The 288,358-nt window shown below is 44.6% G+C and overlaps 3 protein-coding genes across 3 annotated transcripts in view; 1 reads left to right on the top strand and 2 right to left on the bottom strand.

Annotated features, from left to right (window-relative positions):
- FAM174B (family with sequence similarity 174 member B) overlaps positions 1-4,002 on the top strand; it is a 17,195-nt gene extending 13,193 nt beyond the window's left edge. The window contains exon 3 of the mRNA XM_039385929.1: positions 166-4,002. Within this exon, the coding sequence (XP_039241863.1) occupies positions 166-169 (4 nt within the window). The 3' untranslated portion in view covers positions 170-4,002. The remainder of the gene's footprint in view (positions 1-165) is intronic.
- Positions 4,003-26,009: 22,007 nt separating this feature from the next.
- On the bottom strand, positions 26,010-58,070 carry ST8SIA2 (ST8 alpha-N-acetyl-neuraminide alpha-2,8-sialyltransferase 2). The gene is made up of 6 exons (XM_027719888.2): positions 57,903-58,070; positions 43,320-43,382; positions 41,273-41,401; positions 40,500-40,757; positions 37,972-38,265; positions 26,010-28,474 (listed from the first exon to the last, which is right to left on the bottom strand). Exons 1-6 carry the CDS (start codon positions 57,998-58,000, stop codon positions 28,189-28,191), a joined length of 1,128 nt encoding a protein of 375 aa, XP_027575689.1. The 5' UTR covers positions 58,001-58,070; the 3' UTR covers positions 26,010-28,188.
- Positions 58,071-112,660: 54,590 nt separating this feature from the next.
- On the bottom strand, positions 112,661-244,420 carry SLCO3A1 (solute carrier organic anion transporter family member 3A1). Its single transcript, XM_027719878.2, has 10 exons — positions 244,067-244,420; positions 220,738-221,203; positions 140,201-140,299; positions 137,051-137,314; positions 128,742-128,906; positions 126,621-126,819; positions 125,594-125,732; positions 121,106-121,281; positions 118,581-118,645; positions 112,661-114,224 (listed from the first exon to the last, which is right to left on the bottom strand). Exons 1-10 carry the CDS (start codon positions 244,235-244,237, stop codon positions 113,845-113,847), a joined length of 2,124 nt encoding a protein of 707 aa, XP_027575679.1. The 5' UTR covers positions 244,238-244,420; the 3' UTR covers positions 112,661-113,844.
- Between the last annotated feature and the right edge of the window lie 43,938 nt (positions 244,421-288,358).

Genomic DNA, 288,358 nt, shown 5'->3' with positions numbered 1-288,358 from the left:
CTGCTGAGGGGGTACTGATGGCAATCCCAGCGAATAATGCTGCCTTTTCCTTTGTGGTTCTTGGGATTGATTTTTTTTTTTCTGCTTTGCACATGGGTTCTCATCTCTGCGTGTGAGCTGTTTAATTGCAAATCTACATCTGTACTAATTCTTCCTGCTTTCCAGGTAAAGCAACTCCGTGGAGTGTCAGTGCCCTGCAAGGTGTCATTCTGCTGTCGAGGGACCTGCTGAACCAACCCATAACTGTGAAAGGGGAGGCTTTCATCTCTGCAGCGTCACAACCAAACCAAGCCTCACCTCCTCGAGGTGCTGTTTGTGCAGCAGGCTGTGGATCTTCTGACTAAAACATCACCATTTGGTTCCCTGGTTTCCCAACTGCTGCATTGGAATGACCAGAGTTCCTCTCTGCAAACTCAGCTCTCTTGCTTTAGGAGGGCTGGGGTGTCACCACATCATGACAAGATGCAGCCCCATGTACCAACGTGCAGCTCATTGTGGTCTAAATAAGTTTTGCAGGAGGAGGAAGACAAGGAAGATTGAACTGAGCTGCCTCAAGGACTTATTTTTCTAAAATCCTAATTCAATACTTCTCTCCGTTAAACTTTGGTCATTGTTAAACAGATCACAGTGTTTAAAAAAAAAATCAAGAAGTATTTTTGGGCCTTAGAGATGTGACGTAGGACTTTAGGTGGTAAAAATGTAAGCCATGCTGAAATGCCACGCTATGTTTGGTGTAGAGTTTTGAAGGCTGGTGGGGTGAGAGGTTGACTCATGTAGAAAATTTTCTAGACTTGCTACTGATTTTTTTTTTTTTTTTAACAACAATTGCACTAAGCTTTCATGATGACACTCTCATTGTCCCAAGGAGCTCTGATCAGACCAACTTCAATAAATGACACCACTGGGAAATAGGAAGAATCAGGCATACTCTAAACTATAGCAGTCTTGGATTAAAGAAGATATATTTTTGTAATTTTCTGCCCTTCCACAGGGAGTAAAATCAGTGTTTTGTACTGTCCTGTGCTGACTGTAACTTGTCTACAATTCATCTATATTACCTTTTTTCTAAGCAAAGTAAGTCCTCATGTGGAATGATTGGATTGCAGAGAGAACGTGTCTTATTTTTCATGGAAGCTTCATGTGAGTAATCTTACTCTCTATCAAACTGGAAGTTTTCCCTTACAAAGCTCACTTAACTCAAGGATGCATTTTTAGCCGTTGCTCTCTGCTGTGCTTTATGCTGCAGAGGTCAGAGCTGTGGGACAACACTGTGGGAATGAGATTGCTGCCTCTGGATGAATGGGGTTTAGGAGACCACAGGCATGGACACTTTCCAGGCCAGCAGGAGAAAGGGCAAACCCAAAAGGGTTAGTTTCTCTACTTTGTGGTTTCCCTTTAAAGTAACCACAGATGCAGTTCAGACTTTACTGTTTACTGCACCCCTTAACACCTTTTATTTTGGGTTTTTAAGCTGGCTGGAACCTTGCTTTTCCTGGGGATCGCATCTTTTCCAATTGTTTTAGGATTGTCCCACTGTTTGCTTGACCCTCATGCGGTTGCAATCCCTCACAGAGACTGCAGAGCTTCTGGCAAAGCACCAGCCTTGCAGCCGGCTGCCAGTGTTGGGATTTTTATTTTTTTTAAAGCCCTATTGGGATTTGAAGCTTGCTGAGAACACCAAACTGCCTTGTCATGATGCCACGACCTGTGCCAGTTCTGTGTGGCTCCCCTGGCTCCCCTGGGCCCTTCAGTCAGTAAAAGGAGGTGAAGGGGAATTTTTTTTTTTTCCTTTCCAGTAGCCCGGTGCTTTCATCCCAGCAGCTCCCATACCACAGCTTGCTTCCCTTAGCTGTGACTCAGCAAAAGCTGTGCAGACAGCCAGCTCAACCTGGATGGAAAAATCCCACAGCAGACTGTTGTGTTAATATTAGTCATCAAGGCAATATAAAATGCTCTGTGATTTTCATTCATGGAATGAGTTTGAGTCATTCCATGCCACTGTTACTAAGCAATATTTGACATGTCAGCTGCGAGGTGAGGATGGGCAGGGCAGGTTGTGTTCTGGCTGGTAGGAATTGCAGGGACCAGAGGGTGGAATGATGCTGCAGGTTGAGATGAGATCTGGGGCTCTTTCCCCGCCTTGGTGAAACAGGTTTCAGACTTAGGCTGGATGCTTCAGAAGGAAATACTGTGTCTCTTCAGGACTGCAAGACTTTGAAGACTGGGAATTGAACTTCTTGGGCAGACCGAGCCCTTTTGAAGTTGGAGAAGTGGCGATGCTGAGAGGAGAGAGGGAGGTTAAAAGCTTCTGTTGACGTGTGGAAGGAGGGGATGGGTGAGGTGGCTGCCCTGTCTGTGCAGGCACCATGGCAACGTGCTCATGTCCACTCTCCTGCCACGCTCATTAAACTGAGCATTAGGCACTCTGAGAGTGGTGGACAGGGAATGAAACCATCTCTGTGCACAAAAGAAAGGCAAGACCAGGTTATGTAGGAGAGAGATGAGAGGAAAAGGTGCATGAAGGGCACTTCTCCCTTCTGAGGGCGAGTCAGTTCTTGAAATCAGGAGTTTTTGCAGCAACTTCAGGCCACTTGCTGAGTTAGGCTGGCAAAGGCCATCTGCTCCCCTTGCTTGTGGCTAAAAAAAATCCCTCCGTTTTCACAACATGGCAAATTTCAGTGGTGGACAGGGAGCAGGTATTTAAGATGTTGAAGATGGAGGTGCTCAACTGCTATTGGGATGCTCTGGCTCCTCAGAGAGGTCCCAAACTGTGTGCCATAAGCTAAAAAATGCTTATAGGGAAGCAGCAGCTGCTTGGTGGAAGTAAAAGGTCAACCTGACCAGTTGCTCACAGTCATGAAAATAATCCGAATGCTTTGTTTGATACTCAGTTGCTGTTGCAAATGTGAGGCAATGTTTACCTCTACAAAACTTGCTGTATGTGATTCAAAGTGTCTGGTTAAACATTCTATAGCTATATTTAGTTAAGATTTTAGGAGCACTTGATGTGACTCATCTAATAATATATATATATGAATATTTTTTTAATAGTAGAAATCAGTTTAAAACATAGTTTTAATAATTTGAACTGTTTAGTTCAGGTAGTTCTAGGAGTTCATCTGAGAAGAAATAGCCATTAACCACTACATGAGTTTTTTACCTTAATGTTCTGTGTATCTTACAATGCAGATTTAATTTGACTGTGACTGTAAAGTGTCTTAGTATCTGCTGCTATTTTGTGTTGCATAGTCAAGCTTGCTTTGTTCAAGAGCATTTTTAAAGGCGTATTTTTTTTGTTACAGAAAATGAAAACAGAAATGTTATTACAGCTGTCTGCCCGTAGCTCACTCACTGCTTACAGAATCTACCGACTCGTAGCAGAGGCAAAACAGAGCAAGTGAATGAGAAGCTTTTCCATTTGTGCATGCTGTGCTGAGGAGGGAAAACCCTGCACAGAATTGCAGCTGCTTTACTCAACCACAGCCCTGTCACCAGAGATTACACTTGGAAAGCCAGAAGTCAGCGTGCCACGCTTGCCTGCAGAACTAAGTGCACAGATAGCTTTGTATTTCCATTTTTTCCCCTGGAAGTTGCAGAGATGACTGCAAACACTTGCACACTAACTTTGTGCTATCCTAATGTGCTCACCTTTAAGCCCAAACTGACTTGTAGAAGTCTACAGGCACTAATTAATTCAAACACTTAGTTCATAACTGTTCCCTCTAACTCCATGTACATGGTATAATCTCTGCAGAGCAGCGGGCTGTGGTTTTTGTTAAGGATTTTTCTTCTGTTAGATGAGTTTCTGCTGCTGCAGTTTGTGTGTAAGGAGGTATCAGGACCATGTGTTCAGTTTTGTGCAATTGCTTGAACTTTTTTTTAAAAAGGAATTTGTTGTTGTGACCAAAGCTGCTTTTTAAGGAAAAATTGGTAAGATGGGTTTGAATGGACTTCTCATGTTTCAGTAGAAACTGCCATCATTAAACATGTTCTTGAAATCCCCCTGTGTTGTGTTGTTTAAGGTAGGAATGGGAAAGGGACTGTTGCTTTTTGGAATTTGGTGGTTATGAGAACAGCTGTGTGATCCCTCATTAGAGGCCTGTAGGTCCCTTTGTCCCATGACTTTGAACCAGAGCCTGTCAAGGAGGAAGCACAGTAGAGGAATGTGTTAAATCACACCAAGTGCCCATGAGCCATCAAGAAGCTGGGCTTACATCTGGGTTAAAAAGGCAAACCCCTCTGCAATAGGAAAGGGATCTCAGTGCCTTCGAATACTACCATGTTTGGTACCTTGGAGCCCACAAACTGTAGGTCTGTTGTCCCAGACTCCACTGATGGAGCCAGGCCATGTCCACTCCCTGGGGTGGCCAGATCACACCACAGCTATTCAGGAGACTTCCTTCCACTTCAGTCTCCCTTCATCAAGTTCCCCATCTCTGAAACAGTTTTGCCTTGAGGCTTTCAGGGCATGGCAAAATGCTGAAGTGCTACAGATAAGGATCAGGGCAGTCTGAGGCTGCTTGTTTGTTTTACATGTTTTTTGCAGTACCCCAGGACTGTTTTTCTCCTGCACTATGGAGTGCAGACACTCCTTGCCCCTGCAGCAGCCACAGGACAGACTGATCCAGCACCCTGGGCATGGTTCAGCTCTGCCTTGTACCACTTGATTTCTCTGTCTTGATGTCTTCATCTCTTCAGGAGTAGTCTAAGAGTAATTCGGCGCTGCAGACAAGAGGCAGATGCTGTCCAGCCTGTGCCTTTTAAATTATGTCCTGACAGCGAAGTAAAGTTCAATCTAATTCAAAATACCCAACAAAATGCTGTTGAGCAGCAAAGCTGGTTTGTGTAGGAAGTTTGAAGACTTCTCAAGGTGAGCCCCAACACTGTGGCTAAACAGAACAGGCTGCTCTTGGCCCAGGCTGCAGGAGTGAGGATGCCATGAAACAAAAGGCAGCAGCTGCAGTCACTGGGTGTACTCACCTTTCTGATGAGGTCTCAAGTGGAAGATGAGCAAATGACCAAAATCTGGTGTAAATTGTTACCTTAGTACGAGCTGAAGAGCTGGGTTTGATGAATATGATTGCAGCTGGGGCTGTGGGTGGAAAGGGCAAGGCTCAGCTTAGCCCTCTCTGAATTTTGACACGGGGAAGCCCAAAACTACAACAGGCAAGAAATAGATCCCAATAAAGGGTTATTTCTCCAATACTTAGAAGAGTTCTGCAGGGGCCAGAGTACAACACAGCTTCTCCTCTCCCGTGGGTGGCTGCTACCACCCTCGTACAAGCTGCTGCTCTTATTAGCAGGTCTGTGCACAAGTGTGAGGTTAACTGAATGGAGCTAATTCACATCTATAACCATGGAAAAGGGAGGGGGTGTCTTCCCTGTGCCTCAGTGTCAGTGATCTTTGGATGCCTTGGTACTGATAACTGCAAAATTGTCAGCGATGTGTGGCAAATGCTGTCAGAGAGAGGGATCTTAACACCAAGATGATTGGAATTGTGCCTGACAACAAGCTCTATTAAGAGTATGAAACAGAAATAGCTCTAATTGCTTAAGACCGAGTAGTCTGTAACTAGGCTGCACAAAAACATCACTGAAGGTAGTTTCATCTCCCTATCAGCTGGCAATTACCAATTTTGAAGAGGCCAGAAACTCTAGCTCTGGTTTCACACAGACCTCCACTCCTCTGAGCTCAACCAGCAGAGCTCCAGGTTGGCTTAACTTTTCCAGTGATCGTTTGCTCGTGGGAGGTTAAATGAACCAAATACAATTCAAAACAGCGCTTCTAATTCACGGAAAACAGCTCTTCAGCTCAAGAAAGCAGCATGGAAGTGGTGGCCATTGCTTTTAAAGCTAAGAAGCAAAGGGTCTTAAAAAATCCAGATGCAGTGTTTGATGGTTTAGGAGATGAAGCTGGTGTCTAGGCTTTTCTTTCCCCTCCTGTTGGTATCTCGTAAACCATCACGTTCACTCACTTCCCTCTACATTGGGGGACCAGCAGCACAGGAGCACCCAGCTCCCCCCACCTTCTGGAGGAGAACCTGCCTGGGCTGCCGAAAGGCAGGTCCTGAGGAGCTTAAACAGCTGCTTCAAAGCTTCAACCAGCATGTTTATATTTTGGAAAAGATTACAATCTTAATTACCAGCCTTCAAATGCTGCCAGCCCTGGCTGGAGAACATACTCCTGGCTGTTGCCTGTTGCTGCCCACTCCATCCCTCCCAGTGATGAAGGGAACCCACTGATCTGAATGTGAAACAAGGACTCAGATTCCCTGGCCAGGGTTTCAGCTCTGTAGTGTGCAGATGGGGCACTGTTGGTTTGAAAGATGAGGAGGGATAAAGATTAGATGACCTACTTTGCACTTCAGCCAGCATAATTTATTTTAAGGTTTTTCTATGAAGGGTAACACATATCTGCTTAAACCTCTTCCTGACTCCTCTGGGCTTCTTACACTGGCTCTTTCTAGACAATTTAATTCAATGTACATGTTATTCTGGCCTAGCAACAGTTTAGCACCAAATACCTGCCCAGGCCTTTACCAATTCCAAAAGCCAAATGAGCCAGTTTGAACATCTCTGACCTGTGCTAGGCAGCACAGGACATCCTTGGAGACTCCTCTGCCAAATCTGAATGCCAGTGAAATAACTGTGGCACAATTCCCTCTTACACATAGGTGGGAGAGAGACTCATTCAGGGCTATAGCGTTGCAGAAGCCAAACGCTCTCCTCCAGACTCACTGGCCCTGCTCACGGTGAATCCTCAGCTTCGAGTTTCAAATGTGCATTTCTTGCCAGGGAACAAGTCTGTTAAAGGAACACAAGGGGGCCTGGGCTTGATGTGGCTGCTCCTCATGAGCTCTTATGCCAGCCCAGAATAATCAGTGCACTGCTGCTAAGCAAAAATAAACTCTTTGTCATCAGTTCCTTGAGGCATCACGTCTAAATCCTTTGCCTCCCCCAGCTCTTCCCCCTCCACAAGTTTCCAGACTGTCTGTGCCTCGATACAAACATATTTAGCTGAAGAGAAGCTCTTCTTTATGGACACTTTTCTCTTCCTCTGCCCTCAATTCATAAAGGTTCAAGCTCAGGTCAAGAACATTTGACATTTCCCCACTTCATTTCTGCCTGGCTGTCAGCAGAGTCATCTCAGTAACTCCTTTTGGACAGTGTCTGAAATTACCCGACTCTCTCCATCTCCTCACATAAGGACTTCTACAGCATCCCAGTGGCATCAAGATGATTCTCAGGTAAACAATAAAACCCAGTCTGTTTAGGCAATATCTCCTGTTTCCTTTAATCTATATGATAATTTTTTGGGGGGTCAGACCAGTTCTTCTTGCTGATGGTGCAACAACGGTCTCAGAGCTCAGCAGTGAAGGTGGTGGTCCCTGTCCTTCTTCCCCTCCTGCCCCTTTTTGCCATCCAGCTTCCTCTGATATTTCTGCCATGGAATTCCCATGTTACCTGACTTCCATCCCCAGTTTCTGTGCATTACCTGCAGGTACAGATTAGGAATGCCCTTGTGGATAAACCTGTGGCAAAGGAGAAATAAGTCTGTTTATTTTGGACTAACAAGGCAAAACGTTGCTGAAACAACCTGCTGATGAGGATGGGTCTTGTTAGAAAGGCAGGCATTATCCAGGACACTGCTGAGATCCTCAGGAGCCACCATTTCCCTTGTCTCAATGGGAAATTCAATGAACAAGCACATACCCCCATGGAACTGGGTGATCTTTAAGGTCCCTTTCAACCCATACCATTCCATGATTCAGGGTTCCAGTCTGAGCTCCCATAGAAAAGAGGCAAAACTATTTAAAAACTGTTAACATTCCTGAAGCTTGCTAAGCTTAAATAAAACAATAGTACTGCTCAGGATACTCACAGACAGGGGGAGGTTCCTGCTGAAGAACTTCTGTTTAATGAGCTGTTCAAATGAACAACTTTGTCCCTCTGCATATACATAATATTTTTAAAATCACATATTTGCAGCACGTTGTTTGCTGCTGTTCAAGGAAAAAAATGATTTGCTTTTAACATAATCACTATCAGAAATAAGTTATTCAGCATTTACCGCTTGGAAGTTAAAAAGGGAATCTAAATTTCTTTTAGTTCCTTCCTCTTTTTTATAATAGATATACAAGCTGCAGGGCACACTTTTATGCTCCTGTAGCCAAGATTTTGTAGAATTGACTAATAATCTATTTTGCATATTTATAAACACTTTATTATTTATTAATGGTGCATTTCAGGAGTAAATTTATAATCCTGCCATGCGATCACAGCCTTTTGGAGAAAAATGGTTGCTCGTGTCAAAGAGCTGGAAATTAGAGCTGGTGTAACAAAGAAATGAGTGAGAATATCTCATTAGTGTGAGAGCAAACAGGCAAGAGCCTCTCTGAGAATGAATACACACGCAAGGTGCACGCACGTAGATGTCAAATACAGAGCACGGCACTCAAAATGTATCAATTCCTGCTCTGTTTGCTCTAAACCCACAAGAACATAGCACAGCTCCTCAGTCATGTAAAAGCACTGGTCCAACAAGCCCCCTGCCCACTCTCCAAGTTGCCATAACTGCCCTCAGCCACTCCACCTCCAGGTATTTTAAGCTTCAGCATTTTGAACAGAGTCCTGATGTCCTCTTTGGTGGATTCAAGCCTAAAGACCAGATAGAGGTGTCCCGTCACCTCCACATATCCCACACTGCTACTGCTGGAAGTCACAGACCACTCACCCATTTTCAGTATCAAAGCTGGATGTTTCAGGCATCCCCCCTCCACCCCAGAGCATCACCAGGCCACTCAGAGATGGGTGCCAGGAGCAAACAAGCACATGTACTCATATGGTTTCTGATACCACCATTTTTTCATCTAAAGATATAAACAAAACATTTTCTGTGTACTCAGAAAAAAACCTGCGCTCCTTTTTTTACCTTATTTGTCACTGGAAAGCCCTTGGAGATCAATCCATCCCTGCCAAGAGTGCAGAACTCTGCTGGTCTCAACAAGCATTTGGATAATGAAACACCTCCCAAACACTTTGTGCCATTTGCAGTGATAGCTCCATTTGTGCCCTTTATCATTTTGTGGTCTTGACTCTCCCTCATGTGTAAAGGTAAAGCTGCTCCTCTCACCTCAGCTGCACTTGTCAGACCCAGGTGGAGGAGGGAGCCCAATGAAGAAGGCACAAGGCTACAGATCCAAAACAGAGCTGGCAGCTTGTGTACAGGTGTAGCTGTAGGATGAATGTTTCCTTATCCAGATTTACTGAATCACAGTCCTTTAAGTGCAAGGATGCTGAGGCTGCCCCAGTGGCACCATGGCCATGGTTCCCCCAGGGCACTGGGGCAAGGAGCTGTTTTTGGAACCTGTGTGTCTAGAACTTCATAATACAAACCCTCCCATAGTTTCAGTGGTGTTGCATGCATTTCCTACCTCTAGGTGATGCTTTCTCCTGGCTCCTTCCAGCCATAAAATGAATGACACTTGCTTCAGGGGTTATTCAGCCGTTTAACTGCGTGACTGGGCTTGGCATCACTGCCCACGGCACGTCTGGCTGGCTCTACGTGAGAGGGGCTTGCAGCTTGTGCCAACCTGGGCAGCCTGAGCCACAGGAAAGACCTCTCAGAGCTCCATCCCTTAACCAGGGCTTCACAAGTCAAATATCACCCCCCTGCACAGAGGGCTGCACAAGCCTAATCTCCCACAAACCTCGGGTCAGAAGCCTGGGAACTGCATCTGTCTCTTCAATCCGAAGCTGGCAAGCAGGGAGTGCGTAGAGAGGTCTCTCTCGATAAGGGAGAGGTGATTAATGAGTCTGGCTCGTTAAAAGCTTGGAAAGAGAACTGAGGAGACCTGCCAGGCTCTTGAGCAGCAGAACAGGCAGCCAGGCACAAGGTGGGTCTGCTCCCATCACGGGGAGCTGCTGTGCAATTTGCCCTGCTACGGAGGCATCAAGGCGCTGCCGCTGCTCTGGGGCAAAAAGCTTCTGAAAGGTGGCGTTTTCTCTGCTCATTTCATTTTATTTTTCTGAAAGGAACTCGGAGCATTTGGAGTTTTCTTTTATAGGATTTTTCAGAGGAAGTGGAGCAAACCGTCTGTGCCTTGCCTTCTGACGGGGAGCAGGTGGGGAAGAAGAGAAGTGGAGGAGAGAAGGTGAATGGAGCCACGGTTTGGCAGCGTTTCCCAAGTGTAGCAGCATGTCATTAATGCCGTATAATTGTTCCCTGCACCTCGAATGATGTGAAAAGCATTAGCAATAATAGCAGCTTCATTATGTTCCTGTTTTGATGTGCTGTCTAAAAAGCTGAAATCTGAGGAAGGACATGAGGAACCTGAAATTTTAGGCTTCCTCTGGCATTTCAGTTTTGTGCAGAACCTGAGAATACTTCAATGAAGCCTATTAAGGTCTAACACAAATGTGTGCAAGCAGAGGAAACCTGCATGCAGATCACAAATATCGAGTTTTTAGCAGATAGGGAGTTAGTCAGTGGTTTTGGTGCTGTGCTGAGCTTTTGTAAACCATGTCTTTGACCCTCCCAAAAAAGCATGAACTGCTAGGTCAGAGACCAAGAGCCCTTGATAGGAGCTACCTTCATTTAGCACAGGGCAAGACAGATCCTGTTGGCTTAGTAACATTGTTTGGATGGAGTTAGGAGGTACAGGGGGCACAACATGGCTTCAAGCACTGGGGCAAGAATCTGTTCCTGCTGCCATGGCTGTTGTGGATACCAGCTCAGACCCTGCCACTGCACACTTAACATGGCCAGTACATTAAATCATCTGGCTCGGTGGCTCCGTCTCTGTCCCCATCGCACTCCACTGGCTGGCTCTTGTCACTGGAGTGTTTGGAAATGTGGTGTGGCACCTCTGAGCACCCAGGGGCTGTCACAGCTTGGTGTCATTCAGCCTGCATTAGGCTTCAGTGCAGCGCATACCGACCACGAGTGAGGAAAGGAGGAAGGGTTCCTGCCAAAAATAAGCTGGCTCAGCTGTGGCACTGCTGAGACAACACAAAGGTGGATTTTGTGTGCTGCCAGTTCCCAGCCAACAAGCTCTTATTTCATTCTTGGTACATGGATGTGTTTTTGTTTTCTGACTTTGCCCACCCAACAGTAAAAAACCAGAGAGATGGATCCTGCTCCTGCTGCCACCAACACAAATGTGGAGCTCCCTCACGGCTTGCCAGTGTTGGTGCCTCGTGCATACAGGACACACTGATTTTCTTTTCAGTCCAGTGCAAAGAGGGAAGACAAGCTAAAGAGAGGTTTCAGTGGCAGTGGGGATGGTGGATTGGTGGTTACACGAAAGATATTTAGGTGAGATGCTGGAGTTTGTCATAACTCAACACCCTGTCCTGCCTGAGGCAGCTTGCAATGTTCACATTGTCAGAGGGCATTTGCCATCACTGCTGCAAGGAGTTTTCCTGACACTTGCTGGGGAGCAAGGACTCACTGAGAAGGAAGAACTCAGTGCAGTAGCAGCCTGGAGTGATGGGAGGTGAGAAAATCCTCTTGCACATAAGACAAGAGACCAAGCTGAGATTTCACAGTTTGCTGAGACATGGTCTTTACCATGACCTACATTCATGCATGATAAATGGGACCCAAACATAAACAACACATGATGGAAGAACTGGGGAAGGGCAGGGGTAGCATGTGGTTCCCGATAGGACTCTGAATGGCTGTGCTGGTTGGAGCTGCTCCCTTGGTGCTGGGATCAGTTCTGCACTAAGTGTGCTGGTCCTAAACCAACCCGGGGTGCCTGACCTGTTTCCCATCAGCTGATAACAAGATGAAAGCAGTGACAAATATGGCTCTCCCTGAGCAGCCTCAGAAAGCCGTTGGAGGCAAGAAGAGAAGAGAACATTGATGACGATTTGTCCAATGCACCTCAGTCTTGAAATAAATAGTTCAGTAGAGAATTGAGGCTATTTCTGTTCCTCCAGCTCTTCAAGCCATGCTGTATCCCTGATGCCAGGCTATCCAGGATTTGGAGGCATTCCCTGGGTGGACATTGTTTTCCTTTCAGAAAGGAAAACACATCTAGGCAACCTGGGTGGCTGCTGTGAGCTATTCCCTGCTGTCCCCGGAGTATGTGAACACCAGGAATGATGTCTTTTTCCACTCACTGTCTCCAGAGTGTATGAGGATGCTCTTTCTTCTCTTTTCCCCCTTTTTTCACCCCATTCCTTTTCCTTCAGATTATTTTGCCTTTTCTTTCATCTTTACCTGGTGAAAGGAGTTACTGATAATAGTCTAAGACCATTTTAAATATCCTCCCAAACCTAGGGAATATAATATGTGAGGGCTTTTCCTTTTTCCCTGTGCACAAAATCCAGTCAGTATTACTCATATTTTCTCAAGGCTAAAGGTATCCTAGGTGTTGAGGTGACATGATGGATGGAGTGAAGATGAGGTCTGAAAGGATCAGTGAAACTGGCATTTCTGTAAAAGACGGATGAAGCACACGAAGAATTCCCTTATTCACAAAAAGTACCTGACAGGTTGGGTTTTTTTCCTCACCCATGTGAAGGAAGAAGAAACCTGGAGTGAGAAACCTGCCTCCAGTGAAAACAACAACAGGAGTGATGCCAATGGCAGCCAGGGCAGAACATTTTTGGGGCACAAAGATGATCCAAGGGCTGAAGCAACTCTCCTACGAAGACACACTGAGAGAACTGGGGTTATGGCTGGAGAAGAGAAGGCTCTGTGGAGACCTCATTGCAGCCTTCCTAAAGGGGGCTTATAAGAGGAAGAACGATGTTTTACACAAGCAGATAGTGATAGGACAAGGAGGAATGGCTTTAAAATTAAAGAGGAGAGATTTAATTAGATGTAAGGAAGAAATTCTTCCCTGTGAGGGTGGTGACGCCCTGGCACAGGTTGCCAAGAGAAATTCTGGCTTCCCTCTTCCCTGGTAGTGTTAAAGGTCAGGTTGGACAGGGCTTGGAGCAACCTGGTCTAGTGGAAGGTGTCCCTGCCCATGGCAGGGGGATTGGAAGTAGATGATTCCGTGATTATTGCTGGAGCTGCCGCAGCTGCTGCCTGCCCACGTCTCTGCCAGGGGTGCCATGAGGTGGGTGTACATTGCCAGCCCCATTCAACATATTAGAAAGACAACGTATTAGAAAGACAACAGGAATGATAAAATTCATTTTATTGTCCATCCTTCTGCTCTAAGGTGTAAATACAGCTCGTCCAGAGTGAGGAGATGCTTTTGTACAGAGCCCTGAGTTTGCCATTGGCTCGGGCAGGGCATTGCTGTAGCCATGTGTGCAGGACACGGATGGGCTGGGTACCATCTGCTTGGGCATGGTCATAACTTCCCTCCTTGGACACCCAGGCAAAGCAGGGCACTCATGTGTGTATTCCAGATTCAACTTGAAGCTAGGAAACATCAACATTGGCAAAAGAGGTTTATTTGGAGCTGTGAATGTAGGTCATGCTGAAGATCAGCGACCTACATTTCCCAGGTTTGAAACTGCAGAGTAAAGTAACAGTTGTTGAGCCCCACAGCTGTCCTGCTGCTGTCCCTGCCATGGGGGAAACCAACCTCCAAGGTCCAGAACAGGAGGGAGATGGACTAGTTTAGGGAAAACTGAGGTGCACTGGGGTGGCTTAGAAATACAGTTTGTAAGCCAGTATTGTGTTTGTGCTGAAAGGGCTGTGAGCACCTTGGAGTAGCCATGGGGTGTGGAATCAGGGGTGTTGGTGGGAGGTGTCCATCTCATCCTTTCAGCAACAGTCAAGTCTCAGCACTATGGGAAAAGTTAAAAATCTTGCCCTAGGCCAAGCAGGTTGTCATTATCACAACAAAGAAGTGAACCAGGATCTCTCCCCAGGGAGCATGAAATGATGAGTCCTGTTCCTCTCTCTGAATCACAGCTCTGTGTTTCCCTCCCACCTATTGCCTCCAGGCCCATGTTCTGCCCTGCTGCTGCTCCTGCCACTCCTCAGGCTCTCAGGCACCCAAAAGCCAAAATACTGGCTTGAAATGGTTTAAAAAGATCTCAAATGAGGCTTGTTTGTTTATTCATTAGTACTTTGTTGTGTTTTATGTAATATTGTCTCCTAATTAACTGAGCATCTCACTGGACAGATATTTACACACTACTCTGCACATCCTGACACCTGTAAGGTCTTTAGTTTGGGGTTTGGAAGTGGCAAATGAGCATAGACTGAGACTCAGGAGCTGGAGCTGCAGAAAAAACACACTCTTTGAAGGCATACAAGGCTCAGAGGAGGATCAAGGTCTTTACAGAGGTGTGCTCAGGTTGTAAGGGCATCACATGAGAGCCAGAGCAACCATACCTGGTCCAAACACATCCTCCTGGGTATGTGTTTGATGCTGGAGAGCCAGAGCATGCTGGATTTCAGGCTGTGTGGAGGTCAGGAGCCAGGGCACAAACAGTTTCCTGGCAGGTTTGGGCAATTAGCAGCCCTTTTCGAGTCCCCAGCAGTGTGTGTGCTGCAACCTCTGTGCAACCTGTTTAGTCTCATCCAGCTTTTCAGCACTTGCAATTGCCAAAGCCTTAGCAGGGGATCAAGTGTTAGATCCCCTGTTCACCTGCCTTGACGTTAACTGAAGAATTATTAGTATAATAAACATTTAGCTTGTTTTTTTAAGCCTCGGTGTAGAACATTTTGTAGAATTTGACTGCAAATCCGAACCCTGTGGCTTTTGTCAAAATACTAAATACTGAATTCTCCGCTTGCCTCCCTTCTGACATCATTAATGATAATAATCATCCCCCACAGCTGCTAATCCTCTTTGCAAAACGCTCTGCCGAGAGCTGGGATGAGTCTCCTCTGCCCAGCATATTCTGCAGTCGTTTGTATCAATTCGATACGACCGTGGAAACGACCCGGTGGGACTTCAAACTGATGTAAATGACCATGGAGGATGGAGGCCAGCAGAGACAAGCACACACTGATCAGGGATGGCTTAACCAGTTAGTGAAGTTTAGTGGCCTTGGAGTGGCTGCTGTCCTTCAGCATGGAGTCATCCGTGACTCGCTCTTCACGTGAGGAAAATTGTGGCAGAAGGCACTTAACAGAGCAAGGATCATTCTTGAATCCTTTCTCAAGGTTTCAGACATCCTAACTTGATTTTATTTTTAACCAGGGCAAAATCTAGTCCAGTCGCTGTGTAGGAAACACACCCAAGCAAACAGAACCTGCAGGTGATTAGCCTGACCCCCTGCCTGAGAAACCGATTTATTTTTCACATCTATCTTCTCTTGATGTGCGGGTGTTAAGTCTCAGCTCACTTCATGTTCCTCTTTAAAATCACTTCTGAAGTGATGAGTCCCCTCAGACTAACACTAAAGGGATGATTGTAGTATCTCTGGGACAGCCTTTGCCATGGGCTCACATTCATCAAGCACCAGTTATGGTGCAAATTCAGCCTCACAAGAGAACGGCAAGACCTCAAATACTCCCTTGTATAACGGTAACAGGGAGCTTTTATTTATGCTCTCCAGCAATCTGTCTCTGAGAGCTTTAACAAGGTGGGCTACTCTTTCTCTCCTCCTTTGAAAAATCAAGAGCTGCAGAACAGATACTAAATTATGTCCTCAAGTTTGCACATTTTAAGGGCTGCCTAGTACCACCAGGAAAATAATTCCCATTAAATATACTTCTGATGAAATTTTCAATTCTGGGTGCTTGAAGTTTTCCATGGGAACAACATGATTTTTGCAGATGTTCTTGATTGAGAAAAAACAAGTCACATCAAGATGACCCTACTTGCAAATTCCAAGCATTTTAATCCAATCTGTGAGGTGTCTCATGGAACCCACAGCCCCAAGGAGAAGCAGAGGAGCACCAGGGTATGTTAGATTCAAATTGTGATATCAGTGGGGCATTTCATCAACAATTTCATCAACACAGGTGGATGTTGAACAGGCTGGAAGCTTTTTAGTAATTCCTAATCCCGCCCTCAAGGTGTATTTGTGTCACTTTCTCTTCTGTGAACTTTGTGGCTTTTGTCTTCATTCCTCAAATAAGCAAATGCTGAGACACTGCAATGGGAATGCTCTTCTCCTGCCTGGTATGTGGGGTGGGATTAAAGTGGCAGAGGGATGGAGGACACGGATTTTCCTGCTCTAAAAAAGAGCAAATTTGTGCCCTGTCTCAAAGTTCTGAGCTTCCCACTTGCTCAGCTTTATGGTAACTATTGAGGTGTCCAAAGGGAAATAGCTTTTCCTTGTGGTCTGTAGAAGATTACTAGTCTGGGTCCTCCAGCCTTTCCCCATTTCTCCCTCCTGGTTTATCACAGCCCTGAGACAAGGTCTACAAGACTCATTTTTCTTTTTTGAAATGCCTCATGGTTCTTTCACCAGCACGTTGTAAAACCTTATCATAAATAATTAAAAGTACAGCTGTCAAAATAAACGGCTGAAGTCCATTTTGGCAATGCTGTGAAATATTATCCTACCGGGGGGGAGGAGGGGGTTGGATTTTTGTGTGCTGGCAGCCTGAGCCTGGCAGTGCCCTGTAATCAGCAATGAGTTTCTCAGTCATTAGTTCAAATTAGAGCAGCTCTGATGACAAGTCGATGGCAACTCCAATGGCTGAGAAAGGTGCAGACTGACCCTTATCACAAGCAGAGCAGAATGGTTTTTGTCCCGATTTCTGAACAGAGGAAGGGCACAAAGCAGTTGTGTAACTCTGGGTAATGGATGGGTTGGCAACCAGGGGGTCTGGGGCCAGCAGCAAGCACATGGCTCTGGTCAGAGAGGCAGAAATTTCATCAGGAGCCAGCAAACTCCTGGGATCTGGAGAGGCTGCAACCTCCACATGCTCTGCAGATCATGGTCCCTCAGTTCCCTTTCTTTAGGCTTCCTTTCAGATCCACCTTTTCTTCATCTCCTGCCTCCAAAACAGAGCTAGGGAGACACTTCTCCTGCAAGTAAATACATGTTGAGCTGGACAAACAGAGTGGTGTAATGTGTACAGGCAGGGTTTGCAATGTGAGCATCCAGCTTAAACATGGCAGGACTGGATGGAGTATCAGTTTTCATTTGGGTCTTGCTGAAAACTGCTGGGAAGGGGGGCTCTGGCTTTTAAGGTCTCTACTCCCAGAAGTACAGCAGCAAGAAAAAGCTCTTAAGATCTCCTGAACCTGTGGTTTCTCTCCCATCCATCAGGCTCACCCCGAGGAGGTTTTCCTACCTGGTTATTAAAAGTGAAGGTCCTGATCCAGGAGCTGCAGCCAAGGAGGAGACAAAAGTAAGATATGGGAGAGAGTGGGATATGAGGTCCACATGAAAGCTGAGCTTTTCAGGGACAGGGAAGAGGGATGCTGTGAGCTTGCACAGCTTTTTTTCACAGGTCATGTGGTATGTGGGGGTTTTTGAAGTCACAGCTCTTGAACCTGAGATTATTTGGGATGCTCAGCTTTAACAAACACAACAAAAGCTGTGAGTTTCTAGTCCTCATGGTTAGAGGGGAAAAGCTTGAAAAGAGACCCTGAGAACATAACAAAATTAAAAATAGATAGCATACAAAAAGATTCCCACAGGTATTACTCCAACAGAAAGTTATTTGAGATGAAGATTGAACTCTGGATTTATCAGCTCAAGCATTTGTACTTATTTTTTAGGACAGAGAAGCATCCCAAAATGGAAGGAGTCTTTGATGGGTGTTTACCATGTCCTCCTGCCTCTACTCTGGGATGTGATGACCCAGCTGGGATGGAAGTGAGTGTCCCCAGGTCTTCTGATCCCCCAGGTCTGGCAGAGGCTGGGGCTGTCTCTGCCACACCTCTCTGTCCAGCTGCTGCCACATGGAAAGGATCTTTTGGTATGATAAAAGAATCAGACCAGAGACCCAGGAGCCAGGAAACTTGGAGTTTGTCTCTGTCCCTGCCACTACCTTGCTGCCTGATCTGCACTGGGTCACTCAGACCAAACCACCCTGACCCTGTAACACCCAAAACATTCTGTGCTGCACTTGGACAAACGGTTTGTAGAAATACAGAGCACCCACTGTCACTGCACACCAAGCTGTATTTTGAAGTGCTGGGATTTAGCTTTGGAGATGATAGCAAACCCCTCCATGCCTCTGTTTTCCTCCTCTGAGGAGTGAGGATAATGGTATTGGCTCATTGTCACAAATCACATTGAGCCCTTCGTCCGAGGTGGGAGGGGATGTTTTGCAAAGAGCCTCAGGCATTTGGAAGAGTAAGTCCTGGTGAAAATCAGTTTGCAATTAGTCTTAGATGATTTTTGAAATTATTATTTCCCTGCCGGAGGGTGAGGTCTCATTTCTTGCACAGAGCTATTGCTTTCGCTTCAGAGCAGGAGCTTTTGCTTGCAAAGGTTTTTCCCAGTTCCTACTCAGCTGCTAAACAAGCCTTTCTCCAGGTCCTGAAGACCTGAGGCTGGACTCCCATGTCATGGCTCCTATACCCTCATGGAACTGACCTCTGGGCACTGCTGGTGCTGCTGCCTTCTCAGCCAGGAACATCCCAAATCACTGTTGCTCTCAGATTTCTGTCCCTTCACAGATCTGGCTGAACCCTTTCGGGTGGCTTTTAAATGCCACCTCCCCTGGGACTTGTTAAAGTGCTTCATCAGTGCCCATCTTCCTCTGCAGGGATGACCTTTAACTCATCTGCTGTTGCTACCTGACTTGGATCACCTCAGAAGAAAGGTTGCCATGGTGATTTCATATTCAGCTCAGCCAAAAAAACACAGCTTCTGTATCTTATTAAATGCTGCCTTTTGAGGACCCTACACATGGAGAGATAAGGCCAGGGGTTGCCTGAGTTGACTGTGGCCAGGAGTTTGGTCACTGGGAGTTTCCTCACCAGCCAGCGGAGCTGTTCCTTACCCCTTTGCCAAGCCCAATGGGTTGTTTTGATTTTTTTTTTCCATGTTAGGGTATAAGCTGGGGGTTTGAAGCCATTAGCATTGCTATGAAAACACTCCTCTGCCAAATGTCAATCTGCCTTTTCAAGGGGATTTTTCACTGCTCTAATCTAAACTGTGCTGTCAAATGTCAGGAGCGGATGTTTAATGAGGACCTGTTGGAAGCCCTAATTGGATGGGTATTCAGTGGGCTTCTTTTTTTTTGGTTGTTGTTTTATCCTTGGGACTCTGTTTTCACAGAGATCCTCGTTAAATTTTAGAAGCTAATCTCCATTTTAACTACAAGCTCAGGGAACCATGGTCCTTGGGGGCTGCTGGTAGCCACGGCTGCTGTGGGCTTTCATTGAATTCGTCTGGAAGGCAGAGAGAAAACCAACCCAGGCTGTTTCTGCTGGAGCAACAAGGACCATTTTTGGCACATAGGCAGTTCTTTTCTTGGAAAAAGCATGGAGAAAACAGTCTAAAGGCACCACAGTTGTGGAAGAGATGGAGAAAGAGCCCAGGAATGATGGAGTGATTGGCCCAGGGTCCCCTTCTCCACTGAGAATGTGAACACACACAGGCACGAGGAAGGGGACCAGCTCATAGACATGTCCACTCCAGGTGGATTGGGCACCCCAGCAGTAGGCAGCAGAACCCTGATCCTTTCCAAGGCCATGAACCACCCCAAACTCTCATAATCCCTTAAAACCAGCCAGAGACGATGCCTGCACACCCTGCAGCCACCTCTCCAGGCCTCATTAACTCCCTTCCATCCTGCACCAGCATTTCCCTGCTGTCACCTCTGGCAGAGGCAACAGGTGCTGTGTCATCTTGGAAATCATAGCTGAAACCCCTGTGAGCCATCCAAGGGTCATCCCAGCCCAAATCCAACATTCTCCTCATCCCACCTCCTGGCATGTGATCCTGCTCCCTATCCTTGGCATGCACCACGTTCTTGGCAGACAGATGTACCTGATGTGGAAACAGCCACTCAGCAGATCCCTGTGGCAGCATGGAAACACCCCCTGCACTTTATTGTCTGTGTGCCACGTGCTTCCTAACAGGAAAACCCTTCCCAAAGGGTTTATTTCTCCATGTGAACTCAGTGTCCTGAATGCCTTTACACAAACAATCGTTCTTTGATTTTCTTCCCTCCCTCCCCCCCGCCCTCAAAACAATTTATAACGGATGATTGTTTAAAATATCCTTGTTTCCTGGATGTTGTGGTTTTATTGCATTTTTAATTAAAACCTTGGGAAGACCATAAAAGACACATCACAGACACAAGTGTTTCAATATCCCGTCTCACATTAAGCACCCATAAATACCCACACATCCCTTCAGCATCCCTCTGCCCCCTTTGCCCTGCATCACACTCAGGGCTCCACGCCTTTAACAGATCCTTTGGTTTGGAACTGGCTCCTATTCCAACACACATGTAACACCTCCTCTCCATCCCTAATTGCCTTTCATTTAACACATGCAATTACCAAAATGACTTCGTCCAAAAATAAACCACAGAATGTTCAGAGCTGCCTGGCTCCTCAGACAGTTTTCAGCCAAGAAATTTGTGCCCTCCTGGTCTCTCCTGGGAAGCCCAGGAGGAGACTGGTGTGCTTGTAAATCTGCCCCTTCCATAAAATCCTGAGAAAAGATGCCGTGAAGCCCGCACTGGAGGCAGGTGAGACGCACAGGTTCCAAATCATAACGCCTACCCAGTCATTTCTAGGCATTTGTTATGGTGTCTTAAGTCAGCAACCTCAACAACTCCCCTGGTCTCCAGCCAGGAATAAAAGTGCCGAAGGAAATCAGGCTGCGGTAATTTCCCCAAACCCCAGAGCTAACATGCATGGTAATTAATTAATTTAGTGGAGAGAGTTTTTTTTTCTGCTATGAGCTCTCCCAGGGGCTGCCACAAAAGCCCATCTCCTTGGCGGTCATCCCATGGCTTTAATCATGTGTCCCACACAACTCTGCTGAAGAATTCGGCAGAAGTTCTTCCAGCATGGTGCCTGAGATTCAGCCTCTGAGGCCCATCCTTTGAAGCAGAAATGTGACCTTCTGAAGAGATGGATGAAATCGTGGTGCTGATGGGCTCAGTGGAAGCTGCCTCTTGATTTCAGTGAGGTCAGGATGAGTCCCACCACATGCTGGTTTCCTGATGCAAGAAACAGCACAGCATGTGAGGGCTTGGAGTCTTTTGGGGCTAATTATTTGTTTTAAAGAAAAGAAAACATTCAAGTCCAGTGTTTGCGGTTAATATAGAGCTTGTAGGAGCAAAGTTCATTTTCCCTAGAGTTGTTTTAGTTATGGAAGAACTTCAAGAATTCTTTCTGCAGCTTCCTTGAATTTGTCATTGAAAGTTTCCTGAATTATGCCTGCAAACCTCTTTAAATCTGATCACAGATGGAGCATAAATGCCATGTTGTTGAAGTTGAAGGACACAGCTTACTTTCTGGGGAATAAAACATTGCAGGAAGCTGATACAGAATCACTGGGATGGTTTTTGTTTTGTTTTCTTTTAAAAATGTTTCCTTCAAAGCTTCCATCCACAGCACAATACTCACCCACCCCCATAACTAATTCACTATTTTACAGCAAGTAAAATCAAACAGGAGACAAATGACTGTTGTTTAGTGCCATTAGTTTCAATGGCTTTACACAATATTTGAGTCATTGGCTCGTCTATTGCTTTGGAGGAATCCCAAATCTGGATGAATCTACGTGCATTATAAACCATCCATGGGGCCAGGCCAGGCCTGCCTAACAGATGGAGGTCCATATGCTTTGGCTCTGCACCCATATGGAACACTAATATGCAGTCCAGGAATAGAGCATGCCTCTTCTCCTCTTCCCTAGCGATCTCCAATCCAAAGTCATTTCCAGACACAAGCCGAGTTAAGCAAGTTCATCTGGAAGCTGTGCAGTAAGCCACCACAAGACTGATAGTCCAAGCATAATGTTTTCCTTGCTCTGTGGTTCCTGCAGAAGCCTAAACTGCAACATTTTCTAGAAAGTGGCATGTCAGGCTTTCCAGAGCACTAGTTAAAAACCCCATTACGCTGCTCTAATGTGCTTTAAACTTTGCTGCCTGGGTCATCCGAGAACACCGAGGGCTTCATCGACCCTCACTGGAGGAGCTTCTCCAGGCAGCCAAACCAGCAAACAGCTGAGGGTATTTCACAATGCCTGGGAGGTTTTGTTTGCTGGAGACACAGGATTAGTATCAGATGGCCTGCCACCATCTCAGCACAGGGGGACTTAGCTTTTATTGCTGGCAGGATTCCTCTGGCCTCGCCTCCGGTTTCTTCTGGCCAGGCACTTCCAAGGGGGACACCATTCCCAACTGCTTTTCAGCATTCAAGGACAGCGTTTTTCCTGGTGCCTAATCTGTGCTCAAACTCTGTGTTTTCCTCGTGGATACAACACAACAGATACAGTTCAGTTCTGTTTTGAGCACATGAGCAGCAAATTCAGTGCCTGCGCTGTGCAGTCTTCCAGGTGTTTGGTATCTCCTTTAGGATGGCACCTCCCTGACTATTTCTGGGGTATGTCCTCCTCCTGCCTGTGCTTCTTTAGGGTGTTGGAGATGGTTGAGGATTCCTATGCTAACCAAGCAGGAGATATTTCCATCCATGCTGTTACTTCATGCACAAGTTCATGAGAGCATAACGGTGGGAAGGTCCGTGAGTGCTGATCCTGATTCTTGTAAAGGCACCTGTGGAATTGCTTGGAGATGATGTTAAGCAGCCAAATGCATCTGCCTTCAGCTGGGCTGTAAATGAAATTGGCATGAGATGGATTAGACTTGATGAACAGGGTTCGTCAAACAGGAGTTATTCCCAGCTGGAAAAGGAGCTTATTGCTGAATGCCTTGATGTTGCTAGTACTGGGAAAGAAGCCCATCCTCTTGGGAGGATGATGATTTTTTTGAGTATCGTTCAGACCTCTATCCGAGGTCATTCTCAGTAATTTCTTTGCAGACACGGGTGATGTGCAACCACCTGGGGGGCAGAAAAAAGGCATGGAGTCCATTCCCTGCTGGTGGTGGCCTCTCCAACTTGGAGCTTAAGCTGGGAGTGCTGTGGTATCCGCAGTGGATACGGCCCAATCTGGAGCTTGGACGTGAGCCATCCCATGACAGTACTGGAGTTGCAGAGGAGATTTGCCAGCTTGTGGGTGCTCAGTTGTTTTCATAGGGAAAAATAAGATTAAGTAGAAGAGAAGGAAACCTAGAAAGCATTCAATGTGGTTAAAAAGGGGACCCCAAAATGAAATTCTGCTGCCTGGTGCCAAGGGTGATAGAGTAACACTTAGAGATGAAAATAGGTGCCACTAGACTGTTCATAAATGCGAGAAACTTAAAAATAGCAACCAGAACATCAAAAGAGCTGAAAAATGCATGGTTTGACAAATCATTGCATTGGAGACCATGGTTATGTGCCTGGTTTTACCTTCTGACATTGAGGGGCACTCTGGAGAAAAACCACATCCCTGCAATCCCCTGTGCATCTCTCAAAGCTTTAAGCTTTAATTTCCACAGTTTCAAGCCTCTCTAGCATGAAATTGGATTGTTTAAATTTTTAAAAGGAATGGTAGACAAAAAACAATATCTATATCATGATTTGTAGATGGTGCAACGTTTTTGAGACTATTCTGCACAAAATTAAAAATTATTTTGTATTGGGATCAACTGAAACCACTTATATAACTTAAGTGAGACTGACTGAAGTGCTTGGTATTATTATTCCCAAGCAGTATCCAAAATGCAATGTAAAAATGCAGAAGATTTTCATTACACCTTGAATACAAAATATTGTGTCTTTCTGGTTTGCAAGACTGGTGTCTCAAAAAAAAAAGATTCAATTGTTTCATAGCACTAAAAAAAACCCTACGACAGCTTGAAAAAAATTTTTAAAATGTAATTTGAATCACAGTGACTATTTGTGCTTTGTTTACTAATTATCTGGGCTGTGACTGAAGCAGGGGGTTGGTTACTGACCCTGCACCAGTCCCAGGCTGATGGAGTGTTTGGGGAAAGGTGACCATCTTTCTTCCACCCCTCTCATTCAGTGGCTGGGGGTGAAGTGGTGCCTCTGCCAGCCCTGTCTGGAAGGGGTTGGGGAGAGTGGGAGGCACTGAGAGTCCTGACGTAGTTCAGAGGAGCTGCTGCAACTCAAATCACCCAAGTCAGCTTTAAAGAAGGCAGTGTAAGTATTAATTATAAAGGATCTTGGCAGCACGGAGTCTGTGGACTCTGCAGTTTGACCAGAGGAGCTGTGCTCTGTGCCCATGCAAGATATGGGCAAGATCTCGCCCAGGAGAGCAGCAGCCACATCACTATATATATATATATTTATACACACACCAGACACACACACTCACACACATATATATACACACACACTTTTATAGGAAGAACAGGAGTGCATTCCTCCTCTGCAGCTCATGAACAGAGAAACGAGTGACGTGAGAGCCGAATAAAACTCCTTGTCTGAAGCAGATACTTGTTCAGATGGGTCTGTAATGATAGGGTTGCTTCTTGAGCTTCACTTACCAGGCCCCAAAATCACTGGAGTAATCCAGGGGAGGGAAGGACAGGCAGGAGCATGTGCTTGCCATGGTGCTCAGCAGCACTGGATAGTGCAGTGAGGTTTCATGGCTGGGCTGGCTGTTAGCCCAGAGACACAAAGGTGTGGCAAATCTGAAGGCTGGGATGTGACCAAAGAAACCATGGTTAAAATGAAAGGTGATTCAGACAGCTGGGCTTCAGGCTGTGGTGTGAGGAGCAGGCAAGACACCACCTTTATCCCCAAGCTGTTGTACGGGTAAAATGCACCAGGCGTGCATGGTGAGGAGAACACTGTGTTTGGCCAGAAGCACCGCTAGAGCATTGCCCCAAAAAGCCACACTGGGAAACAGCCCCAAACTCTGGGCTTAGCCAGGTGAAGACCCTGGTTTACCATTATTTTACAAGTTTAGGTCGCTTGTTACCATCCAGAGGCCTTTTGGCACAAATGTGCCTAACCTGTGGGAGGGAGCTCCCCATCCCAGGGCCACCAGCATCACCAGTTTGGACTGGCCTTGCTGCCGGAGGGAGCAGCAGGATGGAGGAGCAAAGAACAAAGGAAGCTGCTGCTGTCATTTAGGGCAGTTAACTGCATTCATGGGGCACCTCATACACCTGCATCCCTGCCTGAGTAGCATCAATGCTCTCTTTTGTTTTACTCTTGATGAGAGAAGAGCCTTAATTGGGCATGAAGAAATCCATCAAGCAGCAGCCTGATGCAGCCGTAGGGTCCCCACAGCATCTGGCAGCTGCCGTGCTGCTCGATGGCTGATGGCTGCCCCAAAATAGCCCAAATATCAACCAACCCCTCCCCCCCCACCAGCACTGCTGCAGGAGGTGAACCTGAATCTCTGCTCCCGCTGCTCATGAACAGCACAGGGGCTTTATGGCTCACTGGTGCTGGGGCTTGGTGGAGTCAGGTCCCAGCTATTTGCTGGAAACAGAGACGATAAATTATGTTTCCAATCTGAGGAGATGCTCAGAGAACCAGACCGGAGGGCTTGACGCAGCCCACTAAAGCAAGGGGAAATTCCTAGTTGTTTTTGTGCATACAAACACAGCGGGGACCAACCTGCATGGCAGTGAGGTGAAATGGGAGCTCAGCCAGGGATTTCAATAGCTGCAGGGTCTTGCTCATGGTTTAATGCATTTTTACAACACGGGTGAACAGGACCCTTTCTGGGAATAGAAGCATCACCAGCAATTTCATCCCCCTGAATAATTTGCTTATAACTCGCCTGTGCTTTGATCCAGCAGCTGCTTCAAGGGCATCAGAAAAGAACCCTTCTCCCATCCCCTTTTCACCGCCCAGCACACCCCTGTTGTGCTGCTATAGATTTATCTCAATAATCTCTGTAGGCACAGCAAGGACATCCTGATGGCTTTGGATGTCTCCCTGGCACAGCACTGACATCCACCCCAGGTGGGCAAACAAGCCCAGTCTTCCCCCTCCTTCACCAGGAAAGGGGGTTCCAGGCTCTCCCCATTTAATCCCATGGCATTTCATGGTCTTGCCTCCCCTCTCGCCCCTTCTAGTCAATGAAAATAAATACAAAATAAAAATAAAACCCTTGCACACTTATTTCATTTCCTCTATTTTTATTTAAAAAGAAGGTTTGCTAACAGCAATCAGTACCATGGCCCAGGCCCCTCAATACAACAGTTGGCTTTTGCAGTCCCTGCAGCTCCATCCCTGCTCTGTGCTGGGGACAAACCAGGGAATTATCCGGCTTTAACAACCACTCCTGAATCACGGGAAGCTCCTTGGGATTGCAGATTACTTCCATCTTGCAGTTTTACACTCTGTCTCCTTCTGTCTCAGCTTAAGCTGAGATTCACAGCCAGGTTTAGCTTTATCGTGCAACTAAACTCAAGTAAAAATAATAAAAAAAAAAAAAGTGCCAAGTTTTAAAAAAAAAAACATAAAAGAAATAATTTTCTGGTGCTGGAAAGAAACATCCCCTTGGTGGCAGATTAGCCCACATTTATCCACTATAATGTTGCTTATACCTTAATCTTAAGCATCTTCATCTGACACTAATTAGCAGGCTGGAGGCTCCTATGGGTACAGTAGCTTCTCTGGCCCAAAACATGAAAGCGAGTTCTTCCTTTTACCACTTGAAGCACTCGAGTTTTTAAAGAGACGATGTCAAGTATTTCAGCCTCAAACTGCACACTTTTTAACTTAAAAAACACAGCAGTAGGAGGAGGACCAAAGGTGATGATACCCAACCATGGCAGCATTGCAGTGCAAGCCTAAGGTTTGCCTGTGCAGTGTTATTTACTCTCCCACATATTAAACCCAAACAGCCCTTGCTGAACCCTGGACTCATCTCCATTCTGGCACTGAGTGCTAATTAGGAGACAAACAGAATAGGCTACAGAAGCAGAAAATTATACAGGCTCATCAGATCAATCTAGTTCCCTCAAAACCCCCAAAAATCAGAGAAAAGCAAATGTGGTTACAAAAAATCCTTTGTATTTTGGGTTCTCTCTGGAAAAAAAAAAAAGAGAAAAGATTATTTCTATGATGTTCATCACCAGGCAAGCATCCCATCAAGATCCATCCAACAACCTATTTAACTGTTGAGAGTAAGAGATAATTAGGGCTTGAAAAGACGGACAGAGTGGAACTTCAGGAATTCAGTGCTGTGTGCTGGTTCTTTGTGGAGAAACTGAAAATAAATTATTTAGACTTGACAAAGTCCCTTGAAGTCCTGCAGACTTTCTGCTTGGCTGGGTCCAGGCCTATCACCCATATTTGTGGAGGGGGAGAGAAAGCAGGCTGCTTAGCAGATACCAGCTGGGAATTAAGAGCTGGATGTACTTATGGTTTTCATGAGCCCTGACAGATGTTGAGTGTCTTTTGGCACAGTGAGACACTTAATACTAACAGTGCCAGTTTGCAGCAGCAAACCTCCTTCCTGCCACGTTCCAGCATCTCTGCTCCTTTCTTGCTCATTAGAAAATGAAGAGAGATACACATTCAGCATCCTCCTCACTGTCTGCCTGGCTAAACACTGATGTGCCCCTTCTCTGGAGGCCCTCACACCTCTCCATGTGAATGTCACTAGGATCAGCTTAGCACTGCTCCCTGCCACCCTCCTGGAGATCCAGCTGCAGCCCTGGAGGCTTTTCCCTCTCCTCTCCAAGGGCTGTGCTCAGCCTGGTGGTCCATGTTTGGACGGATCTGTGCGCGGCTGCCGGGCACTGATCCCTGCTGGGCAGATTGGTCCTGCTTGGAGCCGTGGACAGTCCCTTGGCCGTGAGAGCCACCAACAAACCTTCCCTGCCCACCCCGTTCCCTGCCCCTTCCCCTCCCCGCCACGAGCACGGGGCCAAGAACACACCTCGCTGCGGTGCCAGCGCCGGCGTCCTTGGCCAAACAAACTAACTACCAACCTCGGACCAGTCACGACAAACGGCTTACGTTTACCCATCACCTAACATACCCTCAAAAACCAAGGCCACCTTCACATCTTTTGGACGTAGGGCGAATGCCCTTCGAGCCCAGCGAGCCCACAGCAAGGGGTCTCGCCCAGGCCAGTCACGCCAGATGCTCCCGCACCTCTCCTGCCCCTCCCTTGGTGAACACCAAACAGTTATAATACTCAGGTCAATATATATAGGTACCACGTATATGTATTTGTGTCACTGTCCTGCGCGTTAACAAAGACAACCAACCCCACCAGGCACCACTTGTCCTTTCCGCCCCCTCCCCTTCCTCCCGTGGCTGTGCAGGAACATGGCCAGGGACCACCCTACGTGGCCCCATCACACTCCCCCACAGTCAGCTTCAAGGCTCCTTGCTGGTGCAGCGTCTTTAAGGCTTTGAACTCCAAGGGCATGGTGTGCGGGCTGGCCTGCGAGGTGTAGCCGTACTTGAGGCTGTCATAGTAGTGGTATTTGACTGGGTTCTGGTTCTGGTCCAGGGGAAAGGGCCAGAAGCCGTAGAGATAGATCTGGTTGCAGAAGCGAGTGGCCAAGGTGTACATGAGGAGGCCAGTGGTGGGTCGCTTGATGTGCACCTTGTTGGTCAGCCAGTACCTGCAAAGGGAGAGGGAAGCCTGTTACTCACCCTGCACACCAAGCTTGTGTCTTGCACATTTACTCTCTCCAGCCTCTGACTGAGATATATTGGTGATTCAAAGTGAGAGGTTTCTGACTAGCAGAGAGTTCTCCATGCCAAGAAAAAGCCTCTCTAGGGACTGTATCCTCCTGCTCTCTGTCTGCTGGTTACATCACACTTGTTGCCATGGCACTGAAGCATCTCGTGCCTTGGCAATCCTTTATGAAAAACAAATTGCTTGCAACAGTGGCCTTCGGTACTTCAGCCTACAATTATCTTCCAATCAACCCAGGAGATCAATACCATAGACCAAACCACCCACGTCAAGTAGACTCCAGCAACCCCTTGAAGCAGACAGAGTCACACACACGCTGATGATTTTCATTGATAAATGAAGATTTTTACTCTGACAGTAAACACAACAGGACTGTAAAAACATTTGCCTTGGAACAAAGGGTCACCAAGCTGAAAGAGCTAAAACACGCTGCTGAGTTCCCATTACACCCAGCGACTGCTGCTGTGATCCTGGACCAAGATACATCACCACACTCTGCAGCATCAGTCCCTCAGACACACAATACGGCACATTGCAATATATAACGTGAGATATGGAGGTCAGCTGTGCTTGCTGCTGGGAAGCACGTTAGTTTTTATGAGGGATGGCAAAAAGAAAAGGGGAAGGATGTACTGATGCAGGAGCAGAAACGGTATCAGCGGTTGTATTTTGGGCTGCCGATAAAAGTTATTGCAGCATCAACATCCTGTAAGAAGATGTTTCCAGCCCCCAGTATTTATTGCACAGGCAACTTAGCTGGTTTGCTCAGCAGAGAAACACCACCAGCGGAGCAAAATCAGAAAGCAAAAGGTTTGGGGAGGTAGAAGATGTCCCCATTGGGTGCACTCCCTCTTCCCTCAGCACATCCGATGCCAGCACTGCCCCACAGCAAGCAGGGATGCCCCACAGCTCATCCCGCTGTGCCACAGCCTGTTTGAGCCTTTGGATTATTTTTAACAGATATTTCCAAGGGCCTGAGCTCAAGTGAGTGATTGGCAGCCCCTTGGATAAAAGACATGAGGAAGTGGAGCGGAGCACGTGGCACTTCTGTGCTCTCACCCAACATTTGGGATCCTGAGCCGGGTCCTGCAGTCCCAGCGGAGCCCTGGGAAGTGTCTTCCTCCTCATTTGCACTTTTTGCTGGGCTCCTGAGGGTCTGATGCTCAGACAGCAGGAACCCTTGGGAGAGCTGAGCCTTAATCCTGCAAATTAGCTTTTCACGAAAGCCATTAAAATTTAGCAACCAAGGCACAAAACGTGCTTGCTTGTTCTCAGCCAGATAAGAGAGAAATTGACTTTTCTGGTGAAATCAAATTCTGGAAGCAGAGTAACTGCCTTGGCATGTGCAGGAAGGGCACAGGGAGGATTTCTGTGGTACCACACCCAGAGGTGTCAAAGCTCCTGCAGCTTTAGCAAAGGATGAGTACGATGTTTTGGGAAGGAGGCTCTTGCCTGACTCATCTTGGCATCCAGCATGAAAAAGTAGCAACAGGGGGAAAACCAAAAACTCAGCAGCGCAGCATCAGCATTTCCTGGGCTTGCCTGGCCATACGGGTTGCACTGTGGGGACACAGCACAGCTCACTGTGGTGTCAAGGCAATCTGCTCCCACAGGTAGCCATAAACCAGCCTCCTTGATGAGTTTATGGGTAAGCACATTAGACCTCCTGCTCGCAAAGGGAAATGGGAGATTATCACAACCATTTAACACTGTGAATTAGGGTATCCTCATGCAGCAGGGAAGCTACTGGGAAGAGCTGTTAAGCCATACTAACCAGCTGGATTTGGAGGAAGACAACTGTCTAGGTTTGTCCAAGCTGCTTTAGCCTTAAAATCCTCCTTTTATCAACTTTTATCAATTTACCAGCTGGAACACAGAAAGATACTGGTGACCTTCTGCCTGCCCAAAATATTAACTTTTGTGTTTTGTTGAGAGGCTGTAAAATCTCTATGAACATACAAGGACCCTGACAGCAAGATGAAGTGCTTCTTGCACATGGGCACAGGACATTCACGTGACCATTGGTTTCATGCATAATAACAATGACAAAATGACCTGGGCCAAACACTGAAGCAGCCTACAGACCATGCCATCCTCTGCAACCCAGCATGCACAAAAATCTTACCAAGACCAACAAGTGTGCACAACCCACCACCCAAAAGCAGCCCTGCAAAAACCAACCTGGCATACCCACCTCAGCACACACAGCCAGTGAGCATTCACTCAACAATATCCAGGTAGGGAACACTGACAATTCAGGTTTTTATAATAAAAATTAAAACCCGGCTCTTTTGTCTGTATTTCCTTCTATTGCAGGCAGGGTATTGCAAAAATGAGAAGGGTCCAAAGCTTGCTCCTACAGCATCATAAATTCTCATCACAGCTTTGGGAAGGGGGGATGGACCCCAGGCTGTCCCAGCCCACCCACATGGGTGACACACATAACACGTAATGCCCAAACCATAACGCATGCCATGCAACAGCACCTGCAATTTTTTTCCTGGACAGTGAAAGTGGGAAATTCTCTAGTGAGATCTGGGAAATACTTTTTAATGACTGGTTTGTGATGGGAGTGTGGGAGCTATGCCAGAAGATATCTCTCTTATCTCTCCCACCACTGTCCAACTGAGACAGTGGCCACATTCTTGGTGCAGGAGAGAACAGCTGGGGATGGAAATAAAACCTAATTAATTCTGTAAATCCAAATGAGGTTGTCTGGGCGCACATGGAATGCTGTGTCAACATCACACCTTTAATATGTGAGGTCCAGGATTTTAATTAGGAGGAAAGATAATCTTGAAGCAGGCAGTAATTATTTTTCGAATTGGTTACACCAATCACCATAACTATCAACTGAAACATTTTACGGAAAGAGACAGCAATTAAAAGAGAAGAGCAAAGAGCAGTCCTGAAACCCAATTCCTCCATTCTCAGCAGTGTGGACCTCCTTCAGAAGCTGGTGCTGTGTCTGTAAATAAACCCTCAGGGGTGGAAGCAGTTAGAGAGATAGGCGGGAGCCTGAGCGGGATGCGGCTATGAACAGGAACTGTGATGCTGTCAGGGAAAAATTGCCTGAGACAGTTCTTGTTTTGGATCATGATAGTGACAGATGGAAAATGCCATCAGATCTTCAAGGCCATCTTTTGTAAGGAGGCAGCCTAGACACAAGCCCTAGCACCTGCTTGAACTAAGACTTGATGAAGGCCAAGGACAGAGACTTTAAGAAGAGCAGCTCAGAGAGTCATATCCTAGCTGGTGGGTGGTTCTGGTTGCTCCTCATCTCTTAATCATCAATTGGAGATTAGAAGTCTCCTAAGCAGAACTGCTGTCAGGTGTCTGACCATTGGTGTACGTCTCCTGTGAGGGGGCTGCTCTGAAGCCATAGGGAAAGCAACTGCTGTATTTGGACCTTAAAGCCCAGTAGGAATCCTTCAGAAGACAACACTATGAAATTCCCCCTAGGAAGCCACTGCTGTCACACAAGACAGGGATGGTGGCAGCCTCCCCACTGCACACCTGGAGCAATGTGCACATCACCTCACTGACAGTATTCATTCTCCCCCAGCATCACTGAATCTGGGGGGCCAAGCCTGGCCTGGATTTGGGCTGAAACGCTGGATGCAAAACTCCTCCATGCAGACAGCATTTGAGGACCACTAGTGAGGGCAGGGTCCTGCTCTGTGCTTACCCATCACCTCCTGACATGCCTGAAAAAACCCTAAAATAATTTGTATCCTCCAGGTAAGGGTTAACTCGCAAGACAAAATGAACAGAAAATCCACTGCCCTGATGAAATGAATAAAAGACTCAGGTCAATGAAGAAATCAAATTTCAGCAGTATCAGCTGCATTATTTAGTGATACAAATCAGAATAGCTGAAATAATGCAATTTCAGACCCTTTTAAAACAGCTTATTCATAAAAGTGTGATATAAACACAAGCTGTTGTGGAGGTGCTAGTCCTTGACTGGCAGAAGCGTATTATCAGTCTGCCACACACATCCTGCTCCCAGTAATACTCAGGAAAAACCAGACACAGATAATGAGAGCGAGCGCCCCGACCGTGCTCCACACTCACGCTGGTGCAGGTGGGGACAGGACCCGCTGGTGCTGGCAGGGCACAGCACATATCCTGGTGCTGGGTGGATGGAGATGAAGTGCTGGAGTCCAGGGAGCAACTGCTATCCTCTCATCCAGCTCCTCCCAGCCCTTTTCTGTCCAGGTATCCAGTCTCCTCTGTCACCAGCACCAAAACAGCCAAGAGCCATGTACAGTGATGAGATGTGTGCTGGACAGGCAGACATGGGCATGTCCCCACCCAGAGTCATGCTAACATTGACTCCAAAAGCTAGATCTGGAGTCAGAGCTGCGCTTTATCCCCAGGCTGGGCAAAGCCCAAACACCAGACCAATCCTCCCTGTCCAGACTGAATCCCTACTGTGTGGCCTGGCTCTGCTTTTGGTGACTTAGCACAAGCAAATCAATGCTGAGTCACAGATAAATGACTCTCTTCTCCTCCAGGTCTTGAGCTCTGTGGTGGTCTTTCAAACACATATGGTACTCAACATCCATAAGTTAGAGCATTTGAAAACAGACAGAAGAGGAGGAAAGCAACTAGGAAGAGAACTACCCTATTCATTTCCCCTTTCCTACCTATGTCAGATTTCTTCTTTTGACACAGAAAAGACTAAAACTTCTTCCCAGTTAAATGGAACAAATTAATGGTCTTGGAATCCCAGTGTAGACACACCAAAGCTTGGGTACAATGTTTTTCAAGTACAGAAGGGGTGAGAATAATTGCTCACACAAGGATTTATTTGTAGGATATCCACTAACCTAACCCACACTTGACTTTATGGAGTGTTCGTAGTTCCCCCCACATCCCACCCCAGTCACACTCTTGTGAATGGCTGTTTTCTCCCCCTACACCCTTTGGCCACCTTGTTCCATCACCTGAGCACAGGACTGCTGTCCTTAACCTCTCTGTGGAACCAGAGAGGAAGGGCTTTAAGGCACAAGACACCAGGGCAGGTAGAGGACCCCCTGTAAGCATGAAAGGGAGGAAGTATGAAGTAGCTGGTTTAGAAAATCTGCAGGTGGGTGATGCTGGTGGACACAGCAGAACTGATCTCGAGACAGAGGGTTAGGAAAGGTGAGCCGGGAGGGCTGTGAAAAGGAAAAGCAGCAGCTGAGGTTTGATGTGCTAGAGAAAAGAAAAGTCCTTGGAGGGATGCAAAAGAGTGCAATCAAAGCAACAGGTCAGGAGAATCATCTGCACACGATTGTCCTGTGTGGCTATAAGCAGGCAAAAGCTGCTGGAAAAGATCTGGCATAACTGGAACACAAGGTGAGGAGGGATCAGGGGAGGCTTTCCAACACAGATGGATGGAAAGGCATCTGGCCCTGAAAACTCATCGAAGGCTTAACCACTGTCTGGGTGTGAGGACCCAGGCAGACACCCAAGGCAAAGATGAATCCACCTTATGCCCTGCCAGGCTGTACTTCTGAGGAGACATGGCAGAATGGTACTATGGACCCTGAGCAGGGTGATCACTGTCCTGAACTGCCACAGTTATTTGGACATTAAACCTAATGGGAGACTAAGCCAAGGAGCTGGAAGGTTTATTGATTTTTAATTTTTTTTTTCTTTCAAGAAGCCCTTAACAAAACATTACAGGATTAGAACTGGTTACTGCCAAGAGACCCTTGTGATGGACACAGTGAGAAATGCTAGACCAGATTAGACAAGGCAAAGTGCAACGTGTCTGTGAATTCTCTGCAAGGAGTGACAGGCAAACCTCCAGACACAATTATTTTCCCTCTCTTCCCGCATTTCATGTTATTTCTCTAACAAAAGCTGCTTGGCAATAAGGACTATTACAAGGCTTTCTGGAGACACTAACACATGACTTCTAAGGGGCTTGCTTGTTTCCCAGCCAGGCGCCCACCAGAAGAATTGCTCAGGAGACATTTTACAGAATCACTGCAAAATCCTGAAGTGCACGGTACCATCCCCGCAAACTGGCTCCCTGCTACCACACAGCTTCCCTCTCCAGCCTGAAGTGTGACTCTGCTTCCTTCTGACCACCTCCACTGAAATGCTGAAGGCTCTGTGCCCTCCTGGCGTGAAGATGGTGAGTTGAACCGTGTAAGAGGAGTCTCTGTCCTATTGCACCGATTATGTGGAAGCAACAACACAAAAAGCTATCAGCAAACATTTAAGGCATCCTCACAGCTAGAAAGGTGATGTCTCAAATGATGCTGTTAAGGACAACAAAACCAAATGCTTTTTACTTATCTCAGCAATGCACACTCTACAAATGCCCCAAATGCACTGAAAATTATAGGAAAAACGCTCAGTTGCCACTGAAATGCATTTTGGTTTGAGGGAAAGCAGAGCAGGACAATAAATACTGTGGTTCAAGGAGGATTCAAAGACTCACAAATGTATTTTGCTGGTAGTGAAGGAAGACAAGGCAGAGCTTTTGTAGCCAAATTGAAGATGTAGCCAATTGAAAATAGCCTTTGTAGAAAGTGCTATTCTAAAACATGTCTTGGCTGAAAGACTTCCCCTATTTTTTTGTGATATCCAAATCAACTCAGGGTAGATTATAAAGGGTAGTTTTATCCAGTAAAAGAGAAGATGGGACGTATCTGCAACTGCAGCCCACTGCAGCACAGAGGGATGTGCTGTAGGGCTTTGTGAATTGTTCTCTGCTGCAAATTGCCACGTGCCACAAATTTTATTTGTTTCACAAATCTCAGATCTGTCAAAAAAAGTGTAATGCTATGAACCAGCATGTTCCACAGATGAGAGACAGAGGAAGTTGTTGGAGACCATATCCCTCATAAGCAAAAATAAGGGATGATCATAGGAATTAGGCAGTGTCAGAGAAGATAAATAAGTAAACTCTTAGTGACTCTGGTCAGTTTGACCCGAGGAAAGACTCCCTCTTTACCTCCAACGACATCCTATCAATTACTCTGAGCAGATGGGCAAGACAACCCTACTAATACCTGAGAAACTTCCTATATAGCACCAGGAGCATCAGCCACCTCCCTCTTGTGCCCAATTCACTCAATACTGCCTGAATCAGCATTACTGCTCTTAAATCCATCAAAGTCCACACCTGAGGAAGCTGCACCAAGGAAAGGGTTAATGCTGACTCCAGCCTTCCCCCAGAGTCACACAGCCTTGGGTGACCCCTCTGTGGGTTCCTTAGCCAGGCCACAACACCCTGGTTAGGTGTTAAAGTGCTCCCATCAGTTCTGGCTTTCTGAGGGGGCTGCAGTTTTCATTATATTAATTGCTAATCAGCAGGCATCCTTATTTTCCCACTGATAAGTATGAGAGCAGGAGGGCAGGTCAGGCAGCAGCTCCCTTGGCTTAGAGGGCAATCCCTGGCAAGGATTATCACTGTTTTCTATGGTTCTAATTGAATTAGTGCTGCACTAATTCTGTCTCTGTTCTGCCACAACCCACTTTTCTCCATTGCCCCCCCACAGTGACCAGCCCAAGGACAGGATGGAGGTCTTGGCTGTACTTCCAACCCGGACCTTAGAGCCTGTCATCAGCATCATCCAACCATGTGCTGGTACCATAGCTATCCCAGACATCACCAACTCATTCCACTTGCTTGCTGGTCTGACTGGTTGCATCCCTCTGAGGCCCAGCAGGTTTTGAGAAACCCGAACCCAAGTTCCTTGCACGAGACCCCAGTAAAGCCCACTGTTACACCAACATGTGCAAACAGAAGACACTACTTGAAGCCAAAGGGAGAGGGAGTGCATTGCTCCATGCACCGAGAGACAGTGCTGAACCCCTGGCCTTCTCCCAAAATCCCTGCACCTCCTCCAGCCAGGCAGGACCTGCTAGCCAGGGGTGGTGGCTCAAACACTGCTCTGTTGGAGCTGCACAGGGATAACCAGCATGTGCAGGGCTGTGACACAGGAGGGCCAGGAAAGTGCCATGAGTTGGAAGATAATCTCAGCAGCTGCGCTTGTGGAGGTATCCTCCTCTCCCATGGGAAAGTGATGCCCAACCCTTGCCAATCCCTCTGCAAAGCTTCCTACGGGAAGTTTCTGGCATTGGGAATGGTTGCCAGCACAGGATTAGTAGCATGTTGATTTAAAGGGCTTATTACAGGAGCTTAATTCTATTTTGACAGATGAAAGTAAGTCAATTACAGCTAGAAATAGCTCAGAATTTGGGTTGTGGGGTTTTTTTTTTTCCTTCCTGTCTTCCCTTTCTGTGAGTTGTGGTATCACTTCCTTCCCTTTACCTCAAAGCCAGTGTTTTCTGTAAGATGCCTCTCTGGCCTGGGGAAGCCTCTAATACAGGCACTCAGGGCAGATGTGGTTCTTCTTGCTCATTATTGCTGCCTGTGGAGCACCAGAGCCTCCACTTCTTTGAGCCCACCCAGGCTGCCCTGGAGCACCCCCTTAGGCTTGATCCTGCAGGAAATGACCCCAAAACCTGTCCCCAGCTCACCCCCATCACTGACACACAACCTGAGCTGGGACAGACAACACCCAGCACTGACCAACTGACCAGCAGAGCTCAGGCTCAGAGATGTGGGGGGACAAGTGTTCAAATCAATCAAGGAACAGTAAAGCTGAGGCTTAGAAGTGGGAGCACCAGCTACACAAGGAAATTTCTACCCTGTAAAATCAACAGGGTCTAGTCAGGATCAGAGGACAACTCTGATAAGCCATCTCCAGCAAAAGCCACTGCCTGCCTAGACTCCCTAGGGATCATGACTCTCCCTAGAGAAATAAGGCATGGAAGCAAGATCCGACCCCATCCCCAAGTCATTTACATCAAAGTCTCACCTCTAGGGCTCTCTTTCCTTTATAACCTCTCCATCCCCACCACACCTGTGTCTCCTGGACACCACACATGTCCCTCCTGAAGCTGCTGGGATAGAGCAGAAAGACCCCTTCCTTCCCTCCCAGCAAGCCCATTCCCCACCACCTGACACTATTTATCTGATCAGCAGGGCCAGACCATGTCACTCTTCTGTCCAGGCTGGCACAGGACCTGAGGACCTGTGTGAGACTTGCACGTCACTCAAGCACAAGGTGACAAATCTCATTGCTAAGCTCAGTGCACACATGTTTCTCCAAGGAAAGCCCAAAACATAGGCTGGGGAGTAAGGTGACATCCCAAGAAAGCACTGGAAGACTAAGACTTGGTATATTGCTAAAAGCCCTCACACTCAAAGAACAGAGTAGGAAGCCCCTGTTCACAAGGTGGTCTCCAGCTCTTATCTAGGGACCATCCACCACCCGTGGAATCCTCCTCATGGTCTGCAGAAAGAAACAACTTGCACTGTTTTCCTCCAGCACAAACCCATCCATCGCTCTCCAGCTCAGGAAGCTCAGGAGATCCTGGCTCGGAGCACACCGGAGACGCTCTCACCCTCGGACAGCGTGCAGCAGGCGCAGCGAGGGGTAGGCAGTCCTGACGTTGATGTGGTGCTTCAGGATGAGCTCGTTCACCCACTCCACTCGCTCCTTGCCCCCCTTGGCCATGAATGCCGGGATCCAGAGGATGCTGCCGTTGAGGCTGTGCAGGCGTTGCAGCAGCTTCTCCCTCCAAGTCTCATTCACCAGGTCCTCGAAGGCCCGTTGGATGACTGAGGGGTTCATGGTCACCAGGTCTGTCTTCATGCCCACGTCCTGTGAGTACTCCTGGACGGGGGCCAGATTGCACCTGTGAGGGGAAACACCAAACAGTCCTTTTAAACCGACTGAGAGAGGGCAGTGACAGGCATGAGGGGTGTGTGATGCCAAAAGCCAGGGCCAGTGACAGATGTGCCCGTTCACCCTCGCTTCTGGGAGGAAGAAGAGGGGGAATGAGCTTCTGCAATAAATCAGTAATGATGAGCTGCCTCAGTATCAGGCCACCATTCCTCAGCATGATGGTATGTGCATGCATGTCCCCTCTGGGACAATGCTAATAACAGCCATAACTGTGGTGTCTGGTGGGTGGTTTGTACAGATTGGTGGCTCTTCTGGTGCCGTTCAAAAATAACACCAGCCACAAACCTCCTGTCTTTGCTCCCAAGGCAGATTTGAAACAAAACAGCCTTTCTCACACAAGGAAAGCACTCGCCTCTCAATTCCAGCCCTGCTGGAGTAACATTATCCCAAGTCCCTTTTCTCCTCCTAGTGAGTCTCTGCGAACAGCAGACCCAGTGGCACCGGTGGTGATACTGACACCAGAGGGAGGGGGATGCCAGGACATGGTCTCCACAGGGTCTGGCTGTCTGGAGGCTGTGACCTACAAAAATATCTCTTTCTGTACCGTTAATTAGTGCCTCCTCTCAGGCTGTGCACGTGGACACAGGCCACATGCCATGAGCTCCTTTGTCATAACAGGGATGAGGGCTGAGGGCCTGCAGGACAAACTGCCATCAAACCACCCTCACGATACAGTGGCTTCCTACAGCTCCTTGGGGGGTGGGGATCTGTGGCTAGTAAGCCATGTCCATGCCATGCACATGGCACAGAGCAAATGGCACTGGGAACTAGCTGATGGTGGGATTCAAGTAGATGTTCCCCCAGCATCGTAAAAACTAGAGGGTACCCGTGTGTTTGCACACAGCATGCTCTGCTGTGGTTTCTGACACTTACAGTATCTAACGAGCAGGAATTGCATCCTAACTATCTGCCTCGATAATCAGCCATCATTACTGTTTTTCCTACTTCACAGATGGGGAAACTAAGGAAATGGTTAAAACGGTTAAAAGAAAATCCAGCTACTGGCACACAGGGCCCTTCTGATCCACTCATCACTGGAGTCAAGTCACTAAAAATAAACATTGGATCTGTATCCTGGACACAGACCCCATCACTGGTCACTGCCAACCCTGCTGGAAAGGCTGCCTGGATGGAGCAAACCTTCCTCAGGAAGATGCAGGTTCAATTGATGGCTCAGATAACCTACGGTGGGAAGAGCATGTCCATGCCAAACCTGCACTAGCACATGGCTGGGGAGAAGCCACTCAAAATCCCAGTCCTCGCATCCAGAGAAGCTTTTCTCATGCCACTTTGCTGCCTGATGTGAAAGCAGCTCCTCAAACTTTGCCAGAACGGCAATAAGCAGTTTCTCCCTTTGCTCACTCAGGTTACACTTAACGATAACGCTCCATCCCCTGTGGATAGACTGGAGCTGCCAGCCACCAGGCAGGCTGGAGCAGCCAGGTTTGAGTGGGGGGCAGAGGTGACATTATCCTCGTTCCCACGTCATGCCGGCACTGCCTCTGTGAGCTGCTGATGGATTGGGCTGTCTTCATAATAGACTCACCAGAAAACAAATGTCTGCATGTACATAAATCATCAGTGGACTCCTACAGCCCCTCAGCTAACAGCTGTGCAGGGGTGTTGGGGATGGGAGGGCAGGAGCTCCTCCTCTCCACTTCAAACACCTCCAGTAGTGACTTTGCTGTGTCCCAGTGGGGCTCAGGAAGTGTTCTGCAGGTCCCTGGGACAGTGTGGGGACATCTGTGCTGGGGATGGAGCAGTCACAGGGGAGTGTCAGACCTGGGCATGCACAAGAGTGGTGTCAGGGCATTGTGTGGTGCTCGAGGGCAGGAGTGATTTGGGGAAGAACTGAGCTTGTGAGAGTCCAGGACAGGGTTTGCAAGAGGGCAACCAAGTGGGAGAAGAGGAGGGAGCACCCAGAACTGGGGGTGCTGGGGGTGACTGGTGCCCCGGGGGGGGGGCTAATGGTGCACCATGAGAAGACACAGGGTGCATTTGCAAGAACACTGAGGGAGCACCTGGAGATGGGTGGAAGAGTTTGCAGCAGGATGTTTGCATCGGTGAACTTCACACGTGCATGTGGGGCTGCAAGGTTGTGCTGCCTCACACCACCAGGACTGCAGCCCCTTCCACTGCTCTAGACCCCCACAGCTGCGCTGATGCACAGGGACAGGTCCCTACCTTATGACAAAGCTGTGCGCGTCGATCTCGGGGCCGCAGCCGCTGCTGAGCAGGACCCCCGAGTTGCCCACGATGGCACAGGTGGGGAACTGCTTGCCCTTGAGGGGAGAGGTGCGGGGCAGCAGCTCGTACAGGTTCTGAGAGACGTTCATGGTGCTGTCCCTGTCAAAGACGTAGTGGATGATGTCCCCCGGCTTCAGTGTCCCCTTCAGCACTGAAATGTCCTTCTCCGCATCCAGGAACTTCAAGATCTGTTTCCTGAGGACGGGGAAGAAAACAGGCCCATCAGGTGAGGTACAGAGATAACTTGGGTCATACATAAGATGAGCTCTTGCCTCCTGGCTGCCCTTGCTCTCTGGCCAGTCCATCTGACAGATGCTCAGCAGCTTACAAATGGGTATCTCCACCCTTACTACCCATCTCTGCTTGGGGCAGGTGAGCATGGTCAGCTCACCATTAGTCAGGGGCTCCCTGAGTTTACCCTGGGAAGGGGCTCTCTTTCTTCCCTGTGTGACCCATGGCCTGCACACACTAATTCCACTTGGCCTGAAAAACAAGGGGCTCAAGTGCTCCTTGTTCTGTCGCTGTCAGGCCAGCTGGTTCAGCTGGGAATTCATTTCCAAGCGATCACTTACAGATATGAAGCCCAGCTCAGCAGGAGATAAGTCTTTTTATTTCTTCCTCGACTTCTTTAGATGATATACAGAGGCAATTTGCCAGCTTGCACTGGAGAAGACCAAATCTGTCTCTTGTCCTATAGGTAATTACAGTACCTGATCTTCAAAGAGAGTGTCTGGTTGTGTCTCCATTTGGATGAGGCTGGTTTAATGTTGTGCTTAATGCTTTCATTACTTCTGTCAACAGCAGCTGGAGACGAAGAGTCATTTATTACTACTTCAGCTCTAGAGAAAAGAAAGTCAGGGAAGGGGAGAGAGGAAGGATCTGTTAGCATCCCAATGGCACTTCTAATCACTGTCTTCTGGCTCTGGCTGCTGGAATTCAAACTTCTTCAGAAAAGCAAAATTGTAGTTATTAGCTAAACAAGAACTGAAAGCCAGTTTGTATGCTGCTACACTCAAGCAGACAGACACAAATCCTTAAATACCTGCTCGCTTCCACGAACACAGACTGACAGCCAGACACAGTTCTACAGAAAACACACTCTTACACATCGAGCTGCAGAAAGGTGTGCACAAAAACCCACACACAGGCTCTGCAAAGACAGGCTGGCAGATGGACACTTACAGACAAGACACCCCAGGCAGCCCCCAGAATTCACTAAGAATTCTCCTAGCCAAGGCTGTTGCCTCTTGGAATCCCATGAGGATCCCAAAGCAGAGCCAGCTCAGCTCCTGGAGAGGATAAAAATCCTCGTCACAGAGGTGCAACCCTCACTCCACCCAAAGGAGAAATTAATTCAGCTGAGCTGCTGGGTGCTGCTTGTGAGACTGGGCTGTGAGCATCTTGCACCAATCAGGGGCAGCCTGGCTTGCTGGAAACTTCTTCCCTGGCTAGAATTGAGCACGAGGATTTCAGCACCCGTATCGCTTGTTCCAGACCAAGAAATGAGCAACAGCCAGATGCTGGAGATGATCACTGGGAGAACCCAGCTTTTAATCCCTGCTCTAAGAAGCAAATCAGCCCCAGCACTTCAGTGCTTTTTAAATCAAATGGCATGAATTGAAGGAGTCTCCAAATATTTGGTTCCAGCCAGCTGCCCTCCAAAAACAATAGCCAAGCATCTCATCAGGAAGCTGTGCGTGCATCTGCAGCCCTGAAAAAGCCTTCACACAACAGAGCACTCTGAAAAATACACAGCCAAAGTACTCACTATCAGCTAAAAGGAATCTCTCCTGGCTTTTTCCAGCTGGGAAATGGTTTGTAAATAAATGCATTTATAAAAAGCATGTAAACCCCAAGGAGGGAGCAGAGTGAAAGATGAAGCAGAGCTGGCGGCTCAGGCTCATGGACAACATCCAGCTCCTGAGAACATATCTCCAGCACAGGGAAAGTGCTCCCCGGGACACATTGTGGCTCACACAGTATAATGTTTCAGAAAGGCAAGGAAATGTGTTTATAAATGCTGGCTGCCAGTGTCCTGGTGTGTGTTTGTACAGTACCTCTCTAGAGGTTGCCAGTCTGTTGGATTTGTTTGCATCTTGCATTTTGCCATATCACCTGTGTCTTGCAGAGCTTACTTAGGTGTCAAAAATCATAACGAAAGTAGGGTAAAGAAATCTTGGGAATAACTACAATATTTTTGGTTTTGTCCATTTTCTGTGTTTTGATCATGGGTGGTGACATCATCACAGAATGATATCACTCTTTCTCACATGGTGTCACTAAGCTTTTCAACTGTGCCACTTGGTAACGCTGGGCTGACAGGGAATCACTGTAAAAATAACAGAGGGAGACACTGAATGAGGCTGTGATGCCACGGAATGACTGCAATGGAGCTACGTTCCTGGAGTGCATTGCGATAAAACTGAATGGAGTTCTGATCTCAAACACAGTGATCTCTCTTCTATTAGCACCTAAAACTATGGAAATAGCAACTCTATCACTGACTTATTTTCACAATAAGTAACTCTTTCTCATTCTCTCAATCACCGGAACTCGCAGATCCTTGGTTATTTGCAAATGATTATTGCACTGAGCTGGGAGAAGGAGGGGGAGAAACGATTAAGAAAATGCAAAGCAGAAGTGAAAAGAAACAGATACATTTGCTAAATCAGAACAGCACTATCCAGTGAAGAGGAGAAGCAGATTAATAGCTGCCTTACAGCAAAAACAAATGAACACAAAATCTAATTTACAAACCTATTAGATTTGCTATGTAAGCTGTTCACAGCTGATCTGATTGTACCTCTGCCTCCAGAACTCCTGCAAGACAAAGGAAATGCATTATTTATAAATCCAACTTCTCTTTGCCAAGCATTGTTCAACAGTCAAGAGATCCTGCTCTGAAGGGCTCGGAGTGGAGAGATTGCCACGCCACTTGAGTCCCACCCCATCCAGAAGGGAGATGTCCTGATGCCTCTGAAGGGCTTTTCATCCACCATCACTGCTGCCCTACTGTGACTGTAAAATGATTCTGGCTAAAAATCTCTGAGCCAGCCCAATTAATAATACCTGTGTGATCTAACCAGCCATCAAAGACATCTGGTCTCTGCTGCCAAAGCAGCGTGCAGCCCATAGTTGTGTTAAATACATCTCTGCTTCTCTTTACGAGTCACGTGTTAGCAGTGCACAGAGAAGGTCTCCTTCAACTCCAGGATGCCCAGGGACTTTCGCTGTCCTTTTCAGGCAGGCACTGAGCTGAATGATCGGGACAGGATTCCCACCATGGTGTTTATGTAGGCTTTTAGTTGAGACTGTCCAATATCTCTGTTTTACCCAGATTGAGTCACCAGCCTCCTGGTGACCTGTGGAGACCTCATCTTCACAGTGCACCTTCTCTCAACTTCCAGGGACCCAGGACCCCATGCCAGTGCCCTGAAGCCTCTTGTTCCCACTTTTAGTGTAACCTGGCTGAAGCTACGAGGCCAACTCACCACAGTCCTTCACATACTGGAACTCAAACCTAAGTGACAGCACTGTCATTCCCACGGCCTGACACCACCACACATGGACAGGTGCCAGACCAGCCTGAGCATGACCTGTAGGAAAGAACAGCCAAAGTTTCCAGCACCTATATGATGCTATAATGAAGAACAGATGGGACCAAGCCCCTTCAGAAACCTACACCACTCACACGACCTGTGTATCCTCACTTAAAAATAAATACATACAGGTATTGGTCTGTATCTAGCTGGCTGAAGAGCCCCTTCTTGCTTTAGCTTGCTGCTTTTAAAGGGGTCACAAAAATGAGTTGCCCACCTTGTGAGGCTCAGTGGGAGTCACACATATTTTAACTGCCACATTGCTCCGTTTTATTGTTTCTATTGCACAGATATCCCAATGAACACACTCATAAAGAGAACCAAATTCTCTTCCAGCAGAAATACAGTTACCTGGAAATATATACCTTAATGAAAATGTATCTCAGGAGAATGTATTTCTGTGAGTTCTGAAAAAAATCCCAAATGCATTAGACATAACTGAAAAAGAAACTGTGTGTGTGAACATTCGGTGCCATTAAAAAAAGATTTTCAGACTTGCGGGATGTGACATAAATCCCTTCATTAGGCTGAGCACAGGCCTCAGCACCACACAACATCAAACCCTTGGAAATGCCACGATGATTGTCCCTTTCCTCCCTCCTGCCAGAGACCATCTATGGCCAAGTTAAAGCGATTCCGGCTCCAACACCCTCCTCCTTCCTTTGACAGACCTGAGAGTCGGCGAGCTGCTTAATTTTTTGGTGCATCAAGGGAACAGCAGGACTAGCTCATTCCTAGAGCCTACTGGCATTTAACAAGCCTCTGCTTTAATGGGGTTCACCACGGGGTGTGGGAGCAGACTGGATTAGTGTGCAAACCACGCATCTGCTAAGATACGTCTCCTCTGAAGAAGCCTTCCAAATGGGATTCACACTCCTTCACACTTGCTGTAGGACAGACAATGCTTACAAAAAGAAATGGTTTTTTTTCCTAAATAAGTGCCAGTTTGCAATCTCTGTGAAAGGAAAAAAAAGATACCAGGGAAATTAGGAATTGGAGAAGACTTGTTAGCTCCCACCTCATCCATGTTTTGTGGCTTTAGCAGGACTGATCCAAAGCATCACAACATATTATTCAAATGCATTTATCCAGTCTAGCCTTACATGCCCCCAGTGACAGATCTGTGCAAGTCTTCTCCTGGAATTAAGGCTGGAGAAGCTGGACATGAGGTAGGCAAGTTGAAAGCACATCTCCCAGCTGACTTTGTACAGTATGGTGGGGAAGGAGACTGGCTGCCAGGTCCCTGGCTGAGAAACCCCTCAAGGACAGTTTCAGGGGTTACTCTTTCCCCCTCACACAGAGTGAAAAGCAAAAATATTGCAATGCAAACAGAGCACAAAGTGTTCTGCTGTCATACACAAACATGGAGAGGATAGCTCATTGGTGGAGGAGAGCAGGGCTCTGCTAACCTGCTTCCCATGCCTTGCTCCATGGCACTGGGCTCATTGCTTTGCTGGCCAGCAGCAACCACGATGCTTTCACAGACCCCTTAAATGCTGGCAAAGACACTGCTCCCTGTACCAGGCTTGGTTTCTCTCTCTAAGCCATGGATACTGCCCAAAGCTGGGACATGATAGTTGGCTGAAGGTCTCAGCTGGTTTAATGAATCCTAAAACATTCTTGTGGCTTCAAAACTATCAGCCTTTTGGTGCTTTGTGTCCTACACTACAACTTCAGAACATTTTCCCTACAATCTCCCTCGGTACAGTCCAAGACAATGTGTTCTGTGCATATGATGCCATGGGGTGTATTGCCCTGTCCAGCCACCCTGCTCAGCTCAACCCACTGGTGAGTCCCAGCCAGACAAAACACCTGCTCAAAACACCCATAGCTGAGCTAGGCATGGTATTTTCCAAAATCTGCCACACTTCATTACCAACACAGGCAAGCCAGTACCACCATACCCCTTCACTTCCCCCACCTGGGAAGAGGAAAGTATTTAGAAATGGAAGGTACTAATTAAGAAGCACGTGTTAAAAAAAAAACAGTCAGTCCATTTTATTATACCTTGCTGACCTGGAGTTTCAAATCTCTTTGCTTCAAAGGCAAAGACCAGCCTCGATTAAAATAGTACAGATAGCATTGATTTTGAAAAGCTTTCTAGTGCTACACTGTGTTTGGATTGAATTGCCTTATTAATCTAGTTGTTATCAGTTTGATTGTATAGCCAGCTCCACAAAGTACCAACCTGCTTCCTAATCCTATTATTTACAAAACATTTTTCTTTGGGCTTCTGTTGGGATGTTTTCCAGTGATAAGTTGCATCTATATGTGCTAATGCCATCTTACTGGCTTATGCCATCCTTTCTCATTTTTTTGCTTTGAGATTTTCAAGCTGAATTTCCACTGTCTAAGACATTATATAGGTCAAAACACTCTGTGCTCAGATGTAAAGTGACACTGATTCATATATCAGAGGATAGAAAAGAAAAATTGTCTTATGTTTCAGGTCCAAATTTTCTTGGATGAATAATTTCTGACAAATCAGGTATGCAAAGACTCTTCTATTCACCCACTATGAATGGGCTGTTTAGGGTTTTTGCTTCTCTTTTCATCGTTTCCCACTTCTTAAATGCTTCTCTTAATTGTTGCTAGGTACGGTTCGGTCTCGCTTCGAGCAATTTCGATACGTGAAATCAAAGCTGCTTTGACTGAACAAGTAGGTCACACAGCCTTGTTGGGCGAGAGGATCTCTTAAGAACAGGCTTTATGCGTCCATATTCTCAGCCTTACAAATTAAAAAATGTGTTTTCCATGGATATTTTGCAATTCCCACCCCCCAAGTCCTGCCTCCCCCCTCAGCATCTGCGGTAGACAGTGCACATGGGAAGCAGGCGTGAGAAACATAAACTAATCAGGAATTTCAGCCATACCCAACCACACATTTCATAAATCGTAAAATTATGTGGGGTTGGAAGAGACCTTAAGGATCGTCTTGTTCAAACCCCCCTGCATTTAACCACATTTGTGGAGCCCATTCCTGGTGGAACAAAACCTCTGCCTCTTCCTGACCTTGGGAAACCCAAGTCCCCCTCTTCTCCCTCCTCCACATAAAAGAGAGATAATAGTCCCTTGGGGGATTATTAGGCAGAATTTATCCATCTGAATTCCTCAGGAAGAGAGTTCAGAGTGCCACAATTTTTATCTGAGGGGTTCGAATGACTAACACTTACTAATTAGGTTTTCACAACCTACTTTTGTGTTATGTGCATTTTATGATCCCTGTTTTACAGCTGGGACACTGGGGGTGAAGTGGCTTGGCCTTTAACACTAAAAAATGAGCTCCACAGGAGCAGACACTATGGGCTTCCAGCAGACCTGTCCTCTTGAAAATGCTGCTTTTTACCTGCTGAGATCCAGTATGGCTCTTGCTGAGTGAGAGGGTAGGACACATGACTCAGAGGACCACGAGAATTGATCTGAAAAGGTCTCACTGTCCCAAAAAGCAGATGCAACCATTAGTCTCCTGAGACGGCTGCAGACTGTACCCATTAGGCAGTCTGTATCTATTTTTAAAAAATAATAAATCACAACTTATATTTACTTTGCTTTTTAAGGATTGCTCTGATGTTGTCCTCAAGACCAGAATTGCTGTTTTCCATCTGAAGAGCACACGAGCACATTGCCAGGCCTGGCCAGGGACCACCCTCACACAATCACTGCTCTCCCAACCCACGGGCTCTCCCCAAGGCAGCTGGGCAGGGAGGGGATGTGGAGCAGGATGCTCACAGCCCCTCTCCAGGATGCTGTGCCGTGGCCAGAGCCCCAATCACTGTAACTAACAGTTTTGGGATACACCATCCAGCCCCTGGAAATGAAGTATATAGATGGCCCCTCTCTTCCCAAACTTGATAGATTTGATCCTGCTGACCCTCACAGTAAAATGTGGACCAGGACACTGTTTTCAACTCTAGGTCCTATTCCCTTAAATTCAGGGTTTGTGTTGAGACCAGCAGAACAGAAAATGTGACTCCAGGGTTTTTAGGGGAAAATTGTCACATTTCCCAGTTATCTACGAGAAAGACATAGTTGGCTTCCCAGTTCAAACCGGTCCAGCCTGCCTTGCAGGGTGGACAACCAAAGGTGTCCCAAGAGACCAAAATGAACAGGAACCAAGGCTAGAGGTTGGAAACCAGGATTCCTTGGGGATTGTATCCTGGCTTTCCGTCTGCACATCAGGGTCTGGCTGAAAAGATGCAAAAAGGCCACATTCATTGTTAAGTCCTCTTTGAGCTTCTCACTAGACACTCAAGTGGTTTCTGTGGGGTTTACGTCAAATCCATAACATGCTCTGCTGTCCCAGGAGAGACATATTGGAAGAGGAAAGGCTGGCTAGCCCCACATGTAAACCAACTTGTAAATCAGAAACAAAAGCCAAAGCTAGACGAGAAGCAGTGATATCAGAGATGCATTTCTGAACCCTGAGATCCTGTACTCAGACATTCCATCACGCACTTTCCTAGCACCACTCCCCCATCCGGGGATGCAGTTCTCATAGGCTCCAGCATCATCTCGCCTTCCTGCATCCCATCTCGTAACACGCCAGGGGGGAGCTGGGACATCTGACTCTTGCAGATGATTCCTGTGACATTTCACCAGTTGCTTTGGAGGCTTTCATCCAGGGATGTCGAGGAGATTGAGATGAAGAGGAGTGGTGACTGCACTCTCTTGGAGAGCAAGGTTCCCTCTGCAGAGATTAATTGGGAAGACATTTCTAAAGCGCTTGTCTGCTGGGACAGAAGATCCTGCAATACATCTTGATGAGATGTTCGAAATCGCACTTCAATGTGTTTAAAAATCTCACTTGATTATATTGTCACAGCTTGGCAGCCCAAGTGTCAAAAACTTCCTAAATATCAAGTGCTATTTTTAGTGTTCCGAGTTTAATTCTTTCTATCGAGTCATACGATCACATTTGGGAGACTGTGCCCATAATTGTGGCTTTCAGACACATCGCCTGGCCCAGCTGGGGTCCCAATGCAGGTCTGGTACATGAGCTGCAGGGGCAGTGCTTGTGCAGCCAGGCACAGTGATTCTGTGATCTTCCAGCAGGACCAGGAGACTCATTGTAAGGCACCAGACGATGGAACTGCTGTTGCTCATGGTACTTGTTGTTACCCGCCACAGGAAATGCAGATCTGTCAGTCTCATGCAAAGCAGCCTTGCTAATTTGGTCACCTCCTCCCACCTCCACCAGCCACCTGTCCTGCAAGATTCTTCCCAGGGATCACAAGAAGATGGGAAGGTGGAAGGTGCTCAGCATCTCTGCCTCTCAGGTGGGAATGGTGGGTCCACATCAGCTTCTGTGTGAATGTGAGCAGGGCCTGAGGTGTCTGCCTGGCTTCAAGTCACAGTGTGTAATCATTGCAAGTGTCTGCTGAGGACAAGACGGAATCAAGACACATGAGCTTGCAAAAGAGACATCTATTGCTTAACAGGGAATATGCCAATTAGTCTGAAACACTTATGTGACAAAATCAGAGACAAATCAGCAGGAATGGTGCAGCTCTGACCACAAATGGACACGAGGAATGGGAGGGAAGGTTGTGGCAGCCTGTCATGAGGATGTTGCTGGGGATCACTCTGTACTGGAGTAACCAAATCCTGCCTTGAGCTACTTGCTCTGAAGGACCTGTAAAAGACAGGAAGATACTCAGAGCAACCTGATGGTTGCTGCTGCCTACCAAGAAGCACAATCCAGGACTTCCAGGCTCTGCTCCCAAGACAGGATGAGCTTTTCCTGAGCCAGAAAAGACTCTCTAACATAAGTGGAGTATCAGCTCTCACATCCACATGCATTTGCCATAACATCAGCATGGCCTGACTCAATCACCCCGTGATGTTCTTGTTTTATCACTGCGCTAAAGACAAAATACTCACATGCTCACAGGGCTCAAATGTCACAGAACTCACCTATCCCCATCCTGCATACTGGCAGGACCTTATGCCTTCCCTCATCTCAAGTCTTTCATTAAAACTTTATCAGCACCTTTTCATTGACTGCATTAATGAAACAGCCAAGAAAGAAACAGACATTGAAGAAGGCAAAAAGGATCCAGTGAGAAGCCTGAGACTGCAGTGTGTGTGTGTTTGTGTGTTTGTATGTTTAGCTTTCCTCTTCTGGATAGGAGAAGGGAAACAACCCAAGAGCTCAGGGAAGACTTAGAAAGGAGCTGAGACAAAAGCCTCACATGTCTACATTATACATTTTTCCTGAGATAATTTTTTCCACCAGGGAGCATAAACAGCAGAGCATCACTCTTGCAGCAGAACCTGTCACCCTGAGCATCCATGTCCCAAAAGCCAGAAATCCCAGTGGCTTCTGCAGCGTCTTGGATGCCACGTACCTTGGGAAACGGGAATGGTAAAACATGAAAAGATATAGTGCCTTGAGGGGCTGTGGGCCCATGGGCTCATTCTCCTACACCCATCCCTTGCCTCTTTTCCCACTGCTCTGTGCAGCCCCTTGGAATACTCAAGGTCTCACGTGGTTTCTTCTATCCCTGTTGGTGTGGATGCTGAGGATCTCTTCTGGGCAGTGACATCCTCCTGGGGCAGTTCTGTATGAGCATAGGGCTGGGAGTGCTTGGATGAGATCTACACCCCACAACCAGCAATGGAGCTGTCCCAAGATCTTCACAAGGACTTAGTCCACAGATGACAAAGTCGAGTTGCCAAATATCAAAAAGCCAATAGTGGTTTCAGAGCTTGACCTCCTCTCTCCTTCCCCTGCTCTTAAAGCTATACTGTGGAAATCCAGGCAGTAATAAGAAGGAGAAGTTTAATTACCAACTAAGCAGCTGCTGGTTGGCAGTCAAGTGTGCTTCTGGGTGTCTGAAAAGGTGCTGGACATGCCCCATGATGATGCTTAACCTTGCAGGGGAAACACGTCCCCTTTTTTAGCCACTGGCTGAGAGCTGGATGATATTCCTGAAGGTGCTGGTAAAGCCTGGGCTGGAGGTGACAGGTCACAGCATTAGAACCATCCTTAGATCCAGAGCTGCCAGACAAACAGGTGATACCTGGAGCCCACTGTGACAGTGTTTGACTGAGGGGGCCTTGAGAGAGCACTTCAAAACTCTGCGTGACTGGGACAAAATGTGCTTTTAAAAGCAGCCCTGCCCATGAAGAGGGCTGGTTGGGAGGAACAGCCTGCTCAGCACGCAGATGGCCAGCCTGGAGTGGGTTTTGTGTTTGTTTGGGATATTCCCAGTGGATTTCTGTATGCAATAACAAGGACTTGATTTGCAGTAGCAACAAGAAAGAGTCCAGCACTTAAGTTTGGAAAGAGCTCCCACCCCACACCATCGCCACTGCTCTGGCAGGTTTCAGCAGTGCCATGCCTGTCTCCCTGGATCAGTCCTTTCACTTCCCAAACGGAGCCAGTGCTGCTGCTGTTGATGAAGATGCATCTCCCAAGGCTGCTACCACCACCAAGGCTGCTGCGCAGCCAGACAAGGATTTACAGTGGGAACACAAATAAAAAGGAACTGTAAAGCTACTCTTTTTTTTATTACTTTTTCTTCCTTTTCCTATTGCATTGCAAGGGGCTGAGCAAGTGACACCAGCCTGCTCTTCTGTGGTGTTTGCTGAAGGACACCTGAAACTCTGCACCTACAGTGAATTTACTGTGCCAGGGAACTTCCTTGTTTCCAGAGGCAACTGGGAGTGTAAACCAGAGAAACAGCAAAATAATTATTAACTAATGTTGTACTTTGGGATTATTTCTTGCTGCTGTGGATGACCCAGGCCCAGGGAAAATAAATGAGAGAGGCAATTAGAAGTCTGGTTTCGAACAACTGTTTTTTATAGCAACTATACCTGTGGATGTATTTAAGTAGTGCTGTTCTCAGGGATGAAAAAGCAAAATACCTGCAGAATCATAGAACTATAGAATCATACAGGTTAAAAAAGACCTTTAAGATCACTGAGTCCAATCATCAACCCAACACTGCCAAGTCCATCATGAAACCATGACCCCAAGCACCACATCTACATGTCTTTTAAATACCTCCAGAGATTGTGACTCCATCATTTCCCTGGGGAGCCTGTTCCAATGTTTGCCAGCCCTTTTGGTGAAGAAATTTTTCCTAATATCCAATCTAAACTTCCCATTTCCTCTTGTCTTATCATTAGGGCAGCCTGAAAGCCCAAGGAACGATAAAGGAGCTCCTGTTAAATGCTTTCCTGGAAGATCAAAAGCACATCTGTCACACAAGAGAAAACCGACCCCTTCAGTTCATCCATGTCTGGGAAAGGCTGGGAAGGCTCACAGTGGTGGTGGGATCTGCTGTGTCACTGCTGGCTGTGGTCCCAGGGTTCCCTCTCTGCCCACGAGCACAGCAGCAGCAGAGAGAAGCAGACACAGCACTGCTGAATCACTTAACCCCGCCGTTAGCTGCTCAACAAGCCTTCGCTAAATGAACCAACATTTGAAACTCCTTGTTCTCTGCTGGGAGAAAAAGGTTTCCTTTGCTTTCCCAACCAGAATTGTGCATTTGCGGGGTTAGAGATGGGAAACAAAAAGCCCACCTGGGCAAAAGGGAAACCTGAAGCCCTTCTGGGAACCACTTTGCTCTCTCTTCATTGCTCTAGTGTACGAACTGGCCTGTCTTCCACAACTCTGCACCCAAGAAGGGCTGGTTGGTGATGTGCAACCTCCTACCACTCCTACTGCCCTCCTCACCAGCAAGCTCAGAAATTCTCTCCTTGGGGGTCTTGCAAGCTGCTGACAATCTCTACTGGACTGAAGAGTAACTTTTCACCAGCTGTAATGGAAATCCCTTATTTGTGGGTTTTCTTTCTGTTCCACTGGCTTGCTTGAGGGTCTGCAAGCGCTTCCCATCCTGCTGCTCCCAGCCCTCCTGCTGGGACACCGATTCCCTGCAGGTACCACTGCTCCTGCCATTCCCTCAGAGCTCAGTTTAAGGAAACAAGCTGTGGAGATTCATCTCCTTCAGCCTGCTCTAGGCAGGAACACAGGGGTTTGAATACGTCTTTGTGGCAGCCCCCTGTGCCCCTGCAGGGCTACAGGAGGTGAGTGTTTCATGGAGAGGAAGGGAAGCTCTGTAGCCAACCTGAAATCGACTGCTTGAGTTCAGGTTATTGTCAGAAGAGTTGCAATGAAAGCCTACGCCAAGTATTTTCTTACTTAAATCAGTGCTCCAACACTGCTTTTATTTTCCAGCCCGATGCGTCACGGAGCTTTTATTAGAGCCCTGCCATACCCAACGAGTACAAAGGTCTCCTTTGGCTCCATTTACATGAATAGTTCCAGGGTGTCTGTGGGTTTCTGTCCTGCTGAGAGCCATTCCTCCTCCAGCCCAACCTGGATAATTGTTGGCTAGCACGCACTTGCTGTGCGAGCGCACAAAAGTGTATGTTGGTAGAATACAGCACTTTTTCCAGCAAAACTTCCTGGTGGAGAGCAAGTCTTAGACTAACTCTCAGTTAGGAGCAGTAAATCACAAGCTGCAAGACCTAAGCAGGACATTTATACCCCACGGACCAACCTTGACAAGAAGCGTTACAACCATAGCCCGCTACAGACCACTCAGAGCAAGCACATCAGCCACCATAAAGGACACAAAATCTCCCTTCCCGAGCCTTTGAAAGGCAGGCGTTAGAAAAGGGCACATGAGGAAAAAGTGGCAATTTACTGACAAGCTTCCAGTCAGGCCAGCAATATCAGAGACTCCAATTCGTCACTTAAAAGGAGCAGAATATAATTCCTCTTGTAATCAGAATGGAAAGGCATGTGGTCTGGGCTAGCAGGGAAAAGGTTGACTCATATTAAGACCCAGCCCATTACCAAGTGTCAAGTGCTCCCTAAGATGGCTCAGACGCTAATTCGAGAAGTCACCTGGTGGCAGCGGGTCACCAGCTCCCTCTACAGACAATCAGGACACAGCCGGACCCCTGCAGAACTGCTAAGGCAGGCTCAGAATAACAAAGAGTCCCTTTAAACTGGAGCAGAATTTTCCTCCTCGCCACCGGCAATAATCATCCCACTTGTTGCCGAGTCCTTTGTCTTCCTCTGCGGGGAGAGGTCTGTCCCTCTCCCCTGTCCCGGGGGTGGATGAGGAAATGGCTGCGATCGCATCAGTGCTCCCCAAGACAGACCGCGAGCGTGTCTTTTGTTTCCTTCCAGGGAAACAAAGAGCCGGAGCGACGGATGGAAACATAGGCGCCACCGGGCTGCAGGAAAAGTTCAGCAGCCCGGAACCAGGTGGTTGTTCGGAAACATAAGTGCCAAGACCATTCACAACAGCAATACTTCACCGCGCAGCACACGCCGGCGACCGGGGAGCGAGCCAAGGCGATCCTGCGGGATGCCCGCCGGCATCCCGCATGACCGCCGGGCACGAGGCTCCAGCCATACATCTATAGGTGACAGGGATGTAACAGCAGGAAAACCCGCGAGCAGGGGTGGCTGCAGGGTAGGAGGAACGGGCTAACGAGAGCCACGCAGCATCGGGAGTGAGAAACTGCTGAATTTTCATCCTTGCCCTGACATCTCTTTGTTTCAGCATCTCCTGGCTGCAGGAGGTTGTATAAGGATAACTAGAGGAGTGAGATGGGACTGCTCAAGGAGCAAACATCTTTCTCAGAAGCCTTTGGCAGGCATAGCAGCTCCCAGCCACCCTCGGCTTCTATCTCCCTTCACCTGTGATGCTGGAAACTTATTGTCCAAAGAAACAGCACGGGGTTTCGTTTTTTTTGTCCTTTTGCCAATAGTATTATATTCTTACTTTTCACCTAATGAACATCTTGTGTTTTCTTTCTGGAATTTCTCAGTATTTGTAGGTGAGAGAAACCTGTTCCCCCCTGTTCCCACACGTATGAGGCGTGTTCTTCCAAAGACAATCCAAATTACAGGCAGGGGGCAGGGTATGTGTAAAAGTGGGCAAGCTGTTCGCTCCTCACAATAATTAGAGAGTGTTTCGATGCCAAGGAAAAAGAAGAAAAGAGTTGCACCTGCCTGCATTTCCCAGCCCCCCTCAGCACCATGAGCCTGCCAGGGGACACCTGGCCAGCTCCTTCCTTCCCTTGCTGCTGCTCTGACCAAAGTGAGGGTAGTTTGTGGGCGTGTGAAGGAGAATGTTGAACCACACAATCCATCAGCCAAATATTCCTGACGTGGGGGAGAACAGCACAAATACACAGTACCTCCCAAACCTCTCATGGAGAGGAGCTGTTCCCTCCTGGACGCACAGAGAGCTCCTGGAAAACTTGGGGATAGTCTCTTCTCTACACTGTTGTGCACTTTTGCTGTCACACAATTCCCTTTACCTACAGGACCTGTTGACAAAAAATGCTATTATGTGCCCCCCAAAGTTGAAAACCTTCTATCATCCCCTGATCTGCTGCAGATCAGGCACTCTGCTTTTCCATGTCACCCCAGCAATACACTTCAGCCAGATCAGAGCTTTGTGTTCACCATTCCTGGCACCATCACAGGGATCAAGTGCTCTCTGTGACAGGCTTCTGTGCTAAGAGCTTACACTCTAAGGTGAGCAGTGTTTGGCCCCTTGCTGTGTTTGGGATGCAGGAGCTCATCAAACCTAAACCCCTCTGGAGAGGCAATGGGGAAAAGATGTGGGTGGGAGAGGACAAAGCAAGAGAAAGGGTCAGTTTGCCCTACATTATGATTAAGTAATACATAATTAAGTAATATAGCAGAGTCCCACTCATGCTCTGTTCATCCCTATATGGGAAGCACAGCTGAGAGTACCAGACTGCTGGATCCCTCCTTCACCTCTGGTAGGCAAGGTGCTCCTCTCCTTTACCAGTTACCTTTTGCACTATAATTTCTGAACGCTGCATGAAACAAGCTGCTCGCTGTTCCTACAGAACTCATCTGACCCTGTTGCCATTGCTGCTGCCACACTGCTTGGCAGTACTTCCTTGGAGGAACTACAGCAACAAACTCAGATGCCAGGGTTTGGAGATAAGCAGCCAACAAACATCCAATTTCCATACAATGTACAGAAAAGAGAGAAGAGAAAAAAAGACACAACACTGGGAATCCCTAATGAACCAGGGTGAAAAACAGGACAAGTAAGTAACGAAAGAGAATAGATTTTCAATAAGGGCACAGCAAGTTCCAGCAGGCAGATCTAGCAGATAGGTGAGGGTAGAGAAGAAAGAATAGAAGCCGGAAAAAAAGATGGGAGGAAAGCAAGAGGATCAGAGCAGCCTGTCTGATGGGGAGGATGCATCAAAAGCTTTTAATTTCCTTTATTATTATATAGATAGTGCCAGCTCATTGCAGAGCAACAATTCATCTACCCTGGTAACCTACAGTCTGGTGCTGGATGTTTCTGGACAAGGCTACTGACCTTTAAGCGCTTCTTGCCTGTAGCACCCAATATAATATAACAATGAAACAATAAACAAACATTACTGCATTTCATTTATAATTTCAGCCAGGTGTTTGTTTTGATGTAACACAGTGGACAAAGCCACCTGGTTGCAAACAAAAAGGCCTTTGTGTCATTTGGGCACTGTGAGTGCACCCCTCATTACTAAAATAATTTGTTTTTCCAAATTGCTGTAGTGAGTTCCTCAAGTTAATGCAAACCCTCCTCTCTGCATTTGTTCCTCTCATCCCCTAAGTTTCCAAGCAGACCTCAGAGATGGGGTTTATGGGGTGGGTAGGGTGTTGCTTCTCACACAAGGACTGCTTTAGCCTCTGCTATCCAGGGCACCTGCAGGTAAACACCCACCATGGAAGTGATCGGGAAGGGGTGATCACAAAGTCCCTAACACATCCCATGGGGACACACCAGTGGGTTGAACTCTCCCACGCTGCTCCATCACCCAACTGGTCCCTGCTCAATCTCTCCCATCCCACAGACCGGTCCCTTATCCATCTGCAGACTGGTCCCTTATCCATCACCCCCGTGGGTTGGTGCCCTCTCCACCACACCCATTTGGACCAGCAGTGGCACTCAAGCCCCCTGGGCTGCAACTTGCCCCAGCAACCCTGCCCGGCAGACCATCTGCACCAACATCCTGCTTAGGGATCTGCTCCATCCGTATATTAATACCTGAGCACTGCCCATGCCAAAACCCCTCTCCAGATCAGGATCTGCTCCAACATCTCTAATCAGACTGGTATCCGCTTCAGCATCCCTACCCAGACCTGTGCTTGATCAAGCATTCCTACTTGGACCGTTACCTTAGCATCTCTAACGGGACTGGTACCTACTCCAGCATCCCTATCCTGACCTGTACCTGATCGAGCATCCCTACCTGGACCGGTACCTCCACGTCTTTAATGGGAGCGGCACCTCCTCCAGCATCCCCACCTGGACCGGTTCCCCCCGCGTCCCTAACGGGAGCGGTACCTGCTCCAGCATTCCTACCCGGACCGGTATCTCAGCTTCTCTAAAGGGACCAGTACCTGCTTCAGCATCCCCAGTCGGACCGGTAGCTCCGCGCCTCTAACGGGAGCGGAACCAGCTCCCGCCCCCCTGCCCGGCCCGTGGCTGCCCCCCGGTCCCGCGCCCCATCCCGCCCCGTCCTGCCCGGGGCCGCCGCCGGCCCCGAGGAGCTGCGCGGGAGCGCAGCGAGCTCCCTTCCCACTTGGGCACGGCAAAAACCGGGAGAGCTGGAGACAAAGAAACTGTCCGGGCGCCCGCCCCCTCCGCCGCCGCCGCCTCCTCCTCCTCCCCGGCCCCCCAGCCCCGCTCCGCTCCGCGCCCCTTCGCCCGCGCGGGGACCGGGGGTTTTTTACCCGCTCTCCTCCTCGATCTCCGAGATATCGGCGAAGATGAGGAACCCGACCAGCAGCGTGAGCAGCGCCAGCGTCCAGCCCCGGCACGGCAGCGGCATGGCTCCGGGGCTGGGCCGGGCTGGGCCGCTCCGCGGGGTGCGGAGCCCGGCGCCGCGTCCCGGCTCGGCGCCGCCGCCGCCGCCCGGCGGGGCCGCTCCGCCCCTCAGCGCCCGCGGAGCGCCCGGCCCGCCCCGCCGGCGCGGGGAGGGGGCGGGCGGCAGCGAGGGAGGGAGGAGGGGGCGCTCGGGGCCGCCCCCCGCCGATAAAGTTTGCGGCGCGGCCCCGCGTCCCGAGGGTGGGCGCGGGGGGCCGGGACCCGCAGTCTGCGCTGCGCCCGCGGTGCCCCCTGCGAGCGGGATGCGCTTCCCTCGGTTGTGGCGTCCCCTCCCCTGCGCCCACCGTGGCGGGGTCGGTCCTGGTTGGGGAGGGGGGTGGGCACGGCGCAGGCGGGCGGCTTCTTCCCCGAGAGGACAAAAACTGTAATAAAATCAGACAGCGGTAACTCCTGTGCGCGGTGCGGTGGTTGTACCTCCTCCTCCTTCCTTCCAAGGGACGGGCGAAAACGCAGAGGTTTTGGGATTGAAAACACTTTGTTAAAAAAAAAAAAAAAAAGATGCTGAATAACTAGTCACACCATCTCTATTACTATTAAAAATATGCTGAATAACTAGTCACACCATCTCTCTTACTATTAAAAAAAGATGCTGAATAACTAGTCACATCCAGCCCCGTTATTATTAATTCCCATTTTAGTAGCAATGACCCCTAGCTCTACTATAAATACTGACCATTATAATGACACTGGTCCTGCCATGACTCTGTTAAGTCCCGCTGGAGTTTGAACAGGCAGAATTTATTTAAGCAGAAACTGCACAAGGAAGGTGTTCTGCTTCTGAGGGGCTTGGCTGCATCTCAGCCACATCACAACCCCTGTGAGCATCTTCCTGCAGGCTACACGTGCCCTTAGGTTTTGTTATGGAGAGAAAAAGCTGCAGTTTCTATTCAGGAAGTGTGTGAAAGCTGGGTAAAAGGAAAAAGTACTGGCTGGACTGAATAGTGGCCAAAAAAACCACCAAGAGGTGCTTTCTCCATATCTTTGCTATGTCTTAGTCCAGTGCCAGATCTGGAGAGGAAAGGACAGCTCTGTCAGGGTTTAGGCAATGCCAGCCTGGCAGAGCATCACCAAATCAAAGCATAATTCTTTAGGGCCAGAAAGTTGCTGAAAATCACAATATCTGGTGATATATGCACCGCCAAGCTGGAGAGGGACACGGCAGATTTATAATGCAGCAGAGAGAAGCAGCACAGATGTGTTGAGAGCGAGAGATACTAATTGCTTACATATTTAAAACAGCATCTTTAGTCTGAATGGGAGGCACCATTAAGCAAAACAGAGCTATTAACTGGGGCCACTTGGAAAGCTGCCATTTTCCCTTCTGTGCACGGCTTCTTGCATCAATTCAGAAGTATGTTGCTCAGGGTGCGATATGCTGTCAATATTGTGTGATTCCTGCCGAGGTGCCTTGCACTGGGATAAACGTGTCCATATGTACAGGGATGCCTAACCCCAGCATCGTGTATGGGAGGGCACGCTCCGCAGAAGACTTTTCTCTTTATCTGGATTAAATGGTGGAAGGAGCAAGTTACGGCCGATGTGCTTTCCTGGGGATTCTGAAACTCTTGTAGAAAGAGGAGACAAACAAATCACCATTACATTTATAGGTAAAAAATACAACAGAGGTGAGTCTGGTACAATTATACTGTAGTATATATGGCAAATTTACAGTCCAGTATACAGCTTTCATAATAGAGCGTATTCAGGGCCCTGGGGAGAAAGCGATTTTAGGTGATGTAAGTAGCCCCATAATTCACCTTCTGCATAAATCTGAGAAAAGCCTCATTTTCCTTCTGTTTTATTCTTGGACTCCTTTTGCCCACCCTACTCTGGAGCTTCATAGCAGTGTGACTGGCCTGAGGATAAGGAAACAGGCTTTGAGGTGACCTTGCTGGTGCAGGGACTGACATCGGGGTTTCCCAAGATGCAGCGGGGCAGAGCACCAGTCCCCTGTGATTCGGGAGCACCACACTGCAGCTGGCTTCCCCTTGTACACATCCTCAAGAATACAGATGGAGATATCTGCTCCTGCATCTTTTTCAGCTCCATCCCAGGTGGTGTTTCAGCGTCTTTTGTCTGATCTTTCTGTTTCAGTTGCCAATCACAGTGGCGATGTGCAAGAACAGAAATCTCAATGAAGGCTGAGCAATAAGTGGGGGGATCATTCAGTGTGTGGTGGGAGTTGGTTTGTCTGGACAGGGACTCTCAGTGGCAGGGATATCCTATCTGCTGAGGTGCTGCTTCTGCTAGGGAGTAGCTTGTCTTAAAAGACATGCTGGGATTTGGCTCTGCTCCTGTGTAAGTCAATGGAAATGCTCCTATTAACTGAATTTTTTTTAAAAAATCCTCCTTGCAGGGTAAGCTGGAAGTTAAGCTTGGTGCCCTTCACTGGAGAGCTCCACTGCAAGGGGTTCACACAAAGAGCTCTGTGAATCCTCTACTTGGTGTCATCTGTCGCTTTATTCCCCTGACATAGGTCAGAGAGAAAGGTCATTCTTCAGCTGATTGGGCTTCAGACATGGGGACCAGGACCTTGAAGTGCAGCTTGTTTGGGGTGAGGAGGCAGCAAGCTGTATAGAAGATGAGGGAACAGTGCAGCTTGCTGAATTATTTCATAATCAATTAACGAGGCTGTATAACACCACCAAGTGTGACTCTGCGACAAAAACCTCGAGATCTTGTTGCACTGCTGAGGGCTAAATTTTACACGGTCAGGAGTCTTACTGCAGTGATAAAAAGAAATTAATATAATAACACTGACTACAGGAGAGGACAGTTTACTCTGTATGCACTCCAAGTCCATCCTTTATAGCATCCTGGCCAGATTTTGGGGAGGAGCAGATAATCCACCCCGATAATGCACCAGTTTCATGCATTGCTCATTATCCTGAAGAACTGCAGGCTGCTTTGGAGCAATTGCCATAGTTCCTCAAATGTTAGTCATTCTGCACATTCATTTCACTATGAATCCTCGCATGATTCAGCTTAAACAGGTGCATAAATGTTGCAGGATTGGGTCCATAAGCATGCACAGCCTCAATTTTATGTCTCATTTTTAAGATGGGTTGCAGGAAGATGAGAGCAAACTGTCACAAATAGACTGTTGTGGTAGAGTAATATTTTCTAAAACAGAATAAAAGCTGATTATATCTTCTAGCTCCTAATAATTTGAGGAAGTAATTCTGTATCCAGAACATTTGCAGTAAATACAATAAGGTGTACTTAAAAAAAATAAAATCCTATCATATGAGCTAAAGTAACTGCATCAGAACAACATTGTGTTTTCTGCTTTATTGGGAGAAGAGAAAAGAAATGGCATTTTTACATTTTCTTTTGACCTTTGAGAAATATCAGGAATATGTAATAGCCACACTCACCAACAATAGCTCAGAGGATTCAGAGAATAAGAGTTAAACACCTGGGGACATTTACAAACAACTGGCAGAGAGGCGATGAATTTAAGATGTGAGTATGAAAGGCACAGATACACAGAGTGCAAAAATAATACATATTTAAAATGCTTTTAATCTATGAGAGAAGCATCATTGAGCTAGATAGTGACTCCTGAACAAGCAAAGGAGGGACAGGGAAGATGACCCACGAGGTCTCTGCTACGCTATAGCAAATGCTAAGACCTGGTGCAGCCAGAGGTCTCAGGGGAACTTTCTCCATCAAATTCGTAATGCTGTAAAGCACACATAACCTTTATCATATCTGTCAGCCAAAATGAGCAAGGTTTACAGCCCATTTTATGCAGCTGAGCACTGCTGTGATGTGAGGATGGGGCATGGCAAACAGGAGCCCGTGTTAACCAGGGTGGGCGTATTCCATTATTGACAACAAACCTGCCTCCAGGTGGTTTCACCAAATAAATCCTCAGTCCCTCCCACAAAAGCCAGGTGACTGCAAGGGGCATGAAGTGTCTTTTCCTCCCCAGTAAGTTCACTGGCAGGAAGGAAGGAAGGATGCTGATTCAGTAGGTGTGATGACCTCCATCTTCTCCTGAACTCTCTTGCTGGTCTCCATGCTGAGCAATGGGTTGGAGAGTACCACTCCAGCATCGTTGCTCGTGAATGGAGAACACTGGTAACAAACAAGCAGCTTCCATAGCTGTCAGTCTCCTCACCTGGCTTTATCTGCCCCTGGGTAAATATTTTCCAACTGGATCCTGAAGTGGCTTTTTCCATTACTGAATGAAATGGAACAGCAATCACCTGGCTCCAGGAGGAGCTCCCAGGCACTAGACAAGGTGTTTGTCCCAGGCAGGGGCGTATGAAAAGGTTGGGTTTTTTGTGGAGCAGACAGCACTAAGAAGCAGCCTAAGAAGAGGAATTTAGACCTGTCCTAAAGTCAGTGAATCTGAATTTTGTCACATCAGAGGGGTTTGTAACTCTCTGTGAACTGAGTGAAGAAGTATCCCTGCTCCTCGTTTTCTAGTCTGGAAGGAAAAGCCTTTACTTCCTTGGAGAAAGAGCCAAAACCCTCCTGATTTTCTCTTTTGAGGGATTCTTGCCATTAGAAGGAGGATGCCAAGTCTATCATTTTCTTTGTACCCAGAGTGGTGTAGCAGCAATAAGAAAGCTTTGTTGGTTCACAAGAAAGGAAGAAGAAAATTAAGTGGTATTAATTTCAAGCTCTATTAGGATTTTAGGAAAGTAAAATCAATAGAAAAGGATGGACACAGTAGAGAACGTGACCTTATTTTCCCAGTGTCTGAAGGGGAAGTGCACACAATAGAGAGATAAAAATACATCTATAAAACCAGACCAGTTTCTTTGATGTTGAAGAAAAGAAGTTAAAATGCTTACGTGAACTTGCATCACTTCCCTGGCATTTAGAACAAGTGTCTTAGAGACAAAAAGCACAAAACCAAAAAAAAACTAATCCCAAACCCATCAAAAAATCCCCAAACCCAGCCCCATCCATTAGTCCTTTCTATTTCTTTCTCTCCTGCACTAAATTGTAAAAATGGTGTGATCCATGCAACATTTCATCAAATATGACTCGCCGTTGTCAGAGCAAAATGTCTGATATAAAACTAGAATGATCTTTCTTTTCTTTTTGGTCAGATAAGCTGGTTTGGATTAATAAAAATGCCACACTCACAATGATATCGATAATTTGCATGTGAAAAGCCTTCCACCTGGTAATGAAAACAATTTTTCAGTTTTGCCACCACCAGTCACGAGAGATAAGGTCTGCCATCCTCCCCCTTGCAATTAACCACGCACACAGAAAAAAGGGAAAAGGTAGAAAAAAAGGGAAAAGGTAGAATATGTGTGACAATTGCAAATTGCCTGTTACCTGGACCTGATGCCAAGGTATCGATATTTCCAAATGCAGCTGCACAGCTGGCTCACTCTTACAGCCTGGCTGCGTGTGCTTGCCAAGCCAGGCACCTCCAGGTTGGGAAGACAGAGCTGGATATGTGTTTGTATTAAATTTGTATACCATATTAATGGCATTTAGTAAAAAATTACCCTAAAACAAGTTTGCACACCCCCCTTTTTGTGTTTAGCAAGCCACTGGGTGGCAGTGCTGTGTGTGCACATGTGCATATACACACACACACATGATGGGGGGTCCCCTCTTTTTGTGGGGTGTCGTAAACCTGGGTATGTTTTGCTCTGAAGGTCACTGCATTGCCCAGGGCAGAAGGCAGGGGAAGAAAGGACTGAAAGATGCTTCAACTTGGAAGAGCATGGACTATTGCTGCACTTCCATTGACCTGTGTGAAGCTCCACAGCCAGGAAGGTTGAGTGCCCGAAGGTCAGTCCCAGTGTTGGCATTCCAGGCTGATCCAAGACATCCCAGTCTTGCCTGCAAACCTACACTTGCCTTGTTTGTCTTGCATGGTGACCAGAGGAACCCTTTGCTGACAGTCCTGAAACAGAATGCACAAGACACCTACCCTGTTCCCTGCCTTTACCCAAACCCATATCCTTCACCCTTTTCCTCCCACCTTATAGAGGAACAATTAACCCAGCAAGGCCATGCTTTTAGTGACTCAGAAGATGTTCATGTGCTTGATGTGTATGAAGGACACCAATTTCTTGCACACAACCAGCAACACATCCCCCCGAGATAATTCCAAACTGATACATAATTTGCACTTATAACGGTAGGTTTGAAGTGCCTGATAAACAGATAGAGGGTTCAGGTGCCAAACTGAGACCTCATCGAGTTTTGAATTTTGCCTTTTATCTCAGTTCAAAGCTGCTAAAACATGACATTTCTTTCAGGTTTGTTTCTGCAGTACCTCCAGCACAGTACTTCTGCATTTCACAGCCCTTAAAGCACAGGTCATATTTGACTCTAGTTTTGACCTGTTGCAGGCTGGTAGGTTTGATTAATTTTGTCCTATACTTGAGAGAAAACCAATTACTCTCCACAGTCATGTTGAGGAGGTGAATCTACCTAGTTTGGATAAACAATCCTACATGTAGGATGAAGGAACAAGCTGTGTATGGGCGCTGCAAGGTGTGGGAGGTTGTTTTTTTTTGCTAGAATAACTTGAGATTTCAGGTTTTTCCCACCTGTGAGAAGTCAGAGTGAAAAAGAGTGCTGAAGATGATAACACAGGAACAGGTAAAGAAGGGGAAATCTTTATAACCATCCTTTGGGCCATCCAAGACAGCACTGCTAGCCACTCAAAAATCTATCACCTTAGTGGTGAACACACTTGAGAAAACCTGCAAGAAGGTTCTCTTGCCTTTTCCTGGCCTTCTTATGGTGCTTTGGAAAGTTTTGATTGAAATATTTGCAAAATGTACAGACTACAACAGCAATTAAAACAACCAAAAAAAGAAAAGGAAAAAAATTCACATGCACACATGGTCCTTTGCAAATGAGAACTTTTCTGCAAGGAAAACATGAGATCCAACAATATGTTCCATTTTTCAAAAATGACAAAACCTTGAAGTGTAATATGAAGAATGTGACTTTTTCTTCTCTCCACCTCTCTCTAACATCTAAAAAGCTGCTGTGCAAAAGGCCTTTAATGTGAAACCTCATTTCAGCTCTAAAAGGCACTTGATTTCTGTAACTACAGTGACTGTCGTCCTGCCCCCCCATCAATAATAAATGCTTTTTTCTCTTCTTTACTGCTAATATTTCTCATCCTTCATGTCCTTTGTGGTGGGCAGAACTGCTGAGGGAATTGCTTTGGCTTCAGAATAAAGGGAATTTTGAAAGGGTAAAGTAGGGCAGAAGGATTTCCCCTGAAGATCTCTAGCCAGAAGCTGCAGGGAGAGCATGGCTCCCAGGTTAAGTCCTCCAGTGGGAGCAAGAACAGAACTTCTTGGCTAGACCTTGCCTTTTGGTGGCCAACACCAAGGAAAAATCACCTATATTGATCCAAAAAACTCTTAAGGAATTACAGACATCCCAATCACATTATAAGCAGCCAGGACAGGATATTTTCAAGATCATACTCCCCTTCTGGATTCCAAAATTAAATTTTTGAATACCTCACCCTGGCTGTGCAGCACTACATGCTTGAACATCCACCTCTTTGGGAATCTGATTTGTCAGTTCAGCGAGCACGTTCCTTGGGAAGGAAAACTTTAGTGCAGCTTGTGCCTAAATGTGATTTTTGCTCTGATCTGAGATCATTAGTGTCCTCTGTGGTGAAGAATATGAATGATCTGCTGCCAGATCACACCTAGCACAGCAAATACCCGCAGAAGGGGAGGCTGCATGTAACACTCCTTGTAGGTTTAAGTGCCATGTACAAATGTAGAAGGAGAAAGGAGAGAGAAAAAGAGCCAGTGTGGGGGAGAGAGACCACAGGCATGTAACAGCCCTCCTGACCTAGTGATTTATTTATGGCAGTCCTAGAGGGGAAGAAGCCATGCAAAGATCCTGAGCCTGCGTGCTGCAGTACGTGGTGTATATAAACTGGCATATATTTAGCAAGCAAGAGTACAAGGCACAAAATCTACAGAGGATGGGGAAATGCTTCCACTCTCACTCCTTGTGAGGTTATTAAATTATTCGAGTCAAGTAAGGAGAGAGGTTTATTTGGAGGAACAACAAAGATCTCTCTTGCTTTTTTCTATAAATAAATCACAGGAAGATTCTTGGGTTTGCTTCCTTGAAAGCCAAGGTGTTTCCTCTCCCAGCACATACCTCAACATGCTTCCCTCTTGCTCTGGCCAGCAACTTCAAGGCCCTCCGCAGGGAATTTTGAGTGCTGATAGCTCTCTCAGTTCAGTGAAAAGGCTCTGGGATAAGATGCCTGAGAGAGGTCTTTCACAGTGAGCTGCTGTCTCCAGGGTAGGTGAATAACAAAAGGACCTTTGCAGGGAACAAGCCTCTAATATAGCACAAAAAAAGGGCAGAGTCAGTGCCAGCTGAAACCAGTTGCAAGGTTCATCAGCCTGACAAATACCTGCAATGACAGATGGGAATGTTTACAAAGCACAGTATCACACGAGGGAACTGCACAAAGACGAACTCTGAACTCACTGAAAGGCCTGATGCTGTGAGGTGCTGTGTCCCTGCAGCCCTGATGAAGAGCCCATCACCGTGGCCACCATAAATAGATGTTGTCAAAGTGGTTCACCTACACTTCAAACTGGAGTAAACTCTGATTCCACCAGGATGTTGCAGTCACCACTGGGACTTGGAGCAGCACAGCAGGGGCTGCACTGTGTGTGGGGAGAGCAGGGGGAACACAGGGTGTTTGGTAGCACTCATCAGAACTTGCACATCACAAAATATTAAGCCCTAAATGAGGACACAGTCTCACTTTGGAGCTCTTGACTCTTGTCTAAATTAGACCTCATTAGAAACAGAATCTTAAACAAAAGCCTGCATCACACCATTTAGTATCTGAATTTAGTTCCTGCTTCAGCTTTGGGGATTGCAGAACCCTGGTGGTCTGAGCTCCTGGAGATCTGTGGGGACAAAGGGCACCAAGTGTCCTAGCTGCCTCTCCAGCTGCGTAAAGCTGAGGGTCTGATGACTTGAGGAAGTCTCAGAAGCATCACTGGGCTTATCCTGTGCAGGGCCATGAGTTGGACTTCAATGGTCCTTGTGAGTCCCTTCCAACTCAGCATATTCTATGATTCTATCAGCATTGACTTGACTTGAGGAGCTGGCTTTAATTACTCCAGGAGTGGACTTAATGCTTGGACTTGCATCTCAATCAAACTTGTCTGTCATTCATAGACTCCTAGTAGAAAAAAAAATAATCTCCATTTATATATGGGAATATAACAATCAATCAAGCTTTATAGCTCTGGTTTCCATTCTAGCAGCTTATAACCACATAATAAAAGCACATAATGAAAACATCATAAAAACACACAGTAAAAACACATTCACCATGCAAGTATTGCCATCTTAGCACATCCTGGATGGAAATGCTGGGGAGTTCTTGAGACTTCTGGTATGTACTAGTAAGCTCCATAGCACTACATCACACTCACCCTTCCCACTTGAGGAGTACTCTCTATTTAAATGACAACAGTTATGGAAAATGCATGTAAATGTTTGGATTCAGCAAATTAAGAATATGAAAGATCTCCAGAAGAATTTTGCCTTCTTTGCTTTACAGAGTTAGTCAGAAAATTCTCTCAGAAAAGCCCCTTCAACTGCTTTTGATTGTACTATAGCCCCTTATTGGAAAAGCTGCATGAGACGGGTGTTGCATTAACACTCTTCTTCCCTGTGGTTTAAATTAAAGTTCATCTTCACAGGCAGTCCTCTGCTTGACTTGAAGGATGCAAACAGCTCTCTCTGCCTCCCTGCTCTCGCTTCATTTCCCTGACACTTTTCCATAAATCCTTGCTCTAGCAGAGCATGGATTGCTTGCTGTGGAGGAACCAACAGCCTGAACCTGCAAAAGGGGGATGATTCTGCACCCTGATATTGGTCCATGTGAACTCTGCTTTACACCCAAACTGTTGTGATTCATCTCAGCTGACTCTCACTGCGTGGCATTTATGTATCAGTGGCAGGGCAGTAGCACTCTTGGAATTCTTTTCCCACCCCATGTGGCAGTGAATCCTTTATCTGGGGAAAGTTGCTAAGGTCAAAGCCTCGTGTAACTGGCCAGTGAACTTGCCCACTTGTCCCTTCACATATTTTCCAAGTTTCTCAGACAGTTATTTCGGTGTGTGAATAAACCAGAAATTAATCATCCATCCCTTTAGCGACTTTCTCCTTCACTTCAATAGTGACAGAATAGTCTGGCCAGAATAGTCTCTCACTTTAATAAGAACCTCTTGAATTCTTCTCACTTTCAAAGATTTTCATTTGGGTTTGAAGCCATCATTACAGTGACACTGTGGACCTAATGGCTCAGCTACAGGTTGATTTTTGTATTTTTTTTAAAGCCACAGATGTACCCGTAACATCTAAGAGGACTAAACCTGCTTATCTTAGAGATTAAAGGCAATATTGTTTCCATTTTTTTTTTCTGGCTGCTTATTTTGTGTCTTTTGGGAAGCACTTTGTACTCACGTGGCTTTGCTTTTTTCCTCCATTACTTTTCTCTCCTTTGTTTGCTTGGCACTTTCATGCAGAGAAAGGGGAGAAACATAAACTAGGCAAATGTGATTTGATCACAGAGCTGGTGGGGGGCAGGTACAGGCAATCACCCGGCCTTGAACTCTCTTTTGTGCGATCAGGTGGAGTTTGTTTGGAGAGAGTCCCCTGAAATGAAATGAAATGATGCAGCGTAAAGGTGCCAGTCCAAAGCCTGTGATCAAGGGATACCTTTGCATGGACTCTGGATCTGGTGTAGTGTGCATATATCCCTCCCTATAATTTGCAGATGTGGAAAAGCTTGGAGGTTGTTTTACCAAAAACTACAGATTGATTCAGCTGCAGAGCAGAAATTCCTGACCCTAGTCCTTCAGCTCCTCTCATGAAATATAAAACCACCATCACAGGCACTTTTTTTCCAAGTTCTCAGCCTCTTCAGAGACACACCAAATTAACCTGAACTCCCTTGGCTTCCCTTAATCTTACAGAAATGCGAGACACAAAGCCACTGCATTACAGATGAAGGCAGCAAAGCTGCCCCCCTTACCCCAGCTCAGAATTTGGTCCCTGGGATTTTCACTGTTCCTTTATCTACTGAAAAGGGATGTTGAAAAGTTTAATTGGCATGTAATGAGATAACTATAACAAGTTAATTAGTTCTCAATTAAATTGCGTTTACCATACGTTCTGAATATGTTGTTAGCAATTAACGACACCTAATGAACTTGCAATAGCGACTGAGTTTACAGCGATAAGGGAAATAATAATAATAATGCTCACACGTGGTTTCATAGAGCATTAGAAGCAACAAATGATTTAATAAGTGTGTGGTTAAATCATCATATCTTGTGCAGCCACTGGAAGGGAAACATCCAGGAAATTTATTCTGGCACATCTAACAGGGTCTGGGAGGAAATTGGCTTTTGGGATAGGTCTTTTTGGGGAAAAGAATTCCCTGAGAGATGTAGGAGAACTGCAGAGGGAAAGGGAAGGCAGAGCTGCAAGGTCAATGGCTCAGTTTAGACTTTAGAAAGCATGACAGTAAGTCCAGGTTGGATGAGGCTTTGAGCAACCTGGTCTAGTGGAAGGTGTCCCTGCCCATGGCAGGGGGCCTGGGATGAGATGATCTTTAAAGTCCTTTCCAACCCAAACCATTCTGTGATTCTATGATGATTCTATGGCAAGGAAAGATCATAGCAAACAACCGGAATAAGGTGAAAACCCCAGTGGATGAGAGAAAAGGGTTAAATTCTTTTCCAAGATCACTTAAGCAGGTGAGTATATGGAGAGCAATTTGTCTCTGTGCTGCCAGTTAACCTCCCCTTAATGCTTTGTGCCATTAGAGTGCCACACTGAACAGGCATTAGAAGGAAAAAACCCTACAAAGTAATTTACATTTTAATGAATTTTTAATTGAACCAAAATCTGTTGTTTCTGTTTAAAGATGCAGTGTTGACTTTGTGGTCTGTGCTGCTGAGAGCCAAGTGGGATCTTAATGTGATAAAAACAATGATAACGCTAAGCTTAATTAGGTTTGAAAGTGTGCCTGATAAAGTGGCGGGGAATAAAAACGTCACCTTCCCACATGGAAGCCAAGCAGCCAGGCTGGGCAGAGCCTGGGCCACTTGGCCATCCTGGCTGCCATGAAGCAAGAACTAGAGCTGCTACTCCTTGCTTGTGCAAAGCTCAACCCATGGCACGAGTGGGTAGAAAGAGAAAAATCTGATTCCAGGATCACCCGCAATAACTTCAGCTCCGTCTCCTCCTGCCATTAGATCCAGCTTTAATGACAGGCAGGACCTACTGGCGTTTCCTTAATTGCTTTCCCCTTCACAACAGGGTGTATTAAAATGCCAAAGCCTGGGAATTGCACCTTCCATGGCCTGGTCTTGGAGGCATGAGCTGTTATGCCCTTCTGCATCCTGGAGCATGTCTCCAGCAAAATGAACATATCCTCCTGTGATGCATTCAGCCTACCTAGAGCTTGGAGACAAGAGAAATCCCTTACTAGGGGATTTCTGACTAGCTGCACTTGGATTTAACCAAAAATACTCCCTAGTATTGAGGTGCATACCTTTACTCTCTCTCTGGGGTACCTGTAATCCTGCTCCAGACATTTTAAGCTATTTTGTTGTGGTTTTAATGTCTTGTACAGAGCAATTTGCCAAGTTGACCATGGCGCACACATACCTAAGGACCTCAACGAAATGGCAGCAAAGCAGCTATTTTAACACTAGTTGCACATTCTCTCCTTTCATCCTTCCTCTGGCTGCCTCTGCTCCTGGGAGGATTGCTCTGTTCATAACATGCTCACGGTTTCACATAATAAAACCAAGGTTTAATTACTTATCATTTATTAGGTTATTGTTGATTTGGTTGTAGCATGAGCATAAGCAGAATACACCCCTCACCTCCACAGAGAGCCCAAGCATCTGACACTCTAACGAGCCCAAATAAAATCACAGCAATTGAAAACAAGCTATGGCAGCAGGTTTCAAAACCTGTTAAAATCACTTTGTGAGCTTCGTCTTCAATATCCTGCTGCTACCGACCAGGTCCTGCATTTTGCAGCAATTTGCTCCACTTTTGCTCTGTTATGACACTTTAATTTACACTGCACAGGAGTCCATAGCCTCAATGCTCAACTTTGACCTTTACATTATATGCCATGTTATTTTTGGCTTTTAAAAGTAGGGGTTTCCTTGGCCAATTTATTTTGTACCTCCTCCTGGGGCCATGGGCAGTAATTTGGTTCCCTCCTAGCATAAGTTGGAAGCATACTCCTTTCTAAAGAGAGCAAGATTGTCACTAAAAACATCCTTGCATGCATAGTGGGTGCAGAACAGTTAAGACAGAGACCTTCCACCTCATCACATGCCTGAAACTCTCACCTCTACACCAATTTTTCAACTGCTGCTGGTTTTGCTTTCAGAGGCATTAAACTCCAAACTCTCTTTCCCTACTTTGCTGCTATATCTAAGCTGCTTCTCTCTGGAGTTGGATCACCTGAACAGAGAGAGCCACAGCACTCCTCATATTGCCTTGGCTTGGGAAGTTGTTCCTGCCTGCCCTTTCGTGCTTTGGAACAGCAGGAGCTGTCAGTGCAGGCTGCCGTTGCTGGGTGTGATAAGCAGAGTGGTCCAAGAATAGCCCTTGGTCCTGACAGGGCATAATCCCAGAATAGCTGGGATGTTAGGAAGTTACTAGAAGGGGAAAGAAGTCACTGAGAATTTTGACTTTCAAGCAGGGACAGCTAGACTCCCCAAATCACATGTATTGAGAAAGGCAATGAACTGAGCTCAGGCTCTTGCCCTTGCACATCACAGAGGGCATTCACCTGCCTGAGGGAGGTTAACAGGACCTCTCTGGGCAGGTGGGGTGCTAATGCATGTTACCTCCCCAAGAGCAGACCTGGAAGGGGTGTTTCCAGTGTATTGTGGTCTCTAAACTTCTTTTTCAATTTGTCCACTGAGCATGAGCAGCCCCAGAGCTGGAAGGCTGGGTGCAAACCCAGTTAGCAGGGCTGGGAAGCTCTCGGGGGACAGAGCAAGGGGGAGGAGAGGCCTTTTTACTTGTCTTTCTGCTGAACTTGTGCAGAAGCTTGTCAGTCTCTAGCTCATAGGAGCAAACTATCTTGAAATCCAGGAAACAGCTGCTAAATGACAGAGATGTCTTTGCATTTATACGATGATCATTACTGGAGTGTGTGAACTCAAGCTCCTGCACATAAGCTCTAAGAGTGGGTGGGTGCCACATCACTTTGCTTCTTCCTTCAGAAAGGTCTTTCAACAAATTGTGCCTTTCCTCCCCTGACTTTCTCTTCTCTCTTTCCTTCTCCTTCCCACTCCCACGCTGTTGCTGTGGGAAGTCAAACATCAAGTCAATTGAACAGTTTTCCATTTTACCTTGACAGTTGCGGGCACTTGAGGCCACCTGGAGCTCCTGTGGCCCAGGTGATGGACCAGGCCAAGGGACCACTGTCTCCCTCTCAGATGAGCCTCGGTGGTGCTCCTGGCAGATCCTGATGGGTGCCACGTCAGAGTTTTTCTGCTTAGAGGTCACCTCCTGGCCAGCTTAGGACATTTCCTTGGAGGGATTTATAACTGAGCAGAAGAGCTGTAGCTCTGAACTGAGCTTGATCTGGGTGATACAGAAAACATTCACCTTCCTGCTTTCAGAAATGGGGTGATGCTCAGTAAACCACTTGGGATACCAGACAAAATAAATGGCAAGGGTGAAGCACCATTATTTACTGCTCAGGTCTTTTCTGTCTGGTAGGGGCAGCTATGCTGGCACCTTCAAGACCAGACCTCATTGCAGAACCAGGGGAGAGGTGTTGGATGTGCCACAGATGAGTTTTTCAGAGCAAGCTCAGGGGTTAGTGCACCCCCAAGACATCTCTTGGAGGTGTATCTACTGCTGGCATCTGCCTGCAAACAGGGAGAGGGAGGGATGTGGAGGTGACTGACCGTGCTTTTGCTGAGCTTTCAGGAGTGGGCACAGCTGATAGTTCCAGCATAAAGAAAGCTGAATATTCATTCCCAAGCACTACCAGCCACAATTCTCTCCCCAAACACCTATTACAAAGTTGCTTTTGTGATGGGCTGCGAAAAAAAAAATACATCTGGCTAGTTGCCTTCTTATATATTTAGGTGCCTATGGCCCAGTTCTACTGAAAAGACTCTTCTGAAGTGAAGCATCTCTTAGAGATCATTTTTTTACTGTAGCTCTATGTAAAAATCTCTCTGCTTCTCCCCCATATTTGAATGAGATCATTGATCTTACACTGCAGGCTTTGCCTTTCCCTTTTCACCTGCTTCTGCCTCTGTTCCACATAGTCTGGTAATGATTTCGAAATACAAAAGCTCAGTGCCTTCCTCATAATGAGTCCACTTCTGTCACAAAGCCTAATTTTGGGTACCTAGATGGAAAATATTGTCAAGATCCCATCTATAAAAATGTCTTTAATTCTGAAAGAAGGATGATTTTGCAGTTCTATTTAGGAAAAATGAGGACAACAAAGGGAATTTAGTGCAGAAGGGCCTACAAAAGATCTGTTCCACATGCTGCAGGCCACAAAACACTTTCCATCTTCTTTATCTTACTTAAGGCCTACAGGAAAGAGTAAGCTCACAATGTATTGTGCTGCAGGAGGTCTCCCACCATCTCAAGTCAGCATGTCTGGGAGAGAAAGGGACCTGAAAGATGGGTTTATGTGAATGTTGCTGTGGTGGTTTAAGATGTTGCCTCCTCCTTAGAGAGAAACATGGACCTGGACCTCAGTTGCATCCAACCAGGTTCTGGCATCTTTCTTCAAAGCCACTGTCACCATGTGTAAGAAACAGACCTGTGTGCAGAAGAGGCTGAGGTGCTGAGCTTTGGCAGACAGGCAGCAAAAGAGCCAGAGGCAGTAATTTCCTAGGCTGTTTCAGTAAGAATTCATCTGGCAATGCTCTGTAACCAGGAGGTCCCAGTGAGTATGTGGCTGTACACCCATTTCCAGCAAGACTTAGATCAGTTGTGATTTTTGTTCCCCAGCTCTGTAATGGGGGAAGGCATAGAAAAGCTGTCTTTCTAAGTGGATTGATATAATTGACTCAAGCAAACATCAAAAACTCCTAGGAGACCAGGAGTATGTTCTTTGAGTGCATATAGTTCCTAGCACAACAGAGCCCTGACTTTGGTTTGGCCTACTGCAAATTAATAAGCGAAATAAATTATATAATTGAACAAAACACTTCTCCCAAGAAAGTAGAAATGATTTTTCAATAGCACACTTTCCAGGTATTCAGCAGGCTTTGGCTGCTTTTTGAATAATGAAATACATGAACAAGTGAAATACATACGCTTAAACCACATTCTAATTGAAATACATTATGGTCAAACAGGGCATGTTCTACACAGGCAGAGATCAGTGTGATAAAACCAGGAACAAGATGGAATAGTACTTCAGAAGTGTTTAAAAGCTCTTCCCATTCTGCAGGAGTGGCTCACATTTGCAAAACATTTATTCAAAGTCTCAGTTGAAAATAAATCCTTGAATGTAGCTGTGCTACTGAGAGGTTGCAAAGTGGCAGTGGCCTCTTTAATCATTGTCCCATTCAAGCCCTAATCAGGGCAGCATATGCAGGAATGAGTGGTAGGAGCTGAGAATTCACCTCCTCAGCAGGGTGAGGTTGTCTGTGTCTCTTCTTTCTAATTAGAAGCTCTATTCAAATGTTAATCAGCAACACCATGATTAAGGAGGATTAAAGAGAACACTTGGCCATCACTTCACTGATGTGGCTAAAAACGTCTATTCTTTTTTGTAACAAATAAGGATGTTCTGCTCCAGGTGGAAGTCAGTGTTGTTTGACTCCACTTTAGCATCGAGAATGCCACCCCTCCTTCAGGATGCTTCGGTGATGCAGGGCAGTTGTTTTACTTCCAAGAGCTTCTGCCTACTGCCAGACATCTGAGCCACCTGCCCTTGGTAAACACTGCTGATCTGCTGAGGAGTGATGAGGGACTCAGCCATCACAGCCGGGAGGAACTTGGGAAGTACTGGAGACAAAGTTGTCCTGAGAGAAGGTCACAGGAATAAGCTCTCTGCTCCCTTGACATTACCTTTGAGCTCTCTCCTCAGTTATTCCAGTGCTTTAATGCCATTTTTATTCCATCTTCTTGCCAATATAGGCTTCTAAATGGTCCTGCTTGGATTTTGCTTTAGAGAAAGGAAGAAAAATCACTGTCAGGGTAAGATGAAATCAAATAAATCTGAGACAAATGGGAGAAGTCAATGAAGGAATAGTCCTATAACTGATGGAAATGGACGTAACCCTGCAACTGGAAGAGAGAAAACCACTGGAGATTATACCAGGATGACTCCAGACCAGACAGAATAAAGATGGACCACAGAACCAACGGGCACTTTTCCATCCAGAATTTCTCTTCTCTCCTTCAGTCAAAGGCAAAAGGCACTACATGATTAGAAATCATGTTCTTCTCCAATGTCCTCTCCCAAGGTGCCTGCATCACATGCCATGCCTTGCTCAGGGATACCACATCATTCCCAGTGCCTTCCCATGCCCCATAATTAGGAGAAACAAAAAGCTCTCTTGTGTTTCTTCTGAGAAATAAGCTCAGCTGGCATAAAATGAAACCATTTGTCTAATGGTCTAATATTTGGAAAAAATCCCTTCAAAGAGACTGTACTGGAACTGGGTAGTCCTCCAAATACATGAAATGATTTAATTAAAGGTGACAATTTAAACAGAAATTTTGGTGGATTGTGACCTCATTGCAAGTCTGTATTTTGCCTTTACAAAAAGTTAGCAGCAGGTGAGGCTGCCCTCCCAAATCAAATGTCACAACATAACTGAGATCCCAACATAAAAATATTCCTCTGAACTCTGGGGCCAGGGAGAACTCCCTTCATTTGCATATTAAAAAAAAAAAAAAAGAAAAGAAAAAGAAAAATTCAAAGCAATCATCTCATTTCTGGTGGAGAATTTGGATGCTGCCTCCTGCATCCATGCATAATCCTCAGCACAGTGTTCATTAAGCTGTGATGATTCATAACTGGCTTCTCCAGCTGAGACACACGATGGGTTCAGCCCCAGATTGCCCTCACTATCTGGAGGCATTTAACTCCAGGGGTGACAACACAGAGATTGCTGTGGGTATTTTGAGACTGGCTCTGCTCTGCAAAGTTAAGTGTTGACTTCAGCTGAGTTTCTGGCAATACAAAAGCAGGCATGTAGAAATTCAAGCCTGTACTATATGTTATATGTGGTTTTATATATATATATATATATATAAACTAGCAAGAGACTACCAGTGTCTTTAATACTTCTTGGTATTGTACAGGAAAATGGTGGCAATAATAGGCTGTGTGCTTGTAGAGTCCTTCCAGACTGGATTCATTTTTAAAGTCAGCTAAAGGTTAGCACAGAGTCTTCAAGGACTTCTGAAAATTAGGGGTTTTCAAGGCATCCAATTCCCATGTTGAGATGCTGTTTGCAGTCAATATCCAGCCTGAATCTTAAAATATCAGGTGGGCCCTCGGCATATCTTTATGTCACACTAATAGACATTCACATCCCGGACACCACCACTAAAAGAGTGACTCCTTGAACTGGAATCCTGTCCTACCTAATGGAGATAGACTGTAATCTTGGGAGGCACATCTGTGCCAAAACTGATGTATCCAGCATGGACAACAACAATAGTGGAGGTCTGATGGAATAGACAGTTGTAAGCTATACAAACACACAGTCTACTGACCCATGGCAACACCCACATCCCTCCACTGTCACAGCTCGCTGGTACCTGCACTAGGTAGATTAAGCACAGCCAGATCGACCTGCCCACATTACAGCATAGCTACACAGAAAAATCTGGGGAGAACTGGAATTGTAGCAAAGTGTGCCAGAGGGAAGGTGAGTACGAAACAATTATTCACTGTTCTTGCAGCAGAAGAACAAGGGATCATCAAATGAAACTCTGAAATTGCAGAGTCAAGCAAATAAGCATTTTGCACACATATTTAAACTGGAGTCTACTGCCACAGGATTACACTGAGGCCAAAAATATTCATGGCCAGGAAAACCTGTCAGGAGTCATTAAAAAGAAAGACTTAAACATTGCCTGAAGAAGTGCATACAGTACTACTGCCTAAAGGTGAAAGGACACAGAGAGGTGTTTTCTCTCTTTCTATACAAAAAGCTTCTGCTGCTGATCACTGCCTACAGACAGAAACCAGAGCAAAGCTGAGGTTTGGTTCAGATGAATACAGCCATTCTTACATCCCTATAAAAACAAATGAAAAATTCTGTTCATGGACTTGTGCTTTCTGGGGAAGTTCAGGATCTCCAGATATCATTTTGACAAATTTTGGGAACTAATCAGATATGCCTTTGACTGATGCTGGCCAAAGAGCATTTTCTTGGCTGATTACAATTAATCCCAAGAGTCCCTCCATAGCCTCATGGATTACCAGGACTCCTAAAGGTCATCTCCTCCCAGCAGAGCACTCCCAGCATAGACAAGCCCCATGTCAGCAGTGCCACCCATGTCCTGATGCAGCCAGGGTATCGTTGCTGCTTCTCCTCACACTCCGGAGGAGTTGCTGCTTCTCCTCACTTCCTGTCCCTCAGCATGAGCCAGCAGACTGAGAGGAGCCTGTCTCAGCTCCTCAGCTGCCCAGGTCCCTGACATTTTACTGCTGTCACTGTGGCCATGTCTATGCAGCATAATTCAGTGCTCTGCAGAGCTGTGTCAGCCAGCTCGAGTCAGGCAGCATCTGCACTGTTGGCATCTGAGCCACACGCATGTGGAGCTCCCTGGCAGCTCACGTCATTATTTCTGCCCATAGGGCTACTTTGGTGCCTCCTACACCTTTGCACCATGGGGACACACCTTTGCTTACATTTAAGCTCATGGTGATGAGGTCTAACACCCCCTTTTGCTCATCGCTGAGACTAAGACTGCAAAGAACAACCATGTTGGGCTGTGCCACCTCTGCACATCTTGCACTCCCTGCCAGCCTCGGGAAGGTGAGGAGCAAGACTGGCAGGATTAACAATGCACAAAAAGTACAGACTTACAGCTTCAGTTGTTGGCACAGCGCCATCGGATCCCGGGATGAAGCTCAGCAGGGCAAGCAGCATGTTCCTCATGATTTCTGCACGCACAGTCACCTCCTCAGCAGCCTGCAGGAGCCCTGCCAGTATGTCTGGTGCCATGCTGGTCCCAGGTGGTCCAGGGAGTGCTGTCTGGCCACATCAGAAGCCCACACTTGGAGACACTTTGTCTGCAGCTCAGGTGAGTCACATCTTGGGGTAGCCTCAGGTCTCTCCTTATGTTCACTGTGGGCAAGGGTGAAATACTCTCACTAACAAGCTGGCTCTTCTTACCTAGACTAAGATCACCTGGTGCCACTTAGCAAGGGACAGCCAGTAGGTACCACTGCACTAGCACTGTTCTGGAGAACTTAGGAAAGGGACTGGGAAAAATTGAATTTCCTGTCTCCATATCTTTTACTTAAAACATGGCTTTACATCCTAGCCCTTCCATATGCCCAAGTGTTGGACACTTTCATCTGGCAATAAAATCCTCTTAAAGCATTCAATTCAAAATAAAAACATCACAAAGTTACAAATCACTGAGGCTTTGATTTGAAATCATTACATTCCCACATGCTTAGTAACATATTCATATTTTTCTTGCTTGCTTTTTTCAGCTAACAGTATCTCCAGAGGAGTTCTTCCAACATCACCTATTTCTTGGCTTGCAAAGAAATAAAAATCCTGATTGATGATCGCAGGCAGACGTGATGAAAGCATCCCAGCCAGAGGTACAACACTGGTGCCTGAGTAATGGGTTTCCCACGCCCACAGGAGGCAGCACGTACCAAGTGATGAGGTTGCTCTTCTAGCAGGCAAAATTCTGCACCAACAGATCTACATGAACAGCCACAAGCTCACGTCATAGGGCCAAAGAAAGCAAATAGATAAACTCAAAATAGCTCCCTGTGCTTGTCTTTCCTCCTGTTAACATCCAGGCGTGAGCAGTAGCCTGTTGCAGTAGGTCATTTGTTTTAAGATTGTATTTGGCTTGACAGGGAGTCTAGACAGAAGAGACTCTGTTAATCTGTCAAATTCCCATTGCTCTTCCGTGTCTTGAGCAAATCTTGGATGGGCTGGTGCCTTGAAGGCGTAGCTCAGTCCTGCAGGGAGGCTGAAGTAGAGGCTTTGCTGCAGAGCAGCCTAGAGGAAAGGTCCTGGCTGACCATGCCAGGACGCCTCTGGAAGCAGGAAAGGAAGGAGCTCATCTTCCTCTGGAGCAGGGCTGAGACCTTTCAGGGTGCCATGACCATGAAAACTTTCTCCAAATCATGAGTTAAAAGACTGGTGAATAAGCTGCTAAGGCCAGTGTGAATGAATAGATAGGTTGCTTTTTAGGGCAGCAAGACTTTGCTTTACACAGAGTCAATAATAAATAATAAAGGATATTTCCATGAAAGACACTGGGTCCTACCTCAGACTGAGTTTGAGCCCCAGTGGGACACAAGCTGGATCCCTTTGCTGCTTGCAAACATTAACAGTGACTGGAAACAGCTGCATCTTATTGTAGTGCCCTCTGACATGCTGTAATTCCCACCTCCACGCTCTTCTTTGCCATCCTCCTGGTGTGTCTTCTTTGGCACACGTAGGTGACCTCTGTCATAAAGTGGCCACCACATGGCTGCTGTCTCGTAACACCATCCATTCCCCTAGTCCCAGACAAGCTCTGAGCAGAGACCAGCCAACACAAACCCTTTCAGTGGTCACCAGGGATTCTGGACCCAGTTTTGCATGCACTGCTGAGAAACAGGCAGCCCACCAGGTACAGTGATCCAACTTTAATGCCAGGCTCCAAATACTGAATCTGTAATTCTTACAGCAGCAATAATCAGCCACAGAGCCATGGAAAGATGGGCAGGCCAAGTTCATTTTAGATAAGGGAACTGTGAAAAATGACAGCATGACAGACAACTGTACAAGAGAGAACTCTTTACACAGTTTAGGCTCTACTGACAAAATGCTGCAACTTCCCAGCAAGAGCTGGTTGGTCGGCTCCAGAGCTTCAGCTGCTGGTGTGTCTCAGTTGATGCCATCCAGGTGGGATTCTTCAAGGAAAAGGAGACAGGGAGTGGAAGTTATGACAGATGTGGCTGTTTTGGGATAGAGAGCTCTGGAAGTAAGAATGAACATGCCCATGGCACTGTGTAGTCTGGTTAGGGCCTATATTTTGCTTTGTTGGAAGATGCTGAGGTGAGGAACAGGGTGCTCATCTATAAGCACCTATCCTCTGTCTTCCCACCCCATTTCTCCCCACCATGCATACAAATGCACAAAATTGTCAGCAAATTGCCAAAAACTACTTCTGGGGGACAGTATCAAGTCCAAGCCCCTGGATGTTGCACAGAGCAGGGTGCATCAGTATCTTCAGCTGCTGCAACTGAAGGGCAGCCTGCAAAACCTGCTGTGCACTGAGCTGGGCGTGATGTTGGGTGAGAAGCCCACACCTCTTCCTTGCATGATCCTGGCTTTCCCTAGCCCTGGCCATCCCTTTGCTGTGTGGTATCCAGAGCTGGTGTGTGCTGCTGCATCCCTGAGGGAATAGGAGCAAAAGGGACCGTGGAGGCAGCTCCAGATGAAGATTTTTGGCTGCATCTCTGAACGCTCCTCTGACAATGAAATATTTATGATGACATGTTGCCTAGCAATGACCAGATTGCCCTGAACAGGCAGGAGATAAAATATACTACGGGATGTGGGGACCAGGGGGAGATTGTGAAGGAGGAAAAAAAATATTAAAGGAAATCCAACTCCAAATGGCCACTGATTTTGCTTGGGTTAGAATATTTTACTAGTAAGAGAGAAAAAAACAGGTTTTGTTCAGTAAAGTGTTGGATTGGTCAGACTGATTTCACCAGCTAGGTAGAAGCTTATAGGGATAAAAGCAGGCAGTCAGGAAGCACTTAGCTGTTATGTAGCAAAATGGTTTATTTTTGTCACTGCTTGGCGATGTGTGTCCAGACAGCACTGTCCTGTGGTGTTTTCTTTCCTCTCCTTGTCAACATGCCAAAGCTAATTAAAGTGAGCTGGGTCTATCTGTGAAGTGGGATTTACTGAAACAAACTAATCAGGAAGGCAAAAATAGCATGTATTTTTGTCATTTGGAGGGAATTGGTTGGCTCAGAAAGAGGATGGATGGGAGAGCTGATAGCTACCGGATGTCGTCTGTTTTGCCATCTGATGCTTCTCATTCATCCTGGTGTATATTCAAAGCACTCTCAGGTTGTTTATTCATTTTTCACCTCCTACATTTAACCCCATTTCCAACAAACTGGAGAGCCAACAGGTGAGTGAGCCACTGTTTCTGAAAAACAACCACTTAAAAAAAGCTGGCGGTACATTTGCTTCTTGATGGATCTCAGTATAAAGAGGGGGAAAAAGGGAAAGAGAGAGGTTCTTTTCCTGTGAAAAGAGATCATCTTGCGACTTCATCCGCAGCATTTGTTTGCTGGAGCCTTTGCAGGGGCCAGCTGTTAATAGATGGGCTGCATGAGGCTTCTCATTCAATTTATCACCAGTCTTGTGCAGAATGATTCTGCTGCTTTCACTAGGGCAGTCAATCTAACTATCTCCCGTATCTAGAGGAGCCCTGATTATTTCACCATCCATTGCCTGGCAGTCTTTATTCTTCCCATATCCCTGTGGGGAAGGGATGGTTGCTAGCTCCATTTTACAGATTCACAGAGAAGTAGTGCTTAAAGCCAGAAAGGAACTTTGCGTCATCCAACCTAACACAGAAAGGGACATTTCATTGCTTACCTCAAGTCTTGTGACTGACTGATGTCCTCCTTCCTTATAGCATCCCATCCCACTACCAGTCAATGGAGACTCCCTGCAGAGCTTTTTGCTTTTGGTTAAACCGCCTGGAAAACGCTTTAATCTTGAATTAATGCGTATCTATTTGAAAAAATATAAAATATCATGGGCAAAGATTGACAGCCTCAGGTGGGTGCATGGCAGTGTGCCAGGGAAAAGTGTAGGCCAAATTACCCTCTCAGCAGGGAGATGTGGTACCCTGGGGAATGGTCTCCAGAGGAGTCAGAGGAGCCAGTGTGTGTTTTTCACTGTAACACTCATTCTTGTAAGAAACCACAAACTCCCAGGTCTATAGGAGGGGCTTCCCTGGCCAGACCAGGGGAAGTGCTGTTGATGGGACCAGTATTTTCCCTGCCCAGGTTTCCTCATGCTCGTGGGCTCTGGTCCCAGCAGGCTCCCTCAAGCATTTTGTCAACAGCTTGAATTGCTGCACCACTCTGGCTTCGTGGAAGCTTTTTTAGCTTTGTCATTTTGACAGGCCAATTCTATTTCTCCTTTGCTGGGTTTGCCAGGCAGAGGTGACACAACATGCTCTAGTCGAGCTCCCAGCACTGTCCCTTCACAAAGCAACACCCAGGCACCCGCCCGGGCTGCAGTAAAGTTTGCCAAACTTGCAGTTTTTTCCCTCAGCTTTTATCCAGAGCAGATGTTTAGCTGGACCATTGTGGATGTTCATTCCACTGCTTACATGGAGGGAAAAAAATCCCTTTCTTCAAGGTGGGCAATCACTGTGGAGCTGTACAAAGGCACTGGGGTGTTTGTGCCATCCTCTTGCAGCAGTTTTGGGGACAAGGTTACCTTGTCCCCTCCCAGCTCTCACTTAGAGTCAGCGTGGGGGAACTAATTGCTGCCACCTTTAATAGATAAACCAAGGGCTGTTTAACCTTTGATGACTGAGTGGATCTGGGAAATAAATTGAACAATCTTAAACACAACAAATTATGTGGTCAAAAAGAAGGAGAATGTGACGGCAGCTGCTAAAATCGAGGGGCAAGAGGCCAGAACGTGACTCTCTCTCCTCCATCCAAATAAAAGGCTGTCCATCAGAACAGGAGTTCAGGGGTGGGGTGATCAGAGGTGACAGGTCTGTGTCAGGAGCCAGGATCATCAATTACCATTGACGGACCGTCACCGGCAGGATATTCCCCTGGCACAGGATCAGATAATGCTGAGTCAAACCCGTGCCCTTCAGGAGATTTCAAAGGCCCTCACTTCTTGCCCGATGCTATCGCTTTTATTAGCAGCTGGAAGTGTGAGGTGCAGGGAGGAAGAACCAGCTCCCCTGGGTTCAGTGGCTGGCTTGGCCAGTGATTTGCTGGATGCCCTTGGAAAAGCCAATTAAGTTTTGTTGCCTCGGATTTCTCAGTTGTACAATCCAGAGCTGTTCTCAAGCATAATTAACTCGTGATCTGACCGCGGTTTCGGGCATGTGGTTTGTAAGAGGAAGGCATGATGTTTAAAAAATCAGAAATTGAAAGTACTAATAGATTTTTAGGGCCTGAAGCAATGACTGTGCTAATTTATTTACACAACATTTGTTAACCAGACCACAGAACCCCTTCCAGCAGTATCTACACTGAAGGCACGCCTGTGAGTCCTGTCTGCGCTATAGCACATCCTCCAAAGAGATGCTAACTCTTGACTTAAAGATTTCAAGTGACAGAGACTTCATCATATCTGTAGGTCTGCTGTTGAAAGGCTTATTTACCTGCCCCTCTAAAGCATTGCTAGTCTGAGTGTATCCAGGATCAGTTCCCACTGAGATAGGATTAAAGAGCTGTAAATGTGAGCAATTTCTAACCCAAGTGGAAGGCTGCAAACGGTGACTGAGTGAGCTCTTTGCATTCTGGTGGATAAGCTGAATAGATTAGGGCTTAAGCCACTCACAATAAAGAGGGTTTTCAAGGTCTTAAATCATTCCTGGAACTCTCTCCCATTTTTCCAGCATCTTTCTTTGAGTTTTAGATGTCCAAACTGAAGAAAGAACCAAACTCATCTCACTGACATTTCATTTAGATGTAACATCTCTGCACTACTTATAATCTCTTCCCTTATTCATTCATGGCTCATATTTTTCCTTTTGGCTGTGGCTTTGTGCTGGGAGCTTGTGTTTGAGTGGTTTTCTAATGTGATGACTTATTTCTATTCCAACAGTGATTTTGAACACTCTCAGAATACCTGTTTTACAACCTGAGCAATGTTTAAACATAAAGATAGGATGAATAACTGGATATTTTGATCTAAGATAACTTAACAAGTGCCCAGAAGTCAGTCTGAGTTGGAGAGGTGGAGCCAAATTCACAGCTGGAATTGTTCAAACAAGACTTGAAAGAATACCCTGGATGGAGACTGGAATTAACTTTCAAGGTGGGGTTTGCTGCGGAAGGACATCAAACCTGGCATTAAGCTTATGAAATGCACTTTTTTTTCTTTTTCCTTCACTGTGGCTTTGAGCAAGAACCAGCTTAGGGAATTACAGGGGAAATGCTACAGACATTAATTCTAAATTTTTATTGCTGAAATGGGAATGTAAAGAGGATCCCTAATCTGAGACAGTAGACCAAAATACAGCCAGGAGCAGATGAGTTTGAGATACTGATGAGAGAAGATGGACAGTGAGTTTAACTGGTGTGCATATTAGATCTGTTCTTTGCTTACACCTTATTTAAGTAGAAAGTCTTTTTGAATTGCTGTGGGACCACAAATGACCTCCTCTACATCTAATTAGGACCCATCTCAAGTGCATGGCTGCAGAGCCACAACAAAAGAAATAACCAAAAATCTTTGAGTGACCAGGCTTTAGAAAAAGGTAGAAATAAAATGTGTCCGTTAAAAATTAATTAAAAAACCCCTGTTCCTTCAACATGTTAAAGAAGTTATGGCTCTGGGTTGTGCCTTCTTGCAGGGAAGGAGGAGCTGTGTTTTATGACGAGCTGTTGAAGTTCTCTCTCAGAGGCCACCTGCACCTTCATGTGTTGCTCCTCTTCTGATCAGGTTCACAACTTCTTTCCTTTGTTTCTATTGCTTTACATCCTCTACCCCACGGCTTGTGAGGAGAAGCCTGAATTAAAACAGCAGTGCCAAGCCCTGGATGGCCCTGGGATATGACACTGATGTAAAGTGCTGATGCTCTCACATTTCTTCTGTCGGTCACAGCCAGTAGATGGAGACCAACCTGGGCAGGACGCTCCAGGGCTTGGCAATAGAAGCCTTCCTCTGTTGGTCAGTGCTGAGCTGGCACACGTCCCATGCTTCCACCACAACCCTGCTGAAATCTCACTTCAAACAAATGAATTCCCTGACAAGTATTGCAAATGCTTCTTGCAAAGATAAGCCGGCAGTGCCCAAAAGCCTTCACCTTGTCACTGCCAAGGAGAGCTGGAGATGGCTCCAGCTGTACATGGATCACTTCCAGAGCAGCTTGCACAGACATAGGATGGTGCAAACCTCCAAGGAGCATCCATTGGCAAAGTCAGGAGAGGAAATGCAAGAAAGATGTAGGACAGTGGAAGCACAGACGGAGGAATAGTCTCTGGGAAAAATTTTTGTGGGAAGTGAAAGGTATTGACAGGTAGAAAAAGGGGGTTTCACTAAATAGAATGTAAATGGTAAGAAGCTAAAATACCAGGACTTACCTTAATAATACACCCCCCCACACACACACTGAAACCAAAAAGAGATATGAGAGATGCTTGCAGGGAAACCTGGAGCTGAAAAATACTTGCTAACCTGAACTGAACCTAAGGATGGCTAATTCCAATTAATAAATCCAAGTTAAGAACCCCATTTTCTTGCCAAGTATATATATCCTGCTAAGTGGAATGGACAGTGAAGAAAGACAGTAGGCAGAAAAAAAAAGAGAGCACACACTGCATATGAGGTGTCAGGATAGACTAGAGGCTATAACAAAGAAATAACAGATTTGAGTGTTCACTTTTAGGGGAATAAAGGGGAAACTGGGGGAAGGGAGAAACAGAGATGAGAATTGTCCAAATGAAATGATGGATCAAGATCAGAAACCGTGAAACTAATGGAAAGGGAAACTGAAGGGAATGGGGACAAAATCCTGTTCGACAACAGGGAAAGAAAGAGGGACTGCTGGCAGAGGAGGAACAGGGAATGGTTTGCAAGGGTGAAAGGGAAATTCTTCTGCAAAATCTTGTACTCAAAAATCCCACAATGCAACGTTTTGACCTCTGGGAAAGTCCTTGAGGAGCTTTATACAGTTTCAGCTGCTGTGTTCAGATAGACAATCATCATCTTCTAGGAGGTTTTGTGTCACTGTGATGGAGCTGGACAGAGCAGGAGGCAGTGCCATGATTTACTGTGTCATACATTAATAGTATCAAATTATGGCTCCGTGGTTATGGGGGTATATGGTAGAATGTGTTTTACTCCTGGCAATAAATGTAATGTTTGCCTTGGGATGTCAATCAATAAACTATCTGCCTTAATTGCTATCGATTTATTCGTTCATTATAACAGTGTACAATGAAAACCAACACTCCTGAGTTGTCACAGCCCCTGCAGCAACAGCAGCAAAGCTCTCACAAAATCCATTTTGCACAGCAAAACTCAGGATTTCAAATGGGAACAGACCTCTGTGAAACTCGCAGTGACTTCAGCTCTCCACTAGGACACCAAGGGGCTGCCGTTCAGTCCATCAGTTCTGATGGTTGAGGACAAGTCCCTTGATGTCCACTTTTACCTGTTCCATCATCTACTGCTGAATGGGAAGAGAAAGCTTCTCTCTCCTTTCCTTCTACCTCAATCCAGTGGTGGAGAACAAACCTTTCCCTAAGTGAAAGTGTAAACGTGGATACCCCATGGGCTTGAGGTGTGTTTGCAGCCTGCAGAGATGCCCAGCAGTTTGGTGATTGTCTTTGCTTAGTAATGGTGCCAAAAGCTCCTTATCCTGCCAAAGCAGCATTAAAACCTGCCCTGCACAAAGGGCCACGTGGCAGGGGCAGTGTTGGGGGCTCACAGTCCTTCCCAAAGACACCTGGATTCTGCTGTGCCATGTTTACAAGGCGAGCAGGTTTCATTCCACTTTTGGCTCAGTTGAATGCTGCCAGTTTAACAATTCCTCCTCTCTCTTACCTGGGAGAAGGCAAAACACTCCAGTCGAAAGATTAACTCTGTCATGACTGAAGCTGCTCCAAAGGGGCAGAAGGGATGCAGTGGTGTGTCCAGACAGGAGAGCACAAGTTTGGGATGGGGCTGAGGGCTGGGTGCTCTGCTCATGTCTCTTTTTAAGTTAAAAAATGATGACTGAAAATCAGGAACTGTGAAACCGGTGGGAGGGGAAGCTGAAGGGGATGGGGACAAAATCTTATATGACAACAGCGAAAGAAAGAGGGACTGCTGCCAGAGGGGGGAGGGAGAATGGCTAGCAAGAGTTTTAGTTAAAAGAATAAAAAATCTGTTTATTGCTATTCCCATATTTTAAACAATGCTCAAGATACCAGGCAGTCACAGAACTTATAGCATGATACAGAAAGAGAAGCCTCTTTTCCTACCTCGCTGGTACCTCAGTCATGGCTTTGTTCTTTGTTCTGGGGATACCCTGCTCCTCCTGATGCCTTTCCCAGACAGGAATGTATGTGCTGGCAATTAGACTTAGTGCAGGCAATTACACTTCTGGGGTTTCTCTCTGGTCTCACCTCATCTGAGCAAGTCAATTAATCTGCCTGCATCTCAGTTTCTCTGCCTGTAAAACAGATAATAATGTGGGCACCACCCAGCGTGGCTTAATCGAAGTGCTGGCATCTCCCTGGCTGACAGGGCTGTGGAGGTACGATGGGCTCTTCATCTGAAGCAAAGCAAAATGTTGCTGTCTGACTGGTGGTCATTATACTTGCCAAACCACTATGCTCCTGTGCCCACCCCCAGGATTTCCTGGGTCACCCCCCCAGACCCTCCCACCTGCTATGGCTCTGAGCCATGGGAGACCCTGCTAAAAATAGCGGTCCTGGCACTTCTGCTCCGGATGCTACAGTTCATCTATTTTTTCTTTCTTTTTTTTTTTTTCAGTGCTGATTTCACTGACATTTCTTTAAAAAAATGAGGAAAGGAGAGAGAGAGAAATTGTTCAATTAGAGATGAAAGTAATGGCCCCATTAGGTAGTCGCTGCTGCATCGGGCGGGATGAAGGTAAACTGCAAAGATCTCATGTTGGGAGTAAGGGTGTGAGGGGTTTCTTTGCAAATAGTGGCCAGTGTGATATGAGGAGAGCACGGCTACAAAGGGAAGGAGCCCCAGAGGGATGACAGAGCTTGCCCAGTGTTGTGCACTGTGGGTAGGAACAATGTCCATCCCTCCTGGTAGGACAGACCACCCCAGATCACAAAACCTCTCCATGTCTCCCCACCCACACTCTTATTCCTCACAGCACTACAGAGCATTACTCTGAGCCTCCCTCGCAGCAAAAAGCAACCCAATTAGGTCCCAGGATGAAAATTTACCAGTTAAGTAACTTTTCTACAGAGAGAATTGCAGCAGACATGCCATGTCTCTTCAGGAGGAGATGTCCATTAATGCTAAATGTGCTGGTGGCTTTGGTAATGGAGACACTGGTCTGTTTGGAGTTGGAGGGACAAAGCTTAATCCAATTTGAGTTATGTTACCAAACAGATAGTGGCTGTTAATTACTTTAGTTGCTAATTCTCTGTATCACAGTATAACCCATGCTCTAGAAGGGAAAAGTTTTGTATCCCGTTATCATATCCCATGCATCAACTAGTGACTCCAAAAATAAACAACATGTTTAAATTAATAGTAATTTCTATGTGCTTTGCAACAACTCTATTTCCAGCATAGGGTATTTAAATGTTCTGAATTTTTATGCAGAAAATGTATTGTGTTAAAGCTGGGAAAGCTATTTATTTGGGTATTTTTGTTATACAATGAGTGCTTTTTTGGCATTAGTCCATCTCATGTCCACTTGGACTTTAAGGAGAGACTAAGTGGCTCTGACAGGAGTAGAGGAGGGTGAGCAAATGGAATAAAGTGTAATTGGAGTCGATGAACTTTTCAAGACTCAAAGAAGACTGTAAGAAAAACCATTCTAGAGTCTGGAGAATCTCCACATTCCCCAATAACAACCTACTCCAAGAAAAAGCCTGTAGCTCTGCAGCCAGTGGTGGGTACACAAGCAAGACACAGGAGCTGGGGCATGCTGGAGCCCTTCTCTGGAAAATCCTTTGTGTTCTCAGCAAAACAGCTCCTTCCACACATACATCAGCCATATTCCCAAGATTTCAAATTTTCATTGGAAAGCTATGGATTTGCCTATGGAAATCAATTTCTTCTCATAATTTGTGGTTTAGGGATGGAAAATGTTGGTTTACTATAAAATAATAAAAAAAGTTTTCCCAGATTCCCACATCTTCTCATTTTCTCATCCAGTTCCTGTCAGTCTCATCCATCTTTAAGCACATTAGGAAGGGCTCTTTTGGGTGGGGTTTGGTTTTTTATAATGCAACCCCAAAACAACATTTGGAAATCAGGCGCTGACGTGTCTGAATGGGTGTGCTGAGCCTTCAGAACAATTTTTATGACAGGCAGACAGGTGAAAGGGAGAAATCACAGGAGGATTCAAATGTCTTATAAAATGCAAGAACCAACCTGAGAGCTCACACGGTGCTGGAACAGATGGCTTTCTGAGAGGTAATCTGTTTTCTCAATTTGGTGCTGTGGAAGGCACATAAACATTTCCTAAGGAGAAGATGACTCCTTGTCTTTTGATAAAAGGCACCTGCCCTCCATGCAGCCACTACCTGAACAAGGACGGAAAGAGATAAAATTAAAAAAAAATATATAAAAATCATGTTGTGTTTTTCAAGTCTTTGTTGGAAAAAGGATGTAGAGAGGGTGAACATTCCTAATTATTATCTGAGAAGCATTCACAGACAGTAGCTTTGGGGAGGCCTGTGGCAGGTTAAGAGAGCACATCAGCAAGTGCACACAAATGAAAAGGTACGTGCTCAAAGAAAAACAATGCATGAAACATCCTCCTTATGCAAATGTATGATGATGACATTACCAGGCACTGATTAGAAAATAAATCTGATTTGCTTAGAGCTCTTTTTATCAACAATGCTCTGTTTTTTAAAGATATCTTGTGGCTGTAACCTTGGTTCCTTCCTCCTTATTTGGCTGTCCGCTGAGGTTTGTTTCAGCACTTTGGAGATTAGCAGAGGAGGGAAGGCTCCAGCTTTCAGGGTGTCCTGCAAGGGATACTCCAGGCCTGACTGATGAACAGCTCAGGGTGGTTTTTATGCTTGCCACAGGTGAAATGGCTCTTTATGCATCCCATAGTCTGTGTCCTGCTCCTAAGGATGCTCAGCTGTACATCAATTCCCTTCCAGCCTCCCCCCATACACTAGTCATGCAGCAGAAGGATAAATACTGAAATAACTTACAGAATAGATTGGTTTTAAGTTCTTCTTGCTGTGTTTACAAAGGTTTACAACTTTCCTGTTTTCACTGCAGGGGCAGAGGCATCAGGAAATGGCAGAAATGCTCCACTCATATCAGCCGATATGGTCCCAAATACCAAGGTGCAGCATGGTCTCTTTTGATGGTGTTCATTGCTAAGATTTTTCTGATAAACAGTGGCCATTAGCACATTCTGCAAGTGCCTTTTCTAAGCCTGTCTCATCTTGGCATGCATGACCTGCAGAGACTGGTTCCTAGCTCTACAAATTGGCAGCGGATCACATTAACAGATGGCCTTGGGTACATGTGTGCCAGGACTCATTATGCACCTCTTTTTTTCTTTTTTTAAGAGCTGTGTGTGGACTCTGTCCAAGTATGTGGCAACATCTTTCACATCTGGGATCATGGCAGTAGCTCCTTCCTTGTAAAATGAAGGTGCGTCTCATCTGTGATGCTCTCCCAGGTCCTCACTCACACTCAGAGGGAGTGAAGCATCTGTCTGGTTGGAGTAAACAGCTGTGCATTCCTTTTGGATAGCCTGGAGTGGGCTGCTGGCAGCCTACACAAAATGGAGCTACTGGGATCCATCCAGTCCTCAGTACACTCCCAATCTCAGTAGATTTTCCCAGCCAAAGAAAACCTCAAACACTCCCCCAGCCAATATTCCTGGGGCAGCCATAGCACACTGAAAATGGAGCACAGAGTAGGAATTCTCTGGCAAACAGCAGCAGGTTGCAGAGAATGCCTATAAAAAGGGCAAACAGAGCCTTATCACCTCCTTCCTCAGGGATATTCAAGAGCTGTCTGGACGCAATCCTGAGTAATGTGCTCTCAAGGACTCTGCTTGAGCTGGGAGGTTGGATCAGGTGACCTCCAGTTGTCCCTTCCAACCTTATCCATCCTATGAATCTGTGATTTTACTGCTCAGAGCTCATGGATGGGGCTGCCTCCACTGCAGAACTGGACAGAAAACTTCTTAGAGGTGACAGCTAAAGGACACAGGAACCTCCTGATCTAACAGACACTGGTTGTGAGGCTTTTAGCTTAATTTGCATAACTTCAGGTCTGTGTTATTTACCTGATGGAGAAAGACTTGTCCCTTTGTCTTCCTGAAGATCGTCACGACTGCTGCCTTCCCTCTGTGTCAACCTCAATTTTTTTTTCCTGGGAGAAATATGTCATGCACTGATCTGTCAGTCATTTCTTCAGGGATATGGAATCTATAAAAAAGAAAAGCCTGGTTTTAAATGACATGTCATACTAAACTGCCTCATTACCTCCAAACTGAGACGAAATGCATTCTCTCTATGTATTATTTTTTCCCCCTATTTCCCAGTATTATTCTTCATTCATGGGAATGGTGCTTAGCCTGGAAGATTATAGAGTGGTCATAACCAAAGAAAAGGAGAGAAAGATTTACTCCAATCATGTCAAAGGGACCTCAGTGAATATTAACTGATAAAGCATCCACAGGTCTTAGCACACCCTCACAGCCCGCCTGTGAATTTATCCGGCTTGATAAATGGGAGCAGTTTACAGAGCAGGCAGAAATTGATATGGGAGAGGTTTCTATCTGGAATGCTCTGTATAAATTACTGGATGCTTATCTGTGAGTAATTCCCTTGCATATGCTAACTGTCCAGACATTTACAGCCTATGGCAAAGACATTAGATAACCTTCGATTCACAATTGCCGGGGGCAATCTTCAAGCTAAATAAATAGTCCATCTCTTTCGGACTCAAATGATATATCTGTTTGCAAGCACCACGAGTACTGGTCTAGAAATGAATACTTCAGCTATAATTTTTTTTAAGCTGTCCTTCCTTTTTTTTTTTTGTGCCTGCAATTTGCGGCTGCACTTTATATAATTCAGCAGCCCGCTACTCTTGCTGCATCTGTTTTATCCATCAGGTTTCTAATATCCTCATCTAGGTGTCTGTCAGGTAGATGGACATTTAAAGATATGATTTTTTAGCTTACTCTTTCTTGCTATACACAGTCTATTGAAGGCACAAACTACCCCAAGCACGTTCTCCTGTTTGCCTCTTTGGCAACTTTGCCCACAACTTCTTCTTGCTTCAGACCTATGTGCTGAGCTGAAAAGGAATTATTTTTCTACTGAGCTCTGCAGTCTTGAGATCAGAATTCATCTGAGCAAAAAGGGAGGCCAAGATGCAGGCAGGGTGAAAATCAAGCAGTCAGTACATAAAGACAAGAGCATTTTCAGCACTTAGACAGGTGAGTGACAAATATCATCCTCTTCTGACATTACTCCCCCACCCCACCTTAATACAGACATTACATAGTGTTTGTTTGGCATCAGCTGAATTTATAGCTCTATTTTCTAGAAATAAAATCGCTATGTCTTCCTGAAAGTCAAAGCAGATTTTTTTTTCCCCAAAGGAATTACATTGGCACTCTCAACCCATCTTGCAGCCCAGTGCTAACCAAGTGTAAATGAACCAGGAGGAAGTTCATCACACTAAGAGGAAACAGGCGGTTGAAAAGCTGCAGGCAACATACAGCAGCAGATCCAAACCAGATGGGGGGAAGCTGCTACTTCTCCAGCCATCAAGAGCCAAGCCAGGGATGCCCATCCTGCTGTGAACCAGCTCCTGAGCCAGGGAAACTTTCTACCTCTCTGTGAGGGTGAACTGGAGCTGTGATCAGCATGTGGCCAAAAGCCATGGTGTGCTAGGACATGAATCACACATGGAATTTCCGTCCTTGCCTGGAGAGACACAGCCCTCCATGGAGGACAAGCGCAAAGCTCAGAGGGTCCCAGTTGCTGCCTTTGATTAAATCTTCTGCTACACATCTGTCAAAATGAGCACCTTAAGGCTGATCTGCAACAAGCTGAATGGGGGGTCTGCACCGGTCTCCTCACCCCAGCCATAAAATAAACTTGAAATTATTAAAACCTGGGCTTAAGACACTCTTCAGCAAACAATATTCTTTCATGTAACTTTTGTTGCCCAACAAGTTGTGCTGATAAGTGCAGTTTCCCTTGGCTGGCTCTGTTCATTTGCTGGATTTGTATTTCTCAGCTCTGGAAGAGGTGCTGATCCCATGCCTCATTCTTGGCATTACCAGGGTCCCTGGCAAAAAGCTGTGCACAGATCTCTCCACAGGGGAATAGTTCATTAATCAAGTGCTGACAGAGCTCCTCACTGGTTTTTTCCCTATGATGGTCAGACATGTAATTTTTGCTCCTGTGTGATGCTGCCTGCAATCCTGCACAGCACAGCTGCATCGCACAGGCCCCAGTGGTGGCAGGGGGTCTGGTGCTCAGCCTGTATCTTTGGGGCAAGGAGCAGTGCTTCCCAAGAGCCCTCCAGGATCTGGTACAGATGCAGAGACAGAGCTTTCCTTTTGACAAGTTTCTTCCACCTTCTGGGTTTAACAGCTAGTGACAGCCCGTCTCTCCTGGTCAGAGCCTCTGTGAATGCTGTAAGCTGTGGCATCATCTCAGGCTTGGCTGTCTTCTCTCTTAAAGCCAAGATTAACCCATCCTTTTTCTAATTTGCTGTGTGAAAGCAGCACTCAGCAGCTGTCCAGAGCTGCAAGGCACAGCTAAGTACCTGGAGCCTATACCCCCAGTGAGGGGTATCCCACCCCAGTGTAGGGGTATCCCAAGGTATCACGGAAGCAAAATGACTCTCTCATTTTCAGTGGCCTCCCTGATATTTTGCAAAGAGTTTTTTGGCTGCCACTGCACATTGAGCTAATGATATTGGAGAGCTGTCAGAATTAAATCCAGCTATGCCCAGTCCAAGCTCAGCAAATGCAGAGATGGCTCAGATTGTTTCTCCCCACATTCATTATGGTTGGTTACACTGAAGCTCAGATTTACCTACTCACACAGATTTCCAAAGTCCTTCTGAGGTTCCCCACCACTGGGATGGCATTTGGCTGCCCAGAAGGCCTGAGCTCTTCCCCCTCACTCCAGCTGTGTTGTGAGCAAAGGCACAGCTGGAGGGATGCCTAGTTGGTATTGGACCTCAGCTCTTTGGGCCTCTTACCCATCAATTCTTGCTCCCAAGAACCTGAAGGCAGATTTTACACCACAATTATTTTTTTCATAAAGAGCTGACATCATTGACTATTAAAGGTCAGTGAGAGGAAGAAATCTCTTTGCATTAGTCTCTTTAGCTGAAATCTGGGAGCTACTGCCTGTCTGCCAGGGTCCAAACTCAGTAGCAAGATAAAACTCCTCTAGATCTGGCCAGAGCAAATAACATCTCTTGCCACGGCTACATGTCTGTAATTTGTGTCCAATAAACCTCTTGTTACATGCTTGCAATGATTTGCACAAATTCCTTTAGACCCAGGATCCAACAAATGTTCTGTGCAGAAGGGAAATGGGCTCAAGTTTCTTTCTCTGTCTCAGCAGAAACATGCACGTTTCCATCTCACAGGAGAGAAAATCTAGATGCTATTTTTGCTTCCTCGTGGCTTGTTGCAACAAAGACTCTCCCTACTACCTTTCCCAGAGGGGAGAAGAGTTGCCTTCAATTCTAAATTTAGCTTTAATGAGTGCAAAATGAATAAGGCAGCAGGGGAACCTAATCTGGTTAGCAGAGCAGCAGCAGAAGCACAAGATGTTTGTGTACAGTGTTGGGTTTTGATTTCCTGTGCTGAATCCACAGGAGCACTGAAAGGACTCGAGGCTCCTGAAACTTCAGTGGTTTTGTGGATAAACAGTTGGGTATGAATTAGGCAGGTAGTCCCTACTGCCGGTGATGAGAGTGGAGCTGAATTTGGCCTTGGGCAAACACACATGCCTGCTGAGTTTGCTGCTTGGATGCTGTTTATGAAGGGAGAAAGAGCACGGGCTGGAGCATATAAATTTCTATGTAAAATCACCCACTTGCCAGACTTGCAGATGCACTTTGCTCCCAACATGCACCCTCTGGCTGTCCCTGCTATTGTCCTGCCCTCTGGTCTGGGAGGGCCTGTGTCGCCTTTTTCCTCCTGTCCTGGAGCACTACAGAGCTCTGATCATTCATTAATTTAAAGTAAAATTATTTGCTGCATTTCTTCAACTCCAAGATCCCAAAATAACTCTACCAACACACCTCAGTTTTGCTCCATACCTGATTCTCCAAGTCTTTACTGATACCCTTCAGTCCCAACTTGCATCATCCTTATTATCCTTTCCATCCTTCACAGCCCAAAAGGAGAGTGCTGCTGAGCTCAGCTGTGCTGCATGGCAGTACAGATCTGCACAATATCTATTTGGATAGGATGCTCTATCTGACTTCTGCAGCTGGGATTTGGTATTTACATAAAGTCTTTCCTCCAAGGACCCAAACCTTTCAAACCCACATTCCTCGGTCCTCTGCTGGGAAGTAGCTACACAGGCCAAAAAAAAAAAAAAAATAAAAAAAAAAATTGGCACCATTGTAACCAAAGTAGCTTCACTGCCCAAAAGCACAAAAAAGAACGTGTACACCGAGATAAATTATTCAGATTCCACTGCAGGGCATTTTAAGCCAGAATTAGCACCTGGCACTTGTCAGAAATGGCAGAGGATGGCTCAAGATCTTCAATGATCAAGGCACTTCCTTCGATCTCATGTGAAAGCCGAAACTATCTTCAGAAATCATACATTCTGCTAATCCTGTGCTGATGCCACCACTTTCTGCAGAGTCCTGGGGCTTCCTCCGAGGTCTTTGGACCAGAGATACATAAAGGATGAGCAGATTAAATTTCAAAGGCATCTCTGCACCCACAACTTCTAGTGAAGTCATCTGAGGAGGCTGCAATGCTCCGAATCCTTTCCTAATTAGATCAGCAGTCTCATCACCTCCTGAGAGGGCTTGGTATATCCTCTGTCTCTTAAAGGAATTCTGTATCAAAAGCAGAGATCTGACAAATTGGAGCCTCCTTGAATACAGAAAGAAAGGTAAAGACAATAAAGATCTTCCTCCCACCCCACTTCTGAGTAATGACAGCTGCAGAAATAACACTTGTTTGTAAATAACCCATGACCCTTTTTATCCAAAGGGAGCTTAGTAGTGAATTAATCAATGTGGTTTTTCAAGACATAGAGGGTATTAATAACACGCTCGGTCAGTTTTCTCACCTGGATTTCAACTTTTTCAAGGCTGTGACCACACATTCCCAGCAGAAGAAATAGATAATGTTATCTTTAATTTCTCACTAATTTATAATGAGCTTATTTTCACAGGGAGAAGCAGATATAATTTATTTTTTATACACACTTCTATTTCATGGGATGAATGCAAACAGTAAGCACCATCAATTATTCAATCAAGCACAGAGGCAGAAAATCAGCTGGGTATGAGCAAACCGCTCATATGAGCACCAGGGCCCATTGTGCCCCTCCATAAGATATTTCAGCAGTATATAAATGAATACAAAGGGATGGATTTGTGTTTCAGTGCTCTCACATTGCCTGGTGTCACGTAGATATCACATGTTTATTTATCATTGTTGGGATGAGGGTTCATTTATATGAGTGGGTGTAAAGATGACGCTGGATCTGTGTCTTGTAGCATTTGCAGGCTGAGCTGATATGGCAAGGAAACAGTACCTGGGAAAGGAGGAATTGTTATTACTCCCATTTTATGGGTGAAGAGTGAAGGTCTCAGGAAACAAGGCCAAGTGGAAGTGTATAAAGGACTGAGAGGTGAATCCTGTGCTCAAGCCACAAGGTATGTGTCTTCTCAAGAAGCTCTACACCTCAGAAATTCAGCAAGCAGCTGCAAAACTGCAGCTCTGCCCTCCCCACCTTCAACAAAATGAATGGGATTAGAGATGCTCAGAGATAACAGGTGGCCCAGAGGTCACCAGGGAGCCAAAACCTCACATCTATAAACCCTGTGGTGAGATCTGTGCAAGCCAAAATGAGCAAACAATGGTGAAGTGTTTGTGAAGATTTATATAAATGATTCTTGAGTGTTTTCCTTGGGGATATTTCTGCCCTTTGCCATGAATCTTCATATAAATGATATTTTTGTGTGCAAGAATAATTGTGCAAAGGGAAATGCTTGGAAATATGCATTTGAGTGAAGTTTCACTACAAAGGGGCTTATACAGCCACACAGAAATCTTTGTGGTGTATAAAAGTTTCAGTCCCTCAGCGACTGAATTGAAGAAATACAATCTAGGTAATACATTTTGCAAACCAGAAAACAGCAACAAAAGGTTGGCAAACAGCCAGATGCCATGGAAATGAACTCAAGGACTGAGATGCATCACAGACTGTGTTTGAATAAGGAACATTGTCATAAAAAACAAGCCTGTTCATTCATGAATAATACAGGACCAAGGGACAGGTCTGAATTTGTCATGTAAATTATTTACTGTAACTATGAAATGGGCACCTGTCTGGGCTTGTGGCAGCATTTGAACTACAACCCTTTAAATAAAAAAAAAAAGAAAAGATAAAGTTGATTAAACTGAAGAGGACTTCCTTGCTACTGTGGAGTAGCACGCTCTGCCCTTATGCACAGATGTGTGACTAGGGATGAGACCTCCACTGGGTTGAGCCCTCCCTGTTATTGAGCTGGAGAGCATCTTCAGGGGGGCTTTTCACTTTGTTCTGCTGGTGAGGCCAGTGATGAGTTTGTCCATGGGCCCAAGTTTGGGACGAGGCCACCAAAGGGATGCCAAGGTATCCCAGACTCCTGAACCCACCAGCAGGATTGCTGAAGTGCCAGGAGGCAATGGCATGACCCCCCTTCAGAGAGGAGTTTGGGTTTAGGCTTAGTGAGGTTGTAACAATGCAGAACAGTTATGAGCTCAGGGCAGAGATGTCTTGATTTGCAGAGGCACATCCTACATGGGATGGAGAGCAGCTCTGCAGGACACATCTGCCAAAGCCAGTCTGACCTCACCCTGATCAGACAGCAGCTCTTATAAACACAGCACCCTCATGCCCAGCTATAGAAATTTTTAAAGATCTAATGAAATCTGTGATGGAAGAAGTCTAAAAGACATTTCTAAGGGTTCTGGACTCACCCTTACATGCCTGCCCCAGCCTGTTCCCAGCATCTCACCTCAGTCAGCTCCTCCATGGTGATGTGCAGCTCTGTGCAACCTGAGTTAGAAAAGAACAGAGCTGCTCAGGATTTGTAAGCTTTTGTTTCTTGGTTTCCTTTTTTTTTTTTTTTTTTACCTGTTACTCTCTAGAGAACTTCCAAAAAAATCCCAGCAGATTAATAATGAACAACAGTTACTTCAGAAAGCCACTCGGCATACTTGTTTAAATAGCCTCTCTTACTCCTCAATTGCCTTGTTTTTCTCAGGGTTGTCATAGAGAGGAAGATATTGATGAGTTAGTGGTCTGTGAGGGAGCACAGACGAGAGTGAAGTCATTTACTCTGCTCTCAAAAGCATTTATTTTTGACCTATTTCTCCAGTGTTGTAGCTACAGCGTCTCTCTGTTCCTTGATGCCAATTTGGTCATTGGGAAGAGCATCCTGAAGCAGAGGCAGTGCACAGACATGGTTAATGCTGCACTGCTGGGACTAGAGGAGTGTCTGTCATGTTTAACACATCTTGAGAAGGAAAACGCCTTGTAGCGGGAAGTCAATAGGTTGTTTAGTTAATACTGAGCTTCTAGAAGGCAAAACCTCATTTTCACCTCTCTAAAGAAAGGAAAGGTCTTGGGTATCTGTGCATTAGATCTTAAGAATGTCCCATCAAAACACAGGCTGCTGAAAAGGTTGTTACCTTTTAAGAGAAATGTCTTACTGAAATCAGCAAGGTCTCTGCTCCTCTCTCATATAAGAGAGGCGATGAATGAAAGCAGGCAGTAGGTTCTCAGATAGCTTTCCCCAGAAATAACCCAAAACTTTTCTTCCTGGTGCATTGCAGTCTTGTTTGCACTTAACTAGAAAACTGGAAAAGAAGAGCTCAAAGGTGAATGATGCCAGGCCAGGCTGTCTCTGAGTTTCAACCATCAAAAGGCTTCTTTAGCAGAAGTAGCATTATGAAAAGTCCAAGCCAGCACGTATGATGTGGATCAAGAGTAACCTACAAACTACAGCCCTTCTGGAAGCTACACTCGCTATGAAAGACTTTCCTCTGGATATTTTTTCCTGCTCTTGCTGAAACGCACAGTTTTATTTCTCACCCACACAACACACCTGTTCTCCTCAGGTGTGTCTAACAATCCCTCCGTTCATGCTGGAAGGCAGCACTGTCAGTAGAAGCGTTTTGACTGTAGCAGTATATTAACTAAACATCCTAATTAACTGATTCACCCTTTTATTGTCTCACATCTCCACTATTACTGGGCCTGCTGTGCTCTAACAATGCTTTAAAATTCTAACTTGTTTTGTCTCTCCTGGCTTTTAAATACCCTTGCATTCCCATTTGAGGCTTTTAATAGGGATATACATACAAAAACAAATAAACATGCATCTTGAAGACTGCTTCACCCTCTTCTGAACACAGCCCCGAAAAGGTGGCTGCCCTACTTGTTTCTAAAGCTTTAACCCAAGCAATGACCACATACAAATAAACAGAGCTACAGTAATACTGGGTAACTAATTCCAGTGATGGCAATAACAGAGCAGGGAAAGGAGGGAGGGGAAAAAGGAATCAGCACAAATAATATTTTCTGAAAGGTGATCCTAGACGTTATTAATCTGATTCTTCTCTGCTATCAAAATTACACCAAAGGATCTCTGGTTCAATGAGATTCAGATCATGAAAGGTAACAAAATCCTTTCTGTTAACAAGCCCATAAACTAACGGCACTTGAAAACTTAGCACACCAGGCTTTATGACCCACAGTGAAACAGATTAGAAGTACTGGAAGGGCAGAGTCCCCTCAAACCTCATCTTCTCCTCCAAAGAGCATTCCTGTGCTGAGCAAGTTTTGGTTTGCAGCTCAGCACCCTCTTCTGCATCTCCAGAAGGTGGTTCAGCAGCATGTTTACACAATATTGGAAAAAAATAAAATAAATCAATCACTTTTTTGTTCAAATGTAATTTCAACAAAGGCTGGGTTATGTTCTGGCTTCATGCAGAAATCTAGATATTTCTCAAGCTGCTCTGTTTCTTTCCAGAGGCATTTGGAACTTGTGTGGGTGTTAGCACTGGATGAGTGCTGATTTCAGTGGGGAATTAGTACATGTCCTGAATTGAGAAGATATGCTTTGTATACACCCAAGGTTTGCAGGAAAAGGTCTCCAGGATTTCAGGTAAAAGCATTCCTAATTAATCAGAGGGGCAGGGTAGCATTCAGCATCCTCCAAGGGCTGCCACAACATCATCATCGTATCAATCATTCATATCATCGGCTCAGCAGTCCCTTTCTTCCTGCATGTGAGGGGAGGGTTGGAGAGATAACAAGTTGAATTCCAGAAGCCATCTCTAAGAGAGAAAAGCAGGATGAGGCTCCACTCCATCCCAAGCATTTCTTAGCCTCCTGGATTTCTGGTTGCTGAATTTCTGTGTTTGCTGGCAGCAGCTTCAGGACCCCTGTTCACTTTGCACAGGCCATCCTGCAGCCTTCTGGGACACATTCAGGCCTCACTGCCTTCCTAAGTCCATCCAAAAATAAGATAAAAGTTTCCATCTCTTTTGCTCTCCCACCTCTCAGCAGAAATTTTCCTAATTTGCTGTATAATGAGACCATTTTTATTCTTTCTGGCTACCTCCTAAAGGTGAAAATGGGACCTCTGCTGAGCATCAGCATCCCAGGCTCAAGGCTTTTAATGAAAACCTCAAATTCCTTTATTTAAGGCCACCGAGGTGACTAATGGACTAAACAGCCTGAGAGATGAAGGAATGGCTCTGCAGAAAAGCACTGTGGCAGCAAGGTCCCTGTGCTGAGCTAATGTTCACGACGGCCAGCCAGCCCCACAGACCTCAGGCAGGGAGCAAACTCCCCTGAGCTGCACTTTGTTCTCCTCAAGCAGCTCTTTCATATCTACAAGGCCAGTAAAACCTCTGTTTCTACAGCTGCATTCTCCTACTGAGAATTCTACATTCTAAAAAATTCAGGCTAAAGCTACACAGCCTGTGCTCAAAGGCAGTGGGACGTGAGCAAGCTCAGCCCCTGAACAATACTCCCAGTCTGAGGGTGAGCCCAGCTCAAGCATCACAATGGCAGCATCTTCCCATCCCCTGTTGGGAGGACCAGAGAGGGAAGATGCAAATTTGCAAAAGAATAGACACAAAGCCAATTTTAAAACCAATGTTGGCCTTAAGCTAACAGGAAAAATGCACCATTAGCTTTGACTTATAAATACATTAGTTATTCTATCAAAGGCTGGATCAATGGAAAAAAGAAACTGAGAGATGGATAAACCTTTACTTGCTTACAAGCAGGATTTATCCTCACACTGCCTGGCAAGAGCATGGCCTGCTGCTGGGTGACTGTGTGCTCTTGCAATTCTCTGACAGCAGCTGTGTCTGCTCCCACGTCCCAAGTGACCACCAGTCATGCACCCAATGTACTTTTCTGGTGGGGTCTGGATTGGCAAAAGGCATCTGTGAAAAATTCCAGAAGGTTTTTGTGCACTTGTGTTTCAAAATAGAAGAAAACACTGAATTTCAGAATTTCCACATAAGTATAATGTTAAACAGAAAATATTGCTTGAAGGCAATAGAAACATTTCATTTTCATAAGGGTCCAAATACTCTAATTTATTTTATATGCTGAGAGAATTCAAGCTACAGTTTCCCAAAGAAAACTCTAAGTGTTCCAATTCCAACAAGACAGCGCAAGCTCATCAGCTGTTGTTTGAATGAAATGCCACTGAAATGGAGATATTCCCACAAAAAGCAGTAATTTGGAGGAAATGATGCTTTTTTAACTCACAGAGAATATTCTGACTGGTTGTATTTAGCAGTTCGGTTTTGCACCTTGCTTGCACAGCCCAAAGGCACTTGTGTAGAAGGACAATTGCTACCTCACGAAGGAGCTGAGACCCACCACGTCATGGAGGAGACACCTGAGGCTCCTCCTCGTGCTGCTGAAGTTTGGCTCACAAAACCAAGGGACGTCTTGACTTGCAACACCTCCTCCAATCAGGCTAAAAAGATTAGTAGTTTTTCCTTCTCTCTCTCATTAATCAGCCTGCATCTGATCACCTTTAGTGTGGATCACAGGCACTCCTGCTGTCAAAGATGCAGAGCACTTGTCTCAGTTTCAGCTCATGCAGTGTCAGGGACTGGAGGTTCTGCTGCAGCTCATGGACAACAGCATCACTTGGGAATGTGCCAAGCACTTTCCTTCTGCCCCGTACAGTAGCAGCCTTACACCAGATGCCTGTATTTACTGAGTTCCATGTGCATCTCTCCCAGCTACTTGCATGACATAAGGTGTCCTTTGCCATGCAGGACACAGGGAGCCCCTGTGGGAGCAGCGAATGGGAGGATGCCTGATGTCATTGCCTGACACTTGCCACGTGAGGCAGGATCCATCCCTACAGAGCTGAGAGATAAGCAGCAGGAGGCACAAATGGAAGAGTTGTGGATCAAGAGGCAGCTGCCTCTTTCAGAACAAACCTTTTCTCCTGTTCAGGAGACCTCCATGGATGTGCAGTGAGAAGAGAGCACAGTTCTGGCTGCTTAGGGTCAGCCTGGACACAAGCTGCAAACAGCTTTCTGCAGGCAGGCAATTCTTGGTCTTGCAAGGCACAAACCCATGCTCCTGCCTGGCACATATTTGTCACAAGAGTGATGGGGAACCAGAAACAAGGGATAAATACCTAACTTTGCCCTGCCATGAACAACATTGGATCTGTCTCTCTGACTGGCTGAGCAAGGCTCTTCAAATAATGTTTGGGGTTCAGAAGTTCACAATTCTAATGGCACATTTCATCCTTCCAGCATTCCCCACTCCTGACCACCAGACTGCTCTTTGCATGGTCCTCACTCCAGTACACACACAATGCAGGGCATGCTCTGGCTGCAAGCAGATGGAACATCAGAATGCAAAACTAAAACAAGTTCTTCCAAGCCCTAACAACTACTCCATGCCATTCAGTCAGCTCAGGGGAACCCTAAAGAGCACCCGAGGCTTCAGGAGCTGAGTAAAACTGGTGCAGAACTAAGACCCTCAGCTAAGTACATTGATAGGAACACCACAACCTCCTCAGCTTGGAGCTCCCCAGACATCATCACCAGTCACTGCCTTAGACCCAGCTCAGGCTCAGGCTAGCCTTGGGAAGGCTTCCAGCACACATCCTCCCTGCGATGGGCACCAAAACATCAAGACTTACCCAAGGTCCTGGAACAGCAAGGAAGAGATGGATCAGAGAGGGCTGAAGGAGGCAATAAACCGATGCTGCTGATGTGACCCATCTTTCAGTCCTTTCTAATTAAAGCACAGCCACACACAGCCCTGTTGCTAATTAGGGAGGGCTGAGCACTGACACATTAACCTCCCAGTCTCAAAACATTAACTTTACCAGGTGTAATATCTTCTAGGTGACATAAAGGTTAATAATCTGCATCCACAACAGAATTCAGCTCAGTAAATACCCAATTAGCCTAGTTCTGTCAGATGTAGTAGCCAAAATGCAAGGTCTACAGCAGCTGAAGGGAGGTCCTAAAATGCTGGGTGTCATGTGTGCTGATGTGCTCAACCACTGTGGGGGACAGTGGGGACCTGTCTGGAAGGACCAGTGGAGCAAGTAGGAATGATGCCTTTAGAGGGAGCCTGTGCAGGCTCCAACATCAGCAGTAGCTGGGCTGAGGGAAAGCAATAAAGTGAAATAAATAAAAGATTCTTTGCTGTCAACATTTAACAAAACATTTTTTCCCAGCCTTCCTCCCTCACTCATGAACTGTTCTCCAAAGCTTCTGCTGTTAGAAAGTGATTTCAAAGCAACAGTGGTTGGATTCAACTCATTTGAAGTAAAATGTTTGGTTTTTTTCTGACTTTTTTTTTTTGACTTTTAATCTTTGTTTTGCTCTCTGCCTTCCAGAAGAGGGAATTAGAACAGGGAAAGATAAAAAATGGAACAAACAAGGAATAACTGAATATTCAACTCAGTTGGAACGTAATTGCCTTGTTTAGCATCATTTTGTAGAAGCTCAGGAGAAAACTACTCTTTTCATACAACAGATTTTAAACATTTAAAAATAATGGCTCGAAAAAGTGCTTACTTTTATTCTGACCAACGCAGCAGCTAGAGCAAAGGGAAGTGGATATCCTGAATTCTCATGTTGATGGAGATGAAGTCCCTACAGCTGCAGGGGCTCAGGGTGCTTTGCAGGGCTCAGCCACTTCACTGAGCTGTTGCTATTTCAGCTAAAAGCTCATTTTCTTTTTCTCCTCCACAGCTGAACTGACACAAAGAGTGTCAGACACATTCGTCACCGTGGAGACATCCAGCATTTTTCCCAACTGCTCAACTCATGTTCCCTCTGAGCTCCTCCTCATTTTACTGACTTCCAGGTGTTCAAGTTCCTTCATTCTGCAACCATCTAGGATCTCCTCATTCTCCCTTTCCTTTCTCCATTAATTAAACTTCATCTTGTCCTTTCCCAAAAATCTGTCACAACCACTTCTTCAGCAGGACCTCTCCTCTGAAGGCAGCACATGCATAGGAATATGTTCACCCCCACTGTCATTTCCAGCAAACTTTCAACCTCAACATGCAACCTCCAACCTGAACTTTCTATTGGGTTGGATAGAAAAATCCTGCTTTTACTGAAACGGAAAACTTTCTGGGACAGTCTGAGCATGAGCCCAGCCAGCCAACCTGGGAGAACCAAAGACATCATCCAGTGAGACAGGAGAAGAATGAAAATAGTGATTTTAATATAATTTACAGCAAACTTACAGTATGTATTTCACATCACATTATTTCTAAACTGCTCATCTGGAAAATATAAGCTGCAAAAATACAGAACACAGTACTCAAAATATATCGAGCATGTGGTTTCTCTTTCTTTCTTTTTTTTTTTTTTTCTTTAAATCAATTGTACAGTGAAACATTTCCTTTTCCAAACCAGGTTTTGCTTTGTTTTGGAAGTGCTGCTAAACACCTGCAAAATTACCAGCAGTCAAACCAGCACACTTCAAAAACCTTTTCAAGGACTGCTTTTCCTTGGGCATCCACAGCCTGAGGCAGGGGCAGCGGCACATGGGCTCATCCAGGTCCCACACAAACTGCTACAGACCATCTGTGGGAGATGTGCTGTGTAGGATGAACCTTCTCCACAACCAACCACCCACAAATGCTGCTCTGCCCAGGTGACTGTAAAGGACAGCAATGGTATGAGGGACAAACATCACGGACTGGTCTGGTACAGAGGTAGGTAGATACTCCTCCAGTGTTGTGGACCCTGCAGAGAGCTCTGCAGGGGAGTTTTGAGCCATAGGTGTGACAAACTGCATGGGGTGGTCTTGTTCTCCAACAGGACAATTAGTGTGGAAGCATCCTCCAAGCACCAATGGAAGATTACAGCCACACACCGGCTGCAAACACTTGTCAGAGAAGTCCTGAGCTTCTGAAGCCTGGAGAAGTTCCCACCTCCAACCTAGTTAAGAGATGCCTCAGGATTTGGAGGGCACATGGCAGACCTGCCTCACAGAAATGTGTTATTTATTACACCATGGAGAAACAGAAGGATGGAGAAGGGAGTGGGTTAAGGAACAAAGTAAGTTCCCGATATTCTTATTAGCCAAAAACACAAGCCCCTCAGTCTCTGCCAGAGACACAGAGGAGCCAGCTGGTTTAGAGCAGAACTTCTTTCTCAATCTGCTGTGAATTTTAAGCTGTCAAGTTTGCTCAGCTGTAGCTGCCACTAAGGGATCTCAGGGGTGGAGGTTAACCAGGTTACACAGGCAGGGCATATGCTGCTGGTCACCCTCTGCAGCAGGAAAACAAAGCAAGGAGAAATCAGCCGAACTGAAACTTTGCTTTCCCTCCACCATGAATGAAGCACAGCCAAGGACTGGCTGGGCAGCAGTTGCTTCTGCTCAAAATCACTTGTCATTAGCTGTTCTCCTTCTGCCTGTTTAAGCTGCCCCCACTCCCTCCCTTCTGGCTGGTTTTCAGATGGTGCTCGGGTCTCATCTATACAGGGTAAAAGGAATTTTAAAACAGTCTTACTGCAAACATTCCCCATCTAATGCCATTTATGCATTGCTAGCTCACATGACTCCAAACATCCCCGTGCCTGGAATGTGATATAAGTACATGCAGCAGGGAAAAAAAAACATTTCTGCAGACTGCATTTGACTTGTATCAAAATCCTAACGAACACCACATTTATTGTACTTTATTTACATGGTAGTCACGTATAATATAATACAATACAGCGTTCCATTTGCAGTGGTAGGCACTATGGGTTTTAAAAGGTCACAGCTCTTCCCCTGCTCCATCCCCACCCCTCCTCCCTACAGATGTGGTACCGAAGTGAACCGAGAGCCCCCTGTTGTGCGGTCCCAGCGCTGCTCCAGCTTCCCACTGAACCCGCTCTGAGACAGCTCCTTCCCAAAAGTAGGTGAGGGGAGCTGCTTTCATGTGCTAACATGGAGACTCCCAAACCCTGGTGGTCCCAGACCACTGGCAGCCCTTAGCATCTGTCAGGGGCAGTCATGCACAACCTCCTCACCATGCTTTGCACCAAGAACATCATGAAGGCAACGTGGGGCTGTAGACAAGTTACAGACCCCTGAGCACAGCGAACAGGCCACCTGCAAACACAGAGCACCGTTTGTTAAGACTTCAGGGAAACGGCTGTGAGTCGTCCAGCGGGATCACCATCCTCCCCTGATCAGGCAGGAAGCATTGTGGGTGAAGAACAGGGGTCATTTCTTCCCTTCAAGTTCACAGTTAAGAGTTGTGAGGCACCAAAAACATAGCACTGAGATGCAGTTTGCACTGAGGGGTAAATGCACTGGTATTTGTGCGATGCCGTACTGCAAAAAAAAAAAAGGGGTTTCAAGGGCTAAGATGTATGTGGCAGAGAAAGATGCCTTTTTGCTGCCCCACCAATGGGCAATTCAGCTGGGAAGAACTAAGATGTTAGGCCATATACAACTCTCTTAATTCCTAAGAGGTTTTTGCTTCCGATCCAAGAGCTGTGCAAACATCACAAATAAAATTTACACCACCTGCTTCACCTCAATACCAATTTGGTTTCATCTGGGTTCATACCCTTCTGGTGTTTGCTCTCAGTAATTACTCAAATGAATGTGTTAAGTGGTAGGAAGAGTAGGAAAGGCTGAGAATTTCAAGCATCTGTGAGAGAATATTCCTGGGAAGTGGACTGTGAGTTGGAAGCCAGCACTTTGGCTGTCCTGGAGCTAGTATGTGTCCAGTGGCTCCCTGCCCACTGGCACTGAGCAAGGATCCTCCTACTCAACTCCTGATCCCACACTTTTGAACTAAACATTTGTACAGATGAGAAAATTCCTGTATAGGGAACTCAGGGAGCAGAAATATCCCGTGTGATTTCTATGTCCAGCCAGAACAAACCAACGTGTATGAATTACAAGAAAGCTTTTCCAGCCCCTCCAGACCACAGATGATATGCAGAAATGACCTTGCAAATACACTTGGAAGCATTTTCTCGGTTCTCTCAGCAATTCACAAGAAAGAAATAAAAGGGAAAATTCATTTATGAAGTTGCTATAGATTATTTGCTGAGTTGGAGCTGACAAGTTTCTTATTGCTTTCTGCTATTTGCAGGCACCAACTTTGTGTAGAACAAGCCCAGCACTACAAACTGTCAGGGCATGGCTAATCTTTTCCTTCCTAGGGTGGGACACCCTTCTCTGCCACACTTAATCTGAATAAAGTGGGGTAAACATCACAAATTCATTGTACTCCAAAGACCCCATCCCTGGGGTCGCTCCATTCACCAAACAAACAGAGACTGAAGAAAGGTTCTGACAAGCAAAACAGCATCAACACTACAAACATCCCACGGTCCTACTCCTTCATCCATCTAAATGGATTCCTCTGTCCACGTGGCTTCTCCTGAATTCCCTGTGTCTTTCTGGGACCAAGGGATGCTCCTGGATGAGCAGCTGTGACAAGACTAAAGCTGAAAGAAAAGCTGTCCACTTTCATACTCTGCCACACAAAATACCAGTATTTCTTCTGAGCAGGCAGAGCTTCCTCCTGCTCCACTGGATTCAGGGAACAGACAACGGCCAAAGATTTTAATTGGCATCACTACTACCTCATGTCTAAGATCTGCTGAAAGGCCATTTTTCAGCAAAGCAATTGTATTAAGACTCAGATTGGCTAGAAATGTCAATGGAATGATAGAAAACACAATTTGCAGCCTAGAAGAAATAGATTTAGTGTATACGAGCAGAATAAACTATAATATTTTGAGCATCTGTAACACTGAGACCTGCTGGCATCCCAGGCAAATGTAAATGCCACTCAGTAACTCTGAATGCCTTGTATTGACTTGGTATTGCTGAGCTGTGGTTTGCCATCAGGGGGAAGGAAGAACTGTGGCTGGAGAAAGGATGCTGATGGTCAGTTTGGAAGAAATGCCCACAAACCATGGGTCTGGGGGAGGCAGGGCTATCCAGGAGCATGGAAGGGTGGATAATCCTTTCAGAGACACCAAAGGGCTCAGTTACAATGTCTTTTTTTCCTCGGATCAATCTCAACCATCAGATAACCGTAGCTGGGCCTGGCTCATGCCAAAGACTCCCATCATATGATTGTCCATATTAATAAACTGCTGCCTATGTTCCACCAATTGTGTCTTGGCTACCTGTCTCCTGGAGTTGCTTCCAACAAAACAGGTGAGTCCCAGCAGCAGTATGGGATGCTGGGAGAGGTGAACTCAGATCTAGGTAAGAAAAGCCAGAACTCCTAATGCAGTTGGGAGGTCAGTATTAATGTTTACACACAGGGGTGCTCTGCCCTATGCACAGAAAGCCTGTGAGCTTTGCATGTATTAATCAGATCTAGAGAGAGAACAACAACAAAAACTGCTTCTGTCTGCAAACACAGTTCACGTGAAATCAGGGGGACAGATGAGCATGGCTGTGTCTAAAGGCAAAGCAGGAATAAGTCTGGAAACCCTTGTCAATAAAGACACAAAGCTGTTATCACATCAGTCCAGTGAAGCATCTGCATGTATGTTTTATACTGACAATTCCCCACATCACCTGCCAAGAATAAAAACAACATCAAACCAAGAATGTCAAAGTCTTAAGAAAACACCAGGCCCAGCACACTGAGCTGTGACAAACTCACATGGCAGCAACAGCCAAGGCTGGTTCAGGGGCTAAAGCTTCACAGTGCTGGTAGCCTTTAGGTTGTCTTGGGTTGGCTGTGGAGTGAAACTGCTCGTTGTGAGATGGAGTCACCTTTCTGTGTCCTAGGACCACCTTTACTGAGAAAAAACATGTGTCTGTCTGAGACTCAAAGGTGAACCTTAAGTACATTGCCTCCAACAGCAATGTGATGAACTTAAAACTCTCATGGGGATAGAAGGGACTCCAAATCTCTTTCATTCCCTTATTTATTTTTTTTTTCAAGGAAAAAGAAGTCAATGCATCTCAGCCATTTGGAAATACTCCAATCACTTTCCAAATGTCCGCAGACCATCAGTTCAATTCAGAAGCATTTTGAAGTGTAGCTAACTCATCTAATGGAAGCTAATTCCTCTCTGCATCTTTCCCTTCTCACCTTCTGAGCAAGGTGAGACCCAATCAAGATGAACTGTAGCTGCCCAGAGGAGTTCAGTGCAGGGGTATGGCAGTTGGAGGTCCCTGTTAGCTGAATTCCCAAGGAATGGAAGGTTTGTGATATTCAAGTCATAATTCAAGTGATGGCCTTTTTGGGCCCATCCTACATCCAAGATGTGCTGGGCAAAGTCAGAAAAATGGATGATTTCTGTATGTATAAAAAGAAGGTTGTGTAAATGCATCATCTTTTTAACAAGGGTGCAAAGAAACTGATTCTAGTGTCATCTGCACCAATTTTAGATTGGGGTCCCCTTCTGATTCCACCAGGGCTATGCCAAGGTGGGATCTGTGCAAGGGAAAGGAAACCCCAACCTGAAATCATGCAAGGCCATTGGGCAATCCCAGAGAGACTGGGATTCTCAAGTAGTTTATTTTTACAAACATCCCATTCCTTAGCAGACAGCCACACAGGGAACACAGTGCTTGGAAATGTCAAAATAACATTTCTGAAGAGACTGAGGTCTCAACAAACCCCTGAATTTCAATGCCCATGAATATGGGGAAAAAAATTCCAGCATTCCATTCTAACTCCATCCTTGCTCTTAAGTTTCCTGCATTGTTAAGGCAGTTGAGGGATGGAAGCAAAGTGCTGACAGGCAAAGGCCCATACTTGCAATTTGGGAAGCAGGAGGATGTGTGACTCTTTTAATTTGTTATTCTATAACAAACATTGGGTTGCAGGAAAAACTAGCTTGTGGTTTTGAAATCAGAAAAAAACCAAAATGCCTGCTGGGATGGATGAAGCTTTTGGTCTGTGTATTTTCTTAAAACTAAAAAGCTCTGTTCTTAAATCTATACCAAAGCACTGGCAGCAAAGCCCTTCGCAATGCAGGCATTGGATACAACCTTGGGAAAAAAAAAGAGTGGGATGAGGAGAAAGCTTTTCAAAAGTTGCATTATCAAAAGAAATAAAATAACAATCACGTAGGAATTTCAAGTTACAGCTTAAAAATAATGTAAGTAACCCCATCCAACTGCATCTCCCATATATACTAAGAGAAGAGATCAAATGAAAAAAAAAGAAAACAAAAATAAAAACTAAAACATTCTGTGCCCTGGAATCCTGCTTCTATAACTCTGGTCAAGGGGGACTTTTGACTGCACCGACAAACCACAGCTTGTGAACACTGGGAGTTTGTTTTGCATCATGTCAGCATGCTATTGTCCTTCACCTTGGACTTTCAGAGGGGAAAATAATGAAACTGTGAAAGGGGTTATGGAATTTCAAGCAATCAGGCTTTTAGAAAGGTTCTATTCTGTGACATTTGTGTTTGAGTCTGAATGTGTGTGTATAGTATAAAATTATGAGCTAACATTTGAAAAGATAGCAGTCTAAGTAATAAATCTGCAGAACGAAGAGAACTGTACAGAATGATTTCAAAGGCTTATACTTGACAATTACATATATTCTATGAGACAGTTATGCACCCTGTGCCTTTTGTAAATTCATTGTTTTATGGATGCAGTATCTCTATTTTAGCAGACAGGATACACTAAACCAATCTAATGATCTAAAAAGCATCATTTACCACCCAGCGTAACAATGGCACTGCATAGCTTAATAACCTTTTTTTTCCTTAAACTCCTTCATCAATCAAGTGATTCTTAACATGGCTGAAACCCAAGAATCAAATATCTGCAGTTACAATATTTGTGGAGTATTTGGCACAGTGGAGTTTATTTGATACACCCTTTTTTCCTGCCCTTATTGTTGCTGAACATATAATGCTGTGCATAAATTACAAAGACACATGTAAAGTCAGTCAAATGGAAGCAGTTTGATACCCCACACCCATGTTGCAATGCCTAGATAAAAGTAAAGTCTGCTAAAAAGGTGTTGAACATGAGTGGCAAGTTATCAACCCTCTGTAATTGTGCCAACTCTAGGGTGTCCATTGCCAGCAATGGACAAGGACTCGGGGAAGATCAGCCCCTCCAACAGGAAGTGACATCCAGCATTTGACTCAACATGCCAGGTTTCTAAACATCCTCAAGTTCACAACAGCTTCAAAACTCAAACAAAAAAAGGAGCTTCTTGTTATGATGCTAACCCTTAAAACCCTTCTGACATTTAGTCCATTAGAAATGGGTCTGGTTCCTGGGGAAAGATTCATCAAACACCACCAATTTATATTCCTTCCCAGCAGGAATGTTTTGGAAAACAAAAATATGCATACAAAATAAGTCTGACCCCTATGCTTCTTGTAATCAGATGAAAGCTCCCCCATGATTTTTTCAGGCTTAGGTAAGACTGCATTGCAAGAGCAAAGCTGAATCTGCTCCTGCATGGATGCTTCCCGGGGAGCTGAATGAAAGTTTGAGTTGCTCAATGCTGGCCAGCCTCTGCTCCCATAACCCAGCCTTCCAGAGGAACACTATTTCCACATCTAAGGGCAAAACGTGGCATCCAGGAGGGGAGGCTACTCCATCTTCCTCACACGGCTTCCACTGAAATCAGTGGAATTTCTCAGGTGAAGAATAAAATACCAGTTGTGAGGGTTGAAGGATTAAGGTCAGTATTCCTCTCATCTTGTACACGTACACACACGCACACACACTTTAAAGAAAACATCCACCACACAATTTCTAGATTGCAAATTATATATATATATATCTTTAAAAACCGGAGAGAACATAAACAGCCTCTCCACATATATATGTATTCACTGAGTCACATAGAATATGAAAAAAACTATATTATGTAAATCATCATATTAGCTATAATTTTCCAACTGACAATTGTTTTTATAGAGACACAGTGCATTCGTTCTCTTTTTTAAAAACATATTATGTGTCTTCATTGGCTTGGTAGCATATTAGAATGAAGGCGTATGAATAAAAAACGCAGAGGATTAAACAAACCCCTTGAGTCACATTATGTTTGGGTGAATTAAACAGGATCCTTCCCCAAACTAGCATAAATAAATCCCCCCTATGGAAAAGTGACAGCGATTTAAGGGTTAACATAGATCTGAAAATAATTTTAAAAAAACATCTTATTAGAGGACTACACAGATAAGTATTTGGAACTCGTCCCCCTTTAAAAATGACAGCACGTTTGGCAAGTGTGAGCAAATGTCTTGAACTCTACTGGGTTTGAGATCTGAGCGCAGTTATTCACAGACAGCCACAGAGCTGCAATCTGCGAATAAGCCTGGGCTGGAAGGACTTGGATACCCCTGACAGCATTGCTCGCCACCGGGAAGGTTTCCAGCAGCTTTCAAGGTATTTATCGTGGACTCGTGGCTGGTGACAGAGTGTGACTGGTGGAACGACTCCAGCATTGCTCCCTCTTTGCCACTGCAGAGCACAGCAGGTTTGAGCAGCAGCACCCAGACTGGCCAACCCTTCAGCCCGTGCTGTGGGTGCTCCACACACCCCCCAGGACCCCGTTTGCAACCGCAAACACCTATTGCCATTATCACCTCGCTTTCTCTACGCCTCATGCCCAAGCCTGCCCGTGTGCTGAGCTCTCCAATGAACCTCTGCAGATGCCCTCCTTGGGAGCTCGTACTGTCATCAAGGGGGCTGGAACCCAGCCACAAATGGCTCCCTGCTTTCTCCATCACCCTGCAGGATGTCACAAGTGATCCCATTAGAAGATGCTGTTCTCAAGAATCATGGCTGGGTCTGACTTTGAGGAAAAGACAAAAGTTTCCTGTGTTGCCGTTGTTGTTTCGCAGTTGTGTATCTTCATTCGTGCTCTCTCCTTGTTTTTATTAAAAAGGACCCTTGTATTATTAATATAGTTCACTCCTCCACAGTCACTATAAAACAGACTCCATGTTTTCACACCACTCATGATCTTCAAGGTTATAGATAAATTTTGTCCTATGTGGCTGACTTTGGGGCACCGAGTCCCGCCCCAGATTGTCTAGGGTGAGAGTAGAGGCAAAAAACTCACTAGTGCTGAGACCACCTTCGTGGTTCTTGATGTATCTTTTATAGTTTTTCCTCAAGCACTGCCAGGTGGTTGTGTATAAGATGAATGCAAAAGACTTCAGGGCTATAGCAATACTAACATACAGGTATCTATAGACCACGTTGTCGTACAGGGCGCAGGCTCCTTGCTCGCCGCAGAACGTGCTCCAGAACAGACACGTGGAGTCAATTCCAGCCCCAAAGATCAGCGGAGGTGGGATAAAACCTGTCAAAATAAGAGAGACAAATTATGCTTTTATGATCCTTATGATAGAGAGAGAGGACGTGACTGCAGTGAATGGAAAGAGGGCACTTTATCAAGGTTAATGGTCCCAGCTGCAGCCTGTGATTTTAATTTTTAAAGTTCTAAATCAACCTAAACCACGTCTGTGGATGAGATTTTAGCTTGGACTCAATGTCTACGGAAGAATTCCTGCTGATATCAACATGCAGCAAGGATTTTACTCAAGTTTAAGTGGCTTTTATTAAGCTTCTCGTTTGCCTAATGAGACTGAGGAGGGGTAAATGAAAGAGGAGGAGGACAGCCTTGCAACTATGCCCTCTGTTTAGATACTGGCAATTCTGCACTTTAGGGTGTTCACCTGTAGGATGTCACAGCTCTCCAGTTCAGAGCCTGAAATCGGCTGGGACACAGAGTTTTGGACCTTTCCCTGATACAGGGAGAGGTTTTCTCTGGGTCTAAGGAAAAGAAACAATGACCTCTGAAAGATGTCAAAGATGTATTCTGCAATGAAGGGAAAATTTCAGAGTGCCATTAAATGAAATATCACAGCAGGATTCTCCCACAGCCACTGCAGCTAACTACCAATGAGTGTTTCTCAATCATAGCTTGCAGCAGAGCTGCAATCTTAAAGCAAAGTAATCACTCCAATCTCATTTAACTAATAAAGTCAATGTTTTTCTTCTCTATTTTTCCCCATCCTACCGGGACACTGTAGCAGCCCCCCCATTTCACATTACCCTGATGGTGATTAGGACATCCACGTTCCAGCTCTGCACTCCCCAGCCAGCACATGTGCACCAGGAGTGCAGCACTCAGAAGAAAATGTGAATGTTCTACATAATGTAACCATTTCTCTTCCTTCTGCTGTATTTATGGGGGGAGGCTGGAAGCAGATAACCCTTGGAAAAAGACCCTGATTGATAAAGCCACTGCTGTGGGTTAAGACAGCAAGCAAAGGAGAGCAACGTATCTACTGAAATCCAACAGCACGTAGGCACAACATACCCCTGATGGTATCACTTCCTCCATAGGTGCTGTGATGCCTGAGACTCTATAAATATATATGAAAACAGACAGAGGGATTGCAGTTTTTAGACAGGAAAGTGTTTAATCTCAGATCCAGTTTCATCATTAACCTGGATTTCCAGGCTTAAAAAAGATACTTTCCTTCAGCTTGTCATGAGCAAAGTAGTGACATTCATGATGTGTATCCTAAGACTACAAATAAATTGGTTGTCTTCACTGTTCCTGTGGTAACTAGGATCTCTTTATTTTATTTTGTTGATGACTAGAGCTCTGCAGATTTTGTTTGATCTTCCTTCTATGTTAATAAATGCAGGAATTAAGAAAGGCTATATGGGCTTTTCGTACTTATTTTAACCAGTCATTAATAGCACAAATGTAGTAAATAAAACCAGATGATACGAAAGCAAGACAATCTGTTTGTTAGAAACACTAGTTTCTAAACATCACATCTAAAAACCTGGTTATGTTCTGGAAAAAAATGTCAGTGCTAGCTCTCAGTTTGTCATTTCAATGACTGGAAATTCCAGACATTTTAAGTTAAAAGACTCTTATTGTTGAAACCTGTGAACAACCACACACTGAACCTGGATTTTAAAAATTCAGCTGGGCTCCTGCCACAGAAAAGCAAGAGGATGTGCTGCTGACTGTGTGCCTACTGCTGCTGGATGGCACCTCAGGGGGTAACATTCACATGTGGCAGTGAGGAGCCTCATGCTTTCTGGAACAAGAGAAAACTGGATTGGGATCAAAATTTTAAGGTGTGAGCCCCTGCTTGTTAACATGTTGAGAGATGTTGATACAAAGCTTTGGAGATGTACAGGCTGAACTTCAGAGAGAGCTACCATCCCCATCTGCTGGCTTCAGCTGGCTTGCCTGCTTTCCACAATAATTTGGCCTGGAAATTGCTCCTCATAAGACTTGAGGAAGGGCCTGTTTTCACTTAACTCCAAAGCTACTCCTCTGTGAATGCAGGCATGGATGTGGATATGGAAAACTTTTATCAACCAGTGAGTGTTTCGGGTTGTTTTTAGCAGAGGAGAGGACAAGACTCCCTGAGACAAGGGAGTTGAGGGGTTGCACCACAGATTGGAAACTCCTGAGAGAGAAAGACTGTGGGGTTTTGTCATGTTAGAAGAAGAAGCAAACAACAACATGGGCTTGTAGGAAAAAATCAAAGGAAGTGCCCTGGAGGCTTGGCTAGGATGCATGGTGAACACCATCCAGAAAGGATGCATCCAGGATCTTACAAGTCTGAAACTCTTTGCCATTCCAGACAATTCCATTCCACACCTTTGGCTCCAATGGCATTGCTTTACTCTCTTCTCTGAGAAACTGCAGTAACACTTTTATATGAAGACACTGTTCCGCTGCCCTCTCACAGCAGAATTCCTATGAAATAAGATAACACATGCAGGAGGATACCAGGAGTATTCAATCACGTTTCATGTTATTACAGTGAATATTAAAGAGAGTCAATCATGTCTTACCTCTTACTGCAAAGTGTTGCAAAAATTTCATATATATACATATATATGTCTTTGTTGAAACTGTAGGGCTGCATAAAAAAGCTGCTTCTGTCTTATTGAAATCTATTAGCTATGATGGCACCTTTGGGTCTCATACCTCCTGTATTTAATACTCTCCTTTGGTTCAAGAAACAGCTATCATCACTGTCTTCTTAAGTCAAAGCTTAAAGGTGAACTGAAAAGCTTTTAAAATAAATCAGTAAAGCTATTCTCAAACCCCAGGTTGTTAAGGGCACAATTTGGATACCCTTGCTCATATTGAAAAGTACCTTTCTCTTCATTTTCTGTGTGTTCTAAGCTACATTGCTGCTATGCTTCAAGATGTATTGTCTTATTACACAGGAATCTCTTAGTGACAGAGCAACATATAAAGATTTGAGTTTAAATTTTTACTATGGCTTCTTTACTGTTACGAAAAGAAGAAATCTGTCCAACTTAAGCATATATGCCTGAGCCTGGTTTTAGAGGAATTCAGGATGCTGCTATCTCAGGAGGCTTCTCTCTTTCAAAAGGAGCAAAGAAAAGAGAATAATCTCTCCCCTTAAGTACTTTTTCCTTTGGAAACAACAGTCCACAGCCATCCTCCTCCCACACTTGCCTGCTGACTCTCCACATTCAGCCAGTCAGAGCTGAAGACAGGTCAAAACCCACGAGCAGCACCAGCAGCTAAAGAAAATGCTGTGTTTGCAAGGCTTGAACCAGAGCTGACCCAAGTCATCCCAGAAGCTTCCCTTTGAGTTATCTGAGCTCTGGATAAGTTTACTTGATGGAGCTTTTTGTATTACTGCAGCTACTTCACCAAACACAATGAAAATCTAACTAGCTTTACTGTAAGTTGGTCTGGGAGCACCATTTCCCTTTCAGCTAATGGGGAATAAGGTATTAAAAAAATAAGTAAATAAATGAGGTAATTTATTCAAAGCAATGTATGGTACTGCTGGATTTTCTGTCCTGTACTTTCCAGTGTCTTGCTGTAGCCTCAGTGATGGCACTGGGGGAGTCATGCAGGGAAGGTGCTGCCAGTGCCCTGCTAAAAAAAAGTAAATTGCACTCCCACAACATGCAGAAACCCTGGGCATGAGATGGTCCCATACAATGATGGATCAGAGGATTTTGTCCTGAATCACTAAGATTAATGAGTTGAAACAGAAGAGCTTTAAAATAGGAGCCGCCTCTTCCAAAGGGGAAAAAAATTCCACCCAGAAACAAACAGCAGGCAAACAACAGCCTGGTGTGTTCCTTTTAATTCATACATGAGAAGCACATACTGGTCCAGAGGAGCAGCCATATGCATTTTAATGGGATATTAACCCACAGGAGGATACAAGGACTCAGCCTGTCTCATTTTTCTGTTTTCCTTTCCGAGAGACCTGAAGGAAGGGACAAAACCACCATGTAACGCAGGTCCTGTCCCTCAAAGGAGGGTGAAAATACATATCCCTCTACTTCAGCAATATGCAATACAGCAGTAATTTTGCAAGCTGTTGACACGTTAATAACAGCTATAGAAGAGAAACTGTTTGTGTGGGACCATGGGAGAAACAGTCATTTCTCATGCAACACTGCATTTTCTTCCATTAGTACAATACAAATGGCAGGAAAAGTGCCTTCAGGAGCCTTGATGTGATATCCTTCATGGAGAGGGCTTGGATCCCTGTGTGTCAGACCACACTGATGACAACCATAGTACTACATGGAAGAGAAATCAACTTCTGCATGTTAAAAATAGAGTTTACCATGAGGGAAGAAAGGACAGGAGAGAAGGACATCCAATTTTTGTACCTACCCAGCAACCGGAGCAGTAGGAAAAGCACCCCCAGAGCGTAAGATTTGAGTTCAGGGCTCACGGTTCTGCAGGGAGGAAGGAGGGAGAGAGTGAAATCAATTCCTGTTGTTCTGCTTTGATTAACACACCCCCTGGCCATTCTGTGCTGTCAGCCAGGATGCCACCACCACCTTTTCAAAAAGTCATTAATGGGGTTTTTCTTCTGCCTTCGCCTGAACTGCCTACAGCCCCAAAAGTAATTGCCTATGTGATAGGTCCAGGAATTAGCTAAGTCATTAATAACAGCGGCTAATCTTGTCATTGGATGGGGAAAAATGTAATTCCCATCCCATTAAATCATTGTTTACAAGCTCCCCATCATGTTTTCAAGGCTCCAGATGTTCAAAATTGGAGGGAAAGAAAACTTTTGGTTCTGAAACTCCCCGGACTACTGGGAACAAGAGAGGAAAGGGAGCATGACAGACCAAAAGGTTTAGTCAGCCTGTTAATTCAAGTCTTCCAGTGAGGAAGTCCTCAGGACTAGTTTTCACAGGTGTGAGTTTAGCATGCAATTTTTTTATACTGGGAAGACAGTGTTTGCAGTGTCTTTTGCTATGAACACAACCCCCTATTGTATTAGGGTTATCCTTCAAAGGCACTTTAAAAAAAAAACATTCACAGCTTTCTAATTCGCTCAGCTCAAGGATGCTACTGGCATCATCCTCTTGGGGTAGGCTCAGCAAAGCCTATGGAACTTTACAAGCCATTAATTTGGTCTTGAGTCTTATAACAGCATTTTATTTCCTACAGAATATAAAGGCTGGGAAAGCAGGACAGTGATCCCCATGGGAACAGATTCATCACACAGGGGAACTTCAAAGATTTAAGTTGCTTTTTCCTTTAGCTCCTTACAGAGGTCTGCAGGCATCACTGCTAGTGGCATCCATGGTGGCAGACGTGGTCCTCTATATAAATACACTGTGGGGGCATCAGACAAAACTGATAAAACAATTAGAATCAGAGAGTGCTTTTAAGTTAAGATCACCCTTCTGATCACCTGCCCTCCTTTCACACGTTCACAGGCCATGTAACACCATACCATGACTCCTGCATGAAGCCTGTGACCTCTGAATGAATTTCAGCAGTTTTCAGGCAGGTCCTCAGGCTCTATAGAAAGCCTTTATGCTAGGAAATATCTGACCTTGGAAAAATGTTCCAGTGGTTAATGGCTTGGCTCTACAGTTGGGTGGGAAATGAAGGAAATGGAGTATTAAAAGTTTATTTTATGGAAAAAATAAATTATCGTGTGAAATATTCAGAGTGGGTTTTTAACTGGTGGTGGTGTCCTTCCATCCACTTTTCTGTATTTAATACCAAAGTCAACCCACATACCTTAGAGTGGAATAAAAGGTGCCACTTGGGGACATCTCCTTTTCTCACTGAACAAATGACTTGCCTAGACAAGACATCCACTTTGTACACACTGAGCTCATTTTTAAATAATCATAGGAGCTGCCAATGCCACTTGTCCTGCCCTGGACACCAGGGACACACATATACATCAAAACTTCCTTTAGGCGATGCAAGAGGTGCTCTCTTGGCTAAGAGCTCTTCCCTGTACATTTTGGTAGCTATCAGTGATTCTGAGTGAAGTGACCAATCTGGATGTGTGAATTGTTTATTTCCTACAGCTGTGAACTGAGTATGTTTAACATTCCCTTCGGTTTTCTTATTCCCTTGTATTCTTCTTCCCGGCTAGTGCCAGACTTATCTCATTTGAAGGCAACACTAAGATGTCTCCATGCAGGATCCTAAAGGTGCTGGCAGCTTCCTTGAACAAAGAACTCCTCAAACTTCAAATTACTTTTGCCACAATATTTATCATGAGAAATTTGATTTCCCTTCAGCTACCAGAGATGCAAAGAAAGAAGTGAACTAGTAGGTGGAATATCTCATTTTGTATCCTGCAGGGAGACATGCCCTCACAGAGCTGTTCTGCCCAAAATCCACTCAAGAGTGTGTTTCTAATACAGACCTTATTGATTGAATTTTATTGGAATTTTCCAGGCAGCAAAATGGATCTGCTATTTATGCCCCTGGTTATTATTCTCAGTAAGTGACAGCCTGGACAGCTAAGTAATTCTGGATAAATGTGGGCTTAGATATATATGTATATCATAAGGTGAAGTGTTCCATGTGTCTGGAAATAACACAAGGTCAGTTATTTGAGTAAGCTACTTTTGTCTACCTATTCACACTGGCTTAACTCAAGACATGTCCTTCAGACTTCCAAGTTCTTTGTGTCCTTGGACTTGGTCCAGGGTGAGAGAAGTTAAAACTCTGGACAGGTGGGTATTGACCAAAGCTAGCCTTTGCCACAGCTTTTCACTTTTCCGTGTTTTCTATGGTGTCCAGGCCCTATGGGACCCTCAGCTCCGTGCAGCTCCCAGTGGTTCCCATGGCCCCTCCAGCCCTGCTCCCACCCCCTGAGTAGCCCCTCCGGGATCACTGTGGGAACCCTCCGGGTTCCCCGGCCGTGGTCCTACCTGATGAGGATGATGACTGACGGCGTCTGCGCCATGGCCCCGATCATGCTGCAAACACACATCACGCAGAGGAATGTCAGGAAGGCCTCTTCGCAGCCGGGGCTGGGGCATTTGCCAGGAACCACGGTGGCATTTTCGGCAGGGACCGAGGTGAGGCACGAACAGCCACTGAGGTTCTGCAAAGGAGCACAAGGAGTCAGGAGAAAGGAGAGCTGTGATCCCCACCACTGACCTCTGTAATGAGGGCTTGTCAACAGCAACTCCTAATCCTCTAATGTTCAATTAAGTAACTCCTAAGTGCTTGTTTGGAGGGGGTTTGGAAAGAATTTCAGGAGCGCCAGCTCTGACGCATGTTACCAGCAAGGGAAAGCTGTCCCTTGGCTTGTTTCTTTTTTTCTGCTCCTTTCAAGTCTCTCCCATAAATGTCACTGCAACAAAATTATTACCAAGTTATACCTCTTTGGAGGGGAATAAAGAAACAATCTGTGTCTCTGCGACAAGGAAGATCCCCCAATTATGGTTCTAATTACTTGCTTATTTACTTCCGTCCTCTTGGCTGTTGCAATTAAACTGAAGTACATTAAAAGCAGGTAAATCTGCAGCCCTGTTCTTGGCTGCAGGTTCAGTGGCTGCTTCCAGCACCCTGAATCCTGGGAAGGAGCCATCCAGGATGGGTGTTGCAGCTCGACGGCTGAACTACCACCACTTGGCAGCACAGACGCTGCTGGACTTTAAAGCACTCCAAGGCTAATAAGTGACATCTGGTTCAGAGGGATTTGTGCTGAGCTAAGAGCTGAAGTCAAGCGAGATAAACTTTATCAATATGTGATCAGAAGGAGGGTGGAATGACTGCATTTTGCTTTGATCTCTCCGGCAAGTGCAGGATGTGAAAAGAAGCTTTGTTTGCCAGTCACAGATTTAAGGATTTACTTTTTTTTCCTTATTTTCCAACTCGCCCTCCTGAATTTCTGAGTGGGGGATGGCAGTGCAATTAAGGCGCACAATACCACCAAGAAATCCCTTAACGAATACAGAATGAAACGGTCATAAATGATTCATGGCTTGTCTTCATCAGCCCGCTGGGTTTGCAGGTCACATGCTTGTATGAGGAGTAACACCATAAAATAAAACATATTGAAAACCAGCTACATCTCCTCCCCTTTCCCTCTACCATGTTTGAGCAGAAATTCCTTTGCTTTTCCGCAAAGGGCGTCCCCTTAGGACCATACAAAAGCACACTTACTGGTTCACTGCCTCCAAAGATAAGGATCAGCAAGGATACTATTCCAACCTTTCTGACACCAATCTCTTTCTTCTGCATAGGAGTCAAATGATTTTCTTCCAACTAAGCGCATAGAGGGCAAGAGAGACTGCTGTGCAGAACTCCAGGAGAGCTGGAGCAGACACGCAGTGCCTTTCCGGCTGGCAAGCAGTAATTAACATAACAAATTATTGTGCTGTGAGTTAGAAGCTGACACTCGAAGGCTTCAGAATGGTGACAATTAGCACCACTGATGTGGTGTTTGCACAGACAACAGGAATTTGTAGATCCTGGCACTTACTGCAGTGCATTGCTAGCAACCAGCTGGACACAGCACCGTGGATCAAAGCCCATCTAAGTCTAGAAAAGTATATACCTGCACTGAAAACTCCTCGGATGAAATTCCCATCACAGCAAACATGCAGAACTGGGTGCTTATTTTCCATGGGTTCTTATCAAGGGACAGATGTGCCCCACCTGTTTCTGACAATGGTGGGGCAGATTCTCCTCCTATTGGTGTGATTTTTTACAAACCACAAGGCAGATCCCCACCTGCATTGCCTGAAAATTTGCCTCTCGATTCACTTTTTCAACCATTTTGCATCAAAGTTCTGGCCCGAAGCAGTGCCAGTAGTCTGAACCAACTACATCTGCTTCCTTAGCACTGCACCTCATTCTTACCTGGGAGATCTTTGATCTTTTATTACTCACACACTATACAACTCACAGACATCAAACAAGGAAACATCAAAGATGGAGTTATAACTTTGTCCTGTGGAGAGGCGACTTTTTGCTACCTGTGCCAAAATTGATATAGATTCCCTTGTCTGCAACCCCACTGCATTCAACCACATATTATCACAACCCTCTGCTGCCCAGCAGCTTGCACACCCAGATTTCTGTGTGCGTGTGAGGCTATACAGATGCAGAGTTTACACCTTTAACAGCAGGCTGAGTTTGGTGTGATTATCAATGCAAATTACATGTTTTTAATTACTCATTCCTTAAGCCCTGGCTCTGACAGGGAAGGGACAGGCTGGTACTTCAGTGCAAAGCTGTGAGATGCCAGCACAGTAATGCCAGGCTGGAATTCGTGTGTCTCCAACCAAAAGGCTGAGAGAATCAATGGCATCAAACAAGCAAGACACAAGCATCACTTCCAAGAATGGCTTGAAAGAAACACTCCTGAGGTTGCAAGAGCTCTGCCTATCAGCACCGATATTCCTGTGGCTTTTTAGACAGGTGCACCTCTGGAACCAGCTCAGTAAGAGAGAAGAAATGAAAAAGAAAAAACTAACTGAGCTACATATCGCTTTTAGAAATTGTTCACAGAGGAAAAGTGGAGCGAGGCAGTCAGAAACATCCAGTGTAGTAAAGTTAAATAAAGCATTCAGAGAATTTTATGTCCCAGTAAAAAGCAACCCTTGGCTCATCTCAAGCATATAACATTCACAAGACCCTCTAGACAGGTCATTACCTGGATTATGGGTTTAAAACTTGGTTTGGCAGTTTGGCTTTGCCTCAAGGCCATTGCGTGGCCAAACTGGTCCATAATTTTTGATAATGCCCTTTCCAGAGGATGCTATATTGCTTCACTAATTTGTGTTCAAAACGTTACTGCAAAAAAACCCACAAAACAAAGTGATGAAAAGAACTCCAGGATGATGACGAAAAGGCAAAATAAGAAGGAATGAGTAAGAGAGAGGGTGAGGATCAGTGAGTTTTTTGCTGAGAGGTTTTCTCTTGCAGAACATGAGGTCAGGCAGCTGCAGACTGAAAGGGCAGAGCTGAATTTTTATTACCATACTCCTTCCAGAGGAGCCAGAGCTTTGACCTGAACTGCACAGTGGGGAGGTCACTCCCACACTCCAGCCACGGACCACACCAGCTGTATTCTTGCTAAAGGCTTGGTGAACTGGTGAGACACAATTCTGTGTGTCTGAAACAAGCTGGTGTCTTGTTAAAATCACCCTGCTGCCGCCCCAGGTGTTGACCTGTTGGGAGGAGGAGGAAGAAGAGGGCAGGAGGTAACACCTTCACATGTGCCACACACTCATGGAGATCCTTGTGGGGTTTTGAAAGCAACTTGAAACTGTGGTATTTTAAAGGGATGCCTGCGTCTCTGGGCTGTGAGGCTGCACTGCCAGCAGTGAGTGTGCACCTCTGCTCAGTGGTACTGGCATGTGCTTTGTCTCTTTGGGGCAGGAAGGGAGGTCTGATGCCTCCTCAAAAAGTAAGGATGAAGCCATGGAGGGATAATTGCATGTGGTGATCACTAATGTCCCTGCAGCCACAAACAGTCCCTGTGACCAGGCTGACTGACCTCCAACAGACTCCACACAGGCAGTGAGGCAGCAATCACCATGCCTGGCATGGCCCCAGGCAGGGAGCAAGGATGCAGGAATCCCACCAGTCCCCACCCCCGGGAGCAGCAGGGACTCATTTTCAGCATAACCCAGAAGACATTAATATTTCAGCAGCAAAAATGAAAAAGCTGGCTTTTAAGATATTGTTAAAAATTCCCCACATCTTTTTATACAGAGATGGTTTGGTCTTCAAGAGTTTTCTAAGGGAAATAAACTCTTAGATATAGAGAACTGAAAAATACAGAATGCCTTTGGATGGAGTCTCTGCTCCCCTGACAACTGCTCTTGCTGCTGCCTCAGAGCAAAGCAAGGAAAGAGAGAGGAAAGAAAGGAAAGCTTAAAAAAGGGTGAATAAAACCATAATCTGCTCGTAGGTGTCTAGGAACCAGATTCAGGGAAAGAGCAAGAGGAAAAAGAATAAAAGTGTTGGGCAGGGCAAACATAGGCAGGTGGAGAAGAGGGGAGATGAGGAGCTGCAGGACAAAAGAGAAGCTGGTCCCACAGCCTGGGCCAGGAAGCTCTCACAGAGGATCTGGGTTCTGCCACTGGACAACCGCACAGATCTTCATGTTCCTTGCTTCCACGCTGAGGAGAAAGACCAGAGGAGAAGGAGAAGGATGTGAAATCCCATCCTGCTCCATGGGTAACCCTGGCAGACTGCTGCCAGAGAGAGTGGGCATTTATGCAATAGAGTGAAAAACGACAAGGGCTCATGCCCACCTGAGGTGTGAGGTCAGCTTTTGGGGGTGCAACCACTGCTGGCTGTGGGTGAGCTACTCTACCAGATACGCGCTAACCTCACTCACTTGAGCTCTCAGAATTGTTCCTACAGGCGAGAGGTCCCGAGGAAAGCCCACTCACCGTGCTGCTGCAGCCAGCAAAGCAGGCAGATAAGTATGTGACCCCGTCTGCCCCACAGACTGGAGTGAAGGAATCAGTTTGGCATTCACAGTTGTTATTGCAGGGGGAATATGGGTCCAGAGATGAGGTTGGAGTTGAGCTGTAAGAGAAGCAGAAAGAGAAATTAATGGACAGTGTGATGATATCAGCCAGCTTTTCCAGTCACTGCCTCACAAAAATGGCTTTGAGAGGTAGAGTTAACACACTACAAAAAAGCAGTGGGCAGGCTAGCTGGGTTCCAGCTTTAAGAAATCCAGGCTATAGCCTCTCCCTGGGGACTGAAATGCCATGGCCACTATCCCTCTGCAACAGGGAATCTAATGCAAGGCTTCAGCTGCCTTGTTACCCCAACAAGAAGCCCCAAGGAAGCCCAAAGAGATGATCTAGAGGTTGCTCTGTATTTTTCTATAATACTGTGAGGAGCTGAGAGGCTGAAGTTTTCATCTTCTAAAGAGTCGCCACTGCATACTGAGGAGCACTCGAAAAGAAAACACAGAATAACTGTCTCCAAATCCTGTGAGTGCTACAGGACACCATGGGCCTCATTTCTCACATAAAAATAGACCTAGAGCCACAAACAGTCTCTCTTCACCATATCTGTATTTCCAGGCATCCAAAAACTGATTCTACAAATTCCCCTCAGGCATTTAAATCAATGTACAAAGCAGTGCATGTCCCTCACTGGCAGTGGAAACCAGAGGGTGTGATGGACCAAGTGCTACACAGGTGGCCAAGGGCACAGAAGCAGGTCTGGTGCCTTTTGATTCAGTTTGATCGATTGTAGTAAAACTCTGTTGTCAGCTGCAGGTACTCAACTCTCACAGAAATGAGTGGCATGGAAACATTCCTAAGTAAGAGCCCTATATCACACTGCCTTCTGCATGCTTGCTCTGTGGTTGTCTGAGGGTCAGCACTGCCTGTCGAGGACAATAACATGGATTTATGTTGGTAAAGCTCTGTGAGACCTTGAAACTGTCTGGGGACTCACTTGTTTCCATAGGGAACAGTAACCCCTGCCACAGGCCCTGTGTCACATCCCAGGAACAGGAAAGACACGTAGCAAGCTGTGGACACCAGGTTCACCAGCATGGCCATCCTGATGGCTCCCAGAGCAGACAGGCTGAGCTTCTTCACCAAGAGGCCACCCAGGAATATGCCCAGACACGCACATGGGATTGCTGTCATCCCTGCAAGAGGAAAAATCAGTTAGCAAGAAGAATGAGTAAGGCTCAGTGAACTACACTATGACAGGGTTTTACTCTCCAGCAGTGAGATCTGTGCATGGGGAAACCTTGCAATGACCAACTGCTGGAGTAGCACCAAGCTGGGCTTGCCCAAAAAAGAAGGAATGGATAAAAATGGGTATGCTGCTTTGAACAGAAGGACCAGGACCTTCTTCCAGTTCTCATCCATATTGGAGGGAAATGCCAAACTTGCTGAGATTGGCCCAACCTAACCTAACCAACAGCATCTCCAATTCTTCCTGCAACAGTTGGCAGAAAAATAAAGAATCTTCCAAGCTGTCTAGCAGCTTTGGATGAGCCCTGCTTGGTATAATTCACAGCAGTCTGAACTTCAGAGACTAGGCAAGAGTTGCATTTGAAAATATGAAGTCTCCCTTAAAGAATTTTAAACTGTAAGATGCGAAATCACTGCCAGAAGCAACTCTGTTTCCAGACACAGAGAGGCATTATCATACTACGTTTATTTGCATTCACTTTTATACCTTTGCTGCCAGTGATACTCTAGATCTCACCTACCTAGACTAAGCTTAGAAGAGCATCCCAATCCTGGCATTTCTGGACTCCCCTAGATGTCACGTGGGGAATGTGGTAACAACTTTTTTTAATTAAGTTACTGTGAGAAACACAGAGGTATCAAAGTCTCCTTTCCCACTGTCAGGTCAGAAGCAGTACGTGCTCTGGTTCCCGGGTGATCCCTTCTTTGCTGCCCACCCAGCTGTACTCACATGTTGACTGCCCAGGCAACTCCCACCAAACAGCTTTTTTCCTTCTCCCAGTGGATCAACAGTGAAGTTGCTTTCCTTTGCCAAGCCTTTAATTTTCAGAAAAGATGGAAGACCCTAACATCTTTGAGACCTCTGGCCTTCTGTCAAAGCATATTAAAATTCACTAGCAAGTTCCGGTGTTGCTGGGGGAGGCAAGGCTGACTGCAGGGGATTGTTTCTTTTGGAAAACCAGGCCAAAACCAGAAAACATTGATGAGTTTAATAGGAAAATAAATAACTGTCAGGAGAGCAGCTTGCAAACTCCTTATTTTGATATTAAGATCCACCCATTTCCTGATGTCCCAGTTTTTGACAGATCACTGCCAGCTGCCCATCTGGCGAGCTATGGTTGCAGATCATCCAAGATCAACTTGCAGATATCTTAATTGGGTGCTGCTGAGAGAAGGGCTGTCATAAATAAATGGCTGGGCCTACTAAGGAATGAGCAGCAGCCGCAAATAAATGAAGATTCTGCCATCAGTGTCCTGACAGGGAACAAATGAACATTGAGAAATATATAAATGGGAAACTACAGCAGCATGGAATGGTCAGAGAAAAGGGGCATTTGAAAGACAACTAAGCTTCACTAGCTCAGGTTCTTTAACTGCTGATGGCAATCCCATTATTTCCAGGCCAAGGGGAAAGGTGTGACTAACAGGAGAAAATGGGCTTCCTAACTCAAATGGAGGTGGGATGGAGAACTCTGGCGTACCTGAACAAGCAATGGGCTGCTCAGTCAGAGAGTAGCCTTGGGCAACCAAATGGTTCAATTCTGCTGTATTCAAGGCTATCAGAGACTTTCATATCCTGTCTGTCCCATACCACTTCCGACACGATGGGCGTGGCTGCAGGGGAAGCAATGGCAGCAGGATGCAGTGGAGAGCACAGTCATGAAGGAAGGATGCTGGAGGTCTACTCTGTGCTCTGTAGCCACGGCACAGCTGGATCCCACCCTCCCCGCTCACGGACACATTTCTAGATGTCAGAAAAGTCACTTTTTGGGCAGCCTAACCAGAGAAACTTGGTGCAGTTACCAGCCATGCTGAACACTTTTAAATACCTTTGGATGCTGGAGATTTGGTGGCCCCTGTGGTTACTCACCCAGGAGCTGGTTGGCAGATGAGGTGGTGAGGTTGAACTGCTGCTCCAAGTACTTTCCAAGGAAGGCGGCGAATCCGGCCACCACCGCGATCTCCATGCAGGCTGCCAGGATGATACAGGTGAAGACGGGATTGGAGAGCAAGTGCCTAGTTACTTTGGGGATCACTAGAAGAGAGGAAAAAGGGAGAGATGTGTTTGTGTAGACTTTCCTTGAGGTGCTGGAGGTGCCTTTCTGCTCTCCTGAAGGGCAAACTCACTTCAAACCAGGAGGAATTTACTGTCTGCACAGACAAGCTGGTTAAAATGTGGCAACACCAGAACAAAAGGAAACACCCAAACAGTGACATCTAAAGATTCAGATATCAGAATGGTGAAAAAGGAAGTAACCTGTTGCTATCATGGAATATTCTGAGTTGCAAGGGATCCACAAGGATCACTGAAGTCCAACTCCTGGCCCTGCACAGGACAGCCCCAAGAAGGACACCTGAGAGGGAAGAGGACATGCTGAGCTGTTCACTGTGTAGGATGAACACACACGTGGCTTTGGTCTCATGATCCCTTGGCTACCCCCTCCCAAATCATTAGCGTCCAGAGTCCTCTCTCCTCCAAGCCTGTCTCAATTTCTGATAAGCAAACATGAGTTACCTTACAAAGGGAAATCAGGCTAATGAATCAGATCGCACATTTTCTACTTCAGCGAACATTTTAATTATTGTCAAGATAACACAGCTTGAAGAGGAGAGGATCCCAGTACAGGAGAGAGCCTTGCTTTGTCTCCATACCTGATGACTAATTTCTTCCTGAATTAAATGTGAAAATCATTAAGTTTGAAAATTACCTTGCTGAAGTGTAGTGAGGCCTCAACGGACCTCTATTTGCATTTTGAAAATCCATCCCCCACATCCCCCATGGTGTACCAGGGTTTGGCAGATGACATTTCTCTGGTGTTGGCTTCTGTTTTCCCTTAGGGCTTTTTTTGCATTGGCCTCAGCAAGACAATGCACAGCTCACTGTCAAGGCTCTGTTTGGGTGCCCTTGGTTCTTTCTTGGGGAAAGGGGAAAAAAGGGTTATAATTAGGTTAGATCTAATATTTTTGGAAGGGGCCACTCCACAGTTTCTGGTCTCTTTATATCACAAATGTTTTTCCATGCTGTATAAAATTCTTGCTTCCTGAGGATTTGCTGAACATAATGAAGGTACAAGAGGCATAGCAATTTTTAGTAGAACCAGGGGGGTAGGGGGAGGAAGGAAAAAATACTCTGTGGGAGGAATGGGGATGGGGGAATTCAGACATGGATAAATTTCAGAAGCCACCTGCTGCCTCCTTCAGTTCTTTGGTGGCCACCTACAGAATTTTCCCTTCTTGCCAGGAAAAAGATAGAAAATGCAAAGGTAGACTTGGCAGTGCTGAGCTTGAAAAGCCATATTTAAGGTATTAATGCCTGTTGTGCCTCTGGAGTTCAGCTTGTTCAAGATTAATGGATTCCTCAAGATGTAGCTTTGTGCCAATTCAACTCCAAAGACACAAAGGTCTACTTCTAACTTTATCCACCAAATAATAGTGATGACAGCCTGCCTTTTGCAGGAGGGAGTTAAAGATCACGCACATTTATTTCTGAAGTTGGCAAGGCTGGTACCCAGCCATCATGCAGTACCAAGGTCAAAATCCATCTTCTGTGCTTGGGGTGGACAGCGAAAATTTTGCAGAGTTATTGCACCGTCTCACACAAGAGAGGAGCCCCTTGTGACTGCCTTGCCTGGCAGTGCTGGGCTACGAGTCACATCACTTCATCACCTAAAGGGGCTACAAGAGAGCTGGAGAGGGACTTTTGACAAGGGCATGTAGTGATAGGACAAGGAGTAATGGCTTTAAACTGAAAGAGGGAGGAATTTGATTAGGTATAAGGAAGAAATTCTTTACTGTGAGGGTGGTGAGACACCGGAACAGGTTGCTCAGAGATGCTGTGGATCCCTCTGGAAGTGTTCAAAGCCAGGTGGGACAGGGTTTTGAGCAACCTGGTCTAGTGGAAGGTGTTCCTGCCCATGGCAGAGGGGCTGCAATGAGATGACCTTTAAGGTCTCTTCCAACCCAAAACATTCTGTGATTCTATGATTCCATGATCATTGCATCTCCTCCCTGTGAGTTTTCTGGGACAGAACCTGCCTCCACTGCCTGTTTGATCACTGTCTACTGCAACAGGTCTCTGTACCAGCAGGTAGGTGTAACACAAAACCCAGTGCACAGACAACTCAAACAATGCCTGGCAGCCTCCACCATCTCCTCAGCCAGGGCCAGCTCATTCCCTTTCATCTTCTAAGGGAAATGACAGGAGGCTCCCCATAAAAATGAATATACTTTCATCTTGCCGCTGTCATTTGTTAAGATCAATCATTTGACACCTGCTGCTGCCTTATCTGTCTCAGTTCTTGGGGTGAAATACCTCTGGGAACAAGATTAAAAGTCAGCAGTGAAGTTTAAAAATCTCTCAATAGACTAGAGTGACACAATTTCAGCTGCCTGGCATATGGTGCTGGGTATAGAGGGGGAATGGAAAATGTCTGATGGGGGACAGTGAAGCCCTGGGGAACACAACAGCTAAGGATGTCACTTCCTCACTGGAGCCGATCCCAGTAGAAGTCATGATAAACATTTGAAGGACATCTTCTGGGATCAGCTCCAGCGAGGAGGAAAGGTCTTTTGGAGCCAAAAGAGTCTCAAAAATCTACTTGGAGAATGCAAAAACTGTGCCGACAAGGCACAGGTAGACTCACCCTCCCACTCTTGGAAGGACCAGCTCATTTAACATCCTTATCTTAATGCACCTGATACGCTCCAGAAATGATGGCAGAAAAGCAATTCTTACTGGCACTGCAAGATACACTGAAAAGAACATGACACCTCTTTTTACTGCTGAAGTACTTTAACCCCAACTCTTCAGACCGTTCACGTGTGGCATCGGTCATAGGATCATCCACAGATTGGAAGGGACCCAGGCAGACATCCCAAAGCTCTGCAACACCCCCACCAATCCCACCTTTTAACACTCAACACCCATGCCAAGGCATCAAGCATCCTCCCTGTCTCCCACAGTGGGGCTGCTGTGGGTGACAGGCCACGGGCTTGACAAACACACACACTTATGTGCACCAAGTAGCTCTGATTTGTCACTGCACATCGGGGAGTACCGGGGATAATTGGCAACCTCATTACATGAGGTTTAACTACTCTCCAGAAACGACAAACTATAATCATCACGTTGGTGCTTGAAATGAATTGTTTGGAACATTACAATCACCAAGGCCCCTGTTTCTGGTTGGAGCACCCTACAGAGACGTGTTTTCAATTTGCAGTAAAGATGAGGAACACAGAAAGCAAAGTAATAAATTAGAGAGAGGTTTACAGCCCAGTCCACATAGGACAGTGCGGTGACAGAATGGCAAAATGCAGCATTGAGCCAAAATACAACTTTCTACTACCAATGTCAACAGCAAGCCTCAGGTCTGAATACAAAACAAAAGGCAAAATCTCCACCTGACTTGAGGAAAAGGGATGAAGCAAAATAGCATAGGCAACAAGACAAAAATACATTCTGGAAAGAGGTAGCTCCTGTAGAAGAGAAGATTGAGTAAGGCAAGAGGTGCTGAAAGTATCTCAGGTCAGTTTGACATGCTGAAGTCCATGTGGCCTAGGCAAAATTATCATGAAGCATATGAAGGAAAAGGATGACACCTATGTCAAAAAGCTTTCCTGACAAGATGCAAGCTTGAAGCAGCAGTAACCCTGGAAAGCAGATCCTTATAGTCCATCAACCTGCCTCCAGCAACCACCTTTGCTCCACTTCAGAGGAGGACATAAACCTGCCTCACCTGAGACACAAAGGTCATGGCAAGGCATGGTATCTTTTCAGAGACATGCCTTTGGTCCCAAGGCGTGCAGGCTGAAGGCCTTTCTGAATTAATCAAAGGTGCTGAAAACAAGGACACTGGCTTGGAAAGAGCCCAGAAGAACCAGACAACAATGCCTCATGAAAAGCAAGCCAAAGGAAACGCGGAGACTGATGGGACCTGATGTGTTTTATGATCACCCACCACCCTCTCACCTAGGCCTTGGATTTCTCAGCAAGCTTTTTAGATGTTGGTAGAGGGACAAGACCCAAATCCAAGAAGGCATTAAAATCTTGGTACCTGCCGAGATCTGGGCCAAAGACTCATCACTGCAGGAAGGTACAGAGGGAGTTCTTTCCAAAAGGTTGCCGCTATCACTCATTAGTCACAAGTTTAAACTGCTCCTGTTACCCTTTATCCCACCCAGTACTATGAACTCTCACAGAGGACTACAGGCTCTCCATGGCCCAGGCCCTCCATGCGCAGCTGGGAGCCTCTGGCTCAGCACTACATGTCTGCTCCCAGAGAGCACTTTTTGGGAGAGAAAACCTGGATTCAGAGCAGCTCCCTCCCTAGGTATTCAGCAGCTTGGTACACAGAGCAGGAAGGAACTGAACAGAAGACAAGACAGCTGTCAGCTGTACATCCCAGCTCTCCTACACTCTTCAAAACGAAGCTGAAGAGAAACCAAAATGTTTCCAAATCTAGGGAATCTGCAGTTTTGAAATGCATTTAATTCCACAGTGAGCTTTCTTTTAATTCCTTGTGAATGAGCTTCTCTCTTGAAACCTGAAGTATTCCATATCAATTTCAATCCTTTTAGGGTTTTAATCTCTCTTGCTAGACAGACAGGCAGAATGTAACAAATTTCTGGTTTAAATAATTGCAAAACAAAATGTATTTAGAGTAGAACATTTCAGGGGTGTTAAAGACCAAGCCAAGGAAGCATTCTGAAATCAAATGTCATCAGAACTGAACGGTCAATTCAGTAGATGTGACATTTCTGTACGAAAAGAAAGGATTTTAACAAAATATTTCCAAGCACGTTGTAGAGCAGGTGGTGGGTTAGAGGCAGCATGTTAACACCGAGTAAGAGGGCAGATGTTGGACTTACACAAGCAGAGGGCACAGGTGCCCTGACACCGAGCATCGTCTCCGACCCCAAACAGCAGAGAGGTCCCCAAGGCAGACCAGAGGTAGGAAAGCAAAGCTGTGGCCCCCAGGAGAGCAAGGACTACCAGAGCCCATGCCTGAAGTGCTTTCACAGACCACACAAAGAGTCTGGGGCTGGAACAACCCTTCCAGGCTGCCAGGCAAGAGCAGAGAGCAATGGCAGCATTTATCCATCCTTTCCCTGCTATTAATCCTTCACTTCACTGAGTTCCCAAATGGATTTGCTTTGCTTAACTGAAATACTAGTCAGGAAAAGCAGTGCAGCATTCACATGCCAATTCAACAACAGGAAGCAGCTCCCAGGACCGTCCCAAAGCTTTCCTGCCCAAGCTGCAGAGCCCCTGTGCAGAGCAGCCGTGGCAGCCCCCCGCCGCCTCCACTGCCTTTGATTGCCTCTTCACCTCGTGCTGTTCAAAGGCACCACTTTTCTTTCAAGTTTGAAGCTCCTCTTAAGGATGCTACTTTCCCTGGCATGAAAATACCCCACAGGAAGAGATGCTATGGCTTCCCCCAAAGCTGGGCCCTCCCTCCTGCTTAGACCTTGAGAGAGATGTAAAAGATCGATACTTTCAGAGAGTTCTTTTTATATAAGTCCTAGAGTTTTCTGCGTGCTAAGGCTAGAGAAAGCCAAGGAATCTCAGCCAGCCCTGCATCTCACTGACTTTCAGCAGATCTTGTAGTGTCTCGAGCATCCTCCCACGTGCCAGCCGTGCCGTGTCACTGGCTGACAGCCGTGACCCGGCTCGGAGCATGTCCCCAGCTGACACCACCCTGCTCCCTCTCCTACCATGTCCTCCCTCTTGTGGCAGTCACTGCAAGGCTTGGAAAAAATATGGAAAAAAAGCAATAAAACCCCTTCAATAGCCCAAAAGGAGATGCAGCCTCTAAACCCCTAAGGATGCTTTGTTGATACAAGGGGTATTCACACAATCAGTCCAGAGAAACAACTCTTCCTCCCCACACTTGCCCAAGAGATGGACAATCCACACCTCCATTCAGACACAGACTTACAGCAGGCACAGCCCCACCCAGGACAAGCTACAGACACAATGCTTGATAGAAATGAAGTCAGTTATGGCCATACTAACCCCAATGAGCATCTCCACCCCCAAACCCACGCACAGGTAAATCCTCTGCTGTTGCCCAGAGAAGCTCTGGATGTCCCATCCCTGGAAGTGTTCCAGGTCAGGTTGGATGTAGCTCTGAGCAACCTGGTCTAGTGAAAGGTGTCCCTGCCCATGGCAGTGGGGTTGGAACTAGATGATCTTTAAGATCCCTTCCAACTCATGTCATTTTGTGATTCTATGATCAGCATCCCAAATTCATGTAAAGCCCAAGGCCCATATTAGGACAGAAGACATGACTATGCATGCACAAACATATTTTTAGCCTCTGTATATAAATAAGAGTCCTTCTTATCCTAGGAAAAAGACTAAACAGTCTAACTTTCCCCAAAGGAAAATACATGCAATTGACAAATAGATGAGGGATATTAGGTCCTGCCACACAGGAATGCATATAGATATTTCATGTGCTAGCAAAATAATGTATATCCACAGAAAGATTAAACCATCACCTGAAACACCATTCATCAGGAATGATGAGGTGTGTTTGCCTTCCCTTATGGAAGGTGTCTGAACATTTCCAGGCAGGCACTTTAGGAACACGACTCTTGACCACATTCCAACTGTGACAATAGTGGCAAGGGACTTAAAAGGAAGTGTCAGCTACCAACACCGTGTCATCTGTGACAGCCTCAAAGGAATAACTAAAAAGGTCATTCCTTGTCTTATTTGATGTGATATAAATTATATTTCAAAGTCCATCTACAAAGAGACTCCTCCAATACTGACAGATCCAAAATGGGGTTACCTGCAACGAGAGTACTAATGTGGAAGACTGTAGTGCCTCCTGATGTAATCAATACTTGAAGCATATGGATGTGGCAGCTTAATTTCTCTACTTCAATGAGCAACAGATGCTCAATGAACCCCGCTATGGCCTCCCTGCGTGCAAGATGCTCAGCACCATCCTTAGGCTGAACTGCTGTCTCTCCATGCAGCAGGGATATGTCATACTTTCCTTCTTGTACATGAACACCTGCAAAAATTTCCAATGCCCACTCCAAAAGCTCAGTGGCCAGAAGCAGACACTCTGGTGTATACACAACAAAAGACACAGAATTATCCACATGGACATACCATGGGAAAAGCCCATTCCTCAAAACAGAGAAAATCCTTGCAACAAGGATGAAAGGACGAAGAAATTAATTTTACTGACAAAGTTTCAAACAATTTATCCCTTTACCTTTCTTTTGAATTTTCTCAACAAGTCAAAATTTCACATCTTTGACCTTCCATTAATGAACAACTACATCAACTATTCAAGGCATTTTTATGTTTAGAAAATATTTTTTTTCCCCAAAGTCTCTTCTTCCTTCCCACCTGTACCTCATTTCACTCCCAGTTTATCTAAACTCATCAGGCAGTAATGAAACCCGCTCTGCCACAGCGACAGGGAGTGGGAAGCAGCCACCAGCGCTACGGAACCACCCTCTCAGATGAAGGATTTTCTAGTGCAGCCTACAGAAAGGAGATCTGCCCATACTCTCCCACGAAATGCTGGATCCTCAGTTGACTTTAATTAGTCAGCTCCATTTCTATCACTGCAGGACATGATGTGGGATTTTCTCTCTAATTTGCTACAAGTGATGCTCTGCCCTGTCATATTGCTGCTATTCTGGGCTGATATCTACCTCTTCCCCATTCCAGTTTAAGAGCTGTGGTGATGCCCAGCACTGATCGCTTTGTATCTGGGATTGCACTAATCTGTAGATCAGATGCTGGGAGCTCCCAATTTCTTTTTATTGCCCTTGCTGGCTCACTCTCCACTTCAGGAGGCAGAGGGGAGCAGGACAGTAGACTGGAGAGAAGATCACAAATTGCTCTGGCAACTGTATTCCCCTTCATTTTTTTATCAACTCCACAGGACTATCGTGCATTTCTGTAGCTTTGCAGTTAAAAAAAAACAAACCACAAAGCTTTCAAGTGGAACAAGGTCTCTCTTTCAAATGAGGACAATGCCAGAGATAATTACAAGCGAGGGATTGAAATTTCAGGATAGTAAATTTTTTTTGGAATTTCGGAGATAGAGGTAGACAGCCCAAATATCAGAGACCAATTATAAACCCAACCAGCTGTTAACCTGTCGCTGATCCCCACGGAAAACAGGACGAGAGCCAGTGTCTCACCTCGCAGCTGCTGGAAGCAGGTCGTGCTGCTCTCCCCATCCAGCGGGTGCCGCAGGACCCCGTTGCTCGGCTTGGGCCTCTCGTATTCCCGCTCGGGAAGCATGGCCTGCTCGCTCTCCCCGGCGTGCTCCGGCCGCGGGGGCAGCGACTGCGGGAACCCGAACATCGGCAGGGACGAGAAGAAGAGTAAGGCACCACACAGCAGGAAGCCTCCCCACCACGCACCGATCCACCGAGGGTCGTCCGGGGTTATGTCCAGCTTACCTGCGAGGGCACACATGGGTCAGTGGCTTGGCCACGGGGAGGGGAAGACAACAGTGTGACGATGCTGTAGGAAGACAGTTGCTGGGGGCTTTGTTGGCTGTTAAGGGATACAAGACACAAGGTGGGGGCCTGCAGTCCACCCCACACCTGTATTGTGTGAGCCACCACTGTGTAATGACCTCCAGGTCCAAGAGATCCTTAGCTCCTATCACCTTTTCTATCTGGATGGTACATCCAGCTTCTGCAACACCCTGTAATCAGAGCTTCTCTCCAGTGTCTTGGCTCTGCCAGCTCTAGGAAGATACCATACACACATCAGTGTCCCCTGTGCTGGCACCAAGGTTTTGGACATGCCTGTCTCAGCGTGTCACCTGTGCACACACAGCTGACACACCTACTGATCTGCACAGAGCACCAGGAGCGCAGACAAGGACGTCGCATCTCCATCCTGGTCTAATCCTTTTTCCCAGGAGGTCAATGCTCTCCCAGCTTTGAATTCACGGCCCTTTTCAGCAAAAGACAGATGGGCATTTAGATGGGCATTAGGGGCACCTGTGGAGGGTGAAACAACCCTAAATATTGAAAAAGAAACTCACCCGCTGTATCAAATGGGCTCGGGAATGTAGAGAACTAATCAGAAAATGAAGAAAAGCAAAGTAAAAGGCAAGAGTATCCTGTAGACCATCACTCAGCAGAGATAAGGCAAAAGAAGGGTCTGGAGTCAGTTTAGGGGAACAAAAATAAACAGCAGCACACAAAAAGCTGTGTCCCCAACTCGCTGTGCCTCACTGCCACAGCCACAAGGGTGCCCAGTGCCTGAGCTGACTCCTGGGGGAGACCCAGGTCCACGTGGCTGGAATAACAAGCTCCTCTGTTCATGATGTCTGTCTGGTTACTGCCACTCTGAAAAATCTGTCTCAAGTGAGGCAATCAAGTTGTCTCTCAAGCAGAGATAGAAGGAAACTCTTTTCTCCTAAGGGAAAATAACATGTAGCTCTCAAATACAGATAAAGTTTGAAAAATAGTGTTGTGGAGGGACTGGATTCTTCTGCTATTATTTTCTCCTGCCTGAAGTGCATTTTTTTCACGATCTTGGGAACACAGCACTGCGAAGAGCCAGGTAAATCAAGGTGTTCTTCATATTCCCTTCCTAAAATAGCTCCTGTATGGAGGTCAGTACATCAGCATACCCTGGCATCCCACACCTGCCCAAAACAGGGAGCAGGATGAGGCTCAACCTCGTGCCACCTTGAGCTGCAAAGCAGATCCAGCTGCAACATGGAAGCTCCCATACAAAAATAGACAGAGGCCATGTGTGCCCCAGCCTTCGCATGGCAGCAATGGACCATGGCCAATGCCAGCTGGACCTGCAGCTGGAAAGCACTACAACCACCCTGTAGGTGGCTGAGCCACAGCCTCTCTGTGTTCTCAGTGATAAACACTCCACTGCTCTCCTCTGTGGCTCCATATTTTTCTGGTGCTTTTTGAGGTGTAAATACGGAGCAATGTCTCGTATTAAAAATTACCAGAAGACATCAAATTAACTTTTTAGCTAGGCCAGCATCTTGCTCTGATGGTAACCAGCTGCAGCTGCCCAGAAAGTCCACAAGAATAAAGTCAGCATATACTTGATATTATTCTTGTGATTTGTGGCTCGGGGGCTTTATAAGCTAGATTTTATCATGTTCATTTTTTCTTCTATAAACTTGTCCCATTGTTTTTGAATCCATTTGTAAATTTTTAACACTTCATGGTGAAGAGTTCCACAACTTCACCTCCTGGGAGAGGAAATATTTTCTTCTGTACACTCATATTTTAGTGTAAATTATACTTAATGGTCAAATATCTAACAGGGTTCAAACAAGCTTCTCTGCCTACAGAACCAAAAGAGGCTTTGTTAAAGCCAAGGAATGAAAAGGGGCCAGTGGTGTTTGAATCAAACTGCAGCCAAAAGTCTCAGCCATCAAAAGAAGATACTCCTTTTTCATTTGATATTATTTAGATTTCTTCAGCTGCCATGTCTATGTGAGACCAAGAAAAGGCAGAAAAGAAAAGCTCTTTCTCAGATTTGCACAATTCTGTTCTGAGTTCTGTGATCATGTATTTGCAATATCACAGAGCTGAAATGCACCCTCAAAGGGGACAATACCCATGCAGAAGGATCTGGAGGATTCGACAGAGCTGTGAAAAAGCATCTGAATAACTGAGGGAAAAAAAAAGCATCAGGTTTGCAGCCAGAGGGCTGAGGGAGCAGTGGAGAACTGCCTGTTACATAGTGCCCTCTCATGGCAAAGAACACATAGTGCAGGTACGAGTAAAAGAATTTGCAGATTTTTGTCTTAATGAACAAAAAGTCAATTTACAAACAATCTGATTTAACCCAAGTGCAGTCAAGGTGAGCAATAATTAGCACAGCTTTAGGAAGAAGGAATAATACTGTGGGACTGAAGTAGGGTCATTGGCAGAAGGTGCTGGGCATGGGTCTTACTGGTGTAGCTCCACCAGAACCTGGATGGTTCCCACAGGTTCTGGGGTGGCAGCTCTCCAGATTTCATCCTGTGCTCTGGACACAGCTCCCCTGGCATGACTATGTGCATGGGTAGCTGTCTGCCCTGCCACAGTGATATTTCAAGGTGTCCTCTAAGAGCTGGGTGAACCTCATCTCACCGCAGAAAAACCAAAGGAAGAGAACAATTTTTAATGACTACAAACCTGTTTATCAGAACAGAGCTGAAAACTTTTGAATCCCAGTCATAAAACCCCTCTAAAAGTGACACCCATACATGCAGGAGGCACTCAAGATGGAACAACAGGCAGTTTCCTGCTTGTGAGCATCAACATCCTCCTGGCACAACTTTAGTGTATTTGATTTGATTTTCTCCTTACTTGTGTCAATGAAGACAGCATCCACATAGATTTTGGTACAGAAGGAGCCCAATATAAATCCACAGGCTGGTCCAAATACCAGCATAGTAAACAGGATCCCTACAAGGAGAGAGAAAAGAAAAAAATTAGTACTAGGCACTGGTTATTCATTGCAAGTGGTTTTGCTTGTCTCCTGCAAGATGCAGGATGCCAAATAGAAGGCATCCAAACAGAGACAAAAATGTCTCTGTATTGAGTGCTTCAGGCAAAAGAGCACCTTAAATGTCTTCTGCTCTTCCATATCTCTTCAGGAAAAAGAACAGATGGAGGTGTGATAACGCTTATGGATTTCTATTGAGCTGAGGAGACAGTGTGGACATAATGCTGTGTTTTGGTCAGCTGGCTACTCTAAAAGGTGTCTGTCTTACCCAAAAGCATGAGATGAAGCAGACCTGCCTTCCATGGGGAAATCTTTGCCTTTGCCACCTCTGGCTAAACTCCTGGTAGGCAGAAGTTTCAGACTTTAGGGCCAGCAAATCTATGAAATGAGCATTGTCACAGCTGGCTAGATAAAGTCCCTTTACAGAAGTAGGAGCACTTTTCCAAATCCATGAATCCCTTCTCCCCATGATACCCACATGGCAAATATTCCCCAAGGCACATGGCTCTTCCAGCCTCTTACAACGGCTCACTCCCCCTGCAAAACCTGCATGAAATTACCACTCTAATGCCAAAAGAAGAGCTATTATGAGTAAATTAGTTATTTGCTTCAATACAGTATTTAGAAGCATTTATTCTCACTCCCATTTTGGCCTTGAAACAGGAATGTTACAGGCACACTGCCAGCTCTCAATTATCCAGGGCAGAAAGGCAGGGGGACACAAGGATAATCCAGAAACAGAAGCAGCAAAAATAACACAAAACATTTGTAAATTAGACAATAAGAACATATTTGATACCTTCACATTTGGGATAATAACAACATCTAGGAAAAACAACAGAAAATCCCCAAGGACCCTTGTAAATAGCTTTCTGAAGGAAGCAGAGACAAGGTCTGGTCAGCGCAGAGCACGAGCCTGCTTGTTCCCTCTGGGGCAAGACAGTGCTGATGGATCCCTGTGCCTGGCGAGGGGGGCAGCCTGTGCTGGCACCAGTCTTGGTGTCACTGCACTTCAGAAACGGCCCATGAAGGAGCTTATCTGCATCTGGGTGCTTTTCTCACTCTCCTTCGGGGTACATCCCACATCTCCCTCCAAATCTCTCCGGGGGTGCTGCCTGGCATCTCAGTGCATCCATAATGCACTTCATCTCAGCTATCTCAGCCCTCAGTTTCCTTATCTGGAAACTTTTAATTCCCAAGTTCTTTCTCTGTGCATTTCTCAGGAGCTGGAGAAATTACCAGAACTGCAAAATATTCCCAGGAGACCACCAGCCCTACACAAGGCAAACCACATCTGCTGGTGACGGCTCAGTCAAGCAGAATAAGCTGGTATGGTCAGAAACAACTGCACCTTCATTTTTAAAATGCAGGGTGCAAATTAATTCCTCCAAATTAATTGTTGGCACTGGGACCTGGCTGGATTAGTAACTAGGTACAAAGCAGCAGTGCCTCCAGCCAGCTGCTCACACAGAAACCCAGCGTGTTAATGCCTTCATGGCTCTCATCACCTACAGCAGCAAGAGGGGGAAACAAAGGTGCTGGAAGGAAAAAAAGTGACAGGTTGTATGAGCCACAGTAAGGAGTCACTGTCAGTGCAGCAGCAAGAGCTGCCACCCCCTGCCCTATTTCAGCCAAGCTCAAAGCTGCAGCAATGGCACTGTGTGGCAGCCGTGCTGCCAGCTTAAATTAGTCCCTAGAGTCTCTGCCCATGATGTCCATGTCACTAGTGAACCAGCCATCTGCAGTCACCTTGTCCTGGGGTGTTGGGTTTGTGTCCCATAATCCAGCAGTAAATTAGGGAATTTGTGCTCCTTGAGCATCAGAGCTGGTTAGGAAGCCTGTGCTTGTTCCCTTGGGTATCTATAAAGCCTTATGTGGGAGATCCCAGTCCCCAGTTACATGCAGAAGCACTTCGTGGAATGTGAAATGAGGGAAGAGCTGGAGACAGAAGATAAAAAGGGATTTTTTTTTTTTCCCAGCACCATTTCCCAGCATCATTTGCCTCCTTCCCAGCCCCCAAGGGCAGCCTCACTTGGGGCTACAAGATTTCCAATGGCATTTTATAAAATATCCAAACCAAAATAACAACAAAAAAAAATTGTCACCTTTTTTTTGGTCACTAGATGGCATTAGTGTTTGTCATTCAGCCCACAAGTGCCACGTGGAGCAGGCTGGGTGACAGTGCTGCTCATCCCGGCTCCCCCGACATGACGGTGTTCCTGGGGGTCTCAGAGCCCCTGGGAGGATGGCAATGACAACGGGGCACTGTCATCACCCACGTATTTGCCACGTGCACAATAAGGTTGTGCCCTTTCCCTGTCTGCAAGCAGGAAATCACAGGTTTTAGAACTGTTCTAAAACTGTTAAGTTTTTAGTCAAAGAGCTTTAAACAGACAGCATCTAGAAGAGATGGCCATGGCTACTACTGTGATGAACAAGCCAGCAATCAAAGAGCAGGTTAATCTTTGATGTCTGAAGATTAGTTATGAATTTCTACACAATTATGGTCAAGCACATAAGGACACATCGGTTGGGGCAGTGACAAACAGAGCCCATGTTTTGGATGAAGAGCCCTTGGACTTCAGGACTCCCGACATTGCTTTGCTCTTATTTCTCTGCCCTAGAATATATAAAGGAAAGGAAAGTTCAGGCACACCCGAGCATCTCCTCTTTCCCAGACCCAGATCCTCAGCCCAGACCCTGGTATCCAGCACCCAGAGCTGTCTGAGGGTTCACATCCACAGGGATGGCCCCTCAAAGCACCCTGGGCTGCAACGGGTTCCCACATGCACCAAGGAACCAAGGGGGCTGCTGAGCTGCTGTGTCACTGCCCTGATGGGACCTCTGTGTGAGTAAAAGGACTGTGTGACCATCAGACAGCTGATCTGGGGCACCCAGGAGTGGCCAGCTCTGGGCCCCACAGGGCAGGTTTACGTGAGACCTTGCATGACCTGCACTCCAGAGGCAGCAGATATTTGGTTCCCTGATTTTGGTTTTTTGGTTTGTTTTGGTTTGTTTGTTTGTTTTGGGGGTTTTTTGGTTGGTTTTTTTTTTGGTTTTTTTTGCTTTTTTTTTCCTTAGTTTAGTTTTAAAAACTTATTACTGGTTGATGACTTTCTGTGTTTAACAGCTCTATAAAACTGGGAACACACCAAAATTGTCTTGTGGCACCAACGTGTCTTGTCACACAGGTGAAGGCAGAAGGACAAGGCCAATTCCAATCCTCTACACATCACTTCTGGATGCCCCAGTGTTGGGTTAAAGACGGATGGAATTTTGTCCCATGATGATCTCCAAATCACAGGCAAAACCACAGAACTGGAGTATGTTCATGGAGCAAAGAGTAAGACAACATGAAAAAAGATCATCCTTCACCAAACCGTCCCCAGGGAATATTTTCCCCTTTTCCCAAAGCAGAAGAGAGCAGAGACCTGTGGCTGGTGATCCAGCAGCAGCAGGGAGATACTTGCAGAGGCAGATAGCTCAGATAAAGCAAATGTGCTTTATTATATAGATAAAGCTGCAGCCAGTGCACGTACAGGTGACAGTGCAGGTGACAGATGAATTCTGCCCCTCCTCACACAGTTGTATCACAACACCACCACAGAAACGAGCTGTTACAAGGCTTGAGAAACAAGCTCAGTTATTAAAATACCACATTTCATATCCTGGTGGCTGCAAGAAGGCATGATTTGCTCTGCAATGTCCTCACTAGAGGGCAATGTGGGATAGAGGATCCAGCAATACACCTATCTAAGACCTTTTAAAAGCTATTAAATTATTATTCACCTCTAGGTTAGCTTAAAAACCCCTCATGTTAATTGTGTTTTTTTCTTATCCTATAGTTTGTCCTAAAATCAAGAAAGTAACTGTCTCACCCCATGCCCTTTGTGTTACCTTTTTTTGAGACTCCAACAAAATCCTACTGTTAAAATATTAGTATTTTACGCTTTAATTCACAAATCAAGTAGATTGTGGAAAAACAATGGACAGTCTGTACAGAGCAGGACTATGCTCAAGGATCAACAGAGCATGCTACTGGGCACGAGAATTAGGCTATTAGGCAATTGGGATAGTGCCTGTGGTTGAACATTTATGTGGAATTGAGGACTCAAGGGGAAATTAAGAAAGTTAGAATTAGCTTAAGACATCCTTCCTCTTTCCAGAAATTCTGCACAATGGCTAGTCACTCCCCCTTATTGGGAAAACACTTTCCACATCATCCACCTAGTCATGCAACCACAAAGCTGCTGCTTAGTAGAGAAAGAGATCTTGCAAAACCTCTCTTCCCAGTCTTGAGGTTGCTGCTAAGGATAAAGATGGGGCCAGCTTTAATACCACTTGCTCGATCTTTTCCCATGTTTCCCTCTAACTTTTTTAGATCAGTCAGATTTGATAGAGCCAGAGGTCAATAATACCAGGAGTAAACAGATCAAAGATCCAATCCCAGCTCCACCAGCCTCTTGGGAAACTCCAATAAAACCAGTAATCAGTATAGGTACAGCAATTTGGTGGTATTTTTATTTTTAATCTTAGAGTATTTTCTTTAATTCTTAACAAATAATGGTAATTCTTAGAAATACTCTAGAAATGCAAATTAAAACCCAAACTGACTCTGCCTTAGGACAATTGAAACATTTTGTTTCATAACTCACAAATACTTCCTTTCAGTTTGGGTCCTTTAAAAACATGATTACATTTTAATTTCAAAACAACTAATAATTTTCAGCCTACTTGCTCTATCCCCTTCGTCAATCTCCCTGCCTCCCAAAAAGGCAGGGGAAAAAAGGCAGCAAGCCAGGCTGGACTGAGAAATCAGAAATATTTTCTTCCCCATCTTTTCAAATAGAACAATTTGCCAAATCCTACTTTGTCTTGTCAACTAACACTTTCCAGGGGCTGAGGAAAGGATTGGGACAGAGGGGAGTATTAGATCTGACATTTTGTGATGAGATTTTATCACTAGCAAGGCCCAAGACTGATAATGCAGTTTTCCATTAGTGCAAAGGGAAGGAGCAGCAGCAGGTACCACATCTGTGGGGAGATGGTGGCACAGAGGTGCTCAGTGAGTCATGCAAAGTGTTCAAGAACCAAACTGCAAAACAGGGATAAAGGATGTCAGTATTTCAGTAATACAGAGCTGTCCCTTGGTGATCCCAGTTGCTTTCCAGCAGCAACAGGATCCTGAAACATGAGCAAACCTGTGTTGTGTGCAGGGTGAAACAGGTGAAGCATCAACTCAATCCCTGTGATGAATTAACTAAGGACAGTAACTCCCAGGAGAAAACCTCCTGGCTGGAAATAAGGCATTGGGGGAGATGCAGCAAGGCTTGCCAGTCTCACCAAGGTGCAGTGAGGAGGCATCTCAGGTACAGTTCACTGAGGAATAAGAGCAGGTTCAGTGCACAGTCATGGGCTGAGAAAAAAATACATGAGCAGCTAAAGAATACCAAGTCATTTTGCTTCAAATCTCAGCCTCACCAGGGGCTGAGGACACGAGGAAAGTTATGTTGGAGAGCTGCCAAGATGTGCCAGGCAAAGGTGAGCTGGGTAGGTGAGACAGGAGGAGGAAAAGCAGCATCTCCCACAGCGGGACCGCACACAGGGCTATCAGAGCAGCAACCATCAGCAGTGAATCATACAGCATTTCCCAACCATGGACAAATCCCTGGTGTTGCAGAGGATCCTGTTTTATTTAGCTATGGAGATGTCACTGGTATCTCCTGGGTTCTCTCGACCCCGGTTGCTCCTGCCTTGGCATTTGCACGAAATTAAAGAGTGTAGGAGATTATTCACTGTGCTCCTAAGGATCAGCAAATCTTCAGCAAAGCACATAGCCAGAGCAATACCTCTTCCCCTTTGCACCACCCCAAGGGTCAGCTTTGGTGGGCAAAAAGCCAACCAGTTTGGAAGATGTGGGAAACTCCAGTTCAAAGGTAGTGTTGTGTTTGCATCAATTAACTACATCCCCATGGAGGAAGGGGTCTGGGAGGTAAATATGATCTCTGTCAAGGATGACAGGAACTGGGTGGTTCAGCAGTCATCACAAAACACAGGCACTGGGATATGTGGAGGAGGACAGAGCACACACACATGCTACCATGGCCCTGGCGGTGCTGCTGCGGACATGGGACAGCATCCCGCCAGGATCATCACCCCCAGCCCCCTGCCTGCTGCAGGAGCAAGCTCTTTCTAAAAGCACAAAGGGAACTGGCTTTGCAAAGCACGAGATAATCTCAAAACCCTGCTTGTCCCACATTTCCTGCTGTGTGGAGGACTGGGCAGGCCAATGTGAAGGGATTACTGGAATATCGTAATTCATGTGCTCTGTAACCTGCCCTTAAAGAGACACCACCCCAGCACAGCCTGTGGGAACCAAAGGCATGCTGGTACAGATTGGAGATGGTATATCCTCCTGCCCACCAGGCACTGGCCCTCAAGGGCTTGGGATAAAAGCTTCCACACTCTCATGCAGTGGCCAAAGCTCGTTGTTTCAGTGGGTTTTCTTTGATTTCTATCACTTGATGTAACCTCAAAAACGCACAGTAAGGGTAGATGGAGGCTGTTTCCTAGCCAGATGGTTTCTTCTCACAGCACAACCCACTGGAGTCCTCCAGCACTGCCCCTCCTCTGTGGCAGACAGTGTGCCCACGAGCCCCCCTGTGCCCATATGAGTGCAAGGATGCTTGCATTCCCACTCAGCCCCTTGGTCTCTCCTTCCCAGCTTTCCCCATTTACCACAGAAAGACACTGTTTTTCCATTTGACTTCTTGTCTACACAACCATCCCCACCTCCTGCTCCCTTATGGCTCCTGCTCTCTCACACCACTGTGACCAACTATAGGAAAGGTGAATGGGTGGTGATGGTGTGTGTCCATTTGTTCTGCTCCCTCAGGGCAACCACTGAAGCGAAGGGAATGTTCAGACAACCTGGACAGATGTTTTCAAGTGCCTGCAGTTGTCAATTAATGAGGAGCAACTTTGGGATAATTCACTTTAATGTTTAGTCTTTGTTCTGATGGGGATCAAAGCAGTTCCAGATCTGTATTGGTATGAAATGGGGTGGGGAGGAGGGAAGAGTTTGGGGGGTTCATCCCATCTGTACAGAGGCACACATATTATGTATTAGTTTTGCCTTTAGGAGCTCAAAACCAGTAGACCCCTCAGACATCTCTTTAGGGTTGCTCAAGTGATGCCAAACACAAGGAAGGATGTCCTGGCACTCCCCAGGTAGTGAAAGGCTGAATTGCCTGCTCAGCCATCACCTTCCCATGGACTATCAGTGTCCCTTTAAATATTGATTTCTGTCAGAATTCAGGATTTCTCCAAGGAAATGACTGCTGACTTTGAGATGAAATCTGATTCCTATAAGCAGGTGTTTTGCCTGGTCAATCACCCAGCATTTTCAATTATTACCAAGCCTTAAGTTTGTTTTGTCAGGAAATCCCTGTCCCCAGCACCATCAAGGCTATATTTGCAAGGATCAATGTTATACCAGCAATTGACAGTCCCAGGGGATCCTGATGCACACACAGAATATTTGTGGAGAGGCACAAAAAGGGGACTGGACTTTTGCATTAGGAGCACAAGCTCAGCGTCCAGCCCTGTATTTTCCATAATTACTAGGTACACTTGCGGCCGCTCAAAACCACACCCATTAGCTGGCTTGTGCCCTCATTCTGATGAGAACAGAAATAAAGAACACTCAAGCCAAAAACCAAACCAAACCAAACAACCAATCCCAAACCAACCAAAAACCCATCCTGGAGCCCTATTTCTATTGGCCTTTAGGTCCCTGCTTTAGTCAGCTGCTGAAATAGGATCACTGAAAAGATGGCACAGAAACAAATCACGCAACATAAAAGCTCCACAACCCTAAAAACTGCATTTGCAAGCACAACAAAAATTAAAGCAGCCAATTTGTGAGCTCTGCAAGGTAAACTATGGGGATGTGCTCATCACAGAACTCTTGGGATTACTTTGGTCCCACCAGTTAACACTGGGAGCAAACTGTTCTCCACTCCAGTTTTCCTCCCCAGCATCCCAGCACCCTTCCAGGCAGTGGAGGGACCGCTTGCTGCATTCCTCTCCTTACTGATGGGAAGCTGGAGAAGAAATTTGCTTATGCTAATCAATCCCTGGCACCAGTCACACAAGAGCTAATCCACTGGCAATCTCCATCAGTCTCTGCATATTTAACTAAGCACTGAACACTCATGGAGGATTATGAACGCAGTGGCATTGTTGTACCACTGTTTTCCTACTTAAGCTGCAATCACTCTGATGCCCTGTCTTCTAATATTTACATACACTCTACATACAAACAGCCTGCAGAATCACATGCAAGCATCCTGGTCAGACACTGCCTACAAAACCCCACACACCATGTGGTGGTTTAATACCTCACCCTGCACCCAATGCTGCCTCCATCACCCTCTGCCAAAATGCTCATCTTCATGGGGGGTTATTTCTACAAAGCAAGCATCCTTGAAGATATACGTATTGCTTAATGCTCACAAAAGATATGTCTCTTTCTCCAAAGGATTTACAGGTAGTTTGGACATGCACTGGAAAAGATTAGAGACTCAGGCTGGGTTAGAACTCTTGAAAAAAAGCTCTAATAGGTCATTTTTCTGTCACTTTCTGCAAAAAGCAAACAAAGAAAGAAAAACGTGCCCAAACCCATGTCATGCTTAGTCAGGTGTGTCGCAAAAAGTTGATGCTGAGAGATCTCTTAAATGTAAGGACAAGGCACTTGCTCCACCCACCCTGCTGGCTCACATTCCTGTCCCTGAAATTTGCTTGTTATCACCTCAGAAGAAGCCAACTCAGTTTAAGAAGTGGGTATGAGCACATACCTAACTATAGCGTGCAAATCCAGGGCAGGCTGTGCACACCCCGATGCACGAGCCCACGAGCTGCAGATTCCACACCTTCAACATACGGTGCAAATACAACAGCCGTAGCCGTGGGCTTGAACCAGCAATTTCCACTTTTCAAGCAATTTTTCTCCGTGCTAATTGCCTTGGGAAGCAGCCACCAAAGAGACTTTGGAAGAAAAAAAACCCACATGCTCCAACGCCAAGTACAGTTTTTTGAAGGGCTGAAGTCGCATGCCTTCGAGCTGTGCTCATCTCCTCCCAGCTGCTAAACACAAACACCTGTTTCATCAAATCCATGATCCTGCTGTAGCTACACGCAGGCACATTTCCTTGTGTTGTTTCCCAGGAATTGTGCCAACTGTAGATTTGTATGGAAATGTACTTTCAGGGCACTATTCCCTCCCTACAGGACTGCAACTCTCCTCTGAGTTTGCTGACTGATGTCCCGTTTAACACTGGGTGGTTTTGATCCTACAGAGGATCAAAAGTATATGGATACATTAAAGATCTGCACAAAATCCTTCCCATCTCTCTCCTCTGCTTGGACAAGCAGTGCACGCCACCTGTGAGTGCAACCTCTGTTTGCCCAAAAGACATGAGTCCCTTCTGAGGTTCTTGCACACTTTAATCTCCATCACTTGAATTCTGTAACAGTCAGCACCTCTCATTCTCCTTATACTCTAAAATACACTAGTCTCATATGACTGAGAGTACATTGAGCTATTCCCACACATGATCCTCAAGAGCCTGTAAAATGCGAATTTTGGCATTTGTCAGTTTGGAGGTTGGTGCAACACCGCCTTCCCTTTTTATTTATTTATTTCTTTAAGCTGTGTACTGAGTTTGGCACAGACGTAACACATTCATTTGAAGATAAGGCTGCCAGGACTGCCTCCCTCTCTCTTTAACCTCAGTCTTGGGGGTATTCCTTCCCATCCCACATACTTTAAATGAGAACCCAGCAAGTTCCATTTCTAACTGAGGTTTTATGTTATACAGACAGCTTGCTGCTTTTCTAAGCAATGATGAGTCAGGGAGAAAAGTTCAGCTCTGTTCCCTCCCTACCGGACCTCCTACACGCCTGTCTCACTGTTTGAATTTTCCCTGCAAAATTCCCCACTGCTCCTTCCCACATCTCATCTGACAGCAGCAGAGGGCCACCGCTGCATTTCCAGTCCTTTTAATGCCTCTAACAGTGCTTGCCATTTCTTCCTTGTGCTGACAGCATCTAGGATGTCAACACCTTTATTCTCAGCATTATCCAGAGGAGGGATATTCCAGGGTTAGAATACACAGACTCATTCAGTCTGGTATGGTGCTGGTTATCCCAAATAGTCCACAGTTCCCCAAATCTCCCTCTCCTCCCAACTGATCAAGCTATTACACACACATACATGTGTAGTTCTCCAGCCCAAACACAGCACCTGCCACGGAATCTCATTCTGAACAATGGGTGGAAAGTTCATATTCCTGCTGTTCAGGCTTCTCCGTGCCAAGGAAAACCTCCCATTGCCCCACAGTCCCAATCACTCCTGCTCCAGTGCTTCCAGCTTAGCCGATGGCTCCCTAGGAACATAAGCAATTCTAATTTCTTTTTCTCCTTTATTTAATGTTTTTTTTTAAAAAGTCTGGCAAGAAAAACTCAGGACAATTAAAGAGCAATGTAAAAAATGGTTTGTTCCTCTGTGAAGGAGACCAGGGAGAGTGTCCAAAAAGCAACAGTACCCCGAGAACTGTCTGGAAACCTCCTGCCCTCCCAAAAGCCACAAGCAAGACTCTCACTTTTAGCAAGAGCAGTTTTCATATATTTTGTGGTGTCTCTTCAGATCTCCCTTTGCTTGGTTGCTGCTCAGGTACAGACCACACTGCACAGGATAACTCACAGGCAACTAGCATGGGGTAAGCCCATCCTAAATTTCTGAAGCAAGGAGAGGCCTGGGAATCATCTCATGACATCAGGCAAGATGCTGGGAACCCGGTGCTGATAACATTTATCTGTACCAACAATTTAGAAAAGTGCTGTGCTTTCCTCTGCACAATAGATTTAATCTACTCTGGTAATGGCTGAGCTGTCAGGAAGGAAAGGAAATTAAAAACAAAACTTGTGTTGCTCCACTTCCTTACATTGCAAACGCCATCAGAAAAAAGCATTTTCTCTTGACAATAGTCATTCTTTGCCCTGACCCAAATCTCACTGAGGTTTATGGGAACTCTGGCTTTGGGTCAAATCTACCGTTTGCTTCTTACAGCAGATGACCAGACATTTAGGGTGCTGCCCTGGGACCTGCCAGACTTTTACTAGTGAGCAACCATGGCTTCACACAGGCATCCTTACACCTCCCTCCCACCCACCTCCTCCCTTCGAGGTCCTTCACTGCAGGGGCTGCTCAGCCCTTGGCTGTGCCCAGCTCACAGCTCCACCTGCTTCTTTTGGACAGTGACAAGAGTATTCTGAGGTGTCCCCAAAGTATCTGCAGGGATCACTGTGGGAAATGTGGGGTTGTGACTCCAGGTGTTACTTCTCGACAGGCTCTACGCAAACTTCTCAGCAAGAGAAATTTGGGAAGTCTTAATACCCACTATTTACCAGAGGGACAGCACTATGCTCCCACAAAACCTTCCAGGGCAGGCAGTGGGGGTGGCCCAGTCTGACAACCACATCCAAATATCCCCCCCCATTCACCCCATGTGGGGAAGTGTGAGGGTGCCAGATGCCAGTCTGTCCTGGGGGATGGGGAGACTGGCTGGATGCAGGATAATCCCCCAATCTAAGATTACTTCCAATGTAATTGTTAGCAGTCAGTTGCACTATAAACATAAACCCTGGAGGCTGGATCCAGAGGACCATGTTCCTGAGAGAATGTTATTCAGCATTTAATCCCTAGTGCACATCCTTCCCTCCACTTGCCAAAACTACAGGCCACGTGGATGTTTTCCTGCAGTTTCTTTCAAAGTCAGAAGCCGTGGGGAGCTGCCAGCCTCTTCAGTGCTGCTTTCATAAGAATATTTTCCTTTGTGCCAAGGAGGACCCTGTCCCTGAAGAGTCTCTTTCTGCCCAGGGGAGAGAACAGCTGCTGTTATCATTATGGGCTTGTCTCCCTTAATTAAGCATCCACAACCACAGCTGAAAGACGAAACAAAGCCCTTTTCCAGCCCTCTAGGAGAGGGGTGGGATGGAGGCTCTGAGAGAAGACAGCAGTTCTCCCCCAGTAGACCTGGAATTACCTTTTAAGTTGGGAAGTGAATTAAAAGAATCTTAATATCCCATTTAAAATCAATCACATCAGAATGGCCCAGTTAAGGGTGTTTAATAGGAGGTTGCCCCGGCCTTAGGGAAGCAACCCTAATTGGACAAGTGGGATGAATATAGGAAGGTTCATGATGCCCTCTTGTTACTAAAACAAGTTGTCCAAAATTGTTCCTATTACTTCTCCTTAGTGACCTTTCAGGAGCTGGTGTGGCTCTGCACACTCACTCTCCTGGGGGTAATGGCTTTAATGATAAATATCCCAATTTTTTTCCCACTTTGTTCAGAAATGTCCACCTCTGAATTTGCTACTTTTTGATGAGCTTTATGTTCTCAAGAGGGTGGAGTGCAGGCTTGTTCTGACTTTTTTGTTGGTTGTTTTCATTTTAAAAAAAGTAAATTAAATTTTAATTCTAAAATGAATACAAGTCCCTTAATTCCCAAATCTTTGGCTTCAAGCTGCTTCTCTTTGTAAGCATCCCTTCATCCTGGTTAGACAAAAAAGTGGTTGCAACCAACAAAGTAACTGCAAATATCTGAGCAGTATTACTAAGAGTCACTCTGGTGCTGTCACTTACTGGCTCCTGCCCATCTGCAGTGTGGCTCTATTAATTAATTAATGGAGACTCTCTCATTTCTCTGTTTATTACCCCACTTCCAGCAATCACCTCCTGGAAGACAATAACTCCTTAAGACTGTATAGGCAACTGCTCAGAAAATGAACCCAGCTTCAGACAACCAAGCTATTCTGGCTGGACCTGAGCTGAATTCAGAGGTTTATAGCACCCATATGCTGCAAGTCCTGCCAGCTGAACTGCCAGTGCTGGCATTTCCAAGCCCAATCCTGCAAAGCAGTCCAATTTAAGATACTCATACTTTTAAAATAATCCAGCTGAAAGAACTGCTACAGAGAGGAATCCTACAAAGTATGTGACAGGAGGCTGGAAACAGCAATTTCCAAACCAGCAAATAGAGCTGCCTCTTTTATCATCATTTCACAAGGTTTATCTTTATTGCAAGGTCCTGGTAAGTGGAATTGGTCAGAAAGCCTTTGATGGACCAGTGTGCCACTGGAAAAATGCAGCAGATGAAGTCAGGAGGGTTTATGAGACTATGGCTGCTTATCTTTAGTTTAGTTTTCGGGAGGAGGGAAAAAATAAAAAAAGGACAGGATGTTGAAAATTTTCCTCCTCAGAATTTCAAAATGGAACACACTGTTATTTTGGGGGCTGAAAAAACGTTGTCACTGTTATGTCATAAACTTTCACAGTGCACAATATATAGCTGTATACAAAATGAAGAGTCAATAAAAACAACGATCTCTCAGACCCTTCGTTCTAAAAATATTCTGTGTGGAAAATTTCAAAATTTGCCCCGTTTTCTTCCACTCAGAGAAACCAAGACCCATTTCATGAAAAGCCAGGCCCTCTCAGGAAGCAGAGCCGCCGGGTCCCGCCCCGCTCTGGCGCTGCCAAGCCCTGCGGGGCCGCGCTTGGCTGGCCCCCACAAACTGCCACATGTTTCAGCTGGTGTGGCTTTGGACGATGATCTACTTTCATTATTTTTGGCAGAGTTCGTCGCATTCTTTTGGACAGTAATTACATTTTCCAGGGCAGGCTTTCTGCCAGAGCTCAAAACGATGACCAACAGGCCCTTTTTAACCACCTGCTATGATTCCAGCCTTGATTAGTTATTAATGTGCTGTTGAAACCCATTGCAAGAATCACCCTTTCTGGTTATGCTACCAGGCTGGCTTCAGGGAGAGGGAGGCTTGAAAGGAGAACAGGGCAATACCATAAGCAACAAAGACAGAAATTCGGAAGGTCTGAAACCATGGAGATTTTGTACAATGGTACCTGCTTTTGTGAGCAGGGAGCTGCCCTGTGGCAACTGTTCCCACATTAAACAGCTTTGATATGATATGAGCAACCCGATGCTAATGATATCTAAAACCAGAAATAAAACTCCCTTGTCTTTTTGACCCAACAAATATCAGGATCCCATTTTCTTCTTGTGCTCTAGCTGGCTCTGGGAAATGAGAGGCTTGAAAGCCTTGGGATTCTGCAGGGGTATGGGTACCTTCTGACTGCCTCCTCCCAACAAACACTGGCTGCATGGATTCATTTATTTCTGACAGAGAGCAGAGGTCTTAAAACACACTAAATTCTTATGACTGGCATGAATATGGGTCATGGTGGTCATGGAAAGCAGCAATAGCTCTGTGCTAGCTCCAAAGTAACAACAGCCTGGCCACAAATGTTGTCTGTATTTAAAGGTATTGTAGATGTTTACTATGTGGTATCACAGAGAGATCTCAAAGCACAGTCAGAAGTTCATCTGTAGGTTCATAGGATGTAGCAAGCTTGCCCTGGCAGGAGAACAGGTCTTTCAGCGCAAAGAAAACCTCTCATTTACTCCATCCTTTAATTTCTCTCTTCTGATTTTTACCATCTCCTACTTTCCAAAAAAGAAATGATGGTTCAGTGGAAGAGGGGGATCAAGCCTTGCATGAAGGCAACTCACATCCTCTCTTGCTGAAGGCAAGTAAGAGGCTCCTGTCACTGCATATCACACACTTCAGGTATTTTCTTCATTAAACCACAGATAACAGAGGACTGAGGCACCAAGAGGCTAAGGGATGTGACCAAGGATATTCCCAGGGTTTTAGGGAATGAGGATCCTAATCCTACACCTCTTTTCTCCAGAACTGCTATCCAGAAATGCCCAGATTCCACATTAGATACTTTACAGTCTGCTCTGACTGATCCCTTCTCACAGTTTGTGCAGTCACCCATTTAACTGTATGTCCTTCTCCTTTTAATAATCAAGTCTTAATTTTATCTTCAGTTATCAAGCACAGAAACAAGTCAAGGGCTTGGCACACATCACAGGCACAAAGGACGCAGACGCCTGGCACCTTTACAAAGCAGCAGTCCCAAAGAAAGTAATCACAATTATACTCAACAGGAATTTCTATTATCTACAGCTACAAAATTTTAAAGGAAACACGACTGACAACACTGCTGATTTCCTGCATAGAAGCTAAAATCCAGAAAAAATCTACTTAGGTTTAGGGCCACTTGAATGGCAGATTTCTTTGTAGACTTGGTCATGAGTATATATTGTCCAGGGTTCATCAAGCTTCCTGACAACTACTTCACTCCTTCAAAGCCATCAGGATTTCTCCAGCCAGGTTTTCTATGGCATCCTCCCATCCTCTTAGGCTGCAGCTGCAGCCAGGGCTGGTTTGCAGCTTCCCTCTGAGCAGACCTCAATAAAACCACCCACAGGATCTTGATAAAAATTAATGTGATACTCTGCCATATGTCACCAAATTTGCATCCTGCAGGGGATACATGAAAATTACAAACTTAGTTTTGTGGTAAAGCATCACCAATGAAACGGTCATCTCAGGGGAACATTCCACCTTCACTTTCATTCATTCTTTCTCCTAGAGGTTTTTATTAATAAAACTGGCACTATGTTCATAAGGATCCAGAGCAGACACACTTAAGGCACTGATTATTAACTGTGATCATTTCTGCTTTGCAAAGCAGGCATATGTCTGCCAGAAAGAGTGCTTTGCCTCTGCCACTGTAACCTGAACTGTGGGGAGGAGGAGGAACGGACTTGGTTTTTTACATTATCCTAGTTCTGCTCCTATTCTCAATGAAGCTGCAATTCTAAAAGCATTTAAAGTTAACTCTTCTCATTACTTGTTTTCCTTTACCTGGTCCAATCCATGATTTAATCAGGTTAGCACTCCATGGAGATAAACATCTACATGCAGCACGGAGGTTCCTCAGTGGAGTCACCAGGAGAAGGAAAGCACACTATTTGCAGCTTTAGAGGCTTAGGTTGCTCTATGGAAAGTTTGGCACAGCAGCTCAGTAAAAAGAAAAGATTTTTCCATCCCTGTGAAAATAGTTCCTTTAGTTGAGACAAATCATCGGCCCCTGTGATTTGTTTTGCCAAAAGAAACATTCCCAAAATGCTTTGCTGAAATTATCGAAACATTATGTGTTGATAAAGGGGAAAACCAGCTACCTAGAGTCTGTGTCATCTCATTATTGCATTATATAAAAAAATCTTTTGCCTCCATCCAAATGACATAATGTTGACGGCCTCCTGTTGAATATTTGGATAAATTTGATTCGAAACACCTCAATTTGAACCAATCGATCTCACAGAAAACTGCCACAGTGAGAAGCATCCAGCAGACACAACCCAGCAATCTCCCTGCAAGGTTCACTGTGCAGACCTGATGTGTCTTATTTTCCCAGCAGAAAGGTGCAGGGATCACAAAGGGGGCTTCTGATCCGGCAGTGACCTTTATGAACGTCCTTAAAAATGGAGGTTGTAGCAGAAAGTTTTAATCATCACATCATTGCATTTTGGCAAGACTATGCACAAGACTGTAGCAGGGCATGTGTATAAAGGAAATTACCCGGGCACTGAAATCATGGAGTGTATTCATCTCCAGTGCACTAATTGAAGCCTTCAGGCAAATTATTACACCTTTCCACTTAGGAAAGAGAAAGGTTTTCCTTGACACTGAATGACCATTAACCCATAATACTAATAGGGATAGTAGCCATTCAGAATGATAATTTAAGTATGTGTCACAAAGGACAATTTGGAAATATGCAATTTCCACAGTCCAAACAGATTAGAGTCCATCCAGTTCATGACTTCAGGGAAGTCAGCAGTATCATGGCAAAGCTGTTGGGTTGCATCTATTTTATCACCCCAGTCAGTGTACGACTGCTCTTCCTGGCATCTGCAAGGGGATAATTTTCAGGTGTTCACATGTACAATTTTACTATGCAGAACTGAGCATTCATGCTCATTGTTAATACTGAACTAATGAATAAGTGGAGCAAATGAAGATAGGAAAAAAATGTACTCGATGTTGCCTGTGAAAACCACTGTTCCTTTCAACAGCAGGTGCTGTAACACAAAAAAAGGTGCCGACTGACAGTCTGAAATTCTAAAACCCTTATGGGGACATGCAGATCTATGATGCTGTTTATAAAGGGCCCTTCATCCATCCTGAAGTGACAACATTACACAGGCACTGCCGCAAACAAATCCTGCCTTTTGACTGCTTGCTAGCACTGATCCTGCTTTCTACACGCTGGGTAAGAAATGTGCTGCAACCTCCCCCCTTAGCCACAGCAGGGACAGTGAACAGAGCCCTGTCCTCCAAATCACCACTTTGTGCCATTCCTCCTCCAACACGGCTTGCAGAGGAAAGTGCTTGTGGTCCTGTCACAGCAAGAAAAGCTAATGTGGAGGAAAACAGGTCACCTCTTGCTACATAGTGCAGACAAGCCGCTCCACAAACCTTTATAGCCCTTTAATACTGGCATTTGAAATAAATCTGAGCTTACACGGAATTGCTGGAGTTAGAGAAAGGTTTTAATGTGTTTGAAAGGGGGAAAAGGAACTTGAAGAGAGCCATGCTGCATACCACAGATACAATACCTACAGATCTCCTCATCTGCCCCAGAGACGGGCACTGAAAGCCCATCCCTTTGTATAGGGAAGTTTTCTTTCCTTTCACTGTTCTCACAGCTTTTGTTACGGGTGATTATGAGATCTGAAAAACTCTTTGGACTGAGCAACTGCACTTCCAAACCTCCTGGGTGCTCCTGACCCAGCACTTCCAGAAAAAATTCCCAGTGAGGACTACTTTTTTTATAACCTGCCAAAGGAAGAAGAGGCAATATTACCATTACTAGTCCAGGCATTAGAGTATTCCTCCCTCACCTGCCTCCAGGAGACCACATCTAAACTGCTTCCCTTGCTGGGGAAGTACGTGAACTGCTCCCTGTCTGATCCCATATTTCATATATGACTATTCCTGAACTGGAACCAAGCCAAGGGTTCCCAAACTTTTCCCCAATTATATGCTGGCCAATGGTCTGAATTTTATTGCTCAGGAAGAAAACTAGGGAAACAAAAAAAGCAGCAGGAGCAGTCAGAAAAATCATATTTGTTACTCACTAAAAATCTACCTCTTCAACTAACGAGTGCTTCTCTCTCCACACAGAGGTTCTCAGACACATCTACATAAGAGGCTTGACTGAGCTTAACTCTCTGGAATATGTGTCACACCAGACCCAAATCATAGCGCTGTGATGTCACGGCCAGCAGCAGCTCAATTCCCAAGACTTGCTTTTTTTGTACCAAAATAGCAGTTAAGCCTGAACAGGAAGTTCTGAAATATTCATAACGATGGAATTAGAGGTAACACTTAATCCTCATTACTCACTATTGGTATTTAGGCAGCATACTGTCTGGCTCGTGAATAATCCAGAGGCAGAAGGCAAAAGAAGTTAATATATGTGAACAGGGCACTGTCATTTCTGAAAAGTGACTCTGCGCTGCCTGTTGGCCCCGTGTAATCTTTGTGGACAGAGGGAATGCAAATTCCTCTCCCTTTACCTGTCATTGTAAGACAAATTAGAGCTGGCTTGAATAAAGAAAAGAGGAGACAGTTCCATATTCTGCTTCCAGCTACCTGGAGCTGTATTTACACTGTACAAATCACATTGAAACCTCCTTTCCTATTTAGGAGCAGTTTGGTGGGCGGTTCTTCATGCCTACACCACCATGTCTGCCCAACTGCAGGGGCAAATGTTGCTGTAAGACTTGAGCCACAGACCAATATTCCCTTTCAAGGGCAGCTGTGATCCCTTTTTACTTCTCACTATTCCTTTTGCTAGCAGTCAGGGCAGGCCAGTTGGCTGAGCCATCGGTGTGAAGGCATCCTACCTCATTCCAGTCAAGAGGAACCAGATTAGCAAAGACCTGTTTCTGTGCTCATAGTCACCTGGCTCACTTCGGTTTAGGGACGAATCAGAGGAGCAGCTCTGCCTGCTGGGACTAAAGGTCAGCATCTCCTAAATACCTGCTAGAGGAATAAACTGCAGTTGACACGGTAGGGGCTAGAAAGGTCACATCTCTGTGGCCTTGGTTTAGTAACAACATTCATTTCAGGGACTGCACATTCCACAGCACTTGCTCTCAGGTTAATAAAAAAAAAAAAAAAAAAAAGTCAAAATATTGCCTTTTTTCTCCTTGAAGACAGAAAAAACAAAATACTACTTTGCTTCCCACTGCTGGCAAACAGCAGAGGAGATGATACAAGCCAAGCTTTTTGGGGTCTTCCCAGCATTCCATCACCAAACATCTCCCACACCTTGTCTTGGGTACCATTTTACTGTTGTTTTTGGTGTGCTAGATCTTTCCTTTACTTCTCCTATAAGGACACAAGAGCAGCAGCCAAGCTTAGGGTCCATCTGCCCCTATCACATAGGTTTCCTTTACCTCCAGCCATGCTTTCCTCTCTCTCTCCTAGATGAAAGCTCCTATTTCATCCCATTGCCACGACCAAGGCATCTCACTTCCACTCCACACACTAAAGCCCTTCAAGAATGGAGGCTGCCACATTCTGGTAAAGCCAGCAAGCACCAAGGTTTTGACTAAAAGCTTTGAGCTTCCCATCTAAGGCATCAGCTGGCCAGGCTGGGGCATCCACAGAGGCTCTGAACAAATAAAAAATGGCCTAAAAATGGACTGTCAACTAGCAAAGCCCTTCAAAGCATTGCAGGGAAACAATTTTCCTTCTTTTTCCTTCTTATTCCCAGGAGTTTAAAGATTCACATTTCAGTGCTGTCACTGTAAATGAGGACGTGTTGGGTACCACCACGTACTTCACAGGTTCTGCAAGTCATCTCAGTGGTGGGGTGACAAGGGCACAAGTTCAGGATATTGCCACCACAGACAGGGCTGTGACAAAGTTCTGACTATAGCACAGTCACTCCAGCTGGCTTCCAGCCTGCCAGCACTTGTATCCCTGCACTTGCAGCCTGCAAAGGGTCAGAGAACTCATCTCCAAAGCAACTTAAGTGATGAAAGTAAAACCTGACTCTCAGCTTGTGAGTCCTGGCATGCATCAGGCAAGTTTAAAGGCAGTTCAGCTCCCTGTCACATTGCAGAGCAGCCTCTGTCCTAAGATGACAGGTGGTGTGGGTCAGTGCTCAGGTATTTCCATCTGGTTGTGAAATGCTCTATAGATGTGGGAGAGGAGGCAACGTGACAGCCCTCTGGTTTGTGCAGAGCATGCTGCAAGATAGGAGAGAAAAAGAAAAGGAGGTTCACTCATCAGCACGCAGGAGTGTCAAACTGCCAGAGCCTATCCTTCCCACTACTGGATTCTGCCCTGTGGAGAGGGAAGCACAGAAAAAAGCAGGATTTTCACCTCTGACATCAAAAACAAAACAAAAAAAGAGCAAAAAGTCTGCTGCTTACTCAGAGCTCCTCTGTGCTGCCCCTGTTGTGTGGGCAGCACAAGCTGATTGCAGATTGCTAACAGTAGTGGCCACTGCCATCTTCAAAATTGCCATTTGCAACTGATTAATTAATGCTGCCTGGGTACAGACTGTAATGTTAATTAAGCTAAGGGGGACGTTTTGAAAGCAATACTGACGAGTGCTACATGGCACTAGAAGGGGCTGAATGTGGTTGTCTTTCCCCTCCAGAAACAGGGAAAACAAACAAACAAGTAAAGTATAGACCTGAACAAAACGGGTCCTAGTACATTTTTAAACAGATCACATTTGGTTAATTTCAAATAAATGCTATGCAATTTAATTTCCAGGGCTAGAAGCAAGAATAATACAGCCCTGCTGTGTTGTCTTCATCTGTCTTCTAATAAACTGATTAGAGCCCAACACGGTAAAGCCCTGTGCACCATTATCTATTATTCAGGTCCCTAAAAGATGTTAATTAACCCGCATGTTCTGAGAAGCTCCATTGTAACACATACAATAGGGAGCCACATGGCACAGTCAAAGCACGTGTTGCTTACTCGTTTTGACTTAATTACATGGGCATGATGCCAAGGTGGTACTGGAAGAAAAAATATAGTATGGCAGAGACAATGTCCAGACGTACACATCAGCTTACAGTTCATTATTTTATCAGGAAAAAAATGAATAAATCCACCTTTATTCATACACAACAGAAAAACCCAAAACGTAGCTGAGTCAGAACTAGGTTATGTCAGGCAAATCTGATATCAAACAAGACACGCTTGGGTTCAAAAAGCAGCACTCAAAGGAGTTGATCCTACCATGCAGAAGATCTAAAAAACAAGTGTTTTTTAGGTTGAAATGCAAACTATAAACTAAAGCAATCGTAGGAGGAGATGAATGGGGTTTTGACTCTGCTCCCGCTCCCTCAGCCATTGAGAAATGAGTGGAAACACTAAGAACAAGAACCCTCTGCATCAGCTCCTGCAGCCATGGCATGTGTATGCCCATTGCAGATGAAGATTCCGGAGCAGGTGCATAACCCAGACCCCCACCAAGCATATACAAAATAAAATCTTTCAGAAGTTCAGCACAAAAGAAAGTCCTTCATATCTCAAAGTTCAGCCCACTTTATGATGAAAAAATGCTTTTCTAAGGCACCAAAAATCTCTCTTCCCAAGAGTAGCTTGGGAGTACATGATAACTGTAAGAATTACGTTACTATTTGAATATGATAAAATAACATGTATTCAACCAAAACCACTGAGCCACAGCTGTTTGCACTGAAAATTATATTTCTTCCTAAAATCTAACCCTGAGGTAGATACTTTGGGGTCAAGTTTTGAAAGCTGACAAAGTTATAAGCACTAAAACCAACACAGTGCAAAGGGATGTGATTGGCTGTAATGCTGCTTGCTCTGTCTCCAACACTGCAGGGCTCAGATTTAACAGGAGATCATGTAGACCACCCAGCCTCCTGCAAAGCCTGAAGTATTTGAATGCTGTCTTTTAAGCCCAGTCACCAAACACAGAGGTGAAGTCAAACTGGGAAGGTTTCTGAACGGCTGGTGACTGAATTCCATGTGTGGGGTCTCTGGTTTATGGGGTGGTCAGTTAAAGCTGCACTGGTGAGAAAGCACCGTGCTGAGCACCCATGTACTGCATGGGTTAAATTACCTTACCTGTGAAACTGAGATGATGGACATCAACATAAACTACTGACAGGGGTAAACTGCTGATTTGGGGCCAAGGCAGTTATTACCAGATATGACAAACATCACCCCTACAATAGATCAGACAGAATGAAAGCCAGCCCTTTGGACATTAAACTCACTCACTTTTCTCTTGCAAACCTCTCCCGTTTTCTTTTTTTTTTTACAACGCTTTCAAAAAGAAAGAAAAGGAAAAAAAAAGCACAACAAACCCACAGATTTTTCCTATAAGGTGCCAAGGATCACGGGCAGGTGAGGCTGCAAGAGCAGCACTGCAATCCCTGGCAGAAATGGGACGTGCCTCTGGGATGCACCCAAAGTAACTCCGGTAACTCGGCAGGGCTCGGCCAGGAGCACACCAAGCCCGTGTTTGAAGGAGTCACAAGCAGCCGCTGACTCCACATGGGCTCCAGGTGCTCTCTGCAGCCCAGCACCTGGCTCGGGGCTCCCTGATAAGGGCTGGACTTTGCTCAGGGGCAGGAACCGACACTGTCCCCCAGGGCTTCCATGTTTTGTTTCCCTGCCATAAATCTAAGCCAGCTCCATAAATCTGCTAACGTAAACTGCTGCTGGGAGTTATGCAAACACGACACACACAGTGGGAGGCTTGGAGGGAGCCTACCTCTTGTTCATCTCCTAGCGCTGCTGGTATGTTTTTTTAAAGCTGTTTAAGAGCTGCTAGATCTGCCAAGCACCTGTGATGTCAGCCAGCAAAACCAGCAGCCTCTGGGAGCATATTACTTTATGCACTATATTTTATGGCCATATGAGACCTTTGTGATGGGGTTTCAGATGTCTCTGATGTTGGGATTTTGTGCTTGAATGCAGGAGGACAATTTGTTCCTCGTTCTCAGTAAGAAGGAACTGGAAGACATGACAAAATTTGTATAAGAATTTAATGTTAAAAGGTTACTTAACTCAAGATGTTCTTGAGCCCTTGTGTGTTCTAGAAAAGCAAGTATCAGGGACAAGTTATCCCATGTGTATTTATCAGAGATCTCACATCTTTCCTCACACACATAGAAATTTGAAGAGGAAAAGGCATTTTGAGGTTCTCTTCCACTTATCCTGCTGAATCAAAGATTTCTCTTTCCCCATGCAGTTCCTGCTTTCTGTAATACAAATGTCAAGCTCTTCCTGTGCTTCCTCTGAAGCCTCAGCACTGCAGCCTTTAGAGATGAACCACTGGACAGGGCTGATCATGGGTTTGACACCTCCTTTTTAAAAAAATATAATGGAAAAACCAAAACAAACAGAAGAACTTGGTAGTTGCTAAAATAGCTACTCAGCAACATAGACAGCTCCCATCTGAGGTTTATTCTGCTAGCAGAACTATGAACATGGAGCAGGTCCCTTGATGGGACCTGCACCACCAGGATTTTATTCTATCTTATGTTGACTCTTCTGCATATCCACCCACCAATTCCTACTGCTGACAATGGCAGTATTTTCACAGTCACCCAGTATCAATGCAGATGCCAATAATATGTCTGTGTCTATCAGTGTAAGTAATAGTGCAGTGTTAATTGAATGGCTCAGTGTTCATTTCATCACACATTAACGCTGATAAAAGTTATATAATTCAGTTCCCAGGGAACATTTTACCATATACTATAAACTACCTCAACAAAAAAAAAAAAAAAAAGGCAAAGACAAAGCAAAACAGCAGATCAGAAGGCTGAAAGCTCCTCGTGGTTTCTCCCTTCTTGGAGGGCTGTTATTTAATCAGCTTTTATTTCCATTATTTATCATGTGGAAGCAACTGTGCTGTTTCAGTGGCTGTAGCTTAAAATGTAATAAAATATGGTTGTGACACAACAATACCTGGATCCTTCAGCCAAACCTTGCATTTCAGTGTCAGGATGTACAAAATATTAATCATCTGATGCAGCTGCTGCCGCCTTTGTGAACAGAGCATATATTTCACTGCGCCCTGGCACGTCTCTTCTCCTGAGGGCTTTTATTAAAAAGAGCCTGTGAGTTTCTGAACCGTTAAGGTTTCTAAGTCAGAAATTTGACCCAATATCCAGGTTTATAATGCTCTTGGAAAATATTTAAATCAACGAGCAGACCCAGACCCCTAAATCACAGCAAAATAACACCCGACACACCATTATACAACAAATCTTTTTTAAGAAGAGGCGGCTGATAAAGCTTAGCTCCTGGCATCATTATTTGCAATGTTTTATAACCAAGGAGGCCAGGTTCCTACTTATGGTTTAGGTCACCAGACAGAGTCAGAAAACATTTGGCCTGACAAACCCCTTCTTAGGCTTCATCTTTGGGTCACGAGTTTCACAACACTTCAATTAAGACCATTAACACAATGCAACTGCACAGTAATAACACATGCTTTTCTTGGATGGGAGCACTGAAGGGCAATCTCTGATGATGATAATGACAACTATGAACCTTGGCTGCCAAGACCAGGTCAAGGCTCTGCTCTTGCCTTGGCCTGGCAGAGCAGTAGAAGCCCAACAGAAATGTGGCTCCACCTCCTTGGAGCTCCCCACCTTTTGGACAAACCTCACCTGTCTGTTCACCACAGACTTTCACAAAATGGAAGACAGAAACCCAAAGGAGGTTAAGAACATTTATTTCAGTGTCAGTGTCACTCCTGATGAGAACTGGGTCATTTCAGCCATTATACCTAATTACAAAAAGGAATCAGTCTCTAAAAATAAAGCTTCAAGGCTGAACTATATTAAAGGCAGATAATTAACAATCAAATAGAAGAGGCCATCTTCCCCAACATGTAGAGTCTGAGTCTCTGATGAAACATGTCACTGAAGTGTATCACTAAAATGGGAGCTGCACGAAAAGAACAACAGCCACAGCTCCTGAGTGATGATACCAATATACAGGATCCTCATTCTTGGAGTTTTGAAAACAAAGAACCCCACAGCACTTTTATAATTACTGCTGCTGAAGGGAACTTGTCTGCTTTAAATTCACAGATATAACTGACCCATGAATTGGCCAAATATGTGGTACCTCTCTCCAGTATCCCTCCTGCGTAGACATGTAAGTGATATATCCATAGCTACTCCATCCTCCAAGGACTAAGACACATGCTCAGAGGCAAATCAGCCCACCTGAGACACAAACCATCCTCTGCAAATGCCCATTTCTTTCCACAGACTCCACAGACAGCCTTCTAGCTCGTAAAAAAAGTGCCAGACATTGAGACTGTCCTTCCACACGAGGATGTCTCAAGGCCACCCTTCATTCCAACTTTAGCAGGGAGTGACAAGTCAAACTTCCTGGGGGGAGTCAGAAACAAAACACCTTTGGAACAAGAAGGTGGGAAACAGGGTGGAAGATTGCACAGCCAGCAATGGGCAGACCCTCAAAGCTTGTTTGATATATGTAAACATGCCAAAGATCAGACGTATCTTTGAAGCACTTGGAATTGCAAAGCTGGAGTGAAGTCTCACAAAAATAATTTTGTTCATGGTACATCTTGTTCTTCCTATTCCTGAATGTGATGGAAACACTGTGAGAACAGCTTCTGCCATCACAGAGCAGCATATTGTATTCCCAGGCCGCACAGCAACAGAAAAGCAGAATTGAATGGAGCAAAAAAAAGCATAACACTTTGGCACTATCATTCTCAAAAGGACTGTAGGAGGTTTTTTTTTAAAAAAAAAAAGTCCAAATGGCCTAATAGAGCCATTTGAAAGTTTTTTACACCCATTTTATCCTCAGAGCACTTCTCTTGAGGAAAATTCACAGAGAGGACCTAAAAGTGAAATCAAATTTGAGAAATTCATCCACGTTGGGGTGAATATCCCACCTCTCCTCCTTTTCTCCAGAAAACTGTGGGTGCAGTTTGTCTGTGCAAATACAAGAGAAAGGGCAGGGAGGACAGGAGGGAGAGATCCAGTCCAGCTAAAGGAGGGGCATCAAACACATCACAAAGAGCAGAACAGCATCCAGACACTGACAGAGCAGTTCTTGCCCACACATGGAGGAGTGAAAAGTTAAAAGCTGTGTCTGCTGCCTTCTTCTCCACTCTTTTCCCCCTAAAGACTTTCCTAGGCTATTACCACTCACTCATTAAAGAAGAGTACAGCTTAAAAAAAGATAGAGTTGATGGCACTTTTGGGGGATTCATGTAAGGTCAAAAGGAATCATTATGGACATACACCAGACAGCCCGTGCAAACACTGAGAACATCATCTAGCAATTTTTGCATTCCCCCAGAGCACCTGCTTGAGCTACACATGACAACACTTCTTTTAGATGAACAGCTAGGCCTGAACTAAGAGATTTCCTATGACAGAGAACTGGTAATTTTTTTCCAATGGTAAATCAACCTCAGCATTAAAAAAAAAAGGCAGCCTGTATTTCCTTTCATGCCAAAAATTTCAGCTTCCTGCCACTGGACCTTGTTTGGCCACCTCCTGCTCAGGCACAACCCCCACTGCTATTGGATATTTCATAGGATCACACAGTGGTTTGGGTTGGAAGAGACCTTAAAGGTCATCTAATTCCAGCCCCGCTGCCATGGGCAGGGACGTCTTCCACCAGGCCAAGTTTCTCAAAGCCCCAATTTGTCCTGGTAAAATCAATTGTTGGCTGTATATGTACCACAGCAATAGGTGATGTAGAAGATGGGATTAAAAAAAGGCAGGAGATGGGACAGCCCAACAAGCTGCCCCAGATGACCATGCTCTGGGGTCAGCATGAGCATACTGAAATGCACTGTCTGGAAAGATGGCAAGGATGAAACAGAAGACCTAAAGTGAGAAGAATCAGCTGCAGAAAACATTCAAGCAGAGATACCCAGGCAGATCATGCAATTTGTGACAGCTGCTTTTAAGAAGGTTGTTCAGGTTCTGTTTGAACCACCCTCTCCTTTCCCCTAGACAATCATTGTCTTACACCCTCCTCTCTCGCTTTTGGTCAAACTCCTTTCATTCTTCTCCACCTCCTTGTCACACACAACTGTCACACACACTGTTCACCTGCCTGTATATCACACCCCTCCCTGCTCTGTGATTATCCCCTCTTTTCAGATGCCAACTCTACAAAGGTGCTCCGTACGTCACACCTGCAAAGGACTCTGTCAGCCAGACTTTCAAAAGCTTACAAGTGGGATTAAAAAGCATCCAGTAGATAGTTGCAGGGAATCATCAAGTTTTTCATATAGGGCCATTCAGGGTAATTACTAATCACACATTCATTACAGATGCAACCTTTTCTGACTCAATTCTCAATAGGCAAAATCTGCCTGCCTGAAAAAATGCGCATCATTGTGCTACAGCTCTTATATGTGTAAAAGGGAGTTATTATGTACAAAGCTCCCCTTTTGCTCAGAAATCCTTTCTACAGATTGGATTGGGTTTGCCAGTCTCTGCCTTCCTTCCCTTGCTAACAGCCAAGGAACTTGCATCACCTGTCATTGCACCTCTTCGTGGCCATGGGCTGTCCTGTCCCACACTTCCCTGCTTACCAAAAACTTGCCCTTAGAGTCTATGGGATGCTTTTCCCTGCTCCTAAAAGGCAGGACTGTCAGGGCTGTTGCTGAGGCTGAAAGCTCTTGAGGGTGCTGAAGAAGCAGGGGAGGGTTGTGTAGTATCTGATCCTTTCTATTACTCTCCAAACATCTTGCAGCTCCAGTCACGCCAGTCTGTGTTTAACTCCCTGCTAATCCAAATTTGCTCACTGCTCACAGCTTAGCTGCCTCCTCCAAGAGCAGTACGAAGGGATATTAAAAGAAAGATGAAACTGATGTGTACCCATTTTGTCACTGGTTAACACAGTCCAATTACCACAATGCTCGTGTTCCATAATAGGTAACAAACTCTTAACAAAGCAATGTTGTACAGGAGGCTCCTGCAGATCACAGCTGGGAGCACGGTTGAGAGCTTGGAAGCACTCCTGGTTAAAAATAGGACAGTACATGGAAGAGGTAGGATTTGTAACTTCTAAAAATAGCCCTCCCTACAAGAATGCTTTTTACCTTGCTTACACATCCCATGTGCATCAGGCCTCTTGGCCAGTATCAGCTGCCACACCAAGATTTTTGCCTGGTCCTAACTTATTATTTCAGAAACATCTAATCCTAACTCACAATTTTATTTTTATTTTTTTTTTTTTTAGATATTTACCATAATGACTCATTCTGGAACTACATTCACAAATGCTCCCTTCCCCCTACCAGGAGACACATTCCAGCACCATGTGAGCACAAAAACACAGTGGCAGTCTCCAAACAACACGGGCTCTGCTTATTTAACAATTTTGGCAAGCCTCTGTTTCCTGATTCAGTGTTTCAGATTTGCAATAACAGAAGCGAGAGATTACAGAGCAGGTTCGCATGGAGGCTGAGATAAATATAGGTCAACCAAACTGAATTTCCTATGAGGTGCAGGAGAGCAGTGTTGTCACACCATAATGGTCTCCAGCTGTTACGCCACCAAAATACACAGTCAACATTTACAATACATGCATATAGTGCTTAAAAGCATGTACAAAGCTGGCTCATCTGACAGGAGGTCTGCAGGGCAGAGTCACTAACACAGGACTGGGTATTTATAGAAAGCAGAGAGAGTAATCACTTGGTGACACTGTTTACATGGGGCTGTTCCTGCTATGTAAGTACCTCCACTAAATCATATGGGATGAGGAGGATTAAACGAAATGATGCTCCAAAATCCTGCCTTCTTCTATTGCTCTGCCAGCTTCCCTGCTAAACTTGATGTTAATGCATAGCAATGAAGTTGTTATTCCATAGGGGCAAGGAAAGCCCGACCTGCGCTGCTGGGCAGGGAGAAGGGGAAGGCAGATGTAATCCAGTGGATGCAGCATGGAACTAGCAATGGAGCTACTACTGTTCCCAGCCCTGCCACTGGCCTACAATGCATCCTTGTGCAAGGAAATACGCCTTTTTGTTCTCTAATTTCCCAGTCTCCAAAGTCAGGCTTCTCTGTTAAGATCCTTCAGACCCATGCATCTTCAAGAGCTACGCTGGTTTCTGCTATAATAAGGGCAGCAAAGCCTCAGGGCCAATAAAGACACAGGGACCACCCAAGCAAAATGCTAAGTTATTGGAATTCCTACCATTTTTCATTTGTCCACAAAAACCAACAAGCCACAACGCTGGCAGGTTGCCACAGGACTCTGATAGCAGCTGGTAAAAATTATTAGTTTGGTTTTTCCCTTGGTTTGGGCATAATGAAGTAAGAGCACTGAATGCATCAATCTATTTTTAAGCCAATGCAGTAATGAGCAACATGTGACAAAAGTGCTGGGCATCACAGATTTCCAAAAGGAAAAGCTGCCTCAGTTTGGACTGTCCAAACTGTATTTCCTTTCTCTCAGTGGGTTCCACATCTCTGACTAGAAGACTGGTGGGATTCCAGAAAACACAAGGTATAAAGGCAATCAGAATTAGTGTCTTTCAAAACATGGCTCAAAAGACTCTTTTTATAGGTACTTTGGCTTAGCCTTTGGCAGAATAGGAAGGAAAGAGAAATACAAGCATTTCTTTCACTCCTACCTCTTGGGCTGGCTGTACTTATAAGGCCACACAAACTGCTGACAGGTTGGTTCAAATGTCATAGTGGCAATACCTGGAAAAGCCTCAGTTTTCTCAACACATTCCTTCAAGCGACACATAATGATAAACTACACACAGTGACACAGCTGCTGTGTCACCAGGACTTGAGGTCTGCACTCCCCGTAGACAAGAGATGCATTTGCACTATTTGTTCCTCCCACGTGAGCTCTAGGAGGGAGCTCAGGAAAAGTTTACCCACTACAACTTGCCTCAGGGGTTTTCTTTTCAGCTTTAACATTTTACAGGGTGGAATGGCCTGGGGGCAACTTCAGACACAAGTTTGTCTACATGTTAATGACAGAGCACTGAAAGGAAAAGTGTATGACCAGCAGCTTTCCCTCTATGCAATGTCCTGCCTCCCTGGTGACCAGTCTGGTAGACCAGTTTCTAGCACTTGATGTTACAACTTTGTCCAAGAGCTGAAAAGTTATTCAGCAACAACAAATGGTGGAGAGGCCTGAGGAAACCTTCTGCAGTTGAGCTTCCTCGTTGCATTATGCTGGAAAAACCCAAAGCTATCAATTTGACACTGCTGTAGGTGAAGAAATTTAGCAATTATTCTATCCTGTAAAATTAACTGAAAGAATCAGAGGGAATTTTTGTTGACCAAAGGAAATAATTTTTTGTTCCTGGGATATGGGTGTAACTGAGGGCTCACGTTTGTATTTTAGGTTGAAAATCAGAGCAGGTGAGCATGTTTATACTGTACCTCTGAGCAGAAACACCTACTGCATCTCATCAGATCCACCACTGAGACAGAAGTGATGATAAGGCATCGATCTCCAGTAGAGTGTAAAAAGCAGCAAAAGATTTCTGTATTTTATTTTCCTTACTTACAACAACAGGCTAGTGTTTAGGCAAGCAGCTCTGATGGCATGCAAATGTGCGGGCTCCCTATATGTCCAAAGGAACAGAAAGAGAAGAATTTACTAAAGGATATGCCTTTGATGCACCCAAAGCTACACTGTCTGCCTCTCTGAACAACCGAGTCTTAATCACAAAGGAATCTCTTCTGAAGTTTATTTCTCCTCTAATTTGCATCTTGTTTTCTTGCTCCTCTTTTGTAACTTGTGCTTTGAAAGCACATTTCCCTGCCAGCAGCAAAGCAAAGCCGGGAGGTGAGAAAGCTCCCTCCCACCATTGCAAGGATTCCTTGCTTGCTGCCTACATGTCTCCCAAGGCTGGGCTGACCCTGCCTACTTGTGGGAAGGGGGAGCTCCCTCTCAGAGCTCACCCACTACTCACCTTCAAGGGCTCGGGAGGGACCTTCGTTCCCTGTATCGCACCCCAACATGTGAAAATAAACTGTGCTTCATCAGAAAGAAACAAATACAGAACCTTACTGTGGATTCATATAGAACCCATCACAATGAGTGCGTGCTCCTGTGTTTTTCATAGCCTGGCTTCCAAGAGTATGGCTGGCCTAAAGCAAACTCTGCAGCTGGCTGGGATTGCAGAGCTTCAACTGCAACTCTGAGCTCAACTGTCTGACCATGACGGAGCATCACATTCTTGGGCCACAGTCCCGGCATTCGATTGGAAAAAACAATAAATTTATTAGTCCAGACATTTGCTGCATAAGGGCAGCCAGGTACAGGTCTATGATAAAGTGTTTCATTTATCTAACGTCCCTTACACAGTGTAATGTGCTTCCATTACAATTCCAACATCTCTCTAAGCCACAATTTGTTTTCACTTTCGCTCTCTCCACGGGACCATGTTGCAGCCCTGAGGACAACAGGGTGGTCCCACTCTACACCCCTACCCTTGTAGGGTTCTGGTGACTGTGGCCAGCTAGGATGTGGTTCAAAACACAGGTATAGTTTTGTGAAGGGATTTTAAATGCAACAACATCTCTTTCTGCCAAATTCCAGGGAAAAAAAATGCAATGCACAGGCATCATTTTTCAATATCTCTACTACTGCAGGCCTCTGCTTGAGCCGAGAACTCATTTTTAGAGGAAATCTATTAAAACAACCAGAAGACCATGACAAAAAGATACTTCAGTTGTACATTCAGACCACTGTCTGCAGAGCCAGTTATGCCCTGCAGGACTTTTTTCTCTGACCTTCAAGGGGCAACACATGGGCTGGACAGAGCTATGCCCACCTCTCTGAGTTCAGGGGTAACCTCAGAACTCAGCAAAACTGACAGCTCCAAAATTATGCAAAGTTTTTGCCTGAAGAAGACAGTTTTACCCAGTTCCTCAAATCCCATCAATAGCTCCATGCCTGCAGTCTATACATCTAACTCTAAATGCAGAAAGAAAGAAAAAAGAAAAAGATTTCAAGGTCAAAACATTGTGTTTAATTTTTTTCATGAATAATGCAACAGCAACAGTGTGACATCTTGCCTTTTGCCCCAGTCATGGTTTCTCAGTCATCAGAATTCTAAAGGTGTATTTCCATCTCTCTCTGACTCTCATAGGTAGATACTTGACAATTCAGTAAACTAAACTGAAATGAAGGCTCAACAGAGCACAAAATTTGAGGCTACTTGCAGCCTTTGAACCAGACCATTATGATATTTTGGGTCAGTGAGTAGGAAAACAAGTTGGGATAGCCAAATGTCAAAGTGTAAAACTGTCAGAAAAAAAAGATGTCAGAAACAATATACTTTCATTCCTCCCTGTAGATGACTGTGTCTGTGATACAATACCAAAATCATTTTATACACCACAGATCCATAAAGTCCTTTCAGCTGGAATGGCAGCAACTGATATCTCGCTCTGGAGAGAGGACAGTGAGCTTTGTCACTCCTCATCTTGTGTTTCAAGAGTTGACTTCGACCATGAAATTTTATTGTTAGCACAAAAAAATTCTTCAATATAGCTAAACTGATAGTTTTCTAGTGCTGAGAAAAGGAGACACATTTATTTTGATAATTTTATTTCCTCAGAGATAAGACGAAGAATTTAGAAAAATATGCAAACTTCAAATCACAGATCTTCTACATGGGTAAGTTGAAAGTCACGGTATTTTTTTAACTAGGAAACACAGAAGTGCAATTAATTTTCTGAGCATTCAAAAAGCCTGACAATCAACCTTGCAACAGTCTATTTTATTTTTTTTTAAACAAAATTGTAACATAGAACCTACAATGTCATTACTAGAAATATGCTTATGAAGAGGTAGCAAAGATACTTGCTAAATCCTCTTAGGATAAATTGGCACTCACTCATGTATTAAAATCAATGACAAGAGATAGAAACATCTGAAGCGATGCGTGAGCACTCGGAAATAACTTGGCTGAAGTTTTTCCAATTAGACAGCGCTGGGATTCAACACTTAACTTTAGCCATTCATTTTGTGAAGCATCTAGTGTAAACTCACTGTAAAAGAGCAAATAATTTGTAATTGGAGCCAGAATGTGTCCCTCGACAAACATTTATGAATATATATAATATGAGGGGGAAAAGACAGCTTGAAGGTTCTGAGAGCCTCAGAAAATCACAAAAGATGGAAGGTTTCAGATTTTACCCAAGAACCTGATCATCAGTAACCACAAGGGATCATTATCATCCTATGGCTATTAATGAGTTTATGTAAAAATGCATATGAAGGGCTCCAGCCACAGCCTTATGTACCACTCCTATCATGGCTTAACTGAAGTCTTTGCTGAAAGCTTGGTAAAAACACCTAAAAAAATCTCAAGATATGCAAAGTTTGAGTTTGTTCTGGGATGGCCACTGAAGGACCATGTAGAGGAACATCAGCAGCTGCACATGGGGGGCTCTTCCCATCACCAGATGAAGAAAGACGCTCTTCAGGACAGATAATCTGGCATGAGCATTAAACTAATTTGAAATAGTTTAAAATGATAGATTTAAGCTAGCATCCATTTTCTTCTGTACATTAACCACTGAAATGAGTGGTTTCTTCAACTCCCAGAAGAAAGTCAGGACCAATACACTTGGTCAATCACAATCTATCATTCTGCAGCCCTGACTTCCCTAGAGGTACCTCAGTCGTTAAACCTGGACTGGATGAGCCATCAGCATATACACCGATGGAAATCATCTTGCATTCAACCCTGAGAGGACAGTGTTGTATTAAATATTTCCAAACTCTCATTTCTCTGGTCTCACTCGATGTACTTTTCTTAAAAAGATGAAAGGTAAGAGAACAAGCAGAGTTAAAATAGCCACTTGCAGAAAATGCCTAGCTTGATCCATCCAGGTCAAGGATCCTGGAATGTAAATACAATGCAAGAGAGGCTACAAAATAATGGACTTGATTGTTTTCAAGTGGGTCTTTCTCTAGGCACTTTACATAAGCCATGAAAATGCAGTGCCCTCAATTAGCAGAAGCAGCCTTTGAGAGAATCTGTTGAATTTAATCTAGGATCTACAAGTCTGTGCTTTTCTCATGCTTATTCCCATATCAGATAGTTATTCAGAGGGAGAGAACAGAAAGACAATTGTCAAGTGTTTTTATCAACTGAAATGATGCCTTGGAGATAACCACCACCCCACCTGTGATCACACAGGCTGTCACCCCCTCACCCACACAATTGTGCCAACCAAAGTGATGCCTTCCCAAGAAAAGAAATGCCAGTTATGTATCTGGCAATGTATTATAGGACACTTAATGAAGAAGAGAAAGACCAAGCATCAAGTAATCAAGCAGGGATGAGTCAGCTTCTGAGTGGAGGTAGCTCACGGGGAACAATTTGGCTAATTCTAATATTTCTTGTGTTGCTGTATTTCCAAAGAACTTAAACAAATGGAAGAAAATACCTTTTTACCCCAATTAATTTTGAAGTTGTGGAACTCACTGCCACGGGATGAGAGCCAAAAGTTTAGATGAATTCAGAAAGCAATTGTACAAAATAAGAAATCTCTCTTACTGCCAAGTAACACAGTATGTGTGTGCAGACAGGGGTGAGCAGGGTTTCACTTCCCCTGCTATGAGATGGGGCAACAGGCAACGTAGCAAGGAGTTAACATCACACCAAGCCACCTGTATTCAAAATCCCAGCCCTGGTCAGCATATGAATTTGAAGAGACAGACACTCAATTTATATGACCAAAGTATACTCTTCTGGTTTGTATTTGCTCAGCATCTGTCCCATGAATCTTCCATCATGGAGAAGTTCTTGTACAGCCATAGAGACATGACAGCAGGCGAAGGGTATGCTCCTCTCAAGCTTGTATGGATGGCACTGAGTCACAGATTTGCTGATATTTTGCTCTGACTGGCATTAGAGAACCCCAAGAAACCTCCAAACAGCTTTTGGGAATAAAGAAGCATTACTAATTTTGCACAAACATATATAGGGTGAGATACAGAGGTACAAAGACACCAAGCTACACAGGGTCCCAAACTAGGCAGTAGCAAAACAACAACGTGGATCCCAGTCCAAGGGTCCTCAGTCTGGTAATTTAGACATATCAGCATGAAAGCTTGAAGTGGATTCTGGATGCAGCCACTGTGCTTAGAAGCATTTTTCTTTGTCATTCCCTTCTAATCAAATGTTTTACTTTGCAGAGACAAATTACATTCCTAGCTTTTATTTACTCGGGAACTGCTGTGCCCAAGCAATCAGCTCCAGCCCTCTTCTGTCAGGTTTAAAATGCTAATGGTCAAATAACACAAAGGTGATTCATCTTTCAAATACATCAAGCTGCTTGCAATTGCCTGACTGCTTTTCACACACCAAGGAATAGCTGACTTAGGAGTCTGATATTCACAAGAAACAGGATTCCTCTAAGTGACTTTACACTCACAGATGTCTCACACTGCTATATGTAGCTTTTTCTCAACTCTCATTGCACAGGGGCAGGTATGGAAGTCATTCATCAATAGGCAGCACCTCTATAGAATAGTGAAAAGGTTCCAGGAACAGTCAGATCCAACCACCTCTCCTGCCACCACCTGCTCAAGATGGTGGAACAATCTCCCAGCCATGGTCAAACTGAGTCTAACACCATGACCGACAACAGAATGGACTGAAAACACACAGGCCACAAGATGCTCAACATTTCCTCATATCTTATTTTATGAAGAAGTTTTTCTATTAAAAGTCAAAAAAAAAAAAATCCTTTTTCTTTTCCCAATAAAAGCTCTTTTAAGAGACAAAAAAAATTATCAGGAAATTTGAGAGGGAAAGAGTGACTGTCAGAGTCAAAAACTGCTTAAGTCTCAGAAAGAAAACTCAGTCCATGCCCTTCCTACTGCAACTATAGGAACACAATGCAAGTCACTGGGAGGCCTCAGTCCCACAGACTGGCTGCTCATAACCACTGTTGAGAACCCCCAAACTCAAAATCCCTCCTTCTGTCCCAAATTCTCCTTCGACCACAGAAGACGGAGCTGACACACAAAGATATGGACAGATGCCTTTGTTCCAGCTGTTCAATAGACAAAGAAATCAGGGCAGTTAATTAATGCTGGCAGTTGGCACAAATGTAACTTTTCTTTGGAGATATGGACTATCAGCCTAAATCTCCATCTCAGAATCAAACAACTTCAAGGGTTGGGGTATGACCCCCAAAGGATGCATGTCAGAGAGGCAATGGCTCAGCATATCCTCTTAAACTTTTGCAAGTGGAAAGAAATCCAAACCAGAGTCCAGTTTAATTCTTTTCTTTATTAGAAGTCAGTGCAGACCATATGTGCTCCAACTTTCTGGACTCAAGACAGCCACCTGGCACCAAAGCACTGCACTCAATTAGTGTGATGGATTGCTTTCTCCAAGAGGCCAAATTAATGCAAAGCATTAGTGTTATCCAGCTTGTATCAGCATCCCACAGTTCACAGAGCAGGTGACACTAGCCTGGCAATACCATGAAGATAGAGGGAAAATGTGCATCCCTAATGCTGGCCAGCTGGTCAAGTGCACAGCCAGGATTTGAGGAAACCTCATGTGACTGCCACAGGACCTCTACTTAGGTAGGAAACTTCACTAAGCCCCTCATGTCAGCAACCCTGACTGCAACCTGCCAGGAAGTCTTTTCATTACCCAGTTGCTCTTTACCCAGCAAACCTTACATCACACTTCAACATCTTGCCAAAAAGGACTTCTTTTCCTTCTCCCATTTATGCGCAGACAACACATTTCTCTGCTTCTCATCATCGTTATGGGCAACCTTGGGGTCCCATGTTTTTGTTCACACAAGAAGTGCTTTCTGCAAGCAAGGGAACTGGCTAAATTCATCTGCCAAACCTTTACAACAGCAGGAACATGGATCACACTTAAAGGGTTACTTGGCAGGTCACAAAGGTCACAAAGTCTTTTCAAACTAGAAGCAGACAAACAGCCCTTCAGGAACTCTCACTATAAGGAAAAATAGCCCTGGAGACCCAACTGCTGTAACAGAATCAACAGCTTCAAAAATTCAGCAGTTTTACTTTTCCATACCCAAGAGCAGATTTCTTTTTTCCTTTGTAAACCCAAAAGTGGGAGCAAACCACATGAAAAGGAGCAAAGGAAGTAAAGTGAGGCTCTCAGCCCTGCTCAAGTTTGTAGGCATTGCCGCAGTATACTTCACTATATGAGAATAATAGACTCTTCTCATGGTATTTTGGCTTCTGCAGGCCCAGTTGGAGTACAAACATGCACTGAAAGCCAAAGAAACAACAAATAATTAAAATGAATTATTAATTTTTTAAAAGCTGAAAAAATCAATTTGAATATGCCATACATGTTTATTTTAATTTTAAACTGCGACAACTGTACCAGCAAACTTATTACAGCCTCTTCACAGACAGACAGGTTCAGGGCAACTTCAAATGCTAAATTATGACCATGAAGCTGCAAAACGTCAGGTGCTAAACACAAACTCAGCGAGTCCAGTTCATGTTTAAGAGTAAGGCCCTAGAGACATAACTATAATTTAAACAGGGGAAATAACTTAAGATTTCCAAAGAACATCAACAAAAATATATTTACTTTGGGTTTTGATGGGTACACCTTTGGTCAGATCAGCAGGTAAACTAACACTGAGTGTTTTACAGTAAATGATGCTGCAAGCTATGCAACACAGAGGCATTTTTCTCCCACCTGTGAGCTCCAGGCTCCCCAAGGCAGCTAGTTTGGTGTGATTTTGTAGCTAGCAGAGCATCAGAACAGACAGTGCAGGAACCAGCTTGGTCCTTTGGAGGAAATGACTCAGTGTCTTATTCCAAGAATCAATTCAAGAGAAAGCAAGAAAAGTAACATGGGTATCAAAAGCCTGATTTACTGATAAATTGCTATTTCCTCCATATGTTATTTTTATGGAACAAGAAGAAGGAATGAAAATATGTACAAAATAAAATAAGATCTCAAAATTAGACTAATTTACTCAGGTAAATATCTTCCCAGATACCCCATTAACAGAATGGCTTAGCAAAGTTAGTCAAGCAGCGATCACAAAGTCAAGCAGAACAACTCCTTACTTGCACTGACTTGTCTGAGAAGATATGGCAGGGGAGAGGAATAAGCATCACTTAGAACTGGAAAGGGGAAAAGTATTAACAGTTTCATAAGTCAGAAAAACATGAGGAAGTAAACATCTACAAATTTACATTTGGGTAAAGGTCACCAAGGCTTCTAACTCCCATGTTTCCTCCTTTCTTCTCCTCTCCTCCAAGATCCTTGCTCAAAAGCAATGCATGACCCCCTTGCAGGGCTTTGTTGTAAAGTGGCTCCTCGAGTTTTCTCTTCTTTGTTCATTTTAACAGGTTTGCCCAAGGGCATGTTGTAGCAGCACTTCACAGACAGCTGTTGCTCTGGTTCCCTTCTCAAGATTGCCAAGAGACATCAACTGTATTAGGAAATACAGATGGGAGGGTGTAACCTACAGGTGTAACGTCTATGGCATCCCTTTTATAAGTAAAAATAATAAAACAGCCTATGTGCAAACTCCAGTATCTGCCCTTTTATAATAGCATGTTATGGAAACACCTGGCCACTTCTCCTAGTGCTCTGTTCTTTAGAAATTGGAAAACAGAAGCTTATCTCCAGGGATCATAAACTAGAAGGCTTTCATGTGCTGGAAACAGTGAACACCAAGAACAGTCACGACAGAAAAATCACCCAAAGACCGTTTGCAGAGCACTGGTGGAAAAACGCAAGTTCAGCCTTCCCCACAGCATCACCTGCAGAGACATCTCTCTCCGTTGCCAACCACTCAGCTCTCAGCTTGACATCACCAATATCACATCTCTGGTTTCTGCCAACAAGATGTCTGCATTTCCCAGACAGGGAATTCTTCACAGAAGAGGAAGCTTCCTTCTGTACGTGAGACTGAGAGCCCCAGTTCCACCATCACTGTCCAGTGCAGATGCCACTTTCCAGAAACAGTCTGAGGGCAGTGTGGTGACTTCCACTCTCAGATGTAAAGAACAAGCTAAAATTGGATTTTGGAGGCAGCACCTGAGATATGCTCTCAACGTAGTGGGTGCCTGTCCATTGGATTTGGAATGTGCTGCTCAACAACTAGCACCAGGAGCAGGATGAAGAACAGCAACCATGAGTGCTGACACGAAGATAGATGGACAGAAGGGCTGCAGTCAAGCCTGTGAAGAGCATTAGTGGGGCCTGATAGAGTGGCAGATGGTTACACCGCAAAGTTTTGTCCTCCTCCATGGCTTACAGCACTGCCCTCTGAGCAGCACCACTGTCAGTGCAAAATCTCTTCTCGTTCAGAGTCTCTTTGATTAATATTTGCCCCCCGGTCCTCCAGCACTGGTGCTGTTGATGAAGCACAAGTCCCAGCTGCTGCAGTGGCCATGAGCAAGAGAGGGGAGGGGAGGCTCTCAGACCTCGACAAATAAAGTGTTTGTCTTGCAGTTTCGATCCAAATCAGCCATTTGGAAACCTGCCCCAGTGATTCTGGTATTCTATAGACTCTGTCAAGTGCCTCATTGAGAAGCCAGGTGCATGGTTCCTATGGATGGGAAAAGTTTCCCTGCATATATCTGTGCACACAAGCATGGGATGATCCAGATAGCCTAAAATAACTGCCTTAAGCACTGGCAGTCAAAGACAGATGTCTCTGATGACCTTGATACTGAATTTTTTGGAGATCATGGGAAAACCCCTGTTTTAGTCTTTAGTAACTGTGATCCTGAGGAATAACTGGAGAAATGGTCCACTGTCAGACCAAACTTACACAGCTGTACATACAGTATCACAAAAACAAGTCCCTCCACACTCCAGTGTAAGTGAAAAATATCATCAGTTTGTCCTGCCCTATCTCACTCCCAAGGCCAGGCTCTCAGCTTCTGGTACTGAGGACAGGTCCTGGAAGGAACAAGGGTTAACCTCTTTCCTTGGTGCACACAACCTTTGGCTTCCAAGGGAAAATCACAGATCAATCTTCAACAGCCCACAATAACCCACTGTGTAACTTGTATATCACTGAAGAATACTACTGATTCAAGAAGCAAGTTTAGTATTTGAAGGGAGATATTTGGAGTGAGACAGTGGGGAATACACCGCTGTTCTTCATGCACATAATAAATGTTATTCCCACCTTGCAATTCTCCAGCACAGGAATTCCCAAAGCTTCATACCCTCTCCCTAGGAAAGGCAGCAAACAGCACATTAAAATGGGCTGCTGCTCACATCCACATTCATTCACTACTGACACCACAGCCATGTGGGATCTATAAAATTACAGCTCTAAGATTACAGCACCAGTGATGGTATAAATAGATGGTGATGCACAGATGATGACAAAGGTGAACAGTCAGGGATTTATCGTCCGTCAGGTGCTGCATTAGCAACTGATGCCAACAGCAGCAAAGAAGCCATTCTGGACATCCTCCATTCATATCTTGAGCTCCAAGTTCGCTGTAAGAATTTCCACTTCCTGAGAAGCTTCCCAGAATTGGCACGGTGGTATTTCCAGTCCAAAGTTGAAGCTGCTGCCTGACCTCAGCTACACCAGGGGCAACGTGTCATGGGACCCTGTCGCCTCCCGAGCACCAGGGATGTGTCCTGACCCCTGTGCTGCACTTTAAAGTCCAGTGCCATGCAGTGACCTACATCAACCAGTGTGACCACATAGGCAGGCTGCTTAGAGCTAAATGAAAGGCCTAAAAACTTGAAGATTTGGAGGATTACAAAGGAGATGAGGCTGAGTCAGGCCCTAATCCTAAGTATTTGCCTGATTTTGTGTGCTAAAATGAGATCTCTGTGACATTATGTACTGCAAGTTTTCTAGTTTGCATTTGTTCCTAACTTTGTAGTGTTTGCCATCTCAGCCTCTTTCCTCCCCATAAATTTCAGCATTGGAAGATGACACATCACTGGAAGACTAAGCATTATGAGCGTGACACCCTGATTTGGTCCTTTGGATTTAGTGTTATCTTGAGACAGAGAGGGACCTGAACACACAAATCCTCCCTTCCTCCACTGCTCTGACAATAGTGCTCCTTAATGCCAAAAGTCAAAGCAACAAAAACCCCCAGCTGCTGAGGAAGGCAAAAAAAAAGAAAAAGTTGCTTTTTTGCTGCATCTTCTCAACTAGGTACATGTAGAAACACCTTAATGAGGAAAATCAGGATCTAGAGCTGTATTCCAGAGGTGCTAGTAAAATACTCCTTGCTCAAAACATGTTAGAATTGCATGCATTTATTGCCCATCAGAGTTGATCCAGTCATACAATGGGTCTATAAAGAAGACGTAACAAAAATTACTTCAACCAATACTGGAATCCTCACCAGATTAGGTGAGCACTGTGAGCAGCAAGGCAGCACAGACAGCACAGGTAAGGTGTGGTGGCTGTGTGTCAGCAGGTACTCACTACTGCTCCCCTGTTGTCCCAGCCTGTCCCCAGCCATCCCCAGGGGATGAAGCCCAGTGAAGTGGTTCCAGTGGCATTTCACAGCAGCACCACGTGACATAAACAGTCCTGCCTGACACCAGGAAGTGACCCAAAAGTCTTCAAACTAATAAAATTTATTTAAATACCTTAATTAGACACTTTGTCCCTCTGTTTAGTCACACAAATATAACAGGACAGGCAAATGCAAGTCAGCAGCATGGAAAGAGGAGGAGGAAGATCAAGGGAAGAAGGAAGAGTTCTCTCAGCCATAAGCTGCCCAGTGAAGGACAAGAAATTTAGAAGTGTGAATTTCAGTTTAAGCATCCTATTTCCATTATATTTTCATGAGAAAAGAAATATCCATGCTCCAAAGGTTCAATTACTGACAGCACCAACATGCAAAAAGGACTTAGATTCCCAGAAAAGTCAGGAAACCTTAACTATGGTTTAAAACCTAATCCGCCACCACCACATTGTTAAGACCCCAATGAAACTTGTACAGGGCTTTAAGGCTTTTAAGGGAAATTTTAGACAGAGCACTAGCATTTCATGGATCAGGCAATCCAATTTAAGGGTCTGCCTGTGCTAGGAAGTTCACTGCTTTCACTTGCCTGCGGTGGTTAGAGTGGCATCCTGCTCAGCCAGGCACATGCCTCAATATGGGTGCAGTTGTGCATGTAATAGTAATTGCATTTGTATAGTTTACTCACTTTTGTAAGCAAAATAAAGCAGATCAAACAGGACAGTGCTCCCCTTAGCCCTGCACTGACAAAATCACAGGTACAAAAATAAAATCTCATCGCTCACAATGTGGTTATCAGTCTGTGTTTTCCAGTATAGGCCAATATTTGAATACTTACAGAGACAGGAGGTGAGCAGAGAACCAGGAGAGAAGATAAAATACCTCACTTTCCAGTTTGCATGGATTTACTAGTTCCCTAGGAGTGATATTACTCGGCATATTTTCCCCCAGGAAAGGAGGAAATGGGCTGACATTCCACTATCTTTTCTGCCCTGTGCTGTATCACGTCTAAATTAGCTCTGCATGGAAATAAACTCTCTCCTAAAGCAAATAAAACTTTTCCTCATAGCACAATGAGTTTTCTTCTAACTCAAGACTCTATCATTTTAAACATAAAATTGCTCCCTTTACACTAATTTCTTAACATTAATGGTGTGACACACAGGCACAAAACAGGATTTCTGATAACACCTACTCTTCAGGCAGCTTTGAACCTTGGTCAGGATGTCACATGAGCAGAGCCCCATTCAACTATTTATTCGAGCCATTTCCACATCAGAAAACTTGGTCTCTCATGGAGCAAACTGAAAGGGACAGTTTAAGTCCCTTCTCTTCCAAACACTGTTCGGAAACATTTTTTTAATTGCCTCTATTTTCTCTAAGATGCCTCCAAAATGAAAAAATACAATCTTTTCCAGTCTGCCACAATGTTCTGCCCAGAAATTTCAAATGAAAAATTAAAAAGTAAATAAATATTCAAAAAGACAATCCTTGGTTTAGTAATTTGAACTTGTTTTTTGAACACAACATTAAGATTTAAGGGGTTCATTTTGGCTAAGACAGGGAGGGGAGATGGCACTGCTGCTCCAGTCGAAGCATCCCAGCTGGGAGAGAAGCAAGGTTGGTGGGAATGTCACACAATGGGGTAGAGTGGTGGGATTCATTCCATCTCCCCATCCTGTGACATCTTCATTTTGGAGGAGGAAAGCAAGGCAACCAGAAACACCATCTTGACACTCTTGCTGAGTCCCTGCTTTATCCACTTGGTTGCAACGTCTTCTCTAGCCTGAGCTTTTGTGGGATTGGGGTATGTGTGTGTGTGTGTGTGCTTGGGCACAATCTTGCCTCCTTCATCTGCACAAGGGTGCCAACAGTCACAGCACAGACAGAAGTGCTGGGTGGCACTGCTTAACCCTCCCAAATGCACATCTAAGGAGTATTTCATTAACCAACACGGTTTCTGCACTGGAGCTATTTAGTTTGTTAGTCTTTCACTGTCTCTCTCTTTCCAAACAGATCCATGATATTTCTCTGTGTGGCGTGGCTTCATGGATCCATGCAAACAACTCTTGCCCTTCCCCAGAAAAACCCAGCCAGCAGGCAACACAACCTCCAGAGCACCATCCTGCTTCGCTTTCCTCTTTGTTATTTATCTGCTCTGTATGTTTCTGGGATCCACAACACCCTCTTTATTAAATAAGGTAATTAGCTGCTTGGATCTGCAGCACTATCATTAGTCTGCAGCTTAACAACACAGATTAGGGAACATGCAGTTTGTAGTCGATGTGGCGTGAGGACTCTGATCACAGCTCAGTGTCAGGGCATGCTCAAGTACTGCAAAAATCATCTGAGCTTCCTGAGCACCCAAGTCCTGCTTGTCCCATAGAGCTGGATTCACACACTGCTTCAGGTACACTTGCCATGTGCACAAAACCAGGCTGGGACAGCCCTGGCCCCCACACCAGACCCTAGAACAGAACAGAGAAAGGGCTAATTCGAAGGTTGTGCAAGTAGAGCTTGGTTCAAATTAGTCTAAACTTCCTCTGTGGTTTCTCCTGCCACCCCATCTGCTCTTGGATAAGCACGATTCTTCTTATCTAGATACCCATTTCTGCCTGAGGTTTCATCAGGCCGGTAGATGAGGTTTCCTTATCCTCTGCAACCGGCCAGAGCGGGGAACAGAAGTGGCACATGAATAACGGATGCTCAGGGGAGAAAAAAAAAACAAAAACCAAAAAATAAGCAAGCCAAGGCTCACTTAGCCTTTTCTTTGGGGGGAAGGGTTATTATTGAAGTAGGTTTTCATTAGCTGATAAACACTCTGACAGTGCAATTACTCCAAAAGAAATCATCGTGCAGAACAAATCAGTACATCCACGAGGCTGTCTCCATTCTCCAGTCTCCAAAGGGACCACTTCCCCCATCAATAAATGCAGAGGGGAAAGAGATGCTAATTCTTCCTAGTAATAATTTGCCTTTCATCTGAGATTTTCAAAGCACTCAACACTGAGCATTTGTTTTGTTAATGTTTAGAGGACCCAAGAGAGTGGAGGCTTCATTAGGAAATTGATACAGACAAAGCAGCATCATCCCTGTGCTCAGGACTATGGTCTGACCAGAGTGGACAGATAAGCTGCATGAGAGGAAACCGTGGCAAAGGAACCTGTATACAATTACCCACTGAGACAATTAGGAAGCAAATTTTGTTTCCCTGTGCTTCAGCCTTACTCACTGGATCAGACTCAACATCACAGCCAAGCTCCCCTCCACAGAGGCACAACATTCCCAAGAAACAGACAGGAGAGGCCAAAGGAAATTTGGTTTCCAGGAAGTATGAGAAGTCAAAGAACAGGCACTTACTTCCCTGCCCCCTAAAAAAGGTGCCCAGATATCTCCCTGATAAGCTAAGGCTGAAATACCTGCACAGAGACAGTTCCACTGTAAATGCCAGGAAGGAATGTGTGGAAAAGCGTATATGTGAATAACAGTCACTCCTCTTTTCAATTTCAGTATTTTCTTCCAAGGGAAAATGTCGTGTATATTACTTACATCTATAAATAATTTATGTATCTGAAAGAAAGAAGGAAAGGTCTTACAAATTTAGGTACCATATGCCTTCATACACATATTTATGTATAGAAATATATGCACGCACAACAGTCTGCAATCCCAGCACTCGGATTTCTTCAGACAGCTCATTTCTCTCCTCTCTTCCTTTGCAGGATCACAGTAATGAAGTTAGGCCTGGCAACATTAGTGAAGCACTTATTTAATCCACCCTTTCAAATTCAACTGATATCTGCCCAGATAATATCAAAAGAGCAGCTGAGGCCCCTTTGTCAGCAGCCTTGAAGGAGTCATAAGCAAGAAGATAATATGAAATCTTATTACCAGCTTGAAGAGAAAGAGAAAGATTTGGAAGAGACGTATAAGCCAAAATTGACCCTAGGCAAGTGCATGTGAATAAGGCTTTCAAATGCAGCACATCAGGAGAGCCCTAAAATACGGGTTTAAATGTGTACAACACACCTAACCAATTAAAAAGGCATTTTATCAAATGTTAGGCAGCTCTGTCTCTGTCAGGACACAGAAATAAATAGTTACCCTCAGCTGAAGAAAATAATTTGCCTTTCTATTTCAAGTCCAAGGCGTGAATTTTCTTCTGTTCTCTCCTCTTCTACAGTATCAATGAACAAAAATGGCATTCCTAGTTTACAGAGAATGCCTTTACATATCTCCTCAGAAACATGGAAACTCTTTGCATATATCTGGAGATGCCACCTAAATCTTGAAATCCAACCCCAAAGTTGGTTTCAGTTACAAGATGCTTTTGAAATAAGCAATCTTCAATAGTAATAGCACTACATGATTGCCTGCAAAGTAACCAGTTACTTTATTTCCTGGAATTTCTCAAGGACCAGAGACATAGCATATTTTTATGAATTATTTATCTAGTATTTCTCACAGAATATTGGGGGGTTTTGGCGTATTTTGACCTATTTTTATACTTGAAGCTGGATATCACTTTGAAAAATACAAACATTTTGTAGCCCTGCAAAGAAGAGACAATCACATAAAGAAACCACAAACCAGAGTCTGATCACCAAAATGCCCTACACAAACCCTTATGGTAACTATTAAGTCCAAATTAGTGATTCCTTCACTTCTGTCCTCTTCCCTTAAAATAGGGCTGACACTCAATGATCCATCTCCTGGCTGAGCTCCAGCACACCACTGTTTCACTTGCCCAAGATGGGAGAGGAACCTTGGCTAGCAAAGGTACAGGAACCCATCACCAGCACACCTTCAAAGCCAAGGCTAAGCAATGCTTTGAGGGAAACATTTTCACTGATCTGAGCCTGAAAAGCCAAAGGGAGAAAATGATGGCCTTGTTATTAGCAACAGATGGCTCTCAGAAGTGGATCTTCAGGGGAAGTTGTATCATTTCCCAGTTTGGGGGCTTGGAAACCTGAGACACCACGGAGGTGAAGTGCTTTGCCAAGGGGCACTCACAGTGACGCTGCTCCTTCTGATTTATTAATAAACTATATATACATTGACTCAGCTGGAAAATATGATGGCCTCTAAAGCCAGATGATAGTTGGTTTGTGGCCCAGAAAGGTAATACTAGTTGAGAGTATTTCTAAGCATGTTTTTAAATATAAAACCAAAGTTCTATTTAAGCACTCATATGTTATAGCTGACCTCAACCCAGAAGATAAAAGACTATTGTGCTTTGCAGCGTGTCCCACCAGAGGCAGAAATTGTTATCTATTTGTTTTTTTCAGTTTGGTTTTTAACCTCAAAAACAGAATAAGCAGCATTTTAAGTTGACCTAAATACTTGGCTTCATATGACCTATTTCTGACTACGATGACTGCACACACGTCGTTTACAGGTCACCAAAGTGTGACATGCAGTGAGGAGAACAGCAGCTGTGCAGCAGCCCAGAAACCAGACAGAGACATCCTACCCTTGTGCCTGACCACTGAGATTCTGAAACCTCTTCATCACCACAGATTTTGGTGCAGAAGGACCATTTCCAATGCTAACTGCAGATCAAAGATACAGTTATGACAAGGATCCCTCTGACCTGCTGGCAAGCTTGGATCTGACAGCTCTTCATAAGCTTGGGACATACTCACTTGATGAATCTCAGCCTAGTCCATACCAGTTCTCCTTTTGATTGAATCCAACACCAGTAAAAGAAGAGTAAAGGTAGGCAGTGGCCTCCTCTGCTGCTATGACAAAGATCAACTACAGGCAGTAACTGGCTCGCAATGAGCACAGCTCACCCCTGCACCTTAACCTGCCCATCTAGGGGAAGGAGTGGACTGCTGAAGATGGTGATGGATCTGCTCTGCATCAGAGTTAGCATTTAAACAAATGGATCAAGTTTGCAACAGAAGTATGAACTGAGGGTGTAGGTCTATAAGGCAATGCAAATATGGCATATGCTGTTGCAATAGGATCCTTATAGGGACTGCTATGCAACCCCATGCTGTTCCAACTCCTGCGCCAGCTCTACCAGTGTGGTCACATCTCTTCTGGAATACACTTGGGAGCTGTGCTGGCTTAGTTCAGCTCCATGCCTAATCAAAATTAAAAGCCTCTCAGAAAGATTGCACTCTGCCAAGACTTCAAAGGAAAGGTTAGTTAAACAGCACGACTACCTGCAGACCCAGAGGAATGAGATTTTCTTTTACTGCCATAACTGAAAGTCTACAACAGTGTGGCAGGAAGCTGTGCAAAGAGCTCCTTTACCTCTCCATTTTTTGCCCATCATTAAAGAGTTATCCCTCCTGGCCAAGCAATTCTCTCCCATAGCTGCTGGGCACAAGGCACTTCTCCAGCCATGAGGATCTGCTTCCCCTCATCAGTCTCTACAGTTCAGAAGCACCAACTTTATTGCTGAGAGTTTACAGTAATGGTGGATGTCTCCACATCCATCCATGCCTCACTAGCCCCCAAAAAGCACTTCCATAGGTGCTTCCTGGGATCAGGAGGAAGGGAACTGCAGAGCTCTGTGTCATTTCTCCAGCAATCACATTCGTGTCCTGCAAGTGGATATTTTGGAACGGTATTGAGTAGTTACTGCATTCACTGACACATTTTCCCACTCTTCCATTGACATATAAAGATGTAAACAGATGTAACCTGACTTTCATGGACATCACTTCACTCTGTGGGCATCAGATCCCAAAGGGCAGGCAATTCTTGAGTACAGTTCAGTGTAAATACCAGATGCCACAAGCCTTTCTTATTCTGCTGCAGGCTTTGTACCTGCCTTTGCATATCCTGTCTTTTTCCACCGAAATTCATCAAGATGCTCACGTGCCCACCCTGACTGGAGCCTCCCTGACCAACCCCGAATTAAATCTAATCACCAGCTCATTGCCTAAATGTGATTAGTGTCTGTGAGTAGAAGGAAACAGGGAACATTCTATAAAATTGAGATCAGTGCCAGGCTTGATAAAACTTGATAAAAACTATCTCTGGAAATAAATGTACTGATGGTGTCTGAAAACAGAGGCTCTATAACAGGGTAAAATAGCCTGCCCAGAGCTCTAAGCCTCTGTCCTGCACCTTGTCTAGCTGGTATAAAGTTCTCTATATCACCCTAAGATGACAGGTAGCACTTTTTATCCAAAAATCTTCAGATAAAGCCAATCCAGGAGATAAAGACAGGAAGAAAAGACAATGCACAGGGAAAAGTAACAGAGCAGCCACCTCATAAAAGGAGCAGCCCAACCACACTTTTGAGACAAAAGATCCTCTCTGTCATGCACAGTGTTTCCAAAGGTGTGGATTGCAAACCCATGCCAATGCCACTGCAGCATCCAGGGAAGCCCAGTGAGTATATGATACCAAAGAAGGCCCTGAGCAGCTGCATACTCTGTCCTTTTCAATGGGAACAACATTTGGGAATTACTGTCATGGAATGGAAAGTCATCACACCTTCATCTACACAGAAGGCACTCAGCCTTTCATGTGCTACTCTCATGGCCTCCAGAGCTGTGCAGAGGTGTCCAGATGAGAATTCAGTTGGAAAAAGGAAAATAAACATCAGCTTTTCTGCTCTGGAATGTGGTTGTTTGCATAGCTAAAATATTTTTGGCAATATATACAAAATCCAATTTAGATGTTCCTCAAGTTCAGTTCTGGTAATTGGAGAACTTACTTTTATATCCTGACTGACATTGTATTTTCAGGGAGGGTTGTGTTAGTTTTGGGTATAAAATACTGATTATCAGCTGCTTCTTTCACAAGTAAGGACAATTATCCTGCCTCTTCAGCCTAATTTATGACTAGATTCCTGGGAAATCTTACTTCTACAGCAGGAAACGAGACACACAGTAGTGCTGAAGTCTTGTCATGACACCAAGTAAAACTGCTGCCAGAGTTAAACCAGCAGTCTCTCCAAAGGCTTGAGCAGAGGAGGGTTGCCTGGAAATGAAGCAAGGAGGGGCTGTTTTTTTCTGTGCAACAGCTGGGAAAAATGCTACAAGCTCCTTTTCAAGGCCAGCCCTCATTTAACTGAAAAGATTAGAACAATATCAAACAGTAAGCCACTCTCTAACTGACAGCAGGAGGACAACGCAAGCAAGCAAGCAGCCTGCATGCAAAAACAAGATAGCTGAAGAAGGAATGGCTTTATTCTCCTCCTAGAAAGCAGACTGAGGAGTTAGACATAGCTTGGCTGTGCAAAACTTTGGAGAATTATAATCTCCCACTTGATCGGCATCCTCTCCCACACCTTTACAGAGAAACTGATTGAGCCCAGGCAGGATGCAGGAATTCTGCTCCAATCTCGTTCTCTGTGCCAGTGCTATAAAGACAGAATTAAAAGCAGTGAGTATGACTGATACGTCTCTTTGGCATGAGGGATGCCCACTGCAGTTGGTGGGCTGTGCCACTAACTCATTTGGCACTAGGAAATCTGACTCTTGGGTAGATGACAACAGGAAAGGCACCGACTGCTTCCTTCTCCTCAAGGCTACATGTGTAGGACCTTACAGCCCAGTGGAAAGCTGAGCATCATCTGGTTTCTGTATGAAATGAGCAAAAGGATCAGGTATAAAAACATGCAGCTCAACTTCTTGGACTGTCTCCAACTTCTACAACTCTTCCAAATCACATCAAGCAGCACATCTCAGCACTTCAGTATTTTTTTGCCTTGACTGCAAGTAGAAAACAAATGGATAAACTGAATACCAGTCATTGCCATGACCATTAAAGCATTTGACAGTATCCTAAATGAGAGCATTTCACCATCACAAATAAAACCTTCACTAAACACAGGAAATGTCCAGCCACAGTCCATGATGAACAATTAGTAGCTGTGCTTTAACAGACATTTCCATTCTAGTAGCAACTATTGCTTTTACCTCTTTGAAATTATTACTCAAAGCCCACAACACCCTGTAAAGTTTTATAAACAGGGAAAGCATAATTGAAATAATTCAGCCAGGGCCTTAGAGGAAGTGTGTCTCAAATGAGCTACAATCCAAGCAATTTTTCTCCAACCCTTCTCCTCAAACATGAGCTCATACTCAGTTGCTGAGGATTCAGTAAATTAATTTTTGCACCATAAAAACCTAGCTGTCTTTGCTGACAGAGTTCCCATTCTGAAAACTATATTATTGTTGTAGGAACACAAAGGAAAATATCCAGTTAAAAATTAAACAGATTCCACCAAGTGCCTCAGCTCCGTACAAAGAGCAGATGTTAAAACCTTCAAGTGGTGTCAAAATATCTCTCTCAAAAGTGGCAGGTTTTGAATGGTTTGGTAATTAAAAACTCTGAAGATTGTTGGCTTTAGTTCAGCACACTTCACATTCACAGAAAGCCTTATTTCTTCCCTCTGCAGTGCCAGATATTGATGCACGACTGAGATATTTAAAAAGCCAGTCAGCCATCAACTTCCAGGAGAAAAAGGCAAAAGCCATCAATGCTAAAATCCCAACATCTGCAGAGTCTGTTCACATATCATCAGTCTGCCTGGGTGATAAACAGACAAAAATTTGCAAAACCACATAAATCCACAAGCAGTGTTCACACCTTGCACGTGAGGGAAGGGTTTCTTCCCACGGACAGCAAACAAAGAGCAGAGGAACCCCAAGCAGGACACGGAAACAACCAAACCCCAATCACCTTAAGAGCCAGGTATTGCTCAGAGGGAGCTCTGTTTTGAACATGCTGCATAGGAGGCTCCAAAACTGTCATACTTTGGCCAAACTCCATTGCTATTTTAAGAGGAGATCTGTGTATATTCCTTCCAGGATATACAGAGCATTCTGAAACACGCAAACTCCCCCATAAATATGGTATAGATCAAGGAGAAAACCTAGTCCTCTCTTTACACCAAAAATGTTTTCCACACAAAAGCCATGTTAGTAATTACATTCTTTTCCTAAAGTGGCTCACACCAAGGGTTAGTCATATACCTCCCATTGACTCTAATGAGAGCCTTATGGTTAGAACAGCAAACAGCTTTTTCCAGAACATGGTGGGTGGAAGCAAATTCTATTTTAATAGGCCAAGAGTAGCGAGAAAGACAGAAAACCAGAAAAAAATGTAATTCCCTTGCATGCTTGGAAGTGGAAGAGATATGGCATATGTGTTCTCTGCCTCATTTCAGGGACCTGAAATGCATCTTCAAATTAGTTCTTAAAACTTTGCAACAAGACAATAAACTAATTTTCAGAAGAGATGTTGTTTTCTTGACTTGCTCCTTCCTATAGGCAAAACCACTTCCACAGGGAAAGGACAACAACCAAGATACAGGCATGAAATTTTGGGTTTGTGAAAATGATATACATTGTCAGTGGTTCAAGATTGGCGTATCAAGATTACCAGAACTAGGGAGAAAAAAGAAAAAGGGTTCTCCAAAAAGCCACCACATTTCAAGCAAACTTGAATTCTGAAATGGAAACTCACCCCCTCGAACCTATACTTAGAAAGAAAATCCCTAAAAAGTACAGTCTGAGATTTCATTTGGGAAAACTGAAAACAATCTTGTAACTGAGGATTTTCAAAACATTTCTGAAGCTCCTTAAAATGCCTAAAGCTCAGCTGTTTGCAAGCTGACAAGCTGGGCAACAGACATGAGAACTAGGTTATAAAGTGTATTTTAAAGCAGAGGAGCCTTGCATGGTACACACCTTTGAACGGGGACATGGGGAACCCTACAAATCCCACCTCCAGAGCTGCACACGTGGTGCAGCTGTAAAACATGAAGATAGTTCAACTTCAAGCTTCTTTTATTTGACAGTTCTGATATTCCACAGGGCCTATTAACAATAACCTTAATATTTGCATAAGGTTTCAAAACTCTGTCCAAACATCAGTTAATCCTCTCAACAAATTTGTGAGGTAAGCAAATGAGTATTATCTTTTCGATTTTGTGGATGACAAAGCTAAAATACATAGAAGAAGTTAAAGCTAGTACTTCCAAACAAGCAGGTGAACAGAATGAACCTGCATTTCTGCATGAGTGAAATGCCAGGTTGGAGACAGACACACAAATATGCTTTTGAGCAGATACAACTCCAGTCACACTGGAGGCACAGCTCACAGGTGCTCACCAGGCTCAGCTACTTTGCTCAAAGATACATGGCGAGAGAGATGCAAAGGTGGAGGAATTTCATCTCAAATTCAGTCCAGTGCTCAAACTCACACTGATTTCAACTGAGATTTTTAACCAAATATACGGAGCTGGAAGTTTCAATACAAGTGAGTTCCTACAACTTTCACAGAAGAGGCAAAAGGCTCAACTTCTCTCTTCAAATGAGAAAAACAGCAATGGGAAACCGTATTTTACACAAGAGAAATTAATCTCAACAGGAGAGGGTTCAACTGGATGTATTAACACTGTAGACAAAATCAATGAATCCCAAATCCACGGGCTTTATTAGTTTCAGTGTTCACAGAAATTCTTAAAGGATTTTTAAAGCTTAATCAGTGACTAACTAGGGAAAGCAGCATCAGGTTAAGGAGAGCATCCCAAAAGTGAAATGACATATCTTCCTCCAAACTATCACATTACTTGCAAGTGTGGTTAGATATTCAGGTTTCTGCAGGAGCAGGGGACGCACACCTTCATGCAGAGGGTGATACCTGATACTTACCTTCCTGTGAGAGGTAAATTCTGCTTGGATTTGATGGCAATAGGCAAGAAGCTGCTTGGTGAGTACAGCAAGAGATGGGTCCCAGGATCTGAAAATTACTCCAAGCACCACTCCAAATCTCCCTGGAAATTGTTCAGCCCTTAAATCCCAAAGCTCCTATCTGTTGATACACCAGTTACAGCTGGGATAAGAGGTTTGATTCTCACCTAGCAGTGCTCTTTGGGACAGACTCCAGTGGTTCCTTCTTCTCCAGTGCCAGATGGAGCTCACCCATCGCTGTAGACAGCAGAGGTGGTTACCAGTTTTGTTTTCGTATCTGGTTTGTTTTGAATACATTTGTGAGGGCACTTAACCATTTGGGCTGGGCATTTTATCACCTTGCTCTTATAAATCTAAATAAGCATCACATCTGCTAGAAAAATGGATTAGTTATTAAAAAGCACAAACATAAGCAAGCAAGAATTATTTTTTAAGCCCTCAAAAAAAAGGAACGTGTCCAAAAGTCCTTAATACTTGGAAGAATAAAACCCCAAAATGAACAGTGCATCAGGAGCAGCACAGGCTAATTTATATGAGCCAAAAATCTTTTGTACAGAGTACACAGAACTGTGAAACAAGTTTGATCAGGGGCCAAGCTGTGTTTCCTGGGCTGATGTGTGATTATCCAGCATGACTTTGCATTATAGCACAAGGGCACTGATGTGATCGACAGTAGAGAGCTGCAGAGAATCACAGGTGAAGAGCCAAAGGTTGAGCATTTTCAACACAGAAAAAATAAACATATTTCAAGTACAAGAAGCTTTGAGTTAGGCCAGAGTTTTAAATTTTGGTGTCAGGGAGGAAAAGAGTACATTAATTGTCGTTGATTTCTACTAAGCAAGAACCCAGTCCCTTATATGATTTTATTGCTGAAATACAGAGTAAGTATATTAAATTGATGACAATGACACTTCTATTGAGAGTCAAGATGCAAAGTAACAAACACAGATTTGCTGTCAGAAGCACATGGAGCAAGACCTAGATTTTCATAAATCCCCTGTTGCTCAGGCAACAGCCACTCTTAAACAGCTACCATGCAGAGAGCATTTCCACAAACCCAGCCTGCAACTTTGACTCAGTTTACTTGCCGCAAGAAGGGATGACAACCTCAAAGTTAGAGAAAGCAGCATGTGCTCCATGGTCCCTGCATGACAAAACCCTCCCTGGGACAACCATAAAAGCTTATGCATCCCAGGGAGAAAGCTTTGCTGTTCACTGTGTAAGAAAGGTTTGGATCTGGACTGTTACCTTCCCTGGGGAGAGGCACGATATGGCAGGGCTGCAGGAAGGAAGACCTGCTCTGTCTTACAGTGTTCTTACAGAGTTGTAAAAGCCCCACAGACCAGTCTTGCCAACTACAAGAACTGACACACCTGAAGCAAAGTTCTTCCTGATTCCCATGGCTACAGAAGCCCAAGACTTCTCTAGAAAGCAGCTACCAGGCAGGAGAGTCAGCATTCCCAATTCCCTGCCTCCCCCTCTACTGGAGTGCAGCATTTCTATCCTCAAAATGCATTAGCTTGGCTATTTAATTTTCCTCCCTCCATTTCTCACTGCCCAGGGAGAAGCAGCTCCTTCCCTGCCAGCCTGTTCCCACTCACCTGATCCTTTTGTTTCAGCTCATGACTGACTGCGTGGGAAGGAGAGCTCAGTAAATGAGCACAAAGTGTGTTATTCTCAGATTTTTCTTTACGTTTTCTAGCAAGGTGGCACACGTATATCAGCGTGTTTCTACTTCTCTTGCTGAGCAGTTTGGATAGAGCCTCAGAGTTGTTTGGGATAGAAACCTGGTAACTGAAGCTCTGTTTCAGTTTGCTCTGCTGTCAGAACACAAAGCTGAATTTCTTCACATTTAAGTATCATACCCAAAAAAAGATACTTCTTGCAATAACCCTTAATGTTCAGTGTATATGTTCAGCAGCCTGCTTTTCTCTGTATACAACAAAACCCTCTCGTCTTTATTTCTCTCCTCTGATCAAATAACACTGGGCATTTTCAGATTTGGACATCATTAAAATCTGTATTTTTCAGTAGTCAGTAAAAGGCGCATGAACAACTGAACGGGGCAATAGGCATAAATAATTTTTAGGTGGTAAGTCTCACCAGTCTGTACCAAACACAGACAAGTCTGGAAACTGAGCTTATGCAAGGGCTGTAATTTCAAAAATTGGAACAAGATCTCTAAGTAACATTTACAGAAGAAAAAGGAATTGCAGATAAGCAAATAGAAGGACTAAGTGTCCATCTTGCCACAGGTGAGACTACAGTAGGCTTGCAAAGCAGCCTCGGGGCTGAGGACAGGAGACAGAAGGAGAAAGGGATTCAAATGTGGAGCCAAAGCAAAAATACCCAACAAATGTTGCTTTGATTTGCCTGTGCAGCCACACTCCAGTTACCCGGAGTGACCCTACGGAAGGAGCCCAGCAGCAATAAGGGTTATGGGGAGATGCTGTGGCCAGATTATCACAGAAACGCAGGGTATTTCATCAGGTTTAAAAGAGCACGAGACAGTGCATGACAGTAGAGCAGCAGCCTCTCTGCTGACCCCGCAGAGGTAAAAAGGCAGAAAGGCAGGAGGGTTTAGCTGAAATTAAATAGACAGTGGATTAGTATAGGATTTTTATCCTTGACCTGGCTTTCTCTTGCAGACAGCTCACAATCAAACACATTTGCAAAAGAAAAACCTGCAGACAAGTGATACAGTTTTGCTTTGGCACAATCAGAGGAAGGAAGGAAGTTATCCATGCTTTTCTGTATACAAGGTAAAATTACTTTCCTGCAGTCACAGGAAAGCTTCTACTTCCTCCTTTCTCAGAAAGACCTAACAGTACTCAGCAAAGCAACACTGAGAGCTGTACAAGTTTGCTTCCACTCCTTTAGAATAAAGAAGAAACTAAAGAATTAATTTTTTTTTTAAATTCATGTCCTCCACACATCCAAGATTTACATTTGAAAACAAAGAGCTGCAGACAGTGCTATGAAGAAGGATTCTACTCAGCCAGTTCAGAAACATGCACATAAATCAGAAATGAGCCCCAGGAAGTTTGCTGCCATCCTTTCATTCACAGCAGGAGGAATTCCAGTCTTTTCCACTTTTCAGAGACAGAAGCTGCATCAATAATCACTTCATCCCACACTCCAGGATGAGACACCGTAGGCAGGAGTTGGCTTTCAGGAAGAGCACCGTCCAGAGCGTTCTCTGCATTTAGCCTCACAGTAGAGCCCACAGCCCACCCTGTGCTGGCAGGCTGTGCGAGGAATGCTTGCCTAAAATAGTTGTGTGTCTTATTAACTACAAACCAGTTCTGCTTCAACTTCCTTCAGAGACAGCAGCTACTTCAAAACTTCTTCAGAGTAGGTTAGAATTGCAAGGTCAGGTGAAAAGTTCTTTTCTGCTGTGGCATACAAGAGAGCCTCTGGCACCACTGCTTTTTATTCCCCCATCCCAATCCCATGCTGGCTCTGCATCTCAGCAGGATAAGGTTGGAGCAGCCCTAATGCTACAGCCACAGCAGATCCGTGCAATCAGAGTAAGAGGTGGCACTAGGGAAGCTCTGGGAGGTAAAGCTCTCCAGCCCCAGCCACCAGCTCTGCCCCAGTACTGTGGGACTGTGAGACAGTGACATTTCTGCCAATGTGAAGGCTGATGCAGGTGTGAGGAATGGCAGCAGCAAGGCAGCTCCTCCATCCCCTTGACTAAAGATACACCATCATTAATTGCTGTGCAATGAACTGAGATTGTCCCATTTCTTACTATATTTAATTCTGAAACATACCCCAGAAAAACCCTTTGCTGTTACCCTGGAACATTCCAAGCAACCAAAACTTTGACATACTTTCTTTTGAAGCTTTTTTTAAACCCTTGAAATATTGACTTTCTACTAAGTAAGAGCGCTCAATCTTGCACACATCCGCAGCCACAGTCCCTCCTTATCCTGAACTACTGTGCTCCCAATAAGTTTGAAACTCCACCAATATTTCTAGGATGTTCACACGGAACAGCATCAAACCAAAGTGTGACCTGATTCTCAGGACAGTATGTTCTCTGAGCAAGCTACACTTGCCTTTCCTGAGAACTTGAAAATAAGGATGACTTTGCTACTGTGTCACAAATCCCTAGCCAGTATTTCATTTTAGTGGACTTAAATTACTCCGGCATACAACACAGCTGAAGGAAAAATGCTCCCCTGAGCAGCTGCAGTTGCTTGTTTTAAAGCAGAATAATCCTGTGTAGCTCCTCAGGATGGATCACTGGAACTGCTGCAATTGTGTGATGTTAACAACCCATCCCAAGATGACACATGTAATCCTTTGGCTTTAAAACAAAAGCAAACTGAAGCACATAGGGGATGTTCTCCTTCAGGTTCCCTCGTCCTCTGCAAACACAGTCCAGGAAATGTTTTACCGACTTCTGCATTGCAAACACCTCTACTATGAAGTGAAGCAGCAGATTAACATCCAATAGAAGCATCTTAGTGTGACTTTGAGGACAAAACATGGCTGTACCATTTTTGACAGGGTGGGCAGGAGAGAAGGAGAACTGCACAAGTGCTCACCTCTAGGGCTGTCCCTGAAGCCACGGCTCAAATATTAGCTCACACGAACTGCTGGAGCAGCTGAGCTTTTTGGGGTCAGAGAAGGAAATTTCAGTCCTTAAGCAGTTTTGCTTATGTGAGTCAGATGCTCTTGAAGCAATCCACGTACACATGTGCATTTTTACATGCTTCTCCTCAGCCATATATTGACTACCAGCAGCACACTCTGTCCTTTCTCCAGTTCTTTAATACCAACACTGTGACTGCAATTCAGCCCTGCAGAAAGGAGGAAGCTCTAACAAAGCAGGGGGGAATCGATACGTGACAACTGTAATTCTCTGCTCAATAATTACACAGAATTTACACTGCTGAGCAGGCTCCCTTCATTGATTTTTACAAAAATATTTACTTCAGCAGGAACACAGGTGTAAAGCTAAGTTTTGAGGCTCTGCCCTTTCAGTGCATTGATTTCAAAATAATAACCAATTTAATACTGTACAATGCTTTAATACCTTCATTCAGACACACCTCCACGCAGATCAGCACCTCTGCCTACAGGGTTCTTCTCCCCTTTCTATTTCTCTTCTCTTTATTCAAAAAACCCAGTTTAGCAACTCTTAAGTATTTACCTTAATCTCAGAAATGAGTAATGTTATAGAAGGTCTTGAGTCCCATAAGAAAGGAAAACACCCCTGGAATCAAGTCAACCAGCTCCACCCCATGACACAGCTGTGGCACTGTTAAGGTCATCAGACAAGCAAAATGCTTTCATATCAAGACAAGATGAGACAAGGAAATTAGAAATATGGAATGAAAATATGGAAGGAGACAGCTGCTGGATTGGGGACTTAATATGAAGATAAGAGATGACTGAATTGTATGGAAGACGTGAACAAAAAACAGCTACTCTCTCTGGGCCTGTGGGTACCCAGGCAAAAGATGTAAAAGCAACCTAAAAAAAAAAATTTAATTTGTGGCACTTGCTGCTGCAAGATGTTGCAAGACCTAAAATACAAATCAGCCTAAAGTCAGGTTAGAGAAATTTGGAAAGTATAGGCTCACCAAATTCATCAATGGTGCAGATGGAGCCTCCAAACCAAACCACTGAACAGCCAGACCTGGTTGAAAATACCCAGGAGAGGATCATCCTGCCTCGTGTTGGTTCTTCCACACTTGAGCATTTGTTACTTACGTGAGACAGGGCATAGGCCAAGGGGGACTCTGGCCACAGCTGTCTCCAAGTTTAATGTGGTACAGAAATGCCTGAACTATTGCCAGTACCAATGCATGAATGTGTGTGTGAAAGGAAGGGCAATTCAGAAGCACCCAAGAAAGATGGACACAAACTCCCCTCAATGCAAAGGAGTAAAATCACCATCTAATGACTTGCCTGCTGTTGATGCTGTCCAGAGGGAAAAAACCAAGATGGACCATGAATCTATGACTGCTTTTCCACAAAACACCAGCGTGCAGCAGCTTCTGTGGACTCAACAAAAAATACTGACCTTTCTCTTTAAAATGAGAAAGGAAAGTATAAGCCTTTAACCCAAAAGCAGAGGTCTGGACCCAGAGTAGTAAACAACACTGGTAAATACAGGGTAGCTATATGGCACTCTGTATTTTCCTCTTCATCACAATCTCTTGAATTTCATTTTCTAATCTTCCATATGATGTAAAGAAACTGTGCTTTAATTCCATGAAAAAAACAATGACAGAAGGTCAATACTGCATGAGAAGTCTGACTTCTTTTGGTTTTCCCTCCTGAGAAACACCAATGCCAACAATGCACCATGACTTTCATAAGAATGACTCATTATCTAAGTAATAAAACATAAAGTTTTTCTCCACTCTCCCTAAACTTCTCCGAGCGAGGGGTTTTTAGGAGCGTGATGAGGGTGACTCATCGCGGAGGGCGCAGGGACCACAGATGGACGTGAAGTGCTGAGTGCAGCATTCCCATCTTGGAAAACCCTTCCAGGTGCTTTGCAGAGCCATGCAATGATAAATGGCAGATTAGCATCTGACATGCTGGAGAAGAGCTTGTAATTACCAGCAAAGCGGAAAGGCAGAGGCAAATAGTGTTCCAGGAGACAAACATTATAAAGGTTTATTGAACAATGTGTCTTGGGGTGGCAGCGGGCCCCTTCAAAACCTCTTGCAAGCCCTTCTTCAATTTTCCCTGTGCTGGGGCCACTCCAAAGCCACAAGATAAACTGTCACAGGAACAGTGGAAGAATAGCAAGAGGAATAAAACCTGCATCCAGGCTACAGAGTAATAAATATTTATTGCCTTTCCTTTCTGCACATTGTGGAAACAGATGCTAAATGAAGTTCAGTGACTTGTGGGAATCGAGCCAAAACCAGCTTTGCTCCTGCTGCAAACAAGCAGAGTCACAGGAACAGCTTCTATTTACCTTCTTAGTGTTGCAAAATTCTAGGATTTTGCAAAATCCATCCAGGACCTCCTGATCTCTGACATCCCTGTTCCACTCTAGGTGCATCATAGTGGGACCCAGTCCCATATGGTTGGGAACAGCAGATCCCTCTGTGCCAGGCAAGACAGCGCACTGACAAGTGGCTCTCTGAAACACTGGGATGTATGCTGCTCAATCATCAAGTATTGCAAGACAGAGTAGCTGCTGCTACTTTGTCAGGAAGCCAAAATTTTAATAGCTTCTTTTGTCCAAGGCCCAAACATCAGCTTCTCTTCTCATGTACTGAGAACCTCTTTTTGTACCTTCACTCAACTCTTTTCAAGGAAGCCTATTACATTCTCTCAGACCTCTTTCAACACAACTGTGCACTAAGGAAACTGTTTGTTCTCTTGTCTGCTGCCAGAAGCATGAGAATACTACAAAAAGCCACACAGAAAAAAAGCCACAACTGCATTTTGTTTGTTGGTTTTTGTATTTTTTCCCAGATTAAAGGCAGGTCCCACCATCCAACATACAGCCAAAAAGGGAAGAGGCTTAGGACCAAATGGTGTCACAAAGTTTGAATCCAATAACCCCCAAATCAAACTTGTCTCATATTCAGTAACCTGGCTTCAAAAGGATGGGTGGGAGTTTTAATTTCCATCCTTTCTCAGTGGATTTTGGTTCCTCTGCATAGTCACTTCAAAATTACCAGTTCCATCTAATATCTCAAGTGACAGGTTCCTACTGGCTCATACCTCATGGGGTGACACAGAGGCACAAATGGATCTTTCTAATTATTTAGCTGATGATGTGGCAAGCAGAGAATGAATCTGGCAAACTCTTCCCAAGCAGCTCAGGCTTTGAGCACCCCATTCATCAGAAGGGTGACAAAGCTCAGGCCAACCCCACAAAACAGACGGGGTAAGGAAGAAGGATCCTTCTCATAGACAGCCACTCTGAACAGCCTCACTAGGAGACCACAAGACTTTTGCTCCCAGGACATGATGTTTCCTCAAAGTAATAACAGGTGGGGAGACAAAACAGACTATATATAAATTGTTCAAGATGCATTTCTTCCCTTAAATAGATGGCTGAAGCACATCACAGGTTACCAGAGGCCATCAGAGAAGTCTGCAATATGAAGCAGTTCAGGGAAAGAGAGAGAAAAACCTGGGGCAGGGGCTGGCTGTGCAGAAACCATGTGGGTCTCTGGGCTGGAGAGGAGGAAAGGCTGAACACACTGGGAAGGGATCACACTGACTTACAAAGATCTCCAGGTACCACAGGAGCAGAAGGTTCAGATGGGTCAGTGCGGTCTCACATGCTCATGAGAGGCCTCTGAAAACAGCAGCACCTGCCAGGCAGCAGGAGCTGCTGTTCTGTTCTCATGCACACTCAGCCCACTGTTTTCTAATGCACTTTGGGTTTTTTTTTTTCCCTCCTCCACATCTGTAACATCTCCAGTTGACTTAAAAAGCCACTTTCTTTTTGTAGAAATATGAAAGCTCTCCATTATTCAGCACTTATTCCACATGGATGAAGGTCGTCGGCCTCCTTAAAGAGCTTTCCCGCAGTGTGTAACATTAATAGCTGCACCAAGATGAAATTAATTTCATTTTCTGAGATCTTACGTTTGACACTGAACAAAGTGCGTGGGATGGGAAGGAACAGCAGTAACAATTCCTTGCATGACTCAAGGGGAATTACACCTCAGGCACCAGGACCAAACCCCACAGACCATTTCTGCCCTCTCCTCCAGGGCATGCAAAGGGCTCTGGGGTGAGCTGGTCCATGCTTGTCAGCACCAAATCCCAAATTCCTGAATACTTACAAATCACAGGTAGGAGCCTTCCATGAGTGACATTCACAACATGTGAGCATGTTGACAGAAGACTTCCAGGAAGTCTTAAAAACCCTTATGAGCTTAATGAGATTAATTATTAGGTAAAAAGGTACTTTAGTCATTAGAAATAAAACACCAGATCTAAACTATGTCCTCAAAGAAGGGGAAAATGGAAATAAATTGCAGTGAATGGTGTTAGCTCCCTCTGCTCTCACTGGGAGCAGTCATCATTTCCATCATATTCCCAGTGTCAAGGGCTGGCTCCCAACAGCTGCATCTCTGCAGGAAAAAAAAAGGGCTGACCATCACAGCCCCCCCACTCCTACCCCCATACAGTTCTCATTGCAATGGTTTCAGCATTCAGAGCCTGTGTGAGCCCTTAAGCAGAAAGTCTAACAAACCTCTGAAGATACCACTGATGTTCATCATGACAGATCCAGGCCATAGAGCTGGTCCCAGGATCAGCTCCACCAGAGCAGCAGCCAAAGTTAGAACCTGGGCTGAGGTTGTACCTCCATTTTACCAGAAGCTTGGCCCTAACAGGAGAAGAGCTCAGAGGTCAGGAGCTCAAATTCCCCCATGGAGAGCCCTGACTAAAGGGTGCAGCACAGCAGATGTGTCGGTGCTGTGGCGACAGATACTTCAGCAGATCCCAAGGTTAATGGGCACTGTTCTCATGGAACCTGAGCACCATGAAGGGGTTCTTGCTCCCTGCTGCTCCTCACCTCTCCCTGCCAGAGGGCACCTAGCAAAACCACCTGATACAATTACCCCCAACCCAGTTCTGCCACAACAATCCGTACCAGCTTTAATCTTCTGAATCTGGATCTTTTTGACTGACTAAGACATAGTGACACAACCAGGTCTCCTGGAGTCCTGGTGGGATGCGACATCCCCCATTAGTCATCCACAGCCAGAAAAAAACAAAGCCAGACCATTAGGTAGGAGCACCTGTCCAGCAAGGCAGCAAAAAAGCCAGCAAGGGATACAACGCTGAATGCAAAATCCACTCAGGATGGAAAGGAGAAGGTTTGGCAGCAGGGAGTTGCAAAGGAAAGAAGACTGAGCCAAAGGAGTGTAAAAATTAAGAGGAAGGCAGGGATAAAGCACTGTTGTGACCTGCCTTTTTACTACAGGTAAAGAAAAGGTAGCAAGGAAATGTAACACCAGTACCTTGCTTTCTGCTCTGCTGACCTAGCCCTGTTTAGGTCACCAGCATCAGGTGGTATAAACAGCCCAAAGGAGATTTGCCATCATCATGTAGAAATCATACAACACACATCATCATGTAGAAATCATATAACCCTAACCCATTTAGAAGCCCTGGCATTAAATTGTCTTTGCAATTCAACAACAAACACAGAAGGAAAATAAATAAAAAGCCAGTGGGTTAAAAGTCAGGATCTCCCTCAGTGCTGGAAACACAGCTTGATTTTAGCTGTGCTGCACATCTCAAAGACTAAAGCTTAAGCCGTGATATCAGTGTTCATACGGCTGAGAAGATATTGGCATTTGGGCAGACGTCAGCAACTCTTTCAAGCAAGTTACAGATACCAAGGGCTGGAAAGTCAGAAAAGCATTTCTGCTGTGTAAAACGTGACATTCCAAGCTATTTATTCTGTTGCAAATGATGCTCCACATGAACCTTAAAATATTTGGCTTCTTGCAGGTGAAAAATGGATATCCCATCCTACATACACACAGAGGTTTTGGTCCAGGTATACTGATGCTCCTGTCTGCTTCTGCTCACACAGTCTGTGCTCCCTCACAGGGCATTTGGGACTCACACAGCACCCCAAAGTCCTTACACCGAGTGGCTCCAGGGGGAAAAATGACAGGAAAATGCCTCTACATTAGTTATAATAAGGCTTGTGAGCACAGACTGGGTGATGAGCGCATCTTACTAGCACTGAGTACAAATCAGAGGCAACATACAACCACATATTGCCTGCTAAATGATCAGCTCGTGTTTACAGCAAGTCTTTTCACCCCGTGAACCCCCTGGAAACGGCTCCTTGCTTCTGGAAGGGCACGTGGAGGAAGTGGGACACGAGAAGGGCAGCCCAGGACACTGCAGAGCTCCCAGCAGGAATGCTGCCAGTTCCCACGGCCCGCAAGACCACTGCCTGCAGCGGCTCTGCTTTAAAGACCTGGGCACGCTGTGACCCTGCGGGCCAGAGCTGCCCAAATGAGGTTCCTTTTAACCTCACTGAAAATAACAGGCTTTTCAGCTCATGGCCAAATATTAAATGTCACTTTCATGCTAATTTTCGAGCTTGGACACAAGCATTTGTTTTTTACAGAATGCTCCAGAAAGCCTCTGCCTTCTGCACAGATGGGTACAGCCAAGATCTGGAAAACAATCCACCAGAACTGATGAAACTTGATTTTCCTCCTTATGAAATTATTATATCCATGATTTTACCAAATATAAAAGGTTACATGGGAAAAATTAAAGCAGAATTTGGCTTTCATAAAAAAATAAACATTGTCACTTCTTCTGCTACACAAAAAGCCTACTAAAGGCATTCCTCTATTTAAAAATTAATATTCAAGTAAAGTATTTGACTTGTTACATTCAGTTTTTGCAAGGTTTGTTTTATTGGGTTTTCTAATTCTTAAATAAACTTTCTCCAATTTTCTGATAGAAAACTCTGAAACAGTGGAAATAAAAGGGAGCCAGCATATCCTATTGAGGTTTAAATCATGTCCAGCTGCATAAGAAGTGCAGAAAAACAGAAGGAGGAACTCAGCCAACAGAATTTTGGGCCCATGGGATGTCTGGGAAACACTTTTTGCCTCCTTGCCACGATTCCAGATGCCACAAACTGCAGAAGATAAAGCCACAGTTCCTTCCCCATGTGCCCAGGCTGGGTGTGCAAGGGCACAATCACTCATATCTCCACTGCACATTAAGATCTGTCACCCTTGAAATTGGTCAGGACCATAAAGCACTGATGAACCTTCAGTTTATTAATAACTTTTTTTGCTCCCTAGAGAAATGACATTAAAAATAACAATAAAAAGGAACACTTTAATTTCCCTTTAAGTCACTTGAGAAATAATCATTCTGATTTAATCTTGGCATTTTGAATTTTTTTAATTTTTTTTAAATAGTCTACAACTTCCCCTGAAGGGAGCAGTAAACTTGTCTGAAAATGGAGATTTAGTTGGTCACCAAGTGGGATTAGACCTCCATCACCATTTTTAGAGCATCCTGGGTATATGCACAGCACTGCACAAATGAAGAACTGCACCAGACAAATAACAGGTCGCCCATTCCAAAAGGGCTTACATTAATTATGTTAATCCAGTAGAGACAGAGGAGTGTGATTAAACAGTCTCTACTGCCTGGGATTTGGCTGTTATCCAGCGGTAATCCTGCACAATCTGTGTTTGAAGTCAGTGTGTAAGGAGGATACTCTAACCACCTATATTAAAAATCAAAGCCAGAGACTTGGGTATATGACAGCATCCTTTGATGGAGGAGCAGTTCCTGGAGAGCAGCATCTCCAGAGATGAGCCCCAAGTCTCTCAGCTCGGCTCCAGAGCAGCCAGTCTCTCCCTCGACTACTGTGAACCCAAGGACAACAGGGACTTGAAGTTAGGTAGTAACTGTAATTAAATCCCAAAAGCCTCGTTAAGGAAGAGCAGTAGACACCAGAAACACAAACTTGGTGCTAAACCATAACATTCACCTGTTTCCTACGCAGTTGATAGGGCAGGAAGATTCAGCCACATGGACCCTCCGTGCAGTCACTCGAGGTTAGATTGGAACCCCCTCTCCCAGAGAGGGGAAACTCAGTTGAGGAGGTGGTTCCTCCTCCTGCTGCACAGAGGAGCCTGTTAAATAACAGCAATTTAAGTATCACCACCAAATCTTCCCTTTCTTCAGCCGTGACACAACAGTTATGAACTCAACTGGTTGAAAAAGGGATACTGATTCCCATGCAGCAACATAGCTTGGGACATCGACAGAGCCACAAGTTTGTGACCAGCAGAAAAGGAGAGGTCCCTTCAGGCAACTGAAGGCACTTTGTGCTACACAGACAGGTTGTGACTAAGGAGCCCCTAACCTGGGTTGGAGGCACTAAGTCTCAATGGTCAATACTGGATCTTCTGCTCCCCTTCCAGTACCTTCCCTCAGAAGGCTGTGTAGATTACACAAAACCGAAGGTCCAGGTCCTGCAAAACCGAGCCTGTGACTGCTTTGTTCCAGTTCCCCACCTGCAGCAGTTTGCCAGCCTCACCCCAGCAAACACCCAAGCACATTCACTGTCCCCAGAGGCACAGAGGGTGGCATGTGGTGTGACACAGCTCCAACTCTGCTCCTGAAGCCTCAGCACAGCCAAAGGTTATCTCAGCTTCTGTCCCAGCTGGCAGCAGACCCTTGGCTGCAAGGACCCTGCTGATATATTATCCACCTGCTGTAACCAGAGCAGAGCTTATTTACTTGTTCTGTCTCTGGCAGGCTGTCTCCCATCCACAGGCATCTTTAGGGAAAGGGAACAACTGCCCCAAGTCACTGCTGGTGGGCACAGGGGGCTCTGCCTACCCACTGAGGAACTTTTCCCAGCCCATTTGGTCCTAAATATCACCTTTGGCAAACAGACAGCGGTTCTGTGCTACCTTGCACAGCTTCAGAGAGAAGTTGGCATGACAAATAATGAGTCATCTGCTGAACTTCAACAAGTGACAGTGCTAGCGTGGATTCCACTGTCTTGGGTCCAGCTCTGAAGACTGTGAGGAGCAGATGTGAAATGGGAAAGGTCCACTCCTAAACGTCAAAACCCATTTCTACACTTACAACTGACAGGGAAGCAAGCCCTTAAATCTAAAGGGATTCATTTAAACAAATTCCATTCCTCTCTTGCATCCCCCTGAGAGACAGAAAGTCTCCAGGATATAGTGGAAGAACCAAGACACCCTGATAACAAAGACTGCGGTTCCAACTCTCCTCTTCACTGCTTTGCACAACAGAAGGTAACAAATCAAAAGGCAGGTCTGAGAAGTGCACTTTCCCAAGTCTCCTGGACAGAGAACTGAGGTTGTAACTTCAACATATACACATACAGAAGACAATATGAACATGCCTAAGTGCTATTTCTCAATCCTCAGTCTCATTTCCAACTGAGATGCTACACACGGCAAGTCATTTGTCTTAGCAGGGGAGATGGGACAAAAATCCATAGACAATGTGAAGAAATGCTCCTTGGGCAGAAATCAAGAGTCAATCCTTGGGAAGTGCCTGAATAACGCACAATGCAGATCATTGCTACAGAAGTCTGGTTTGCAGTGTGTTCTTTCACACTACGGTAGAAGAGCCCAGTCACACAAGCAGGGAATAATGTGAAAATATAGGTATTCTACTACTTTGTGGGGGATAAACCCACTGCAATTGTAAAAACCCCAAACTTGTGGGTTTGCTGTACCTGTCGCTCCCAGAAGCTCAATTCAAACAGAGGTGCTCTTTGATGACCTGCTGATGACTCATTTGTTCAAGGTTTGCATTTTGTATGAAAAGCTCAACATCCCCAGAGTGAAAAGCAACAATGTTTTCCTTGGGTCAGCAAAACAGGGCAAAGGCAGCTTTTTATTTTCCCCCCTAACCCTAGCTGGGGGAGGCACAGCTCAGGTTAGAGGCACAACTATTCTCTGCTACACGGCTGGGATTGAGTTTTTCTCTGTAGCTGTGTAACATCATCCAATTCACAGTTGGAGGTTTTCCAGTTAATAAAATGGCCATATGGGGCATCAAAAAACAAAACCAAAAAAACCAAAAGCATTTCCTTCCTTTGCCACCTTCAGTCTCAAAAACCCTCCAAAAAAATGCCAGCCAAAGAGTAAACCAGCAGCCAGTGGTATGCCTGAAATTCAAGAGCCTCTTTTTTTTTTTTTTTTTAATAAGTTTTTACTCAACAAAAGTGTTATCAGCACCTTTAGTCAGCATGCTATGGGCAGAAGACAAATAATGATGGGTTGGACGCAGCAATTAGCATGTTCAGTAAACACCGGATCTCTTTTTGGGAACCAGGTTCCTGGCACACTCGCTTCCGCTCCTGACACCACCCACACTCACCATCAAAACACACTGTTTATTCACAAAACAAGCTTGCTTTGCAAGAAAATGGAGACCCATGTGTGTCCCGTGGTCTAGGAGAAGGCACACAGCAATGCCATTGGGAACTGTGCAACAACTGTGATTCAGAAAGGCAACATTTAGCCGAGACTCAATTTAGACACCTGATACCCATGGGTATCGATTAAAATAAAGAGCCTGAATTTTAATAAAAATAGAGTCTTTTGATGTGAGGATTCAGGCTTCTGTAGACTTGATGGAGATGGCCCATACTATGTTTCTCCTCTATCGGCTGAGCTCCTCTCTTAACTCTGGTTTCTTCAATATCTGCCCACCCAGCCTTAATATGCTGCTGCTGACATCTCCGCTCCACCTCCCTTTCACCAACATCCTTATTCTTGCCTCTGCTGAATGCAGCCTTCACTAAAGCAGATTTCTCAAATCCTTACCCCATCCTAAGCCACCTCCAACAGCTCCCTGGTGCACTGTAGATTCAATTTCAAATTGCCTTCCTGGGCTGCAGTAAGCAGCAAGGACTTTCTCGAGCATATCCTTGCTTAGTGCTACACCTCCTTACTTGCCTCCTTCCCTCTTCTGCTCCTCTGGCTCAGCTCTAGAATTTACTGCCCCTCCAGGGCTAATAAAACCCAAACTTGCTGATTTTAAGGCATAGAATAAGTCTCATCTGTTTACTTAGACTTGGAAAACCATAGGACAGCAAGACTAATTTATTCAGAAAGCTTCGCTCAAGCTGCTCTAGTCTCCACATTACCACGGTTTTGGGGAGTGCAGAATGTGAGATGAACTCAAGGAGCTACACATGGGAGCATTTTACACAGTAATGGTGGAGAGCAGCACAGTTGCATTTTCACTTCTCTTGTATATCTGAAATTTTCATTTCAACAGGTCTTTGACACACTGGCAAAACCCATCTGAGACTGTATTTTTCATCTAATGGGATGGCTTGTCCTAATTTTGCCAGCTGTGCCAGCCTATGCTTTATCTACCCATCCCAGTACATTTTCTCAACAGTCCAAGGAACTCCCAGAGCACTCCTATCTGTGATAGAATAAGGCAAGGCCAGGGTGATGACATGACTGCCACCTCTGGCAGCAGCAAGATTTTTGACAGGCAGACTCCACTTCTAAGATATCTTCACTCCAGAAATTTTGTGCCCACTTCACCACTTTCACAGCCTTAAAGACAAAATTCTAGACATCCAATCAATAAAGCAACAAACATGGGAAAAAACTGCACAGCCTAACTAAGAGATGAGAAAAGCCACAGGGAACTGTGGAATTTGATCCTATTTCTATTGTGCAGGCCATAAGCATAAGAGAGCTTTCACAAGCGACTGGACAAATCCGGGATGCACATCGCTGTGCTGGTGGCTCCTGAAAATGAGTTATGGAAGAATGTAGAGTCTGTCCTCAAAATGCTTCTTGCATCTCACTGACCACTATCATAGCATAATTTGTGTTGGAAGAGACCTTAAAGATCATCTAGTTCCAACACCACCCCCCCCCCCATGGGTAGCGGGATATATTTCCACCAGACCAAGTTGCTCAGAGCTCCATCCAACCTGGCCTTGAATACTTCCAGGCATGGGGCATCCACAGCTGCTCTGGGCAACCTGTTCCTGCACCTCACCACCCTCACTGTAAAGAATTTCATCCTAATATCTAATCTAAACCTACTCTCGGTTTGAAGACATTCCCCCTTGTCCTGTCACTACATGCCCTTGTAAATAGTCTCTCTCCATTGTGCAAAGACAGTTTTGGTCTCAGTTTAATCATCCAGCTCGTGGAGACAAATTAAACATAGTTTGCAGAGGTGGAGCAAGCTAATGGTAGCAGACAAAAAGCCAGAACCAGTAATCCCTCCGACACTGAAAAGGAAGGAATGTTTGCAGCCACTGAAGATACACTGCTTTGCAGGAATGCAGTGAAATGCTTTAGTTCTCAGACCAATTGCAGAGCACTAGTCAGAATTCCTGGGAACAATTCTCATCTTCCTGCCAACTTGTTTTATAACCCTGGAGACATTACTGGAGTAGGATTATTTGCTTAACCCATGCTTAACTTGAGTTTTGCTACTACTTATAAATCAGGTACCTTCAGGACACTAAACTCCTGCAGAGGTGTGGTGTACAATTACAGAAGAGACTGTTTCCTTTTGATACAGAATTCTCACCAACACAGGAAGCAAAGCAAGGTTTGGACGGACAAGAAGTATATTTTACCAAATCAGGTGACAACTGGGAAACAAAATGTAAATATTCTTGAATATGAGCAGTCACACTGGTCAGAACAAGGTCCACCAAGCATGAACATGTCTGTTTTCTAGCTGCCTCAGCTGATCAAATAGGTGTTCTCTCTCCCTAGGAACCTCTTACCCTCTGGCACCTAAGGGAAACTCTCCACAGCTTACACAGAACTACTGGAAATAATTTGGTTTCCTGCAATGCTGCTTCCTGCACAATCTACAACACAGCATGCTTGTCTCCCACCAGTACCAGAACAGCACATTTACAGAGGACATGCGTGAAGATATGCAATGAGACAAAACAGAAGTGAAGTAAAACATCTGTTCACTTGCATTGCAGGAATGTGAGTTTTTACGTAAAATGAGGAGGGGGAGTATTGAATACACATACGCCCCCCTCTATACCACAAAACCAACAAGTGCCCAAAATTAACAGAAAGCTAAGAGGGAACTGATTGCTGAGGCCAGTAAAGCATTAATCAGTCCTCAAGACACCTTGACAGCACAGTCAGGGGACTTTATAGTTCACTTCTTGTATGCTATCACCCCTTCAGCCTATAACCCCAGCACATAGTTTATAACTGTCTGCTGAGAAAAAGCTTTCTCTAACAAGTGTTATTCTTGTGATGATCCGTCTGATTGAATTAGGACATCCATATGTTGCAGCTGATGGCTAACAAGATACAGGTGGTCTTTCATCACACGGGTAATTGGTCTCTGCAGCAATGACTAATACAGCAAAGTTGTCCCAGTTGTCTTTTTTTACCCACTAATATTATTTCTTTCAAACTCTAATAAGCACTATATCTATGTTGTACAAACAGCTACAGTGGGAATGGTTTGTCTAACAATGAAGACAGGAATGTACAGAAAACCGCAGGGAAAAGGTGAGGTAAGCAGAGAGACACACAGAGGAAAGCACAGAGCATCTTGCTCTTCTACCTGTTTGAACTGAATTTAAGCTATTGCTTTGATCTGCTCCCTTTAGCCACATCCTGCACCTTGTCACAGAGACAGTCTTGTCCTGGCTGCACTCAAGTGCTCTTAGGTATTAAGTCAAAGAGCAACGTGACGTTGTTAACTTCTATCCAAGAAACTATTTAAATCCTCACATTTTAATTGGTAAATAAAGGGCCAAATTTGGATAGTCTCCTTCAGACAAAATCCCTATTACTGAAATCAAAAGGAGGTTTAGTGAGAGCAGGCCTCCCTCTTAGGAAAAGCTAAATACCTCATTAGCAGCACAGTTAATGACCTGGCTGTCCCTTGGCAAAAAGAAATCTGAAGGAAGACTGAGTCCTTTCAAAAGAGCAAAGTTCAAAGGAGCAATTTTGGGACCAGATACCAACTTTGAACCAAACAACCAAACTTTGAGAAAGCAAACCCAGAAGCATTTGTCCAAAGCCAAAGTTCCTAGCTGAAATACCCCAGATTTATATATTTATGCAAATAAATTCATAAAATTTCAAAATTCACCACACCAGGGGAGGACTCCTAGTCCACTTGCTCTTCTCACGGCTTATAAGGTGACCACAAAGCATGTCAAGGAATTTTATCTTTGTTTTACAAGGTACCCATTACTTGTGGCTACACTTTTTCCTCCAGGCTGGTCCATCAGATGTAATCAGATACTTGCAGTTAGTGAGACTACATCAATGTCTCTCCACAGCACCTTTGCCCCAAGCCTCACACTGAAGGGCCATCTCACACCCTCGCAGGGCCTGTTGAGATAGGACAAGGGATAATGGTTTAAAACTAACAGAGGGTTGATTCAGACTGGATATATGGAAGAAATGTTTTATGAAGAGGGTCATGAAACATTGGCACAGGTTGCCCAGACAGGTGGTAGCTGCCCCATCCCTGGAAATATTCAAGACAAGGCTGGATAGGGCTCTCAGCAACCTGGTCTACTTGAAGATGTTCTTGCTTATGGCAGGGAGTTGGACTAGATGACCTCTAAAGGTCCCTTCCAACCTAAACTATTCCATGATTCTTCGACTCGCATCACAGCTGTTCCTCTGGTGTTAACACCGTTAATTTTCAGTTACTCAGGTTCATACAACGAGCTGGTCACGCTGGCAGGCACCTGTTGGACACATCATGCCAGTTACACATGTAGCCTTGAGGAAGTCTCACCCAGAGCCTGATCTGCCATGTCCCTCGCAGCCTCTGGACAGAGCTCTCCCTGTGCTGTTCCCCACAATCCTAAGGGATGGATCTCTGCTCTCTTGCTGCTACACTGGGGAGTGACCTACACAGAGTCACCAGTGCACAGCAAAGCAGGCAGGATAAAAACACACATTATAACAGCTTTGGCAGCTGAGCGCTGCCAGGCCCTGTGTGTCAACAGACCCACACGTTTGTGCCGTGGCACTGCTTGGAACTTTGCAAAAACAAACACTTTTAGGAGGTTACTCAAATAGCACTTATTTGTCACCTGAAGGATATAAGTGTCAGCTTGCCCAGCACCAGCTCAGACCTGCAGTGACGTCTCCAAAGGGCAAAAAAACTTGATCGAGCACCTCACCCAGCAACAGGAGAGGCAGTTTTGAAAGAGGGAAAGCAGGAGCTTGTGTGAAAGAGTTTTTGCGTTCTCCTATATGCTCATACAAGCACCTTGTCCTGCAGATAGTCAAGTAACACCTGGCCAGTGCCCTGAATCCTGCTGGCAAGGTACAGGTCCTGTACCTTATCTCAGCGTGGGAAGGCACACGCTAAACACAGCCCCAAGTGTCCCCAGTGCCAGCCTGCAAACTGGGATCAAAATATCTAGAGGCTCCTTATCTGCAATGAGTTGAGGAGCCTCAGTCAAGTTCCCAGGAGAAGTGCCAAGACTGGCACACACCAGCTCTCTACTGCTTGTGCCATCAAGAAGGTACAATAGAGCCTTCAGCTCTTGACATAAGCAACTCAGCACCTTCTGATCTGTTTAATTAATTTTATGAACCTTAGGACTGTCCTCTGCATATCTGCCATTTAAATGACAAGGGCACTGCACTAAAGAGGCTGCCCCAGGAACGATGGACCTCACTAGGCTCTCCCAGCTGATGGCTATTTTAAGTACCCTACAGAAAGAAACCAACATGCTCTGCAAATGGAGTGATTTTTACAGACATCAGAGTCAGCAAATCCAAATAAAGCCAAAAATCAGCTGCAGAGTACACAGAGAGCACAGAGTAACATGAAAATAGCTCCCACCTTTAATATGCTTTCACACGAAGTCATTTGTATTGGACCCAAGCTTTATTTACTCAGCTCATAACAAAAAAAAGCTATTAGCAGAAGGTTAAGATAACTGGAGCAATTGCTGTAAAATAATGGAGCCCACAGCAATTATGACTTTGTGCATATATCTATTTAATTGAATAAATATATCCATTCAGCTACTGCCTTTCACAATAGCCTTCCTGCCTGCAGTGGGAAAGGTTATTCCCATTAATTGATTATTGCTACTGCTCTAAGACACCCTACACACTTGTTTGTGTTTCCATTTAATTTTCCAGGATATTACCACTAGTGCTGTAAAAGGGGACATGTGTAACTGAGCCAGCCCCGCTGACACACAGCAAATGATCTCTTCCCAAAGGGGCATAATTATAAAAGGCTGCAGGTTATCAATGGATCAGTGGGTTAATACCAGTATATCCGCATGAAGCCATGTAATTTAATCTGATCACAGTTAGTCCACGGGGAAGACAACCCAGTGAATCTGATGCAAAGACACCTTTCAGTAATGAACAGGTATCACAGCACTCACGCTGGCAGCAGCACTCCTTGGAGCTCAGCGCTAATACCGTGTCTTTGTCAGCCCCTGGGAGACTGTGACAGAAAGGAAAGGTTCTCCAAATCACCCGAAGGAGGATGCATTTACCGAACAAAACCATTACAGAATTCCGTCAAGTCTTTAGGCTAAAAATATTACATACCTATAAAACTTCCTATACCAGCAAGGAGAAAGGCAATTCTCTGGAAGGAGCGCTCACCCCTCACAAGGCGTGTGCCCACATGGGGGTGGACAAGCTCACAGGGTAGCTTGTGGGTATTGAGTGGGCACACAGAGGAACTACAACAGACAGGAGTCACCTAAAATCCACTACAAAAGACTTTGTAGCAGCAGGCTTTAAACAGAAAAGGGGTAAGGAATGCACAAGGCTGGCAGAGCCTTAAGTGGGTGAGCTCAGAGAAGCATGTTCCTGCAAGAAGGGCTAATGTGAATAAAGTACTCGTGTTGTTTGCAGACCACAAATGAGCACACAAGGAAGGAGTACAGCCATGAGGGAAACACTGTGAGGAGGGAAAGGATAAGCAGCCAGGATGGGCAGAGCTGTAGAGACCTCTCAAGCAGGTTCTAAAGACCTTCCAATCAATACACATCAAAGGAGGGCCCCAAGAAGCTGGTGATGTGACCTGTATGCTATAAACACACAATTATTCCACTTGCTAGGGTTTAGAAGTAGGTTCAAACATACATGTCAAGAAATTTGAAATATTTGGAAAGAGTAAGACTGAGCAAAATACATTTATCCTCTGTGTAAGAGCCTTTTCAGCAGTTAACAGACAAAACTGGCAACCCCTGAACACATTTTTGCTTATATTTATAAAATCAGAAATCCCATTTCCTTTTTGATTTTTTTTAGTATTCATTAAGTGTATTAGAGTGCATCAATATCAGATATACAGTAAATGAATGGTTTCAAAATTCACAGCAACTGCTTAGCTTACCAACATGAGCTTCCCCCTGAGAAATCCAAGCACTATTTCTCTGTGTTACCACATAAAAAACGTTGACTCAAACTCTGATGAATTCGATAACTTGCTATTATCTCACCACCATAGATACTAACTCTCAGGTTTAATTTTTGTCAGTCGAGAAAATGTTTCTGCTTCTCCAAAACACAATGGCTGCTGTCATTTTGACTGACATAAGCTACCACAAGTGATTTTTCAAATGGACAAATTTATCCCTGGAGACAGCAAGATTCCAACTAGGGCATGTTTGTCTTTCTCTGCAGCAAATCTTGAGTTGGTGCTTAGAGCAAGCAAGAAAGCATCAGAAGTGAGAGTCTGTCATCACAAAACAAGAAGTGCTTCTACAGATTTGATGCCAAGTAACCCCATGCTGCTACAAAGGTCAAAGCCAGTGGCTGCAATGCAAGGTCCCGTCCCCTTTACAGGGTTAGTCCCATCTGGGCAGATGTGGAAAGGACACACCATCCTGTTGAGTTGTCCTCTTACACCAAGGGTAACAGCTGGAACAACCATTTGACAAACAAAAATACACACGGAAAAGGCCAGACAGAAGCCTGGGAGATAATATAGAAGAAAGCAGCTAAACAGGCACATTCAGCAGAGCTGAGTTACCCATTTTTCCATTCCTCCACCCTGCCATGAAACAGGCCAAGGACAGCTCTCCGCCCCTGAGCGCACTGCACTCAGGCACACCCTTGCACAGCAATAACTCAGGAGCATTCATCACTCCTCATCACTTACTCCTTGACTCAAGACTTGCCCTTTCTGGGATTTCCTTTAAGTCATTCTTCATGTGACAGCAGTTTCTGCAAGTCCCAAGTGGTGGGTCCCAAGTGAAGAGTCCCAAGTCAGCAGTTTCTGAGGAGTCCCAAGTGGTGGGTCCTTGTGAAGTATTTGTCCACAATGTTAACACTGAGACAGCTTCAACAAACTTTAAGAGAATCTCTGATACATTAAAGATCAATACAGCATTCTGCTGAATGAGTCCCACAATCTGGCAGTGCTCCTTCCAACATCAATTTCCTCCATCAACAGGAGGCAGAATAATAGCAACTTCCTCTGTGCAATACAGCCCTTCATGGTCCCAGATCAAATACTGGCTCCCAGAAGCTACTCATGCTGCTCTACAGGTAACTATGTCCTAGACAAGATGCAACAACTTTTATCAGCAAATGTTAAATGCAGCAGGAAGGCCAGAAGGCCTGTATCAGGACTGCTAATAACCTTATTAGCATCACTGCTCTGGCTCTAATGAAACACCCAAAGCACTGCCGAGAACGGCACAGGTACTCCAGTGACCAGAAAACATTTGCAAGGTCTTGCTCATCTGAGAGGCAGCAAATCCACAGAACCACTGTCAGATCAGGTTTTTTTCCCCTTTGTATCAGCTCCACTATGCCTCTGATTCCCCTCTTAATGACAAAGTCTTCATTGATTTCAGCAAAACTCAGCAAGACTGAGCAGAAAATGAACTAAAGGGGGAAATGTCAAGTGAGTCATTAGTGGGTAGAGAAAAGAAGGGTGTAGTAAGTAATCTTCAACATACTTCTCCTCCTTTAAAATAAACAATGCCACAAATTTCGTTGATGTTTGTGAAGATGGAGCAGTAACAATCCCTGCACAGTCTGCAGGAGTGATGAATTCCTCCACTAAAAGAGGTTACTTATGCCAAATGCCAATAAATACACAGATAAAATTAATCTGCTTGTTTGGAAGCCTCTAGATGGGAGTTCAGATCTTAAATGCAAAATCAGACTCAGAGAGACACAATCAAACCAGCACCAAATGAGAACATTCTTCCCAACTTCCAACAGCAACCTGGTCTAGTGAAAGGTGTGCCTACCGATGGCAAGGAGGGTTGGAGCTAGATGATCTTTGAGGTCCCTTCCAACCCAAACTGTTCTGATTCTATGATTAGCCAGAGCAAGCACAGTCCCACAATCTTTCTAACTCTGTTACAGCACAAGTGCGTTCTCTTTAGAACATCCTTTGGTGAGTATTTTCGTGCACTCATCTCTGATTCGATTTGCCTGGGTTACCACCACGCAGCCCTTTTTCCTAGGTCTGGTTACTTAGAGCAACAGATAATGTTTTGGATTTGGTAGCAACATATTGCAGGCACCAAAAAAAATCTGCTATTAACTCAAGAAACATGAAACTACAAGTCAGCAGCCCATGCCACAGAGGAATCCTCCTGTAATATCTCACTCATCTCTCTAATTATGAAACTTTATGAATCTCCACCTCCTTGGCAGAACATAAGCCTAAGTAAGCAACCTCTGCCTCAAAGGATGCACAAGAGAGGTGCACTACCCACAACCTCCTGTGTGCTTGTCACTGCAGAGAAACCACATGACAGATTTAATGGACTTCATAGCCAGAAAAATATTATATTCCACAGATGCTACTACTTGCATTAACCATTAAAGTCAAAACACAACTTTAAATTCCATGTGGTGTCACATCTGCATTACTCTGCACACGGATTAATACAAAAAGAAGGTGGTTTTGGGGTCAGTGTTCTTGGGGTTTGGATTTTTTTTTAATAACCAGGAGTCTTCCTGTGTTGTCATTTCACTGTGACTGTATTAGATACTGTTACTCCACTTAACTCCTGTACAACTCAGAAGGAGGAAAAAAAGCCCTCTCACTGCACAAAGTTATTTCTAATTCACTGCCTTGGGACACAAGGGTTTTTGTTGTCGAGGTGAACAATGACAAGTCCTTAGCTGTCAAGTTTCTTCCTCCCAGCCACAATACAGCCCAATGCAGCACCTACGTACTCGATATAAGCAGTGAACTAAAGACAGCAAGAACTGGTCAATCTGATCATTTCTCAGCCACAGCCAGCCATTACAGAAAGTTCAGTCAGACTATTATCACTGCTACTAATAAGTTTTTATCCCGAGAGAACAATCTATGCCAGATTTGCTCCTAATTTCAACTGCGGGAACTTACTCAAAAACATTTTATCTGGTCACACACAGTGTAGCCCCCACTGAGTGGGTGTGCTATTATGAGAAAGCAAACTGATATAAATATAGCACAGTGACAGTATTCACTCTGCAGTTACTTCCTCTGCGAAACAGAGCAGAATGAAGTGGGTAAGATGCTCAGCCAGCTTTCTGCTAAGGCCACTGAAAACTGCATTGATGACACCAACAAAAATAATCAGTTAAAGACAAATCTGATCAAATAATTCTCAAACAACACTTAAACTGAGGAATTTGACCTCCTCTCAAGTATCCACAAACATAAGATGACATTTCCATTACTTTCTTCTCCATTTATATTCATTTGTGGAATAGATTTTTTCCTGTTAGCTTTTATTTTCACTAGCCAAATTGACTGTAGGTTGATGTAAGAATTAATCATCCAGTATCTGAAACTCTACTTGTGACAGATAGGTTAGGACAGGGCAGATATTAAACCTCATTGCTGGTTGAGTGTGCACAGACATCCACTCTTATGCAATCCATAATTCATATGTAGAAATTCAGATTATGATTTTGATAGCTAAAGCCAGAAAGCAAACAGCCCAAAAATGCTTGTTTTCTTTTTTTTTTTTTTTAAACTCTACCTGTAGAAAGGAACATGATCAGAAACATATCTCTGCAGGAAAAATAATAAAGCAGCATATAGTAAGCAGAAATCATTTTCTGGCAGTATTTTCCCAGCTACAGTTGAACTGCCAACTTTAAAGATGTTATTTTAGCATACAAGATGAATCTTGTATCTCAGGAACAAAAAGAATCACTCTCCCTAATCCTCCTCTCATGCCCCCTCCTGCAGTCTGTTCTCAGACATGAAGTATTGCTTAAAAATGCCCATGGAACAGACTGAAAGAAGTTGCTACTTCTCTATATAGTTATTTATAATAGATAATCTTTAGACAGATAATCTTAGAATCACTCTTAATTCCAGCTCATCATTTATGGTGTTGGCAGAGTTGCTCCAGTGAATTTAGTCTCATTATTCACCTTTGGGTTCTTGTATTTTATAGATCACCTTTTTTTATCCAGTGGATCCCTCGTGAGCACTTACAGAACCAAGTGAAGGTGAATAATGATCCAAGGATGAGGCTCAATGGTGAAATACTATGATTTTATGGCCAGTTACAGAAAAACATGGACACACTTTGAATAGGGAGATGAACCTCTTGAAGTGAAGTAGCAATACATCCAGGAATACCATAGCAATAGGCTTTCCAATAGGCTTCTGCCCTATCCCAAGACACTGAACTTCACCCAAAGTCAACAGGAGTGTTCAGTTTTGCTGTCGATGGCCACTCCCAGCTGCATTCAGTTACACTTGGGAATTTGCTACAAATGTCTTTGGAAAAAACCCAAAGAATAATGGGATCATCCATTAAGTCGAAAGTCACGTCAAGACAGTGATGATGGGACAAGTGCACAGTTTTGGTTACTAGAAACTATGTTAACAAGTGCAGAAGGGTCTCATTAATGGCAGGACACACTTCACGGATTTGTTGCATTGGAGCAATTTATCTACTGACAAGTCCTGCAGAAAGAAGAATGAGCCAAGCTGGCAGGTTTTTTTAAAGAACAACTTCACTCACAGCATCCTCTTTAAACCTGCTGGGAGGGGGAACAACTGCTGAAACCCACAAGCACTTTACCCCAATAACAGAGATGTTTCACTGGGTAACCAAAGCCAAATTTCATAGCTTAACCATCTGAAAGAATTTTGCAATGTGATCACCAGAAACTATTTCAGGCTCATTGCATCTCAAAATAGACCTCATCAGCTTCCGCATCCCATTCCATTACAGGGATCACATTATCAAGGGTCCTGCCACAGCATCCTGGGTCACAGCACCCGATCCTTAACAGGCACTTCCTTGCTAAAATGTGACAGTGGGAGTGGCAAGACATGCGTGTTCTCTCAGTCTCCTTATATTGCAGTGACCACTCAGACACGTGCTTTGGAACAGGAACAGAACTAGGGTATCTTGGGGGGGAAAAAACCCCACCTCAATCATCATCACACATACCACTTGAAAATTTTTCAGCCAAAACTCAACAGTTAAGTCACCAATATCTGAATTTAAAGCAATCTGGGCAATCACAACAGCAGGAGTAAGCATCTTCCTAACCATCCAGTAATAATCACCATGGCCATCAACCTTTACCATTGCTACAAAATGAGCAAACATCAGTGTATTTTCCTGCTGCTTGATATAGGGCCCTATGCCAAGTTGCCTTCACAAGCACAGCAGCACACGGAGAAGAGACCTTGAGGCATCCCTTCCACTGGCATCAAACAGCAAACAAGAGGGAAAGCCCTCAGTGAGAAGCTCAGAGAGCCTTACCTATGTACAGGGAGGAATCTTTCCGCCTCACGTGGTCGTCGATGTAGGAAACTCCCAGGGGCTGGACAGGGGTAGCACCAATGCCCAGGAGGACCTGTGCTCCAATGAGCAGCAAGTACATCATGTTGGTAGCAGTTCTATTCCTGCAGATAAGGTCCGGGTCTGGTCCCTCATCGCTGGAGGACCCGTTGACAGCACACACATCCCTCCCTTCAGCCCCCCAGCGTATTTCTCCTGACTCATATTCGTACTGGTGGGTCAGAAATTCAGGCAACGCGGAAAGGAGGGCACCCAAGGCCATGACTATCCCTCCACATCCTATTAAGCGTGGCCGGTGTCCTCGGGCTCCGAAGTAGCTCACGAAGAGGATGAGGGCCAGGTTGCCAATCTCGAAGCTGCTGGCAATGACGCCCACGTCAGCACTCTGAAGGTTGAATCGCCGCTCCAAGGTGGTTAAAACACTCACCTACAACAGAGAAATCCAGAGAAAATTACTGAAAGGGAGTATGACCTGCCTTCTGCCCTCCCCATATGTACTGCTAAAGTGTAAATTTCCTTGACTTTTCCTTGGAGCCGAAAACATACACATCAAGGGCATCCAAATCACAGTATAGTAGTTGACCTCCAAGCATGACCTGACTATTCAAATACAGCCACATCAGAAGGTCCTAATACCAAGTGACATTTCCCAGCCTACCACCTGTCTGAGCACGTGTCCATTTCCAAATTCCTGCATCCATCAATGTATATTTTGGATGGCTGCAGACACCCTCGACTCCATGATTGGTTAGCCTTTCTTTGGGCTCGCTTTCTATTTGAAGGCACAACCTTCACAGTGTGCTGTCCCACAGAACCAAGGCACAAACCACACCATGCCTCACATCATGCCAGGTACTCAACCTTCCCTTTGGAAGGAATTGCAGTTAGGGAGCAACAGACAACCCTGTGGATACTTTGTTTGCACACCAGCACAAGTCAGCTGGAGACAGTGACATAAAAATAGGCAGTTTGGCTGGCACAGAAAGCTGCTACTAAAGTATATAAATAAAATGCTGATCAAAGGGTTTAAACTGTTTGTGGATTAGTTAATGACTGGAATCGTCACAGAGTATTTTTGAGAAGACAGGCCAATTAAGGTTTACATAGAAGATTTAAATCCACCATGAAGAAGAGATGATTTAACAAATACGGGTTATTTAACATTAAGAAGAGAGAAGCACATGAATAGTCTTCAAATATTTAACATTGCTGCGAAAAGGAATGACCTGTTCTTTGAATTCAAATGGACAGGACAAGAAGTGACAAGTTTAAACTGCAATAGAGATGATTCCGGTTAAATACAAGGTGGGGAGACTTTTACTGGTAAGGATTCTGAGGCACTGAAACATGCTGCCTGGAGAAGCTGCAGAGGCCTTTAAAAGAACAGAGACCAGCATCTGTCAGGAAAGACACAGGTATGACTGATCTTGCCATAGGGCAGGAAAATGAACCAGATCATTTCTTGAGAGCTCTTCCAATCTTGATTACATGGTGCAATGAAACACAATGTGGATTTTTTGCAACAGTCATAGCACTGATCAGAGCACGAAGGATGAACCGTTAGGTACTTCACTTGCCGTCAGGCCTGCTCAAGGGAAAACACAGGGCATTCTCATGTCTATGGCAGTGTGCCTCTTATACAGTAAAAAAAAAAAAAAAAAGAAATCTTGAACATCACAGAAATGCCAAAAACTTTTACCTTGACTAAAAAACTATCTAGTTTTTCAGACTGGAAAAGATGAAGATATTTAAGGTTGTCCTAAAAGAGGCAGGTTTCTCTATTCCAAAAAAAATGTGAAAAAGACCTCAGAGCAGAAGGTAGCCCCTGGATAGAATAAAAATAGCCTCCCACTGGAGGCACTGAAAATCTTTGCTGATAAACCTCACGAAGCAGGAGCCAGTCTGACCGACTTTAAAGTATTCTGACAGCAGCTCTTCTCCGGGGGCAGTTAGCCTCTGCTAGGGTACACCAGGGCACAGTTGGACAAAGACAGCCCTGTTGGCAACAAAATGGGAAATGGAAACAACCCACTCCTGCTGCTTTGCATAAGCAAGAGCTCCCAAACCTGACCGTGCTAAGTGTCCAAGTCAGATCTCCAAAACTGGACTGTTGTAATGTTTTCTGAAAATTCAGCTTTCTTCTCATACAGGCTGTTATTTTATACTACTACTGCAATCCTCCCCCACTGCAGAGCCAAGAACTAAGGAAGGAAAGGAGGAAAAACCTAAAAATTGAACCCTCTGACTGAAGGCAGTGCAAGAGCAATAATTCTTCCCACACCAAAGCCAAGTGAGCATGTGCGCGTCAAAGGCAGAAGGGATCACCACTTCACCTGCAACACCAGGTGCAGGTCCCTGTTGGGATGAAACAGCTCTGTGATTCACGGGGGAAAATTATGTTCTCTGCACGAGGGCACAGCACAGCCTGTCTCCACTCCAGCCACCTTGGCCACGCAAGCAGTGCTCGAGCTCACACCTATAACAGGGACATTGCTGCTCCCACAACTCCACGGGAGCCGTGGCAGAGCAGAGCAGGTGGGGATGGACACTGCTAGAAAATACTGGGTTGGTATTTTCAAAGCAAGGAACACCAAGGAGGGATACAGACAACATCCCACTGCCTCAGGCAGTCCCACCAGGCACTCGTTTGACAGAGAACCACAGAATGGTTTGGTTTGAAAGGGACCTTAAAGATCATCTAGTTCCAGACCCTTTGCTTTGGGTAAGGATTTATCACCCACAACACAGGACTGCTTTTACTGCAAGGTATGATCTAATGGTGGTGCAGTCAGACTGGTGGGACTTCTGGCCTGAACAGCTCACAGCAAACACCAAACTTTAAGCAATGTAAAGCCCTGGCAATAGGAACCCTCCTTTATGCTACCACCTCTAGCACATCCCTAGAGGAACTCAGTTATAGCTAGGCTCCCATGAACACCAATTTTGGCAGAATGGGGAATCTCTCCAAGATGAATATGTAACTCTGACCATGCAAAATCATGTCTGTGGTGCTCATTTCTGAGCTGTACCTAGAAAGGAAACTCATGATTACTCATTACAGCTGTGTAAACTGAGGTAGAGAGCCAACTATTAATGAGACAAGTACAGTAAACAAAATTAATTTCTGATGGAATAATTTAGGCTGGAAGACTGAAAGCCAACAGAAGTGATTTTCCCTGGTATTAACTAGCTTTGGATGTCTCCCACATTTTGACCTGGCTGCCAAATTTTAGGCTTTTACCATACATATATATAAGTGGCTAGAAAGTGGGATAGTGTTTAGAAACACATGGGTGCCAGGCCTCAGAAGGGTCAGATTCTGGACAGCTGGATTCCAGATAAAAATACTGCACCATTTTTAAGTGCAATTCACAGTGACAGAGACAGTAAATTGGTGACAAACCTGGGAACTAAACCCAGAGTCCCAATTCTCATTCCGCTGTTATTTCAGTGGGACTTCGGTAGTTCTTTTCCTTTTTACAAAACCTAAACCACTCAAAATAGGGAAAAAGAGTCTCACCATCCCCTAGGACTTTCTTGCTTTACTTTGGTGAAGAGCCTGAAATAAAATGAGGAGGAGGATGACAACACAAAGCAAACTCCAACCCTCCTGATGAAAGCTAGGAGTTGTCCTTAATCTTTTGGCCAGACCACACTGCATTTCCCAGCTTGCTCCTTATGACTGTAGCACTGCTACCCGGTTGGTACCCGGTGGTACCAACTCTTTACTAAGTGGGTTATGAGGAGCAGGAGGGTATGGTGAAAGAACAAATCCATTATACCATCCTTGAGCATCCAGAGAGAAAGAGCATCTGAGTACAAAGTGCTGAGACCAGCATCAGGAGAGTAGCCTCAAAACACTGACAAGTCACAGCGAGGGGAAAAAAACCCCACCTAAATCCCAAAATAAAAATAGGGCTGGGAAATAAACTGTCAACATGCAGATTTTTAGCCAGAGAACAACAGGAACACAACTGCATTACATTCAGGGTGGCTGCAGCCCAGAGAGCACAGCTCAAATTTCTACTATGACATTGGCTCTGACCTTACAAAGACCAACTACAAAATCAGCATTAGCACAGCAGAGATGTTACCTGCATTTATTCAAAATGAGCACCTGCCCATGGCTATCATCATTCTCTCACCCTCTATGCCCCATCCTGATAGGACTTCCTGCATATGAGGTAGAACCTGACTAAATACCTTCAGTTTCCACGTGGGATGCTCCTGGTGCTCTTGTAACTGTGAAATAAAAGAGCACTGTACTGCCCATATTTCCTTTCAAGAGCCTGCTCCCCAGCAGATCAGCCATCACTGCTCCCAAACACCAACTCTCTTTATCGAGAGTTACATAAAATGTTGCAAATGACACAGGTCCTGTAACATACTGACGTCATGTGAAAAGGCTGTAAGGATTACAGAGAGTCCCTGGGTGCTGAGATCAGGTTGATCATTCAAGAGCACAGCCCTTGTGGATGCTGGTTTAATAGCAGGGATGCAGGGAATGGAGTGGTGCGGCAGCACAGCGGCTTCAGATGGACAACCTCCTGCTACAACACAGCGGGAAACACCGGGAGCACACGTTATTAGCTGTGAAGCTGCTGTTTCCCGGCTCCTGTCAACTTACACAGCTGTTTTGCCACAGATGGAAAGAATTGATTGAGAGGATATTTAGTTAAAAAAAGCTTCTAATCTAAGATCAAAACGGTACCAGGAAGCCAGTACAACATCCAGCAGAACTCATGCAGACAAGATACAGCAGAGACATGTGGTCTGAGCCCAAGAAGTCAGCGGTGTGAAACCACCCACGGCACCAGACAAGTCTATAACAGGCACGAGGACAGAGGCAGGGCCAGCCTTGGAATCATGGCAAATGCCAGAACCCACAATAATGGGGCCAGCACTGAAGATACAGCTTCCTATGGGAATGCACCTGTCCTAAAGACAGCTGTACCTTGATACCTTTATGTCCTTGTGCCTGTCCTGCAGGTCAGTGGGGTTCTGATCAGCAAATACTTCACCTGCAGCACCGTATACAGCCCTCAGTCCTACCAGACTCACTGCTTTTTTCCATGATTCCCATTTCACCCACTCCAGACATCTCCCACCTAATTTTTAAGAGCAGCTCCACTAGATTTAGCTATGGCATTGGAGACATCAGCAGGACTGTGAAGCTGTTGTTACTGCACAAGTTCATGCTCCTCCCTCCAGGTTAGTTCTACACCAGAGCAGTCAACTGGACCACCACAAACTAAACTGGTTTGGGTACCTGCACACCTTTTTCATGCAGAAAGCAGGCTGGGGATCTAGAAAGATCATGTAACTCAGCCTTCTGCCTTTATGTGAACACACTGTAACATACAATAACAAGAAGTAATTAAAACTTATACCATGATTGCACTGTCTCCTCTTCTTACCAAGCCACAGCAGGCTGCACACATGCATTTGTATCAGATGACTTCAGAGACTAATTTCAAAAAGGCCTAGGCTAAAGGGGCCTCCTATCACCACCCAAAAACACTCTTCAATGAATGAGAAAGGAAAATATCTCACATAACACACACAGTGATAAATGACCCACATCAAAATGGAAAAAAAAAAAAGAAATCAATCACCACCTTAAAATTTTCCAGCCAAAGCAACTTATACTGTACATCCTGTAAGTAAATCCACAGAAGCTTATACCATGCCACTCTGGACTTATTTCAATAATACATGCTCACATTCATCATTCCTCTCTGTCCCAAATCTACAGATCTTGGCATTTCTGAACCAAGGTAAATTTGTTTTCTCTATAGGCTGTTTATTTTATATTAATGCTCAGCAAAAATACAATCCACAGACCTGTTTCACACTATTGCTCCACTTTATCACTAAAAAAATGAACTGAAGGCCGGGAGCACCATTATGGAGACAGAGACACAGTGCATTGAAAATGAATATCATATTGTTTGTATCTCCAACGATCAAGTCATATTCACCCACAGAGTCTACAGATAAGTTCATTGTATTAATAATACAGGGTTATATATAGAAAACACATTGACTTTATGCCTGAAGGGCTATTTTAAAAGGCTTCTTTTTAATGTAAAATACATTTTCTCAGTTATGTGGTAATAGGTTGGACTTGAAGAGACATGTCTGCACTGCTACAGGGTGTAAAATAATTGCCTGGCAACTATGTTCCCAAAGGAAAACAAACGCAAACCATCTCCCACTGCCTCCATTACGGAGCCAGGAAACACAAGATTCCTTGAAGAGCCAAAGTGACCATGCCAGAAACAACACCACTGCTTCCACACATCTCCACCCACTTCTTCAGATGTCACCTCCTCCTCTCTTCCAGCAGCCACGTGGGACAGAGCAAATGGCATCCTGTAGCTGGAGGCAAACTCTCCTCCCCATAGAGCTGGTACCCATGGGCTCAGTCCTCCTTCCCACCCACCCTCCCAGCTGACAACACAGCCACCAGGCTCCGGTTTCAAGCCGAAGGGAATGATGCTGATCCTCTGCTCTGATGTTTTTCTGCTCTACAATTCCAGCATTGAGATGATCACTTTTTTAAAATGCAGACAGTTTCCTTGGCATTTTGCCCACTCCTCCCCCATCAGATGGTGGGGAGCAGGGCAATAAGCTTAATATCTTTTGCCCAGCCCCAGGGACCTCTCATGTCAGGCTGCTGATCGTTTCTTTGAACAACATTCCTGGTCCAGTAAAGTCAGTGGAAACTTAAACTTTGCTCTCACCACAGGTGCCAACACCCGTGCTGGCTTTGGGCACACGAACATAAGGGAAAGCAAAAAGCAAAAAAAAAGGGTGGTGATACGAACACACCCAAGCTGGCTCTGCTCAAGTTCTGGAAATCATCTCTGCATAGAAATTTGCATTCACATGACAGGGATAATAGATGCTGCAGCTGAACCACTGCTGAAAGTAGGGTGTTATTAGTTTGGCTGTTGCTGCATGTGCCTCTGCTGTTTCTAGGCCAGCACTCGAAAATCTGCAAGTTACTGTACTGCTGCCACGAGGAGTTTGCAGCTCGCATCTCTGCCTCACTGGTGTGAAAAATTAATTTTATATTCTAGTGACCAGCTCTGAGGTTACTGACACAGTCCAAATTAAGCACACATTCAAACTTAGGATTTTCAGGGGGCTGAGAAGAAAGAGTTTTGCACCATGCAGCAAGAGAAACAGCACATCACACTCCCAGCTGAGGCAAACCATACGCTTCTGGCAACCTCTTCTCTCCAGCATTGCACAGAAAACTTTTCTGCTGTCTCTTGCAAACCACTGTGCATCTCCTCCCCACATTTTGGGAGCCACAGCAACCTGTGCTGCTGGCCCTCAGCCAACGCAGGGCACAAATCAAGTGCACTTGGGCAACCCTTTGCAGGATTTCACAGCTATGCCACAAACACAGCTATGCCACAAACACAGCTATGCCACAAACACAGCTATGCCACAAACACAGCTATGCCACAAACACAGCTATGCCACAAACACAGCTATGCCACAAACACAGCTATGCCACAAACACAGCTATGCCACATGCTGCTGCACGTTGCAAACAAAGCGAAGAGTACTCAACACTCGTAGAAGATATCCTGTTCGGTCAGGAGCTGATACATCAGTGCAAAGCCACAGTTAGCTTCAAAATAGCTTAAAACAGAAAAACGTCACACGCCTCTGAAAGTTAAATGTGTATTTTCCACTACTCTAGTGAAACTGGGATCCATACTGACCAACTATGCTACATAAAAACCTAACCTCTCATCCAGGCACTCATTGCAGCAAACAGCAGTGGGACTGTCAATACCTTCCTCATTTGCTTCCTAAGGATCATGCAAGGGACACAGTGCACTGACCCCCTTTCCCAGCTGCCCTGAGGAAGAGAATGAGCACTGCCCCATTTAGAAAGGTGTGAACAAAAAGATCACTGGGGTGTCATTTGCAGCTACCCCCTCACATTCATCACAGAAAGTCAGCGTGAGTCACCAACAGCTCAAAGCAGATCCAAGTACAGAGCACCAGGCCACACTGAACTGCCTAGAACAACCTGAAAGGTTTTTTCTGTTGCTTTGAAACAGATGCACACCATGGCCAAAATCTACATTTTTTTTTAACCTTTTAAGTCCCAACCTACAGCGATATAATCACATCTGCAGACTTGGTGTCCACGCAAGCTTTCTGCCTCCAAGTCTGTTCAACATCCACCTCACTGTGTGAAGGCAGGTGGTATTTTAGTCTCTGACAAGGTATCTACATAAAAACACCCAGTACCAGAATCCATTTCTAGCCTACACTTTTCTTGAGTAGCACACATACAATGAAGCCAGTGGATGTTTGAATCCTTACTTATTTTTAAATGTTATGTCATTTTCACTGGCAGCCAAGTAACGCATAAGCGTGCAAAGAAGTACAACCCTCAACCCTGTGAGCTGCGTGTTTGTGTGCTTTGAAAACCATAGCACAGAACGGTGCTGCCGGCACATTTCAAACCTGGAGGATGAAGAATTCCATGTGGAATAAGCGCTCAGCAGCAGGGGTTGGTGAGCAGGGGCAGCCACTCAGCTCTGTCAAAGTAAACAGCCCAGGGAAAGCTGCTGGAGCATCTCTGACATGTTCAGAGAAGGATCTCGTTTTTTTCCTGTGGCCAGCAAGTAGCTGTACAAAGCCAGATGAAGAGGAATTTAAACTGTGTGTAATTCAAACATGCTGCTCCTGCAGCACTCTTGGCCATATACAGAACTGGCAGCAAAATTCACACACGGGTCCAGTACTCTGCAAACTGGGCACCATCACGCTGGATTCCAGTGAAGCGGAGGAAATTAAACTCATGTCTCTGGAAGACACTTAACAGGAAAAATACTATCATATGGATATATATACTATCATATGGACTAAGTACTACCACTGGAGAGGCGGGATCCCAAGCTGTCACATTGCAACACCCTCACTTCTCCACCTCCACAACTGAATGCAAGTTTGCTTGTTTATCTAATAAAACACTTCCTAACTCAACACTTCCATGCCTGCAGAGAAGGCTTTCTACTATAAACAGAGTGACTTACCACAGCAGAAACCATAATGCAAGCCTGATGAGAAAACATGAAGCCCTTTGCTTGACAGGTTGTCTTAATTTACGATCAAGATCTGAACTCGGGGCTAAGGGTTGCATCCAAATTATGCCAGAATGCAGATGAAGAAGCGAGGCCTGTGGAGCTGGTTGCAGAAGCATTCCCAGCTGCCAGGCATGAACCAGGGCAGAAGTGACACAGGCAGGACACTCTGAGGCAGCATTAATAAATGCTTTGAAGGAAGCTGAATTCAGTTTTCACGGTTGGAGGACAACGGTGATTATATAAAGGCTATATACTGAGAGAGGAGGTTTTCTGACAAGTCCTGCTACTTTTCTCTTCATCTGCTCTGGCTCTGCGATATCTCTCCTGCTCCACTCCCTACCCAGCAGCAAGGATGCCTGGCTAAAGCAAATGGGAACTCAGCTTAGGGAAAAGTTTGAGGCTTTTCTCCTCAACTACTATATGTAATGCTTTAATTTAGTAAACCTTGGGAGGAAGGAAGCCATTTAAAAGGGAACCAACAAAATGGCCACACTGTACTGGCAGTCCACAGCACTTTGTAACAACTCATAAAAGAAATAGCAAATTACTGTAAACCTCTGCAGGTGGAATTGGGGTCTCTAGCACCTAACTAGCAACACCCCAAGCTTATCCCAAAGCCACATGTGCTGCTTTGCTTAGTCCCACCTCACACTCTGCAGCCCACACAAGAGCTGTCCGTGTCATCCTGCTTATTTGCTAAGTAACACCCTCCTACAAAGCTGTTCACAAACAACTCATTCCTCCTTTCACATCATCTCTGTGCAAAGCCAAGGGTACGAACAGGAGCCGTGTGCTGGCTGCTGCCAAACATCCCACTAAGGAATGGGGCAGGCTGGGAGGTGAGCACAGGGGGGCCATGGTGCAAACAAACAAGTCAGGGCTTGAAGGTGATCTTAAATCTATTCACTGCAGAATCACCAGACCCTGCAAAACTTCAATGAGCACATGCAAGGAAAACAGAAGTCCCCACCTCTTCCACTTACCTACCAGAGTCTGACGTGAGCAAAAGCACAACAGGAGAGGGGTTCCCATAGGGGTTCCACTGCTCCTATGGCAGGGGCACATCAAATTCTAGGAGGAATCCAGCAGTCAGGGAATGGTTTTGCATTCAATGTTCAACACAAAGCCAGAGGCATTTGCCAACCAATGGTTACTGCAACCAACATGAGCACTCTCTCTTCTCTCCTTGTACTTTTCCCAGTCTGGTTTCTCTCAACCTCCGCAGCCATTTCAAATTCTGTTTTTTCATCTCCTTCCAGTTCTTCACTCATCCTTTGCAGACAGCTTCTACATGAAGTTAATTCTCTTTATACTTGGCTTTTCCCTGGTTCCTGCCTCCCCAAGGTACTAATTACAATACAGTTTATTAGCCAGGCACACAACATTTAAGACTCTAATTTTGCCCTGCTTTGAAGGAAGCTAGACACCACTAAAGCAGTCCACTGCAGTCAGTAATAGGGAAGGAGATTTTTAAAAAGCACTTTAGTGGCTTTGGAACAAGACTCCCATTTACAAAGAGACACTTAGAGTAAGTCACTTCCGTCAATGAGAGTATTGCTCAGAAAGCATCTTTAAAAATAACACCTTTAGGCTCTTTTAAAATCCATCACTACCAAAGAGCAAGTGAAGCAGTCCCAAGTAGTCTTTTCCAGTGAAGCGTCAAACAGCAAAGGGCTAAATTTTTCAACCCTGAGGTTTGAGGCAGATGTGAAGGAAGAAGGGATACCATTCAGCTGTCAATGAGGCTGCATCATAGGAAGCATAATCACAGCTAGGATAACACAAAATTACCATCCCATTAATTAATTTAGTTCAGCTTATTATAATAACTGATAGAGATCTGGTTCAGGGTCCAAGCCTGGGTACCTCTTTCATTCCAGTTACCATCACTGGAGCAGCTCAGTGCTCATAATCCTAGACCACAGGATGCCACAGGATGCCATGGAACCAGACAATACCACAGCTAGCATTTTGCTGATAGGGAGAAAAAGCCCAAAGAAGGCCTGGAGATGTCCACAACAAAGCCAGGAAATGAACCTGATCTGCATCTTCACCAGAAAATACAAATAGTAGTTGTTCCTCAGCCAACAATCATTACCCCATGGGCTAAGCCATCCTCTCCCAAGTCAGCCACTTGTCGCTGCGTCCAAATGCAAATAAAACTAGATTTCTCTGGGCACGAATATTAGTCTTGACTGATAAAGGGAGCCAGTTTGGACATGACAGGTCTGGACAGCCAGCTGCAAAGTAAGAGTTTGGCTTAGAAACATTACCCACATGTGGCAGGAAAGTTCCTCTGTTCCTGCCAAGATGCCACCATCAACAGAACTTGCCTCGTCAGTGTTGGCTCAGAGGAATCAAATTGCTCTTCCCCCAGCATTTCATCTCTCACTTGCTTGAGCAGCAGGGGCAAGGGAGAGGTCAGGGAAATACACAGTGACACAGACTCCTGGAAACACTCCATGAACCTAATATTTTGTGACGCTGTCTGGATACCAAGAGTTCTGAGCGCAATCAGGATGCTGAGAATCAAATTGGAAGTGTCTGAATCTATACACTGTGCTCCATAGGGGGCGAATAAAGGAGAAAGCAAAGGTCATTTTAGCTTCAATTGCACTTCCAGTGTAGCAAATATCTGTGCAAACTCAAGGATTCCATACCTTGAAGCCTCAGTGTGATGCCTAACACAAATCCATAAAGATTTGATCAAGTTCGACAGTAACATCAGTACTTAAGTACAAGTATTGGAGTAACCAGACACACTCCATTCATGTCAAAAGGCCTGGTTAGCTAAACCAGAAGATCACACTTTGCCACAAGCCATTTGCAGAACGTTTTGTTCATTTTGGCCAACCACTCCCCCAAAGCAAGTAATTTTGAAGATGGGGATACAGAAGTATTGAGCTGGAACATTACAGGAGAGTCTGGAAAGAATCTTCCAGACATGAGACCATACAACCTTACACTGAATCCCAGAGAGAACTGTGCATCCGGATTACCCTGCTAATCCATTGCTCACTGGATACCTGCCCACAAAATACCAAAGATGCAGTCTATTAACAAGGGACCTTGAGCACTGTTCAGAGATATACTTCAAAAGTTTGCAATTTGAAAACACACAGAACTCATTCTAGAGGCTGCATCCAGTATTTCCCATGAGTCATTATATACAACTACAGTAATTCATTAGGGATCTATTTAAATAAGAAAAAAAAAATCTGGCAAAAAGCTTGTCCAGCATTGAATTAAGCTGAATGATTCAAATCAATAAATGCCATCTCAGCTACAAGAGGCTACACCATAAGCCTCAAATGCTTCCACAAGAAACAGCAATAAGTTTGGAACTTCTGTCTTCTTGGTAAGAAAGAGTGAGAACTGAGATTAAGTGCAACACAGCAACCTTGATGCATCATAATCCATGGAAAACACTGAACTTCTGTACAGGGCCAGCACCTGAGAAAGCTGGTGCAGTTGTGCCAAATGACACAGCAATACCACAAAGCTGTGCCTCTAGCACATGGTTTGCTAGTGTGGCTTAGCTTCAATAGCCATCAAATAACTCCCAAGCTGATTTTGGAATCCATTCATTCAGAGTGATTTGTCAATGCAGAAGTGGCCTCCATTGAGCAAATTAACTCATGGAAGTGAACAGATTATCTACCTCCATGGAATACTTGAATACTTTCAGCCTTTGCTCTTGAGTTCTCTGAAGTTGGCAGGTTTCAATCCCAAAGACTACGAGAAAGCTTTTCAGTAACCCAAAGCAGCTCCCCTGATTTACAATTTTTAATAGTATTAGATATCCCAGATTGTAGACAGACAACAGAAAACAAAACCCAACTTAGACTTCCATCATAGCACTGTGACCTAAGGGCTCAAGCAGCCACGTGGTTTTGGCATCATCTTTTGATAACAAAAATACAAATTTAAGGTCAAAGAACCACTCTTTGGATCAAAGCTGGAGAACAAAAGACACAGCAGATTCCTGCAGGAACACAACTGAGCTCAGTGGGAATTCACTGCACTGAGCACCTTGGATGAGACCATCTACAGGAACACCCAAACTGTCATCACCACCCTTCGCAAACAAGCACCCCTAGACAAGGCATCCCTTCAGCTGAAGCTCCTGTTCCTCAGCCAGCAGCTGCACTGACTTCAGACATAAGGACCTGCATTATAACTAGACATAGGCAGCAGGAAACAAAGTGTGCATCTCATGCAGAGCCTGAAAGGCCCATTGTAATTAAGAGCTCTCGGCTCTGTACGTTGGACAAGACAAACACAAAAAACACAGTTTTCTTTTGCTGGTAAGCCCTAAAAATGCTGCCCACTATTTCCCATAAAGGGCACATACGTCCAACGCTTTCTCTGTCCATCACAAACCACAGCACTTGGCACAGGCTATGGGGAAGGTTAATTACCACAAAAATCAAATTTTAAAGACAATGCATGCGGGACAGAAAATACCACCATGTTTGAGTCACACAGACACATGTTTCTCCTTGGGCTGAACCTTGCTGTGCAATGGGACACCACAAAAACCAGTGACTGATCATGAAGTGCAGACAGGACCCAAGCACAGGGAAAACTATTTAACCAATGCCAGCTGACGTTTCTGCAAAGAGCATGTCAGTGCTCAAACATGATTAATGATTTACTTTAGCTCATGGTGAGGGTGGATGCTCTCCCAGCAGAGCACAGTGAGGATCCAATAGAGACATACTCTTAGGGAGCCTAAGAAAAAGGGGTGGGATGTGGAGAAGGTGCTGTTTTAATTTTTGGCTTTGTTTTAAACATCCAAATCTATTCTAACTGGCAATAAAAATTCATTTTCCTCGGTCAAGTCTGTTTTACCTCTGACAGTAATTGCTAGTCTTTATCTAAACCCACAAGCCTTTTCACCTCATTTTCTGCCCCCACCCTGTTGAGGAAGGAGTGAGAAAGCAGCTGGGTGGGCGTCTGGATGCAGACCAAGGTTAACCCACCATACCTCCCCAAGCAAGGTGGATACTCTTTAGAAGAAGAGTTAAAGCTTGAAGAATAACTTGGAGAAAATAGGTATACTAAACCACGACAATTACAGCTCTTCCTGCAGCTCAGAGAGACAAGGAGAAGCAAGCTGTAGGACTGAAAAACTTGAAGTCTAACCACAAGTTATTCCTCTTTAAAAATCAAAACCTAGTTACATACTGGTATTTTCTGTTGTTTCCCAATTACAGGGAAAAAAACCGATCAACCCCTAATTTGGCACCTCAATACATCATGCAACAGAGACCATGTCAGGATGAGAAGTAAGCATGTTTCCAGCAGATGAAAGTTATGAGCATGACACAACAAGCAGCAGGACACCACTGGGGACATTTCTCCTTCATGTTTTTCAAAATCATTTTCTTTCAGTCAGTATTTTAGCTTCTCTTTCAGAAAGCTCCAAATGCTTCCCCTCTTCTCGCTTGACATTTCTCAGTGTAGGCATGCACATGTGTACACACAGGCCTGATATTTTTCAGAGGTGCAGGGGACTTGCCCAGCTACTGTCCCAAGAAAGGCACATGCCAGTCCTCCTGCAGCCTCCCAGAGATTCCCTCCAAGCCAAAGTGTGAGGTTTGGTCCACGCTCCAGCAACATAATGCTCCCAAGCAACTCTGCTCTATGTTTGCACGAAGCTGAGAAGTGGAAAGAGGTAGCAATTATTTCACATCCTCCTTTTCAGAAATAAAAACAAGAACTCCAAACAACCTTCTCTGCAGCTCTTCCTGTTGAAGTTTTACCGGAGAAAACAAATACCATTCATTGTTTAACACGACAGGTTGCAAACCTATGAAGTTACGGTGTTTTCTCACTCCCTGTTATTCCTTTGGAGAATTAAAGGGATGAAATAAATCTGAAACTACAGAAAATTCAGAACTCTGTCCTGCTGTGGCAAACACATCCATCACTTCTATCCTCTGGCCATCCTGTTTTGAAGGTACATGCTCCCTGCCAGCTGAGAGCATGCAGAGCTCCATCTAATACAGGTTCTAAGAAGACTCCAGGAAAAGTACTTATTTTTCCTCTTACATAAATTCACAGAATAATTCCTCTGTTTTAGGAATGCAGGGAACACCACTACTTGTCACCTCAACTGTAAAGCAATTCCATGTTGTTTCATGCAATTCTTCAGGTATTAAAATGTTACATATCACCCTAAAATACACATATACAACATACACTTCAAGGCTGTTTCTTCTACATTGACCCAAACCCAATGCTGATTTCAATTCAGCCAAAAACCTTTTAGTGAGGGACAAAAAAATAAATAAATACCACAAATATACCACTACACATCTTTAAAAGTGACAAGTGAAACATTTCTGAAAGGTTTATGTATTCTTCCACACCCACACCTCTTCTCAACAGCCAAGCTTTCTTTCAGTTTCTTTATGCCAGAGTTTGTAGTTGCCTTTTTATAAAAACAACTAAAGAAAATGTTAGATTCAGATGCAAACATCAAAGCAGCAAAAAACACTTGAAAGCAAATCTGCCATAATTGCTTAAGAAACTGGGTGAGTCATGAAGACCTCAATACAACTGAATTATCCAGGTTCTGACAAAAACTTCACTGTCATATTGCAAAACTTCACATCGCCATAAAACTGAATTTTAAGTCTTTCCACTTTCAGTAAACTAAGGCATTATGAATTCTACAGGTAAACAGCATGGCAAGTGTTTTAAAAGGACACTTCAATATTAAAATTAAGACAATTCCAGCAATCCTTGCACAGGAAACAGATGTAGCATGGAATAACAACTTCTTTGCTTCCACACTGGCCCTCACAACCACTTATCTAAAAGTCACTGGGCTTGCAAACATGCAAAAATCATCCTGCAGACACCAAAAAGACGTTAAAAAAATACAGGGAAATGAGCTGGTTGCTTGGTGAGGAGAAAGGCTACTATGAAGCAAGAGGCAACAGAGAGGAAACACAAAAACCAAAGCAAATTGCTTTTCTTATTTAAAATAACAATGACAATAAATATTCAAGCAAACCTGAAATAAATATTTTGCTTTTATGCTGCAAACAGTCATCTAAAATTACTGTGTCCGGGCACTGCTGCAACACAAGCCCAGTAAAAGATCTTCAGTGCAATGGGCACTGTGCAACAGCAGGAGGGGGCTGCCTGCCTGCCTGCCTCACTTCAGCAAGGAATATTCACGTAGCAAAATGCAGAAGCTCATCACATCCTGAATATAGCTGGGGGAAAAAAAGAAAGAGAGCTTAGAAAAATCTGGGTTTAGTTCTGATGTGTTTCCTAGATTTGCTAAGTGAGGAGGGGCGGATCCAGACCTGTGCTGTAGATCTTCACCTCTATATAATTACAACTGCATCCCCACTTAAAATCTGGGAAAAAGGAACGGTTCCTTTTCGCTACGCTTTGATCCATCCACTCAAACTGAAACATCTTGATGCAGGGACCATCCCTGTAAGGACTATACACTGCTTCCCATAACAGGGCAGAGCCCTCTCAGCACTGATGGGAAGAAGTGCCAGATACCCCAGGAACTCCCTGAACAGCCTGTGATCGCTATTGGTCATATTGATGGTGTATGGAATGTGGCAGTGTGAAATCTTTTCTCAGTGGAGCAGGCACTGCTACTTGCTTTGCAGTGTGTATCTACAAAGAGACAAGAGTCTAGTGGTTGTTCCAAGGTGACCTGGAGAAGGGACTCTTGGGGTTCTAGTCCTGTTTTTTTGCTGCAGAGCTATAATGAAACCTTGTAAATCAAAATCAGTGGCCCACTTTTCTATGCATTAGGAAAAATTAAGTCTTCCAAACTTCACTGGAGCACTTAAACGAGTTAGAACACAACGTACTATCACGTTTATTTAAACTTCCTTGGATGATGCTTAAAATATATCACTTGTAGCTTCATCTGGTGTTGATCAAAAGACAAAGCTATACTAATTCAGCCAAGCTGCAACCTCCCCCACTAAATAGTATGCCATTGTTTGATCTTAATACTGTGAAGGAATAGCTGGAGACCAAGGAGTCTACAAGTAGGGATTATTATACACAGAGGACAAATTCATTTTGATGAATTGCAGAATAACTCTTTTGAAGCAATAAATTTACACTGCTGTAGCAGGACAGAAGCTGGCTTTTGGTCCTTTGCAATATCCTGAAAGGAAAAGAAAGTCTGTGAAACCTGAGAGACATCCCTTTCTGGGAAACAGGGAATATCTGCTCTCCCTTGCAGAGAAGGGGAGGGATCACAGTTCCACTAAGTCCTCTGTGGGACAGGGGCTACAAGACCACTTAAAGAGTCACATTGCATGAAGCTCCTAAGCAAGAACAAGACAGCCCTTCAGTCCAGTGCATTCTCTGCTCTAATTCAAGATCCCTTTAAACCTCAGTTGCAGGAATACTGCAGGCCATTAAAACCCAGAGAACTGGCTTTCACAGAGGCACCCTGCAAGTGCTAAAGGGATTTTGAAAGTGAAGGCTGGCCAAAAGAAATGAGACATTGGTTTTACGACAGATCATAACATTTCTAACAGGCCGCTCTTTCTTTCAAGGCTTACAAACATCACTTGGCCCTTACAGAAAAGGAAGAAGTGCCAAATGTTCTGCTAAAAATAATAAAAAATTCAAACACTAAAATCAGTGAGTCCACGCTTAGACATCAAGTGCATTTTGCCCTTAAATGCCTTTAACCAAGAAGACGTCAGATTGTAAGCTGCAAATTGCACACAGTACAGAGTGTAAGAGATAAACATGTTATCTCTACACCATTTCATCTATTAGTAGTAGATAAAAAAACCTTTAAACCAAAGTATAAATAAATTCCAGTTACTCACAAGTTTTCTTGACACTCAGAGATACGACCTATACCTGGACTGGAATTTGTTTCTACTAACGTATAAAAAAGTTTTTGTGTTAATATGTCCATGCCACACTCCCAACCCAGGCCCCACAGGAGTCTGAAGGCATCAGAACCCATAGCTGGCTCTAGTTTCTTCTCCACTCTGCAGTCAGAGACCCAAAAAACATCAAAAGGCTTCTTAGAAAAGAAATATGAATGTAGTCAAAAGAGCAAGTTTAGAATAACTTTCTGTGCAACTCAGCTGCAGAATAGACAATATTCTCTAATGGGAAAGGCATACTAGAAACAACTTTCCAGAAATAACGTTGCCAGCATAGATATATTGAGGGAAAATGAACGGTAAGCAATAACCAGCCAATGCTTGGCAATCTTCATCCCCACTAAAACATTTATTTTCACTCCATGGGGGTTTTTTTGCCCCTTAAATACCTCAGTGACAAATAAATTATGAACATTACAGCTAATTTATTACTCAGCACTGCTGAGAATGGTGAGAAGAAAAAAGACAGCAGTATTTTAAAGCTGATTCTCATTCTAGGAAAACAAACACTTTATTAAAAACAATAATAAATTAAATGGAAAAAACTGCTCTTGCAGTTAAGTCTGCCCATGCCTAAGACATTCAGTCAACCAAGCAAAACCAACATACTGTCAACCAAGCAAAAGCTTTATCATTAGCTTCAGCAACAGAATCAAGCTCTTAATCTCTGCCTCAGTTTCCCCACCTGCGACACTTCTCTCACCCACTCAACTCAGTCTGTGAAAACTCAGGGGAAAATTCTATTGTGCAGCACCAAGCACAACAGAAAGCTCTGAAGCACTGCAGTATTTCCAAAAACTGTCTTTAAGGATGTCCTCCACACAGACCTCACCACTGACTTCAAAGAGTGTTTGACCAGGTCTGTACAACAGGAGCACAGTATTTGCATTTGTCAAATTTAACATGAGAGGGGAAGGGCTTGAGCACCAATACAGTTTAAAAATCCAAGAGGCAAATTCTGCTCTTAACCCCTCAGTTCCCTGGTGTTCCTCACACAGGACCCCTATTTCTGTTTGTTCCACCAGGAACCCTTTGATGATTAACTTCTGTATTTATCTTTCATACTTTTTTTTCCTGAAGATGGAATGTCAAGATTTTCATTAATATCCCAAACCCCAGCGGCAATAAAATTGCACAGAAGGAGCTTGTCTCTCACACACACTCTCACCTGGATTCACACAGCACTATTTTACTGCAGACATGTTAAGAAGGCTTTTGCAAGCTGCAGTGAAACACTGCTGCACAGGCAAAGCTCTCCCTGGGAAATTAAGTGTAGCACAAAAGTTTTCATTCAGCAAAACAAGAAACAATTTGGCATTCATTCCCACGCAAACACCAATGCACCCTCCTTGGGACGGACCAATTATTTTCCTTTCCATCCCATGCTCAGGCCAGTCATCCTCTATCACTTGATAAAACACATGAATAGCTGCATTCAAAGCTGCAGCAAACAGAGACAGCTCAGTAAAGCTCTGTAAAAACAGCTCCGCAGAGCACACCACAGAACTGGTTCCCAACACACTTCCCATATGCATGCCCTTTATCTAAAGGAGCCCATGACTTTGGCAGATGTTGGATGCTTGCAAGTAGGTCAGTTTGAACCGGAGCGAGTCGAGGCTAAAGGCTAGGGAGGGAAATTAAATTGTGCTCCTGCTCCACAAACTGTGGCTGTCAAACGAGAGCTCTTCACCTTCTGCTCAAGCAATGATTTCACCACTGGCCAGGCAAAAGATTTGACTGGCAGGGTGATGAAATGCCTCAGTGATAAACCGTCAGAAGCACTTGGAACGTTATTACCAGTGAAAATATTCCAAAATATAGTGCACGTAGGAATTCATGGCGGGGGGAGGGGGAAGGACAGGGAGGGAAGTGTTGCCAAGGTATGTGAATCAGCCTTATCAAAATCCTCATCGCTGCATGGCCAGCATGACTGATCACACTGCTGCATTCACCCGAAAGGCACAAGGCTCAGGCTGGAGAGCGGAGGTTCCAGCCTTTCCCTCCTGGTGCCATCTGCACCAACAACGCTCAGCCCTTTAATCCACTGCCCAACGCTGCGGGAGAGCAACCGCGGGGGGAAATCAGCTGGGCTTTAAAAAGTTGCTGCGAAAACCCTGAGTAACTTCTGCAGCAGGAATGCCTGCAGACTACAAGCAGCAGTTTCCCCACTGCCACTGCAGTTGCTGGGAAATTCAAGTTTCCAAAAGCGCGAAGAAGTAATTAGATGAAGCCAAATAAATGCATACACAAAACCTTACAAGAATATGCAAATAATAGGGTGTATTCAGCAGCCCCAGAAATTAAGGCAGCGGCACAGGCTTGTATTTGCATAAACTATGCAGGATATGGCACCAAGTAATTTTGGAACATGTGCATTTTGCAAACAGCAAGAATAATAATAGACAAATATTTTGGAACGTGACATTGATCAAATACTCCCTAAAACTTCACATGAAGAACCTCAGAGGCACTGTACCACTTCACCACAGACATCCACTGTTGGCGTCCTGGGGTATTTTCACTGCTGAGTTCTGTGGGAAAAGAATTGGACTTTATATAGATTTTTATCAGCATTTATTATTTATAAAGCCCTGTTGGCAAGCACAATGTTTTATGAACGAATAAAAGTGAATGATCTTTGCTTCAAAACCACATAATGAATGAATGTATACTTTGTACATACATTCAAGTGGGCGCTGCTGGTTTATTGTACAGTGAACACAGAAAAAGGAAGGGTTTTTACATCTCTAAAAAGAAATAGCAACATCCACTTCTAAATGTACTGACATGAAAGCCAAGCCCAATCCAAACTGAGCTCTTCAATCACTCCTGAGAAGCCAAGCCTCTGCCTTGTTTTCTTAACAAGCTGAGTTTTTGCCCTCATGGTCTCCCTGTGCAGAACAAGGCAGACAATAACTGAGGAAACCAACTTGTCGCCGTATAAGGCAAAAAAAGGTTTCTCTTCCTGAGTTACAAATAACTAGGGAAAGTCACAACTGTGGCCAAGGAAAGCAGAAGTATGAATACAGTACTCCTTCACTGCTGACAGGCTAAAATTAGTAGTTTATTCAATTGCCCAGAACTACACACTGTGCCTGTCCTACACAGCATCTCCCTATTTGTCTGCCTGTCTGTTTGCTCTCCGCTTTGTCTCGCCCACTAATTTGTCCCTTGGGGAGCAGCCTGGGAGACCACAGCCAATCCCCACTCATCCCAGGAGCCTGAGTAAATGAATATCCACCTGCAGTTACACCTGAGCAACTCTGCAGTGCCTCCACTGATTTCACCCCATGACAGCACCTGAGAACAGCACTTGGCCTCATGGGACACTCCGTCTGCAAAAACGATTATGTCCTCCACACTTTCCACCGAGCATCTTTCCTGCTCCTGCTCTCACTCTCCTGCAGCACCTGTAAGCACAGCACTGGCCAGGCTCGCTTAAAGCGCACATGTACCCTCCAAAGATAATTCCACATTTGCATGTGTTCATTATATGAAGAGCTGCATGGTATTTGCAATGATGGCAGATAAATTATACAGGGAACAGAGGAACACTTGCCCAGTGCAGCTGGGCCACTGCTTATGCATGCTGGGGATTGTTTTTAGTTTGCTTTTCTTCTTCCCTCCCCTCCACTGACCAGTTGTCTGTTACTGCCTGTGGATCTGGCTGGCCACAGGGCATTGCTGTCATGCCGCTCAGGATACAGACATGGAGAAGGGCTGAGAGTAGAGACAGCAGCACCTCAGCTGAGTTTCATCCCTCGGAGGAGGGAGGGTACAGGAATCGTGATGGCAGTGGTCATTTCCAGCCTGTGGGGCTGGGGTGCGTGAAACACTCCAAAGGAGTGAGAGGGAGCGAGTGCTCTACTCTGGTACAAAGCACGCACCAAGAGTTGGGGAAAATAGGAAAAGAAATGCTAAACCGATGAGGAGAGAGCAATGCAAAGGAGTTTGAGGAAAATGCCACACTAGGGACTATTGCTGCTGATCAGACACTGTAGTGAAATGTGCCAACATACAGTCCTCTGGCAGATCCATACATTTCCAGCACACTGGTGCCCACTGGGTGACATCACCCGTGGGCTCTTCCCTGGCTATTACTTTGAGGACGGATTACCCCACACTCATCCACACTGACAGCTCATTTTGCAAGCAGCCCATTGGAAACAATGTACTTACTTACTAAGGTATTACTCACGTAAAAGAGGCATGTTCCTGTCAGGCTCCTACAAATTAAGTTATACCCACCTATACTCATGTAGGGTATAGAACTGCTAAATTTATCTCATCAGATCAGATGTAGTTTCCTTTGGAATTACAAATATGTTCCAAACTAAACTTATGTTTTTTTATATGGAGATGAATTCTAATTTCCGTTTCATATTAATGGGGAATATTAACCATGGTTAGTTTAGTCACATACCTTGAAAAATTATAGATCACGTTCAGTACAAATTTGCATAAGTAGTTTGAGTATGTGAGAGGAGCAATGCTAAATACTGAATGCAAGTACCGAATGCAGAGATCTTACACTTACTGTAGAATATATTATGTGTATGGCCTCAAAAAGCCTCAGAGATTATGCATATATTTCTTTTCCATGGAAACTATAATTCTCAAATCCAGCAATCTATTTTGAGAAATTTAAATCAACTATACACTTACATCTGCTGGAAGCAGAACATTTCCACAGGCTGTATGCTCCAAGGCACAAGCACGGCCGTATGGACATCTTCCCAACTCTTCTACTATACTTCTGCCTCTGACACCACATCTCACTATGCAGATTTAGCACTGAAGTCTTATTTTGGCTGTTCTGTACCCAACACCGGGACTGGCGGGGCTGCTGCGCTCAGCACCGCTGCATCACTTGAGAGGATGAGCAAAACCGGGTAAGGCGGGAGGCACGAAGTAAATGCCCCGCTAGAATTTCTTGGTATTTATTCACTGTGAAGCAGGAAGGCTGGCACCGGACCGGAGTGCCCGGCCGGCCGGGGAGCCCGCAGCAGTGCCAGCCCGCCCGCCGCGCTCCGGGCGCTCGGGAGTCCCGGGGACCGGCCGCAGAAGTTGGGAGGCAGCGGGTGGGTGACCCCTGGGCACTGCTGAGTCATTTCAGCCGCCAAACGCCGAGCTGCCGTGACCCCTCCGGGCTGGGGGGCTGCCCCGCCGAGCCGCCCCGGCCAAACTTCCCCCGCGCTCCGCCGCGCACCCCCGCCCGCGGCTCAGCCCCGCCGGGGCGGGGGGCTGCGGGCCGGCCGCACTCACCAGGTAGGCTCCCACCGTGCCCTGGGCCAGCATCAGGGCGCACTCGGACACCAGGAAGAGCTGGATGCTGGAGAAGCAGGAGACCTTCCTCCGCCGCCTGCGCTGCCGCGGCGCGCCGGCCCCCGGGAGCTCGGTGCCGCCGCCGCCCGCCGAGCCCCGCTTCCCCGGCATCCTCCCGGGTGCCGCCGCTCCGCCGCCGCGGGATGGCGGGCCCCGCGGCTGCTCCGCGCCTTCCTCCTCCTCCTCCTCCTCCTCGGGGTGCCAATCACAGCGGTAGCCCGCGGCGGCTGCCTCTCCGCCCGCGGGCTGCTGCTGCCATGGCCAGCTCGCCGCCGCCTCCGCCGCCGCCTCCTCCTCGCTTCTCTCCTCCCCTCGCCCGGCCGCGCTCGCTCTCTCCGCCGGCCCCGCGCAGGCCGGATCCGCGCCCCCGCCGGCGAGGGGCGGGGAACGCGCGGGGATGGGGATGTGGATGGGGCTGGCGGAGGCTCCGCGGAGGCTCCGCGGAGGCGGGCGGGGCGGCCCCGTCCCGGGATCCGCCGGTTCTTGTCACCGCGGGGGAAGCGGCCGCAGCGACCTCCCCCCCAGCCCCGAGTGCCCTCCGGACCCGCAGCCGCGAGCGGAGGGAGCGGGGATGCTCCCGCGCGGCGATGGGAACGGAGGTTCTTCACGCAGGTTGTGCCCCCGCGTTGGTCTCTCCGGTATCTCCTTCCAGGTGTCACCCACCCCCCTGCCCCAGGCGCCCTAATTTCATACAGTTGTAGTTGTCCTTTTGCAAAGGGGAAGGGAGGCCCTGCAAAAATTAAGCGGTCATTTAAAAGGACCGGCAGAAGGTGTCGTGCGTCGCGGTGCCGCTGCCACGTGGGCCACCCTGCCTGTCCTTCGTATCCTAGCCCTTCCAGTGGTGCCCTTTGTGGTCACCCCTACCTCGAGTTCTAATTTCAAGAGATATCTTCTGTTAAAAACCACTAATCTTCGCTTCTACTATTACAGATCACATTCCTTGCTGGCACAATAGCAAAACCTGATCTATTTCACTCCTTGAGTGCACTTTTCCAGTTCGTTTCTGGATCCACACTGGAGGCTGCTACCTGACTTCCTTAAGTTATTAACCTTCCAGTTTTGTGTAAGTTTAAATCCATAATGATCCATTTAGTACTGAGATGCTCGTGGCCTTTGAGAGGAACAGTTTTCTGTGGAAACGCAGGTTACATTTCTCAGAAATAAGTCATGATTTGGATCCTAAATTTCTTTTCAAAGGTGGCTGAGGCAGCGGTTGTTCGAAACTCCTGAACACCTCAGAAGATACCTGTGAAAATGGAACTTAAGAACATTCTAATTTTTCAAGGCACAAGCCAGTCATCACCAGGAAGTCAAGAGAACTGATATTTTAAATGAGCCCTTTTTTTCTCCTTCCTGCACTCTTCTTGAGTTTCTTCTCCCAAAATACTCTCATCGCTTGGGGGCTTTTTATTTTGGCCTACTTTTATGGGAGTAACTTTAGTAAACACGATGCTGAAAATTACTCTTGAGCAGAGTCTCCACCCAGGTTGATGAATCTTTACCCAGATCAGCTGGTGCACATTGCCCCGCAGAACTGCAAACCATTGATAGAAAGAACAGGGAAAGGCCTGGCACGGTCAGTTCCTGCCCTTTGCTCCTCAGCTGCCAACACCTTTCTCCCATGCTGAACTTTGGCTTGCCACAGCTTTTCCAGCAGGTCTGGGCCACATCAAGAGGTGTCAATAGTCCCATCTACCCCAGGGACACAGTCTCTAACACTGATGGCCTGAGGCATCCTTATCAAACAATTAGTGGGGAGAACAGTCTGATGCTTGTAGCTGAGTGGCCTTCATTTTAATGAGATACAGATCAGTCCTTTAGACATTGCAAGCTTCACAAGATGCACGTTAGAAGCCACCTGAGGCCTCAAATGCCAAGGTTTTTGCATGAGGCTGTGAAAAACTGGCTCTTCCATCCATACTGGTTTCTGCGAGTTCATAGGGTGTTTGTTTTCCATCCAGGGAAAACTGGCTCTTCAACCAAAGAAGCCCAAAAAAGGCTCATTTTTTGGAAATCTTTTTAGACATTAGAACCGCTCATCTCCTTCCTAAGATGTTTATTTAGGGACCTCTGCTATAAAAGTCCTGAAGTTAGGAAGGTAGCGAGGTCTCTAGATGGGTAGATTTGCAGATTAATTCAATTAACATGGCTAGACAGATGCCTTGCTCCAGGTGGATGCTGTAGTGTGTTATAAACTGGATGGACAAGCTCACAGACTTTTAAGTAGGTGAAAATAGAGTGGTATCTCTTAAATACTTCAGCATACAGAGTTATAGTAGGGGAAGTCTTAAAATTCCCTAAAAAAGATAACAACCTACATTTTTGGGGCATGCTGGTCTTTCCAGTCAACTTTTACCTGCTCTAGGTTAGATGCTGGAGGCAGCAAAGCTGTGAAAACTCATGTAACTCATCAAGTGCATCAACTCTGGAGGCAGAAGGAAACCTCTGCACATGCTACTGCAGTTACCAATATTCAAGTCTATGCTTTAAAGCTTTGAATATATAGATATAGATATAATATATGCAAATAGCATTTTGTGTCTTGATCACGTCTTAGACATCCTGTTGGAAGAGTTTGTCCAGGCTGATAAACTGCTTGTCTTTCACAAGGAAAACAGCTGCTAGAAAAATTTGACTCTAATACTAATTATCTGAAACATCTGGTTGCTTAGTTTATTGCAGCAGAATACAATTATCAGTTCAATTTCTGTCCAGAAGAGACAGAATGCCTGAATTTTTTGCTCTTCTTTATATTATATACTCAATTCCTTTAGAAAAATTCCTCCTGGATTGCTCTGCTACAAGAAAGAATGAGGGTCTTGCATCTCCACTCAAGTCCATTGGTAGCCCTGAGTTTGCTTTTTAACATACCACATTCCTGAGAGATCTCGGTAGAGTGCTTCAGGGATGGACAAGTGACCTTTTTGGATTTAATAGTTAATTATTGCTATACCCAGACAGCTTTTCTGGTCTAAATTGACGCAGCTTTAACTACTAATGTGTGCAATACTAAGGTCCTTGGATTATCATTAGCCTAGAATGAAAAATGACTTTATAGCTAGAATAGTCCCTTTTCCTCAGGGCTCAGTAGTTTTTCCAGCGCAATTCTCAGCTGTATCCTCGACCAAAGCAAGCATTAACAACTTTGCCCCCCACAGTATTTTGCATTAAATATCTTGCAGATACCTTGTCAGGTTTTCATAAACACTCGAACATTCATAGCTGGGAGGCAGCAGTGCTGCCCTAGATAAGGTTGGACACCACAATCTGAAATGAGTCGGCTCCCCTAAGACCACCTCATTACATCTTGTCTCTGGCCATCTCCTTGCTGAGTACCTGTGGGCTTGTGTCAACATTCACCTCTGGGTAACCCCTTAGCAGCTGGAGTTGTCTTGATCTGTCACTACACAATTTCTACGTTAGTTCCCTTCTTTCCTCCTGTTTATGGTTACTATTACTGAAAATTAGCTGTGTAATCATGTGTTTTGATACTAGACAGGCATAACTTTTTAGATGCATGTCTAGAATCGGTGCCTGTGGTGTATAGGGCTTATGACACAGAAGAACTGAGGGAGAACTGTGAAGGGTGAGGACCTTAGTGAAGTACTTGACTGGTATCTTACACCTCAAGGGGCAAAAGTGCACGCTGAAAATCTAAGCTTAACCATCAGCAATGTTGGTAACAGGAGGAGGAATAGGAGAAGATGATTTTCCTTCAGCAGAGCTGGTGGAAACCACTTCTGTGAAATGTGCCAAAGCAAGCAGCTGAGCTGTATCATTAGGCATCTCTACAATTGCCATTGGAATCATATTCCCAAACCTTCCAGACATGTTTTACAGTCCAGAGAGCTAATGTGTGCCTCACCCAGTACAGCCTCACTGGAGCAGTGGTGGGCACCCAGTGTACTTATTCCTGCTGAGGATGCAGCAGAGAAAACCAAGGACAGTTGCTAAGAGATAATGGTCTCACAGGAGACATATCAGTCCTGTGGTGTTAAACAAACAAACAAACAAACAACAAAAGCAGTGCTGCAACCATTACTCAACTTCTGTCACCCAAACTGATCTGGGTATTTTCTGCAGGGCGACTGTACTCATCCCTCTCCTTTACACTGCTGTATGTCAGGACCAGCTATTACAGTTTGATACTCACCCAAGTGTCTGCATCCTTGTCCTTCCCCATGGCTATGGTTTTATGGCAGGTGTTTGTGCAGTGCAGCTTTGGGGTTGCCCTCCTGCTCTGTGGCCCTGGGTGCCAGCCTAGCTGTAAATCACTGTTAATCTGACATAATTGCAATAGTGACTGAGGAACATCATCCTGAGAGCTGCCTTTGGGGCATGCTTGCCTCAGTCTGCCGGGTTGGCATTTGTTCTGCCCCTTGATCTGGCAGAGGAGATGCTTTCACCTGGCTGTGAGGATGTCAGAGCACTGCATTAGGTACTGGAAAATAGTGTTCCTGGGAGGTTTACATTCTGCTCCATTCAAAACCCTGCCAGTGAAGCTACAAATGAGGCACAGCTGTCTCAGATACCGCTCTCAGACTACACCCATTTGGGTTTCTTTCCAGGGCAGTATATCCATGATGAGGCCAGTTTTCATTTGCTTTAAGCCATTTGGATGAAAAGAAAGCTCATGTGCTGCCAAAGTAGATTTGCATGTAACGTAAATCATGTCTCCTTGGCACCAGATCTGCACCCCTGACTGGTTCTACTTGGTGCATTTGTCTCAGGGAAGGCTTACACATCAAGAAAATAAGGAATAACTTCAGATATGTTCAAGGTACAAGGAAGAAAATGTAAATAAATAAGAAATCCCAGGACTTTAGCCAAGAGGCTTTTCCTTGGGATGGCTTTGAAATTCTGTTTTCCGATTCTCTGGTGCAAAACCCTGCAGATGGGCTGGTACAGGAGGGAGGTGACAGGAAAGGATTTTCATCATCTACCGGTGTAGAATGGGGGTATAAGTGTGCCCATCAGCCAAGGGTGTACAGCAGTAAGGAGAGCTGAGACTGGGACAGCTTGTGGATGTATCAGCAGCTGTCATTTCCAAGATACCACAACGCTAACAGTTTTAAAGCAGTTTCTTTCTATAAACACTTCTGACTTTACTGCCTTTCTATTTTGAGTCCTGCTGGAGACTTGGTCTCATTAAAAAGGCATTTCCTTCAGACAAGCTGATTAGATAGTTGTTCCTTCCTCCAGATGATGAAAGGATGGAGAACACCTCACTGAAGCTAAAAACTGCAGAAAATTAAGACATTAGCTTAACAAGAGGTGAAAGTTCACGTACAAATATCCATCTATGAAAACAGTTAAAAAGAGAGGAGATCCTTCAAGAATTGGGTGTCTTTTCTGCAATCCACGTTGCATAAACCTGGCTCCTAACCTCCAATTATGGTTTTCCCAAATAAATGAGATTCAGATCTGAAGGCAACTGAGTAATCTCTAGTGCCATTGACTCCATGAGACCTGAGGGCATGCGACACTTTTACAGCAGAACTAAGCACCCAGCAGGATCATGCTCTAAATGGAAATCAGAATGAGTTTTGAATTAAAGCAATGTGATTTAGCAAACACAGTATAATTGTGGAGTACCTGCAAATATTGACATCAGCCTAACGCCTCATTTAGTAGGAAAGTTAATTTGCAGAATCAGAAAATGAAAAGTAAATTACTGGACAATAGACTGCTGCTTTCCTCACTGTTAATCAGCATCTCATAAAGCAGTGATTGTCCAAACTGTAAGTCAATATGCAGTAAAAATATTTAATTTCTTTATTGTAAGGATGAGCCCTTGAAGCTCTAATTCTAGAAGATAATTTTATTTAGTCAGTCAAAAAAGGGAATGTCATCTGTTTGTATTTTACAAATTGATGTGCATTTATGAAACAGCTAAGATACTTACTCATGGTAGTAACACCTTATTACAAATGTTCTGCTTTCCTGTCTCTGTCACACTCTGAAAAATATTCTTGGCCAGACCCATCCATGGCTGATGATGCAGCAGAAGGCAATGTTCCCTGGAGTCAGTAAGAATTTGTCTTCCAGGTGGTGGGGTAGCACAAGGAGTGATGGTGACATCTTTTGTGTAGGAGGTCACACCAAGCTCTCACGCAGTCGCAGTTGCCGACGACACGCGGACACTTCTGCCCAACTCCGAGCACTGATCTTAGTTGGGTCAGCCCAAAATTCAGTGCTTGGATTAAATTTCAATCCCTTACTTTGGGTTTTTTTGTGATAGCTGGACACGATTTGGTTCCTTCCATGTGCTTCCACTTTGTAAGTAACTTCCTTTAATAGCAAAATGCAGCAGAGCTTTTATATGAAAGTTTGTGAAGTGCTTTGGACCAAGGGAGCTATAAGTACTTTGTAAGTAAGTGAAGTTCCAGACAGGCACTGAACAGTTGTGCCCTGATGCTTCTTGCTGGATAATAACCTGACCGACCCAATACTTGTAAATCAAACTGTCTCCTTAATAAAGAAGTTGTTTACAGAGATGCTCAATGGCATCTTGAAAACCAGCCATGGGTGCACTGGCTGACTTCCCCTGGAGCCTTTTATTTACTGTCCATGACTACATTCTCTGTGGACCTTGCAGTTTGGCATGAATGCTTCTGATCTAACATTCGTGCTTGCTTTATTCAACGCAGTCATATTTTTTCTCTAGACATTATGTGCAGCATGTATCTGTCTCATGGTACTAATTCCTGAGTTTATTGAAATTGCTGTTGTATCTCTTTGCAGGATAGATTTTATTGATGTCTTTGAGTGGTTAAAACCTGGCTTAGGGCTTTGCTGGATTAGCTGGTTCTTCCCAATGCAAGAGACTTTCCGGTGTGATTTTGTGGTGAATTTGCAGTACTAGGGTCTCTCCAAGGCACATTATAGTCACAGTTGAAAGGCCTGCCATGTCCCATTGTGGAGGGTGTTAATGTCTGTCAGGCTAAAGTAAAGGTGTTCATGGGATAATTGGAAGCTGAATACTGATCAGATGACAATTAAAATAGTGGCCTATGCTGTCCATGAAAGAATCAAGACAATTAGCAAACACAAAGTAGGACAATACAGACAAAAAAGAGAGGAACTGCACTGACAGCGTTGTGATGTTGTGGAATAGCTTTGCAAAACAAACCCAGCTGCCGTAAATCAGCCTTTTTTGTCGCCTCTTTTTTTGGCCAGAACTGAATTCTCTAACCCCTTCAACTGATGCATGACCCCAGTTCAGTTTAATAGGTTCATCTTAGGAGCAGCTGACAGTATTGTTGGGTGTTACCTTATATACTTATGTAATTTCAGTTGAGCGAGGTTGATGTAAAAGAACACCCTTTTGTCACCTTAGCTATACCAATGTCTTTGGGTACTATAAGGTCAGTCACAATCTTTTTGACTGGACACATATCCCTGAGTTGAGTAGTAATCTTTTGGGTTCATTTTAATAAGCAACAATGTGCCTTTCAAAACTGGCAGCAATATGAGTACATAGAGCATTTTTGCCAAAATTAAATGGTTTTTTTTCTGTCCTGTACTCTACTGGAAGACCCTACTGTAGTTGAGTTTCAGCCTTCTTGACAGAATTTAGTCCTCAAAGGTTTGCACACAGACTAATGGAAGCAAGTAGAAACTTAAGAATGGAGTTGAATTTTTTTAAAAAACTTATTTTACTGGTATTTTAGTGGTTTATTGTGTGTTATTGGTTTAAGCTTTTAGAATTAACAGAATCCCTGAATTACTGCATGTCTATGAAAGCATGTGAAACTGAAATGTATATAACAGCTTCTTGTAATAAGTAATGTCTGAGTACACAAACTCACATTTAAGGCAATGGTCGTCTGGTATAAAGATTTAAGTGCGAGGGGAGCCTTTACTGAAGGCACTGCAGTAGACTGGCTGAAGATCTTGCTGAGGATTCCTGTGGGTCTGCAGGCAAACTTTATCCAAAGAACACCAGAGTCTTGCTGCATCTTTTTCATCCTTAAGGTCATAGAGGCCAAACTTTGCCTTAGGAAGGATCCTTACAGTGTTTGTTGGTATGAAGGAGTCTAATATCTCTGAAGTAATGATAAAAATGCAGGACGGAGGAATGCAGGGGAGAGAGGAGCTGTTGACCTCGCTGGAACTTAGCAAAGTCAGTGAAAGATAAAGGGAATTCACTTGTTCTTGGACTGACCTCCAATATGAAAACAGGGCAATGCAATGGAAGGTCAAAGAATAAAACCAAGTCTTTTGACAGCGCCTCAGTAAGGCAGCAAAAAGTTGCTCTAATTGACCTTGAAATAAGCAAGGCCATCAGGGAAAAAATATGCAATTCATTTACTTACTGTGAAGCAAACAGAGCCCATATTTTGGTTGACAGTAACAGAACAACTCTCCTGTAAAAAAAGTCAGGGTGTGAGAGAGGAAGGTGTCATTAAAGCAGATTTGTGAGCTTGTTATCTTGATGCTTCTCAAACACAGCCTCGCCTGACGCTAATTCTAGAGCGTTCAATAAGCACAGAGAAAATGGAACAACAAGGAGAGTAAAAGCCTGACAGGTTCTTAACAAAGTTACATTCCTGCTCCACTTTTCATTGCTATTTTAAAAAGAAAATAATTGGGTTACAGGAAATATCCTGAAAGCTCTCAGATGAATGTTTGCTGTTTGGGTAGAGTGACCTGCAGGTGAGCCCTCAGCATTTATTTTTCATTAAGGAAGAACCACAATTTCTGGTTTTTATCTCAGTGGGATCTGGTGCCATAAATGCACCGAAACTAATATTGCCACCACAAGGATGGGAACTATGTCTCGTTGCCAAATAAAAAACACTTGAAACTATCATCCAGTATCAACCTTTGCACCTTTACCGTAGCTCACTTTCTGACTTTCAAAGTCTCTTTTCTGAGAACATCCTAACTATCAATTACTAAGGATATGTTTGGCTGCATAATTAGGATGAAGGACAGTTGTTCAGAAGGCAACTATGATTTTTATATATCTACAGTAATATAAAAATTTCCTGTAAATCAATCATAAATGTCTCCTCAGTGATTTATGAGCAGTATGTGAAAGCTGAGAGATGGCTTGAATGCAAATTTTGTAATAAATTATTTCCTTGAATTTTTGTCCCAAATGCAATCATTTACTGTTATTAATAGTCTGTAGTATTCACATCACATTGAAGCAAAATGGAGCACAACACCTTAAGATAACCAATGTACTTAACTAAACTTCCTTGCATAACTTCCTCCACATGGGCATATATCATTAATCTTTTGACAAGGAGAAGGATCTTGACTCTTTCCTCTGTTTGCACCAAAGAAAAAATGCCATTCTGGAACAGAGCACTGAGGTAGTACATCTGCTAAGGAATTGAGAATCAAGGTCTTCACAAAAGAATTTAGCTTTAATAATATTCAACTTTTTGACTTACATAAGTTGCAACAGCGCCAAACTTATCTGTTGTGGACTGGAGTTCTTGAGGTGCCACTCTTCCCAAGAACAAAGTCTCGGTCTCTTCTCCCCTCTACATGGAAATTGATTTACCACCTGGACAACACAAATGATCATTCAAGAGGGTGATTGTCACCACAGTCATTCCATTGTATCAACACGCCTTTTCTCCATCAAGCTGAATAACCCATCCATGAACTAATGCTCTTGTTTGCTTGAGAATAGCTCATTACCAGAGCTGATAAAGAGAGATAATAATAAATACACATACTTCACCCATAATAAATACACATACTTCTGTGAAACTCTGCTTTTTACATAATTTTTTACTAAAAGCAATATGTTTTACTTACTTGATTTTCTATCAGAATTCTCCTTTCAATAAGTGAAAACTATGATTTTTAATACCTTTTATCTATAAATTTCTCTGTGTTTATCTGGGAAGTTCAATAAAAGTGTGAAAATATGTTCATTTTAAGTTTCAAAATGAAAACCAAGACATCTACATTTTTGTCAAATTGCTTTCTCTGTCTTTACTAATTAGCCAGCTGTAGGGGCAGAATGTATCTTACAGCTCCTTGTGTGTTATGGATTAGTCTGCTACTGCTGACATTACCACGGTTTTCATGTCTTACTGAGCTTTTTGTGGTTTTAGGTTTCCTAGTAGAAGCATTAGAGGGATGCATTTACATGCTTGCTCTGATTTATGAGTAGATTTTATTTGTGGGGAAATTAAATTGTGGTGGGTTGGATCTGTTTGGGTTTCCTCGATAGCCTCTGATTAGTTTTAATACAGGTAGCCCTCACAGTAAATCAAGTGTCTCAGCTGATCCACAAGAACTGAAGCTGTGACTCATTACCTGGTAGATGAGGAAAGAGCCTTTCCTTGTACTGTAACTCATTAGACTGAGGGAATTATTTATGATGTTTGCAGTCGCTCCAGCTGATGGTGTCATTTAGGAGACTCAGATGCTCCATACGGAATGTGAAATATGTGATAGTTCATAGATAACTCATTAAGGTCTGAACAAATTCAAAATATACTTTTCTGAGGAAAGCTCATCTGGGTGATGAATGTGACCATCACTGGGCTGCAGGGGTCACCTGGAAGCAGACAGAATGTCCCCTACTTTTGCCCAAGGTTGATGTGCATAGGATTTTGTTGATATCCCCACAGTTCTGTAACCTGCAGAGTGTAGTGAAGGAAGGATTTTTTTCTAAGTCAGGCATGTGAGTCTTGCAGAAGCACAAGAACAGACTTCAAGCTGGAATTGTCATGAGCTCTGCTGAAATAAAGAAGTTCTTGAGCTTGGAAGCATGACTAATGCGAGCCTGAGGGCATGCAAGACTTAGATACTGCCCAGTGCTTGCAGAGCATGTGAACCCAGTCTGAAAGATGAGATTTACAGCAGCAGTTTGGTCAGTTTATCATCTCTCTGTTATTCAGCATCTGCAATATATTTCATTATACTTCTTTCTTCCTAGCACGTTTTGGTGTCTGTACTAATGAAGTATCCATGTTCACATACACTCCTTGAATTCATTCACCATCGTGCCATTCTAAAAAACTCATGGATGTACCATCATATCTACACTTCAGCAGCAAAAACAACCCCCAAACCCTTCTGTGTCCACCAGTGAGCTGGACTGCCTCTCCTGATAACCCGTGCAGCCATGCCAGGAGGATCCTGGCCATTCTTTTTGCAATATGTGTTTTATTGTCCCTTGGACATCAGTCTCTCACTCAGATGGCTGACGATCTAAGACAAGGTCTGTACTCATGTTTTCTGTTAAGTGGCTAATGCACAGGGGAGGCAGAGGGGGATATTAAATAATAATGACAATAATACTACATCTGATAGAGTTCAGTTCCACTTTAGCACTAAATGGAAAGCTGAAAGCCTCCCTATGGATCTTTTCCATCTCGAGCACCAATGATTGTAACAGATGCATCAGTTTAAATTTATGACTTGCATGATAAATAAGACTGATACATGTGTTTAGAAAATCTGTGCCCAATTGGCATGTTTTGATTAGCTGCAAATGACGGCACTGCCATGTCTGTAATATAACTTATAAAATGCATAGATATGATCCACTTTGTTAGTTGGAGCAAAACAACATAGATCCTACTGTGTCCTTTACCTCCAAATTTATAAGAACCTTATGAAATAAAAATAAAGCAATGAACAAAGGGACTTTCTTCTATGATTTTAAAAACACCCACAAACAACAAAGAATTAGTAAAACCTAAAAGAGGAATGAGGAAACACTGAAGATGAAAACCACCGATCCATTTAAACACAGATGAAACGATTTGACAATGTACTGGAAAGGAATATTAAACAGATACAAGCTATTAATTTTCACTGAGGGTCAAACTGGGAGCTTGAGTAGCACGTAAGGTTCAGGTTAACCCTTCACAGTGGGGAGAATCTCACCGTCAATCACAGCTTTTTACTCTTCTGGGGGGTGTTGATACAGCTCATGTAATTACTGGAAAACGTTTTGGACAGGTGATAATGTTTATAGAAAGGAAGGACAGTTTGGAAGGTGGAAAGAGTTCGAAGATTACTAGGAAAGCTAGCAAATGGCAAAATTAGAACGGAAAAATATTGATCCCTGTAATTTATTTCTTGCAGGAGATGGGAAGAACATTGAGGGGTGAGACTAGCCTCAATGAAAAATAGTTTGTGCTATTAGGGCCTCTCATGGGAGCAGAGACCTTCCAGCTCGTAGGTCAGCTGCTTATATTGCAAACTCCCTGTGGGCTGGGCTCTCCTGGTCATTTTTAATGTGCTGACAGAGTATTTGAGCATCTTCCATCTTGAGCATAACAAACATGAAGCTTTTCCAGGACTTTAGAATGTCACTGGCTCATCCCTCATTTGGAGATACAAACTCTCTGATCAGTGCTTTTGGAGGGGAACGAGGATGCTGGGAAAAGCTGTGCAAGCAGTTAATGTGAGGAATTTCAGCCTTGATGCCTCTATTCTGAGCACTTCTGCACCTAAAACAGAGCATTTACCTCCTTTCAGCTGCCTATCCAGCCAACTTTTTGTCCTTGTCCTTAAAAAAAACCCATTAAACTGTACAACAAATCACTACACTCATCCAACAGGGAACAGTAAATGCCACTCTACTCATGCCTTACTACTCCTTCAATGATCCTATTGCCTAGTGCTAGAAATAATGATGTGAATACCTCTATATCAGCATTTTCTGTCATGATTAAGACTATGCCAGTCATAAAGGTCACCATATGATAGACTACAGACCCCAAGTCCCTGCAAGCCAGTGTGACTAACACATTAAATATTGGATTGCAGCTTGGTCAAGTGACTAGTGTAGTGTGAGAAATGAAATCGATACTCACCCTGGTGAGAAATGGTAGAAAGGGGCATTCACTGTTGGCCACGTTCAGATGGCTGCGAGGCTGGAGTGCCAAATTTTCATGTTCATAACCTACATGTTGGCTTAAAAATCACCCTGAAACTCTGTAGCAGTGGCAACACTGATCACTTACTCCTTCAAGTCTTTCTTCAACTTTATCAATGTCCTCGATTTACGTAGCAGCAGTCTCCTCTCTGGAGGTCTTGAGCCATCCTGCCCCAGCCATGAGGGACCTGTTCTGCCAGGCACCAGTTCCAGAAGAAACGGCTGTACTGGGGAAGATTCCAGTCACTCTGCCTGGGGAAAAGATACCCCCAACAAAACTGTTGTACCTGTTTCAAAGGTATTGTATTTCTATCCCTCACGAGAGAAATATTCCAGGTATAGCTAGATGCATTTTAATGACTGGCACGTCATTTGGAACAAAAGCTCTCCCCAGCCTTCCTCCCTTCCCAATCTTTCCCATTTTTAACATGCACTCAGTACCAAAAAAAACAAATCCATCACTGGCAATGTCCTGGTTTCAGCTGTAATTCTGTTAATTTTCTCCTTAATAGCTGTATGATTTAGTATGAGAATAATGTTGCTTGATAACACACTGATATTTTAATTTTTGCTCAGTAGTGCTTCCTCTAAATCAAGAACTTTTCCATTTCCCAAACTCTGACAGTGAGTAGGTGCACAAGAAGCTGAGAGGGAGAATATCCAGGAGAGCTGACCTGAACTGGCCAAAGGGATATTCCATACCATAGAATATCATGCTCAGTATATAAACTGAGGGGAGGTGACTGGGAGCCACCAGTTGCTGCCTGGGGACAGGCTGGGCATAAGTCAGTGGGTGGTGAGCAGCAGTACTGTGCATCACTTGTTTCTCTTGGCTTTTATTCCTCTCTCTCTCAATTTCATCACAATTTTAATTATTATTCTTATTATTATAATTAGTACTATTAGTATGTTTTACTTTATTTCAGTTATTAAACTGTTCTTATCTCAACCCACGAGTTTTACCTTTTTCCAATTTTCCTTCCCATTCCGACTGGGTGGGATGGGGGATGAGTGATACTTAATTGCCAGCTGGTGTAAAACCATCAATTTCAATAATCTCTGTCACTGTGATACTGTGTTCCATCTTGCTGAAGTGGAATTAAACAGATATGTTTCTAGAGGGCAGGTTGATGTCTCAGTATCTGTGTTTTACAGTTGTATCCTCCTCTATTCAGCTTTCAAAGTCAGTTCAATTTTTTTTCTTCTACATTTTATTTTCGTTTGAAAGGTGCCACAGTTGAGCAAACAAATAGGATTTCAGATTGATCTCATTATCTGTTTACAGCAGGTTAGTCTTGAGTTCAGAAGCATCACTGTCTAAAAAAGCAGTGAAGTTGTAGTCATGAGTACTGGAGTGTATTTTATATACAAACTTCTGATCTTGAAAGCAAAGAGAAGTGCTCTTGCATGTGTTTTCCAGGTCAGTCTTAAGCACAGCCTGTTCCTTATAAGAGCAACTCCAGTATTGAAGCTGTTAAGTCACAGAATCAACCAGGTTCGAAAAGACCTCTGAGATCATCAAGTCCAACCCTTGATCCAACCCCACTGTGGTTCCCAGACCATGGCACTGATGCCACATCCAATCTCATCTTAAAAACCTCCAGGGACGGTGAATCCACCACCTCCCTGGGCATTCCAATGCCTGATTACCCTCTCTGTAAAAAATTTCCAACCTAATATCCAACCTAAACCTCCCCTGGCAGAGCTTAAGACCATCCAGACATGCTCTTAAAACTCGGCCCTGTCTGAAAAATAATGAATAATAAGAAATAAAATTGTGTTTGTGTAACCTTTCTGTAGTAGAAGCTGCTAATTGGTACAGATGTCAGTGCAAAGAAGCACTCGGAAGAAGCATTGATTACAATTCCCGCTGGGATATCGCTCACTAAAGGGCAACCACTCCTTTTATTAATTGCTTTAAAAATAAGATTTTGAGAAAGCTGCATATGAAATAACTATGGGATTCTGGCAATTCCCGTTGTAATCTATTGCAGTGTTTCCACTGACTTCAGGAGGAGAAAGTTGTGCCACAGCTTGGATGGGCCTTTTTTATTCTGTCTGGGTTTGGTTGTAAAGAAATTGGCTGCTTAGAAGAAGAGTGTGGTAAAGAAGTGCTGAAACCACAGATCTTACTGAGTGTGCTACTGAAAACACATTCATGGCAAACACCTCAAAAAGCGCAGGAGAGAAAATTAAGTCTGGGTATGTTTCATTTCTCCAGGCAATTTTTCTTCCTGGGTTACAAGAATCTATTCTTTTCGGTTGTTTAATAAAAAAAGTCACAGAGTGTAATTGTTAAAATGAGCGGTGGGAAATGCAACAGCCTGACAAGAAATTACATGTCTTATTTATCTCCACCAAAGTTGCTCCTCCAGGAGCTGTGCGCTGGTGGAATGTATTGCAGTGCTGGGCAGAGGTACTTCCCCCACCTCTGCAGCAGTTTCCTCCCCACTGTAAGTCCTAAAGGTAAATGCAAACCCAGGTCTGAACTAACCTATAAATCTTGAGAGAGACTTATGCCCCTCTTATGCCCTTGCTAGTAATGCTGAGGCAGAAATGAAGCAAGTCAGGCAGAACTGGAGCTCTGTGGGTGGCCTCCTGACTGTAGGAGAAATTAAATCAAAGCTCAAGGAATAGTTATCCCTGGGGAAGAGGGTTGGTGCTTGCAAGCTTTCCCTCTGTAGATGCTTGAAAAACTGCCCAAGCACGATGCATATTTACACAGCCATAGAACAACAAGCTTTGGCTGAAATAGAGATGAAAATAGATAAGAAAAATAATGTTTTGAGTACATTTATTTCATGGAAGTGACAGTATAAAATCAGATCCTGAATAACCAGATTGGAATTCTTCTGTGCAATGATTTAACAGCATGCTGATGTGGTGATAGCATTTGCCATCAGCTTAGTTAAATGCTGGTACACAGTGCTCCAGTCCTACAAAAATTCACTTGTTTTCACAGATAGCAGTCCAAGGGCATCAAGGCTCTTCTGAGATGGATAGCTTCTTCTTTTGAAGACCCTAGTTATTATTTTGATCAGCACAGCGTAAAAAACACGAAGGGAATTTAAATTAGATTTAAATTATTTCTTCATTTTGCTGTCATTATGTATATTGGGAGGAAAGAGAATGAGCAAATAATGAACAATATTGCAATTATACCTTCAGAGGGTTTGGCTTATGTAGGGCAATTGGGCCAACAGATGGTGAAAGCAATTTGATGTACAAAAGTATGAAATAACTGATCTGGACAGAAGGATTAAAGTAGGGTGTGTAAATTGAACATGGATCATGAAAAGTACATTGGACTATTATGGGAAGCTGGAGCACAGATGCTGCAAAAGAGCAAATCAAACTGCACTGGCACAGCAGTAGAAACAAAGACAAAAGGTGAGATTGTTATTGTTTTAGCCTGTATCACTTCATCAGTGATAGAGGCTTTGATCTGCTGGAAGGAGAAAGCTGCCTTGGGGGAGAGGTGCTCAAAGAGCTGTTTGGGAGCAGAAAGTTCACAGGGGCTGGGCTAATTTGTACGGTAACCTACAGGGTAATGTGCTGATTTTAGAGAAACACCTTGAAGGAAAGGCTCCATCAGGGCTTTGCATTGCTAAACTAGCACTGAACAAGACAGAGCATCTTATTAGTGTTGGCAAAAGGGCCTGGATGAAGCAAAAAGGCCAGGCTGCCTCTTCCAAAGCATAATGCAAGCACTGAATAAGTAAAATGAGGACACACATTTGAGAGTACTTAATGGGAAGCACCAAGTTTTTAGTTGATAATAGCCACTTAATCAAACAGCCTTATATAAAGTCCTTCTAATCCTAGCTCATCAGCAGAAGCTATGCATCACCAGGGTATTCCCAGGACAGAAGTACAGTTCTGCTGACAAAGAAGACTAAAAGATAGCAGGAAATTCAGGCGGTGCTTGTAGCTGTGCTGCTCAGTCTCTAAGGGAATGTGTGCACCAGACAGGGGTGCCTTGGTGGGGGTCCCCAAGGAATTGCTGTCCACGCTGGTTCCCAAGCTGGGCTGGGGCATGGCAGCATTGATGTGGCTGCATTGCTTTGGGAGTCACCCCTCTGCATCCCTGCTCTGCTCCACAGTGCCCTGTGTTCTGTGCAGCAGGACAGCCCACTCTGGATGTGCCTCTGAGATGTCCACCCCAACCCATCTATATTAAAAAAAGGTATTAACCTGCTTCAGATGGGTATTGTGAGGAAACTATCTGGGATAGCAATACTATCCATTCCTGGTTTTAGGAAAGAATTTCTTATGGAATTCCTCTTACCTGTGCATGGGACTGCAGAGCTGACAACAGAATACAGGCTCTGGGGATCTATTGCTGTGATCCAGGAAGAGATATTGGGGGGCTACCACTGGACAGGTCCTGTATGGAAGGAACACTGATGAATTCCCTGGAAGTAGAGAAAGGGAAAGACCATGAGATATTTGAGTTGCTGAAGTAGATCACTGCAGCTCTGTGTGTGTTCAACAAATGATAAATTGAATATGCCACACCAGAAAGCCATGACCAACCCATCTGTCTAAACCCAGAGATACTTTTGTGTTCACTGTAAAGCTCTTCTAACACAACTGTGGTGCCACAGAATCCCTGCTGATCTGAACTTTCATGGCATTGCCTTCCTACCTGGGTAGGATAACAGCATATGGCTGCCCTGGACCAGCAGGACATCATGGTTTTCCTTCTTTCCTAGCTGGCTAAATTACTTTTGGCTGGACATTTGGTGGGTAGAGAATTGCTTCAGTTCATTTTCCACCCAAAACCGAGCAAATCTACTCATTTAGTCTTAGAGCTCTGATTAGAAGAACTGATGGAGACGCATGAGAAAGTTTGTTTGCTTTTTCATCCACTCTCAGTCACAAAGTCCAAAATCAAATTAAACCTTCACCCTAGAAATGTGTCCTTTTGTGAGATGCACTTAATTCCTGCAAGGCCCTTGGAGTGCTGAGGAGTCAGAACAGCACGGCCTGAAGGGCTGAAGCACAGTAAAACCCTGACTTTGGGATTTAGTGGCAGAAATAGAAAATAAGAGCGTTGGAAAAACAGTTTAGGGGAAGTAAAAATGGATATTTTTTAAAAAATAGTTTTCTTCAGCTTTGGATTATTCACCATTATAAACTTTTCTCTTTTGTAAAAAATCAGTTCTAGGTCAATTTTTCAGTAAAAATTCCTGTCTCAGCATGAAAAGTCAAATCTTTTCAGAAAACATAGCCCTGCAACTGGCATGCCTGCACTGAAATATGTTGTTTTGAAAATGTGAACATGAATGTTAGGGTATAAAAACTGCTCCACTCACTTTCTCTAGCCTTTTTTGTTAGCTCAAGTCAGCCCACATGCATTGTCTCACTCCATCTGAATTGCTATTTTTTACAGAAATTTTCTAGTGGAAAATAAGTCAGCTGGATCCTTCCCCGGTCTCCCTGAATCCTGAGGTTCTAATTCTGCTTTGTCTTCTTTATTCCCTTCTTTCAGAAATTTTAAGGCTGATAGACTGGAGAAATTTTCTAACTTGTTTGACCATTTCTTGCTCTTTCTCCTCTCCCCCTCTCTCACAGATGACCTCCACTCCCCCAGATTCCAGAACCTGCCCCATCTGGAAAGAAGGCCTCAAGCTGGAAGACAGGCCAGTAATATATAAGCCAAGAACAGGAGTAAGATTATAGTAATTAAAGTGTAGGATAGCAAACCTATCCCTGCAGGGATAGGTTACTGTTAGTTAGCTTTAAAAGAAATTGCAAGAGTGTGCTCAGGCCTTATTAGTAGATACTCCCTGGGTAGAGAATATGTAAGATACTTTAAGAGTTAAGCTGAAGAAGAAAAGCTTCAGAAAGGGCTACTTAGCTCTTAGGAAAGACCAAAAAGGATTTAATTTAGATTTTATCCAGTGAGAATTTTCTGGTGAAGAGATTCTACCTGCTCACGTTGCTCTTAGAGCAGGATTCACCAGCATGCCAACTCCCTGCCCCTGTCTGTAGGTGGTACATATTGATCATGACAAGTACAAGCCAGGCAATGATGTGCGGGACAGAAATCCCTCTGCTGTCCCTGAACTGAAGCTGAGGTGCCTACACCACCAGAAAAAAACCTGTTACATAAGTGCCAAAGCAGGTACTGGAAGGAATTTGAATGGTATCTGAAATGAAGCAGCAGGGAAAGGCTGGTGGCCCAATGTCCACCAGACCAGGACCTGTAGCAGAGAAAAAATACTGGCAGTTGTTATACTGGACGTGCAGTATCTTCTGGTTCTCACTCAATTTCTGTCCCTTCATTCTGAATTTGGAAGACAAAATACAGTGTAGCCCAGCAACTGTGAGAAAATCTTGATCCCACGTCTCCATCCCCTTATGGAGGTGCTGAGGTGGGCCCAGTGGCAGCCAAACTGTGTTGATGTGCTAAGCAAACAGCCTGTCTCCCTCCCTAAGCTGTCACAGTGCAGGGTTACTGTTTCCTGAGCTGGCCTTGCTGCCTGGGCACAGCTGAAGCCTCACAACATGCACAGTGTGGACACTTCAGCTATCTTTTTCTGCCGGAATTGGCAGTGTCCTTCTCCCCAGTTTAAGTCCCACTCTGTTACAGCAATGCCATGTATCCCAGCTCTGGAGGAGAGGCTGGAAGTGTGCTGAGAGCTGTAGGGGTAAGTAACAATGTGTGTTCATCCCTGAAACTGGGAGGCTGGGGGAGCAGAGGAGAAGAAGGAGAAGATGTGACCTCAGCAGATGCTCAAGAACGAGAGGGGGAGGATGTGCACTGCAACGAACCAAAGTTAGCACAAAAGAGGGAGCGTTAGCCTCGTCACTGTAACAAATGCATTCAAATCTGGAGTGGGGGCTGACAGCAGCTCTGTTCTCTGAAATGTCTCACCACGTTGCCCGTGAGCTCTTCACTTCAGTTCTTTGTACCTCAGCACTGCTTGCTGCCTCCTGTATAACCCAAACAGACCCTTCCTCTTCCCTGAGCAGTACAGGCAAGCTGTGTGTGCACCCCCCACCTGTTCTGGTCCTTGTTCAGAACAAGCAGCATTCCTGAGGCATTCTACATCTTCACAGCATTTCACAAACAGCAACGTACATCAGCTCTCCGGCCAGTCAATGCTCTTTGACAGAAATTTGTTTCTTGCAATTTTAGTGGAAAAGGTTGAAAGGAGAAGGTGTTGGCACAGTGCTCTCGCTGGCAAAGGCCAAATCAAGTGTGGAAAATCCAAAAGGGGTATAATGAGAGGGGAAGGTTCTGTGCTTGTACTGTTGGTGCAAGAATTCTGGTTAATTGTTAGAGTTTCTTATGCAATGTTTCTTATTCTCCATAGATTTTGTCTTGCAAAATGTGACCGTCAAAAAAATGTAATAAAAAAGAAGTCATCTTTTTGCCTGTATAAAATAGTCTACACAATCTCACATGACCATACTCCCTGATGTCAACCCAGACGAAGGATCTTTGTCTTCCAGAAGAAACAAAATGTTGTCAAATCTGTCACCTTTAGCAAACAGAGCAGCCTTTTTTCTTTCCGCTGGCTCATCTCTGAAGCACCTCTCGCCTGAATGACTCCAGTTTTGATGATTAACCAGCCCATTTTCAAACACCTAGAAAATACCTTTTCCAAACAGGGAAGGATCTGGGTATTAACTCCAGCAGCGTTGTGCTTGAATACAGACCCATTACTGCTGTTTGTTAATTATCTGGGGACACAGCGTCTGCAAACAACTGCGCAGGGACTCTCCTTAAAGTTTATAGAAGTGTTTATATCTTCAGCTGTACCTGCAGTGAAAGGCAAAATTCGTGTTCATTGATACATGAAGTCTTCAGGCTTCATTTTGGAGTTTTTCTGCTGCAGCATAACAAGATGTACTGAAAGCGCTGTTGTGTGCTCTGCTGTAGCTCCTCAAAATCGTCTTCACTGGTAGATCAGATGGATGGAGGGGTGCAACCATTTGCATTTTTAAATAAAGTCAAAAACTGTAAACTGGAACTTTGCTTTCTACAACAGTGTGCTGAGCACTTGGATTTGGTAGCATTTTGAGAGGTTTGAACTCTGCTCTGATTTATTGGTGTCTCTTTTCTGAGCACACTTTCTAGTGCTCTAATAAATATAAAAACCATGGTTGTGCCTTTTCTTCAGCTAAAATTTGGATTTAGATGACATCTGGCAGAATTTGACCCAAATGTTTGATAGGAACATAGAATAGTTTGGGTTTGAAGGGATGTTAAAGACCATCTTCTTCCAACCCCCTTGCCATGGGCAAGGACACTTTCCACTAGACCAGGTTTCTCAGAGGTGCATCAAGCCTGGAGATAGTTTGGAGTCAGGTTAGGGGCAGACATGTAGATATAAGGATACACAGACAGAATGATCTCAGGAACCTTTAGAAACTCAACAAGAAGCAAACAGAAAATAATAATAATAAAAAAGCCAGCAAACAAATGCTAAATTCAGAGAAATCAGAATAAATGTATTCACAGGGGTCAGGGAAACAACATGTTTTCCCTGAGTTGTATTCACAACTCAGGGAAAACATACATAACTGGAGGGATATTCCTGCCCTTCTCCTTTTGCCCCTTATTGGTTTGCAACCACAACCAGAAACAATCCTCCCCCTTCTCCAGGCTGAATTCAACCTCCCACCATGTCAGCAGCTGGCACCTCCTCAGCACTCACAGAGACAGTTTGGGCACTGCCAAGACTATTCACATTGCCAGAGGAAGGATTATTATCCTCTTAATCGATGAAACCTGTGTCAAACTCAGCTGTCCTTCCAATACTCTGAGCACTTTATCACTGCATGTGTCTGAGGAAATTGGAACTATTTGGGAATAATATGGCACAATCTTTACAATGTTGCTGCAGGTGTTGTATGCTCTAGGTTGGAGTCACCTACACGGGAACCTGCAATAGATACTACTCTGTACTCACTGATGCATAAATTTTGAGTTAGTAAAGTACAGAAAAACACCCTGCCTTTCTGGAAATGAAGGAACAGTCACAAAGGTTAAAAATTCAATAGTGGCGTCATTTGGGCTTGAGTTATAAAACAACTACAGTGTTAGAGCTGTGTGTGGAAATTTTCAGGTGACCTCAGCGAAATTTGCACGAGTTCCCTTTCCAGTAACGCTTTACCCAAACACATACTCACACATGCTATACAAATCCTGGCAGTTGGCCTCTCGAGTGGAGAGGGCTGAACACATGGCAGGCACCATGTGTGTGAAGTGTACTTTGCCTCAAGCTGCTTGAAATCCCAAAGACTTCCAGAGAATTGCAAATGTTATACTGTTGGTTGGCCATTTCCACCCCACACAGTAATCTGAGTTCTCCCTCTAACTTCTGCCAGTATTTTTAAACAGGGCTGGAGCAGCCCCTATCTATAAATACTCCTCTTCTACACCAATATTTGAGATGCCAGATGATCAAATTCTGTCTGTTATGGCACTGTTTTATTTATTATGTTAAATGCTTTTCAGTACTCATTTCTTTCCCCTCTTGTCTTTGCTAGGTGACTCTTGCTAGGACACACTCAGACTATGGAGATTTCAGAAGAAACCTGTATTTTTCCCAGACTAGGAGTCCTGTAGCTCACAGCCTGCAGTGTTTCCAGGATGTGAAATAACTCAGTCAGCAGGACAACATGTCAGTCACCAGCACAAGCCAAAAATAGCACGTGTAAGGCCAAACTCAAAGGGCTAAAATGGTGCTCTTAGAGCAGATGTTTAAAAGCTTTTGCACAAGCTGTAGGCCTGTTAGCCAACATGGACCAACTGCAAAAGGCCTTTGGGAAGTATTAAAGCTCTTGGCTAGGACACTCACTTCTCTGTTGGAGGCACTGGAGATTAGTTTTACTTAATAATAAAAAGAGAAGCAGCAACCTGGGCTGAAGGCTTGCTTAGAGATCTCCTGGATCTGGCATCATTCCTGGTTTGGGCCAAGTGCTCTGTACGTGCAATAGGAGTTTGTTCTCAGAAAGGGCTAAACAGGGATATTTATGGCTCAAGAGAGTGTTATCTTAAGGAAGATGGGGTAGAAGCAACTGCTTGAGAAATGGAGAAATTCAGTACGTAAGGAAGGATAACAGATGGAGGTTTTACAAGTGTAAAAGACAATGTTTTAAAAAAAACATTTGAAAAAAGAAGACCTCAAGGTTCCTGGTTGAGACAACCGCAGTGGCAGCACTCAGCACACGACAATCCCAGCCTCACTCTGCATAGCCTCCAACACCTATGGAAGCACGAGATCCTGACACATTCTCTGCAGTGAACAGGCAATATTGATGGCTTTGTCTTTTTTCCCACTCCCCCTACCAGGTATCTCAATAACGTTTCCTGATGAGCAAACCCTTTCCCATCCACCTTTACTGATTCTGCCGTAGCTTTACTGCTGTACATTCTCTAACTATAACATCGTAGTTTTGGCTTGTTACCATGGCAAGAAGGTGCCCTTATGTGTCATTCGCAGTGAGAGACCAGAAGCCCTAATAGTCCACATAACAATTTTATAGCCTAATGTGTGAAAGCATTAGCTCATCGGGAAGGAGAACGCCAGCTTTCACCCTGAGCTACGGATGGTTGGAGCCAATTTCCCCCACCACAAAACTTTTGGCCAAGCAGCACCACTTTTTTTTTCTTTTTTTTTCCCTTTTTTTTTTTTCCTTCTTTTTTCTTTTTTCTCTTTTTTCCTCATCACAAGAAAAAAAAACTGTTCAAGTTTTTCCCAAGTGCTAGATTCCACAAGTAACAGGCTAGGAGTAATTACTTCATTAGTCTCCATTCCCTCCTTCCCACACCTATGAAGACCAGTTCATTATAAAAAGAGTTAGTTGGACTCAACAATGAATGAACAATTTAGCTGGGTAAAGAACAGAGAAGAAATAGATTGGAGTATTACGGTGGAGGAAAGCAAAATAATGCTTTCTTTAATTTCTCTATTTCTTTTAACAGAAATAAGTCATATTTATAGTTTTCCCTGGCCTTAGCTGAATCTAGGTAAGTGATTGGATGCCTGCTGAGGGAAACCCCATAGTGATGGTGTTTGCTCTTGGTCCCATGAAGAACAAGGATTTTTTTTTCCTGATAAAAAACCAATGTATTATTACAAATTCCACTCAAACAGATATAATTATTTTTTGATCTGTCTGGCATGGCTATGTAAGAGCTCTACCAAGGGTAGATCAGAGAAGGCAGAGTATTTTGGAGCTATTTTCTTGCAAAATAGGACAGGAACTGAGAAATGATCACTGGTGTGGCTGAAAAGATCAGATTAAGTGCTGTAACTGAAGTCCACTGAGGAATTAATTTGTAGACCTTGCAGAGAGTAAGGAAATTAAATCTAGCTAAATGAGTTATTCATATTTTTTCCCTTAACAGTAGTAAGCATTAAATCCTGAATTGTAATACAGTGATAAACACCATCAGTCTATTAACTGGCTCATACTGAAGCAAGGCTGGGGGTAACAAGGAGCTTTTATTAACAGCTGATCTCAAAAGGAAGTGGGTTTAGCAAGCATTTACCTTTTCCTGGGAAGATGTGTAGCTGGGAGGGATGTCCTGGGAAACTGAGTGGCACAGACAGGCCAGGAGGTTTGTCTCCTGGTGGTGGAGATTATAGGAATGCTGTCTGTGCATTTTACTCCTCCCAGCACATTGGGTCTGGGTCCCTGCCATCACCTGAGCTACCTACATTGTCCTGATTGGTTTGGCAACTGGAAAAGATTTCTTTCAGGAGCGAGGAACCAGCAGTACAGTTTGGTGCAGCTGGTGTCATCCTAGGAGTGAGAAGGGAGGCTGGCAGAAAACAAAATTGTGACCTATATAGAGCGATCCATCTGTCCAGGGAAATATTTCTATACTTCCTAGAGTCAGCATCTTCATCTGCTTTACCTGTTGGTGTTCTGACAGAAATTTTCAGCGTTTTTACCAAAAGGATATTTTTTTCCCCTGGTGGAACTCTTTTTCCCAAGATTGTTGCCCAAAGCATGGTGCTAGGGAAGGCTCAGCCATCCAGACTTACCATTCTTATGTGGTTTCCAGCAGCATCCCGGGAGCTCCCTTAAGGCTGTCCTGCTCAGTCATTGCATTGCCCTCCTGGCTGGGTTTTTCACTTTTTTTTTTTTTTTTCTTTCAGCTGCTTGCAATTCACATGAACTATTGTATTAATAAATGGACCCTTCCCTTCTCCAATCAGACAAACATATGGGATATGGAGCAATAAATGACAAAGCAGCTCTACATCTTTCATACCGTCATTGGCCTTCATGTCCTGCAGGAGAGGAATTTCCTTCAGCTGGTTCCATCAATGCTGACTGATCTCCAGTATTAGATGGAGGGCAAAAGTTAAAGGTCATGGCACCAGAATCCTTTGTACATAAAGTTACAAATGACTTGCCTGCAAATGAAACGAAATGTCAGGAGATGATATGAAATAAATGGAGATATCACCACAACTACTCATGTGGAGCATAATGTCCCAGACCTTCTCTCTATTATTTCAAAAGCACTCACATTTCAAAAGAGTGGGGATTTCTTTTCTCCTCCTCATAGGGAAAACTGATGCTGTAGAATTGAAAACACGATTGTGGTGCATGCTGTGTGAGAAGCAGCCACTTGCTGCCTTGGAAACCTTGAAAAGACCGTGTCTCTAATTCCAGTTTCTCTTTCTCTCACCCTCTAATTATGTAAGCCCCACTCATTTAGGTTTGGACTCAGCCTGCTTTTCTTCCTGGTATCCATTACACTATCAGGCTGTTGCAATGATGGAGTGACCTGGTGGGAGGGTAAAAATACCTTCAGAGTTAATAGAGGAAGCAGGATGTTTTCCCTGGATGAGTGTTACTATAAGTGGGATACAATGGAAGACATTCTCCCTGTCAATGGTGGTGCCACTGTTACAGCAACAGCCTCCCCTTCCCTTCCACCATCGGGGGGCTGAACTGGTAATTTAGATGTAATTGGGCACCTCTGATTCCATTTAATGGGACTCCTGATAAATGGCTCTCCTGCTTAATTGCTACAGTTACCACAGGAGGGCCTGGCCCAAAGTGTGAAGCAATGCAGGCCCCGAACTCCCACTGAAATCAATTACACTGAAATCAATGAGAGTTAAACAGCTGAATAGCTTTTAAAATCTGGCCCTCAGTGCACCCCAGAGCTATAATTTATCAAAACACCAAATAAATGGCATGCCTGGTTGATTTCAATGAGTGTGATTGGTTTATGGGAGTTATTCCTGGAAAGCCCCCAGCTTTTAATACACGTCCCCTGTTATTTTCTCAGAATCTGAGTCCGTTGATGCACAAGTGCAAAGCAAATGTGCTTGAGTTCAACTCTGTTCCAGGAAGGCTATCAGGCTATGAGGTGGTGTCCATATCTTTTGATTTTGGCCATGATGAAGGGGATACAGCATTAGACAGACCTCTGCTCTCATCCCATGCAGTCATTTGTGCAACTTCTTATCAGGGCGGTTGATTTGAGGAAAAAATTCTGTGGTCCTTGCCCCATCAAAACTCTCCTGAATATTGCTGGGCACAAAATCAGCACTGACCTTGAGGATGAAGCCTTTTTCTGTATACTGTGAATTCAGTGTATACTTTTCTGTATACTGTATTCAGTGCTGTGAAAACTCTGCACACAAAACCAGGAGACGAGCACGAGTGCTTAGTTCTTTAAAAGAAAAAGATAATTCAATTAGGGTGTACTGGTGCTTGCTGGCATGACCTTATTGCTCAGTTACAGCTGCTAAGCAGGGTACCTTATCTTTTCATAACTGTTGTAAAATGCTTCACTGCTTTGCAGGCTGCTGTATTTCTCCATAGCACCAGGTACTAAACTATGTCTCAGTCCCTACATCCATGAGAAACTGAGAGTCACACCAGGACTGCTACTGAAAGGGCATTTGCTTCTACAAGGGCCAAGATTCAGGGGTGTCCTGCAGTGAGTGCTATACTAATTAATGTCTGATTTATGTACCAATGTAGTAACACACCACTGTTGGGTTTGGTAGGTTAATCACAGTACATTTCAGTCAATTTTCTGTCTACTCTTGTATTTCTTTGTGCCCATTGATCCTTTGGCTTCAGGGTCTTCTCAGCAGTGTGAGTTGAGAAGAAATTAGAAATTCTGTTTCCTGATATGGGGTTTAGGGTGCAGTATACTGAGTGGTCTTGGAGGACTGGCCAAACTCACCTTTGCTGCAGTGACAGAGCCCTCAGTTTTTCCTGAGAATCCCAGCACCTCTAGGATGACAGAAGGGTCATTTATAGGGTCTGATGGATGAACTGAATTTCTTCATTTATGAGGCTGTTTTTGTGATGCCTCATAACCTGTCAAACCGGATGTCAAGTGTCAGTCTTTCGGAGCGTGACAAATAATTTCTATTCTGGGATGGCTTCGTGTTGCTGATTAGTCTGTTGATGGGCCATCAAAGACATCAGATTCTGGCATCCATTCTTGATGACAATATGTAAACTCTTCAGTGATCTACATATTGGCTCAGTGACTGACTTTGTTCTTTCCTGCTCAGAATAGCAGTATTTCCTCACCCCTCCAGAGAATGACATGTTTCTCACATATTTTTGTGGTGCAGCTTGGTCAAGAGGCTTGAAGGTGTGAAAGAAAAGTAGCAACAGAAAGTTCCATCACTCATTCCCAACATAACTCGTGTTGGCACTGTTTGTATTGTCCTTGTTAAACTTGCCAGCACACACTTGAGTTTTTTGACGCCGTGTGGCACAATCTGCTCACAGCTGTCCTGCCAAGTCTTTTGCTCCTCTCATGATACCCAAGTGTCTTCACACAGCCAGCCAGGTAATTTGGTCCAGCCTTGAGCAAGGCACTAAGGAGACAGCGTGGTTAATACTGAGGACCTGCCCAAATGTGAGCTGAAGCCCCATCTGCAAGGGAGGAGTCATACAGTCCCTGAAAGACTTGCTGAATGGAAGGCAGCTAAAGATGCAAGTAGTCTTTAGTTGTATTTTTTGAAAAATCAGAACACTTCATGACACATGAGGAGAGATATGAGTCCTCGGAAAAGAGAGAGAGTCCGGTCTCTTTGGAAATTGCACCTTGAGTTCCTGTTTAACGCCTCCTGCTGAAATGCTCAGTTTTGTGCAACTGCTGTTGCTAAGAGCTGAGATCATGGTTCAGGTGGGTTTCTCAGAGGTCCCTGGAAGTGGCACATTTTAAACAACAGTTGTGTATGTTTGGATTCACATGCTTTTCTTTCCTTCTCCACCTTAAATTTCTTTATACTTCCTTGAGGCAGAAGGCATGCTTTTAAATATAATCTGCTATTCCACAAGCTAATCTAGGTCACGCTGTTCCAGTGACAGCAACTGAGAGATATCCATCAATATCTTGCCTATTAATGATATTACACATCCATGAAGTTTCTTTAGCTCCTCCCCACCTGTACTCACACAAGACTCTAAGCATTGCCTTCTCTCTCTTTTTTTTCTTTGCTCCTAAACTGATGAATTTCTGACACTGGGAAACGTCTTGGTGAATTTCTGTATTTCCTAGAATGACCTTGCTGGCATTTCAACCACAGGATGTGAAAGACCTGAAAAGCTTGCAACCTCATAAAAATGAATTTAATAAATATGTAAATAAATCTATGTTTATTTATAGCCTGGCAGAACTCAAAGACTCAGATTCCAGCCAAAAACTCTGTGTTATCTATCATTCCAAGTGGCTTAACACTTCAGAATTTCAAACACCAGGAGGAGACGAACATGTTCAAGAAGGATCTATTTTTTTTTTGTAAAAACAACTAAATTACCCATCATTTCCTTTCTTTGTTTTTACTTATGTGTTTACAAGGCATTAAGCAACACACCCTTGATTACACAGAGGTCACTCAGTATAAGGAGGTGTATCTCCATTCTCCTTCATGGCAGTTGACAGAAGCTCCACTCAGGTGGGCACAGGGACCCTTGTTAATGGTGCTGCCATAGATAAGGGTCACTATGTATGTTTGTATTTATTTACTTATTATAAAGGATGCCTGGATCAAAGGATTACACCAAGGAGTGAAATCAAATCAGCTTAAAAAAGGGAAAAATAAGAAGTCTCAAAATGAATGCAACATGGAGCATTCAAATCCTGTTTATTTACTTTCTGTTTGTGGGTGACATTTCCTTCATTCCCCATCAATCATGCCAGCTATTGATATTTTTTCTGTCAGACACTAAGAGTATCAGACTGACTGATATTATCTGTCTATTGACTGCTTCTGTTTTCAACCTTTTTGGATTTGCAGCCCCCCTGAGCATTTTCCAACTAAGGAATTTAAGCCAGCTGACTCTTCATGGACCTCTGAGAAGTAAATTAGAAACCTCAGAAGCCTTGGATAACCCTAATTCTATAGGATATATATTTACATAACACCACTGATGTCTCAGGTGTCGTCAGTCTCTAGCTGGATGCCATAATCAATAAGAGACTTGGCAGAAAATGCAGAATGAGATTGTTCTGAGCATTAGAAAACCAGACCCATAGCTGGATCCATTTTCTGTCACTCTGGGCTGATAAAGAGTTTCTGAAGGGGGCATTCACTCATTCATGAGGTCAGGTGTGATCCAAGCATCTTTTAAGCCCTGTGTGGGTTGATAAGAAGTTAGGACAACCCCTACAACCCCTCACAGTCATGGGAGACAACACAGGATACTAGCTTAGTTGGATCCTGTCTCCATACTGAGTATTAACTCTTGTGCTCTATTACACTTTATTTTGCACCTAAAATAATGTTGGAGACATATTCTCTGGGGTTCCTCACTGGAAACTAATTGTACACTCCTAATCATGCTAATTTAATGTGTGTTTACAGTCCCTCTGCATAGGCACCACTTAACGTGCAAGCTATGACTTCCATAACACTTAAGGATTTGATTTTCAGAGGTACCTTTGCCCCATGGGAATCAGCAGGAACATCGCATATTGCTCAGTTTTCCCATCATTCCTCAAATAAATATAAGAAAACTATGTAGTCATGGGCAGACACTCAGCATTTCTGCAACATTCAAATGTCAGTCAGATTGGTTACCTCTGCTAGACCGAAGAGCTTTTTCCCAGTCAAAACCTAAAAGCTGAAGCTTCAAGGGAGATCACTTCCAACAGTTTGATACGGGTTTTTCACAGTCAAGAAGTTCAAAGGCAGATGGATGTATAAAGTTCTGTTTAATTTATAGTTTAACCTAGTTTTATCAAACTAATTATGGTTTCTGTGATGGTTTACTTTTCCTGTATTTCATTTAAGATTAAATCAGTAAGTAACTGATTTAGGCTGGAATATGATAAAACAATTTCAAAGTAGGAAAATATCTTGATAGGGTAGGAAAGAACCCTGAATTATATTTGTCTTGGTTACACTGCAGTAATTTGTGTGTAGAGTAATCCTGGGAAGTTCAAGAGCCATTCCTTTGTGGATATCATATACCAGTGATGAAGGAGGAAAGTTGTCCTCCACTGGTGTTCTGAATGTTCTTATGAGATGTTAATGAAGCATTTCATCCTTTAATAGGACCACTGGGATTGCAGTTGTCTACATTTTATTTTAAGTGTTGTTCATTTTCCAGAGATCAATACCTAGTTCCTAGAAAAGATACAAAAAATTCCAGTAATGTAAGTCAGAGTATTACTGTGTACCTTGAGGGCTGATATGTAGGTAATGAAATCTCCTCTGCAGTGTGAGCCAATTTAAAATTCTCCACAACACTGAACTTCCTTTTCAAGATGCAGAATAGAAAGAAAAATCATGTCACATAACATAAACTATCAAGACAGAAGAGGGGCCCAGTATCGCATACCTGTTTGGGACTCAATTTAACAACACATCTTCAGTGGTGCTCTGGCAAGTGAGATAAAAAATCCAGTGCACAAGGCACCAGAGAGGCCACCAATATCTCAGAAGGTGATGCCAGGATTTGTTGCCACCAACTCTACTTGACCTTCTCCAGAAGATACAAGTCACAAGTGTACCAGAAAAATGGTTTTTTGGCAAGACTTTAGTTTAGTCAGTTCATTACCCAGTTTCCATTACTTGAGAGCTTGGCATGAACAAAACCTGCAGGATTCAAACACTTTACAGTGCACTTGTTGCATTTTTAAAAAATGCTTATGTGTTTCCTGTGCTGGGGTAGTCTGGTTTTAATTGTCTGGATATCTTCTAGTACAAGAAGCTCCCATGGGAAATTTTCACTCAATAGAACAGAAACAAGAAATGCTGTGCGAAAACCACGTTTTCCATGTGTCATTGCTGAGTCCTGTCCCCAAACCAGGTTCATCCCTATAATCTGGCTCTGTGAACCTTCCAGTGTCATATGGCAAATGTGCTTTTCTTTTCCTACCTCAAACCATCTGGAAAAGCTGTTCCCAGCTGCTGTGTAAAACAGGGCAGGCTGGGAATTTTCAGACAGATTTTTTTCCCTGTGCTGCTTTGGGCTAGAGTAGAGATAGTTTTCTTCACAGTGACCAGTATGGGGCTGTGTTTTGGGTTTGTGCTGAAAACACTGTTGATAACTCAGGGATGTTTTTGTTCTTGCTGAGCAGAGCCTACACAGAGTCAAGGCCTTTTCTGCTTCTCACCCACCCCACCAGCGAAGAGGATGGGGGACACAAGGAGTTGGGAGGGGACACAGCCAGGATAGCTGATCCCAGCTGATCCAAGGAATATTCCAGACCATATGGAGTCATGGTCAGCATACAGAGCAAGGGGAAGAAGAAGGAAGAGGGAACATGCATAGTGATTGTGTTTGTCTTCCCAAGTCATCACTGAATGTGATGACTGGGGGTGGCTGAACACCTGCCTGCCCATGGGAAGTGGGGAATGAATTCCTAGTTTTGCTTTGCTTGCACAGATTTTGCTTTACCTATTTACCTGTCTTTATCTAAACCCACAAGTTTTCTCACTTTTCCTCTTTTGAATCTCTCATCCCACTGGGTGGAAGCAAGAGGCTATATGGGGCTTAGCTGCCAGTTGGAGCTAAGCTAAGAGCACTCCCCATCAGAAATTTGCTAATTCAGTGAAAAAGAAGCACCCTAGTCTGCGGAATTCCTGTGCAAATCCACCAGCTATCCAAAGAAACCTTCCTTACCAGCCATGTCTAAACTCCGCCTGGTTTTGTGCAGGGCTGGCACCTCAGAAGGCCTTTTGGCAGCCCTGGTAATGCTTTGCTTGGCAGCAGCTGTATTTTAGAAGTGTTTTTATTAAAAATTATGGCACATACCCCAGAATGGGATTTTCAGCTTCTAAATTATGGTACTGCACTGATGTGGTGGCTGTGTTTCCCAAAGTCCCATAACGTGATCCTTATACACGTGGTTGGTAAAATTTTTTGTAAAGATTTTCCCCAATCACTTGGAGATTTCAGGATTTTCCTACACTGGTTCTTTTGTAATACTAATTGCTTGATTGCAGCTCCTCTATGTTGGAACTAGAAATAACATGGGTATAATAACCTGAAAGGAATCCTGTCCCCCATATTCCTCATTCATAAATGAAATAATGGTGTTCTCCATAGTATCCTAAAAGACTCAAAGCTTTCCTCCTGCCAAACTGAATTCATGGTGACAACCTGTCACTCAGGAGAGAGGTCAGAAAGAGCCTCAAACCTTCACTTTGACCAAAGTAGGTTTTGAACAGAGCGTGGATCTGTGAATTGTGATCATGAAGGCATATGGATTTTCATGGAGTCTAGGGTATAAAATCCAGAAGGGAGAAGATCTGAGACAGGTTCATTAAGATCCCATCCCAGCCTTCTCCACAAAAGGCTGAGTACTACTGCAGGTCAACGTTCTGCATAATTTTTCCCCTCCGTTGCCTCTGGCCAGGTAAGATCTGCTCCTTCTTGTCAGGGGTATACACAATACCTCGTCTCTTGTGGGCCCAGAGATGGTTTCTCATTGTTGTCTGTGAAAATCAGATGATTTTTGCCCCATTGTAATGGAAATAGCAAAGCCTCTGCAGTGCTCCAGCAGCCATCCAAGCCCAGAAGGAGAGCTGGCAACTTCCCCTTGACATTTCCAAAGCAACTCGCTGTATTTTCCCTGCTAAATGATGCTACAGACAGAAGCCCTGAGACCATCCTTGCTGTCAGTTCCAGGGATGGGCAATTAATCACTAGTGATTACTGTTTTTTCCTAGCTAATAACTGCAAGGCAATTAAGTTTGGGGAAGGCAGAGCAGGGTGGCAGCATGGGTGGCTGTGTGGAACCGGACTGTCAGCCCCCATGCCTGGCAATGTTAAACTGTCGCTACATCACCTGTGAGTTTCAGTTACCCAAGTGCTATATTTTTATACATAGTAATTATGCTCCCACCTCAGTTTTTGTCCCTTTCATTTGTCGCTGCCATTGAATTTCAGGCATTATGTGTCACGGTTGAGAAAGACTTGAGAAATCCATTAAAAGCTTTCACAAAGAGAGCAATTTTTCAGACAAATGTGCAATGAAGAAACTGGTCCCCTCCAATGATTAATACCAGTAACTATTCATCAAGTCAGGTGCCAGACTTTGCAGCAGGGTAGAAGCATTAAGAGCTGTGATGAGTAAGGTCTTCTAGCCCTGAACCTGGGAACTAAATACCTCAGCAAATGCACAGGCAGCAGCTAGCAGAAATACATTAGTTTTAGTCACTGTTCTGTTAAAACATGTATTTCCCCTGGCAGGCTGGAATTGCCAACCCTTCATAAATCTTTCCACGGAGCCAGTGCCATAAGCACCACTGGTTTAGCTCTAATCCTTTGTGGTGTTGTAATCTTTCACCCTCAGGGGGATTCCAATGACCCCACACCCAGACTGTGCCTGGCTGATGTCAGTGGGAGTTTTGGACAAAAATACAGGAGAGATTAAGTCAACCAGATGTGCACCCAAGCTGCGATAACTTCTAGCTACAGATAAGTACTGGTGGTGAATATTTAATCTACTGGTTGATATACAGTACAGAGATCAGAAGTTTATTATGGTCACTCTTGAGCAGGGCTGGTTCAGCAGCTCCAGCTGTGCTTTGCACAGCCTCAATGCTTTGGCTCAATGCTTTGTGTGTCACCAGGCAGCACGGTGACCCCCCAGTATTCAAACAAATCCCCCTCCATAAATGTCACTTCTTGTCTCTGTCTGCTGGGCTTTATTTTGTACCACATAAAGTGATGCCCCAGATTTCCAACACAGAACATCCGTTCGGTCAGACCTCTGGGTATTTATCGTAGGAGCTGGAGAATAGACCTTTTGACTGTTGCTTGGATGAGTGATCTATTTGATGAAATGTTCTGAGTACGTATGCTATCTGGTTTTCTCCCTTTCAGTCTCCTTCCCAGAAAAAGGAGCCACAGGGATTGGAACACCTCTGGCGTCCTGCCAACCTCCACTCCCAAGCCTCCTGCCCTGATCCCACATAAGCCAAATTCTCCTTGAAGTTACACTTGGGTAATTCTATTGAAATGAATAAGATTTTTACAGAGTGATCCAGAAGAAAAAAAAAAAAGCCAACCAACGTGTATTACAAGTTAAGATATACTTACTTCGTTCTCTTTTTTTGCCGGCAAAAGTTTTATTTGGAACATTCTCCTTCCTTCTTACTCTCTTGTGGGTGTACCTCTTGTGAAACTTTACATTGTTGGAAGCATCTGTAAAAAAAAAAAGACAAAAAGAGACAAGCTGAATGACATTTTTACTTAAAAACTTTCCTTTGCAGAAGAGCTTGCAAGAATTGGAGAGAAAATAGAAGAATTTAATGCTGCCTTTAGATACATGTAATTCTAAAGTTAAGGTATGGGTGCCTTTAGGGTGTCGGCCTAAAAAATGAGCAGCATTTCTATCAGAGTACCCAAGGAAATGTTCACTGTTCCCTAGGGATGGAGACCTAAAATAAAGAGAAATTAAATTTTGTGCTCCTAGTTTCCCAGACGTGCACACACACACACGATCACGGAGAACTTTGGTCACCAAGCCATGGATTAGAACATGGGCCACTGGCAAGTCCTTATCTGTGGTCACTTGGCTGCTGCTAGGAGTAAGACAAAACCCTGATTTCCATCCAGCAGTCTGTAGGAAGCCCATGTTAATCAGCTAAACTGCTGTATTTGATCTTTAATTGCAAATAAAGGTTTTGACATCTTGTTGATCCAAACCATCTCACCAGCAGAAGGCACCTGGCACAGAGACTGTCCACACTGCAGCCCAGCAGAGCCAACAGCCCCCACTAGTTGCTGTTCAGTTGATTGCAATGACAGCAGCAGGAAATCCAGCTAACTATCCTCATCTGAATTCTTACATGGGACCCTGCATGGGTTTGCTGAAGGCTGTAATGTGGCAATCACACTGTTATCAGAGCCTGGGACAGCTAAGCATGGTAGAAGGAAGAAGAAAGCAACCACTGATGAAACAAACCAGCAAGGACAGGGAAGTTGCACACCTCTGTCACATTCCCATATTCATTAGACAACTTCTCTTTTTTACTGCTAATTTTATTTCAGAGTTTTACGGCTCTCTAAGTGCACAATATTGAACATGTAATGGTTCATTTAATTTAGAATAAAGTCTATAATTCACTGACATGCAACTGAGTTTCGGAACAATCATCGTGGAGCAAAGTCAATCTTTTCTTGCTGTCTGGTGTTTGAAAGCTGCAAACCACATGTAATCACCAGCCTTCTTGATGTTTATTCTTAATGCAAAAAGGAAGGACTTGGGAAGATACTGATTTTGGGAAAAGCAAACTCTATCTCCTTCCTTAAAATGTTGTGCCAGTGTCTTACTTTTATTTCTCAAAATTAATCTGTCTCTAAAAAGCAAGATTATTAATTTTTAAGGATCTAAGGGTATTTCTTCATAGTCTGACCTGAACTTGGAACTGTGTTTAATAGATCAAGCTCAATACAGAGTACAACCAGCTCATTTTTTATAGAAGTTTATCCTCTCTTCCCAGATAAAAGTACAGTGGAGCATATCCTGTGCAGCTGAGCCACATCAGGCTTTAGCCTGAGACTTCTCTCACTGAGGAAGTTTGCCTCTGCCTGTCTCATTCACTACCTGGTGCTGACTTGGTCGTTGTTCTTCTGTGAACAGAACTGTTCATACTCCTCATTCCTCCTCAGTGAAATTGTCTTTAAAAAACAGCATTCAGAGGACATTAAGATTGTACAGTCAAGTGTTCCATTTGTAAGAGATTCCCTGAGTTCAGCTTGCCTAACCAATCTTAATTCAGCCCCCTTTACACCTATGTTCCTTCTTCTGTCATTCATAACCTTCTGTTCAATATTTCAGTGGATCTCCAGGGAGGGCCCCATTTCAGGTCAAGACAGAGACTCCAGGCCAGCAGAGTAGTGCTAATTGGGAGATGACAAATGTTTGCTGATGGACCTCTGATGATGCTTGTGATCCTGGATCCCTGCTGTCTTCTAGGATGACCAATTTATTTTGGCTGACTCAGATAATTAAATGCATGAGTAAATTTCTCCTCACTCAGCCTCTATTCTTTCCCCATGCAACTACAGATACCTGAATTTTCCTTGCATTGAGTTGTTCAAGGACTATCTATTTTCTTCATTTAGGAAGCATGAGGTTAAGTCAACTGAATATTTGGTCTCTTTGAAAGATCACTGAGAGGATCTGTCCTTCAAAATACCAGATATTGCCTGACAATGATGAAAAATGCTCTAGCATACACACGAGACACTGCATAAGCAGATCAAAAGGTCAAAGTGTTTGATCTGAGGAGAATAGCCAGTAAGTCCACGCCAGATGCTTTTGGCAGATTAGCTCCTGCTTCGAGGAACACAGCCTAAAAACCTTCCTGTAACATCAGGGAAATAGTCCCGTGGCCCTAAAACATAACTTTGACGCTTCTCTGCTTAGCAGTCCTTTTTCCACCCTAGGGACAGATGCTGCCTTCATTTTAAAGATGATGAATCAACAGGGAAATGGCTTCGGTTTGAGCAAGTGGCTGTAAGCATTACTGGGATGGCATCCTCAGCACTGTGTCCAGTCTATGCAGGGTCCCAACCCAGAGCTGGAAGTATTTCCTGAGGAAAGAGGAGAAATATTCCACTCTCAGCCTCTCTCCAGAGCACTTGTACCAGTGTGCATACCTGTGAGGCTTGGGTACACCTCTCTGCCAAGAACTACTCACACCCTCCTTTCCATACTATGCATCACATAATTTTTGACCATTGATTTGCAGCCAAGTCTGAAGAGAGCACAGGAGAGAAGCCCCTCACATCTGCCAGCCCACCAGCAGTGTACACACTACAGGTATTCCTCAGACAATACTGGGTGAATCAGATAATGAAGATGCTTGAGAAGACCCTGTAAACAGTCTACAGGAATGAAAGAAGGGAACTCAGCTCTTCAAATAAAACAGCCACCTAAGAGAATAAAACTGTTCATTAATTTATTTCAGGTGGAACATCTATACAAGTTTATGCACTCATTTTGCCTCACAGAATCATTTCAAGCATCATCAGTTCTCAACTAACAGGAGGCACATTTCTACCAGTGCTGGAAAGTTCCTCCCAGCTGCACCACAGGGTTCACAAACTATCACTGATCTTACACTGCACTCTCCACTCACATCCAATACTTCTGGTACTCATCAGCTCCTGATCCTTTTCCTTTTCTGCTGCTGCTGTGCTTCTATTTTTCTCCAGAGGTACCAGAGCATCCATGAGTAGCAGGTCTGAGCTGAAGTGCTCTGGAGAGACCAGGCTTGGTCCCTGCTGATGCCACGGGTGATTGGCAGCAGGGAGGGACTGAGCTTCCCAGCCTGGAGGAGGCTCATCTCAAAGTCTCCCGTGTCCACTCACCATGAGTATCCTGCAGACTCACTTGCTTCTTGGTGACAAGCAAAAACTGATGAGAACAGCACTCAGGTCCTCTGAGCCACAACCTTCCTTCTCCCTGTGAAAGTCACTGCCTAGTTCTTGCAATCAGATGGACTTCAACACCCTGACACATCCCTTCCAGCAAAGAAAAACGCTTAATATACAAAACCCCTGCACCAACATTCTTGAGAACATTTTTCCAATAAAATAAATCTAATAAAAATAGAGGGAAATTTCCAACTGATAAAATTGGTCCAGCCTGTCAGTGCTGCTGCCCTAAAACAATCAGTCATACCTGGGAGCTAAGCTCCCATGAAAGGCAATTGCATCTTCGTGTTTGTAATGCTTTTTGTCACTGCAGTATGTCTTTGAGGTACCTCCGGCCCCAGTATGGCTGGTTTAACATAATCTCTTCTGATAGCAAATGGGAATTTTAGCTGTAGTCAAAAAGGCTTGATAGTGTTGCTTTCATCTTTGTACCATCCATGCTAAGGATATAAGCAGAAAAATATCACTAACAATACATCAGCTGGGCTTATGTTGTCACAAAAAATTCAAAAAAGACACTGCCACTTTCTGATGACACTGTCATTAAATCCAGCTACCCTGGAGCAGACAACACTGAGGACAGAAAAATGAACTTGCAATATCTACTCTTTGAGTAATTCTGAGTCATCACTGATTATCTGGTGCACGATCAAGGAAGGAAACAAGCAAAACCATGTTGATTTATGCTCCAGATGCAACATACTCTGCCAGGCTCAGGCTAGTGTGACTACGTTGTCCCCAGAACCCACTTCAACAACTCTACATCAAGCAAGAATTTGAATTAGCATGTGTTGAGAAATTAGTGCTTGCCAAAAGAAAATGATAAAAACTGGGAAAGGCACTATTTTGATCCATTTTGTGATGTGACGTTTTATAAGTTCCCTTGGAAACAGTTTGGTGTTTGACATCTGAGGCTTTCTAAATATGTCACCGTGTTTGTCGCGTGTTCAGAGAAAACCTGTAATCACACAACCTCTTTAATGCGCCACAATGAGATGTGACTGTAGCAATAAATCATAACTCATCCTATTCTATTCTCATTGATTTTGGTGGAATAAGGGTTTTGCCCAAAGGAATAAAACCACATGAACAGTTTGTTAGCTTCCCATCACCTCTTTCTCAATTCATTACCACTTTGCTTTCTCCTTTGATGCCTGGTCACGGAAAGTAATTCAGTAAATAATTCTGGTGAAGGATTCACATTGTTATTATATGTGAGAAAACTATTTGTGTTACATCTGCAAGGAGATTAGCATGGGTTTAAATCTAACCAGATATGTAGACTTTATCTCCCGATTAGCTGAGAAAAATGTATATTTTTTTACTCTCAGGTACAAACGTTTCCATCTGCGCCAAAATTTACTTTCTGGGAGGCTCTATGAGCACACAGTGCTCCAGGGACACGGACCATGAAATGGCATAGCTTCTCATATTAGCTTTTTCTGGGTATCTTTAGCTTGACCCTGCCATCCATGTCACAGCTCTATTCACATATATTTCAGGGAACTGTCAGGGAAATATCAGAGTGCAATAACAGAATTTTGTTTCCGAAATCAATTTCACAGCAGCGAGGAGTGATGCAGCCGGCTGAGCTGGAAGTGATGGCTGCCACAATGAACCAACTTTAATTTCCTACACAATTTCTTTTTTCAGTTTGCTGGACCTAATAGTCTGGCACAGAAAGAAAGATTATTGGAAAATAGGCTCAGGTAACCAATGAGAATGTTCAGTGTGTTTGATTAGGTTTCTATTTAAGGAGGGATATTATTTGGGAAATTGAGTCTTGCTCCTCCTTAGAGACTTACCAGCTGAGGAGAGGTTTAGGTAACATTTTAACTAAACAGCTGGAAGAGGTACAATGACCCTTGATTTTAAAAGAATAATTGTTACATCCAGCTTAGACTGAAAAATGGAGAAAAAAAGACTTACGGGGCATGGCAAAGGAAATCTCACTTTGGTTTTAATTTAAAAGCAGCAAGAAGAAAGCATGTTGTCCTGTAGCTGTCAGTGGGATCTCAACAGCTGAATCAGAAAGACTTCAGACACTGGCATGAAGCAGCAGCACCAGTTCTGTGCAGATCTGTGCCTTCTGGATGGGGAAGGCAAGAAGAGGTACCCCCTACTTCCCTCTCCCCAATTCCCACAGCCTGCCACAAACCCTCTTCCCTGATGGTCAAGATAAAAGCCACTCAGTTCAAATGAAAATAAAGCTTTAAGAGGGGAGTGTTACATCTGTGCTTATCAGTTGTCATCCCAAATCTGGACCATGGGAAAGTTTCCATCTGGGTGAAATCTGTCTCACAGAGCCTGTGATTCACCAGCGAATACATGGACATGAAGAGTATCCTAAAAGTATCCTGTTTAGCTCAGGTGTTAAGAAGCAGGTGAGAGGTTAAGAGGAACATTTTCAAAGCAGAGCAGAAAGTTTAATGATAGAACTTCTGTTGACATTAAATCCCAGACGTCGCTTTGAAAATTAGCCACCTAAGTGCTACCTTAAATCTGTAATGCAGTAATGGTATTAAACAAGGTAGAGACATTAAAGCACTGGCTTAAATCTTGGATTTCCATAATGCTATTAAATGGGACGATAACAAATCTAGTGCTTGGTCTTGATTAATTATGTGCGAGGGATATGCTGGACTGACAGCACTGTCATAGGCAAATTGCTTATTAAAAAGGTTATGCTCTTTTCTTTTGCTTCCTAAATACCTCTTAAATGCTCCATCAGCTCCATCTGAATAGGAAGAGGGTACGACATGGAGGTTACTTGCAGGTGAGTGTTCCCAGGAAAAGCAGGACCAATCTTCCTTATACCCACAGGAATCAGATGCTGTTTTCCTAAAGTAGAGCACAGCTGCTAAATTTTCTCAACTCTTTAAAAACGTTGGATTCTTTTTCCCTGAGAAATGCAGTTAAGATTGGTTTGAAGCTTTTGAGAAGCTTAATGAACCATGGCTCTGCCTGTAGCTTTTTCACATTTGAAAACTTTTGTTGCTAATTAACTTCATTAATAGTACATAGAGGCACAGTGGCCAATATTTACCGAGCGCTGGCATTACTGCAAAGAGCCAATGGAATCAGTGGTTCAGCAAATAGATTCCCTGCAGAAAACTCTATGGAGTTGAACTCATTGTGGTCAGATTGTTTCTCTTTGCAAAAAAATGAGAACCTTGTTGATGCTGTTGTTTAAAAAGCCACAATGACATTAAATGAATAGAAGGAACTTCCTAATCCTGCTGTGGCTGTTATTGATAGCTGCATCCCCACAATGAATTCACAGCGTGCACAGAGAGCTCGCTGCAGGATCACGGCCCCGAGCTGAGCATGGCTGCACAGAGCAGTCCTGCCTCCACAGAGATGCCTCAGTGCTCCAAGGAAGATGCTGCACAAACATCTGTTTCCAAATAAGCCCACGGACTGAGATGGGTCTGATGGCACCGAGGGATACGGCTGGGGGGCCTGGTGTGGCTCTCAGTGCCTGGCCTGCTTTGCTCTGCCTGGATGACTCCAGCATCCATCCAGTAAAATTGTTGACATCTTGGCATCCACTAGGTAGTCACCGAGTGCATCCCCTGTGCACAGTGGGAGGGTGGTTTTCAGTGAGATCACCCTACCCAAAAATAGTGCTTCCCTGCTCAGCTGAAGAGGGAGGTGCACCAGACTCACCTTGCAGAAGTGTCCTCTGGAAAGGCAGAGAGGTTTCTTGGGCATAACTAGCTGAAGCCCAGTACAAAGTAGAGCTAATTGGACATCACTGCAGCAACTAACTGATCTCCTGGTAAACTCCAGAACTGTGTATTTGTTAGAAGAAAAGTACCTAGAATTATTTATCCCAAGGATTTTCACAAGTTTCTCCCTATTCTTCTTTCTTTCCCTGTATTTTTTGTCTTTTACCTCTTTTATTTACAGTGCATCCTTCAGGGGACACTGTTGAGCTATCCACTATAAATCTAAAATATATACATCTAGATTGGTATATATATATACATGGAAATAGATTAGTCTCTTTTGACTTATATTTCTAGTCAGTCTGTCCATATTACTCTGCTCTACAATGGGAAATCTACTGAGCAGAAAAATGTTTAAACTGTGTTTGCTTTTTAAAGTCACAAGAGCATTTCTATCGGTATGATGGTTCAGAGATGCTTCTCTCCAGTCCTTTTGGCACTTACTCCAGTGACAGGATTTCAGTATGTTCTGGAAGCTGCTGGGAAAACAATTTGCTGAAGTCCCCTGGGAGCAGAATCCTCTCCTTCTGATTTTGCTATAGCTCTTCTCTCTTTTTTTCGACATGAGAGTCCAAATCACAAGAGATTGCTGAGATGGTGAGCACATCTAGAGAAGGAGGAACAGCTAGAGCAGGAAATGGCTGCAGAAGAAGGAGGTTTGTTAGAACTTTATCTCCATGCTGTTATCTACAACACAAGATCCTCTTACCAAAAAGGATATCTCAGGAATTCATCCCCTGGTATATTTTATTGTGGATGGCTGAATTTCCCTTAAGAATTATGTTTTTCCCTCTTTTATTTCCCATGAGGATGGGACATGGGAGAAAGCTAGAAAGAGAGTGAAAAATATCCTCTTGGATTCCATGGGTTTAGAGCATTGCCAAGGGTCTGTGGGTGCCGATGTGGAGGAGTCAGCCCCTCAATCTCACGTGTCCTCTGCAGATTTGTCTGTGCCTGCAAGGCCATGCTGACATTGCCTGAGGTCCCTTAGCACACTGCTGACTGTCATTGTAGTTGGGATCATATTCCACTCCTGCATGAAAAGCAGGATGGGCCTGTGAACCAATGGAAGGTTGAATCTCTGGAGAGTAATAAGCCTTTCAAGGTTTGCATTGGGTATTAACACCCCCTTGTCATCTTTTTTTTTTTTATTATTCTGAAAAATTGAAAGGGTTTCAGATTTATCTTTTTTTTCTTCTCCATGGGAGAAGTACATTAACTAATAACTTAAAATCCAGGCTGCATGCTGGTGCTTTCTCAGACAAAAAGGGAAGGATCAGTGTTAAATACGGTTTGAAATAATGTGAGAGGTATAAGGAAGGAAGACAGGAATGTAGCAAATGAGAGCATTGAAATTAACTAAAAAAAAAAAAAAGGATTAAAGAAGAATCCTTATGCAAAAAAACCCCAACCAACCAAACAACAAACAAACCAAAAGGAAGCAACACTTGAATTATCATCTTGTGGCCCAATTCTGTTCCTGCCTGGTTATCACCTGCCAAATTCCCAGAAAGTGATTCTGTAATACTCTGGACAAGGCACCTCATTTCTCTGTGTCCAGTTGTGCTGCAGACTCTGCTACGAGCAGGGTTGGACCATGGCTGTCATTAGGAAATGAAGAAGAGATGAGTTGCTGCAATCACAGGGGCTTGAAGAGGTGCATGATGTAAACATCAGCAAGACATCTGGTGCACTCCTATGGCTTTTCCTTCACTGACCAACCTCTGTGGTCTGTGAATGGGTCTAAGGCTTTGGAATGGTTTAGCCATCTCTAAAGGGCTGTAGGGGTTTTATCCTCTTGAGCTTTCTAAGCCTTTAGTGCCAAATCCTGGTCCCTTGTAAGTCTCCGACAAAATCTCCAGCGGTTCCAATGGGTGCAGGATCGGGTCCCTGCAGCACTTTAAGTAATTTAAACCACCCTAAATCCTCGAAGCAGCTTAAGTGATAAGCTACTTGTTCCAGAGTTTGTGCTCCCAGATCCAGCCTGTAAAATACTCCAAGCAGCTCATTGTGTACTTGACTGTAAGCACACACAGAGGCATCTGCTTCAGAACACAGAGATAATGTGGTGAGCCTCTTATCAAACTGTGCTTTACTTCTGGAGAAAGTGGGACTTTGTTATTTTTTAAATGTAATAAATAACTTTCCAGCAGCTCTTAGATGAGATGCTCTTCACTGAGCTCAGGCAGGAGAGATGGTGCCAAGGGCCCTCAATTCAAACCCTGCTGGTGATGCCACTTGTTGCTACATTCCCAACCAGCCTATGCCACCAGGAGCACAAAAGGCTCTTTAATGTGCCCTGCTTTTAAATGACAATTGAAAAATCAGATAGCTGGGCAACACTTCACAAACACCCTTTGGTAAAAAAGTCCCTTTGCACCATTGAGCCTGTAAGGGAACCTGTGTCCCTCAAACCAAGTGCCCTGGAAGTTTTTAAGTGAAAAACACCCTGCAAAGCTCACTTTGTTAACAGCACTGGTGCAGCAGATGAGGGAGGGAGACTTCCCCCCCCCCTTCCTCCCTCCCAGTGCAGGTACTTCTGTGTTGGGGTGAGGCATCACCGCAGGAGGGAGGTTGAATGCTGAAGCTGTTATTACCCACAACCAAGGGCCCCTATTTTCTACAGGAATGGTTGTACTTGCAATACCACCATCTCATGGGTTAGGAAGGAAAATCAGGACCCTCCAGGGAGTCCTCATAGCATGTGGGCAGTTATCAGCCATGGTTATTAATGTTTGTCTGACTGAATGTCCTCACTTCCAAATTAAGTTT

Source organism: Pipra filicauda, unplaced genomic scaffold (assembly GCF_003945595.2).
Source record: "Pipra filicauda isolate LSUMZ 115617 unplaced genomic scaffold, ASM394559v2 scaffold44_size3831614_pilon, whole genome shotgun sequence".
Classification (NCBI taxonomy): domain Eukaryota; kingdom Metazoa; phylum Chordata; class Aves; order Passeriformes; family Pipridae; genus Pipra; species Pipra filicauda.
The sequence above is the reverse complement of the archived record's forward strand: the minus strand, read 5'-3'. Positions and strand labels throughout refer to the sequence as shown.

Excerpts from the sequence above, each read along its gene's own strand:
- ST8SIA2 (XM_027719888.2), bottom strand. The coding sequence starts at position 58,000 with ATGCCGCTGCCGTGCCGGGGCTGGACGCTGGCGCTGCTCACGCTGCTG. Across the intron at positions 40,758-41,272 it reads ACACTCTCTTTGAAGATCAG|GAAACAGATCTTGAAGTTCC; the intron begins GTACTGTAATTA and ends CCCCGTCCTCAG. Across the intron at positions 28,475-37,971 it reads CTGCTGCACGCTGTCCGAGG|GTACTGGCTGACCAACAAGG; the intron begins GTGAGAGCGTCT and ends CTCCCTTTGCAG.
- SLCO3A1 (XM_027719878.2), bottom strand. The coding sequence starts at position 244,237 with ATGCCGGGGAAGCGGGGCTCGGCGGGCGGCGGCGGCACCGAGCTCCCG. Across the intron at positions 128,907-137,050 it reads CTGCTTCCAGCAGCTGCGAG|TGATCCCCAAAGTAACTAGG; the intron begins GTGAGACACTGG and ends CCTCTCTTCTAG. Across the intron at positions 118,646-121,105 it reads TCAGTCATCATCCTCATCAG|AACCGTGAGCCCTGAACTCA; the intron begins GTAGGACCACGG and ends TCCTCCCTGCAG.